Here is a 288,358-nt window from a genome sequence, read left to right on the forward strand (position 1 = left end):
CTCTACAAAATCTATAAGACCTATTATTCAAAGTGAAGCTGAAAAGATATCGGCTATCAGGGTGAATAGGAATCGAAAAGAAAGCATTTTTCAAATCGATAACTGAAAACGTGGTCGCCGTTGGCGGGACCAGAGTAAGTAACGTCGTGATATCAGAAACCACTGGATACTGGGGTATCACAATCTTGTTCACTTCCCTTAAGTCAATGATAAAACGATAAACCCTGGTATCGGTATCTTTCTTCAAAATGGGTAAAATAGGACTGTTGCAAACAATATAGGGAACTTCTTCCACTACTCCCACCTTAATCAAATCCTGCACAATCTGTATGAGTGCCTCCTCTCCCTCCTGGGAAATACGATACTGAGGGATGCGCGGTAACACCGCACCCTCCTGGACACTAATGTGGACAGGCGGAATCACCATCTGTCCCACATCAGTATCCGAAGTGGCCCACAAAGAATGAGGGAGGGAAGCTAATACAGTATCCTCCGTAACCACACACATCCGATCTGCCATTGGGGGATTATCGTTTAATATCACACGTACCCCAGTAGGGGAGCAGCGGATCGTAGCTCTGAAGTGCTTAAGCATATCAAGACCCATAATGTTGTCGGGCGTGTTCGGAGCGGGCAAAAACGGACAGGGTGCAGAAAAGTGGTCAACATGGAATGCAAGGGGTCGGGAAAGAGGGCTTCGAGAGAGTGTACCATCAAACCCTACCGATGTAACCATTAAGCCAGATGGGGGAGCCCTCGGAACCAATTGTTTGGACAGTGCACTGCGAGTAGCTCCTGTATCAACTAGGAACCGATCAGTAGAACCCAAAACAGTTGCTGAAACATAAGGACCCTTCTGATCAACCGGTACCTCAACTGATTCCAACCCCCATCCAACGCAATCCTATGTATGCTGCGAATCATGGTACCCAGAGCGGTCATTCCCAGACATCTGATACTGATTTTGCCGATCAAATACATTAGGTCTATCTCGTTGCTGCACGGTAGGTTCAAAGCGAGCACGATCATTAGAATTCCCTCTGAAATTCGAAAAGCCCCCTCTACCTCTCGGTGGTCCCTGACCACGGCCCTGACGAGATGCATATAATACCGGACAATCTCTAGCCCAATGACCCGACTGTTTACAATACGCGCATTGATTTCTATTAACATCTGACCGACCGGAAGGGGGACCATAGAATCCTCCTCTACCTCTGTCGACACCCCGACGAGGCGGACCATACACTTGTGCTAACATCACCTTTGTTTTCAAATCTTTCGATTTCTTCTCCTCATGCCCCTTCACTTCTTGTTCCTGACGCTCATAATACTGAGCCATAGTCAGGAGGGATGCCGGAGACGAAGCGGACCAAGAACTTTCACTCGCTTTTAAACGAGCTGCTATTCCCGGTAATAAATTCGCCACATATTTATCAACAAAAAGATGTCGACCCGTATCATCCGTAAGTGACTGACCACTGAAATCATGAAATGTCTCCTCAAAGCGCGTAAAGAAATCTGAAACGGATTCATCTACCTTCTGTTTACATGAGGCTAACATATTCCAGTCAATCTTTTTGGGGGGGATAATTGTTTTCCAATAATCTGGGGCGGTTTTTGCGCGGGTTTTCTCTCCCTATCCTCATCCTCAATCTCAGATCACTTGGCCTTGAAAGCGGCTTGATCATCCACCTTCCGCACAGATCGCCACATATCCGGTGGTAAGATAAGCCCAAAGAACAAATCTATATCTGCTAAAGTCATAGTACAAGAATTCAAGGCCCCTTCGACTTCTTCGTAAAAAAGGCCGCTGGATTCTTGCGGGGGTCAGGCAATGCATTCTTTAATGCCATAACATCAGCCCTATGCCAGGGAGTATAAACCCAATTATACACAAAATAACCCCTAGCATCGGGGGAAGACATATCTGAGCTAGTTCCTGCTCCTTTATGAGGAACATACAAAGGTGCCGCCTCTCGCATTGGTTTAGCATGCACTTGTTCGCTCTTATCTGAGTGGGAGGTAGATGATTGGTCGCCACCGGTACGTGGATCCGATTGCTCCTCCTCCCCTGTCTTTAGGCGCGCTCCCTCTTTAAGTTCAAACGCCGCGTCCCGCAATGCAAACAGCCGTCGGACCGCATCAGGTGCCTTAGAGGGAGAAAAACACCGTTACGTAATGCTTTAGCATCTGATACTACAGCATCAGGCTCGAAAACATCAGAATATTTCCGAAAGGCAGTAATCACTTTATCAGAAAAAGTTTCAAGAAAATACAACTTCGCTCTATCCTGCCAACTTTCCAAAGACTCCAATAATTCAGAAAGAGGTAGTTTGCCTTTAAGCGCACGCAAAGAAATTTTCCGAAGCTCACCCATACGCTCAACTGATAACATCGACCGCGTGTCTACCTTATCCGAAACCGATCCCGAATCCTGTGACCTCGGGGCAGACGCGCCAACATAAGGGGGCGGAGAGCGATCTAATAAATAAAAATCATCTTCAAGATTAGTAAGGACAGGATAAAGTGGCTGGCGGACAGCATATTGACCCGAGACTTGCAACCTACGTTCTTTCTCTTGTCTCTCCGCCAGTTCTCTTTCTTCCCGACGCTTCGCTTCCTGTGCTCTCACATGATCATTTTTCCGTTGCTCTTTATCAAACAGCGCTTTCTCACGTTTCTCTCGCTCACGCACTTCCTTCACCCATAACCGTACACATTCAAACATGTCTTGACGAGCACGCCGTTTACACATACACTGTTCCACATACTCAATCTTACGCATGTCAAACGATCCATACAAAGGCCATCGCAACTCAGGATCCTTTTTGGTGTATTTCCTCCACACTGTGCTGTACATTATAGAAGAAAGACCATGCTTCACATACATATCCCCATTAGGAGTCCCGTCTGGCGGGGCTGGAGCAGATTCCTCGAGGTTTAACCGGTTTCCAAAGCAGCAGCACCACTTACGGAGTGCGCTAAAAGCAGGCATGCTCAAAAATAATGCAAAATATGCAGTATTATCAAAAAAAAATGGCACTTAAACTTTGCGCCGTTCAAATTTACACAGCTCCGGAGAAATATCTCCACATTACCTGCCTATATGTGTTGCAACGCATATATTCTCACAATAATCAATACAAAATATTACCGGTCATCACAAATCAAACTCAAATAGCCAACCCAGGCTTCAAAACTCGGAGCAAGTACCGTACAACGGTTCTTACCAATCAAGAGTGTCCAGATTCCAACTGCCAAGTTCCAAAATTCGCCCAAACGGCTGTCGCGGCAAACCGACAGAAGAGGTCTCAGTCGAGGACCGGCGCCACCCAGAAGGTCAGTTCGGAAGGGAAGGAAGAAACCTCGGGATGCCAGGACTAAAAACGCCACTGGCAGTGATCACATCCCCGGCCAAATTCCTCACCTTCGTCACGACCAGTCCTTCGGGCATCCCAGTCGCCGATGAGCCCCACGTGACGGGTGCCAATTGATGAATACAGGCCCCAGCTAGGCCCGCAGAATACAAGGGTTCGCTCTCCTGTAACGAAAACTAGAAGGAAGTTGGCACGGAAACTGCAAATACAAAGACAGAGTTTATTACCCCTTAAGGGTGGTCCTACAACCTATACAACACTCTTCAGTATTGCATAGAGTAGCACACAGAACTTGCGTACACGGTCCCCTTTTATACACAACAGAGGGGCTCATAAGTGGGTGGATACAACATGAAGCGAAAAGCATTACCTTTTATGGACATTTTCAATACAGAATCAATATGTGGGCGGAGTTAACACATTCCTAAGCCCGCGAAAACATGGTCAAGCGAGGACTAACTGATAACAGATGTGGTCAAGTCTGGGCATGCGCCAGACGGACAAAGGAGCTTATTTATAGACTGTTACTAGGCAGATTACAAGAGCAACTAACACGAAGATAGGACTCTTCTCGTGCAGAGCACGTGGAGACATGATAATACAAAATGGAGTCCAGACATTGGTCAACATAAGAAGAGAAACTTGGTCTAAGGAAGGGAGATTCATGTCTTTAGTGAATGCTTAATCATATCGCTGTTTTAATTTTCAACACCTGGACCCAGAACCTGGGACCAAGGACCCAGGCCCAGGCATCAAGACCCAGGTTCCAGGACCCAGGACCCAAGACCCCTGTCCTCAGGAACCAGGTCCCATGACCCAGGGCCCTAACCCCAGGATATAAACAAAACGGTATCCCATGCAGGGAACTAATTTCTTCAGGGGGAGCTCCACCGTACCAAGGGCAGGGAAGGAAAGGGTTCTTTTTCTTTAAATAACCCTCACACACTCAAATAGTGTCATACTTCATCATCGGGTTCACCCTGACTCCTAAAGGTCAGGGTAGGCTCAATCATGTTCCAGAGAGCCCTTAAAAGAAAAAGACCATGGGGCATAGAGATTAAAAATCCTCCAGCTTATTTCAAGAAATCCCTTTATGTATGGAGTAGTTGGGGATGTTAAAAATGAAAATGTCAGGTGTTAAGTATACAATGGTCCTATGACCCTAAACCAACATGTTTCAGCCCCACTCTATGGCCCCAATGGGTCCGAGGTTTTCATGAGGGTGATTAGTTTCACCTCCCTGGTATGTCAGTTCAACAAGCTGTCTAATTTGTACACACTACTTGCAAGTAACTAACTGCATCCAAGGGCTAAGTGTATACTTGCCATTCTTGTTGTTTTATTCTTTTTTTGTACGTCCAACTCATCTGTGTTGGGCCTCTTTTGTCACAGGATATGGTGGCTGTGAGGGGCGCCCTGTAGTCACACTTATGTAAAGGGTCCTACCCCTCTTGCAAACCTATTCAGTTCAGTGACTCTCTGCTTTGTGGTACCCAGACCCTGGTCCCAAGCCCTATGACCCATGCTCTGGGACCCAGGACCTAAGCCCCAGGTTCCATCCCTCAGGACCCAGGTCCATGGCTCCGGGCCCAGAACGCAGCCCTTAGGCCTCAGGACACGGACCCAGGCCCAGGAACCAGACATGGACCTAAGCCCGAGGGCCCAGTCACTAGGACCCAGAACCTATACCCAGGACTCAGGCTCCGGGAGCCACCCCCTTCACCCAGGCCTGGGACCCATGACCCAGGCCCTAGGACCCATGAGCTAGGCACCAGGACCTGGAACCAAGGCCATGGGATCAAGGGTCCAGCTCCCAGGACTCAGAACCCAGGACCCATGGCTGAGGACCCAGGACCAAGGTCACAGGACCCCGGCCCCAGACCCCAGGACTGAGGCAGCAGGACTTAAGACCCTGAGCAGTCCCCTGGCCCCATGCCACATGACCTAGGCTCCAGGACCCAGGCATCAGGACCTGGGACCCAGGCCTTGGTACCCAGGCACCAGGAACTGCGACCCAAGCCCTGGATCCCAGGCCCTGGGCCTCTGGACCAAGGCACCAGGAACCAGGACTCGGGACCATGGCCACAAGACCCAGGTCCAAAATTCCATGACCCAGGCCACATGACCCAAGGCCCATGAACCAGGACCCGTGACTAAGGCCCCGGGCTCCATGACCATGGACCCAGGACCCTGAACCAAGGCCCGGGACTCAGGACAAGGACCTAGGCACTGGGACACAGAACCCATGACCCAGGCCCCATGCCCCAGTACCCAGGCACCTGTCCCCAGACCCCAGGACCCATGCCTAAGGCCCCATGACCCAGGACCAAGGTCTCAGACCCCATGACCCAGGCCCAAGGTATCAGGACCCAGGCATCAGGTCCCGGTACCCAGGCCCTGGCATCCAGGGCCCCAGAATCAAGGCCCCAGGTACTCAGAACCTAGGACCTGGGACCCAGGCCCCAGGAGCTAGGCACCAGGACAAGGGATCAAGGCCCTGGGAACCAGGCACCAGGAACCGGGACCCAGGTCCTGGAACCCAGGTCCCAGGCCCGAGTCCTAGGGCACAGATCCGAGGACCCAGGACCAGGACCTGGGACACAGGACTCAGGCAACAGGAGCTGGGACCAATTCCCAGGACCAAGGACCCAGGCCCCAGTACCCAGGGCCCAGGCCACAAGACCCAGGCACCATGTCCCAGGTTCCGGGTCCCAGGACCATGACTGGGTCCCAGAACCCAAGTCCCACAACCCAGGCCTGTTACCCAGAGCCCATGCCCCAGGCACCAGGACCCGATACCCAGGATCTAGGCACCAGGATCCCAGGTCCCAGGTCCCAGGTCCAAGGACTAAGGCCCAAGCCTCAAGGACTCAGGACCCATGCCCTAGGACCCAGGGACCAGTCCCCAGAGACAAGGCCCCAGGACCCTAGCCCCAGGACCCAGAACCCTTGACCCAGGACCGTGATCCGTGGCCCCAGGACCCATTATCCAAGCCCCTGAAGCCAGGACTCAGTCTCCTGGACTTAGGACCCAGGCCCCAGGACCCAGGCACCAGAACTGAGGACCCAGGCCCCAGGGTCCAGCCCCAGTCCCTAGGTTCTAGGCCCAGGAACCAGGCCCTGATACCCAAGCACTATGACCCAGGCTCTGGGACCCAAGACCTAAGCCTCAGGTCCCTGGATCTAGGCCCCAGGACTCAGGACACAGGCCCCATCCCCCAGTACGAATGACTTAGTACCCAGGATCCAGGCACCTGGACCCAGAATCCAGGACACAGGTCCCAGGACCAGGCACCAGGACCTGGGCCCCAGGATCAGGATCCAGGATCCAGGACTCAGACCCCAGGCTCCAGGTCCCAGGACCCATGACCCAGGCCCCAGGCCCCATACCACAGTTCCATGCAAGGTGCACATGTGGGAGGCTGCGCATTTGGTCATTAACCTCCATGTAATGGGCCTGGATGAGCGTAATTTTCAAGGAAATTTTCTTTGCCGCAACAACAGCACCTTTTAAATGCAAAGTGCCGAATGTGAACAAACAACATGTCCCACTCTTCAGTAACCTCACATCTATAGCAGGATTCACATCCCAGCACCAGAGCCTCTGCTTTCTGTGTAGGAAGGTAAACAGGTGCTTCTCTTGGTAGGAGGACGCATGTCAGGTGCTCAGAGTGCCTTGAAACTCACTGGAGCCTGAGCAGGTTAGAGGTAAGGCTTGCATTCCATCATGGTGTGCGTGGCCTGCTGATAAATCACTGTCATGGGATGTTTTGTTTCTGATGTCTTCAGCTTGAATTTAAGGTGCACAAAGTGTCAATAGCAAGGTAAAGTGATCTTTGACAGCAGAAATTAATTCTTCATGATCCCTAAAATAATACTACACGCTATTTAAATTATATAAAATACAATATACAGTGTTGATGCTGGCTTAGACAACAGAATAGTTTCAATACAACATTATTACTAATAAGATTGATGGTGGCACTATTAATTACTAGTATTTAGAATGTGCAAATTTTTATTCATTCATCATGGAGCGCTGGACATAAAACCGGGACCAATGCAGAATTTGAATGTACAGTCAGAACCCTGAGCTTAAAATTGTCAGGCAGAGAGAGGCAAGGTGTCAAGAGATACCATGTCTGGCTCCATTGTGACCTGTGAATGTCAGCTAGAAACAGAACAACCCCCTGGTTAGCTTAGCAAGATGCTTTTTAAAGAGGTTTGTAATCAATAGAAGTTGAGCCTGTTGCAAAGGGATGGGTGGAGAGTTCCACAATAAAGCACCTCTGCTGTCTACCTGAATAGATACCGAGGCCCTTTATGGATCCAGATGGATCCCCACCAAAACCAGGAGAACGGTCACCCAAGCACTCGTCAGCAGCAGGCTGGACTATGGCAATGCCCTCTACCTAGTTACCTCGGCCACACTCCAGAAGAGACTCCAACGCAAACAGAACTCCTCTGCACGCCTCATCCTCGGACTCCCCCACCACAGCAACATCACCACCAACCGAAGTGATCTGCATTGGCTCCCGGGAAAAAACAGGATCACCTTTAAACTCCTCACCCACGCTCACAAAGCACTCCACAATGCCAGAACAGCATACCTCAACGAATCTCCGCCGACCTCGCCCTCACCACAGTCCCACGCATCTGCCGTATGACCACCGGCAGAAGATCATTCTCCCACCTTGCCGCAAAGACATGGAACACCCTCCCCGCCCACCTGCGCCACACCCATGACCTGTTGAACTTCAGAAGATGTCTCAAGACCTGGCTGTTCGGCCAATAGCTGCCATCCCCTCCCCTTAGCGCCTTGAGACCCTCACAGGTGAGTAGTGTGCTCTACAAATACTTGATTGATTGATTGATTGATATGGCATACCCATTACAGTACTCACTGTTGTTACCCAAAAGATGATTAGCCTATACAATCATGAAGCAGGGAGGGGAAATCGATTTGTACCTCAGGGACATTCCATTGTCTGCCATTTGAATAGCTAACCTATTCCTACCATCCACAAACTGCTGGCCTATCCAGACACTAGAAACTATGCTAACCTTGCGCTGCCCTCTGGGCACTAGTTTAAACTCTCTCGCCACTGACATCCAGAGAGTCCACTTGAGAAGGACAACCCAACAAGTTCCATTATGAACAGCACACAGTCACAAGACTTCGAAAAGGCTCTTGATATGGCAAACATTCTTTAATAGGAGATACCATGAAGAAGCATTGGCATAGTATATTGATGAATAAAAAGAGAATTCTTGTAAGGCAGATAAATGGCAATTCAAAGTGTTCAAGCAGTCTGGCTTCTGGGTGAGCTGAAGGGTGGTAGTAGTGTCACATGTGTAAACAAAAGGGTATGCAGTTCCTAAGGTTAGCGCCGTGTGTGTTAGAATCACTCCAGGTACCAGGGTGATGCTGTGAAAATGATGGAATGGATAGGAGTGGATAGTACTCCTTCTGGAAAAGAAGACCCTCACACACCCAACAAGCGGGTGTCTTGCTTCATCACTGGGTCTTTCCTCCTTATCGGGCCGGCGGTGCAATGCCCGATCAGGCACCCAATGGGGCCTGCCTGTCGGAGATCTTTATTTCCAACGCCGATGAGTGAGGTGTGTGGGGGGGAAGGTTAGTTATAATAAATGGTGTAGGTGCAAGTGAAGTGAAAGGTAAGTGTGCTAAAACAGGGGTAGGTGATCCACTTCAAACAATTTTAATAAAGCATGGTCACCACCCTGATTAAAATCAAATAATCCGCACATCTCTCACCATTAGGTATGTGAGTAAACGTGCTAAGGGGATAGAGAGGTCGACATGTTTCTTGCCTTGTATTATATTAAATGGCAATTCTTCAGGACCAATAAACAAACATATACGGCTACCTGCACCTTTTTGGTGACCAGACTTGAGCGGCCGGCGAGGTCTTAGGTACACGGTAACTCCTCCATAACGGAATCAACACTAAAATTTAGTGCCTTCCTACCCTGGCCTCATATTCTTCACAGCCTAAGAGGAATGTGTGTTCTTGTTACTCACGGTACCACACGTTTTTTGGGTGCTGTACGTGTGTCCACCACTGATACCTCTTAGAGGTTGTGGCCACCACCAAAATCACGTATGTCTCTGTGAGTGAGTAGGAGGGCAAGCGAGACACTATAGCTAGTCGGTCGCAAGCTCATGGGTACTCAGGTGGTAGGACGACTCATTCCCTGCCTACTAAGGTTCTATGATCGTAAGCATAGTTCTGTGACTCCACAGAATCCCTGCAACAGTAGTGGGTCAGAATATGATATGTTCAGAGTTGAAGGCCTTACAATCTGGAATGAGGCTGTATTTAGGTACAAGCCTGAGGTTCAGGTTCAGTTGTTTGCTACACTGCATTTGATAGCATTTATGTATCTCACTCTGCAGTGGAGGCTGTGTCTAGGTGCTGAGTTGAATGCCTATTTCTCACAGGCACATTGAGCAACTGTATTTTTATTTTGCCAATATAAAAAACCTGTCTCGCCTGAGACAGGGCGTTTGCACATAGCTCAGAAATGAATGAACAAGGTGCTGCACTGTCAGACACCAATAAAAAATAATTGTAGCGAACATTGGCAAAGACCCCTGGACCCAGACTCCTGGATCCAGGCACCAGGATCTGCGCCTGGGACCCAAGATCCAGGCCCAAGGCCCCAGGACCCAAGACCCATGCCTCAGGACTCATCAGCCAGGACCCGGGCCCACACCCCAGGACACAGGACTCAGGACCCAGGCACCATGACCAGGGACCCAGACACTGGGACCCAGGATTCAGGACCCAAGTACCAGGCCCCAGGAGCCAGAACCAAGGCCCCAGGACCAATGCCCCAAGATTCAGGAACCAAGTCTGAGGTCCCAGGACACAGGTACCGGGAGCCAGGGCCCAGGCATTAGGAACCTGGAGCAAGGCCCCGGGATCCAGGACCTAGGTCCCAGAACCCAGAACCAAGGAGCCAGGCCCGAGGACCCAGCCAGGACCTATAACCCAGGCTCCAGGACCCAGGCCCCAGGACCCAGGCCACAGGACCCAGGCCACGGGACCCAGGCCACAGTCATGTAGCAGTCTGCTGATTTCAAGAGTAGCTGTGCACTCTGAGGCAGATGCTTGGGAGGCTTCTTCCTGGGGCTATTTGTCTCCTGGTGACTCGTGCGGGGTAGTGATCCCACTCCTGCCATCTGGTCCCCCTGCTGGACTGCTCTTGGTCTCATAAATGAACGCATCCCGGGAGGTCAGAGCATGTCGGCATGGGTTAGCTCTATTATATTTGCTTGAAACAATAGCCGAGGCTGGCTAAGCAGTCCATCCCTAATCAGACCAAGTGTACCCAATTGATTGGAGCTTCGCCTTCCTGTCTGCTTTAGGAGAAAGCAGGTAGAAAGGAAAGACCCACCAGGCCTCCGAAGCAGATGTTGACCAAGGACATTGGGGGCCCCTTGGATCCAGCCCAGGCCCTGATAGCAGCTGGCTGAGATCAGCTGGACGCAAGGTGGTCTGGAGTACCCTGTTCCTAATAATTCAGAGGAAGGCTATCCCATTTTCTTGTAATCCATGCACACCGTATGACAGAGGGAACTAAAGGTATAAATGTAATCAACCTTCAGGAGTCCTGCCTGGGCTTAAGGAAGCAAACAAGCCCTCATCTGGACTACCAGGACAGCCTGGGCACCTGGTCACTCCATTGGAAAGCATTGCTTGCGATCAGATGGCCAGGCTCGGAGGACAGACATCTGGTTCCGCTGCTTCTTAATGGAAGGGATTCCACTTGTCCTTGGAGGGGATGGGAGCCCTGTAACCCGGATGCTCATAGCCCCAGTTGGGCCTCAGGCACAGCGTTGCTAGAGGGGCCCTAAGGGAGCTCCGACCCAGGGCCGGCAGGCACCTTAATATGCAGGTGAGGCAGGAGGGGCCTCCCCAGGCCTGATGGCTCCATGTCCCAGGCCCTTTGTGTTGCGGCAGGCCAGAGGATGGAGGCCAGGGTAGGAGGACCTGGACATGTAGGGGAGGCCTCCCCAGGCCCCTGGTATCCCGTCCTGGGTGCTTTGCTATGTGTCAGACCCTTGGATTGATCCCAGGACAGCGGGCACCCACCTGGGACCTTGCCGGGTCCCCTGTCAGAGCTTATAAACCGAGCTAAGAGGGGAAATATCCCCTGGCCCTATAGACCCCTGGCCCAAGCCCTTTGTTGTGTGGCAGACAGAGGACATAGGGTGAGAGGGCCCGCTTTGGGTGGCCCAACACACAGTCTGTGTTCCTGGACCATTCCGTGCAGGGGAGGCCTCCCCTATCCCTTGGGACCCCGTCCCTGGTGCTTTGCCACATGGCAGGCCCAAGGACGGAACCCAGTACAGAGGTCTTCCACCCAAGGGCCCACTGGGGTCACTGTCAGAGCTTCTCAAACCAGCCAAGCTGGGGAAGCCTACCCATGGCTGGACAATTGGTAATAACACTTGTTCTACTATTCTTTGTTCCCTTAGAATTTGCACCCCAGCTCAGCCAGCACCCTGGGAAAACTAGCCAACCTATACATTGTTGAAAACTAGACACGTTGGGGCAGATTTACAAAAAAGTGACGCATCTGTAGAGATGCATCACTTTCCCTGCACCACCATGCAAAACCGCTGCGTCCCCATGGATGCGCTGTATTTACAATACTGACTGGTCAAGGTGCCTACAAGGGACTTTGTTTAAAAAATATTCTGTAGTTATTTATTTTAGACTTACTCTGCGGGTGAGTCAAATTCGAACAGACACCCAATTGTCCTTTGGCAAAATCAATAAATGAATAAAGCACAAAACAGAGGAATATCTTTTGTTGAAAAAACAAAAATATTTATATATATATAGATCAAGTCAAAAGGAGTACATATAAACAATGAATTTAGCAATAATTCATGAAAGAGGTGAAATCAAATTTGTCTTACACTTCATGACGAAAACATCTAATCCAATAAAAATTATGACAATGACATATCTCCTAAAGAAAATAATGATCACTTAAATACAATCAATATTTTGGAAGTAGATGATGGAGTCGACGTTTCGGTCTTAAATGGCGTCAGTTCGTCAGACCATCTTCAGGACAATAGATATTGCATATATGAAAGGACCCATATATAAATATAATACAATCAGTTACATTCATGTATACATAATTGAGCTGTAACCATTTGGTACAACAGTAGATCAAGATACCCGTGTGCAAATAGATTTTGAGATGGCAACCCAATTAGACCAACATATTGTGCAGTGTGACAATTTGTATACATTCCAGGTGAAAAGCAGATAGCATGCTGCGTGTCTATCACCACCCTGAACCAGAAACGTGTTTCTTATAAAATAGCTATGCTTACTATTCTAGTCGGACTCTTCTTTTTAATGCAAGTTGCGACCAAGCACCTCATTTATTCATCTACTGTGTCATGCTGTAACTGCACTTCTCCAATCTATTCTAAGTATATGTCTCGCTTAGTATATCACAGTGAGCCATTACATACATCTACTGCTTCTGAGTTATACTAATGAAGCGCTCTGCTTGAAAGATTAGGCTGTGCTCTGAAAATTAGGCTGTCCCTTTCATAACTCCACAAATTTAATATCAGGGCATGTAGATTAATTTCATGGCAACAATAACATAACAATTACCCATGTTGTTAAAGGATAGACAAATGGTACACTCTCTAACCTTATATACCAGTGTTAACACTGTCTGGGATCTAACTTACAGTGTATACATCCAAAGGTTTGAACATGACTTGAGTATAAGGTAGACTAAGATGGCAGCCAATTGATCAGAACATTCTGTTTCAGTGGCATGCGTGTCTGACTTCCGGATCATTAATGTTTACACTTCCGGTGGCTACGGCTTAATAAGCGCCGAGGCAAACATCACCGGTTCGCCTCGTTTTTCCTGGACTGACGCCAGCTTTCATCTTTCCCTCGATGTAAGTAGATTTGCTGCGTGATGGAGTTATGAAAGGGACAGCCTAATTTTCCGAGCACTGCCTAATCTTTCAAGCAGAGCGCTTCATTAGCATAACTCAGAAGCAGTAGACGTATGTAATGGCTCACGGTGATATACTAAGCAAGGCATATACCTAGAATAGATTGGAGAAGTGCAATTACAACATGACACAGTAGATGAATAAATGAGGTGCTTGGCAGCAACTTGCATGAAAAAGAATAATTTGTGTTTGAACAACTCAGAAGTAGTAGACATATGTAATGGCTCACGGTGATACACTAAGCAAGGCATATGCCTAGAACAGAGTGGAGAAGTATAATTTGATACAGTAGATGAATAAGTGACAGAGACACCGTCGGTGGTGATTAGTCTGCAATATGCCATATAGATGCTTGATGTAGACTACCCACAAAACATAAGGAATAATATAATCTGGACAATATTGATGTCCAAGATCTGACTTGATGAGGCTGTATTTTTCTAAATGTGTATGTTGAACTATTAGGAAGAAGTTCCATTTAATTTAGATTACTGTTCATCAATATAGTACTAGACAATTAAGACAGCTCTATTGACAAAATGTCAAAGACACCAGTCTCAATATGACAAGCATTCGATGTTATCTTGCATTTTTAGAGATACAGTTGGGAAACTGAAATTGGGTGAGCTGAGATCCCCTCCTATAACTGCCGCCACCAATTTGAATTGAGCTTTAAATTGCCACCATAAATCTGGATTGACCTTGATTTGAGGATCCGGTATGTACTGATGATAATTGAAGAGCAGAAGCCTTGGCATGAAACTGACACCAGTCGATTACATCTGCTTGTTTTAATTTTCAGTGATAGCTCTGAAATTTATATGAGCTTGGTTGAACAAATCTCCACGACAAGGATTTATCGTGTAGAGTCCGACTAGAATAGTAGGCATAGCTATTTTATAAGAAACACGTTTCTGGTTCAGGGTGGTGATAGACACGCAGCATGCTATCTGCTTTTCACCTGGAATGTATACAAATTGTCACACTGCACAATATGTTGGTCTAATTGGGTTGCCACCTCAAAATCTATTTGCACACGGGTATCTTGATCCACTGTTGTACCAAATGGTTTCAGCTCAATTATGAATGTAACTGATTGTATTATATTTATGTATGGGTCTTTCATATATGCTATATCTATTGGTCTGACGGACTGACGTCATTTAAGACCGAAACGTCGACTCCATCATCTACTTCCAAAATATTGATTGTATTTAAGTGATTATTATTCTCATTAGGAGATATGTCATTGTCATCATTTTTATTGGAATAGATGTTTTCTTCATGAAGTGTAGGACAAATTTGATTTCACCTCTTTCATGAATTATTGCTAAATTCATTGTTTATATGTACTCCTTTTGACTTGATCTATATATATATAAATATTTTTGTATTTTCAACAAAAGATATTCCCGTGTTTTGTGCTTTTTTCATTTATTTATTTTGTCGAAGTACAATTGGGTATCTGTTCGAATTTGACTCACCCACAGAGTAAGTCTAATATAAATAACTACAGAATATTTATTAAACAAAGTCCCTTGTAGGCACCTTGACCTGTCACTGTTAGCTTCGCCCAAGCCTCCAAGGGTATATTGGGTTTCCCCTGATATTACATTGTATTTACAATACAGCACACCATGACTCAAGGATTGGCAGATGCGTCAGAAATTCTGATGCATCTGCTGACCCAAAAGTGACGCATAGCTGGAGTTGCTCATGAAAGTGACGCGACTCCAGCAATGCGTCACAACAGAGAGGTGATTCTCATTTTAAAACCCTTGCGTCATTCCTTACGCCTGGTCTGAGCAGGCGTAGGGATTTTGACACAGCAAAGGCGTAGGGGGACGCAGTGAAATGTTATAAATTTCACTGTGTCAGTTCTACATGGCATATTGCATGGGAACGCCAACCTGCATACATTATACCTAATGTGACGCAGGGCTTTACAACGTGACGCATCTCCCTAGATGCGTTACTTTGTAAATGGGCTGCAACTTTTAAACCGCCGCTGCATCACAAAAGTGAAGCAGCGGTGGTGCAAAAGTGACGCAAGGGGGTTGTAAATCTGCCCCATGGTACCTCTCTTCTGTGGGTAGACCTAGCGTCCGTGATAGGATATGGCCAAAAACACAACATGGATGCAGTACATTTATTCCACTAAGACAGACCCTTGTTTTATCAATGAGCCAATTAGGTCATTTAACTTTCAACGTAATGATGTCAGCGCATCATGGGCGCCGATCATCATTAAAATAAAAAACAAAAAATGCCTCAGGCAGGCAGGGAACCTCTCCCCCCACTACAAAACTGAAACATAAAAAGGAAATCCCTCTGCAGTAAACCGCAGAAGAATTTCCTCAATGTGCGCAGAGGAAGTAACAGTAAACCGCAGAAAAATTTCCTGAATGTGCGCAGAGGAAGTAACGGTTGCATTCTCCCCACATGCCCACCGATGCGGAGGACAGAACCGTTACATCCTCTGCACAGAAGGGGTCAAGTGTTGTCCGTAATCTGGCTAGCAGCTGCCACACTGCTGAAATGGATATAATGTCATGCGTAAAATTTGTGAAAAAGTATTATGCTTGTCTCATGTTGGAAAAAGTATCCTGAACAGCAAGGCAAACTTTCATGGAAATGTGTTTGATGTAACTTTATATAGCAAAAGATCCTAAAAAATAAGTACATTAATTTTATCAAAATGAAGAAAATCTCAAAGGTGGTCCAAATGCCAATAAATATCATATGCTATAATACGAGCAACAATCAACAAAGGCGTTCCGATGTATGTTTCTTCTGACGTGCTCCGGGTATTCGGAATCAAGTAAGATCATCCCACAAATTCACCTGTTTGGCCTCAAAATGATTCATTTGGCTCAACCATAGCATTTGTCTTTGCACTGTGTACCTGGCAAAGACAGTTCTGAACATTATGCCTAGGATTAAACACATGAGAGTGGGACATGGCTGTGTTTTTATCCTACTTAATTGCACATTTTTCAGAAGCATGCTTCTACCCCCTAACTTTCTTCTGAAATGTTCTTGCTCGAAAAGTCAAGGCGTCTCACTGAAGCACAGAAAGCACACATTTTGAAACAAATCTAGATTTCAGTTGATTTTCTTTTGGTACCGTCATGAATGGTTACATTGAATGCAACTCACCTCAAGAAAAATGCTCAGAGGAATTTGCCACAATTTGCTAAATAGCCACAAAACCATGCCAGTACTTGACAGTTATCTGACAATCTGCAAATCAGCAGCAACGATCTTCGGCTAAAGGACTGTTGGACTTGGCCCTCTTTGCAGGGTCATCAGAGGAACGTTTTGCCTTCCCCCTGTATTTTTTCTGACCTATTGTTGGTGGTTTTAGGACTCTAAGCATTTTTTCACTGCTGATCAGTGTTAAAGTGAATGTGCTCTCTGTGGTAAACTTGGTAAGATTGGTCTACACCAGATACCCAGGGCCAGTAAATTAAATGCTACTGGTGGGCTTGCAGTGCTGCTTGCGCCACCCACCAAAGTAGCCTTTCAAAACCTGTCTCAGGCCTCTGCCACTTCAGCACATGCACGTGCAGTTTACTGCCACTGTGACATGGCACATAAAGTGGTTGCCACATCTGTAACTCCCCTTTTACTACATATCAGTCACCCAATAGGTAGGCCCTAGCTAGCCCTAAGGGCAGGGTGTAGTGTAGGTAAAAGGTAGGACATGTGTCTGAACTGTGTGGCATGTACTGGTAGTGACAAACAGCCTATTTGGTTTCTCACTGCTGTGAGGCTGCCCTGTCATAGGGATGCATTGGGGATTCTCTGATATGTGCTTCACTGGCAATTCCTGATCTGGGAGGGGTAGTGTGATCAAGTTGGGGAAGTGTGGAATAGTAGTGATAACTCCTGCTTATTGGGGAACGCAGATGTATTATTACTATTTTAGAAATGCCACTTTTAGAAGTGGGCATTTCTGTGTGCTATGTGTCTTTCTGCCTGCCTGTTGTGTACTGACAGTCTGGTTCTGACTGTCAGGGGGAGAGGAGATGTGCATTCACTCCAGCCAGTCCCTTGGGGGATGAGGGGTGTCCTGCCCTGCCTGGGGGACTCAACGCTAGGCTCCATGGGCCTGGTCTACACTTGCAGTGGTGGGAGGAGTAGCACCTGACTAGATCTGTGCTTGCCTTCCAAAAAGATGGCGCTGCCCCCCTGTGTTTGTCTGAAGCCAAGGCTTAAAATAACAATGGATGTGGTGGTGCACTTGCAAAGATATGCTAAAGTGCCCCAAGAACTGGTTGGGACTGGGCTCAGAGCCCTGTGCCAGGGGTAAGAACAAAGACATATTGACTATAAGTATTGGGTCGGTGTAGAACTTCAGGAACTGAGAAGAATACACTGCATGGACAGCAGTGTGCCAGGAAGAGCCGCCACTTGGGACTGACCTGCTGCCTGTTGGGTGGCTGAATGGAGGTCCACTCTGCTGAGTGTGCTGGCCTGCCTGTGCTCAGCTCTGCCCTGCGTGACGTTTGGACTTAGCACCAGGCTGAGAGCTTCATTTTTATTACCCTCTAATCAAGTGCTGGTGAGCACCTCGCTTTCCCTGCATTCTGTGGTCAAATGCAGACGGAGTGCTTTGCTTCTTTTAATGCCAAGGCGCTTTTGTTTTGGAGTGTGGTGTGAGGTCAGGTGCCCACTCACCAGGAGTGCATGGTAGGCGCTTCCAACTTTATGTTTGTCCTGAGTGCAAGGGGTGGGCTCAACTCTAGATATGATGAGCACTGACATTGTCCTTGCTGGGAGGACGATCAAAGACCCGACGGGGACTTCACTCTGTAATCTGGCCAAAACCCAAAGCCAGGGAGAGGCTGAGCCTGGTTGTAAGTGGGGCCCACTGCCGCTAGAAATCAAGTGGAATGAAGCAGAGCCTCGTTGTCTCCCATCATCTGGGGGCCGCCGGAGGTCCACGAGAGAGTGGAGACGTCACCCTGTTCTTTGCTATTGGCCGGCGAGGCCCGACCTAAGTCTTTTCGTGCAGAGAGGAGGTGAGCAGCAAGGATAGTACTGGGAGTTGGCGGGCCGCTCCCAACGTCAGTGCTGATTGAGCAAGTTCTTTTGGGGCCAGTCACCAGGAAGCAAAGTTGTGGCTGCCAAGTCAGGGAGAACGGGAGAGGTCTCCTACGTATTTGGTGCCAGCAGCTGCACCACTAGGAATTGCAGCAGCTGGCAGTTGTGTGCTCTGTTAGGTGCTTCTTCTTGTTCCTGTAGCCATTGCGGGGTGAGCCCAAAACGGGCCCCCGCCATAGTTATCACGGCTCTGCACCACAAGTGTTTGGGCAGTTGCCTCTCACAGTTGGGGGCAATTTGGCTCCCAGGAAGGTATTTGGGGCAAGCATGTTCAGGTCCTGATTACGCTGTGAGGTTATTGTGCCTATGTGGCTTACATGAGAGAAATATACCGTACTGGTGATATTCTAATGTGTGCACCCTACAGGTAGTTGGCTGCAGTGCACTGCTAATTATGTTCATGCATAATATGTTGTGCTAAATGCGATGATTCCAGTAGTTACTGGTTACCGTAAATGTGATGATTATTATTTATATAATCCCTGTGATGTCATGACAAGTGCCTAGTGGCACAGTAATATATGTGATTGTTTTCTAATGTGTTTTATGGATAATACACAGGCTATTTTTATATAACTTTGTGTGGAGTTTGTTTTGTGGTGTGCCTAGTGTGTGGCTGCTGTGTGAGTGTGTTGCGCAAACGCATTACACATTGCCTTTGGGATAAGCCTGACTGCTCTGCCAAGCTACCAAGGGGGTGAGCAGGAGTTATCTTCAACGTGTAACTCCCTTGCCCTGACTTTAGTGGTGGGTTCTGCCTGACTTATGTGCATACCATAGTCAACCAGAAACCGCATTTCTAACAAGGACCATTCCATATCAGGAAGCTCCTGCTCAGAAAGAGCCCACAGAGCAGATTGCAGGTAGTCCACAGCAAACCAAGTCAACACTCGCCTCTAGATTAAAATCAGGTACAGCAGAATTCCGATTATGTCTGCATAATTAACATATTCTCTAGAATTTCATGTTATCCTCTTTATGTGAATTTACCCAAAATTACACCATGATGCCAAATGACATACTTGGGGTTGCTCAGATAAAAAATGTTATTGTGGAGGAACCCGTAAAAGCAAAAATAGACAGAAGACCAAGCAGCTCTTGCAACATTTGTGTTTTTTGTGCTTTTTTGTGTAAAGTACATCCTCACCTTATTTTGACACAAAGATGCCTTCCACATAAAAAATTTTTAAAAAGCCAGATTGGTGTTTCATACAAATTAATTTAATTTTACATATTTTTTTCAAACATTTGTGTACTCAATCAAAATGAAATTATATGGATTTTTCATACCTCTTCAAACACAAAGTCTATCTGTTACTGTACAACCTGATTGTTCAGGACTTGCTAAAAAAACAAGACATAGTCAGCACCATACTGACCACCTGCAGAAGAGTCTGTACTAACTTCAGCCATTCTTTTAAGGCCCAAAAGCAGTTGAGGATCTTTCAGCGTGCTAATAGAGTACCAGTTAAAGCCCTCATACGGGTGGAACTAAAACTATGGAACTCAACCTAATACATGTTATAACATCTGTCTGAGCAGTAGAAACCAATCAATGAGTATGTCATTCAAAGAGGAGGGGATGCAACTGGGAAAAGCATGACCATGAAGATGGGCAAATGGAGACTAGTCAAATGCCTGACAGAGATGCTACTTCCTTTTGAGGTTTTCACCTGGGAAGTCAGCAAGGAGGACAGTACGATGAGCCAAGCTATCCTGTTGTTGCATCTGCTACAGGACCTGTTAAAAAAGCTACTGCAATGGTTTACATGTGTGGACAGCAATAGATTTGCATGACTTCAATGCAAGCTTATTCCTTCGCCTGGCTGTTACTCTAAGGCTGCAAAGAGACATCGTGTCATCCAAAGAGTACATCTGTGCCACGATACTTGATCCACGGTACAAGAAAATACAGGCCATTTTCATTACTTTATGTGAAATGGATGTTTCACTATACAAGATGTGGATTGTTGATCAAGCAAAAGACCTTGAAGAAGAACGGCTGAAAATTAGAGTTCCAGGCAGAATTCTGGAGTGCAGCCTTCAACTTCCAGAGAGGGTGGTGATGTTGTTTCAGAGCAGCCAACACCAGCAGCAAGAACCCCGGCAAGAACAACTACAGGAACAGAAGATTTTGACCCAACCTCTCCATTGGCTTGGTTTCAAGTGGCAGGGCTTAAGTCAAGTGTAGAGGTAAAGGCATAAGAGGTCAACAAGTAGAAGCACCAATGACCATTCGGAGGATGCTCCAGGACTGTTTAGATGACCCAAAAGAGGTCTATGTGGATCCAAACTTGTTGGTATATTGGTATGGGAAAATGTGCCAATGGCCAGACCTCAGCAGGCTGGCAATAAAGTATCTGGCTTGCCCAATAGACAGTGTGTCTGCTGAGCATATGTCAGCACATCTGGTTGTCACAGTGAGAAGTATCGGTCTTCACCTCAAAACGTAGAGAGCTTGACCATGATCAAAATGAACCGAATTTTGATAAAACACAATTATACTGTTCCTGAAATACAAGAGATGAGGAGGGGGATGAACGTAATTGGTCAAACTCTAGAGTATTACGTGGCCCACTTCTGGGCAAAACACTTGAGTTTGAAGATGAACTATACTTTCCTGACTGAGTAGGCCACCATAGAACTTGTTATTATTTATCATCTAACTGCTCAGTGCTTTGCCAAAAAATAATATGGACATAGCTAGAGGAACATATTTTGTTTGTGCCTTACTAATGCAGCCCCACCATTTTTAAGGACCTCTATGGGGGTTTGGAGTTGGACTAGTGTGCAGTGAAGAAGCTTCCCCATTCCCTTCAAGGACATTGGCGAACATGCCTGTGTCTGCCCCATGCCTATTCTTCTTTTTTTTATACCCTAGCAGGGCTGCCCCAGTAAAAATTATTTGATATACAAGACTGCCAATTTGTTGATTACATCACAGAGGAGATACAATTCTGTATCACCATGCTTGGATTGAAAAAGGAAAAATTGCACCAATAAGTGATATTTTATTGAGTGACTGTGAGCGATTATTGATGGCAGCCAGTGAGAAACGGTATTCAACTAATTTGTAAACTTGATTTCTATGATTTTTAATGTTTAGGGCCTGATGGATGATACTTTTTTTTTCTTGAAGGTGATTAGCCTTTTCACACTTAGAAAATGTTACTAGCAGGATCCATTCTATTTTTTGGGTTTTTTAGAAACCAGACCAGTCAGTTAAGTTAACAAGCACAAGTCTACATAAAATATTAAAATGTAGCTGCTCTTCTTGTTCATCAACAGCAGTGCATAACAGGTCTATCTCTCTCATTTGGGTCTGATAGAATTGGACTTATTCATTACTCAGAGTCAGGAGGAGGAAGGAAGGACTCAGGGCGGGAGCACCTTAGCGGCCAGAAGATGGAAGTTATTGACTTCAAAGGGAAACCAACATGGTGATGAATCTGAGAGGCAAATTCAGCTCTGGGGATTTGAGAGAGGTGTGTTGATTTGAGAAATGCTGCTGAGTGAGTGTGCTAGCTCAAATATGAAACAACACTTATGTGGTTGTTATGATGACATTTGTGGGATTGATCAGCCTGGTACATGCAGCTACTTGTCTATGATTGTATGTAAATTGCTCTGAGTTAATCGCACATGAGTCATAAAATAAACGGTTGCAGCAGTCTTTGCTTTTGCTCTGCCTCTGAGTCTTGGTATACTCCTCATGAAGTTAATCGTCTGCCCTTCTCCTTTACTATACCATATTTTTTATGTTTTACAATCTGCTTGCCTGGTCCTCTCCTCCATGAAAGGTGAAAACTCCATAACACTCCTGCTTACCTTACTGAACCAGTTCAGCCAGGCAGCCAAGATGGACAATCCGAGAAGAATGCAGTTTGCATTTATAAACAGCAACATTTTCTTTTAACAATCATGATGTTTATAATTGTGTTGTTTCCCTTCTCCATAATTAGCATTTTTCCAACCTAGATAAAAGAATATTTAGATTGTCAAATCTTGGGTCTCTGTGGCAAAAGGACAGTTTGAAATGCATTTAACTGAACAGTGTCATTCCTTCATTTCCTTCCCCAACATATTTGATGATGTTGATGATGTGCTACTCATTGCTCTGCTGAATATTTTATTTATTTATTTAGAAAGTTTTATAAAGCACGAACATGACCCTTACAGGAATCAGAGCGCTGTACAGAAGGTGAGAGCATGAATAAACTACGTACAATGAAGGTCTAAACAGTGAAACTACAAGGAGTACACAATCCAGATAAGGAACCTGGTATAGGGCCACACTAGAACAAATTCTCCTACGGTGTACAATTTGTCCTGTAACATTCATCAAAACAAACACAAGTGAGCTTAACAACATTTTTACAACATAGTAAAATAGGTTACAAAACTATAGGGTGAGGGCCCTAGGGAAGAATAACAATTGACAATCAAATATAAATTAAATGGAGAACGATATATGTTGGGATAAATGTCAAGTCTGTGAACATGGGGACATGTAAAAAAGAACATAATGAAACAGTTAGTGATGACTCAGGAAAATCGATTTGGTCTGTTTTTTGAAGTAGGCAGTGGAAGGATTGGCTATAATCTCAGTAGGAAGAGCGTTCCAAATTTTAGGCGCAAGGCCAGAGAAATCACGTTTGTAAATACTCTTCTTCCTGAATTTGGGTGGTTTCAAGAGAAGTGTGGAAGTACTTCTTAAGTTCCGACCCGAGCCAGAAAGAACAAGCTTGTTCGCCAGATAGGCCGGAGTGTTGTGATGCAAGGCTTTATGCGTGAGGTAAGCTATTTTAAAACGAATCCTCTCTTCAATTGACAGTCAGTTAAGCTGCACAAGGTCAGGTGTAATGTGATCATGTTTTTTGGAGCCTGTGATGAGCCTGGCCAAAGCGTTGAGAGTGGCTCTGAGAGGGGCCAATTTCACTTTAGGCAGCCCCGCAAGGGTAACCAGACCATATTCAAGACGAGAGATCACCAGGCATTGTACTGCAGGGTGTATATCTTCGGTCGGAAGGTAAGGTTTGATTTTCTTGAAGGTGTTAAGATGAAAGTTGCACCCCTAATAGTGGTTCAGATTGACAGTGAGAGGTTCCATAAAAAGGTTGAAGAGCATGGGCGAGAGTGCGGATCCTTGCAGAACTCCAATCCTCACCTGGGTACTGGAAGTAAGTGACTGTTTGATTTTAATCCTTTGTGTGCGTTTATGTAAGAACGATGTAAACCACTTTAGGAACGGTCCCGCTTGACCCAGCCTACGTTGAATACGATTAATCAAGGTTTCATGTTTAATGGTGTTGAATGCAGAAGACAGGTCCAGAAGGATCAGAAAACAAAGGACATTTTGATCCAGGGCTTTCAGGGCACCATCCACAATGTGCGTTAGGGCAGTTTCAGTACTATGCCCTGCTCTGAAAATGGATTGATAGAAGTCCAGTAGTTGAAATTTCTCTATATGATTGCAGAGCTGCTTGTGGACACATTTCTCGAGCAATCTGGCTAACGTCATGATGTTTGAGATAGGTCTGTAGTTGTTGAGATCTGATAAATCCCAGTTGGGCTTCTTAGGGATGGGAGTGACTTGCCCAATTTTGAGGAAATCTGGGATGCTCCCCTGCAGGAGAGATTCATGAATAATCCTCAACCAAAGAGGTAGAATGGCCAAGTTGAGGTCTTTAAAAGATTTAGCAGGAAGAGGATCATTGAAGTGATTGGCCGGTTTTAAAGTTGCCATATCGTGGAGTAATTCTTTGCAATCTGGCAGGATAAAGGAATTCCAAGAGGTGTCATTTTTGGGAGAACAACCGAGAAAAGAGGAGACTGCTAAGGGAACCCCAAGCTCCTCTGGAGATGTGGTGAGGATTAGGGTCGGCACCATGGGAGTGACAGGTTGAAGCTCCAGTTCAATTTTCCCCGTTTTTTCAGACAAGTGCACTGTGAAGTGCTCCCACTAGCTAGTGGAGTCCCAGAAGACAGATTTGGGTTGGAAGTGTGGTTTGCTTGCTGTTTGATGATTTCAAATAGTATCTAGGGTCTGTTTTTAGTGGCGTCCAGCTGCGCCCTGAAATGGTTAGTTTTAGCAATGCAGATTTTTTTTTTATTGTAAGCGCTTCTTATTTTCCTTAGCTGATAGAGGCTGGTGGTGGAAGGCTCATTTCTGCATTCCATTCATAGTGATGAAAGTAAGAGCATTAATGTTGACTTCTCTCATGTTGTGAGACCATTGTTTCACTTTAAGAAGGTGTCCCTTTCTGCTAGTGGTCTTTTCCAGTATGTGGAAGGCATTTTGATGATGATTCGACCAGTCGCAAGGTAGGACATCACTCATTTGAATGAGATTGTCTCTAGCAATAATGAGGTCGAGGGTGGTGCCTTTGTTGTGTGTGGGTCCTTTACTGAAGTTGAGATCAGAGGGGACATTTTTAAAGGAGCTGATTAACAGATCATCAAAGTCATTCCAATGGAGGTTAAAGTCTCCAAGGAAGATATGGTATAGTTGATCTGAACATGAGCTAGTGAGCTCCATGATTTGCTCTATGAATATCAAGTTGTCACCCGGATGATGGTAAATCGTTTGAAGCACACAGACAATCTTGCCTTTATTCCAGATTTCTGTCATAAGTAGCTCACAGGAAGATAGCGGAGACTTCTGAGATTACTTTATGGTTTGGCTGGCGCAATGAATGCAGGCAATGCCCCCCGGCCGATCACATCGGATAATGGCATAGTCAGGCGGTACTAAAATGTCGAGAACAGGGGAGGAGGCCATGTTGAGCCATGTTTCTGTAAGAATCAATAAGTCCAAATCTTGCGCTAGGATGAGTGCAGAAATGTCACAGTTTCACAGCCGATCTGCAATTGAGCAGCATCGATTTAATGTGACGGGAGGTGTTAATCACTTCAAAATGAGCAGTAGTTATTTGGAGTAAGTTTTCCTTATTAACCGATCAGGAGTTGGCCCTGGGTTCCCTGTCAGGGTCAGGGGAAATAGCGGGGATGTTAATAGTGGAGTTAGAGGAGGCGAAAGACCCCGAACTAATATACAAGAGTACAAGCGCGTGGATGTCTTCTGCCGCCCCAGCTGAGGCTGGCACATACGGGGTCTGGAGTGATGGTTAGTCAGAGGCCTGGAGATCCACCTGGAACTAATCGAGGATTGGGAAAAGGATTCTTCATCCCCATCCCCGCCGACTCCAAGTGTATTGCAATGCACATTCACGTGAGAAGGGTGTAAATTCCATAACCTCTCTATCTTCTATAGAACTGTAGAAAGGATTGCATGATCTCTTTGACAATCAGGAGATCCTGCTTGAGGTCAGCGAACTACTCTTCCAAGTAAGGCCCATTAATGCACTCATCAACAGCCCCAGTGAGAGCCAAAGGGTGGGAACCCAAAGTTTGGAGGGAACTGGCTGCACAGTAGGACCCTTCCCGCAATTACAAGGGGGGGCTGGAATTCCGCTTTAGCATAGATTTGTCATCAGCCAAGGATAACCTAACAGCCAGATATGATGCAGGAGGGAGCTGCGCCTAACCAAGGTAGGGCTTGGTAGCCGGCACGTTGGTTTCAAAGTAGGCCATAGGAGAGGCACAAGAGGCAGATACAGGAGTCAAAGGGTTATGTGGAGCTGTACAGGAGCAAGCAGCTAGGACCCGTGCCCTGGAGATGGGAGTGCCTGAGACTGGGGGAAGAGACATATACAGTTATCAAGGTTAGTAGTGGAGTGGGTGAGAGGCCAAACCGTTATATTGTTTGAGCTAACTGGTCGACCAATGTGTAGGGCCGGTGACGTGACATTAGACGTCAAGAGGGGGAGGGATATTGTTGTTATGCAGTGATTGCCTTTGTCACACCTTTCCCCAGCTCCACTTTCCCATCCATTCATCAAACCTCTAACCCTCTTCCCTCAGACTATGTGATTTATTGAGGTGTGACTTCATTTGCACTATAAATGGATCACATATTTGGTGGGGCGGATGCGATGAAAGCGACACCAACTCACTGTGAGATCTTCCATTAGCTCAGCACTAGCCCACACCAGCCCCACTTACCCATCCACGCATGAAAGGGTTCCATAGTTTAGATATATAACATCCTTATTCAGGCCTTGTGTTGCATAAACAGGTAACCTTGTCCACTCCTGACTCTAGGTCCATTGACTCTAGGTCCACTTCTCCTGACTTGAGGATTTCATAAATATATTTTTAATTAAAAGCTAGCTGCTCATTGCTCAAAAGAAGTTATTATTTCTAGTTTTTGTTACAATATCAGGTGTCATGGTGGTATTCTGATCTATGTATTTGTAAAGTTATGATATAAATATATCCCACTAACTCAGTGATTTCTTTCAATCTAGTTGCCTATGTTGGATAATCCTTTTGATTAATCCAACAGTTGGAGTTCACCTACGTGGGAGTGAGACCTCACTGGTGATGCCTTCCCTGTTAGCGCACCAGCCTGCTACTACCACCACCACTACAATTAAGAAGACACCTTGGAAAACCCTGCAGTAAGTTTTTGGAAATGAGCAAGGTAATAGCCATTGCTTCATGTATTCAGGTAAGAAAACTGTGGAGTGAAGAGAACTAGTTTAGTTTGTAAGTAGTTAATTTCTACTGCAGATACGTTCTACTTAATCTAGGTTGCTGAGGACGATATAGGCAATGGCAGCATACCACTCTAATGCAGGGGCTGCTCCTCCACTAGGGCGGAGAAGCATCGTCCCACTGCTTTCTCACAGTGTGAGAAAGCCAAAACATAAAATGGTAATAACTTTAGATTATTACCATTTTATGTTTCTTTCAGCATTGCAGGCAGACGGGTGGGCGGAGCTGCCCACGCAAGGCAGGATTGGTTGCCCACTCCTGAGTATGCATAACTGGTTTGGTCTGCTCTCTCGGGCCGCCCAAATCAGTCATGCACACTCTGCACTTCTTCATGCAGGCTGCATTGCAGCCTACATGGAGAACATGCATTCCCCTACAGCCCCTAGCTGGGCGGCGTCCTGACCAATCACAACGCTCCACTGGAGAGTTGTGATTGGCTTAGGGGAGGGAGGCTGCTTGATTCCTGTTTCTGCCAGAAGAATGAAAGCAGGAGCAGACCGAGCAGTGAAGACGCGGGACCCGGGCCGGCAGAAAGGTAGGTTTTAATTATTTTAGTTTTTATTATTGAACCCCTCCCTGCCCCCCCACCCTCCCCTCATGAGCCCTCCCCCGCCCCCCATCCTGCACAACTCCACACCTGCCCCCCCACCTATGAGCCATACCGGACACAACTGCTCTAATGGTCAATATAGTTACAGAGGGTAGTAGGACAAGAGAACCACTAACTATAACTAACTGGTATACACCTTGATAAGTGAATAAAAAAAGGCAGGCTGCACGAAAAGGTGGCAGTGCAAAGTAAAAGTAAAACACAAAAATTATTTTTCAGGCATAAAGTATCAGAATTATTTTTCCCCTTACTTTTTCTTAACAACGATATAAATCAAACCCTTCTCTCTCTCCAAACAAATCCCCTGTCCCCAGCCAATGTCCAAAATGTCTGAAGAAAACTAGTCCAAAGACCTTTTCCCTTCCCAATTCCCACCCTCTCCACTCACAACAAAAGTCCCTCCTACTAAAACAAAATATTAAAAGGGCTTCAGAAGAGGGCACCATCAATGCAGAACCAGTGTCTTCCCAATTCCTGGTGTTCGATTGCAGTCTCCTGGTGAAGCAGTGCCAGCTCATGCATCACGAAGCGTTGGAAGTGGTCTGGGTGGGGGGGCGGCAGGAGTGGTGGTGCTGGTGATGTTGTGACTGGACTGGAGATGCTGGCAGCTGACTCGAGGACCTTGTGCACAGGGCAGTGGCAGATTGAGCCTTAGCCTCCTCCTGAGCCACCAGCCGAAGGTATGCGTTCTGGATGCCCTCCATCCTATACCACTGTAGCTGGGCAGCTATCTCCTGTCAAGTAGGTAATGGTGGTGGACCAACTGGAGTATCTTTATCAAGAAAGAAAATGTAAACAATGGTCTGTGCAAACACTTGTTTAAAATGATATAGTGGCACTGCAGCAGTACATTTCTGGTACCCTAGAGCAATTAGAATTTGTAATGTGTTTAGGAGTCACGGTATAATTTTTTACCCACACATGCCTCACATAAAAGCACATTAATTAAGTCAGAATACCACCAGACTAAAAAATCTAAGTATTTATTTCTTTTAAAGGGTTTCCTTGTAAAAAAAAACTAAAAAGACATTGTGTGTGTAAAAAGAAAAACAATTTACCTCTCATTAATGAGCAAGGCACTATGCACTATGCAGTATAGGTATTCTTGTTAAGCTAAATGGAGGCCTGCTAGCACATCAGGTACTTTGCGACTTTCTGCATTCTGTACCTGATGCAGCTATATTGGATAATTATCTTACGTTAATTACAATGGGCCCGCTCTTCTCCAAATGCCTTTCAATTCTACCTTGACCCAAAGAGGTAGATGAATAATTATGACATTATATCAGACAGGTAGCAAATAAAATGCAGATATCCTATCTGCCTTAAGCAGACAGTGGGAAAAACGACCACTCCCTTTATGACAGGACAGGGGAGTCTTCATAACTTCTTAAATAATCAGCCCAAGCGAGAGCCGATGAGTAGAATTAGGTTGCGCTGAGCACCAGGCAAGCTCAAACTGAATCACATAATGTTTGCAATGTAAAATTAACTTACCTCTGAGTGTGAGCAGCATGCTATTTGAAAAAAATATTCGGATTGTAGAACACAAAAAATAAATGACTTACTGAGCGCCAAATCTCAATGCATAGCAGGTCGAGCACATCCTGTTCCAGATCGAGTACGTCAGCCTAGTGCTGCATCAGCTGCTGCATTGTGCGCTAGACCCCAGTGCTCTGGCCCATGCACTGGTGCACTCTCACCCACAGCAGCCAACACTCCTACAGTGCATACTCCTTCCCAGGCCTGCTGCCAGCATGGAGGGAAGGTGGCGCTGTACATAAAAAATAAGGACGGCCACCTCCACCTCATAAACAATGGGACATTCTGATCGCAAGGTGTTCGGCTAGCAGCTGCACTGATGCCACCACTTCCACTCTGGCACTGCTCCTCTGACATGGTGCTGGGTAGGAAAGGAAAGGAGTAGGACAAGTAGGACAGAGGAGAAGAGAGAGAAGCAGAAAGGAAGAACTAAGGACTAAGAATGGGAAAACAAAAAGTATAAAATGTCATGGAAAATAAAAAAAGACAAAAACATAAAATATGAAAAACACAAAGACACTCAATGAAAAATTAAAGGTAAATTAGGTGTAGATGAGTGGAATAGGGGTATGATTAATAAGATAATAGAGGGGTACAAGAAATCAGGCCCAGCACCATCCACAGAACAGAAAGCAGGTAAAACAAAATGGCCCCTGCCCATGTAGACCACATGGTACTGTTTGTGCTGATTTTTCAAAACACGCCACTGGCCCAAAAGAACAGCACAAACAGGAGGCTGGGCGTTTTTCTGCCCATTCATGGAGTTTGGTAAAATTTTGCTTAGTTTTCTTGGAATTCTGTTAAATGTTATTAACATGCATTTTTTAGTTAATTTGATGGTTTTATTTATTGATTAAATAATTCAAATGAAATATTTCTCCTTAATATAATTTAAATATGTTTATAATTAATTATGATGCAATAAAAAACCTCAAAGTATTTTCGGTACACAGGTAGGCACATTTCTCATAATCAATGACATGAACAATTCTTTAAGTCATCGCATTAATGATTCATTGAATAAGGAGAAAGCCTTCATGAATTACCAATCCCAGCAACTTGAAAAATTGTTCAGGCAATCAATGGACTATACATGGAAGACACTATGAGGAAATTCGATTTTCGATCTTGCTTGTATTCAGCCACCATTTTGTGTTCCACCGCCATTTTGTGTTGCCCTCACTCAGGCAGCACAATGAACGAAGTTTTTCTGCTGATCTTACTGCAACGTGTCAAATAACCTTCTGCCTCTGTTTACGAGACTGATGTCAGGGACTGGCTGAGTCCACTAATCCTCGTCTGGTTTGACTAAACCCTGTCTCGACTGTCTGTTGGTTCGCACCATTCTTTCCTGACTTTATCTTATCTTCTGGCCTTAGCTATTCTCTACTTGTATTCTCTCATTTCACAACTGTCCTCCAAAGCATACACATGTCCTGCCACCTGCAAGTTGAGATGTAGACACTACCACTGATTAACTTGTGGGGAGGGGTGACAAAAACAGTTGGAAGAGAGGTTTATTTGGGTTACTTGATATCTTGTTTTCAAACTTTTCTCATTGGTATATCTTGTTTTCAAACTCTTCTCATTGGATAACCATGTATGCATTGGGAGTGTTCTTGGTGAATCTATGTGCTATAAAAGATTGTGCGCCACGGAGTAAAGTGGCAGTCTCCTAAGAACATACTGAGTGTACTTCTGGGACAACTGTACTTAGCTGCAGCTAATAAACCTGATCTTCTACACTCAACAGAATGTCCTGTGTCTCTGTTCAACAAAGCAGGTGAACTCAGGAGATTAAGGCGTGCCCTGCGCCGCCAGGCCCATAAGGCCCTTGTTCTTCAACTACACCAGGAAACATTTAGAAGTGTTTAATAATTATGAATGCTATATGCAAAATCATTAGTCTTCTGCCCTAAGCCAAGGGACGTTTGGTTCTCCAGTCCGAATTAGTGGCTCCTCCTACAATTAGATGAACATACTGGTATGAGGAAGAATGCTAGGGGATCAACTGTGTGATTGATGTTTTCTCCACCTGTATTACTACATATGAGAAGTATTAGATACTTGCCTGATGGGGAACACACTTTCCTGTGTGCAAACTCAGTTTGTAAAGCTGGCAGAATATTGCAGTGGTTAGACAACCTAATTTTTGGACTTCGTGTGTGTTTAAGTCTAACTAAGTATCTGTAAAATGTTTTGAGTGTTAACTATCAATGCTTACCTTCTAGAATAAGGGCTGCTGCTCCGCAGATAAATTGAGAGGCTGTGTGCAATGACAGGTGAATACAAGTGCACAGGTGGGAGCATATGTGAGAAGACTGAGTGAGGAAGGCTATTGCCTGCCTCAGTTTAGTATCTGTGCACAGGTAGCCTGTCACAACTGGGACTTAATTAACTTGGTTATGGCATGTGAGTGCCTTATAATTCAATTAGACATTTGAAAATAAATATCCCAATGTATTTTTTCCAGAGGATGAGTCTATAATCCTTTACTGCCAGTCTGTGATGCTTTTCTGGATTCACACTGTGGGAGAAAATTGCACTAAAATATTATCTTTGCATTAGTTCAACATGGAAAATTGTTTAATGTTACTTTTCTAGTGCAAATATGATAATAATCTGGCCATGTTTCCTTATCATGTGTTGTTTTATGCAATATTTCCCTACTCAACCCCTAAATTAATTTGGGGCTTTTAACTACTCTGCTGTGCCAAGTTTATTTCCCAGCGGGTCAGCAAGTAGATCAAATATCACCTTAGACAATAGGCCCTCCTCAGGGGATGTACCATCTCATGGCAGAGGAAGAGTGTGGAGGAGAACCATGCATTAAGTGTTCAACCCTTTCATTGCAGTGGTTTCTATGCATGTCAGTGCATTTTAGAATATCTTTATAAGTCATATGTGCTGTGAACGGGCTTCCTTACACTTTACTGACAATAGTGGGTATGCATTTCCTACAGAGTTAATAGGGAAACAGATAGACCAGTCACACCAACGGACCCTTAAATGTCCTTGAGCGAAGGAATCCATTTTGATGAGTCAATTAGCAAAGGATATAAGGCTTCGGAGAGAGCTCTTTCAGAACACTACTTGACTCTACCATTTTGGGATTACCCAAAATGCTATGCAGATGCATGGATCAACCAGTGGACTATTTCTAGAAAGTGTCTGTCAGGAGTGGAGGGATAATAAGGCATCTCTGGATTTGGCATCAACAGCCAAGTTCTAGATCTCTCCACCTCCAATTCTAATCCACTGAACAACAGTAGCGGCTCGTGGAGGGAGTGCTGCGGGGCGGTGGGGCGGCGCGGGGGGGAGGGGCAGGGTGGGGGTTAGTAAACTATGGCATATGGCCGAACAGAGTTAAATAAATAAATAAATAATTAAAACGAATTACATTTTGCGCTTTGCATTGCATTTGGCAATGCAGCGCACGCAACAAAATTCGTTTTGTTTATTTATTTACAAGGGGCGGGTTGGTGCCCCTTTTCTCAAGGCTGGTTTTCCATTTTTTTTGGCCACCTGAAATCACCACTTTCTAGGCAAGGTAGTATGGAGAGTCAAATTGAAGAATGGTTAATTTAGATCATCATTTGGACACTTTGTGTTTCACCAAGGGCCAGTTCATAATGAATGTCATTGGAAAGAAATAATCAAATATCCATTTCTGTAGAGCTCTGGGATCCCACTACCCACTCCTCATCACCCTTGCATTGATCTCATATTCTGAAAAAGCATTTCCATTCTGATGGATTGATAACAATGAACACAGTGCTAGTTGCAATAAAACAATATATATATATATATATATATTAATTCCTTTGAAGCTGCTCAACTTGTATTGCAACATTCAATCATTAGAGTTTAAAACAAGTAATACAGTGGTCATAACAATTTAACAAAATTGGCACTAAAAAGAATGCACACATCCTCCTCCATTACACATCTCCATTAGAGTCTTTTTAAAAAGTTTTGCACTTGGTTTGCACGACAAAAGTGGTACAAACCCGTGCAAAATGTTTTGTTTTACTTACTTTCCAGCTAGAAAGTAAAGAACAGCGATGGAAAGTGTTGCTTTGAGTTACTCTGCATAAAGGGGCGCTCCATGGGTAGTAATGGACGCTCCCCTGCAACCACCAAAGGTTTTTGATGCAAAACCCTATCTGTTAACAATAGTTTACATAGCTTTCAATAAAAAAATAATGCCACTTGAGCGTAGGTTTTAAAAAAGGCAAATTATTTTTTGGGCCTCAATTTTCCTACTATGCATGTTTTCTGCAATGTACAGCCACTTCAAGAGTGGGAATAGTTTCAAAATTAGTCTAAGCATAATATTTTGTTCTGGGAGGATACCTTTACCATACAAAACCTGTGCTAGACCCTTTCACAAACACCTTTGCACTTTGGTGCAAAGATGTGCCCAGTGGCACTCGGCAGTCCAAATGTGCACCAGTCCAGTAACATAGCTAGACCTTTTGCCGACCTTGGTGGTTCCCGCATTCTCACGACTGCCGCACGTGAGAGCAGGGGGAGGGGTTGCTGGCGATCCCTGCGTTAGCCGCCCCGCACCTGCAGCAGGTAAAAGCGGGTGAGGGGGCCACCTCCCTCAAAACACATGCCGCCCGGGATTGACTGCATCCCTCACACCCCCTTGCTATGTCTCTGCACCAGTCCTAGGGAGAGAGCAGGATAGTGCCATAAATTAATAGATATAAAGCTTTCCTGCTGTCTTCCTGTCACAACTCAGCGCAGCAGGGCCGGCTTTAGGGCGGTGCTACCGATGCCACCGCACCGGGTGCTGGCTTCCTGGGGGTGCTGTGTTTGCAAGTTTATTATGTTTTTAAGGCACCTGCTGCAGCGTTTCTTTCCTCCGGCAATTACCAGGCATCACAAAAATGTAAATATAACTCGTGTGATTAATTATCTTCCTGGAGAGAGATCAGCATTTTGTATAGTTGAGGTTTTGACTTTTAGGTGAAGTTAGTGCCGAGGGTTAATAAGCCTGCTGCAAAGAACGTGTACCCAGTAGAGTACAGAGTGCGTATGATGTAAACAGATCAGCAGGTTACTACTTTTAAAAGAGACATCCTTTTGTTACTTGCAATTTATAACTTAAAGTCCTAATATTCAACAGTGAGCTATTAACTTTCATCATAGAACTGCATACACACTGCAAAGCATACGTTAGAACATTGATTAATGTTGCATAAAGGGTTAATTTGGCTAGAAATCGATTCTTATTATTAAAGAAAACTCCCAACTATGCTGTTTCTTTTTTGAGTGTGTGCTTCTCCACACCAAGCACTCTTAAACTATACTGCCTACCAGTATGGATGACATGTGACTCCTTTGGCTTATGTAAACATTTCCTATACTCTCATTTAAAACACGTATGGTTGTCTCTGTGTAATGTGTGTGTGATGCAAAGTTCTCTCACACCCTACACTGGTATGAGTGGCGCTATATAACTAATTCAATGTATCTGAGAGAGTGTGGTTATGGAGACTTAAGGCTGCTAGTAAGAGAATCCGTTGGTGGAGGTGGACATTGGGGGGGGCGCCAACAAACATTGTCGCACAGGGCGCCACCAACACTAAAGCCGGCCCTGCAGCGCAGCAACTTTGGGTGCTGAGCTGTGTTGTTACAGTTTTGAAAATATAGGGGCAGATTTATGTTGCACTTGCGCCACTTTTGCGACGCCATTGCGTCACTTTTGGGACGCAGCAGCGGCGTAAATCCTGCGCCATGGTGCGGGGTATTTACAACGTGACGCATCTGGGAGATGCGTCACGTTGTAAAGCCCCGCGCCACATGTAGGCGTTCCAGGGCAGGTGGGGGCATTCCGGCGCAGGAACGCCTCCTAAAAGTGGCTGAGTGAAATCTATAAGATTTCACTCAGTCACTTTTAGGCCCATGCTGCGTCAAAACCCTGCGCCTGCTTGAAGCAGGCGTAAGGATTGACGCAGCATTGTACAGATAGGGCCCCCCAGAACATTGCTGGAGCTGTGTCACGCTTGCGACGCAACTCCAGCAATGCGCCACTTTTACGGCACAGATGCGTCACGCATCTGTGCCGTTTTTGCCCCATGGTGCGCCGCATTATAAATGCGGCACATCCATGGTGGCGCAGCTGTGGCACATAATAATTGGCGCATCCCTGCTGATATGCAGGGATGCGCCAGTTAACATAAATCTGCCCCCTAGTCCTTTCATTTTTTTCTCGAGAGCGCTTCATTCTTTCATTGGTTCACAAAACGCCATATACAATTATTAATTTAAATTTCATGTAGTGGTATGTTGCAAATTATAGCCATCAAAACCTGGCACTCGACATCTCATCTACAGTATCTCTTCAGAGGGCCTGGCCAGCACTATACTGTTGGTTAATTTCGAAGTCCAGTGTGTTTTCACACACTAATCTCTCACATCAAACCACGGCAGACTGCTTCATGGGTAGAGTCAAGCTGAGTTGAATAACACAGTCGGCGAACTACCGCGCTGTGCGTTCGGGGCCGACCGAGCGCTGCGCTGTGTTTATATTAAAGAACGCATATGCTTTAAGAAGTTGTTTTTCATATGGATACGCTGGAAAATACATTTACATCTAAACATAGGCTTTGAAGTTAAATCTGAGAAGTGTTTGAGTGAGAGGGGAAAGATAGGCAAATATGGGCTTCAGTGATAAGAACAGACGTTTCACAGTGAAACGGCGGAATAAATCGGGTTTGATGTCAAAGTATGTTTTTACCTTGTTTATAATAATCATTTGTATAGCTCAAAACTCCAAATACATATACAATTATGCTTTTAATATGTTTTTCTTTTAAATCTTTTTAAGTCTGTGGTAATGGATTTAGGCTAACACAACAAGTTAGCTATTTTTCTTTTTTTGTAAAACACAAAAAGCATTTGTAGGAGGGGTTTTAAGCATACTGTAAAACATATTTTTCTTTCATGTTGGTTTCGTTTAATTGCAATGGATGTATTTGTATAATGGTTTGCAGGCCCAAACGTCTGCTCAAACTGCTGCCCTATAAAATATTAAAGGGTTATTTCCTATAATATATAAAAGCTAACTTCCATTTAGGCAACGCAAATATTGACCGAAAGCACGTTCATTTTTAGTAGAATGTTTTTTTAAATGATGTTGTTTGAAGATTAAGACGTGATCACGTGGACCTTTTCGGGGTATAAAATGCTCTTAGCGCACAAAAAGATTACGTTGGTCTGTGTACTAGCCCTATATAAACTGCCTCAAAGGCAGTGGCATATATCCGCTGCTTGAGCACCTTAGCATAGGTAATAGCATGTGCTATTAGCACGTTATTCCCCATTCCACAGTCAGGTGTACTTTGCGTACCTGTATTTCGTGCCCCCTTCGTGATCTTAGCCATATGTACACTGAGTAAAGATGAGGTTATCGGAATGGTACATTCAGTACCCGGCGATGCAATACACAGGACATTTGATTTCGCTGCATATTTTACAAGAACATGCGCTTTGCTGTAGATAGGTGATGAACATTGATACTAAAATAAAATAACAAATGAACCATCCAATAGGCAGTCGGTAATGAGTGTGTTCGTCTTTACTGCTGCCAATGCACCAGTGAAGAGAGGAAGTGATGGTGACCAACAATAATGTCCTCCTTTCTTACATCTACTATGTTTCAGGTTTTCTTTCAATTAAAAAAATATAGTTCATAATTTTACTTGGATAAATGAAGTTTCAATCAATTTTGCAGTCAAAATGTGTCAAACATGTATGTGTGTGGAATTGTTCAACTTCACATGCAGAAGGAATACCAATGCTTGGTTCCTGTGCAAACATCTTTCCAAAATAATACTTAGCAGAGAATACATTTACACGAGTTTCTTTGGTGGGATGTAGCACGCATTCATGTATGCCTTAAGTGGAGTTAAATGCTGACAATACGCACACTAATGAATGTCACCAGGTACTGGTGACTCTACTGCACAGTGCACACCTAATTCGTGTCATCGCCTGTCCTGCTCTCTCCCTGGCTATGCTGTACCTTGCTTTTGACTGTTCTTCATCCTAAGGAGTTAAAGGATCTAAGGATCTAAGGAGGTAAAAGCAATCCAAAGGAAAAAATTGCTTTGAAATGCAACCCCTTCCTATGGCTTCCTTTAATCCCCTTACATATAATCTGCTTGTCTTTTATTATTTTTTATTTGGAGCCGGAGAATGGCTTAAAGCAAATGCAGCAGACTTTTGGATGATCTCGTCTGGTAAGTATCCAGGAAACTGTGACAGATAGTGAAGAAGGGAGATACAGCATATCTTACCAGCCACACATAGACCCATTTGGGTAAAAGCCTGCATTAAAAATGAGCGGGAGAATCACAAAGCAGAAAGCAAGCAGCAACGTCAATCATCAATAAAAAATCACCAGTGGCAAGAACCGGACCATTTGATTAGCCGGTTGGTGCTGATGTGAGTGAAATCTTCATTCAAAATCTGAGCACCCCAGTGTGAGACAGGGGTCTGTTCGTTTCTTTCCTCACTAAAATAACATGCTAAAGGCTCTCCATGCCACTGGATTCAAGCTATCCTGGCTGAAGAGGGGTGAAACCCCGAAACCGGTCCTAGGATGCTTGTTTCCAGCCCAGGGAGGACCCGGCTTGGCAGTTCGGGCTGGACTGTTCCCATGAGGCACAGGGTCAAGACTGATTTGCATATGGCTGGGTTCAAACTGGAATGGCATGGTGAGCAAAAAACTGATGGATTTAGGCCCAGATTTCTGTACTGGGGTGAATGTATGACATTGTTCTGCATTCTGTCCATCAACTGCTGTCTTTGCAAAGGAGAATATGTTGCCGTTTTTAAATACTGTATTTTCAAATTACTGGGCACACTTACACAAATAACCACTTGGCAGATAGTGTTATGAGCACAACATCAATAATGCAATGACAGATCCGGCCTTGAAATATTACCATTGCTACATCGGAATTTTTGGTTCTGGGAAAGAATTCACAATATACATATTCTGCCAGGTAGTGATCTCTTTCTTGATCTAAAGAATGCACAAGGTATCAACCATCACTGCCCCTAAAAATATGCAACTCTGCAGACACACTTAGGTGTGATACTGGAACTAATGTGGTCCCACTATTTCCAGACCCACCTAATAGCCGCAAATTGATAAAATATTACTGGTACAAATTGCGCTACATTATGTCGCATCATTTTCCTTTTCATGTCACATAATGTTTCACCCTGCCTCATAATGTGGTGCTCGACTGCCGCATTATTCCAGTGGCCCTACTAGCCATTAGTGTCTCATGGACATTTTTGCAGATTGAAATGTTAATATTGAGAAGTCGATGTCAATATGAATAATGATACAATCATGTATAAAAACAAAGTTGCATCTTTATTGACAAAATCACCTGTTCCGAACTCTCTTTCAACCCGACTCCGAAGTACGGAGTCATGCAGGATCAGCGACCCAGGCCCGAGGTAACTGATTGACTAGCTAGAGGTGGGGTGGCACGTAACCAGCAGACATATGCATGAACAGGAAACCACAGATCAATCCCACAAATAGGCGCAGCGAAACCACAATGGTCCAGGGAGATTGGCCCCAGTAAACCACGCATGGCTGTAAGGGTACATGTGTCCCCGAAACACCATAAAGTCAGATGCCACTTGAAGTTAGGTACACATAGCAAATCAGTAGAGTGAGCACAGCTCCCCATGCCGGACATCTGGACATGTTGAATAGGACAATTTGACCCGCACACTTTTACTCCACCAGCCATTACCCCGCAGTTTTAACACCGCAAAATCTTTTACAACGCAGGGCTTTACAAAGCAATCCATTACAATGCATTCCCCATTACAATGCAATTTACTATTCTAAATCCACCATGGCGTTACTTTGGGGAATGCGTTGCAATACTTTGTGGTGTAAAGCCCTGCATTGTAAAATATTTTTGCAGTGTAAAAACTGGGGGGTAATGCCACTGTGGAGTAACACATGTGGGGTGAAGGATATTTCCCGGACACCTTACCCACTGGCCTCATTGTGTCCACACAAGGTCCATGCCCACCTGGATTCTTGATCAAATACATTAATTTATGGCTCCAAAGAGAGTGGTACACGTTCCTTACCAAAAAAGGATTGCCAGAACTATTTGATGGCATTCAATTAATTGTATATAAACCCATGTAAGATTGATTGTAAGTTGAGACAGACCACAGACCCTATGCCTGCGAATGTTCTCCCAGCTGCACTGTTATATTAAACAAACTGTTCCTGTTTTGCCAAATGTCTCTTGTTTTTCAAGGTATTTTATGTTCAAGCAACAGGAACTTTAGTGACCTTTTGATTGTACTTAGGAAGTGACAGTTCTCATGGGTTTGTATGGTTTTGATGGAGCTGCCTGATCAGGCAAGAAAACAGGCCCTATTCACAATGGCAAATGTAGTTGTAAATGTAAATTTACAAGATGGTTATGGTTAAAGAGTAAGGGAAGATTGTGTACCTGCTTGGACCGGTTGATAAACTAACTGTCCTAACTTTGTAATAGGTGGAGCAGTCAAGAGTATTAGATATTGAAAGCTTGTACACTCGCTTAATCAAAGATAAAACACTGGAGGGAAATGACAAGAAACTTTGTTCTGGAGTGTGCCTAATTGGCACTTACTAGTAATATCTCTGATTTTGAAGGTACTCTCTGTATACAGACTCCTGGGACAGCCATTAGGAGTACTTATGCTCCAAGCATAGCTGGTCTATCTGTACACAATTTGAATGAAAATATATTCTATCTAAGACAATTCCATTCACAGATAGGATGAAAATATGGAAATAATACATTGATGATATGTTGTAATGTAGGACGGAATATGGTTTTGTTTGCCTAAACTCAGTAGATGAATACCTTAAATTTACACACAATGTGGACAACAATTAACTAACATCCCTTGATATTAGTTTATTTCCAGACTATGGCGGTCTGATTATTGAAATTAAAAAAAAAAAAATCAAAAACAACTTGTTAAGTTTTGATAGTTTCCATCCCGGGACCCTGAGAGAGAATCTACCCTATGGTCCGATCTTATAAATAAGGAAGAACTGCACTATCCTCCAAGATTATAAGAATGAAGCGTTGATCCTAGAAAATTCATTGAGAGACAGGAGATGCTCACAAAGAATGATACAAAATGCTTTGAAAAGGGCAATAAATAACAATAGAGAAGCAACAGAGAAGCACTCCTAGAAAATACAAGACAAGAAGCCAGGGACAACAGACTAATTCATGTGACCCCATGCAACATAGCTTTCAATCACATTAAGAAAATAATTAACTGGCAAATACCGAATACAGGTAGCCTTAAGCTTGAAAAACCCATGATTTTCCACAAAAGGAGCCTCAAGGACATTTTTGTTAACATGAGACTTCGTAGGAATGAACCTGACCCAACATCCCTAACAAGTAAGTGGGGTCTCCTTAGTGTGGTAGGCCATTTTCCCTGTGGCAATTGTAGCCTGTGCTCCCTCACTAAACCTTAGAAGAGATTGGACTTGGGTGACGAAAAACCTTGGCTTCTGCAGAAACATACCAATTGTAACTCAGCACAGGTCATATACATGATAACCTGCCCTTGTGGACTGACATACATTGTAATGACTTGTAAGAAAATAAAGACACTCACATGTGAGCTCCACAACAACCTAAGATGCAAGCATAACACCAAAGAAATGCCAAACCTCTACATTTCAATGGAGATGGCTGACAACACAACAAATAATATGGGACATGCACTGTATGATCAGGAACAACAATGAGTTAACAGGCTAACCACATATGAGTCTGGACTAAAGAATGACTTCACATGGGGCCACTTTCACAAATTATCAGATTTTTCATCATCAAATATCACGTCACAGAGAAGAAACTCTCTCAAACCAATTTGACTAAAAGATGAGTCAATTTCAATCCGTACGAGTGGCAGATTCCTTTGTAACAACAAAGTAAGGTATGTAACAATTTCAATAGACAAAACAAAGCACACCCTTTGTACCCCCGTCCAATATCTTTTCAAATTGGAAGCAACATAGAAATGAACAAGAGATTCTCTTTATCCTCACCACTTCAACATTGGGTAATGCTGATCGCAGGTCGTATGCAAATGAAAGATGAGTGGGAGGTATGGTGCTGGCAATTGATTCAATTATATATATATAAAGAATAAAACAACTACTCCACAGTTTTTGCAAGGAAAGCCATGCTAAAAAGAATGTCTTTCAAGCACATGAAATAGATTTCCCTTTTAAAAAAAAAAATACATTTGTCTAAGTGCAAAGGAAGGTGTTTTCACTATATAATTGTCCCTGAACACTGCAATTTTATATGGACAAGAGAATCTTCAGGCCCTCCATCTCCTGTAGAAAAATGCCAGAATACCCACATAATCAGCTGAATAGCTGGCACTGTCAGGTGACAAGGGACTGTCCGGCACCACAAGAGTAGCAATCTTCCTGCACCCCATTCACCTTCCAGGTGCTGGAGACGATACGTAGGTGGACCAGAGGACGGGGACTTTGAGAAAGTGGGTAACAGAACGAAGCCACTAGTTCTCTGTAAAATATAGATTTCCTGTGCCAGAATATTAAACGATCAATTTGTACGTATCTTTTCTATTGCTCTCACAGTATGGGGCATATTATCAAGCCAGGCGATAAAATTATCGCTGCTTTAGCGGCAGAAAACTGCCGCTAAAACGGCGATAATGGGCTTGATAATATGCTCTATGGCATTCCAATTGAAGCCCATGTTAAATGTGAAGGACATCTAACGTTCTTCAATTGGAATTCCATAGAGCATATTATCAAGCCCACTATCGCCGTTTAGCGGCAGTTTTCTGCCGCTAAAGCAGCGATAATTTTATCGCCTGGCTTGATAATATGCCCCTTTGTGCCTACAAGGCAACCCGCTCATCCCCCTCCCCCCAGTGCCCTAAGGGAAGAGTGAAATATACTGATCAGTAAGGCACAGATGGACAGAGCTTGAGGATGCAGGTATGCCAACTCTAAAATCACCAATATTGGATTCCTTAGTGTTCATGCAAATACCCACTATCACTGAGGAGTCTCACAAGTTATGATTATCAATGTGAAGAAAACGAGGGGCGTGGCATAGGTGTGTGCCACATCCTATGGAGACAAATATAGACACTTAAAATGAAGTCACAATTATGAAAATAAAAAACGGAAGAAAGAAGAGAATCTCTTAATGAACATACAGCTCATTTGATTATTCTTTCACTTTTCTACCCGCAGAAACTGAGAATTCCTCTCAGATAGGATTGCCTGAATGTTGCGCATGGGTGTGAGCGGGCGGAATGCGCTCTGACCAATAAATTGCAATTTACAAAATTTGGGAAGTTAAGGGAACGAAGGGGCATATTATCAAGTGCCTTATCTCTGCTTTTTTGGCTTTAAAAGCCAAAAAAGCGGAGATAATGTTTTCGCCCTATTAACAAGAGGGTGATAACATGCATTAGCGCATGTTAGCACCCTTTTACCTGACGCCTCCCTTTGCATCTCTAATGAGATGCAAAGTGGGCGTCACTGGCGAGAACAACCTTGCAATTATCGCTGATGTGCACACCGCGATATTTACAAGCAGGCCAAGGCATTTTTGCAGACGTAAGTATTAACATCTGCAAAAATGCTGACTTACCTATACTTTGTATTGGAGGTGGATTATGCTGATACGACCACAGGGTCGTATCAGCAAGGTTATCACCGTTTTCCATGGAACATCGCTGGAAAACCAGCGATGTTCCATGGAACACAACGCTATCGCTGGAATAATTATCGCCGTTACGCTATGCGTTGTTAATACAGCGCTAGCATGGCGATAATTATCAGCGATAGCCGGCGATAAAAATTCTCATTCTACAAACGGCCAGCGATAATTATCGCTGGCCGTTGATAATATGCCCCCAAATTCGTCCTGAGGAAAATAACAAAACCAGTCTTCTGGCTTTTTAGGTGAATGAAACATGCAGACCTGATCAGAGATACTTGAGTGATAAAAACTCAAAAGCATTGCTTTCAGTTTGTAACCTTGTCAAGCGGAACCAAATTAAAGTCAAATGCCGGTGTACCGTATGGGCAATTTTAACCTTTAGATCCCCACTCATCACCTCAGTGTTTCTCAAAGGTCACTTTCGGTAGAGGATGTAACCAAACAGCTATGGCAGTCAACCTCAAATCTGGGGAACCGAGTTCGGGTCTCGACAACGATGCTCAACATCCTGTGATTCTGGTCAAATCACTTAATCTCCCCATACCTAACAAAAACAAATTGGTCCTTAAGTAACGCAACTGGTGCTCATGTAAAGCGCACTGATACCTAATACCTTTTGAGGAAATTCGATTTTCGATCTCGCTTGTATTTAGCCACCATTTTGTGTCCCACCGCCATTTTGTGTTGCCCTCACTCAGGCAGCACAATAAACAAAGTTTTTCTGCTGATCTCACTGCGACGTGTCAAAATAACCTCCTGCCTCTGTTTTCGAGACTGATGTCAGGGACTGGCTGAGTCCACTAATCCCCGTCTGTTCCGACTGATCCCTGTCTCAACTGTCTGTTGGTTCGCACCATTCTTTCCTGACTTTATCTTATCTTCTGGCCTTCGCTATTCTCTACTTGTATTCTCTCATTTCACAACTGTCCTCTAAAGCATACAAATGTGTCCTGCCACCTGCAAGTTTAGTTGTGAACACTACCATTGATTAACTTGTGGGGAGGGGTGACAAAAACAGTTGGAAGAGAGGTTTATTTGGGTTACTTGATATCTTGTTTTCAAACTTTTCTCATTGGTTATATCTTGTTTTCAAACTCTTCTCATTGGCTAAACATGTATGCATTGGGAGTGTTCTTGGTGAAACTATGTGCTATAAAAGATTGTGCGCCACTGAGTAAAGTGGCAGTCTCCTAAGAACATACCGAGTGTACTTCTAGGACAACTGTACTTAGCTGCAGCTAATAAACCTGATCTTCTATGCTCAACAGAGTGTCCTGTGTCTCTGTTCAACAAAGCAGGTGAACTCAGGAGATTAAGGCGTACCCTGCGCCGCCAGGCCAGTAAGGCCCTGGTTCTTCACTTTGAGTCAAGTCTGTGCTATGTAAAACTACGAAAGAAGAAGGTAACGTTTTGTAGCATGCCACAATCACGTATGCATCAGGGATAACTCTATGATGAAACATGCTACTATAACTGCTAGTGGCTGAACGTTCTTTTATAAATGGAAAACATTTTCCTGGGTAGTTTTTAGAGTTCTCATTTTTGGACTGAGTGGATTGACCCTCTCTTGATTGCCTATTGTTTTTGTTCTGTCACTACTCACCACATTGCCCAACCAGACCCATTTTAATTGCAGGGTGCTTTCTTTCCAGTTAGCAGAAGTGTGAGCCTGGGCAGCTGTTGTGGGTGTATGGGACTGGCATTTTGGGGTCTCCCGCTGTAAAAAAAATGTAAAAAAAATCGCTGACAGAGCAGAAGCAGCAGGCGGCAAGAGGCAGTGTGAGGCTATGTGAGGCTGGGAGAGGCAGAGGCCGAGGCCGGCCGTGGAGGGAAGTTGCTAACTGATTCAGCGTGCCTCTTGCCTCCCACCACACGTCACATGTTAAGAGTGACGTGAGCACCTCTAATTGGAAGACGCAGCGCCTGGTGGTTTGCAAGTACGGCCAGCACCAGAGAAGGTTCGGGGGCCCAGGTGGGGACAAGTGAGAGACTCAGACACCGGAGGATTTGAAAACAGGAGGGGCCACCCCCAGGGAAAGAACTCTCGACTGATATACTGTGGGCTGTGCGTCCGTGGGAGATTTGGGGCCCAGCACCACTTCTTGGAGGGAACTGCCAGACGCGGTGGCCCGCCTGGGTGAAAGGAGACTGGGGAGAGCAGAGATCATCGCCACACGACCGGAAGGAGTGTGTCGTAGATGTGGTGAACGTGCCGGGGCCTGTGGTGCTGTGGAAGCCCAGCGATACTTTGGAGCAGAGGACACCTTGCGGACGGCACTGAGTTCAGACCCAGCATGGTCGCAGGGGTGAGTTGACCGCTCAGCACAGTGTGAGCAGAGGGGATATCCCCCCGACAAGATCAAGCCGTCCCTGGCGGAAGCACTTGGAGATCACTCAGCCCAGGTCGATTTGGTGGCATCAGTGAGGCGGAGGTCGAGGTGAGGTGGTCAACCAGTGGGGCGGCTGGGCGGCTCTTCGCCAAAACCGACAGGCCGAGTGGTATTGGCCACTGCAGGCAGCGGGGAGTAACGGGAGCGCCCCCATAGCGAGTGGTGGCACCCGCGACAGACACAAGATGGCGACTGGGCGCAGTAATCGCACGGCTTTACTGGCCAAGTTAGAAAAATTTGCCTGGCAGAAGCAACAGGGCGATGAACAAGGTGAGTTGACAGCCTCAAGTGATAGTGTGGAACCCACAAACAAGGACATACTGGAGGCCATCACGACGGTTAGGATCTCCCTCGAGACCCGAATAGATACAGTGGCCAAGGAGGTGGCATTGATCCGGGAGGATATGAAAAAAATGGCGGAGCGAATGGGAACGGTTGAGCTGGCCACAGATACTTCGCTCCTTAAAAAACAAATGATAGAGTTGCGTGCGTCACATGAGGCAATGGCGCTGCAACTCAATGATTATGAAGGTAGAATGCGGCGCAACAACGTTCGCATTCTTGGCATACCAGAGAGGGCGGAGGGACAGGCCGCAGACCTGTTTGTCTAGGACCTCGTTCTCAAGAAGCTGCAACCACGAGGCCTTTCCAATTGTTTTTCCGTGGAACGAGCCCATCGTGTGCTGGGGGGCCACCCAAGGCCCGGTGCACTACCACGGCCACTCTTGGCCCGGGTGTTTAACTTTTGTGACCGCGATGTTATATTGCAAACTGCGAGAGTGGCCCCCCCGCTGACCTTTGAGAACAGCGCGATAGCATTCTTCCCTGACTTTACCCTGCAAGTGCAGAAACAGCGCCACAGCTTCCTGGAGGTGAAACGCGCCCTCAGGGACCAGGAGATTAACTATGCAATGCTATTTCCCGACAAACTCAGAGTTGAATCTAACGGTAAATCCTGGTTTTTCAGAAGGCCGGATGAGGCCTGGGCCTGGGTTGAGGGGTGGCGCAATCTTGGGCAGAAGGCGTGCAAGGTCCCTTCCCAGCTGATGGGGTGGGAGACTGGCGAAACCAACATCGTTCCCCTCCACACTCTGACTCGGACTCTCAGCCTCATACGGGGGGGCACTGAAACTGTGTATTGAGTTCGATTGGTTTGCCGATTCCAGGGTGAAGGAGGCACACATGGGTGCTCCTATGGTAGGCCTTCCTGCTGTGCTTTACACTTGGTCCCAAACTAATGTTATTTTTGCAGTTGGGACGTTCTTAAATTCCGGGTGACTGTTCCTGTTGGGGCTGTAGGTTGGTATGCGTAGGACATGTTTGTTCACGGATCCCAGTCCCTAAACGGGATGGTGGGGCCAGGGTACACATTGTGTTATGTTTACAATTGTTACGGGAATGTAGTTGCTCAAGTTCCCTGAAGTTGTTAAAGGGTGGGCGACAGGCACTCTGCATGTTGGGGGTGGCGGGCGGTTTTTGTCCCGGTGATCAGGGAGGCAGGGAGGTGGTTGGGAGTTAAACAGGAGTTGGGGGGATGGGGTGGACAGGTTGGTTTTTTTGGCTCTGTTTGGATATTTTGGGGGTTTTTGCATTGGACAGTGGTAATTTTTTGATCGTCAATATCTTATATGGCATTTGTACTGTGGACAGTGGTATTCTATATCGCGACGAGTGCAGGGCAGCTGATCACCTCAACTTGACTCTGGATAATAAGTGTGGGGGTACATGTGTGGTCTACCGACTGCTTTTGCTGATGGTACGCTGGTTGTGTTCTAATGGTGCCTGGACAGGGACTTAGAGCGTCCACATGGAATGTGAATGGCCTGGGGGACAAAATTAAAAGAGGTATAGTCCTGCAATATATTCATCGTCATGAACTTGATATAGTGCTGCTACAGGAGACTCACATGATAGGAAATACATGTATGGCACTAAATAGGAAGGGTTATTGCATGATTGTGCACTCTGGGTTTACCATAGGCTCCAGAGGGGTGGGGATACTTCTGCATAAGGGTTGTCCATACGTGGTGCAAAACACCTGGACTGACATGCTAGGCAGATATGCAGCGGCCACGGTTCTATGGGAAGGTAGAGTAGTCAATGTGGTATCTGTGTTTGCCCCTCCAGGGCTGCAGCGCCCCACCTTGCAAGATATAGGGGCTTTGGTATTGGCCTTGCCAGTAGGATCCTTGATACTGCGGGGGGACTTTAATTTGACTATAGACAGCCTTCGAGGCTGACTTCTGCCTAGACCTGACCCATTGCGGGGATCCCAACTTCAGGGGTTTGCCTACGCTCTTGGGGTAGTGGATGTATGGAGGTGATCGCATCCTCTACACTCGCATTATACGTACCAGTCGGGGGTTCATGGCAGTCAATCTCGGATTGACTACCTATTCACACATGCGCACGACATACGAGATTTTGTTGAGCCTACGACTCTGGCACGAGGTATATCTGACCACTCCCCCATCGTGGCAGTCTTTGGCATTCAGCATATCAGGTGTCCCGGCACAATTAGGATATAGACATGGGCATTAAAGATAGCCCACATTAGGTAAGGTCTCTGACGAGACATGGACTACTATTTCGATGAAAACGTGGGTTTGGTTGGGTCGGCGGTTACACTCTAGGGGGCATATGGTGTGGTGATCAAGGGGAGGGCATTGTCGTTGATGGTGAGCCACAAAACTGAGCGCAAAAAGAGAGTGGTTGAATTAGAAAGGGACATTCTATACCTAGAGGGGGCCCTTGCCCAGGACCCAAATCCTGATATACAACATAGGATCAGCATAGAGAGGCAGGATTATAAACAGCTGCTGCTGGAAGACGCTACTCTGAAACCCCTGGCCACGCGTCATCGTATTTATGAACAGGGAGTGCGTACGGGTAAGCTTCTGGCGTGGCTGTAGCGTGAGGAACATGCAGCAAAATGGGTAAGAGCGGTAGCAGGCCCGAGTGGCACGCTGATCACTGACCCCCAGGGGATCGCTGACACATTTGCGTCTTATTTCGAAGAGGTCTATCGAGTCCCACAGAATTCGCAAGCCTCATTGGTGGTGGCCCTCCAGGCCACTATCGATGTGGTGAGCCTCTCTACTCAAGATAGAGAGGTGCTTGATGCAGTCCTCTCGGTGGAAGAGGTCCAGAAAGCAATTTTGGATGTTCGGTCGGGTAAAGCGATGGGTCAAAATGGTATACACATCGAGATTCTTAAACCCATGGCTACGAAAGTAGCACCCCACTTGTTAAACTTATATAGCAAATGCTATGACTCTGGGCTGCTGCCAGCCGATATCCGTAATGCTGCCATTGTGGTAATTCATAAACCCGGCAAACCGGCAGAGGAGTGCAAATCGTACCACCCTATCTCGCTTCTAACGGTGGAAGCGAAAATCCTTGCCAAGCTTGTAGCCAATCATTTGGTCACGTATCTGACTGACTTGATCCATCCAGATCAAACAGGCTTTATGCCTGGTATGAATACAGCTAGAAATCTCCTTCGTGTTCACGGGGTAATGGGGAGGATAGATACGATTGAGGAGGAAGCGATCTTATTGTCCCTAGATGCCACAATGGCGTTCGACACTGTCGAGTGGGACTATCTCTTTGCTGTCCTCGACCGAATGGGGTTTGGTCCCAAACTGATTGGATGGATCAGGCTGCTATATGAGCAACCCATGGCGCATGTCACGGTTAATAATCACTGCTCTGCCTCTTTTCCCCTTCGGTGGGGCACGAGACAGGGTTGCCCGCTGTCGCTGCTCCTCTTCGCCATGGTGTTGGAACCGTTGGCAGTCTGGGTGAGGGGCGACCCTGAAATCAGGGGCCTTAAATGGACCAGTGACCACGAAGACCGCATATCGCTCAATGCGGACGATATTTTATTATATCTGGCCTCACCAGCATGATCTCTACGTCAGGTCCTGAATATTTTTCACATCTTTGGGGCACACTTGGGGTATTGGATTAACTGGTCCAAATCCCAAATGTATGCACTTTGGAGTGAACCCCCATATAGCCCTAGAGGCCATGACATCCCAGTGGTAGAACAGGGCTTTCGTTATTTGGGTATTTTTATTACACCTGACGCTGATCTTTTCTATGAATGGAATCTTAAGAAGCCCCTGCAATGCCTGAAGTTGCATGTAACGCATTGGAGGTCATTGCCCCTAACTCTCTTGGGACGCGCCTCCCTGTTTAAAATGCTTGCTCTCCCGCGCTTTCTTTATGCACTGGAAAATGCTCCTAGCCCGGTCCCTGAGTCCTATTTTCCACAAATTAAGGGGATGGTGCGGGGGATGCTTTGGGAAGGTCGGCCCCCACGGATTGCCATAAACAAACTCACCATGGGGTGGTATGACAGGGGAATAGGGCTACCGGATTTGCGTCTTTATTATCAGGCTTCGCAGTTGACAGCCATCAAAAAATGGGCATTTGGGCCACACGATGATCCCAATTTCAGGACAGATTATTGGCTGATGGGGAAGGGGGTATACAAAAGGGCACTCTACACGAACCATCGAAAACTACGATTAACTGGCCCCACGGCTCACACGGTAGAAGTGTGTCACGCAGTCCAGCGTAGGCTGGGGTGGCACAATCGTCTTACTAAAGCTACTCCGTTGTGGGAACCACATACCTTAGGTCACCTTAGCCCATGTCCAGGATTCGACAAGTGGGACCTGATTGGGATCTCTAGGGTGGGGGACTTGTGAGTGAAAGTGAAAAAGGCCACGTTTGCGGATCTTCAAAGGAAATACTATCTTGCACCATCAGAAACTTTTAGGTATTTACAAATCAGCCACGCCATTGACTCCCCGGGGGTACCCCCCTTCCAGACTCCTCTCCACTGGAAGACCGACTATTGTTAGATCCCATGGACCGCAAAGCCATCTCCCTCACGTACAAAAAATTAGTTAATAATTGGACGGACCCAATGTTGTATTTACGGGAGAGCTGGGAGCGCGACTTGGGGGAGATGGAAGATGAGGACTGGAGGGAGGCGCTCGCTTCTCCCAGGGAAGTGGCGATTCCTATGCAACTCTGACTGGTTCAGCTTAAGGTGCTCCACAGGGTTTATTTTGATGCCAAGTTGTTGTTTAGGTTGGGTAGGAGGCCGGACCCGCTCTGTCTATGACAATGTAACCAGACTGATACATTCACCCACATAATCTGGGACTGCCCCACATCCAAAAATATTGGACGGATGTCACCCGGCAATTAACCAGGGCTTGTGGCAAACCCATCCAACCTTCCCCCAAACTCTGCCTCCTTAATATTTGGGAGGCAACTGATCTTACAGATGGAATAATCATGGGCGACCATGGGGTGGACCATAGCCAAACCCAACATTGCCCAGAAATGGGGGGCTAAAGTGCTGCCACGGTTAAGGGACTGAGCAACCAACATGGACTTTGTCATGGTAGCAGAAAAAACGGTATTCAAGGGATGAGGCTGCCCCAAAAAGTGGGACCACAAATGGGGAAAGTGGAATAAACATAGGGGCGATGTTTGCATTTCTCCCACAGTGGAACTGAGGAGGGATTGGCGAGCGTTGATGGATACGCTTGATGGGACTTTGGGGACCCATTCACCAGGCAGTCAACAGTAGTGCGACCCAGTACATGTATCACACTTCTGTTTTCAAATGTTTATGGACCATGCAAAGGTGTACTTTCCATAATAGCTATTATGGTATCCGGAGAGCGAAGTCCTATGTATCCTTGACTCTGCATAAGTTGCGAAGCACTGTATTGATTTTGTCCTGCCTTGCCACTGATTTCTGTTTAATGCCTGAACCGATGCTTTTTCTTATTAATAAAATTGTTTAAAAAACAAAAAAGAGTGACGTGAGCATTACAATTCATCTTGCCTACTACCACAACCCCAAATGACCCCATCAGTTCCCAGTTCCCAGTCTTCAGCAAGCTCTGCTTAGGCAGCCAGGAAAACCTTACCTTGGAGGAGCTATCGATGCCGCAATACTGAGTGTGACACCTCATCCACCGATAGCATAAGAGTAAGAGGCAGTGTGTGGCAGCACCTAAGAGTCTGAACATCTGACATCTGGGCATTTGTGCAGTGGTAAGTCCTAAGGAAGGGGGCCTGTCAGCGGAAAGCGCACATGGGGGTGCAGTGGGCCTAGGTCCTACTAATCTTGTTCGAGCCCAGTACTCGTGGAAGCGGCCCAGCTAGGTTTGGCTGCAACGTGAGGCCCTGGTGAGCCTATCACTCCAACAAGCTTGTAATGCAGGTGGGTATTCTTAGCACACTAGGCCACATTGTGGGAATTGATGCCTAACTTTCTGCTTTCAACCAGGTGATTACCAGGTCCTGTCGGATTCAGCCGCTGTATGCCATACATGTCCCTTCACATCCACCATGGCCTGACAGTTTGGGCTGGACTGTTCCCATGAGGAGCAGGGTCAAGACTGATTTTCTTATGGCTGGGTCCAAAGCAGAATGGCATGGTGAGAAAAAATACATTGGATTTAGGCCCAGATCTCTGTACTGGGGGTGAATGTTTGGCAATGTTTAGCATTCCGTCCATCATCTTTTTGTGTTGCCATTTACCACTGACACCATCGCTAGGATAGTTGAGAAATTGGACATTATTCTCGATCAGATTTCCTCAGTGTCCTTCCACCAGGCAGGTTTATCCCTGAAGCAATGAGATATCACAGGATCTTGTACATCTCCTGCATTTCCCATGGCATCTCCTGCAAATGTATTGACTGCAGGCAACTCTCTCTCCGTTACTAGTTCTGATCATGCCAAGGCATCTGCAGGGCCCGCCTTGGAGCAAACAGTATTATTAGAAACCCTTATCTCTTTGTTAGAGATCGCCGCCCCTATGGTAAAGTATATGGAAAACCATAAAGTTTATTATATTTAAAAAAAACTATATGGATGTTAAATATTAATATTTTATTTAGAGACACTTATTTTAACATTAGCTCCTAATGGTTTTATTAAGTCCTTTTGTTAGAAATTGAGTTTCTGGTTGGCTAGGGTATGCACCTAAACCAGGCAGAACCCACCTATCTAGTCAGGATAGGTGAGTTACACACCAAAGATAACCCCTGCTTACACCCTTGGTAGCTTGGTAAGGGACTCAGGCTTATCTCAGAGGCAATGTGTAAAGTGTTTGTGCAACACACACACACACACACACACACACACACGCACACCAGTGACACACAAAAAGAGATTCCACACAAGGGTATATCAATTCAATTCAATTCAGCTTTATTCGGAGCAAGTTAATGTCCATAAAAGCAATCACAGTCATATTCACAAATACATAACATGAATACTTACAGCAGACATAATCACATTTCATATACAATATTAATCATTAAAACGTAATACAGCTTAAAATTACATATCTACATCTAAAAAACACATACTTTTCCTCAGGTTGATGCATTTGTTTAAAAAGGAAGCAGTATAAAAACAAATATCAGCAGATTGTAAGTTAAAAATCAATTTCATAGCCTGCTCAACCGTCCGTGTACCATATTTAACAAACATGGGCTTTAGCAGAATAACACGGAAGTTAGAGTACAGCTTACAAAATAATATAAAGTGCATTGTGCTCTGCTTGGAAAAACCGTCACATCTACAAGGACCTATAGGGTATTTTCTCATTACAGGATGTGCCACCAGATGATGCACTATTCCAAATCTCAGTCTGGTTAGTACAAATTTATGTGTTGGTCTGGTGACAAGAGTTAGATAGACGGGAAATCCATCCATGGACAGATATCTGTTGTAAAACATAACAGTGGACAAAGAACCTGCAATTACTATTCTTTTCCTCTCTGCAAAGGCTAGAAAAATCCTTTTCAGCTCAGTCTTGGGGATGGATAAAACAGCATTTGGATCAGTTATGATATTCAGTTTGAAAATATCCGAAAAGCACATAATAATGTATTTAATCCAGGGGATTGCCTTTACATTATCTAATCGCATACAGTCCTGGATTATAGACCTAGTGAAAGATTTTTCTTCATTCAACCAAATTGATCTCCACAACATCAAAGGTCTAAGTGACAAAAGATCGGATAAATAATTAACATTTAGTTCATGATGACATAATGCATTAGAGGCTGAAGTGGGTAAACACAATACCTTTTTTAGGAAAGAATTCTGTTCCAGTTGCAACTCATGTACGCTACTGTAGCCCCAAATTCCAGCCCCATATAATGCAATCGAAACACATCTAGCCTGATAAATTTTTACCATGTCTCTGGTCCTACGATCCCCAATTTTCTGAGCAAATCTGAAAATTCCATGTGCATTTCTAGCCATTTTATTGCGTATATTATTAAATTCATGTGTCCAATTTTTATCCTCAGCAAAGGTTATTCCTAAATAACAGAATTTGTCCACCTGCTGCACTTTTATTTTATCTATAAAAAACCCTTTCGCTGCATGTTTAATTTTCTTTGGGCCACAGATCATTGTATAAGTTTTGCTTTTGTTGATAACTAATTTTTTATCTTTAATAAAAGATACAAAACTATCCATTAATCGTTGTAACCCTATCGGAGTTCTTGACAGCAATACAGCATCGTCGGCGTATAATAACACCGGAACGGGGGTACCGTTAATCATTGGGGCATCTGCAGGTACTTTTTTTTAAAATAGCATCAACATTATTTATAAATAAAATGAATAAAAGAGGAGCTAAAACACAACCCTGCCTTATACCGCGTTTAACGCTAAAGTTCCTAGTGCATTCACCCTTCCTACCAAAACGTACACATGTTTTTAATCTCTCGTACATTCTGGCAAGAAAATAAATTATGCCCTTTGGCGCCCCTAATTCTAACAGGGTCATCCACAAAATAGAGTGGTCGACCATGTCGAAGGCGCTACTTAAATCAGCAAAGCACATATAAATATGGCCAGATTTGGCTTCACTGTATTTCCTGATCAATAATTCTAAATTAATACATTGATCGAGTGTACCCCTACCTTTCCTAAAGCCATATTGGCTATCTGTCAGAATATGGTCCTGTTCTACCCATTCTTCCAGTCTGACCAGCATAATCCTACTCATTACTTTTACTGAGGCATCCAATAATGAGACTGGTCGATAATTTTTCGCATCGGACCTAGATCCCTTCTTGTATATAGGTACAATTATAGACTCCTCCCAAGTTTGTGGAGGGCCTATACAAACTGCGGCATTAAAAACAACAGCCAACAACGGACCCCATACTTCTGGCGTCTCCTTATATACATCACTTGGGACCCCATCCGGGCCTTGGGCCTTTCCTCCCTTACTTGCTCTTATCCCACTTTCCACTTCTTCCACAGTAATATCAAGTGGTATGATAGGCCATCTTTCTGACCCAACATTACTATTTTTATTTGAGTCAAAGATACTAGAGAAATGGGTAATCCATCCTTCACAGGAAACATTTGCTGTTAACTCAGGGATATTTGTTTCCTTAAGGAACGGAGAATTAACTGTTGTCCAAAATAATACAGAATTCGATAGTTCTGCCGCCTGATTAAGAGATTCCCACGCTTGTAGCTGCAAAACCTTCTTCCTTTCTTTAATAGCCTTTTTGTATTCTAGCCTCTGAATAGTTATTAGTTTTTTATCCCTAGGTCTTATTACTAGGGCTTGCTTAAGGTCGGTCAGGGCAGCCGAACAAATTTTATCAAACCAAACAAAGCCAGGCTTCTTGCTGCCCCTACTACCACTTGTGAACTTGTCGTTAATGGCATTGTTGATACCTTTAAAACTAGATAAGACCCGCTCATGATCTAATCTATTTTCTAAAATAAAGACAATGTCTGCTAAATTCTTCATGATAATAGATTTGGTTAATTCAGATGCTTTAGCACCTATCCACCTCAGCCTTACCCCATTAACCCTGTGTGCTTCAATGTTTTCAACTGTAGCCCCTGCCTCTTCATCATTCTCCTCCCACAAAGTCATGGGGACGATAATACAGTTGTGATCACTGGTATCCATTATTTCAATTTCAAGTGGGCCAAAACATTCGGCAATACTGGAGGATACCAACACATGGTCAATTACAGAATTGGCACGCCAATTCCTAAATGTGGGGATAGGCGAACCATTACTATCCCTGCAACAATCCAAAATTTCCAGGTCAAGGCACCCCATTAATGCATTCACTTTTTCCCCATACATATCATGCCCAAAATGTGGGACCTCCCATCCAGCATTGTTTGTAACCCCACAAGCTTTAGTGGATAGTAATTCACATAATGAAACATTGAAATCCCCACACCAAATGATATCAAATACTTCATGAGAAATCGAACTTAGGTTCTCAATAGCATTAGTCAGATCAGTAACAATTCTGCCCCTGGTACTATCAAAAATGTTATTATAATAATTGATCAGAAGGATATTACGGCTTTTACCTTCTTGGATCCAAATCATCTGTATTAAGTTTCCTACCGGCACATATTTTATCACCGTCATCTGTCGATGGACCGATACAAGGGTGAGTAAACCCCCCTTAGCTCTACCCGGTCCCTCTCCATATGCTGGCAGGTTATATGAAACGAACCCCTCATAATCAATATTATCTTTGCACCAGGTTTCCTGAAAGCATAGGATATCATACCTGTTAATAAAGGAGTTCCAACCCGGGTCCCTACTTTTAGTTTTCAGACCAGCTACGTTCCAGCACACCAACCTGGAACATATACCTGCTCCGATTGTACTCCCTCTAGGAGTACCTTGGGTATCTCCCTCCATAATGCCAGCCTCAGTAATTTGGCCCAAATCACCAGAATTCATACAACCATCTGGTATGGTCTCAGCCTCATCCTGTTCAGGCACCAATCTGGGGGTCAAAGTTGTTATACCAGAGATTACAGATATGCAATCATCTCTGTGATCCTCCAAATTCAGTTCCTCTTCCCTTCCCGCACATATCTCCGTCTCCTTTATACGTCAATCATTAGAGTCCAGAGTGCTAAGTGCAAGAAATCTATTCTGGGTTGGGATATCAAAATGGGGTTTACAAATAGGTGGATAAATAGAATTTCTATTGTTGACCCTCCCTTTGACATTAAGGTGATTATAAAAGTATCCTAGCGCTCGAGCACATACATTACCATCTAAGGTTGGGAGAGATGCCGCTCTTAGGAGGACGGTAGAGACGTGCTGCGGGTATTTGAAGTTAATAATTACACAGTCCCCTTTTAGTCTTTTCCTATCACTCCCAATCCAGTTGGCTCTTCTGGTTGTCAAAATATTGTCAGAAAAATTCAATGGGAAACCACATTGTCTATTTAACCACGACAAACATTTGTTTTTTAAGGAATCGTGGGTTTCTTGGGGAACCTTGTTGTCTAGCGGTGGCACATTTGTGAGTACCACCACATAGGGAGCACACTCAGGTGGGAGGTTAACAGCACCCTTCATTTTATTTCCCTCCCAGCTGTTTATATTATCTAAAACAGGCAAATTACTGCCTGATGGGTTGGTGCCTATTTGTGGTATTACCAGAGTAGCACTATCGTTCGCTTTGTTCCCTGTGGCTTTCTTAGCAGGGTCTCCCTGTCCTTGATTCTTACTTTGGATATTAGTAGTGTCGGCTACCACCTCTATAGCAGGAGTAGAAGCAGACACTTCTTCCAATTTGCCTAAGGCCTTATTTAGCAAACCGCCCAATCTGACAACTTCTTCCGTTAACTCCTCTATTTTGAAAACCAGCGGATCTATTATATCCTTAATCTTGGTACCAATAATCTCCTCAATGTTACTAACAATATTATCCTCTATTCCCGCCTTATTGACTGAGCTCAAGGCAGTATTCCCAATGTCTTTATCTGATTGGTCTGCAGATTTCTTTCCATTACATAATGTCCCCTTTTTAGACTGGAATTTCCTGCATGTTCTTACTGATCGCTTTTTTAGGGGAGGTGAACATTGTTCCACCCTGTCGTGGCAGTCATCTATTATTAACTCATTGCGGCTAATATGTACAGAATCAAGTTGCCCCAGCTCAGTTAACTCAACCACCTCCGGGGTGGTAGTATCAAAGTGATTGTTTGCATCCTCCATGCCAGAGGTTGATAAACCTCCTGAGGGGCTCTCTCGGGGTGGGGTACTAGCTTTCCCCAATGACTGTCGTCTTTCAGAATTTATCTTATTAACCCTCTGAACCAAATAATTATCCATTGTACGTGGCCCCGAAGAGGCTTTAGATCTAGACATATTGTAAACAGTCACACCCTCGTCACAAGCCTGCTGAATTGATAGAACGTTATGTCCGTTAATAATTACTTAAATGACAATTTAAAACACTAACGATTATTGGCAAAGACTCAATATCACCCCCGCTGCTTCTTACTGATCTTGTGACCAGGACCAGCGTCTCTGGCCCAGTCCAGTCTCCTCAGGCCTCTGAGGGCCACAGAGGGCCCGCCCTTAGCCCGGCGCCGCCCGCGCGCGTCCCGCGACGCGGAGGGAGCCTCTCAGTTATAAGCGCCTCAGGGCGCGCAGGGAAGCGGAAGCGGAAGATACCGCTAGGGACTCTGGGGGCTGTAGTCCCTTTCGCGGCGTCCAGCGCGGTCTCAGCGCGGTGTCACAGCCTCCGACCCCCGGGCAATGCAGAGTGCGCAGCGGAGCGTCCTTCCACCAGGTAGGTTTGTTGGCAATGCCCACACGCACACCAGTGACACACAAAAAGAGATTCCACACAAGGGTATATCAAAAAATATATCCTTTGTATTGTACACCAAAAACACATTAGCTCAAATAAATCAATCCTTGTTTTTTACATACATCACTTTGTAGGAAAAATTAGCTTTTTCAATTACTGCAATGAAATTGAACATTGTGAATCAATGACATTCGGTAATCACCTTGCAAATACAAAGAATGATCAAATCAAGGACTTTTAACATTCAACCGGCAAATAAACGTTGTTCTAGCAATCACCTTGCTAATAAAAATAAGCTGTTCTAGCAATCACCTTGCTACCAAGTTGCAAGGGAACCACCCCAGAGGATCGCATGGCTGTCAGCACCACTGCGGTGCGAGGTGTCAGTGGCAGGTAGCCTGGCCACCTGCCCGTATGCCACATTAGTGCGGCCGCACCAGAAAGAGAATGCTCCCTTGCAAACTGGCTTCATTTGGGAGTTTCTAGGTGCCAATCCCGCAACGGAGCACGTCGGTCTCAGACAGCCAGTGCAGTAAGGGCAGAGCTCCTTTCTCCCTATTCCTGGGCTGGTGGAGAGTCCCGCTCAGCCTCGCCCCAGAGGCTTCTCTGCACAGACCAGCGGCCTTAGATGACACTGCACTCTTGTTGACTTCTGGGGATGTTGCTGGGAAACCGGTGCTGATGCTGCAGGATGCCTTGTGCTGTTCTCCCTAATGAGCCACCGTGCGACCAATGTGTTGATCTTTTCCGATCTCGGGCCCAAGACGGTGAATGGGGCGGCGACCTTGGCATGCTGATTCCTCCCCACCAGAACCAAGGAGAGCCCTCCAAAGAGATTGGAGGGACAATCCACAGCACGGTGGGTGAAACGATCCCACAGCACGTGTATTAAGTATGCGTACGGAGCTCCAGGGAACAGTACTGTGGAACAGAGCACACCGAGCTCAGGGAAAGGGATGCTCACAGAGCCCTTGCAGAGCAAAACACACGAGGCTCTGTGTAGGTAAAGCACACAGCAGGCTTGTGGGGAAAAGCATGCAAAGTTCTGTGAAAGTACAGCACACAGAGTGTTTTTAGGACACAGTACCTGGAAACTTTGATGTCCCTGAGTTTCCCAAAACAGGGGCAAGTACAAACAGGTTCTTCGAGATGTCTTCTAAAGCAGGATACCACAGCAGGGCAAAAAGAGTCAGTCATTTTCCTCCACCACAGACAGAAACTAGGCCAACCTACCCCTCACTCAGAAAAGGTAGCACTCCTCACACAGTCTTTCCACTCTTCTTCTTTATTTTGAAAGGTTTCAAATAGTGCTGGCTCGACTCGGGGGTATCAGAGCGCTTTACAAGTGTACAAAGGATTATAAGACAAGGAACTGTTATCCAGAATCAGAGCATTCATATAAAAATAAAACAAATTAGTTAAATCAAAATGGGCATGAGCAATATACATGGAGGGCTAATTTAAACAGTAATTGGAGGCACAGGCTATAGCAGAGCATTTGGAGAGGTAATATTAAAAAGAGTTAGTTAAACAGAATGGGCAGGGAGCAATATATATACAAAGGCTCTCACAGCGGGCTATTTTGAACAGTAACAAGAAGCAAGGTAAGTTTACGTAAAAAGTGAAAGGTGGGAGAAAAAAATTGTGGATTGGGCTAAGGGTGAGGAATAAATTAGATAAGAATAAGTGGTTAAAACAGAAAATTGGGGAAGAGGGGGTAAAGTAGATAGCGCAAGATGTTTGGAGGAGAGGGGGAGGGTAGTAGATGGAGGAGAGGGGAGAGACGGGGGAAGAAAGAGAGTGAGCAGGGTGAAAAATCAGAAAGAGGGAGGAGAGGTGAGGTGAGAGATAGGGTTGAGGTAAAGGAGAGTCAGGAGAAAAGGGATGAGGTAAACAAGAATCAGGATGGGGAGGCTGAGTGATAGGGATGGGGTAAGGGATAATCAAGGGAAAAGGAATGAGGTAAAGGAGAATCAAGGCGGGGAGGCTGAGTGTAAAGTCGGATGTGCGGTTATGGACCCCAATATTTGCTGAGATGGTGAAGTTTGAGATCTTTTTTAAAGCTGAGGTAGGAGGGGTTACATCTCAGGTCCTTGATGAGAGCATTCCAGATGATCAGTGCATTTTCAGAAAAGGAGCGTGATTGTGTGGTTCTCTTTTTAGACAAGGGGGGACGAGGAGTAGAGCGTTAGTTCTTCTCATCGGTCTGGGTCGCCCGCTTTTTTTGAGTTTGTTTGAGAGGTATAACGGGGTATCTTAGTTGAGAGCTTTATGCGTAATGCATGTAGGAGCATCTACCTTCAATGGGCAGCCAATTAAGGGCTGTGGTACCTGGGCTTAATTTATTTGCTTTCCAGCCACTTGTTTGATGCTTCTTTCACATATAAAGTTTCACATGCAGGCAAAAGGGGTGAACACATTTACAATCAGCTGAAACAGCACATTAATAAGAAAACATTCAGAGATCCATAAAAATCTCAAGGAATTGCAATCCAACAGTGTTCACAATCATTTTGTTAAGTGGAGAGTGCATCCATGAGGACAACATGATCCAGAGACCATTATTACATGAGAAGTAGTCTTAGAGTTTCCTTTAGCCAAAAAGCACAAGCATCACAGCACCAAGGTCGAATGGCAACTGTGTCACATTCCAACTACACCTTCCTTTTTCCTGTATCCAGACTCCAACACTGACTAGTGTGTGCCATGAGGCAACTCAAAGGAAAACATTTAACCCACAAAACCCCACTCATCTTCTCCATATTTTGTAAATCACAAAAGCTTACATTACAGAATGCAACAATCTAGTACCAAGATACCATAACATTTTATTTACATTATTGCAGGGTATAATAAATAAATCTGGCAGCAACTCATGCATCCTACCATAGCTTCTATTTGCCAACCTTTGGCTAACACCATCACCTGCTTCACTGTGAGCTGTGATATTCAGGGATGTTACAGATCCAAAAAGAGTTTTTTCACAAGATCTTTCAGGTAAGTCCAAAAACAAATTATCATTGATTTCATCATTGGTATCATGTGGCCACCACCTCCCTTTATTTGGAGAAAAACAATTAATATGTCTGGGCTCCCTTTTTGCAGATGAATACTGATCCTGTGATAGACCATGTTGCTCATTCCATAATGGATACTACAGCATCATAAGTCAACCTTCTTTCTTATCTCTACCTCAGTTTTTTCTTTCTTTCTTTTGCCATTATCTTTATATTTTCTCCCCTTTTTCAACTTTATTGTTCTAAGTTTGGATATTAACATTGTGAACCTATGATGAATTCCCTCTTACCCCATATTTTCTTTTCTGTCTTTCGTAATTGTATATTTTTTCATAGAGTATATCATATTACATGTTCTGTTCTTTTATGCTATGCTGTGTTGATACTTTTCTTTGATCATTATTATTTTCCTATTCAATATTATATTATCTGTTTTCTAGTAGGATAAATTCAATTGTTCATCCAATAATCCCTTTTCTTCAGCTTTGCGGATATCTGCACTTCTCTCAAATAATATATTTTGACTACTTATATTGTGATTACAGTGTAATCTATATTCTCGCATTGCCAACTCATGAATTGTATTATATTATGTATTATATTTATAAAATGCTAATAAACAATTTTAACACAAAAACAAATGATCATTGATTTCATCATTGGTATCATGTGGCCACTACCTCCCTTTATGTGGAGAAAAACAATTAATATTTAACACTGTAGCATTTTTAAACACTGTTTCAGCTTGAACAGGATCAGACCAACATGCTGCTCCTGTCACAGCAACATTATTTTTAAACATACTCAGTCACCCATATTTACAGTTTGTTTACTACAAGCACATCTCCTACAGTTCATATCTAGTTACATTTTTTGCTCAGATTGATCAATTACTTCTCTCCTATTTTTGAGACCTGTTTAAAAACTATCTTTTTTGTTTTTCAACCACCATGGCATTAATTTGGCACTGGGTTTATGACCTCCCAGCAACTCAAAGGAGTCACGAAAGTCACTGAAATAGGAGTGGTTCGGTAAGTAAGTAACAAGTGTTTTACCCAATCAATCACTCCTTTTATAGCTAATTGAATATCTTCCTTGACCACCCAGTTGAATCTTTCAACCTGACCATTGGATTCTGGATGGAAAACAGCAATTCTTCTATGTTTAATGCCACATTAGCAAAGCTACGATTGCATATATGAGTATATAAATTGTGGACCATTGTCAGAGACAATATTTTCTGGAATCCCTTTTCTACTGAATAATTCATCCATAAATTCCACTAGCACTCATAATATCTCAACCATTTTGTATCTCTTACCATTTGGAAAAAAATCTGGAACTTATATGCCAAAAGCCTCTTGCTTGGGAAAAATGGCAAAGGGACCCATTATGTCTATTCCATTGTTCTTCATGGAGTCTAACCAGATAATATTGTGCAATTAAAGTTTGGCTGAATTATTAATTGCTGGACAAATAGAACACAGTCTAAAATGTCTACTTACCATGGTATCCATGCCTGGCCACCAAATATTCTTCTGCAAATGTTTTCTGATACCAGAAATTCCAATTTATCCCTCATGAGAATGAATAATATTTGTTTCTCTCAATCCAACAGGTGGAATAACTTTGCTACCTCTCATCACTACACCCTTATCCGTGACCAATTCTTCATGTACTTTAGCAAAACTCATTCACTCATTAGACACTTTGCATTTTTCAGGCCATTCATCTCTGCCAAATTTGAAATCTCACAAACTTTTTCCTGGCCTTTATTCATAGTGCTGGCATCATTAACAATATGAACAAACCTTTAATCTGGCACACATTCACTTCTGTATTGGAAAGCTTGTACTTTAGATTTTGATCTACTTAACCTAGCAGTCATTGTGCGTCTTCCAGCTAGAGATGATCTGTTACTAAGGTTTGGGATCCATTTTTAAGTTGAATGTCGTACCCACTGAAATATCCTATAGTTTTCCAAACACCAAATTCATGCAAGGAACTCCTTTTCTCTGACAGAATAATTTATTTCTTCTTCAAGTAAGATTTTACATGTGTTGGACACTATCCCCTATTTCCCATTGTCTCCTTGGATTAAGAACAAATTACTTGCATCCAACACAATGCATTCTTTCCCTACCACAAATGATCATCAACGATTTGTGCTTTTATTTCATTGAAAGTTCTAGTTTGCAAAGCAGTCCATTAAGATTTTGCATTTTTAAATCTTGCTTTCTAAAATGATCAATTTTAGGTGAGTAGTTTTAAAGGAATTTAAAGTAGTTTTCTGTGAGACCAAGAAAAGCCAATCATTGTTCTTTAGAATTTGGTATCGGCACTTCAAAGATAGCTTTGGCATGATTATTTTAGGGTTTTATACCCTGTCACTTATCAGATGTCCTAGATTTTCCTCTTCTTATTTGCAAAATTTATATTTACTTAACTTCAAGGTTAATCCTTTGTCAGACCATGCTTTTAATACTTTATTCAAGCTCTTATCATGTTATATGGCGGCTTGTCCAAAAACTAAAATGTCACCTTGAAAAGCCCCTTCACCTGTTATAACTTTAAGTGTTTCTTTCTTTCATTAACCTTTGAGATACCGAGCCACCACTGACTAACTCAAAAGGCATTTTGCAGTAGCAATACATCCCTTTTGGAGTAACAAAAGTGGTTAGCATTTGAGAATCATCATCTAACATAACCTAATGGTAGACACTTCATAAGTCTGAAGTTGAGAAAACAGTGGTTCCCACTACGGTAGGGATCATCTCATACAGATTAGGTAAAGGATGAATATCCACCCAAATGGCTTTAGTGAGACTACATAGGTCATTGCAAAGTCGTACATCTCCTTATGGTTTTACAGAAATAACAACAGGTGATACTTAAGGAGAAGACTAAACAGGTTCAATAGTTTCTTTTTTATATAAATTATTATATAAATCTCTGTCAGAAAGTGGTCCATTTTCTAACCTTGTATTATGCAGGTACTGCTCCCCCTTGTAATACTATTACACTATTGAAAGCATCGATTTGCCAAGTTTTTCACTGAACACCACCTTGCATTTCAATTTTGATTTTGTTCCAATTGACTAATTTCTTTCTGAGCATTATCATTAAATGTAGAATTTGGATAACGTTTATTTATTACATATACTGGTGGACTGAAACTAGGATCCAATTTGATTTCCATTTTTTTTTCTTGAGGCCATCCAAGAAATGATTGTCCTTTCCTTGACACATATATGTTTCCTCTTGTAGCTAGCCTGCAAATTCTAGATTGGTCCAGATGTAACTTATAAGCTTATCAGGTCAATTTTGTGTCTAGTGCACCCACCAGGAGATATGCCTGCAGAATACAGTTCTTTACCTTTCCATAATTGGTCTAAAGCATCTTTCCCTATGATTGTATACCAGGCACATGAATCTACCAATATGGTAAAAGGTTTCATATAAATCTTGAATCTTCATGAAGGAAATTCTCTTTCTTCCCTAAGTGATGCATGAAGTAGTATTGGGATATTGTTTTACTATGTAATCTCTCTTCAGATGTTACATTAACTCTTCTAACACTAGGTCCTTCATGGAGATGGTGGGTGTACCACCACCGACAGGCCATTTGTAGCAGTCTGCCCACCATCCAGGGCATCGGTCTGACCACTGCATTACAATGTAGCCGGTTGGACAGCATAAATTGGGGGGGTAGGACCCGCGCCTCCGACAGGATCGAAAATCCTGTCCGGGGGTGCGTGGCCGGGCAAGATGGCCGACCAGACTTAATCTGTTTTGGCTCCCGGGCTACGCTGGTATCCCGGACACAATTCTGCCTTTCTTAGCCACCCTACCTGCAGAGAAGGCGATCCCCTGATGTCTCCGGACTTGAGGCAACCTTAGAGCTCGTGAACTCCTCCCAAGACCGCCCCTGTGAGCCGTGCTGCGACCCGACCGCGGAGCCCCTGGAGCGGGTCAAAATGGTGGCCGCCGTTCTTCAAATCGCATCAGACTGAATGGAGAAGGGAGACCCCAGTACTGAGACCTCGCCACTGGTGACTACAGCTGCGATCCAACTCCCGCTGTGCCACCGCGACGCCTGATGTGAGGAGTGGGCCGTCGAGTCCGTCAAGTGGAGAGACGCTGTGATAGCCCCTGCCCCAGTGAGATCTGTGCGGGCGGGGCGGGGCGGGTGACCGAAGGCTCCGCGGAGGAGAAGTGCTCCTGGAATGCAGCAGTGCACACCGAAGGTGGCCTGTTTGAGGGGTAAAACGCTCTCTGCTCCTTCCTCTGACATTTCAGGAAGACGCGCCTGACCCTAAGATGGCGGCCAGGTTCGTAACGGACCCTGCATCTACCGCCGCATAAATCCTGCCGATGGCGTGTGTGGAGGGATTGCACTGAGAAAGGCCTTACACTGATCCCTCGTAGCTGTCCCCTGAGGCTCTAGATACCACTAGTACTGCAATGCCCTGCCTATCATCTCACCGATGTGGCCACCACCTGTCACAGATCAACACTTGAACTGAGCATGACAGAGCATTTACTAGCCCCGCCAGTGGAACACTCGGGCAGGCCACTCAAGCCGATAATTTACCCGTCACACATTTCATCTGGAAGCCCTTGAATACGCAAGGGGGACCTAACTCATAGATTCTGACCACGCCTCCACGACCCATTGGGAAGTCACCACATCGTAGGGACTACATTGGTAAAGGTCCCGAATAACCTGTAACGGCCGGGCACCTGGACGACCAACCGACGGGGGATACGGTACAGCCCAGTCCCCCCACCAAAGCTTCTCAGCACCGACGCAGCAGAGAGCAGGTCGGGTCAGCCTCTATGCTGCCGAAGAAGACAGTCACTAGAACATCTAATAAAGTCTCAAGCTTCCTCCCACCAGCAGACAAACATCGGCCTGTGGACCGCGACGAAGGGACGACGGCTATGGCTCTCACCAAGGATGACCTTATGTCATCCCTGCGAGATTTTAAAGAGGAATTGAGGAGGGAGCTCAGGCACGACATCCAAACCTCCTTTGACCGACTGAAGTCTGACCTCAACACAAGGCTGACCGACCTCCAACGCGACGTGGATTCAGTGGGCACTAGAGTGGTGGATTCGGAGACCCTGACTCAGGAAGTGGAAAAACAAACAACCGAAATGCACGATACAGTGCTCAATCTCCAAGATCAACTCCGCCAAACCCAGTTGAAAGCAGAAGACCTAGAGAACAGGGCACGATAAGAGAACCTCCGAATCCGAGACCTGGAGGAAGGAGCGGAGGGACAAGACCTTGAGGCTTTCCTGGAGGGCCTATTCGCCGAGATCATCAGCCCGCAGACGCTCAAGATCAAGCTCGACCGAGTGCATCGAGTTGGGAGCATCACGTCTGGTGGACAACAGAGACCAAGGGATGTCCTTGCAAAATTCCACTCCTACAAAGTGAAGGAGGCGGTACTTCAGGTGGCTTGCAAGAAAGGCTCTGTCTCCTTCCAAGACCATTTATCAAGATCTAGCACCCTTGACACTGGCACGCTGGCAACAATTCCGGCCTATCACCTCCAAGATACACGACGACAATGTCAGATACTGCTGGACCTACGCGTTTGGCCTGAGCTTTGAGTACCATAACAAACTGCGGCATGTGGCAGATCTAAAGGAGGGACTGGAACTGCTAGGTCTCTCCACAGTGGACACCGAACCCACGTAGAACAAGATGCAGGGTTCATGGTCCATTAGCTCCCCCACATCACAATAGTCCACAAGCTCTCAAGGAACTCACAGATGATTCAATCTGCCAGCGCACAACGACCATGTCCTTTGGACGGAGGGTATATTGCTGGATGCAGCCTTTATACAACTGGGGAAGACCTCCAGACGGGAGGTGCCAACAAACCCCATGACGGGGATGCACTTACCAACCCCGCACCACTACGGGGGAACCTGATCTTGTATATTAGCTCTTTAGACCCTTACTATTGAGGGATAGACCCACAATATAAGCCTGCAGATGGGGCGGACCTACTAGTACGTGATATTACAAGCTGACACAATTTCTACTATCGCACAATAGCAAGCTAAGAAGTACAGACAGACACGCTTGCTCTTCCTTCGCATGGAGGGGAATTCGAACACAAAACCTGAATGACAACGCCAGGCTGAGCATATAGGGTGGCCTGCACTCTTTCGACTGTTCGTCGGGGGAGCAAGCCGGGACCTTGGTCACATCGTCCCTTCGTCAAGGCGATGTGGGATCCCTTGACCACTGTTGGACAATCACCACCGATCCAACACTTGATGTTCTCATTTATGTTATGTTTTGGGGTTTTGGGGTTGTTGGGGATGGAGGGGAAGGAGACTGGTGTTGGCTTTTTTATAGGCCTTCTGGGCAGTTACGATTCGATTGAGATGCACCCCACACGAACACCATGCACCGGTTCACTGCTACGTAGAGGTTTCACTGCGGGGTGGAGGAGATTGACACACAGATCCATGAGAGAGCGGAGGAGTCCAATACGGTACGAATTGTACGCACCGTAGGCTCCTGGAATGTGAAAGGCCTTAACTCCCCTCAGAAGAGGCAAAAGGTCTGGAAATACATTTTAGATCACCATCTGCATATAGTAGCACTACAAGAGACACACCTACCCCGAACGGAGGAATCCCACCTCCGTCACAAACACTACCCCTTGATTTCTAGAGCCTCCGCACTCACTAAACACCGGGGGACTGCGATAATTTTTCACTTCTCAACGAAATTTCAGCCCACGGATAAAGAGGGGAGATGGGTGATGGATAAAGGCATTCCGAGGGGCAAACTCTGTACATTTATCTCTACATACGCACCCAAAACAGGACAGGCAACCTTTCTTAAGACACTTTTAGGGAAGATACAGGACTTTGCAGAGGGCCCGACACTCCTACTAGGTGACTTTAACTTGACATGGCAGGCAGATCTTGATAGCACTCACCCCCACAGACTGGAGCCTAGCTCCTTTTCCGCAGAGGCTAAGCAACAACTTCACGACATGGGCCTTAGAGATGCCTGGTGGACCCTATACCCTCAGACACCTGACTATACTTTCTACTCCCACATGCACCACACTTATCCTAGACTTGACTACATATTTATTAGCCAAAACCTGATGGGAGCTCTTTGAGAAGCTAAGATTTTCCGAATCTCCGTGTCAGACCACTGTCTGGTCTTGATCTGCTTATCCTGGAGTATTTTGGCATCTACATCTCCCAAATGGTACTTCCCGGCATCCCTTACGAGGCAAAAACCAAAGGAAATGATGGACGGAGTGTTGAGCATTGCAAGCACTCACCCCCAGTCAACTGATCTGGGTTTAATCCATCACCGTTCTTTAGCCCACTCTGCCACCCCAGTTCAGACATGGCCATATGCAAATCAGTCTGACCCTGTGCCTCATGGGAACAGTCCAGCCCGAACTGCCAAGCCATGTCTTCCCTGGACCAGAAACAAGCTTCCTAGGACCGGTTTCTGGCATTTCAGCCGTCTTCAGCCAGGCTTGTTTGAATCCAGTGGCAAAGTGAGCAAGGGACTCACGTCTGAGCATACCCTGCCAACTTATGGCGAACAAAGCAAAAACCAAAGGAAATGATGGACGGAGTGTTGAACATTGCAAGCACTCACCCCCAGTCAACTGATCTGGGTTTAATCCATCACCGTTCTTTAGCCCACTCTGCCACCCCAGTTCAGACATGGCAATATGCAAATCAGTCTGACCCTGTGCCTCATGGGAACAGTCCAGCCCGAACTGCCAAGCCATGTCTTCCCTGGACCGGAAACAAGCTTCCTAGGACCGGTTTCTGGCATTTCAGCCGTCTTCAGCCAGGCTTGCTTGAATCCAGTGGCAAAGTGAGCAAGGGACTCACGTCTGAGCATACCCTGCCAACTTATGGCGAACAAAGCAAAAACCAAAGGAAATGATGGACGGAGTGTTGAACATTGCAAGCACTCACCCCCAGTCAACTGATCTGGGTTTAATCCATCACCGTTCTTTAGCCCACTCTGCCACCCCAGTTCAGACATGGCCATATGCAAATCAGTCTGACCCTGTGCCTCATGGGAACAGTCCAGCCCGAACTGCCAAGCCATGTCTTCCCTGGACCGGAAACAAGCTTCCTAGGACCGGTTTCTGGCATTTCAGCCGTCTTCAGCCAGGCTTGCTTGAATCCAGTGGCAAAGTGAGCAAGGGACTCACGTCTGAGCATACCCTGCCAACTTATGGCAAACAAAGCAAAAACCAAAGGAAATGATGGACGGAGTGTTGAACATTGCAAGCACTCACCCCCAGTCAACTGATCTGGGTTTAATCCATCACCGTTCTTTAGCCCACTCTGCCACCCCAGTTCAGACATGGCCATATGCAAATCAGTCTGACCCTGTGCCTCATGGGAACAGTCCAGCCCGAACTGCCAAGCCATGTCTTCCCTTTACCGGAAACAAGCTTCCTAGGACCGGTTTCTGGCATTTCAGCCGTCTTCAGCCAGGCTTGCTTGAATCCAGTGGCAAAGTGAGCAAGGGACTCACGTCTGAGCATACCCTGCCAACTTATGGCGAACAAAGCAAAAACCAAAGGAAGTGATGGACGGAGTGTTAAACATTGCAAGCACTCACCCCCAGTCAACTGATCTGGGTTTAATCCATCACCGTTCTTTAGCCCACTCTGCCACCCCAGTTCAGACATGGCCATATGCAAATCAGTCTGACCCTGTGCCTCATGGGAACAGTCCAGCCCGATCTGCCAAGCCATGTCTTCCCTGGACCGGAACAGTGTCCTTTGTACAGAACTGAGGGAAACGATCTCAGATTTTGTTACGCAAAACTCCCCCGCTGACACCTCGGTGTTCAATACCTGGGACGCTTTTTAATGCGGTTTTTTGGGGACAATGCATCGCCCTTAACTCCAACTTTAATAAACGGCAGACTGAGGAACGGGTAAAGCTGGAAGCCGAATTGACCCTGGCGGAAACAACTCATAGAACTAAACCCACCAGGGATTCTCTCCGCGCGCTCACCACACTGAGGGGAAAACTCAGAGCCATATACAACAATATGGCAGAATACACCCTCCTGAAGCTCGGCCAGCTCTCCTATTCCCAGGGGAACAAGATAGGTAAACACTTAGCCCATCAGCTGAAAGAGAAGTGGGAACAAGAATACATAGGCGGCATACAAGATGGGCAGGGGGAGCTGACCCATAAAGATGCAGAAAAGGCAGATATTTTTGGCTCCTTTTATGGCGCCCTTTATACAAAGGAGCCACGGGACCTACCGCTCCCACAAGTCTCGCAAGAATGGAATGATAAACTTGCGGCTCCCATAAGATCAGAGGAAGTAGCTTTAGCCATCAAATCTCTCAAAACTCAGAAAGCTCCATGCTCCGATGGGTATACGGCCCAGTTCCACAAAACCTTTACCCCGGATCTCCAACCCCACCTCACTCATCTTTTTAACACAATGGCGGAGACGGGTGAAGTAACCCCCTGGATGGCGGAAGCTGTACACAGTCATTCCTAAGCAGGGGACGAATCCGCACTTGTGCGCCTCATACCGCCCCATTGCCCTTCTCAATCTCGATGCAAAATTATACTCGGCTATTCTCGCTACTCGACTGAATGATCTCATGCCCAATCTCATCCACCCAGACCAGTCAAGCTTTATTAAAGGCCGCCAAACTCACGATCATCCTAGACGTATAATCCACCTTATTGAGAAAGCTAATAAGAGACAAATACCGTCAGTCTTAGTCGGGCTGGATGCCAAGAAGGCCTTCGATAGTGTGGACTGGACCTTCCTTTTCAACACACTAACACACTTCAGGTTTGCTGACAAATGTATTACTATGATCCGGGCTAACTATATCCAACCTTGTACAGGTGAATGGAATTTTATCGGTTCCCTTCCCACTAACTAGGGGTACCCGTCAGGGGTGGCCTTTGTCACCCCTATTGTTCACCCTCAGTATCGAACCACTAGCCATGGCTATCCGGGCGGCACCTGGGATAAGGGGCATCCCCTTTAGCGGAGACATGCACAAGATACCGATTTTTGCAGATGAAGTTCTACTATCGCTTACAGACCCAGCCAACTCTCTCCCCACATTACAAACAGAATTCACACACTTCGAGGCGGTAGCAGGCTTCAAGGTCAACACAGATAAATCTTATATACTTAATCTCACAGTCCCAGATGCCGAAGTCAGGAAACTCCAGACACGCACTCAACTACTGTGGACTTCCCGCCCTCTTCAATATTTGGGAGTCCACTTGACACCGCGAGTAGAGGGTCTATATAGAGCGAAATTCCCCCCCTCTCTCACACGCCTACAAGCGGACCTTGGCTAATAAAACCACTCTTCATATCCTGGCTTGGCCGCGTACATGCGGTTAAGATGACAGTGCTTCCTAAACTCTTATATCTCTTCCAAACACTCCCCATTGAGCTCGAAAATGACTTTCTCCCTATGGTAAGATCCATGGTTCTAAAGTTCATATGGCAAGGGGGTCAGGCACGCTTCTCCAGGCAGAAGGGGGAGGGAGGAGTGGGCCTTCCAGACTTTAATCTCTACTATAAAGCGTCTCAACTACGAGTAGTGACCGAAAGGACCAAGAGGGAATCGGAGAAACATTGGCTCCATATGGATAGGACTATTGCAGGGAGGACGATTTGGGACCTTATAAGGAGACCCAAGAGGGAAAGGTCTACCTCAGCACACCAACATGGACTACCCTGAAAGTGTGGGACTCTTTATCGAACAAGAACCACATTTCTATCACCAACATACACACCAATCCATTGCAATCCGGCCTTCCCACCGGCCCTCGAGGAGGGTCCATTTGACCAGTGGAGGTAGGGGAGCTGTAGAGCACTGACACATCGTTTCCACAACTATGATTTTTTAACCTTTGATAATTGCAGGAGAGACTATGGGCTAGAACCCACCGAACATTTTCGTACCTTCAACTAAAGCACTGGGCTCTCACACCTGCCATACACAAAGCAGCCACACGCCCCCTCATGAAATTTGAATCCTATGCCCAGAATATAGACTCCATGAAAGGAGTGATCTCATACCTATATAAATATCTTCTTACTGCGACGCATACTCCACGACCCCGCTACATGTACATGTGAGAGGATATCTTACACCGAGATTTCCAAGACAGGGAATGGTCAGGTCTAAAATTCAACCACTCTATAGAACTACGGGAAGCCCACCTAAAAACTATGATGGACTGGTACCTACATCCCTCCAAGCTCAAGAAAATATTCCCCAACTCATCAGATAGGTGTTGGAGGGGCTGTGGACTGCTCGGGGATTTTCAGCATCTTTGGTGGGATTGCCCAGTGATCCACCCTTTTGGGAGGAAATTCTTGCACAGATTAAAGACATGTTGGGTTACGCAATCCCGACTACTGTGGCCAAAGTTCTGCAAGGCCTTCGCAACCCCTCACTCCAACACCAAACCAAGGCAGACAAGGCCATAAAGTGGACTTGCAATGGGGCGGCGAAGGTAGCAATTGCAGCCACTTGGAAGAAGACAGAGGCCCCCGCTATCTCACTATGGCACTCCAGGCTTTGTAAATTATTATGCCTCGAAAGAGTGGTAGACATATTCAGAGATGACTTCAAAAACTTTGAATATCGCTGGGATCCACTGGTTACCTTCCTCACGAGGGGATTACCGTTAGAAGTCTGCCCTGCATCAATCAGGGATATGCACCTGTTCCAATTTTAACTTCTATAACAGTGTTCTGCCTTAACCTAAGTTCGAGTTGGATAGCCGCCACCAGTATTGGGTTGGGTGGGAGGGGGCAGGGGGGCTCCTTTTTCTTTTCTTGGTTCTCTTCCATATACATATATATGGGAGTTTTAATTCAGGGATTGTATTTCTTTGATGGACACCTTCTCAGTTGGAAGGCTTTGGGTCTACACCGTCACATGGGAAGGAGGGTGAATGACAAGGGATGCCCCAGCACGAGACTATCCCCTGCATTAAAGGAAACTGTACCTACTCTCGTAGATCTCTTTGAAGTATTGGCGGGGGTTTATGGCTAATAACGTTCATCACTCTCTGCTTGTTTATGATTGCCATGCCTTTGCATTTATCCTGATGTTATTCCTGTATATCTCTGATGCATGATGTGACGAAATGCAAATAAACATACTTTTGACAAAAATCCTGTCCGGGCACAAGTCAGATTCCTAACCCTACAATTGAGGAGTCATAATAGAGGCCAAGATCTTCATACTCTTCACATGGAGACAAACTTTATCGAAAGTAGAACAATTTTTAAATTGCCCAATATGTGTCTTCTCTGCAGGGCACAGTTTTCCTTTGCTTGTTGTCAGGATTGTTTTTTATTTATGACGTTTATCTCATTTATAGAACCCCCTTCAATTTCTTGCACAATCATCTCAAAATGTTTTATTCACTTAGCAATTTATTTAGCAGCCATAAAGGACAAGTCATCACTGGTCTATAATCTTTCTTGTACGTTCTTATTATTAGATTTTATAAGAATTTGATCATAGAGTACCTGATCATAGTTAATGTGTTCAAAGTCACAAGTAGAGAATCATGATTTTAATGATGAAACATACAGCCATATTTACAACGAAGTAAAGCAGCGCGGTGCTGCAAGATATTTGGCTGTGCCGCGCTGAGTTTCTTTTGGAGCAAAGGGATACATCATATTTACCTCTCTCAGTAAAAGAGAGGGTCCCTTTAGTAGCAAAGAGGTAGGGCACCAAATAGACCAAGGTTAAGAAATAAGAATCCCCTTTGGCTCAATCACTCACTTCACTCTCATATGTATATATCAATGATCAAACAATATCACCAAAACATAAATTAAAATTTAAATGACTCCTATATACACTCAGTGTGGGCTAAATTTCTTCCAGCAATTAATTGTAAATTCTTTACAAACACAGTACAAACAATTTCATTCATAAAAACAACAATTTGTTGCATACAATTTAAAAAAGAGCATAAAAAACATTTCATTAGACAAATCACATAGAATAAACAATCAATGAACCTTCATTAGACAAACAACACAGGGGGAGAACACATTAGACAGTTATCTCATGTCATTAAACAAACACCAGTCTGTAACAAATCATTTGTTAAAAAGTCTGAATGTTTCATATACTCAGTTATCTTCGACTAACAAATGTCGGTGGGTACTGGCATTTGACAACCTTCTTCAGGAAAAGTGAGATCTCCCAGCCAAGATTTGTTATCTTAGTTTTCTATGAGTAAGAACTTCTGGCAAACCTCAAAGGAGCATAGAAAATCAGGAGATGGAGGTGTCTGTATATATCCCTTCCAATCACTCCACAGGGATCTGTCTCTGTTGTACAACCATCCCCCGACACATGATTAAAAGAAGGATCCAGCACCTTCAGAATTGTTAAAAAATGTAGAACCCCTCAGAGGAAGTTATCAATGGAGGTGGCTCTGTTGCCAAAGATTCCTATATATAGTCAACCACTCCTATCTCTCTGTGCAACCACTCTTGCCTTTTGGCAGTATACCAGGAGAGTGACCATATGGTCACAATTTGGCTCAAACTGAGTGTGTATAGGGCTCATATTAATTTTAATTTATGTTTTGGTGACATTGTTTGATCATTGGCATATACGTATGAGAGTGAAGTGATTGATTTTGCCAAAGGGAATTCTTACTTCTTTATCTACATCATATTTACAACAATGCGATGTATCCCTGAACTTTCCCCTGCGCTGGTGCACAATTGGCTGCCATGCACCAACATAGCCACCCTTGTACCGTGGTGCAAGGGTGCCTGCGTTCCAGGGATGATTGTTTTTGTGAAGGAAGGGACACCTTCCTGCACAAAAACAATTATGATAGGTGCTTTCCTCTTTCTATGTGTGCTGCAGAATGCAGCACATATAAATAGAGGAAAAGACAAGGAGAAATAAAAGTACTTCTCCTCTTTGCACCTCCCTACGGAGGTGTGGGATTCTGACACATTCCCAGGTTTATGAAACATTGTAAATCTGGGAATGTGGCAGAATCCATGGGTGTTGCGTAGGAACACCCACAGCAACACCCTGGGAATGGCCCTTTCACACAAAATGCTGAGTCAAAAGGGGCCATATTTGCAAGGACACGCAAAGCCACACAGAGTGGCTTTAAGTGTCCTTGTAAATATGAAGCACCACACTGCCCTGCTGGTGTGTCACAAAAAGTGACGCACCAGAGGCGGAAGTGGCATGTAAATGTGCCCCCAAGTTCTCAATGGTTTCTTCTGCACATTTGTTTACTAAAGTAACATTTTAACCCTTCAATAAGCACATCTGTATTTCTACCATAACTATTACTCATTTGCTTGGATGCATGTTCACCCTAATCAGTGTTTTAATACTGACAACTTTCTTTCTCACCCACAGTCATCTCCTTTTGACATCTCCAAGTATGCTAAAAATACACACTCCCATGTTTCCTAATCCATGGGTGAATTACCCAGTGACTGTAGAAATGAGGGAAAAGGAGCAATGCTAGATATGTTGCCACTGGAGATAAAAATTAAATAAAATAATAAAAGTGGTCACTGATGTCCAATTTGGTTGGAGGTAGCAAACTAGTCACAGTTGTCTATGGAGATTGGTATCAGCAACACACAGGGGGATATTCACAAGGATCTATCGCTGAGTTAACGGCACTTTATCGCAGCCAAAGTTGCGATAAACGTATTGCCCCAATCACCAGCTGGTCTTAACATCACACAGCACTAGTTTACCCACGATAGCAGCCGCAAAAAACATTGCCACTGATGACCCCCGCAACTATCGCTAATAGGATGCAGAGTAGGCTTTCCCGTGCCAAAAGCCGCGACAACACCACTCCACAACATTCACAACGACCAGCCAGAATGGCGATAAGAACACAAAACAGGCGATAAGGCGCATTAGCAGCAGGAAAATAACACCTTCTCTGACCTGGTGCAAAGTCGGACCACAGCCTGCACCACAAATGGGAGCCCAGCCCACAGCCACATCGGAAGGGCAACAGATGCCATGGAGCCACTGGTCATGTGGCCCGGACACCCAAGAGGGCCACAACACCCACCACCACCACCCCAGGACCCCAACCCCCACCCGGAAAACACCCTCCCAGGACCACCACAGAGGCAGCGCAGACAAAGACAGCAGACCCCCAGGAAACGCACCAGCTTCACAGACCCAACACCTGACAATTTCATTGCCCACTACAGGATCAAAATGACAACCATCATACGCATCCTGAACAACAACGCCCAACAGGCCGATGGCACCAACACAGCGGACAACCAACATCCCCCCACACAAAGCTGCTGTCTGTGCTGCACCTGTTGGCCCATGGTACCACCCAACCAACACCCGCCAGAGTCACAGGAGTCACACAGCCAGCCACATCCAAGTCCTTCACAGCTGTCCTGGACATCACCATCATCCTGGTACCCCAGTCACTATAGGTCCAACACAATGCGCAGGATCCGCTGGCGACCAAGCAAGGACCATATGCCATAGCTAGATGCATGCACGTGTTGGGGGCAATCCACAGCACACATGTCCTACCTGTGCCCCCTGGTGACACAGCACACAATCACCGCAACAGAAAGCGCACGTCTCACATCAATGTGCAGGCAACAACAGAACAGCGTGGAACCTCCACCAATGTCGCCTCCAAATACCCAGCCAGTGTGCATGATTCCTTCATCCTTCGACAGTACATCAGTAACCAGCGTTCCCAGGAGTGCATCAAGGGAAATGCACAGCCCCTTGGCAAGTTCAAAATGAACACCCCACTCACCTCAACTCTACAACCATGCAACTCACAACTCACAATCACTGCAACAGAAAGCGCACGTCTCACATCAATGTGCAGGCAATAACAGAACACCGTGGAACCTCCACCAATGTCGCCTCCAAATACCCAGCCAGTGTGCATGATTCCTTCATCCTTCGGAGTGCACCAAGGGAAATGCACAGCCCCTTGGCAAGTTCCGAATTAACACCCCACTCACCTCAACTCCACAACCATGCAACTCACAACTCTGGCAATGCACACGTCACAAAATCACAACCAACATGCAAAACAACATGCCCACCCACCAGACACGACAGAACAACTCACAATGGTAACCTGGGCAAGCCATGAACATGAGCCATCAATGGCACTTCAGCCACACACTAGCCGAATGTGGGGAGAGGTGGCAAACAGGCATGTGTGAAGAATGCAGGAGAACCATGATTGGGAAAGTACACAATGCCAAGAGTGGCGGAGATGTGCTGGACAGGCCGCAGTATGTCGAACACACCCATATCCATGGCGACATACACCGCTGGTGTATGGAGTGTAGTGGACAGTGGATGCAACCATGTCACCCCAGCCAACAGGGGAGTTCGCGAAAATGTTGCCTGTTATGTCCCCTCAAATGTGTGAGCAGAGTGGGATGGCCCAGAGTACGCCAGGCCAGCATAGGGGTATGAATAAAAAGCACGTATCCCTGGGTGTGGTCCTCTTCCGGAAAGCCCAACATCTCTGTCAGGGCAGCGACTCTCACCACGCCATGAGGCCGATGCCGTCCTCATGAGCAGAGTTGCCTGCGATCCTCTGTGCCTGCCGTACCCCGGCCCGCTGGACCCGAACCCGTCAGGCCCGCCCCTGCGCAGCCAGGCCACACTGATCACCTTCCGACACCAGCGTGTGTCAAGGAGGGCCCACCACATGCCTGAGCCAGCTCCAAGCCCGAGGGCCGTGACCTTGGCAGCCTCTCAGACCATCACAGCCTCCATGACACAGGCCCGCTGTAGTCCTTTCTCGTTGACATACTCTACTGTCGTCTTCGGCCTACACCACGGTCAAGTAGGTCACACATTTGGAACTGAGTCTTGATTACACCATGGCAGTGAACATTTTTGAAGGCATAGTTCATGTCACTATACTCCCTTCGATGTGGTATCGCCAAGTCTGTGCATAGCATTACAAACACACATGTCTGTAGGCCTACGTGGACTACTTCCCTCATCTACGCTGCGCAGGAATAGGTCACAGAATTGGAACTGAACATCGATTATTCAAAGGCAGAATACATATCATCGCACGCATAGGAGAGGCATAAAAGGATGATGCGTTGCAGTCCGGAGGGAATAAGATCATCGTTACGGAGGTGATCGAACACTACCGACAACTGCCCTGGTGTAACTAACTTTGTGAATCATGAGCCAACGACAGGTGGGTGTGGTCCCCTGCTGACTACTGCCTTCGGCCCACACTACGGACAAGTAGGTCACACATTTGGAACTGTCTATTCCCCGAGACCCATGGACACTTTCTTGGTGGACTTTGGTGGCGACTGAGCCCATGGACTTGGGGTTGTCGTAGCCATAAGGCCGGTGATACTGACTTTGTGGCGAAAACGAGGCCGTGGCATTCCACCCCTCCATTTGCTGCTTCCGGACAGCTTCCACCATCTGCATCATGCCCTGGAGGACACCTTCCACTGTCTCCCGCAACCCTCCGCAACATACACCTCGGACTTTGATGAGGACCTGCTCAGGTTGCATGGCCCATCTGACTGCACCGCAAGTCACCGTTCCGTGGCTGGGAGCCTGTGCCAGCTGCAGTGCATCCGGGGCCACTAACTCTGTGCTGGTCATGTCCGGGACCCCTTCTTCTGAGATATTGGGTGGCCTCTGAGGCGATGGCCTTAGGGTCATCAACGCCATGTGTCTGTGGCCCTGCGCTGTCTGCTGCCTCTGGCCTCAACTGCGGTCCACCAGGGTTCACACATCAAATTGAGTCCTGATCAGCCCTGACGTTGCATCACCGCAGGAGGCACACTCCACCACCGCCAGGACCACCTCCAACCACCATCTGACAGAGTCTAAACGGTGGTCCTGACAGACTTACAGAGTTGCTCACACCTGTCATGGATGCCATCATCAGGCTGATACCCTGCTCGGCACTCCAGGTGCCACTGACTCAGTGTACCGCAATCCATCATCCGTTACTGATTGAGTTTTGTGTTGTTGAGAGTTTGCGCAGCAATGTCCCCTCAAGCAGTGTGGGAGACCTGGGACATTGATGAGGAAGTTGATGCAGGTTTAACACACCCCACTGCATCTGCAACAGGAATATCTCGAGGGGACACAATCCAAGACTTTTTCTTTACATGGGCGCGCTCAGCTGTAGTGCCCCTACCTCAGTGCACTGCAACTCACGGACACTTCTGTTTGCATGTTGTGCGTCCTCTGGACTTTCTCCAGTTCCCTCCATGTTGCTCAGCAGTTGACTCTGTTATGCAGGTGTTTTCAGTTTCCGTTGCACTGTTGTCCACTGTTCAAGTGGTTGCCAGCACCAAGCACTCCGTGCGGGCTGGCTTACACTCACCCCACACACATCCAGCACAGGCGTCACTGTACAGGTGGCCCTGCCAATAAAGGGGCAGGGCGCATGTGCCCGTAGCCAGTTCAACATAATATCTTTGTGTGTCCCTGTGGTCTTGTTGTATGCATGAGGGCCCTGGGCCCTACGACATTACATTGTGCTGTGTACAGCGGATGCAGACATGTCACCGCAGGCAGCGGGTTGGAGCTTGGACATGTAGCTTTGTCGTCACCCACTCAATTCGTAAGGGGAGTGGCCTGGGCCATCATACACAGAGCCAACGTGGGTGTGTGACTGCTATTTGCGTGCCCCGTGGTGTGGTTATGTACTGTGAATGTGCATCTGCATGTGTTTCTATGGCAGTGTGGGTCTCCTTTTCGGGGTGTAGGTGGTCCCTTAAGGGTAATAGACACCAACGTATGTGATCTAGTTTGCCTTCCTTGGGTTCGGAGCCCACCCACACCTGTTGGGCCACCTTGGGGTTGCCATGTGTGGGTGGGTGAAGTGTCATGAGCCAGCTGTGCTTGCGGGTGCTTCCTGCTGTGTGGTCTGTTGCAGGCTCTGTGTTCTCTTCTAAGTAGCTTGGCTGCCCGGGTCCTGGTGGTGGGTTGCGTGGGATGTCCATGGGCTGTTGTAGGGCATCGGTGTCGAAGGTGTGGTGGTCCTCTCCGGCATCACAGATGTGTTGTCTTCTGTGCTCTGCTGGAGGTGTTGTGTGCCCCTCTGCACTGTGAAGGGGAGATGCATGTTGACATTGTGTTGACATGTATGTGAAATGAAATGAAATGAAAAGACAATTTATAGAGCGCGATAGCTACCCTGAGGCGTCCTAGCGCTACGGAACAGAGCAAGTAGGTGTGGGATTGGGTACTATGCTGGTCTATTGAAAAGCAGGGTTTTCAGTTTCTTACGGAACCGAAGAAGGTTGGGCTCAGAACGAAGGGAGAGGGGAATGGAGTTCCAAAGGATGGCCGCGTTGTAGGAAAAAGAGCGGCCTCCACTCCTGGTTCTTTTTATCCTAGGTACCGTGGCGAGAAAGGAGGAGGATGATCTGAGCGGTCTGGAGGGTTTGTAGGGGTTGATCAGAGAGTGGTTGATGAACGCACCGGTTTTCCAGAAGGCTCGATGGGCAATACATAGGGCCTTGAAATCGATCCTTTCCTTGACTGGGAGCCAATGGAGGTTCCTCAGGCCAGGTTTAGCGGAAGTCCGCCGGGGTATCATGAGCAGGGTTCGGGCGGCGCAATTTTGAAGAGTTTGGAGCTTGCGCAGAGTGGCTTGGGGTGCCCCTAGATAGAGAGCGTTCCCGAAATCCAACCGAGACAGAATGAGACCCTGGACCATTATCTGTCGAGGTTGGGGTGGCAGAAGGGGGAGAATCTTACGTAAGAGCCGTAGTAGGCCGAAGCAGGTGGCGGACAGTTTGACTGCCTGATCATTAAAGTTGAGGGATTTGTCCAGCCAGATGCCAAGGCTCTTTATTTTGTCTTTAGGGGTGGGGGGGGGGCCGATGGAGGTCGGCCAGGATAGGGTGATGGGGGATGGAGAGGAGTTGCCTAAGAGCATCAATTCCGTTTTGTCCCCGTTGAGTTTGAGGCATGATAAAGTCATCCATTTGGTAACCTCTTCGAGGCAGTCCCTGAGGTTATTTTGTGGGGATGAGGATTGATTAAGAGCCACCACTAGCTGAGTGTCGTCGGCGTAGGTGACGATTTTTATTCCGAAAGGGCGGACAGTCTCAGCTAGGGGGCTCATGTATATATTGAAAAGGGTAGGGCTTAAGGAGGAGCCCTGAGGGACTCCACATCCGAGGGGTTTGTCCGGGGATGTAAATTCTCCCTCAAAGACCTGGAAGTAACGGTCGGAGAGAAAGGATTTGAGCCAATCCAGCGCAATCCCTGAAACTCCTAGATTGGAGAGCCAATGTAGGAGGATATTGTGGCTGACCGTGTCGAAGGCTGCGCTTAGGTCGAGGAGGATGATTGCCGCGCATCCTCCCCGGTCCAGGATGTTTTTCGCTTCCTCCGTTACTGCCACTAGAGCGGTTTCGGTCCCGTTCATGGGCCGGAAACCAGTCTGGGTGGCGTCAAGTAGGTGGTTGGATTCAAGGAATTTGGTCAGAGTGGCATTGGCATATTTTTCCAATATTTTGCTCAGCCATGGCAGCAAGGAAATAGGGCGGTAATTAGTGGGGTTATCAGGGTCTAGATTGGGTTTCTTCAAAAGGGCCTTTACCATAGCACGCTTCCAGGGCAGTGGGACAAAGCCGGTGGAAAGGGATACATTGAGTAGGTTGAGTATGGTGGGGAGGATATTTCCGGTGGCCGTAAGCAAAGTGCGAGGGGGTGCTGGATCATTGGGGGAGCCAGATTTCACCTGGCGCAGAAGCGGTTCTAACGTGGTGGCAGTAAGAGGGGGAAGGAGTCCAGGGTTGCCTGGAGCTGGGATCCTGCCTCAGCGGGTGAAGGGGGGGCGGGGTTGGTGGTGGTGGTTGGGGAGAAGGAGGTGTAGATGGTTTGGATTTTCTGGTAGAAGAACTCAGCCAAGTCATTACAGCGGGTTTGTACATTAGTAGTGTTGGGGGGTTTGTCCGGAAGTTTGAGAAGGGTTTTTGCGATACGGTAGATTTCTTTTGGGCGGGACACCGCTGCGTTGATTTTTTCTTCAAAGAAAATGGATTGGGAGTTTTTTAATTCAGATTTATAGGTGCGGATCGCTTGTCTGTAGGCGATCTTCCTAGAAGGGGAGTAGTCCAGCCGCCACTGCCTTTCTAGTCTCCTGCGTTGGCATTTTAAAGCGCGCAATTCAGTGGAATACCAGGGAGCTGTTTTTGTGGGTCGCTTAGTCTTGGTTAGTTTCATGGGGAGCACAGAGTTAAGTGAGTTAGAGATCCACTGATTGTAGTCCTCGTTTGCTGTGGTGGGGTTGGGATTGTGGGGGGGTCTGGTGGAGTCAAGAGTTGCCTGCCATTTATCTAACGGAAGGTTGGACCAGTTGCGAACTCTACAGGTGTTAGTTGTGATGGGGGGGTGGGAAACGGCGGGTGTCCAAAGTAGGGGAATCAGGAAGTGATCTGACCAGGGAAGAGGAGATGGAATTCCAACAGAGAGATTCACACTATTGCTGAACACAGGGTCCAGTAGGTGGCCCTTGATGTGGGTGGGTTTGGGAACTAATTGTGTCATTTCTAGAGCAGATAGGCTTGAAGAAACTTCTAAGGCGACGTGGTCCAGAGAGTTGTCGAAATGGATGTTGAGATCGCCTAGAAGTGTAAAGTTGGGTGAATTACATGCTAGGCTGACTATGATAGGGGGGAGGTTGCAGGTGAATTGTCCTGACATACCGGGTGGACGGTATATGAGTAGGCCGGAGAATGTATTAGTGGGGGAGAATTCCAGGGCGAAGGACAGACTTTCGCAGTCAGGTAGGATGTTAGGGGTGCAGCGGCACTTGTAGCAATCTCTGAGGATGATTGCTAGGCCGCCTCCTTTCCCTGTTTTCCGATCTTCTCGTGAAATTAAGTAACCCGGGGGAGAGATTGGACCAGGTCGGGCTCTGACTCCGAATTGAGCCAGGTCTCTGTGAGGTAAAGAACGTCAGGATGAAGTTCTTCTAACAATAGGGAGATTTCAGTAGAGTGTTTTGGCAGTGATCTGCAGTTTAGAAGGAACATGGATATCTTGGTCTTCACAGTGGATGGAACAGGAAGGGGATAGAAATTGCAGTGAGGGCATGGTGTATACGGGTCGGCCGGGTTCCAGGAGGGGTGGCAGTTGGCGGGAGTTATTCCTCTGAATTTGAAGAGGAAAGAGGAGCTATAGGTTATTCTGTGTGATGGGAGGCACGCAGGGTTCGTGGTCCCTGGCCTCGTCCGGCCGCGGACGGGCGCAGACGGGCTTGCCTTTGGCGTGCCTTTGGCGTGCCTTTGGCGCGCCCGCTGCGCGCGTCCGCTGTGCATTCTGCTCTGCATCGGCTTATGTGGGGATTGGGGACGAGACAGGACTGCAACCCACCAATCGGAAGCGACTTCCCTCCACACGATCGGGATTAGGACCCGCGGTGGACCGGGGAAAGCAACCTGAGGGTGTGGCAGTGTGAGAAGCCCTCGTGAGTCAGGTATTCTCTTGTGGTCGAGGTTTTTAAACTTTTGTTTTAAAATCTATAGTGCAACAACAATAAAGTGACAGTCAATGGTTTTTAAAAACACAGTAAGCGTGATAGCAGCGTCGACAGCTAGCGCCAAGCCACTACCTCAAGCGCGTCCGCTGCGCGTTCTGCTCTGCATCGGCTTATGTGGGGAGTGGGGAGGAGACAGGACTGCAACCCACCAATCGGAAGCGACTTCCCTCCACACGATCGGGATTAGGACCCGCGGTGGACTGGGGAAAGCAACCTGGGGGTGTGGCAGCGTGAGAAGCCCTCGTGAGTCAGGCATTCTCTTGTGGTCGAGGTTTTTAAACTTTTGTTTTAAAATCTATAGTGCAACAAGAATAAAGTGACAGTCAATGGTTTTTAAAAACACAGTAAGCGTGATAGCAGCGTCGACAGCTAGCGCCAAGCCACTACCTCAAGTGCGTCCGCTGCGCGTTCTGCTCTGCATCGGCTTATGTGGGGAGTGGGGAGGAGACAGGACTGCAACCACCAATCGGAAGCGACTTCCCTCCACACGATCGGGATTAGGACCCGCCGTGGACCGGGAAAAGCAACCTGGGGGTGTGGCAGCGTGAGAAGCCCTTGTGAGTCAGGTATTCTCTTGTGGTTGAGGTTTTTAAACTTTTGTTTTAAAATCTATAGTGCAACAAGAATAAAGTGACAGTCAAAGATTTTTAAAAACACAGTAAGCGTGATAGCAGCGTCGACAGCTAGCGCCAAGCCACTACCTCAAGTGCGTCCGCTGCGCGTTCTGCTCTGCATCGGCTTATGTGGGGAGTGGGGAGGAGACAGGACTGCAACCCACCAATCGGAAGCGACTTCCCGCCACACGATCGGGATTAGGACCCGCGGTGGACCGGGGAAAGCAACCTGGGGGTGTGGCAGCTTGAGAAGCCCTCGTGAGTCAGGTATTCTCTTGTGGTCGAGGTTTTTAAACTTTTGTTTTGAAATCTATAGTGCAACAAGAATAAAGTGACAGTCAATGGTTTTTAAAAACACAGTAAGCGGGAAAGCAGCGTCGACAGCTAGCGCCAAGCCACTACCTCAAGCACGTCCGTTGTGCGTTCTGCTCTGCATCGGCTTATGTGGGGAGTGGGGAGGAGACAGGACTGCAACCCACCAATCGGAAGCGACTTCCCTCCACACGATCGGGATTAGGACCCGCGGTGGACCGGGGAAAGCAACCTGGGGGTGTGGCAGCGTGAGAAGCCCTCATGAGTCAGGTATTCTCTTGTGGTCGAGGTTTTTAAACTTTTGTTTTAAAATCTATAGTGCAACAAGAATAAAGTGACAGTCAATAGTTTTTAAAAACACAGTAAGCGTGATAGCAGCGTCGACAGCTAGCGCCAAGCCACTACCTCAAGCGCGTATGTTGGCTCATTGTTCTGTTTACATGCAGACTGTATGACAATGTACATTGTGACTGTTTGGGAGGTGCTGGATTCCGCTGTGGGACAGTGTACATTTGAACTACATGATGTATGTGAGGTTGTACGCGTTCTTTTCCATTTCAGTTTCCAGCTCTGTCAGATTCAGTAGGCATGTTTCTGTGCATGTGCAGGGCCAGTTGTGTCCTCTGTTCGGCAGTGTCGGCTATGCATATTGTACCAATGTTGTCGTCAATGTGGGTGTGCTGTTCTTGCTATGTGTGTGTGCTGCAGTGTGCCAAGGGGATCAGGGACATGATCCTGGGTAATTGTGGGTGTGCACTGTGCTACACCTCATTTTGCATGTGTTCCATTGTGCCCATCTCCGCCATCCCCCCAGTCCCTTTTGTGGTTTGTCGGGTCCTCTCGAGGTGTGTCTGTACTCCCTACTCCTTGCACTGTCTCCACACTGATGACTGTGGCCTCGGTTTCCTCCAGCTCCTCCTGTGGCGCAGGACTGCCACCTCCTGTCACCGTTGCTGCCTTCCTGTTGGCAGCGGGTTTGTGCCTGGTTTGGGTTGTCACGTCATGCCTGCACCTCTTGGCCTCCTCGATTGGCCTCCTCGGCACTCCAACTGCATTCCAGGTGGTCTGCTGGTGGGTCAGTTGCTAGTAGTGTTCTGTCACCTCCATGATGCTGGTCTTGTTTTCCTGTGGTCTGCACCCCGTCTTCCTCTCTCTCTTCTCCTTGGCCTTCCCCGACCCCGACCCCGTTGTTCCTTGCTGGTGGTCTGTGGGGGTTGTGGAGTTCGTGTTGGCCTCTGGGCTGGGTCAGGGTGCATCCAGGTTGCTACATGCTTTGGCTTGTTTCTGGTGTGTTGTTTCTGTGGTTTTTATGGTGAATTTTCCCGCCAGACGCATGGGATTTGCAGGCCTGTGGCTGGTTTTCACTACTTTTTGTACCGCGATTTCACCCATCACATGATTTTTTGCATTTGTGTTGCGCATTTTAGCTGCGTGGCATTGAATTTTGCGCAGTCTTTTGACGTGTTTTCTGGTGACTATCGCATGCTACCGCCGCGTTGTGAATACTTGGTTGGCACAGCGTAATTTTCCTGTGATAGGCTGCGATGTTGAGAGTTGCGTTAAGCTATTCTTGCGGTAGTTATCACACGTTCTCGTGAATATACTCCACAGTCTTTGGTAGTATAGCCTTTTGAGCACCAAATAAGGCTTAATCAGATATTGAAATAGGGGTGCCAGTTTAACTAAACAAACAAAAAGAGTACCTGCTATCCATGAACAAATGATCATACTGCAACACGTTGGTCAAGTGGACGCTATTGGTGACAAGTAACGTTGGTGGGAAGCATTAAGGGAAAATGCTCTTAGAATCATTGTATTTTCATGAGGATCTGTTTTTAAAATTGAAAACTGTTAATTTTTACTGCACCTACGTTCACAATCGGAGCTGTGTTCAATGCTCCTAGCGCTGGTTACCCCTGTGTAGGTCACCGTTCTCGTTGTTATTACAAACGCGGGTGAGCCCCCCCACATGATCCCACGCACTCTGCCTCATTAGGAGCCGAGGACGCGACCACGAAGGACGCTATTGGTGACAAGTAACATTGGTGGGAAGCATTAAGGGAATGTGCTCTTAGAATCATTGTATTTTCATGAGGATCTGTTTTTAAAATTGAAAACTGTTAATTTTTACTGCACTTACGTTCACAATCGGAGCTGTGTTCAATGCTCCTAGAGCTGGTTACCCCTGTGTAGGTCACCGTTGGAGTTGTTATTACGAACGTGTGTGAGCCCCCCTACGTGATCCCGCGCTCGGACTCATTAGGAGCCGATGGCGCGACCGCGAAGGACGCTATTGGTAACAAGTAATGTTGGTGGGAAGCATTAAGGGAAATTGCTCTTAGAATCATTATATTTTCATGAGGATCTGTTTTTAAAATCGAAAACTGTTAATTTTTACTGCATCTACGTTCACAATCGGAGCTGTGTTCAATGTTCCTAGCACTGGTTACCCCTGTGTAGGTCACCATTCTAGTTGTTATTACGAACGCACGTGAGCTCCCTCATGTGATCCCGCGCACTCGGCCTCATTAGGAGCCGAGGACGCGTTCGCGAAGGGCACTATTGGTGACAAGTGACGTTGGTGGGAAGCATTAAGGGAAATTGCTCTTAGAATCATTGTATTTTCTTGAGGATCTGTTTTTAAAATTGAAAACTGTTAATTTTTACTGCACTTACGTTCACAATCGGAGCTGTGTTCAATGCTCCTAGCTCTGGTTACCCCTGTATAGATCACCGTTCTAGTTGGTATTACGAACGCGCGTGAGCTCCCCCACGTGATCCCGTGCACTCGGACTCATTAGGAGCTGATGATGCGACCGCGCAGCGGACGCGCGAGCCGAAGGCGCGCCTAATGCAAGCCCATCTGTGCCTCGCCGGGACCAGGGTCCAGGACCCCTGCCGGCTTCAACTCCGCTAAGCCTGCCTATTCACGCGACCAACTCATGGTTTTAAAAAACTAACCTAATATTAAGTGTAAACATTCTATCTGCTGTGAACATTATTCCCTACAATGCTCTAGCTGTGATTAAAGAATTAGCTTTCCTTTATGCAGGTCTGAACCCTTAGGGGAGGAAAAGGAACTTAAAATGCCTCTTCTTAAATGTCGCTCCCTCCCCAAACACGTTGTGGAGACACATATTCTACTGGAAGATGAAAAACCGGATATCTTATTTCTCACGGAAACTTAGCTAGACAAAGATATGGACTATGCCATTACACAAACCCTTCCACCTTATTACATGATACAGAGGCAAGACCGAGACGTCGGTCGAGGAGGGTGTATCGCCATTATTGATAAGGAGGAATTTAAATGCTGTATCTCGAATAACCCCATTTTTCATTGTGAGAGTATCTTGTTCTCGATTCAGGTATCTCCGGTCACTACTCTCTCGGGCATTCTACTCTACCGCCCTCCAGGTCCGACTGGCCCATTCTGTCAAGCCCTGACAAATAGTGTAACTATTTTGGCTAGCTCCCTACCTAATTTTACGGTATTGGGAGATTTTAATATACACTTCGACAAAGTACAACTTCCTCAAATAGTAGATCTTGTCGAGGGGTTAGCGGCCTTTCAGTTTATTCAAAAAGTCCCAGGACCAACACATAATAAAAGCCACTTATTGGACCCTATTTTCTCTAACATTCAATCCCTGATCGCTTCTCAACCTATTCCTTTACCCTGGTCCGACCACTTCCTGCTCCCATTCTTGTGGGTTAGGCAGGAAATAAATCCCTTAGTTAAGAAAACAAATAAGCTCATTCGGACCTGGTCCACCCTACCGTGGAATGTGTGGGAGAACGAATTAGAAATCACTAGACCCACATCTCATCCTAGTCCCATAATTGCTAATGATTCCTTTACAGCTGGCAAGGGTCCTCGTTACATATCATTCTCCCAAAAAAAGAGACACAGATGAAAACTGGTTCCAAGAAAAACCCCTGGTACTCTTCGGGGCTCCGTAACCTTAAACAAGAGTGTAAAGTACTCAAAAGGAAATGGAGAAAAGACTTCTCATCTATCAATTAAGTTAAATACAGGAAAGCTATTAAACGCTACAAAGTAGAGATAAAATCTGCACAAAGTAATTATTACCAGGAGAAAATAACAACTGCGGTGAACGCACAGTGTGAAATTTTCTTGATTGCTAAATCACTTCTTACACCCTCTGCTCCTTCACCGGCCATAGATAATCCTCAATCTCGGTGTAATCAGCTAGCGGAATTTTTTTCAGCAAAAATTCAAACCATCTATAAATCCTTCCCTATGGAAAGAGATATGCAGCTGATACATCAAATTGATCCCATTCAGGAGCAAGTTTCACCGGTAGAATTTCGCCTTTTGGACGAGATCTCCTTAGCTGAAATCTTAACTCACCTCAAATCTGGCTCACCCTCTGACCCAGCTCCACCCACTGCTCTTCTTAAGATTAGGAAGACCATTTCTTCGGTCTTAGTTGACCTGATTAATGCCTCCCTCCTTACAGGCATCGTACCTCCTTTGTGGAAGAGGGCAATGGTCAAAGCCCTGTTGAAGAAGCCTAATCTGGATCCGGAGGACTGGGAGAATTATCGACCTATATCCCTGCTCCCTGGTATTAGTAAAATCGCCGAGAAACATGTAAACTCTATCCTGTCGAGCTTTCTGGAAAACAATGATCTGCCGTATTCCTCTCAAACAGGTTTCAGATCGCAGCAGGGCACTGAGACCGTCCTTCTGTCGGTTGTGGAGGAAACTAGGACGATTCTTCACAACGGAGGCTGCGCTGCAGTTATTTTATTAGATCTCAGCGCATCCTTCGATACTGTCAACCACACGCTCCTGATCAACAGACTTCGAGGCATTGGGGGTTAAAGGCATTGCATTGAAGTGGTTGCAGTCTTTTCTGGAAGATAGAGTTGTTTCTGTCTTTGAGGAAGACTGTACCTCTGATCCAGTACCTCTTACCTGCGGAGTCCCTCAGGGCTCCGCATTAATCCCCACTTTGTTCAACGTCTACCTGAGTTTGCTGGCTCATATTGTCATCCCATTTGGGGTGCAGATCGTCACCTAAGCATATGATACTCAGTTAGTCGTTTCCTTGAACAAAAAGGACAACTCAGGAGGGGCCCTTCCGTCCTGTCTGGAAAAAGTGGCCAGTTGGATGGATGCCTCCTATTTGAAGCTCAATGGAGCTAAAACAGAAATGATGCTTCTTGGCAAGGCGACTCCTCTGAATATAGACTCTTGGTGGCCTATTAGTTTAGGACCCTCCCCCCCCCCCACTTCGAAAAAGTCCATAAAAAGTCTAGGAGTCGTGCTGGATGTTAATCTAGATTTTAAGGAACAGGCGCATAAAGTTGCAGGTACCTGCTACGGCCTTCTGCGGATGATCAGGAAAATTCTCCCCTTTCTTCCTTTCCTGGCCAGAAGACTGTTGGTACAAGTGCTAATCCTGTCGAGGTTGGACTATGTGAATGCTATATATCTCGGAGCTCCGTTGTCCACCACCAAAATACTACAGACTGTTCAAAATGGTGAAGCACGGCTTCTATTAAACGTTCGACAACGTACCTCAGCCAAATCTGCCTTAGCCTCATTACACTGGCTTCCAATCCAAGAAAGGATTCAATTTAAGACCATGTGCACTGCACATGAATCATTGACAGGAAAAGGATCCCGGCTGATTCAGGCTATGGTTCACCCCGACCAACCCAAAAGAGCCCTAAGATCTGAGGGTAAACATCTGTTAATAGTTCCAAAAGTTAAACGAACAAGATGTGGAGGCCGCATGTTCTCATATTGTGTCGACAAGCTGTGGAATCAGGTCCCTCTTTATATTCGCTCTCAGCTTAACCACTGTCACTTTCGCAAACAGTTAAAAACCTTTATCTTCCCTTGATATGTTATGAATTGGATCTAGTGTCTCTTTAGCGCGGGGATGCCATCGGGTAAACAGGCGCTCTATAAATGTTTCTTCATTAATTCATTCAAGTGTAATAAAGCCCGCTTACCATGTGAAAAGTCGGGTTCTCTGGAAGGTTACCAGCTGAATGTATGACACTCTTTAACAAGAGGCACCACTGTTGGGATTCATTGTGTCTTCTGCCATGATGTCACCTCATTAAGAAAGTAAATCATGCAGAAAAATCCAGTGAAATTCTGCAAAGGTATATCACTGAAACACCAGTTAGGCCCTACACTCCTGCCGGCCATGTGTACAGGAGCATATTGCACACCAACCTTGTGCAATACGCTCGTAAAGTTCTTCCCCTTCTTCCCGCCCCAGCAAAAAAGGTCATGATACAATCCCTCATTCTTTCAAGGCTGGACTATGGGAACGCTCTTTATCTAGGCTCTCCCGCATCTGTTATCTCCAAACTTCAATTAGTCCAGAACTGCGCAGCCAGATTACTTACAGGATCCTCTAATAGACAATCGGCTAAGCCCTCAATCCGCTCCCTCCACTGGCTCCCTGTGCTGGAACGCATCAAGTTCAAAACTCTGTGTATTGCGCATAAAACTCTGCTAGGGACAGGCCCTCCCATTAACTCATCCCTTATCAGTTTCTACAAATCCAACAGGGAACTTAGATCGGAAAAACTGTATCTCGCTAAAGTCCCAAGAATAAAAAGATCCAGAAGCGGCGGGCGGCTCTTCTCCTATAATGCCCCCAAGCTCTGGAACTCCCTCCCACTTCAACTTCGCACAAACTCCAATCACATAACCTTTTGCAAACAACTAAAGACTCTGCTTTTTCCTTAGTCCGTTACCTGTCCTTGAGCAGTCTTTAGCGCTGGGACACTCCCGGGTAGGCATGCGCTCTACAAATGCCTTTTCATTCATTCATTTCACCAACCAAACATCCAACCTCCAACAGTGTCAAAACTTTATGGGTCACTCTTCTCCTGCTTGGAGAGACGTCACATTTCGCACTTTGAGTCGTCACACCTGCAATTCAAACCAGCATCATTAGTGAACAACAGTCAAGCCATGGGTCTCTATTCAAGTAACCACTCCAGCCGCGGCCCGTGCAGGTAACAGCGGCGGGGCGATGGGGCAAAGTGGAGGGGATTCCAACTGATGATGATGAGGGAAAATTATTTTTTTATTTAATGTTCCCTCGCATCGTCCCTCGAAATCCCCCCCCCCCCACCCGGCCCACCACTGTTTCCTGCACAGACCGCGGCTGAACCACTCCTTCGATCTTCCATCAAGGTCTCCTACTCCTTTAGTTACCATATCCCCAGGTAATGCAGCAGGCGGTCACATGCATGATTGCCACTGTGTACCATGATCTTTGGATCAGACAGACTGCTGTCAATCTCCCTTTGTCCAAAAAAATCATCTGCTGGAACCCCAGGAAAGGGACTGATAAAAGACCCTTTGCTCTGCCATAATGCAGCAGTGTTGAGGTCTAGACATGATGCAAATTCAAATGACATATCACGGCCACTGTCAGAAGTCCAAAAACTAATATGGCTTCTGGACCCATTCAGCCCTGTCCCCTTTTTATTCTATCTAGTGTGTCTATTAGTGTACATACTTCTTGCATACTTTTCACGAAAGTCAGGAACTTAGATCTATAATTTTTTCGAACTGCATCAGTGCCCACAAAGATAATCTTATTTTAGTTTTAATTCAGGTTAAATTAATCCTCATGCATCCACTTTTTAGCCTTGGGTATGTTACAAATGTTCTGTTGGCATAAGTGTAAAATGTCACATAAAAAAATCATCAGGATTTCTCAAGAAGATTGAGAAATAAAGTAAACAAGAGTGGTAACAGACATATGAGTCGTGGGGCACACCACTAGGCCTCGAAGAGGCCTGGATTTCGCTGTGCATGACTTCCTGGACAAGCAGAGGAGCTGAGCTGTTTGGTTACATTTCAATTGAGAATAAAGATCTTGATTTTAGCTCCTTGTGGAGAACCTTCAAAATGGTGCAAAGACTAAAATACAAGTCAAACCGACCCAATTAAAGAAGAAGTATTATAAAAACCAACCACATTTTCAGTGATTCGGCTAAGCCACAGTGTGTGACAAAATCAGAATAGGAAACAAATTTTCGAAATCTCAAAACCAAGAATATCATTTTCTAGTCTCCCTAAAGTCACCAGAAATATTAAGAAGAAACGGCTAAAAGGAAATACATATTGAATATATGAAAAGAATGGAGCAACGTATTATCCAAACAAAACAATAGAGCAAACAATATCACCGAAGAAGACGAAATCATGAGTGACCTCTTAACTATTTATGATTATAAAGAGAACGTTCTGAGCACATTTTTCTGTCTTCAATGTACTTTTATTTTGTATTTCATTTTTATCACACAACTTAACACGAAATTACTTTGGGATGGAATTTATTTAAAAGCTGTCAGACTTCTGTATGATTTCACAGAGCAGCCATTCAGTTCTTGACTGAAAAAAGACGAATTAAAGCTAACTCTGTTTTTAACTTCACATTTTTAAAAAGAATATTAAATCACAAACAGGAAAAATATAATAATTTCACTTGTACCATAAACAAGATGCAAATCTGCTGTACCGCCCATGGCGATGCAAACAATCAACTTCTGCACTTTATGCACTTGTAGACATTACAAAATAAATCGGAAACGTTGAGTGAGAATCAAATGTACTGAATGGCGAACATAGCTATGTTAATTTGAACTAATATTGCAAAAGATGTATCAAGAAATAGTTAATTACATGTTAACAAGCATTATGCATACAACTCTGATTAAGGTATATAAATGTTTAAGTGTCCAAAATAAGTAAGAAAAAAATCTAACAGCAGCAGTATCAGCTGTGAATGGTGTCGTCAAAAATGTCATTTGTGATGGCATCAGTGATGTAATCAACGATGTCATTGGAAACGTCATCAGTGATGTAAGTTGTGTAGTCATGAGCTGTACAGGTTGGGAGTGCAAGTTATAGGTAATTTAGTAAACTATAACTGGTGAATGTCATTGCTTTTGTAGTGTAAAATGGTTTTATTAACTGACATTCCTACATGTGTAAAGCCATATTAACCTTAGTTTTTATATATTTTCACTCAAAAAGACATAATTAAAGTGCAGTTATAGATAGAAAACAAAGCCTACATAACTCATGCCCTCATCATGCACTGCGTATGATCTCACATAGAAACATCACTGAGGATGTGCTGCAAGTCATCATTGAAGACATATTAAATGAAATCCAGAATTGGTTGGCACTCCTTTAATGTGGGGTTTGGGCAGAGGGCTGGCCTACATGTAGCCAGGCCTTGCATCCAAGCCTGTCATGGGATCCCAACCCCCACTATGCATGGCCTCCAGCCAGGCCCTGAAACCAATCTCTGCGGTACTCAGTTCCGATTGTACACGGGAGAAGCTGTGAACAATGAAGGTTGACCAAGCACAATCTTGTTTGATATAACTTGAGGCAGATTAGACGAGCAATCTCTACAATTATAGGGCCCACTCTCTCATTACTAGGCATAGTTTTCTCTCCATATTATAACAATAGTTTACAGTTGTTGTTGTGGAAACATCTCTAAGAACATTTTACTGCTGCAGGGGACACTATGAAGTAATCAGTATCAACATTGCTTCCATGGATATCCTTTGATTTCACCAGACATGTTATTTACAAAAAATCTGAAGTGACTGATGTTTATGTTCGGACAACCACGGCCATTTCGGCTTTAAGTGTATGTACTACATAGGGGTCTAAAAGTGTTTCAACTGAACCACCTACATCTACTTACTTGTTCACAGGTAAAACGTGAGATAGAAGGGGCCTCTTCTGTATGTCTGCCCCAAAAAATATTCAAGCTAGTGAACTCTTTTTCCAATGAAGAGGGGGATAGATGTTGTATGAGAAGATTCTTGGATTTGGAAGCTGATGTGTCCATCAGATGTGTGATCATAAGTCTGATGGAAGTTCAGAGCCCTCAGAAGATAACAGTACTGAAATGCAACCTGTATAACCTTGAGAAGACCAGGGAGCCTGTGGGACAGTTGTATGCTGTAGGTGGCATGGGATCACATGTTTTGCCTTTGCACTTTGACTTTAGTTAGAGTGACATTATGTTGTAGCTTTTCCAATAAATACATGCAATGTAAAGTAGTGCCTTATCTTTAAAAGTAACTTTGTTTTTCCACTTTGTATCGTGGTGCAGTTTGGATATTTTGCTTTTATGTGAAGGGAGATGTGATGTGCCTGCACGCTGGTGCAGTTGAAGTTTGATGGTGCAGGCTGCAATAGTATTTTACAAATGAAAAGCGAGATTTAGCAGACATGAACTCAAAATAAATGATTGATGCCGGAAGTCATAGTTATGAATCGGAAGTATTGGACCAACATCCCTTCTGCAGTAAAACTGCACTCTGGGTTAGTAAAGTAGCAAGCGCTAATGCACTTTTAATGTATAGAAAAGAGATAGTTAAGACTGAAAAAATGGTATCATAACCATAGTAGAAGAATTAGGGAGTATTTTGGGAATTTTGAGAGCAACCGGTGCCACAGAGTTTACCAATCTTTGGTAAACATGAGTGGGGAGTATTTAGCTGTAGGGGTACTGGCAGTCCTCTAGAAGTTGGAGGCATTTGTCTTGATGTTGGTCACATCTAAATAGTAAACTCACATGCCATAGTCAGATCAGATACGTTTGGAAACGCATTTAAATGTTTTCAACGAGATGTGTTTTTTACATAGATAAATTCAACAACATTTTTTATAACGATCAAGAATAAAAGTGAATATGTCAAATAATGAGTTAGATCAAAGGCTAATTGTGCAGGTGAAACATAATAATTTCTGAGATCAAGTTACACACACTGATTGGCCATAAATGGGACAAAACACAAACAATTGAGCTATTAATGAGAAGAGAGTATTGCGTAACTTAGGAAAATTAATCACAGGCTGCATTTGGCTTGTCAGTCTGCTTACCAACCAGCAAGAAAATGATTGGAATGACCTTAACCATGCTGGTATGCAAGGTCATTTGGCAGGGAACTTAAGAGTATATGTAATCAAAAAGAATGAAGGATTTGAGAACACATCCTTGTATGTTTAATCAAGAGTCTACAGTGTAGTGCCTGTTCTCCAGGTTTGCAGATTCTCCCTAAATAGCCATACAAAATGATCCATTTCATCAACGGTTGCCTACTATTCCTATACATTGTTGATTCCTATGTGTTCGGCTGTGTATCAATGTCGGTATAAGAGGACTTCTTAAAGCTTGCTCCAGCAACCAGATGAAAGTTTTCCAGATCTGAATGAACCAACCTGAAAGTTCTTGATAGAAATTGGATCTAGATAGGATGCAGTGTGGAATTAGCTCATGATGATCCATAAATGACCCTTCACCATGTAGGATTTCACCAGCTCTGCATCTAGGAGTGTGACTGAAGTAGCTCCGTCCCCTACCTTAGCATCTTGATGCAGTATCCATCAGCATGCGTGAAGAAGAATGCACAATATCAAGAAAGTTAATATTTGTTACCACATCATTGGAAATTGATGCTTTTCCTCTGTGATCAATGATCATTTTTTTCATGTAATGTGGGCATGTAGTGTTGAGAATGACCCCAGTGGTGGGCTGACAGGCATTGATGTTACTGAAAAGCTACGAGTACTCCATTTAAAGGTATGTCAGAAAGCAAACAGAAGCAGAATAAAAATTAAAGGCAGTGTCCAGCATTTCATGGAAGAGACTGAGAATTAATAACATGATTCTATCATGATCGTTAAGTGCAGAATCAAGAATGATTGCATTTTTGCTAATGGAGGACCAATGGTGATGGACCTATCCAAGAATACCTGTGACTACTCCAGAAGCATCTCAGAAAAGAATCAACTTCTTATTTGAAAGTAAACCGTGCACTTGAACTATTTCTGCCACGAGTGTGTGACAATTCGATCAATGCAACCAACATTCGGAACAAACTGAGAGCCAAGTATGCACATACGGGAATTTGGTACAGAATGGCTGTCAACAATAAAGACATCGCAGGGAGTGACATTACCTGTGCCAGCAATCTAGGTATATTATCAATGAATCTTTTAAGAGCAGTTTCTGAACCTGTGTGCCTTTTTTTTCAGTGGATGAGGCCACCAAAAAACCTGGATCCACGATAGACTCGTCTGACACGGGCCATGGTTGAGAAAAGGGAATGCCACAAAAACACTAAAATCAACCACATATCCCTTCTACAATCGAAGCCCTAGTACTCTTAAGTGACCACTTGAATGTTGAATAGAGGCAATGGTCATTACAATTAATTGTCTGTTTGTATCTTTGAAGCAGGGCAATGTGAGGAATAATGCAAACCCCTGGAGCACTAGCTGCTAAACAATGCTGGGCATCACTCGTTTGCATTCAAACCAATGGTCTCAGTGGCCTTCACCAGTTCCTTCCAAAACATTTGCACTTCGCAACATTCTTGGCAAAATATGTGGTTAATGTTCCCCTGTTTTTTAGATAAAGTGCTAAGACTGTGTTGGCAAACACAAATGTATTCTATACATTGTTAAAGGCTCGTACTACAGAATATTGATGGTAGAAATATCGAGATACAGTAAAATCGTGGACCGAATATAAAGGGACAAAATATCGAAAGGTAAGTGCATATAAACTAAGCAGAGATCTACTCCTCTTAACTCCACATCTACGCATATTGAAGACATATTTGTGGAGTTAGGTATAGAAAATCTATAGTTATCTTTCAATAGTTTGTCCTTCGATACTATGTCCATGCTATTTGGTGCCATCGAGATTTCTACATTTAAATGCGGGGGCACCTATTAAGCACCTAATTAAAGCGCTTGCAAGCATTAGTGCAACTATACTTGATGTGCTGGATTTTATAAACTTTTCTGACAATAGTTAGTTGCACACAGCACCTATACCCTGCAATTACCCTGCCACTAGCTGCTTTCTAAAGAAGATTTATGTACTTGCATGTTTCCGAGTAAAGTTTTGTGTTTCTCATTAGATTTTTCGCCATGTTTGACTACATATTCAATTTGTTATTATTTACTCAACAGTTTTATAAAGTGTGCACATCATTTGAAAAGTAATGGCACTGTCACAAAGATGCATAAATTGTATAAGCAAATGGCTGAGTATATGAAGTGTCGAGAACCTAATTAATTCAACAAATAAACACAATTTACATTAACCTGAAATGAACCAACTAGAACCAGAGCAGAAAGAAAACTTGTAGGAAGTGCCAGAGGCCTTACACGAAGATTTACATGCACACATTGAAGTTATTCATTTGATAACGTTTACAGTTCAAGTTTCACAGAAAGCCTGCAGGTCACCAGGCTGCAGCAGAACATCAAGCACCTGAAGTTATCCCTGAGCTGAAAAGGGGATTTAACAAAAATACATTTGTTCATAATATAAATCGCAACCATTAGAGCGGAGACACAGTTGTAGGGCATTTGCCTGAGAATTCGGCAGGATGCAGTGAATTTTTATAATTGATGGAATTTATATTTGAGTGTTTTGTGCAAAGCACATTGGTCTAAATGGCTATTTAGAAGAGGGCGAATCCCTACTGCCCATTTCGGCCCTGTGGCATTGTCTCACTGTGCTGCAAGGGAAGGCGCTGTTTACAGGGCTGTATGTGCTTTGCATTCTGGTATTGCCTATGAGGCCTGAAAGGGAGGGGGATTTGCACCGCTGCATATGCTGCAATGGTACAACCAGTGGTTAAATTGCATAAAAATGAATGATGATCCTGAGTGTAATGAGGTGGCGACAATGGGCGAATGAGCAGCTTCAGACTCATACCTAAAAGGAACAAAATATTCCGAAACTATATTGTTCGCCTGTCACCTAGAAGTAACTTCATATAAAATATAATGTACACACCTTAAACGAAAAACAAATGTAAGTTAAACTAATATGCACAGTGCAGTAGACCCCTTCCTTTTCAGTCTGAGGCAACTGAACTAATTAACCTTTCAGGAATGGCTATTAATTTCTGAAAATATGCGAACTGTTTCAATAAAATTAAAAAAGCTTGGGTACGCCATTCGACTTAGATCTTTGAGTCCAACCTTGAAAATGCTCGGCTAATGGTGCCTATATTTGCAACGCTTGGATCCATTTTTTTCTAAATATTTATTTGGTAGCTCTCTCTCACTCCCAAACACATAGACAAACTTCAGAGAGAGAGAGAATGCTCATTAAGTTCACTCGGTCAAAGCAATGTGAGGCTGATTTTAACTCTGTAACCCGGATGAACTTTTTCTCTCATTTTAGTACACTACGTTCTCTTTCGTAAACTAAGACCCACCAAGGGAGGCTGTCCAATATCTATTTTATGACCCGGATAACAGAACAACTCCCGAAACCTGTCCACAACGAGAGAAACCGATTAGCTTCAGAGAGTAAGCTATAGCAATCTATTTTGATGGCAGGAAGTGGTCTATTTCATTGAACCGGAAGAGGTGGACTGACCAGGGAAGGTTGACAAGGATGTATCATAGAGAGTTAGACGAGGGAGTCTTTTGAGTGGGGAGGGTATACAATTGGGGTTAGTGGAGCAGTGAAAAAGCTAACCTGGAGTATGGTAGGACTGCTGGTGAAGCTCTCTGCCAGCAAATGAAAAAACTAGGGTGATGCTATGTATTTATTTTTCAGAAGATTTCGGTGTTGGATACCAAAGGTAAAGTGTGGTATTTTTCTTATCATTGACAAGCTCAGAAAAGCCTCAGTTGAATGGCAGATGGACATTCAATTCTCTGGATGTGCATTCTCCTCAAATTCAAAATAGAGGAATTAGCATAACACAGAAAAAAGAGCTTTAAATGAAGTTTTTTGGGTGTTCAAGGATTTATCACTTAAATGTGTAAAACACAGCAGAAGACGATTGAGCCAAATAAAACATTGAGTTGGTAGGATGTTTTTAAAGATCCTGAGGGATCGAATAATATTCAGGGAGAGTAATGGCTGCATAGATGGGAAAGCGTGGTCCCTGAATATAAAACCCATTATATGGGTGGAACTGAATATTGAGGACAAAATATTGAAAACCAATATTGACAGGTAGTAAGTCTAGATTTGCTATACCTAAGTCTGGCACATATCTTAATGGTACATAGATTTAAATCTATGCTTCCATATATGCACTTAGCTTTGGATATTCTGTCCTCTATACTCTTGCACCACAAGAAAGTTGGTGTCAATATTCAGTAGTACAAGGAAAGTCAAAGTATGCATTATTAAAATGCTAAACGACAATCATAAAATAAAAAAATTAAAAATGTTATTTTCTGACTGTCTTTGAAATGCGAATAAATAATATTTTGACTTTGACAGTAGTACAGTCATATGGGAATCTATATTATCGAAAACTGAAACAGTAGAGATAGAGAGTGTGGTAGTTGGATGATGTGAGTGCAGGGAGTATGCCATAACATGGGTGTGGAGTAGGATTGAGAGATAGGAAGGGGAAATTGTCCTGGAGAGTTATGGCTCAATTTGTTTTGTTAGTGGAAAAGGGCAGGTCAAATGTGGAGACAATGAGTGCATATTTACTCAGAGCATTAGCCATTTTATCAGTGGAATTATGGGGGAGGCAGCAGATGCCAACAATATGTCCATGTTTCAATTGAATTACAATCCCTTACTTATTGAGTTGTACTTGAATTAAAATGTGAAATGTTTCATAGGGTGTACAATGAGAAAGAGAGCCCTGTGGGGGGAAAACAGGTGTAGCAAATGAGGGTAGTGGCTGGTAGAAGGCAGTAAAAGAGAGCCTTTGGACCTGATTCCCAAAAGTAAACCTAAACTTTTGTGTAAATTTAATCTTGTTTTGGTATTAACAAACTATGGGTTATTGGAAAGTTTACAACTTTAGAGACTTTGCTATCGGAACAGAGAGCTTCGCAGATAAAAAGATAAGAAAGACCTAGGGGCATATTCACAAGGATCTATCGCCGAGTCAACTGCACTTTATCGCAGCCAAAGTAGCGATAAACGTATCGCCCCACTCACAAGTTGGTGTTAACATCACACAGCACCAGTTTAGCGGGTAAATAGCAGCCGCAAAAAACATCGCCACAGATGACCCCGCAACTATCGCTAATGCAGAGTAGGCGTTCCCATGCCAAAATCCGCGACAACACTACTCCACAACATTCTCAACGACCAGCCAGATCTACGATAAGAACACAAAACAGGCGATAAGGCGCTTTAGCAGCAGGAAAATAACACCTGCTCTGACCTAGTGCAAAGTCGGATGGCAGCCAGCACCACAAAAGGGAGCCCAGCCCACAGCCACACCTGAAGAACAACAGATGCACCCGGGCAACTAAACATGCAGCCTGGAAGGCCAAAAGGGAAACAACACCCGCCGCCACTACCCCAGAACCCCCTCTCCCCGGCACCCCCGACCAAAAACATGCCACATCTTCTAAACCTAAACATGAACAAAATAATCTGCATGATTTCGCACAATCACAAATAGCGACATGCATGTGTCGTCACAAAATTGAGCATCACACATTCAGTTTCGAAGCAACAAATGAAACTTTATTAACATGAACACCGAACTGAAATGAAGACACCTGGTGGCTCCCCTCGGGACGATCCGTAGGTCACAGCCCGCAAGACAAAAATCATAATGAGAAGGTGTGTCCTGCGCACATCAAAGGACAGAGAGAGAGCGAAGGGGAGAGAGAAGAAGAGAGGGGGAGAGAGAGATAAGAAGAGAGGGGGAGAGAGAGAGAAGAAGAGAGGGGGAGAGATAGATAAGAAGAGAGGGGGAGAGAGCCAGAGAGAAGAAAAGTGGGGGAGAGAGTGATAAAAAGAGAGGGGGAGAGAGAGTGCTGCCCCTGCGCACCCAGGCCACACTGCTCACCTGCTGCTACCGGTGTGTCTCCAACTACGTGCCGGTATGTAGTGCAGTTCAGCAGGTCACACATCTGAAACAGATCTGTCATCTGAAACAGAGTCCAGGTACATGATTGGCAAAGTACATACAATTGCACAAGACATCACCTGACCGCCCCGGCGCACCCAGGCAGATGCACCCCAGCCCCTCCCGCCGCCCAGTGGTGCATGCTCGTCCCTGCGCACCCAGGCCTCACTGCTCACCTTCTGCCACTGGCGTGCAGACAGGAGGTCCCACCACATGCCACTGCAAGCTACAAGCCTGGGGCCCTCGGACATGGCACCCTCCACATCAGGCAGCCCCGCTCCACAGGCCACCATGTCTCATGTTTTGTCCTGGGTCTTGATTACTCCATGGCAGAGGACATACCAGTGCACCCTGCCTCAATGCAGGCTGCACACCCGCTCAGCCCAATAGGTGCCACTAACACTGGGATCCCAGAAGCGACACCACGTGGCGGTAGGCCCGCGCTGCCCACTGGCTCTGGCCTACACTCCGTTCCGCAGGGTGCACAAAACCTGAGCTGTCCGGACCGCCGGGACGGGGCATCATCGCAGGCTGCACACCCGCTCAGCACTTAAGGTGCCCCTACCTCAGTGCACCCAAAGTCACCGTCCTGTGGCAGGGTGCCTGTGCCACTAACCCTGTGCAACCTCAGTCAGCGCCACGTGGTGGTAGGCCCATGATGGCCGCAAGGCCTCGGGTGCCACTAACCCTGTGCGCAAAAGCTCATGGGCCCTTTATGATTGACAATGGTGGAGCGTCCATCATCCAGTTAGCACCGGCAGAGGGGAATGTGATGTCGTCGGCCCCTTATGTTGGCGGAGTCACATGGCCTGTGACGCCTGTGCCGGATGGGTATGGTGTGTGTGCAAACCTGCCCTCAGGGAGTGGCTGTGACATGCTGACAACTAGACCAGTGACCTGCGCACCACCAGCGAGTACGCCTGCGATGGGTAGCAATGAGGACCCCCCCCTCGGAGCATAAGCAAAGTGGTCTGGCCTGCCATACACCAGACCAGCGCAGGCCTTGCAACAATGACTCGTGGGCTCTGGGCGTGGTTTAGTCCATGTCCGGACATGGAAGTGACTGATGCGTATGTCCCTGTTGTTGTGTCCGTGGCACCCAGACTACAATGCAATGTAGCACCCTCTGACTGGCATCCCACAGGATGAGCATCATTGATGCAAGGGAAATCACTGTCCCTACATTCATCCACACATTCATACATGAATGATGAAAGACATAACACAGCAGTGCGATACTGGATGTTTATTGCACATCCAGTGCAGTTTTGCAGCTGGAGCGGTACAGGGCAATGCCAAGCACACTCCACAATATGGGCCTGTGGAGGGCCAGCCAGAGTCCATCCGGGGATGACAAGTACTGCGGAAGAGGAAGGGTACAGACCGCAGTCTGGTCGCCGTGTCATTGGTCTTCAAACAGGATATGGCAGTCCATGTCGCTGTCCAAGTTGAGTGCATCGGAGTGTATCGGGGGTCAGTGGGAGGCCATGGGGCCATGTGCGGCACCAAGCAGAAACAGGCCAGGTGGAAGTGAATGCTAGTGCCTCCTGATCACAAACCTATCCACGTCCTCGTCCCCGGATGTGTGCTCTGCCCCACCTGTGGGTGTTGCAGTATTGGCTGAGGCACTGTGTACCACTGACACATCAGGTGCCGGAGTGGACATGTCTGCCACACTGTGAGGCAATGGCACACAAGGGGGCGAAGATGTGGATGGTGTGGGGGAAGCAGCATTCATCATCGCCACGCCTTGTGGCAACAATGCCATGATGAGGATCTGCAGGGCATGGTAGATCCCAGCTACATTTGGCTGGTGTGCAGCGGTGTCTGACATCCTTTCCGCCTCCATCCGCCCCATGTCGTCCATGAGCCTCCACATGTGTGTCAGCTCACGGCTGGTATCGCTGGAGCCCCTCTGAGCGGACAGGTGTTCTTCTCTCTGCATCATGTCTCCAGCGATGTCAGTCAGGGCTCGTTGGAGACCATGGAGCAGGACTAGACACCCATGGATGGCGTCCAGTTTGGTAGCCATGAGGTCGAACCCCACCCACACCTGCTCAGCTGTCTCCCTCTGGCCCTACAGCACACAGCGTTGGAAGGCCATGTGTTGTTCCTGGGGGTCTTGGGAGACTGCCGGGGCCGTGGGTGCCTCCTGCTGGGTGGTTTGGGTCTCCTTGATGCAGCTGGGCCTCCCTGTTCCTGGAGGTGAGTCACGGGTGATGTCAATGATGTCTAGGAGGGCTTGTGCGTTGATGCTGGGGTTGTCCTCCTCGTCATCAGTGAAGAGAGGCTGGGACTGCTCTGCAGGGGATGTTGACGGTGACCTGCAATGTGAAGGGGAGATGGTGATTTTCAATGTGTCCACATGTATGTAGCCGCATGGTACATGTTGACATTCAGACAGCATAGCATTGTACAATGTGACAGTCTATAGATCTGGGTGATGACCCAGAGTCATTGAGGGTACTGTGTTTGATTGTGCATGTGTGCCATCGTGGCCATCACCACCTGTGCCCTCAGTACCTGGTGGTCACTCTGTCACCTGTGTTGTGTCCTGTCGAGCAGTGTCCAGTCCCCCGAATCCGGCCACAGTATCCACACTGATGACTGTCGACACCAGCTCCTCCATGTCATCCAGCACAAGCTGTGGCGCTGGGCCCCCACCTCCAGTCTGCATTTCTGCCTTCTGGTTGGCTGCGAGTTTCTCCTTGGTCTTTCGCTTGATGTCATTCCATCACCTCTTGACCTCGTCCATTGTCCTCTTGTGCTCTCCGACAGCATTCACCTTGTCCACAATGTTCCACCATATTCCAGTTTTGGTGCCCAATGACACGCTGGAGGTGACGAACAGTTGTTGATGGTGTTCCATCACCTCCGTGACTACGATCCTGTTCGCCTGCGGACTAAACTTCATCTTCCTCTTCTTGTCCTTGCCCTTCATCAAGCAGGAAGACAGCGTCAGCACAAGTCGTGCAGAGCGGAAATCCCGCCCAACTACGCTGCCATTCTTCCTAAGAAGCCCTAACTCGGAGCTTTTAAGGTACTAACCTTTTACTAGGAGATCAGTGAAAAATATTCCGAACTCCTCACTTTTAAAGTGGACAATATCCTTCTTTAAGATAACACCCCCTGGTCCTGATGAAAGCTCACCTGACCCTGCTGGGCACGTAAAGAGCTGAAACATGTCGACCCACCTATTGGACTGATTGTACAGCGAACACATTAACTGCCCTTCTGTACAATTTCCCTATTTTTATTCTTTTTCCACGCACCAGACAACAATAAATACTAAAGTCTAGGTAGCATGAGAAAACATCCCTTTTTAACTTTCACTATTTCACGACACATGAGCACTTTGTCCATTTTTGATCTCTGATCGCTACTGTAATATCCAGTGGTTTTCCTCCAGGTGGAGGTAGCACAACACTAAACCCGATGATGATGCAGTCACGTTATCGAGGCGGAGAACCAAGATATACCGCCAGACAATCCACCTAAAAACGTGAATGAGGGTTTTTTAAGGAACGGCCGAATAACCACCAAACCCTGGATAACAGGTTCAAGTGATCCACTCTTTTTGATATAAAACTTGCCCATCCCTATCCACGAGGTCCCCAGCTGGTCGTCCGGGGTGCTTGCGGGGTTGCGCTCGTCCTCTGCGCCTGACTTTTATGGTGATTTTTCCCACCTGCCAGGTGTGTGTTGCAGGCCTGGCGCTGCTTATCGCTGTTTCCTCATCGCGCTTTGGCCCATCGCAGGTTTTTTTAGCGTTAGGGTTTGTGTTTTTATCTCTGTGAAGGCGGTTGTATCGCGGGCATTGGCCACAGTTTTGGCAAACTATCGCATGGGGCCACCTTGTTATGAATACCACGTTGACACAGTATTATTTTCCCGCAATAGGCTGCAATGTGTAAAGTTGCGTTAACATTTTTTGGTGATGTTTAGCACACGTTCTTGTGAATATACCCCCTTGTTTTTTGTGTGCAAAGTTCTCCCTCGTGACTCCGAAATCTTCCCAGTTGTAATTAACTCATAATTTGTGAATACCAAATCAAGAGTAAACTTGCACAAAAGTGTACATTTACATTTGTGAATCAGGCCTTGAGCTGCTTAGGTTGTTTTAATAAAAGTGTGATGTGTTGAAATGGTATCATTAACTTGGTTGAGAAAGGTAAATAGGAAGTAAAATGCCAATGCTGTGACTTTGATAATTGGCATTTCGGGGAACAGGGGAAGGTACAGGCTCGAGCTGTATTATGGTGAATAGAAAATTGAAGCAGCTCCATGCAAGGATGAGAGGGGAGTTAGAGGAGGCAGCAGAAGAGATGTATCCACAAGATTTCTCTTTTTATCAACTAAAACGAGGGCAACTCTGGAAGCTTATCGGGACGAACTCTTCAAAGGCATGTTGGAAAATTAGGTAAAAGATTAAAACAGAGGTAAGGACACAGATTGAGATTAAATGCTGACTGAATTCAATGTGATTGATGTCGCTCCAGCACTGGATGGGAAGAAGGAATGAAGCAAACTCTTTCTGGCATGTCCTGACCACTCACTTTCCTTATTGTTCAGAAGGTCCAGATTTGTCTACTTCAAGAGGGTACCTGTCTTTATAGTAGGCTGTGGGAGGGTTTGCCAACCCAACATATACATTTTCCTAAACTATTTCAAGAAGTAGCTGTGGGCTCGTCTAATTTACACCCAAAGATGTAGTTCCCGAATATTTGTGTCTTTTAATGTGTTACATACATGTAGGCTTAATCCAAGAAAATCTTAACACCCTGGGTTGAATTAACGCAATTACTTTCTATACTTAATCCCATATATAGGTATCTTGACAATGTGTATATCTTCAAGATACATAGATGTGGGGTCAAATGTAATAAATATACATCTCCCTTTGTGATCTTACCTCCACAGTTTATAGTTTTTTTTAAATTTTGATCACAACATTGTAGCCACTTAATATTCTTTTTGCACTATTCCAGGCTGCACCCCTCCAGCAAGCATATATGTAGGGCCATTGTTTCAAAGACAAAAATCATTTTGAGATATCACTCAAGCGTTTATGTTATAAAGCACTGAAGTCATGTTTCCATTAATTAAATTAAAAAGGTAATCAATAAAGAGTTTTAGAATGTGTTGTTCATGTTAGGAACTCCTCCTTGTACGGCATCACATTCACAGTTGCTGCAAGCTAAATTTTTAAATAGTTAGGGCCTGATTACGATGGCAGTCGGACGAGCGACTGATGCCATCGCAGCCGGATTGGGACTTACCCCGCTATCGCAATGGGATTGGGACTTACAGACAATTAGTCGGCGGTCCCATCCGCCAAATTATGATAAGACTGTCATGTAGGTAGTAGGCAGTTGGAATCATAGATTTTCCATTGAAGCTGGTACTGCAGCCGGAAAATGGCAAAAAGGGATGTTTTTAAACATCAGTGCACCTTGTGGTACCCTGTGGCAGGCACCATGTGGTACAGGTGATGCCATCGTTATAGCCAGCTCCTTATTTGTCTCCCAGGTTTTTGTTTCAGACCTGAGGGTTCTTGTGTGTTGTGGTAATAGTATTGGAGAGTTTACCGTCGCTGGTCTTAAAATCTCCTCTGGCCCTTTTTGTGTGTACAGGCACCATGTGGTGCCTGGCACATGGGTTTGGATATTTGGGGGACACCACCAGTCCCCCCAGGCTGTATAGCGGAGGCCCACAGGGACAGGCCCTTCTAGGGGCCCCCAAAGTCCCTTTCCGACAACCCATGGAAAGGCTGTCAGAAAAGGACATTGTAATCTCTATGGTTGTGACTGAGCAGGCATCACCCCTATTGTAGGGAATATGATCTGACAAAAGGGCTGACAGGATGCTTCACCCGTCAGAAGCATTGTTCGGTCCTTCCGACTGATGCTGTCTGACCAACTGTATCATAATACAGTGGTTGGACAGCTCTACTGGATGCCGGTCGGACCGCCACTAATGCCACACCATTGGCAGTCCAACACACATCCTAATGAGGCCTTTAATTAAATGATTCTGTAATGCTTATGTTAACAGTGTATATAATCCTATTCATGAGCAAGTAGAAGTAGAAGTGCTAATATTCTGGTGATGTTGCAAATGTACATACCGTTTTTATATCTACATGCACAGTATTAGAACAATGACCACAACTAATGTGACGCACACCATGCATCTAAGGGCCTGACTATAATGATCACATATTATGACCTTTTAGGGAATAACTTGGATTTTGCTTACTGCACCAAAATCTGCATGTTCCGATAAATACCAGGTCTTTCTGCCTTGTTAAGTTAGATTTGAACTGCTGAAATTTAATTGCAATGCCTGCACAAACTGATGTTTCCACACAGTCCTAAATTTATCAGGCCACTTGCAATCAGGCCGTAAGTGTAATTGCAGTGATAGTTAAAAAGATAAACAGTTGGCATTTGAATGTTTAGTGAAGAGGGAAGGTGAGTATCCCAGAGGACGAGGTATATTTATAGGGGTTTGCAAGTTACATACCAATATTTTGTTAATGAGAAAAATAATATAGAAATAACTTAATTTGATTTATGAATGTGCAAGGTGACTCAATTAAATGTTGCGAATCTTACTCCCAAGAAATGAAGCAGTCAATAATGTCGGCATTTCTGGAGAGAGAGAGACATAATCAGCATAGAAGATATTTTAACTAGTGATAGACATACATTGAGGAGGACATACAACATATGATGTTATAGTAACAGCCTATGCAACATAATGTACTTCATTAGAATGCAATGACAAATCAAGAGAGAAATTAACTACCGGTAGTGTGTTGTGGTGTAGTGACCCTATGGAACTTAGATAGTAGAAACTTAAATAATATTAAATAATAATGGTATCTGGTGTAGTGGGCAAGTGATGTGGTAGGTAGTCAGTTGGCATACATGTACCTTGAAGATATAAGACATAAGTTCCCCAATACATGGTAGTCAAAGTAAAGGTGAACAGGGACACCCACTTAAATTAAGCACTCAGAAATTGGTGGTAGGAAATTGATAAAAATGTGTAGGTTGGCTATCAGTATAGAGTAGTGCTACGCAAACAAATGATGGACGTAATGCTGCATAAATCATACACTCACCCCCAGTTAAGAGATTTGGCTTAAATGTATCGTGCTTTTGCTCACCATGCCACCCCAGTTTAGACCCAGCCATTTGCAAATCAGTCTTGACCATGTGCCTCATGTGAACAGTCCAGACCGAACTGCCAAGCCAGGTCCTCCCTGGACTGGAAACAAGCATCCTGGGACCGGTTTCTGGGTATTACCCTTCATCAATGATAACAATACGAGAAATGGAGGGTCTAAGGGAAAATCTTTACGACCACAACACGGATATATTCCCCAAACTGAATATGACAAACAACAAAATATCCATGGGTCTAAGCAATCCTATTAATTGCTCACAATGCAACTGACAAGAAGAAAGAAAGAAAAAAAAGGAAAGAAACAAAATCCCTCTGGTGTGGTCTGTGGAAAATCCTTTAAAAGGACGGAATCCCATCAATCACCGTAGGTGACATGCTTCATCATCTGGGATCTCCTCTTATCTGCATCCTAGTGTAGACAAGAGCTACAACTCCCTCTCTACGAGGAAGGAGCCTCTGAATGTTTTTAAGCGTAGGATATAAAGGATTTGCTACAATCCACCAGATGTGAAGTTCTGGCAATTTCTAAGAGTGATGGGCACAGTGCTAAAGTGCAGAACATATTGTGCAATGTTAAAATTGGTCAACAACAGAGAAAGCCTTTATTCATCATCTATTGATCACCAAATTAAAAACCAGTGCAAAAGCAGTTTGAAATAATAACTTCCTGAGATTGAATCAAGGTCAACATGTTTCAGCCATTTTGATTGTAAGTAATCTTGGCCTTCTTCAGGACCTGAAACAGATAATGCTACTGCGTGAAAAGGAAATGAAAAGTGAACATCTAGATAGGTGTTCCAATTGCAACCTACCAATTTGAAGTAAGTTCTATGTGAAATATGGTGTATTGATGACACCTAAACACAAAAACAAAAATAAACAGGCAACAACAAGAGGGATACATATAAGTGTCAGTTGCTTAAATAGCGGTCTGAATGACCTTGTAATATATATCAGTCACAGTGAAATACTCATGAAAATATACAGCATCTCATGCTTACCTATAGTGCACGAGAGAACAGCCTCGCCTCCCCTGGTAACAACTCAGGAAAATGAGGCCCCGCTCTAAACCATTTATTAAAACAAGAAAAAGGAAAGAAAGAAAAGAACAACTAGGTGATGTTTGAGGCAAAAGACAGACATAAAGATCACTGCTGTCTAAGCCACCTGTATACGTTACTCCAAAAACAGATAAAGATGATGGGCCCGATTCACAGAACTAACTTAAGACAAAATCCTAAACTTACTACCATTCTGGTATTCACAGAAGGCACTTACTCATTTTGGTATTCACAGAAGTTAGGAGTCCTAACTTTAGGATTCCTAAATGCCTTCTGTGAATACCGAAAGTCTTAAAATTAGGATTTTTCTCAATTTAGTAGTAGTAAAGTTAGGACTCCTAACTTTAGGACTCCTAAATGCCTTCTGTGAACACCGAAAGCCTTAAAATTAGGATTTTTCTCAGTTTAGTAGTAGTAAAGTTAGGACTCCTAACTTTAGGACTCCTAACTTTAGGACTCCTAAATGCCTTCTGTGAACACCGAAAGCCTTAAAATTAGGATTTTTCTCAGTTTAGTAGTAGTATAGTTTGGACTCTTAACTTTAGGACTCCTAAATGCCTTCTGTGAACACCGAAAGTCTTAAAATTAGGATTTTTCTCAGTTTAGTAGTAGTAAAGTTAGGACTCCTAACTTTAGGACTCCTAAATGCCTTCTCTGAACACCGAAAGCCTTAAAATTAGGATTCTTCTCAGTTTAGTAGTAGTATAGTTAGGACTCCTAACTTTTCGACTCCTAAATGCCTTCTGTGAACATCGAAAGTCTTAAAATTAGGATTTTTCTCAATTTAGTAGTAGTAAAGTTAGGAGTCCTAACTTTAGGACTCCTAAATGCCTTCTGTGAACACCGAAAGCCTTAAAATTGGGATTTTTTCAGTTTAGTAGTAGTAAAGTTAGGAGTCCTAACTTTAGGACTCCTAAACTGGGAAAAATTAAAATTTTATGACTTTCAGTATTCACAGAAGGCATTTAGGAGTCCTAAAGTTATGACTCCTAAATTCTGTGAATACCGAAGTGAGTAAGTGTCTTCTGTGAATACCAAAATGAGTAAGTGCCTTCTGTCAATACGAAAATGGTAGTAAGTTTAGGATTTTGACTTAAGTTAGTTCTGTGAATCGGGCCCACTGTGTGGAACCAGGCAATGAAATGGTGCCAAGATTTAATCAAAGAACAGTACGTATTCAGCAGTCAAAGGAGAAAGCTATTTGTAGGTTGCTCACATGAGTGACCTACATGAATGTTCCAGATTTTCTTTATTTCAAAAAAGGGCTTTATCTTAACTGAGCCTTCAGCGAGTATGTTTCACAGGTCTTTGTGAGTCTAGACCAAAGAATGGGGGTGCGCTACCTAGGACAGATTCACAGTGCTTGGTGCCGGCTTAATGGTGTGAATTGTTGTAGAACTACAGAACTAATGAAATATACCATAGAGTGAACCATCACGCCAATGTGGTATAGTCTACTGCTTATAGCCAAAACAATGCTGTAAGTGGCAAATGCTCAATAATCTCGCACAGCGCATTCGCAGAGAATTCGGTCAAAGCATACAGTCAAAGAGCCTATCTGTACGTCGGTACCTCAGGCTCCGTCTGAGCCATTTTTCGGAGGTAAATCGTAGCGGCGGAGGCGTTCTATTTGTATCTCAAAACTGGGTCAGCTGTTTGTTGTTAACCATGGGTATCTTGGGAAATGCAGTGTGTTATATGTATTTTGGAGTGGCGCTCGTGTTTTGCTTAAATTCTTGATAATCACCCAAAGTTGGGAATTGAACCCCTTGCTCAGTACGGGAAACGCCCACACTGGTATACATTTTGTAGTCTCTCAAATCGATATCGTACTAAAGAGACTCCGTAAAAACTACTAGGCACTCTAGGAATCATGGTTAACATAGTTTATCAATGTTGGAACGTACGTATATCCATTAACCTCATGCACGTACGGCTCACATGGAAACTACTTGAAACTCTGGGTTTCATGGTAAATGTAGTGTATTGTCTATGTTTTATGAAAGTGCTCGTGTGTACTAACCTTGTGTGGTATAATTAAACATTTTTCAAATTAATCAAACTGTATATCATACTGCAGAGATTCCGTAAAAACTACTCTACACCCTAGGAGTCATGGGTAATGTAGTTGATCTATATTTGGCCGCTCGTTTGTTAACTATATACACATGCAGCTTTCAATTGTGGAACTTGAATTCATGCAGATCATGGAACTGACATCATCTTTAAAACACTCCATAATGCCTATTGATAACCCGAAGGGTCATAAATTGGTAATGTTGTTGGACATTCTATGAGTAGCCCCAATACGTATTATCAAGGCATATATGAACTCTGAGTAAAGAAATCTGAGAAAAAGGAGATCTGAGAAAAGCTATAGTGTTGTGTAGTGTAGTCATGCCAACATATCGCTGCTGACATGGACTTGTAATCAAATAAATTGGCTTGTTACTGTTACAGTTGGTGTGCTTACGTAACACCCAAGGCTTTGTGGCACTGATGTTTATGGTAGTTGTATGTTCGGTCTGTGAACAAACAGCGCATGATCCACAAATTTCAATAATTGGACTCTGACAGCAGAGGAACTGGCTGTACTCAATCAAGGCCTTGGGTGTGTTCTGACTTTCAAAGGAGAACCTTTTCAGATCCAATATTACATGGTCATTCAGACCGCTATTTAGCAACTGACACTTAAATGTATCCCTATTGTTGTTGCCTGTTTATTTCTGTTTTTGGGTTTAGGTGTCATCAATACACCATACATCACAGAGAACTTGTATCAAATTGGTAGGTTGCAATTGGATCCACGTATCTAGATGTTCACTTTTAATTTCCTTTTCTTGCAGTAGCATTATCTGTTTTAGGTCCTGAAGAAGGCCAAGATTACTTACAATCACAATGGCTGACACATGTTTACCTTGATTCTACTCAGGCAGTTATTATTTCAAACTGCTTTTGCACTGGTTTTTAATTTGGTGATCAATAGATGATGAATAAAGGTTTTCTCTGTTGTTGACCAATTTTCACATTGCACAATATCTTCTACACTTTAGCACTGCCAGAACTTCGCATCTGGTGGATTGTAGCAAATCCTATAGATTAAATACTGTGCTTAAAACATCCACAAGCTCCTTCCTCGTAGAACGGGAGTTGCAGCCCTTGTCTGCACTAGGATGCAGATAAGAGGAGATCCCAGATGATGAAGATTGTCATCTACGGTGAGTGATGGGATTCCATCCTTTTGAAGGATTTTCCACAGACCGCACTAGAGGGATTTAGTTTCTTTCCTTTTCTTTTCTTTCTTCTTGTCAGTTGCATTGTGAGCGATTAATAGGCTTGCTTAGACACATGGATATTTTGTTGTTTGTCATATTACCCTTCATCAGCCAGGCTAGCTTGAATCCTGTGGCACAGTGAGCAAGGGACCCACGTCTGGGCATACTCATCCCACTTAGGGTGAAAAGTGCTACGCAAACAAATGATGGACAGAATGCTGAATAAATCATACATTCACCCCCAGTCAAGAGAACTGGGTTAAATCCATCATTCTTTTGCTCACCATGCCACCCCAGTTTAGAACCAGCTATATGCAAATCAGTCTTGACCCTGTGCCTCATGGGAAGAGTCCAGACCGAACTGCCAAGCCAGGTCCTTCCTGCACGGGAAACAAGCATTCTGGGACCGGTTTCTGGGTATTACCGTTCATCAGTTAGGCTTGCTTGAATCCAGTGGAACAGTGAGCAAGGGACCCACGTCTGGGCATACCAATCCCACTTAGGGTGAAAAGTGCTACGCAAACAAATGATGGGCGGAATGCTGAATAAATCATACATTCACCCCCAGTCAAGAGATCTGGGTTAAATCCATTGTTCTTTTGCTCACTGTGCCACTCCAGTTTAGACCTAGCCATATGCAAATCAGTTTTGCATGAGTATAGAGTAGGCATATCATCCCAAATGAATTGCCAGGGTATGTATGGCATGGTCATAGATGCTCTCCCAGCCCAATAATCATTGGGGAGTTTGTTATTATAACAGACAACATGAGTAAGTAATCAGCACATATAAAACATGGGTTGAGCAGGGGCATAATATAGGCCCCCAACAGCCCCTGCAATGCAGGATTACCTCAACACTTCAGGACCCCCCAAAGCATTTAGATGGGCCCCATTCCACCAAAGGCCACTGAATATCTGTGAAATATTGAAGATTATAGAGACCACCTTCACATTCTGCAGGGGGTACCCATCATTTTAAGTAAAGCTGTTGGTGCTGGGTTTGGACCCCTTTGGGAGGGCCATGGTGAAGGCAGATTTACTAGGCCCATCTGCATGGGATGTGGCCTTTTAGTGGGGCTGTCCCAGGGCTCAACCTACTATGAGTCCTGAACAGCTGGGCCAAGTACTACCCCTTCTCATTTGACTTTCAATGGTGGAAGGTGTTAAGTACTTTTCACCCTGACCCGATCTTACTTTTTAGCACGCTGCATATCTGGAATGGGGAAGGTTCATCAGATCACTTAGTCCTTTTGAGCTTGGGAAAAAGGATCACTGCAAAGAGCTGTGAAAGGAAATCCTTTCAGTATTGCAACCCCACCCAAAGAAGAGCAGGATCCAATGATGAAGTGTGCCACATCTGTGGGTGAGGGTCCATGTATCCTACTAAGGGATGCCCTAAAGTCAGAGACTATCCCTTGAGTGGCCTTTTTAGAGTGCCATATCACAAACAGATTTGATAAAGATTAACACTTTGGACCGTCATACTTTTAGTTGTTTGGTAAAAGAACTGAAAAGATATATGACAGGCTGCCAAACCTCTCTTCCCCACTGTTTACATAAGTGAAATTCAATGTAAGCACCCATCGGAGAGCTTTGAAATAATTTACATAGCCTCTGAAGGTCTGTATGCTAGATTTGTTCTGTGCAGTGTCTCTGAGGATCCTCTTCCCTTCTAATGGAGCGGTTTATTACCCATGCAACCATTAAGGCACTTTTCAGGTGCAGTCCATGCTAGTCAATACATAACAAAGTCTCATTCTGGCCTTAAGACAGGAGCGGCCTGTGCAGGTAAGAGTGGTGGGCGGGTTGGGAGGACACAACAGACGACGAGGAAAAATTAAATAAGTCCCTTCACCCTGCCCCACTGCTCCTACCTGTACAGACTGCTCCTGCCTTAAGATTCAATTAAGCAATGCCAAGTGCTGAGTTAGTGCAAGTCCCAGGGAAGCCTGTCAACCTAGAAACAGCCTTATCTGACCAAGACCAGTCAACTCAGATCAGAATTCAGGGATGCCTGGTATGCTTCTTCTCCTGCTCTGGCCTGCTGCTGGAATGTCGTGGCATCTTGCAATCTCTCCTTGATGACGTATCAGGCCACCTCAGTCCCTGGTTGGCCCACGGAAGTGTCAGACATCTCCTCCGAATTTTTAATAAGTATTACAATGAGAAGTGATCTCTAGGGCAAGTCTTTCCTCTTCTTGGAGGCATCTTCTTGTTATGATTTTCTAGAGTGTCAGCTCTAATGTTTGCGGTGGCCGTCACCTGGTGTACATTGGTCACCGGCTTCCAGCACCACAAGGATGATGGCCCTAACTTCTTGGTGGCTCCCACTTGGCTTACAGGGGTTGCCAACTTGACAACATGAGGGCTAGACAGCCCACACTCTCACAACAGCCTCAAGTAGACCAGGCATCTCACACTTTGCTCATGAGTATCCACTTGATGGGATCCCCTATTGGTCTTGCACCCTCCAGGCAATCTCCTCCTCTTCACAGGGTAAACTGGTCCTGGTAGACAGGTAGAGGTACAGGGTTCAGGCTCACAGCAATTGGTGATGACTTCCTGGATGATAGCCCCTCAACCAACTGGGAGACTAGCAGACCATGTTCCCAAATCCTGGTTGCAGTATCTCAAAGTCTTGGTGATCTTCTTTCCACACTGATGAATAACTTGTGGGTCTCATGCTCCTACATTTTTAGTCCACATCCAGACACAGATGTGATTTAGTGACTGGTCATTTGAAATTCATGTTGTGGGTGTCATATCCTTTTAAGTGCTCTCTCCTCCTTCCTGTCCTTTGTGAATTTTAATTTTAATTATTTAACAGTGTTTTCGGCCCTCATGCAAAGCAAGGCTGCCTTACACACAGGAGGAATACATATTTAAATAAGTTTCTTAAAAACACTTTATACAGTATCTAGCATTAATAACCATGTTCAAATTATGAAATGATCATATAATTACAAACAATATAATGGACCCCTATTTCTTCCTAACAAAGTGCCTGGTCTGTTGTTCATAGTATAATATTGCTTCAGGCTTCAATGGCAGGACCAACACAATTGCCCATCTTCCCAGATTTTTCTCTCCGGTCCCAAGATTTCCTAAAAAATATTACAGTCCATGTTATTGTTTACCTTGATGAGTCACTCAAGAGGAAAAATATTTGTTCATCCAGATGTTATCATTTGAGCAACTTACTACTGCCTAAGAGTGCCTATTCTTATGGAAATGACAATAACTGGAAGTCTAATGACATTTTTTTCAAAACTTCTGTGGCACTGCTGAATAATTTAGCAGACATTTTAATATTTCTTCTATTCAGGTTTTTGTTTAGCAATAGACAACCTCCTCTTACCAGTGCAAAAGTCTCCTTTTTTCTATGGTTACCCTGCAGGATTAAATACAGCTGTGCCCTTGGCGAGGGATGAAACCAACCCCTGTGAGCAATGTGGGAAAAATAATCCAGTGTATCCACTGTCCGCTCCTTTGCCAGATGCGTAGAAGGTTTAGTAACTATAGAGTTTTTGGAGTCTCATTGAGATCATTGGAAGATTATTCAGGGCTTCAGGTAGTGCCAAGTTAAGTCTCTTTCTTTCTTTCAGCAAGAGAGTAGCAAACAAAGATTTGCCGTTCAACTTGAAGTGCTCACCTCAAGCCCAATCCACCAGTTTTTTTTGTTGTGATTTAAATCTTTTTACACTGTATTCCTAGGGGGCATCTGGCATTTGTTTTCTATGGATTTATAGCCCATATCTAATGCCAATATAGCAGTGGGGAATCCTTTTGCTAAGAAGACCTTTTCGGTGTGGTTGGAAAAACAATGACTGTGATTCCAAACCAGACTTACAATTGCATTTGCTAAAGCCTCTTCTTTTTCCTTTGTGAGAATGACAGCCTGCTTCAGCAGAAGTGTCTGCAATTCTGATTGACCGATAACACAAACACAATAACAGAGGATCATACCTGGCTGTTATACTCCACTGAAATATGGCTGACAAATATAGAAAGGCAGGAGGGCCAGATGTACAACGCATTTTACCAGTTTCAAATGGCCCATAGGTCTGGTTGCAACCAGTAAAAAGCATTTTCCTATGTTCCAACCCTATTTTGTAAGTCACTAACCTACTACAGACTCACAAAATAGGCTTTGTGAGTTGCCATTAGGAAGGGGCATGTAAAGGGTGTCTCTTTCTAATAGCAAGTCACCCTGGTATATATTTATGTTAGCGACCAGGAATGCATTTGCAAAACATTCACAGATAACCACCAATTTCAAATTGGTGGTAAGCCATTTGCAAACAGGAAGGGGTCCCCAAGGGACCTTTTCCCCTTTGTGAATGGGGGCAACAACATTTTTTCAGAGCAGGCAGTGGTCCCACGGCCCACTGCCCACGCTAAAACAAAATGAAAAGAAAACATATAATTTTCTTTTCTGAAATGCATCCCAGTTTCCTTTAAGGAAAATGGACTGCATTTAACAAACAACTGATTTATTTATAAAGCAGTCACATACATGGTGGGTTGCTGACCCCAGCAGGCCACCATCCCAGTGAGTGCAGGCCATTCCCAATGGGTTGCAAATTGCGACCAGCCTCATAAACATTAATGAGGCAGGTCCCTTGCGATCCATTTGAGAATCACAAACAGTGTCTGAGACACTGTTCTACATCAGGTTTTGCGACTCACAAATTGTGAGTTGCAATGCCTAACCATACATGTGGCCCTACAGCTACCCCTCTATTATGATTCTGTGGTCCTTCACCACTAACTTTATCAGATCCACTACCTCTCCTGATAACAGGCCCAGGTCACACTTACCAGTAATTGCTTCTGAATCGAAGAGATCTTGTGTTTTCGTGTGTGCCTGTGTGCTTACACACCCCTTTCCTTCAGGATTGTCAGCTATCCACTTCTCCTGCAGTCCTTACCTTCAACTAACATTTCCAAACCATGGGATTTTCAAAAAACCCACAGGCCTCCATGATTACCTACCAATTCCAGGATCACATTCAACAGAGCATGCACACAGAAGTATGACATGCTGTATGGTTCTATACATAGTCATCATGTAGGCCAAGGGTGGGTTTACTATACAGCAGGGGACCTTTAAATGAGTGGGCCAGTAGGCAGACACTCCAGTGACACAAGTAAAAAGACCTGTACGCACTACTGATTATACCAAGTAGTTATGTTGCGACCACAACATTTGTCACTTATCTCCTGTCAACTATATCACAAAGAAAGTAGCACTTGGTGCACCCAGTAGAGAATAGTGGTGCACGTCCAACACCATATAGGGGACTTTTTTAGTCCACCTGTTGACTTTGAGCAGCAATGAGGATAAGGGACAACCAGGATATCTCACAAAGGAAATCCTAGCACCAGATCCTGTTTCTCAGCTGAATTGAGGCATTAGCAAAAAAGGTATTGCAATAAATACTTAATGTCGTGAAAACATTACATAGGACACAAGAATTGACAGTACATGATTTCTGTGCTACTAAACAGCTGTAAATGAACAATACATTGAATTAACCAATGCCACATTTAGTAGTAAGCTATTCAAGTACACAGGTGTGATGACACTAAGAGTATGAAAGGTTGCAAAGCGTCATGGCTCATAATTCCTGTTTTTATTTAAAGTTAGATGTTGCTACCGAAAATGAAAAACCATTTGTAGTTGCTGCATGTTGTTCATCCATTCCCATGCTGTGAGTAACCTCCAGCCCAGCAGACATTTTCTTCATGCAGAAAAATCGACCGAAACATCATCAAGTTGGCTAACTTGTCTTCCCAAAGTCTTTCTTAGGGTCTTTCCACATCCATTTGCCTGCCCAAAAGACAGAAGCTTCCATTATTATGCTATTACACAAACCAAGCTGTGTTCACGATCTCCTTCTGGCATCTCCTGGTTGTGCGTGTTATACAAGATTGTTACATCAGGTTATCAAATAAGTGCAATATTCTGCCCCCCGGAGGCACTGTGATTCTTTGCAGTGCGGTGATGCAGGGGGAGAATAGGACCATTCTGTGAGTGATATATTATGGCAGTTAGAGCTGGGAGCTGGATTGCAAAGCAGATAAATACATAATTTGACTTACCCATTGTGTATCCCTCTTTCTTGTTTTTCGCCAACATCACAATATGGAGACGTGATTGTAGTAGGTATAGTGGCTCTTCAACAGAGTGTACAGCACCTCAAAATGTTAAAAACAGTGGAGAAGATGCATCAGAGCTTTCTCTTGTAGATTTTTGAGAGCAGTGGTAACGGATTGTGACTGAGTATGTTCTGCAGGTTGAGGATGTCAAGGAATGCCGTCTACAAGAATCATAGTTGGGGTGAAATGTTTTATACACCAGATGCATTGCTGGCAGGCATTTTTTAATGCAAGGCCATTGAGTTTACTTGAGCATGAAATACATTGCTGTGTAATGTCAGAAGGATGAAAACAAGCCCAATTATGTAAAGAAAATTACACACTGGAGCATGTGCTATTCTTAGTTGGAAGTTGGGAAAGCGCTAAAGTAGAAGAAGAAGAAAGCGTCAAATGACAGAAATGCTTTACGACCATATTTAGGACTCAGGAAAAAGATAAGAGCCCAATTTGATGCAGAAAACAACACACAACTTGGGTATATGAAAGCCATTTTTAAGAGAAAGAGAGCATTCAATTTGTATTGATCATATTCATGCAATGCCGCTTTCTTTTTATTTTTTACTGTCCTAAAATGACACAATACCACTGGTTGTAGGAAAGCTGCAGCAACGCAGAACTGGAAGAGGTACTAATCATCAGTGGAATATTTATCGGTCATACTCATGCCCTTTTCTTTTCATGCGATTGACTGTGCATCCCTTGCTAAATTTGTTCACTATTTGAATTGGTGCGTTTCCTATCATTAACCTAAAACCAATGCCATCCTGGAACACCCCTATTTTGGTTTAAGGGTGAAGAGTCTGTAGAGGAGTACATACCTAATTAAGGAAATTGGTAGCTGCATGCAGATTTGGAGGATCAGTCAAAGAGAGGATTTGTGATCAATTTACTTTGAAATGGTATGGTGACAAAATAAGGAAGGAGTTATGGATGAAGGACGAGCCACCTTTGAGGTGATTGATGTGGCTAAAAGGATGGACCTATGATGAACTTCTAAAAATATATTTAGATGGGTATATTATTCAGATGCAATGCATCCATGAAAATATATTATAAATCAATGCGTAAGTAGGGTTACCTTCCAAATATACACAGTAAAGTATGAGCGAGGAAAAACAATAGACCATCAATGAGCATTGATCTAACGTATGGTATCTAGGAGGGTGGTTATCCTTGCCAGATTGGAACATGTAGGAATGTATAGCGCAATATTTGATTTCCATATAGGAGCAACGTCAAAGCCAATTTTCTTTGAAATCAGAGACCAACAGACGTATCCTTGCATATTCAAAGGTGGTTCACTTGCGCTTTGGTGTACAGCTGATTTTTTACACTGACAACATAAACCTTAGATTTGGAAGACTACTCCACTTACCCATTTATTTCTAATATATCTTCTTGGATACTTGACATTAGTTTCTGTGGAGATCCTCAAATATTCTCTAGTTAGCATTTCAAAATTATTAAATTGAGTGCTAAGTAGTATGTATCTTTTTTCAATAGGGGTCCGTTACCTTAAACAATGTTATTAAGATGGTCTTATGGACTTTTACTTTATAGCGACAAAAAGTCGACAACCCACTCACATCAGCCCATCAACAAAACCATGTGTAGCATAATGTTCCGTATTCTCTCTGAGACTATGCTCTAAAGATGAGTGACATTGTTCATCATATAAGGTCTGTTGTAAAAAAATAATAAGCATATTGGTTACATGCAAATATTATATGTTGTGCCTTGTATATTTATGATCACTGTTGTCTAAATATTGTAAGATGCAAATGTTTGTGTTTGTAATGTAAAAAAATGAAACTATTATATTTGGATACCTTATCACAGAATACTCTCTTACTATAAAGTTGACATGAATTAATTATGATAACCAAATAAAGTTTTTCTTGACTGACCGTCCTATTTATTAATGTCAACTGTATTGATTGATACATTCATTTTGACTGGATCGTGTTTTTAGCAATTACCATTTTTACCCACATTTGCTCAACAATAATACTTACAGGAGTCTCTTGTTGTTTACATTATGTAGAATTGGACGACAAATTAATTATTGGCAAAGTGTAGTCTGTACATGGAGATAATCTGATTGGGTGAGCTGAGTATGAAGTGAGCGATCCCGGAATAAAGTTTGAAGAAGAATTTGCTCACATTTTCAGAAGAGTTAAGTTGGTTGTTGGGGTACGAGAACACGATTAAGTTAAGTAATAATGCTGTGCCAGTGGTGGTGAATGTGAGACATATACTTTTAAGTTTACAAAATTAGTAAGAAAGAAACTGGATCATTTAAGTGAAGCAGGTTGATTAAACCAGTTAATGTTAATGAGTTGTTAGCCCCTCTAGTGGTGGCAAATACATCTAATGGGGACATATATTTATGTGTTGAATAAAGGGGATTACATTGTGAGCTAGTTGTGGACTGACACCTGTTACCTAATATCAATGATAGATAACAGCAAGAGCACCATACGTCACCACATTAAGGGGCCTATTAGGATGGCGGGCGGATCGCCCCTGCCTGGCCGGCCCGTCATCCTTCCATGATTGACCCGCCACATTAGGATAGCTAGGGGGTCCGCGGCAGACGGGAAGACCATCCGCCGCTTTTCTGCCGGTCGACTCGTCGACCGGGCAGAAAACTGCCACAATATGGTGGTGGTGTCTGTAAGACACCGCCAACCATATCAGGATGCCGGCGGAGAGCAGCCTTTCCATGGCCTCCATGGAAAGGCATGCAGTTTTCGCTGTTGGCCCCCAGGATGTTGGGGGATAGGTACACCCCCTGCATTTGCATGCACAAGGTGGCAGGCACTGTGCGGTGCCTGTCACTTTGTGCATGCAAATGCACTACATGCATTTTTTACATTGCAGCGGGTGCTGCTTACAGCACCACCCACCACAATGTAAAAAATGCGTGATGCGCCCCCGCCAGTTTGGCGGGCGCATCCTTATTTGAATGGAGGGACCGCCACACATATGGTAGGCGGTCCCTTTTGCCGTTGCAGGCGGATTTTGTTCACCTGCCATCCTAATAGGCCCCTAAGTCTCACCTCAACAAACTACCTGGTCGAATTGGAAGAGTGTTGTCAAGAGCTAACAGTTTTTATTACCCCATAGGTGCTTTCATGTTTAACAAGATGCCTTTAGATCTGAAATCTGCCTCTTACATTTTCTAGAGAATAATTGTTAAATGGGATTCCTAGTATTACAGTTTATCAGGATACTGTATTAATCTATGGGTAAACGATTCAATAACATGATGAATGTGTAAGATTGGTGCTGTGGAAACTGGTGGCTTACCTTACAGAGAGAAAAACGTCAATTTGGTGTTTCTGAAGAAAATTATCCTGATTATCTGATTTCTGGTACAGGTGTACCACAAAGAAAGATATGGTAGAGACAATCATGCAATAAGGAAGAGTTAAATTCCTTTTTAGGCATGGTTGAATGCAATGGTAAATTTATAGAAAATTATGCTGACTTGTGTTCAAATTTGAGATTGTTATTGGAAAAGAAGATTGATTTCAAGTGAAGTGACCCATGCCAGAAGGAATTTTGGTATCTTGAAGAATAATGTGGTAAATGAGCCATGTCTACAAACCTTTTTTCCTGGTGTTTAAACTTTCATTGTGACTGAAGCTTGTGCGAAAGATCGGGAAGCCATGTTGAAAAGAAGAAATGGATCAGAAGAATTAATTGGTTGTGCTTCTAGATTTATGGGCAGTTCAGAGTGTTATTAAAAGAGAAGTATTGGTGATTTAATGGACAGTAAGAATGTTTAAGAATTTAATTTTGGAAAGTATGTTCACAGTGTGTTATGTTATGTTAAATTATTTTGTAAAGTACGAACACTGCTGGGATGTGGAGCTAATAGAGCTGAGTTATTAGGTAAAGAGCCAGGTTTTCAATGTCTTGTGAAAGAAGAATAAGTGTGTTTGGGATTTACAGAGAGTTCCAAAGTTTTGAGGCCCCTGTCACACAGCTTCTACCACCCGGGAGGTGCACTAGAACATAGGGATCACAGTGTTTTCAGCCACAATTGAGCAGAGGGGCCTATACGGGAGAAACCATTTGAACCAGACTTTAAGGCCAAGATCATGCAAACTCTTAAAGGTGATATATAGGGCTTTAAAATTGACCCTTTGTTTGACAGGGAGGGATCACTGACATAATATTGATTACCATAATATTCCCATACACAAATATCGACACTAAAATATTGATGTCCAAAATATCGAAATCCTATCTTTATAATGTAAAATTCAAAAATATTGAGAATATAATATAGATGTAAAAAATATCGATGTCCAAAATATTGTTTTTTTTAATATAAAACATCTGAAATAAATTAAATAATAAATTAACTAAAAAAATTATTTAGATGTATTGCACATTTTAAAAAATATAATAAATAAATGGAATTAAAAAAATTTAAACATACATATATAAAATGTAATATATACATGTATATTTACTTTAAAACAATTAATAAGTTAATAATTGTAATTTATTTTAAAATGTTATAAATATATAAAAATTTATAAATATATACATTTATTTATATATATATATGTACATATATATATTACCTACTGGCAGTCGCCAGTAGGTAGTTATAGTTAGGACCTATTATCCAGAGGATAATAGGTCCGGCACCGGTTTGGCACCAGTTGACGAACCTTCACGAAATTTTCAAAACTAATGGCCCATTCCAGTCAGCTCCTATCCTGATAGTTTGGGGGTGATTCGTAAAGTGGGGGCCGAGAAAAAATGGGTGTCCCAAAACGCATTTTCCCTATGTTATTTCCCATAGGACATTTTAGACACGGCTACAACCCGAACTGCTAAACGGAATTACACCAAATTTTGCAAAAAGGTAGCTCTTGGTTCAGAAAGCGCCTTTTTTTTAAATGGTGCAAATCCATTCAGTAGTTCCTGAGAAATTAAAAAAATAGTGGTCAAAATATCATTTTCCCACAGGTTAACGCAAAAACTGCTGGACGGAATTACACCAATTTTGGCAAAAAGGTCCTGCTTGGCTCAGAAAGCGACCTTTTTAAAAATGGTGTAAATCCGTTCAGTAGTTTTTGAGAAATTACAAAATAAAGATGGTGATATCTAGAGGCTCGGAGGATTCACGCACCCTCCTGATCACGAGCTTCATGCTAATTGTATGTCAACACTCCAAACCAGGAAGTGTTGGCAGCCATCATGTGCCTCGGTAGAATCGAGGAACAAGAAAACAGAAAAACAAACACGCAAAACACAAAAACGGAACACTGTAGAAACACCCTGACCCCCTAGACCTGCTTAGGGGCACCCAAAAGGACCCCCAGGGCCCCCCCAATGCAGCTCTGTGGTGCTTACTGGAGGTACCTAGTGGGCTAGTTGGACCGCAGGGACTCTCAGGATTCAAGGGGACATTATACCCCAACTTAAAACACCCACAGGGCATGTTTGCACACATGTCATCTCAGGATCCCCCCTCCCTTCACCAGTGTACAAACGCATGCCGTGGCACATTTTAAGAGGTAGTTTTAATCCCCCTGCCCTATTATGTACTAGGGGCTTATAGAGGAGGTCATGTCAATCACAGTGGTACCCCAACGCATAGTGTTCCCTAGTGTATGTAGGTGTTTTCACTGTATTCTAAGTGTCTTTTAGCATACTACTGGCTCTAGGCCTGGTTAGTCAGAGTCAGTTTACACCAGTACCCATCTGAAAAAGTTGTGGGCACAGGATGATTTTGTAACAGCCCTCTTTCTGCTCCTCTTTTTTGCACATGTCTTGCTTCTTCCTGCACTTTTCTTCGTCTTTGAGGACTTCTGTTGCTTCTTTCTGCATTTCCTTTGCTTCTTTATGTGCGTTTTTTTTTCTTTCTTCACATGTCCTACCTCTGTAGGCATAGTTAGAAACTAGCATTTAAAAAACCTTAGAAATTCACTTAAAAAACCATAGGTTTTAGGCACGTTATAGTTACAAATAAGCATTTAAAAAACCTTTGAAATTCACTGAAAAAACCATAGGTTTCAGGCACGTTATAGTTAGAAATTAGCATTTAAAAAACCTTAGAAATTCACTGAAAAAACCATAGGTTTCAGGGGCGTTATAGTTAGTTGGACATTTCACTCGTACAAAACCCTAGAAATTCCCCCGTTATAGTTTGTTCAGCTAACTATAACTCGCGCGCCCGCAATGCACTGCTGATGATGTCACATATTACATCACTCATGGCATGATCAGTGACATCACTGATGGCCTCACTGATGACATCTCAAACGACATCACTGATGACATCATCCGTGTGATAGATTTGCCCAGCTCCCTCAAAATCCTGAAAGCCCTCAAGTCCGGCTCGCCGAACGATCCGTGCGCTGCCAGACTACTCTCGGACGTGGCAGATACCGTCAACACCGAGGTCAATTTCTTGGTCAATCAATCACTAAGGGAAGCATGTGTCCCTATGGTATGGAAACAGGCTCTAATTTTACCACTTCTAAAAAAGCCATCCCTTGATCCGCTGCTCCCAGAAAACTATCGCCCCATCTCGCTTTTGCCTAGCTTGGCCAAAGTCTGCGAGAAGGCGGTCACGTTCCAACTGACGAATTTTGTCGAGGCGGCTGAGGTTCTCCATCCTGCGCAGTCGGGCTTCCGTGCCTCCTACAGCACCGAATCCGCTCTGTTGGAGGTTTCGGAGTCCATTCGAGATTGCTTGGACGCCGGCGGGAAAGCAGCCCTAATACTGCTAGATCTCTCGGTGGCGTTCGACACGGTGCCTCACGCCATGCTCCTTGACCGCCTCTCGGACATCGGAGTTTCTGGACAAGCTTTGTTGTGGATCAGATCTTTTTGGGAGGACAGGACGCAGCAGGTTTGGCTTCCTCCGTGTGCTGCGGCCCCCTTAAGGGTCACCACAGGAGTTCCGCAGGGGTCGTCACTTAGCCCTCTGCTTTTAAACATCTATATGACTCCGCTGATTTATCTGGCGGAGTCTTTGGGGGCTAAAGTGATGGCCTACGCGGATGATACCCAACTGCTGTTTACTTGGAATAAGGCGGACGACTCGGTGACCAGATCTCATCAGTGTCTGTCCTCTGTTTTTCAGTGGCTGGCCAACGCTCAGCTAAAATGCAACGAGGCTAAGTCAGAAGTCTTGTTGTTCGGCTCTTTTTCCTCAGAGTTTAGATCAAGACTCTGGCCTTCTGGCTTTCCGTGTCCTCCGGTTATCAAGGGAGCCGTTAAAAATCTTGGCGTAAGGTTCGACGAAAACCTGAACTTTGCCTCGCATATAAAAAAACTTGCTGGCACCTACTTTGGCCTTTTGAGGAGTCTCAAGAAGTTTCTACCCTTGCTCCCAGCTAAGGATAGAGAGACGGTGGTGCGTGCTCTGCTTCTTTCCCGCCTTGACTACGCGAATGCCCTCCTGGTAGGCTGCCCGGGCTACCTTGTTACGAAATTGCAGGTAGTCCAAAATTCGGCAGCCAGGCTTCTGGGTGGTCTGGCCCCGTGGCAAAGCGCTCGGGCTCAACTTCAGGCACTTCATTGGCTCCCTGTGGTATCTCGGCTTAAATTCAAAATGCTGTCCATTGTTCAACAGGCCCTTTATGGTCGGGCCCCAAATATCTGCAGGACAGATTCACCTTTTACATTCCTAGAAGACAGCTGAGATCCTCCTCACTGTTGCTTATGGAGACCACTAAATTTAAGCGTGCTCGAATGGGGGGGGCAACTAATTTGCCCGCAGAGCCTGCATTGCTTGGAACTCTCTTCCTTTGTCCCTGAGGGCTATTTGTGATCCTCACCTGTTTCGAAAATCCCTGAAGTCATTGCTGTTTTAATGGATTTCTGTAGTCTTGCTGCCTACTTCTGTTGTTAGCGCCGAGTATCTGTGCGCTTAATAAATTAAAATAACATAACATAACATAGAGTGGCAGACCTCATCTCACCCTAATATAACCTTTGATACACACACTCAAAAATAGAAACTAACATTTTCAAAACAATGGACACACCAATACCAGTTACAACACACCTATTCAGTAATTCCAAGATCTACACACACATCCACTCATTCAGCAATAGTCCTATACAGTTACTCATACATGTAGTCACTCATCATATGTACTCATTAACCTATACAACCTGTTACACACCGACACTCATCCATAGAGTTACTCACACACATAGTCACACATACAAACAAAGTATCAAACATCCATTTACTTGCATATACAGTTATACACACACCACCACACTTACTTATACAGAAACTTACACATAATTACTCTCTTAAGCAATCACTTATAGAAACACATACTAATTTATACAGGAACTCTTCCAATCACTCACTCTCACATATACTCACTTATATACAACAATACTAACATATACTAGTTTAAAACATATGTATTTACTCATAAAGACACAATTGAGACGGTCATTCACTCACTAACACTCTCATCCACCCATACAGTCCTGCACACATGCTGTCTTCAACACATACAAACAGTGAGTCACTCATGCATCTATGTGCTACGTAATACCCCCACCGAACCATACAGACACTCATACTGATACTAAAAAAAACAGCTAATAACCTATATAGACACCCATGCAGCCACTTATACACAAAGTGAGAGACTGATACAGATATTTACATATTTAAACATTACTCACTAACACATGTATTCAATAAGATACACTTAATCAGTCAGTTATACAATCAATTTTGCAAAACAAATCATCCATTTAGACACCTATATACCCATTTATTCTTCCATCGACCTTGAGATATACATATAAAACATATTTAATTTTCAGAAAAACAATCAGTGATGTCAATTGAGATGTAATCAGTGATGTCATGAGTGATGTCACTGACCATGTCATGAGTGATGTAATATGTGACATCATCAGAAGTGCATTGCGGGCGCGCGAGTTATAGTTAGTTGAACTAACTATAACATGGGAATTTCTAGGGATTTGTACGAGTGAAATGTCCAACTAACTATAACGACCCTGAAACCTATGGTTTTTTCAGTGAATATATATATATATATACACACACACACACACATATATATATATATTACCTACTGGCGGTCGCCAGTAGGTAGTTATAGTTAGTTATAGTTAGGACCACGTTTCCATAGGAAATCCGCAACATTCTATTTGGAATAACTTTGGCGCCGGTCGACGAATCCTCGCGAATTTTTCAAAATAGGTGGGGCGCTACGCTCCGCTCCTACCCTGAAAGTCTCGGGGGGATTCGTCAAGCGGGGGCTGAGATAAAAGGGGGGTCCCAAAACGCGTTTTTCCCATGCATTTTTCTATAGGACCTTTAGACACAGCTACAGCCCGAACGGCTGAACAGAATTACTTGAAATTTGGCAGAGAGGTAGCCATAAGGACAAGGAAGTGCCTTTTGCAGGTCTGGTGTAAATCTGTTCAGTATTTCCGGAGAAAATAGCATTTAAAAGCATATATATCTATATGCGCGCAGGGTGCGCGCACCGTGCGAGCACCGTGCGAGCACCCTAACGTGCGCGAGCGTAATTCTGATTGGTGGTTACATGTTAGTCAACGTTCGAATCGGTCGAAATCAGGAATCGGCCGCCATTTTGTTTGTTTTCAGTGCGAGAGTGAAAAAGGAAGGTGGCGAACGTGAAAAGGGGGCAGGGTAGAGAGTTCCTGACCCCCTAGCCTTTGTCAGGGGGTCCCTGAAGGACCCCGAAGGCAAAAAAAAAATTTATTTATTTTTTTAAATCGCGGGGGTGCGCGCACAGTGCGCGCACCCTGAAAAACACAGGGTGAAAACCAAAAAAAAAAAAAAAATTTTTAATACGTAGTTTATTGTAAAATAAATATATAAAAAAAATAATACATAAATAAATTAGCATTTAAAAAACCGTACAAATTCACTGAAAAAACCATAGGTTTCACACACGTTATAGTTAGGAATTAGCATTTAAAAAACCTTGCAAATTCACTTAAAAAACCATAGGTTTCACACATGTTATAGTTAGCTGGACATTTCACTCATAAAAAACCAATGAAATTCCCCCGTTATAGTTACTGCAGGCAACTATAACTCACGCGACCGCAATCCTCTGCTGATGACGTCAGATATTACATCACTGATGACATATGTGTCTTTCTGAAAAATAAATATTTGTAATATATGTATAGCTAAAGATTAATGGAAGAAGACATGGGTAAATAAGTGTCTAAATACAGTATTAGCATCAGCAGAGGATTACGGTCGCGTGAGTTATAGTTGCCTGCAGTAACTATAACGGGGGAATTTCATTGGTTTTTTATGAGTGAAATGTCCAGCTAACTATAACATGTGTGAAACCTATGGTTTTTTAAGTGAATATATATATATATATATTTATATATATATATATATATATATACCCATAATTTTACAAATTAAAACATATTAAATAATTTTTAAACTTACATTTTGCACTCCGTTGAGTGCAAGAGTAGGAAAAGTGTTGGACAGATTAGGGGTAAACATTACTATTCCCACTCCAGTGAGTGCAACAGTAGGGAAAGTGTTGGATAGCAAGGGGGTAAACATTACTATTCCCACTCCAGTGAATGCAGCAGTAGGGAAAGTGTTGGATAGCGTAGGAGTAAACATTATTATTGCCACTCCAGTAAAATGGAACAGTAGGGAAAGTGTTGGATAGCGTAGAGGTAAAAAATACTATTACCTCTCCAGTGAGTGCAACAATAGGGAAAGTGTTGGATAGCACTGGGGGTAAAAAATACTATTCCCACTCCAGTAAATGCAACAGTAGGGAAAGTGTTGGATGATGGAGAGGTAAAAGTCTCGGGGGGATTCGTCAAGCGGGGGCTGAGATAAAAGGGGGGTCCCAAAACGCGTTTTTCCCATGCATTTTTCCATAGGACCTTTAGACAGGGCTACAGCCCGAACGGCTGAACAGAATTACTAGAAATTTGGCAGAGAGGTAGTCCTCAGGTCAAGGAAGTGCCTTTTGTAGGTCTGGTGTAAATCTGTTCAGTAGGTCCTGAGAAAATAGCCTTTAAATCAATATATATATCTGAGCCAGCTTACGGTACGCTTACGGTACGCTTACCGTACGCGTACGGTGGCGTGCGCGAGCGCGATTCTGATTGGCTCTTAGATCTTAGTAAACATTCGAATCGGCCGAAACCAGGAAGCAGCGGCCGCCATTTCGTGTGTTTCACTCAGAAAAAAAAGAGTGATAACAAGAAAAGGGGGCAAGGAGGAGAGTTACAGACCCCCTTACATTTGTGAGGGGGTCAAAGAAGGACAGAAAAGTACAAAGAAAACATTTATTGATTTTAAAAAAAATCACGGGGTACGCGTACGGTAAGCGTACGGTAACAAAAAAAAAAATAAAAGAAATGAAATGCAGATTTAAGAGTTTAGATATTAGGGGGCTCTAAAAAGAGCCGTTGTGTTTATGAAGTTATTTTTTTAGTGGTACCTACAAGTAAGTACCGATGCAGAGTCTAAGGTTCAAGAGGAAGACTCTGTTCCCTTCATCATTGAAGTGCACACCATCTCCTCTATAAATGTCTTGCATGTCGTAACGCAAGTTGTTGTGGTAAATGGAACCCATACCATAGTCACGGAGGAAAGCAGAAACAGATTTGTTGACGTGCTTTCTTGCTTTGTCAATCTGCGGACAGAAATGATTGGACCAGTTCCATTTTTGCCTTTGGCATATGTTAGAAAACACAAAGGCAGTTTTAGGGAAAAGTGAAAACAGTTGTGCAAAGGTGTCCTTCATAAGCATTTCCAGACCTACCCCAGTCAAAGTGCCTAGGTCATTGCCACCACAGTGCACTATTATGAGGTCAGGGTGTTGGATTTGCATGAAGGATTTCACCAATGGCATCAATTGGTGCCACTTTAACCCTCTCTGACCAATCCATTTAATGTCTACATTTGGCAAAGCAAGGTCTCTCACCATACCTGTTTTCTCTGCAAACTTTTCACTCCAGAAGACATAGCTGTGTCCTACAATCCACACTGTGAACATCTTCAAAGGAGATCTGGATGCACTCAGGAGGTGTATTTCAGTAGAATGGTAAAAAGAAATGAAAGACAGTTTGGAAATGGAGGCATACATATTTTTTTATTAAAAAAAAAGAACTGATTGGCTGTTTCATACCATTCTACACTAAAAACTAGGCTGTATGTGTAAATTTATAGAAGCATGTTTTGTATTGGTACAGAAAAATGTGTTACCAAAGAACAGTACTATGGATTTGCTGTTAGGTTAGAAAAGTCAAGCACTCTTGCTCTGTGGACTTGAAACATTGTTTGGCGAACTTCTGACCTAACTCCACACAGCAGTGTTCCATGAGCTGTTGCTATGGTAGCAGGCAGAAGTCAAGTTGGGGGAAGGGTACTAGGCAGAAGTCAAGTTGGGGGAAGGGTACTTTTGGAAAAGGGTTGGTTTTCAACCAATAGAAATGTGTGATTACATTTGAAAAAAAGGGGGAAGCACTGAGATTTGAAACTTACTGTATATGTGTGGGAAAATAGAGGGAAACTTTGCCATTATCTGGTTCTGCTGAGAGGAGAGAGGTGTAAAGAACAGAGATCCTGGCTCTAATAATCTGCTGTTTGAGTGCCACATTTCTTTCACAACTAACTAATTTTAAAGGTGAGTTTAGAGTTTGAGAGGGGATGTATATGGTAAATTAGGAAATGAATAATAGAAATGGAATTCCTTTTGTTGAAGTTGTGTTTATTATTTTCTGTTTTGGGAGAAATTTAAATGTGAGGAACATGTAAAATAATATGGACTATGTTTTCACGATAAATTAAGGTGTATTGGTATAAAAAAAGAATAGTTTAAGGGTTTGAGGTTGGACTCAGTAATGCAAATACATTCAGCATCACTAAGGCTGGTTGCCCTTGCTGGAATGTAGGCAGTCACCCAGGTTACACATGTTGGGAAATATAGGCAGAGATTTATTGTGTACTACTCTGGTAATTTTATATTTGCATTAGTAGGAAAAAGGGAGAGCCATTTTTTGGTGCAGAAGCAGACTCTTAGCACACACCCAGCTGCTTTCCATGTAGAATCATGCACAGTATTTACAAGCGAGTGGGGTTTGAGGTTTCAGTCTGTAATGCAAATACATTCAGCATCACTAAGGCTGGTTGCCCTTGCTGGTATGTAGGCAGTCACCCAGGTTACACATGGTGGTGGACTGAAAAAGCAGTCTGGACATGTGCTTTTTTAAGAATCTGAAAAGTGGATTCATAATGTGTCAGTCTGTAAAAGTGATTATCACTTGTCAAAAAAAAGAGCAGTAAGTGTGCTTTCAAATTGGCAAAGATATTTCGTTTTGTGACTAATGTGAAAACGTGACTGTGTGCAAATAGGAATTACAGGTAGAGATTTATTGCGTTTTGCTCTGGTGATTTCACAGTTGCATTAGTAGGAAAAAGGGGGAGCCATTTTTTGGTGCAGAAGCAGACTCTTAGCACACACCCAGCTGCTTTCCATGTAGAATCATGCACAGTATTTACAAGCGAGTGGGGTTTGAGGTTTCAGTCTGTAATGCAAATACATTCAGCATCACTAAGGCTGGTTGCCCTTGCTGGTATGTAGGCAGTCACCCAGGTTACACATGGTGGTGGTCTGAAAAAGCAGTCTGGACATGTGCTTTTTAAGAATCTGAAAAGTGGATTCATAATGTGTCAGTCTGTAAAAGTGATTGTCACTTGTCAAAAAAAAGAGCACTAAGTGTGCTTTCAAATTGGCAAAGAAATTTCGTTTTGTGACTAATGTGAAAACATGACTCTGTGTGCATATAGGAATTACAGGCAGAGATTTATTGCGTTTTGCTCTGGTGATTTCACAGTTGCATTAGTAGGAAAAAGGGGGAGCCATTTTTTGGTGCAGAAGCAGACTCTTAGCACACACCCAGCTGCTTTCGATGTAGAATCATGCACAGTATTTACAAGCGAGTGGGGTTTGAGGTTTCAGTCTGTAATGCAAATACATTCAGCATCACTAAGGCTGGTTGCCCTTGCTGGTATGTAGGCAGTCACCCAGGTTACACATGGTGGTGGTCTGAAAAAGCAGTCTGGACATGTGCTTTTTAAGAATCTGAAAAGTAGATTCATAATGTGTCAGTCTGTAAAAGTGATTGTCACTTGTCAAAAAAAAGAGTAGTAAGTGTGCTTTCAAATTGGCAAAGAAATTTTGTTTTGTGACTAATGTGAAAACATGACTCTGTGTGCATATAGGAATTACAGGCAGAGATTTATTGTGTACTACTCTGGTGATTTTACATTTGCATTAGTAGGAAAAAGGGGGAGCCATTTTTTGGTGCAGAAGCAGACTCTTAGCACACACCCAGCTGCTTTCCATGTGGAATCATGCACAGTATTTACAAGCGAGTGGGGTTTGAGGTTTCAGTCAGTAATGCAAATACATTCAGCATCACTAAGGCTGGTTGCCCTTGCTGGTGTGTAGGCAGTCACCCAGGTTACACATGGTGGTGGTCTGAAAAAGCAGTTTGGACATGTGCTTTTTTAAGAATCTGAAAAGTGGACATAATGTGTCAGTCTGTAAAAGTGATTATCACTTGCCAAAAAAAAGAGCAGTAAGTGTGCTTTCAAATTGGCAAAGAAATTTCGTTTTGTGACTAATGTGAAAACATGACTCTGTGTGCATATAGGAATTACAGGTAGAGATTTATTGCGTTTTGCTCTGGTGATTTCACAGTTGCATTAGTAGGAAAAAGGGGGAGCCATTTTTTGGTGCAGAAGCAGACTCTTAGCACACACCCAGCTGCTTTCCATGTAGAATCATGCACAGTATTTACAAGCGAGTGGGGTTTGAGGTTTCAGTCTGTAATGCAAATACATTCAGCATCACTAAGGCTGGTTGCCATTGCTGGTATGTAGGCAGTCACCCAGGTTACACATGGTGGTGGTCTGAAAAAGCAGTCTGGACATGGGCTTTTTAAAAAATCTGAAAAGTGGATTCATAATGTGTCAGTCTGTAAAAGTGATTGTCACTTGTCAAAAAAAAGAGCACTATGTGTGCTTTCAAATTGGCAAAGAAATTTCGTTTTGTGACTAATGTGAAAACATGACTCTGTGTGCATATAGGAATTACAGGCAGAGATTTATTGTGTACTACTCTGGTGATTTTATATTTGCATTAGTAGGAAAAAGGGGGAGCCATTTTTTGGTGCAGAAGCAGACTCTTAACACACACCCAGCTGCTTTCCATGTGGAATCATGCACAGTATTTACAAGCGAGTGGGGTTTGAGGTTTCAGTCTGTAATGCAAATACATTCAGCATCACTAAGGCTGGTTGCCCTTGCTGGTATGTAGGCAGTCACCCAGGTTACAAATGGTGCTGGTCTGAAAAAGCAGTCTGAACAGGTGCTTTTTTAAGAATCTGAAAAGTGGATTCATAATGTGTCAGTCTGTAAAAGTGATTGTCACTTGCCAAAAAAAAGAGCAGTAAGTGTGCTTTCAAATTGGCAAAGAAATTTCGTTTTGTGACTAATGTAAAAACATGACTCTGTGTGCATATAGGAATTACTGGTAGAGATTTATTGCGTTTTGCTTTGGTGATTTCACAGTTGCATTAGTAGGAAAAAGGGGGAGCCATTTTTTGGTGCAGAAGCAGACTCTTAGCACACACCCAGCTGCTTTCCATGTGGAATCATGCACAGTATTTACAAGCGAGTGGGGTTTGAGGTTTCAGTCTGTAATGCAAATACATTCAGCATTACTAAGGCCGGTTGCCCTTGCTGGTATGTAGGCAGTCACCCAGGATACACATGGTGGTGGTCTGAAAAAGCAGTTTGGACATGTGCTTTTTTAAGAATCTGAAAAGTGGATTCATAATGTGTCAGTCTGTAAAAGTGATTATCACTTGCCAAAAAAAAGAGCAGTAAGTGTGCTTTCAAATTGGCAAAGAAATTTCGTTTTGTGACTAATGTGAAAACATGACTCTGTGTGCATATAGGAATTACAGGCAGAGATTTATTGTGTACTACTCTGGTGATTTTACATTTGCATTAGTAGGAAAAAGGGGGAGCCATTTTTTGGTGCAGAAGCAGACTCTTAGCACACACCCAGCTGCTTTCCATGTGGAATCATGCACAGTATTTACAAGCAAGTGGGGTTTGAGGTTTCAGTCAGTAATGCAAATACATTCAGCATCACTAAGGCTGATTGCCCTTGCTGGTATGTAGGCAGTCACCCAGGATACACATGGTGGTGGTCTGAAAAAGCAGTTTGGACATGTGCTTTTTTAAGAATCTGAAAAGTGGATTCATAATGTGTCAGTCTGTAAAAGTGATTGTCACTTGCCAAAAAAAGAGCAGTAAGTGTGCTTTCAAATTGGCAAAGAAATTTCGTTTTGTGACTAATGTGAAAACATGACTCTGTGTGCATATAGGAATTACAGGTAGAGATTTATTGTGTACTACTCTGGTAATTTTATATTTGCATTAGTAGGAAAAAGGGGGAGCCATTTTTTGGTGCAGAAGCAGACTCTTAGCACACACCCAGCTGCTTACCATGTGGAATCATGCACAGTATTTACAAGCGAGTGGGGTTTGAGGTTTCAGTCAGTAATGCAAATACATTCAGCATCACTAAGGCTGGTTGCCCTTGCTGGAGTGTAGGCAGTCACCCAGGTTACACATGGTGGTGGTCTGAAAAAGCAGTTTGGACATGTGCTTTTTAAAAAATCTGAAAAGTGGATTTATAATGTGTCAGTCTGTAAAAGTGATTATCACTTGCCAAAAAAAAGAGTAGTAAGTGTGTTTTCAAATTGGCAAAGAAATTACGTTTTGTGACTATTGTGAAAAGAAATGTAGTAATATATTTAAATAAAATAAAGGATTGATTTTTAGTTTTTTTCAGGTATTGCTGAAGAGCAGTGAACAAAATTTAAGATGCCTACAAAATCCAGAGTTAAAAAAGACCACAAAAAAAACCTATATTTGAAGACAACTGGAGGACCTAAGTTAGTAGAGGATGCTAATGTTGGGAAAAAGAAAAAATCTTCTGGTAAGCAGACAAAACAATTTCTAAAAAACATATTCAAAAAAAGGAAAAATGTACAAAATGTCTGTACTGGAAAGAATGTTTTGAAAAGAAAAGGACAGGAAAAAATTGAGAATTTAGTTAATGCAAATATACCTTCTGCAACTGAAAAGATTTACATAAACAGAAAAACAGCGTTTAAAGAGATACGTAGAAAAATGTTTCAGAGAAGAGTTATGTCCAATTTGATAAAGGATGTGAACAAATATAAGCAAAAGGCTAAGTTTTATAAGAGAAAAAAAGAAATTGAAGCCATTGCAGCAAAGGCATTAGAATTAAAAAGGAAACTATTCATTTTAATTTTGAATAGGATGCGTACATTAGACAAAATGGTTAATGTACTGAAATCACATAGCAAAAGGAAAAGAGTAGTGAACAGAACAAACTTTTGTAAAGTGTTTTTAGGAAAGTGGATGCATAGTTCAAGTAGTGAACCTTTTTTTAATGAAGAGAGCTATTTTCAAAGTAATAGTTTGCTGCATGCAGTTGACACCAGAGGTCGTGCTTACGAAGTAAAAAATGGTTGCATAATGGAGAAGGAGATAATGGTTCCAAGAGATGAGGTACAAGTGATGGCGGATGAGGCTATGGGGAGACGTCCTAAAGCCCCAGTGTACACTTGGAATTGTAGTAGTATTTGCACTGTGCGTCAGGAATCTATTGATAAATTTCGTGAGTTTCTAAGAGAATATAGTAAAAAAAGTATAAAACAGAAGATTAAGGTGCTTCAAAGTCTGGATCCATGCAGAGTGAGAGAGAATACTGGTTTGCAGGGTCATTCTCTGGCTTGTCTATTTAGAAAAGTGTGTAATAGTGTTTTCCATCATTTTAGGATGCTGGCTGTTCATCATACTGAAATGAGAAAGTTTGTGAGACGGTTGTATTTTGCTAAAAGTCCAGCAATAAAGTTAAATGAATTGAATAGTGCTCTGTTCCGAGGAACGGTATCAGATGTAGAGAAGGTTGTTGATGAAATTCAGTTTTGTTACTTTGGTCCTGAACAAAACAGTGCAGAGAAGGACACAGTAAATGAGGAAGAAGTGGAAGAGAATGTAGAACCCTCTGTAAGTAAGACATTTAATGATCACATAACAAAATTTGCAATAATCTCTAATGAAACACCAAATTTTACTTGTATTTGTTGCCGCAGAACTCATTATAGAAAACAAACTAGGAATGTTGATCTCTACAGAAAGAGTGAAAATGAAGATAATTATAAGTGGAAGGATTTTGCCACATATATATTTCTTGAAAATTGTTTTGAATTGGGTGAAGATCAGCGTATTTGTAAATACTGTTACAACAAGTTAGAGGAAAATAGAATGCCGACCAGAGCTGTACATAATAATTTAGAATTGGATGCTATTCCTGCTGAACTTTCTGAATTAAATACATATGAGTCTATACTCATTCAATGTGTTCATCCGTTCCAGACCATAGTACGTATGGAGCCCAAAACTGGTAAATTACCTCCTTCAGATTTACTGAGAGGTTTAAAAGGTAGAGTGGTGTATTTGCCCTTGGATTTGAAAAAAAATATGGAAACTATTGATGCGGATACTTTGGAAACTGAACCATTAATTATTCTGGTTAATGGTGTACCTACAAAGAATAAGAAGATTTGGCAGGAGCTGGTAGATGTGCGGAAAGTAAAAAGAGCAAATTTGTATTTGAAAAGGAATAACAAATGGTATGAATCAATTTATATAGAAGAAGAAGAAGAAGAAGATTTACTAGAAGACACAGAAACACCAACTGGACAAATTGAAAAAGTGGACAAGTCAAAGGAAGAAGAAATTTATGAACATTTTAGCATACATCCTCTTCATTCAAAAGAAGTTATGGGAGACAATATTGATCTCTTTCAGATGAAGAAAGCAAAAGAAACTCCTGTGAGTGTATGGGAGGAGAGCTTGGAAGCTCGATGTTTTCCCCAGCTGTTTCCTAAAGGAAAAGGAGGACGATACGATGAACGTCCGGAACAGATTCCAGCTTCTGAGTATCGGACTACAAGACTATATGCTGAAGATCCCAGATTTCGACAAAGTATTCCTTATTTGTTCCATCTTTTATTTGAAAGTGATTTGTCTGCACTGTCTTATGCAGTAAATCACATTTTAAAAAGTGGAGTACATTTACAAAATGTGTCTGCTAAGGATTTTATGGAGAAAGTGCAGCACCGAGATGATCATTTGGAAACACAACTGATCAATCTGATGGCTTGTCAGCGTGGGACAAATGAATATTGGTACAGATGCCATGGTGAATTAAAATGCATGTTACGGAATTTAGGAACACCAACATGCTTCGTTACCCTAAGCTGTGCCGAGTACGCTTGGGATGATTTACTGGATTTTCTACGAGAGGCAAATTCAAACATTAAAAACATCGAATACAAGACAGCAGGAGAACTGTGCTCATTGGATCCGGTTAATGTTTGCAGATATTTCAATCATAGATTTGAGGCTATGATGTCCTTCATCTGCAATAAAAAAAATCCACCTCTAGGAGAAGTAGTGGATTTCTTTTGGAGAAAAGAGTACCAGGCAAGAGGTGCTCCTCATATTCATATGCTGTTGTGGATCAAGGATGCCCCAAAGTTTGGAACAGATACTGATGAAGCAGTGTTATCTTACATTGAAGAATATGCAACATGTGCTATACCAAAAAGCACAGAAGAGAAAAAGTTAAAGGAGCAAGTTTTACGTTTCCAAAGTCATCGGTGTGGAAAATACTGTCGACGGAAATACAAGAGCAAAGATAAATACTACACTAAATGTCGATTTGGATTTCCTAGACCTGTTCTTTCAAATGGAAGAGTAAACAGTTTTATGTCAGCTGTGAGACATACTATCACAAGAAAATCACCTAAGAATACCTACAACCTAAAAAGAAAAGAAGAATCAAAAAATATAAATGACTACAACCCAGTCATTTTATCCATGTGGAACGCTAACATGGATATACAGTATGTAGCTGACAATTCCATTGCTGTTGCTCGATATGTAACGTCTTACATTACGAAATCAGAAAAAACAGAATTGAAGGAAATGTGGGAAGAGATTTCTCACGAGAAGACTGTCAGTAAGAAGCTGTACAGTTTCAGTTTGAAGATGTTATCGCATCGAGAAATTGGATCCTACGAATGTTCAGATAGGTTATCATCTGCAAGTCTCTACTCGAAATCAAGAAGAATAATTTGGGCAAGTTTAGGCCTTGCAGCAATGAGAAATCGGGTACTGAAATCTGTTGGAGAAATTGAATATTTGGCCGAGAATGACCCAGAAAGTACAGATATTTTGAAATCAAACATGTTGGACACATATTATCCCAAGAGAAGTCATCATCTGGAGAACATGTCTCTCTATGAAGTGCTGCAGAACTATATTTATTCACGGAAAGCCACAGAAGACATCAACAATGGAAAATATAAAGTCATTGGTGAGGAAGGATGTTTGGTGAAGCAAACAAAAGGAAGTTTGATAAATCACAGGAAGCTGAGTTGCGACACTACTGACAAGAAGGAATTTTACTACTTGGCTCTTTTACAGTTGTTTAAACCATGGCATACAGAGGATGAACTACTGGGAGAATTTCAAAGCTATGAAGATTCTTTTAATGCTTGCAAAGACAGCATACAATGCAGTACATTCTCAAGTTATCTGCAAATGTTAAATGAAGAAATTGAACAGGAAACTACAATTGCAGCAGAAATAGCTAGAGACAGTTCTCAGGACAGCCACAGTTCAGGAACACTCAGTCAAGATCCCCTAGGACAACCAATTGTTGAAAATGAAGCATCAATAGCCATGAATGAAGTGGAAACGGCTATGAATCAAGCTCAAGAAGAATTTATAGACTTACAAAATTTGGAAAGACAACTGAATGAAGAGCAGCAACAAATTTATGAAGAGATCAGAAACAAAATTGATCACGGATTTCTACATGAAAAAAAAGAGTTCTCATGCACATCATTTCATCCAATCAGGATGTATGTAAGCGGACAAGCTGGAACTGGAAAAAGTTTCCTAATTAAAGTCATCAGAAGCTACCTACAGCAAAAAACGGATTCTACTTTGTCTTGTGTGGTTACTGCTCCAACTGGGTTAGCAGCATATAACATAAAAGGAATCACTTTACATCGTTTGCTAATGTTACCAGTGGAGCATGAGAACAAAATACAATACAACAAGCTAACCGGAGAAGCATCCTTGGAAGTTTCAAGAGTATTGAAGAAGATGCAAGTTCTCATTATTGATGAGGTGAGCATGGTTTCAAACGTAATGCTTGCCTTTGTGCATTTAAGAATGCAGCAAATTCTGAAGACAGACTATGACATGTTATTTGGTGGAAAACACGTCATAGTTTTTGGAGATCTTTTGCAACTTACTCCAGTTAAAGGACAACCAGTGTTTAATACTGTCACACATGAAGACACGAAGAAGTCATTGGGAAGCATCGGAAATACAAATATTTGGTCCTTCTTTGAGTACAAGGAACTTACTACTAATATGAGGCAAGCAAGCGATGAAGAATATGGAAGTATTCTGAAAGATATCAGAATTGGACTACTCACTGAAGTTGGCAAAAAAGCATTACAGAGTCGGCTGCTACATAATTTATTTCCAAAGGAAGAAATAGTTGCAGAGAAGATATACAAGAACATTGCAGAAAACAAAAGTGTCATCTGCTTAATGCCAACTCTACGTGAATGCTCAATATTCAATGAGGAGCTTTTGAAATTGGAAAAGGAAGAGATCAGGAAATTGGAAGCAGTAGACAAAATTGAGGATGGAAGAATTACTATCACATTAACAGGCACACTGAAAAATAAATTGGATTCACTAGAGAAGAACATTTCCAAAACAGCTGGATTAGAAAAAAATCTATATGTTTGCATGAACTGTAGAGTATTTTTAAGGAGAAATTTGGATGTTGAAAAAGGTTTAGTTAATGGAGCTATGGGAAGAGTTGTGGGTTTTATTAATTATCAGAAAAAAGATGGAATTGAATGTTTAAAAATAAAATTTGATCAGATAGAAGAAGTTAAAGACATTTGTCGTTGTACAGTTCGTTTCATGCTTGTGAAAGACTTATATGTACGTAGGAAGCAGTTTCCGTTTTCGCTAGCATGTGCTGTAACTATTCACAAGTCTCAAGGATTGACTGTAGATTGTGCATTTGTGAACATTGGTTCAACTGTGTTCAAAGAAGGTATGGCATATGTTGCTTTGTCACGAGTGAAAACATTATCAGGTTTATTCATGATAGACTTTGATGACTCAAAAGTTAGTGCTGATACAAATTGTGTAAAGGAGTATAATAGATTAAGAAGAAGCTATGCTCCTCATTTAGGTCAGTATCCTGTGTTGGAGAAACGTGTAGTTTCTCGTAAAAGGAGAAATGAGAATATCTGTAATGAAGATGTAGAGAGGAGGAAAAAAAAGAGGAGTGATGTAATTGCAAGCAAAAAGAATAAGGAAAAAGAAGAACAGGTTGTAGGATGTCATTTTGAAAATAGCTCTGGTGTCAACTGCTACGCTAATGTAGTTCTGAATGTTGCATTTTATCTGGAAAGTTTGCAAGAGCAGATAATAGTAAATCAGGGAAAAAAATTCTGTTCTGTGCTGAGTCTCCTTTTTGAAAAGCTGAGTATTGATAAAACTAAAATAGAAAGTGCTACTGAAATTAGAAAACTTTTAGATGTATGTTCAGGACGAACACAGTTTTCTCAAAATGTACAGCAAGACGCACAGGAATTCTTGATGTATTTTTTTCAGGTACTGGAAGAAGAAGAAGTTGCCATTGATAATTTATTTGGTCTCTCTTATAAATGGGAACATAGTTGTGAAAACTGTTATAATATATGTGGCTCTAATGTTGATAATGAAAGGTTTATTTATTTGACATTGCCAGAGAGTAAAACAGTCACTTTTGCTAAATTAGTTAAAGATGCTAATCATAGCATGCAATGCGGTGAGTGTAAATCTGACATGTTTTCAACTTTAATTTTAAAGGAATACTGACAGTATGTAATTTTAATGATGCAACGATGTAGAGCTGATGGTTCAAAATTGGATACTTTAATAAAGAAGTTTACAGGACAGCAATTATCAATTTCAGGAAAAACGTTTGTAACTGTTGCAATAATTTTCCATGAAGGACCTACTGTTACTTCTGGACATTACACAGTTTATCTTAAATGTGAAAAAGGCTGGACACTGTGTAATGATTCCCAATTGGTTTTTAAGCAACGTTTGCCTTTTTATTTAGCAAATTCCTATCTAATCTTCCTGAAACCTAAATTTTAGAGAGACTTGGCAAGATCTGGACAAAACAATTTTACCATTTTATTGGATTACCATTGGAATTTAAAAAAAAAAAAGATTTTTTAAATTATCATTTGGCCTAATGGAAAGATAACCAATTGTAATGTGGACTTTTTTAATTTTTAATGAAACTTTCGAAAACCAAAAATTTAGAGAAAATCTGCACAATTTAAATTTTGGAATGTTATTGAAGTGCCATTGGAAATTTTTTCAAAAAAGATTTTTTAAATTACTATTTGGCCATGCGGAAAGGTAACCAATTCTATTGTGGACTTAATAAATTATTAATAAATCTTTCGGGAACCAATATGTTACAGAGAATCGGTGAGATCTGTACAAATTAAACTTTAGAATTTTATTGGATTACCATTGGAAATTTAAACAAAAAAGAATTTTAAAATTACTATTTGGCCTAAAGGAAATGGAACCAGATGTATTGTGGAGTTATTTGAGATATAATATTGTGATTATACTTCTGAAACAAAAATATCAGACGGTATTTTAAAGAAATAAGTATTGATATTAGATGATTTTTTTTAGAATATTATGCATTTCTATATTGTTAAGTTTAAGTAAAAAGAGATTCTGGGCTTTTTTAATACAATCTTTGAGATTGTTATTTTTTTTTTGCCCGCTGTTAAATGATGAATGCAATTGCTTTCACAATTTATAGTGAAATGCAATATATTCTGAAAACAGCAAAAATAAGGCAAAAATATTTTTTGATAAATATGTAAATATGTGTACTGTATTATAAAATGTTTTAAAAAATATTAATACTTTTTTCTTTTTTTTCAGATTGATATAGAAAATTTTCAAAACCTAGTACCATTTTTAAAGCAATTTTTAAAAAAAACAAATGAATAAATATTTTTTTGAGCGGGTATGGTAAGTCAATAGTATCATGGTTCCTTTTTTTCTACTTCTCTACAATCACATTTTCAGTTTTTAATTGTAGTCTCTCAAGGACCTTGTAATGTGATAATTGATTTTTAGTGTTTTTAAAAAAAAAAAAAAAAAATTACGCGCACCGTACGCGTACGGTAAAAAAAAACAAAAAAAAAGTTTTTAAAAACATATATAAAAAAAAGATGAAAGATAAGGTTGGCTCTTAAAAGAGCCGTTGTGTTCATGCAGGGACAGAGGAAAGAAAGATTGGGAAAATTAGTCTCTGCGACAAGTGTGCTGATCTATTTTGTTGTTCACTAGGGAAACACTGGTCTCCCTATGACAAATTAGATCATGACAAGAGGCGCATCGAATATCAACCCTCAGAAACCGAGTCATTTACACAATCAATTTTTCAAAAACAAAGCATTCATTTAGACACTTATATACCCATTTATTCTTCCATTGACCTTGAGATATACATATATAAAACATATTTAATTTTCAGAAAAACACACATTCACTGGATGATGTCATCAGTGATGTCATCAGTGATGTCATTTGAGATGTCATCAGTGATGTCATGAGTGATGTCAGTGACCATGTCATGAGTGATGTAATATGTGACGTCATCAGTAGTGCATTGCAGGCGCGCGAGTTATAGTTAGGTGAACTAACTATAAGGGGGGAATTTCATTGGTTTTTTACGAGTGAAATGTCCAGCTAACTATAACATGTGTGAAACCTTTGGTTTTTTCATTGAATTTCTAAGGTTTTTTAAATGCTAATTCCTAACTATAACGTGTGTGAAACCCATGGTTTTTTCAGTGAATATATATATATATATACGCTCCATGGGGTGACCAACAGTAAGCAGCACTCTGCACACAGCCGCTTTTCCCCGTAAAAGCACCTTTATTGGTATGAACAACCATTCTTTACAGTCCATAAAAGCATGAAACCGCAGCCTGACGCGTTTCGTATTTCACTTCCTCAGAGGCTGTCGCGGTTCAAAGGAACATAAGCGTGCCACACCTCCCTATTTATCCACATCTTACGCTGTGTATCAGCTGCTCTGTATGAGTTACATCAGGATTTGTGGGAGATGTAGTTCGATTTCAACCCTCAGATGGATGTGCCTTAATTAAATGCTCAGTCCAAGGCTCTGAATGAGCCCCCTGGAAAGCTGGTTGTTCTCAATCCATGGATGTGCGCTCCACACAAGCGAGCCCCGCATATCAGAACTCCGTGGCCCTCTGTGAATCTGAGGTGGTCCTTGCTTGGCGACTGGACGGCCGCCTTTGATATTTACGCTCCATGGCGTGACCAACAGTAAGCAGCACTCTACATACAGCTGCTTTTCCCCACGTAAAAGCATCTTTATTGGTATGAACAACCATTCTTTACAGTCCATAAAAGCATGAAACCGCAGCCTGATGCGTTTCGTATTTCACTTCCTCAGAGGCTGTCGCGGTTCAAAGGAACATATTTATCCACATATATATATATATATATTATCTACTGGCGGTCGCCAGTAGATAGTTATAGTTAGGACCGTGTTTCCATAGGAAATCCGCAACATTCTATTTGGAATAACTTTGGCGCCAGTTGTCGAATCCTCGCGAAATTTTCAAAATAGGTGGGGCCCTCCGCTCCGCTCCTACCCTGAAAGTCTTGGGGGGATTCGTCAAGCGGCGGCTGAGAAAAAAGGGGGGTCCCAAAACGCATTTTCCCCATGCAATTTTCCATAGGGACCTTTAGTCCAAGGTACAGCCTGAACGGCTGAACAGAATTACTTGAAATTTGGCAGAGAGGTAGTCCTCAGGTCAGGGAAGTGCCTTTTGCAGGTCTGGTGTCAATCTGTTCAGTAGTTCCTGAGAAAATCAAAAGTAAAATGAAATATACATGTAGGCGGAGCCTAACCACACATCTCATCCTGAGATCTGATTGGCTGTCAGCACTTCATCCAAGAAGTGTTGGCAGCCATCTTGGGACCAATATACATGATAGCACCTCATTAAAAAGCATTGCAGTTAATAGAAGGTTTTAAGACTTTAGTTACATTATAAATCATTTGTTGATGGTACCATACTCATTTTAGGAATTGTGGTATGTTCTAAGGTGATTTCACCATGTGAAAAAGCCTTCTGCTGGGATATCATGATTGAGAGAAAAATATTTTCTCATGCTTTTCCCACAGAGGTTTGGAAGGTGATCTATAAGCTAAACTGAGAGCGTATTTTCTGTAAATTCACATTATCTTTCTCAGTCATGTGAGAATGAAGTCTGACATTCTCAGTAAAACATGTACATCCAACAAGGGCAGAGACTGTCAGTTGATTCTTTTGTGTTCTACTGCAGCTTCCCAGAGTGTTCCAAAGAACAACTAGAGCGCTACTTATGATAAACATATGGCACACCTGAAGCCATCTTGCTTGGATTAAAGTGGTAACTCTTAAAACATTTAATTTAAAAAGGAACAAAATGAGGGGGTTCATTTTTCCATAAAAAGTATGATTAGTGCTGCAGAAAGAAAAATTAGGGCACATTTTGAGTGACTTCTCAAATCCTCTTCTATTTCATTAAAAAATTCTGACATGCAGACTGAAACATGCACTTTCAATACCAGCAGCAGACTTCCATGCTGAACAGTAGTTTTACTAAAGTGATCTAATGAGCAACTAGAGTGCTAACATTCAGAATTTATGGCAAATGTGTGACATATCTGAATACCTTCATGATGGAATCAAAGTAAAAAACTGAAAGCATTTCCTACTGAGGAGACTGCAGTACATGAGGAAATTAGGAAACTTCATAACAAATAAATCTCCCAAGATGGCCACCGGAGACAAAAGAGCCCAAATGTAGCCCAAAATCACCCAGATGTAGCCCAAATATAGCCCAATGACAGAAGTGTGCAAAACACTTATTATTTTGTGTTTTTGCAGTGTTATATAGTGCAGACTTGTCAGATATTGTAGTGCTTTACATGAGCATTGGTTACATCACACAAGAACAAATTCATTTTGGTTGTAGACATGGGGAGACTAAGTGATTTGACCAGAATCAAAGAATGTCGAGCTGAAGCAGAAACTCCAACCTGGTTCCCCAGTTGCAAAGTCTGCAGTTCTGGAAGTAACACCACATCCTCTCCCCTAAGTGCAACATTTAATCAAGTGGTCAACTGGATAAAAAAACATAAAGATAACAAATAATTTAAAAGTGCTTTGTCGCTATTTGAAAACTCAAAAAATATGTCCTTATTTTAGTCTTTTAGAGCACTAACCATAATTTTGATGCCAATAAGACCCTCTCATATCTGTAATTTCTAAAGGAAATGCTCTAGGTATTACAGTTTTGATTACATCAAGATGACGTCAGGCGTTCCACACTTTTGTAATAAATATAGAATGTTAGCAATCTAGTTGTTCATTAGGATACTGTTGAGAGGCAGAGGCCAGGGGCACGGACTCTGAAAATTGAAGGCAGGGAGGAGGGTGCAAAGGCAACAATTTAACCACACTGAGCAGGCAGGAAGGGCCGTGGCAGCACAACAGACTATGTAGGGCAGTGGAAAGGGGGGCAGGGGCAACAAACCAACAATACAGGACTTGCAAGAGAGTCTGTGGCAATGTAATAGACCATTGTGGGCAGAAGGAAGAGGCAATGGTAGTACAACCATACATGCCAACAGACCCGATTCAGCCAGGAAACGTCCAATGTTTTTAAGCTCAAATGGGCTTTATTTGATCTGTCTCCTGTCTACAATCTCCTCTTTTTCAATGTAACTCAAAGGGGAAAATCAATACCCCAGTTTTTTTTCAAAATCTCCCTCTTACCAAGTTCAAAATGTTCGCAAGTATGGTACATTGGATCATGGAAGGAAATGGGGTAGGGACATGGACTTGGATAACAGAGGACAGGAGGGACATGGAGAGGTGCACCAAACTGACCCTGCAGGGCAGGCATCAGGGTTTGCAGCAGCACAATAAACCACACAGGGCATGCGGGATGGGAGTGCAGCACAACAATCCATAGAAAGTAAGAGGGAGGGGACAGGACCATGCACATGGACAAGAGAGAACAGAGGGGCAAGAGGCAATGGTAGCTAGCTGACCATAATGGACAGACAGGAGAGAAAGCTGCAGCATAGCAGACCATAAAGGGCAGGAGGGACGGATCAGGGGCATTACAATGGAACAGACTCCGTTCTCCTTCCAATCGATAGGCTCACCACAAGGTACGGAGCTCATTTTTTAGAGACAACCAAGCCCATTAACAAACTCGTATATATTCTTCTCTAGGTGTACGAGATCTCCACACCCCCTCCGTTGACCATGAGGCTTATTGCTTGCTTCTAAACATGTATGTAATGTTGTGCATATTTGTCAGTCTTGTGTGTGTCACGTGTTATGTCAGACGCATGTTTGTTGTTTGTTTTGTGAGCAGAATTTGCATTTATTAAACTTTTTCACTCACCTTGTAGCACAGCGCCTGCATGGAAGATTTAATGAACGCTGTTTTGAACATCCACATAGCGGCACATTAGAAAACTTAGTGTACCCTACACTGGTGTATAGTGTGACCACTATTGATTTGATTCTATTTTTTGCATATTGACTGCCTTGGATCCCTTAATATTTGTGTTTCTTTACTCAACAGATATCTCCTGACGTATACTTACGTATGTATTCATTTTAACGCATGCTTATTAGTTGCAGCGTCTCACTTTCTTCACCTTATTTAGGTCTACTAGGAGTGGTTTCTCACACTGGGCTGGTCCCGGTGTGGTACTGAGGAAGAGCTGGGGAAGCTCGAAACTAGTTGACCATATGCTAGGCACACCTATCCATTACAGTTAGGGCCTTTAGCATATTACCCCGTTTTTAACCAATTAGCTAGGAGCAAGAATAAAATATATTTGGCCCACTAGTTGATTATTTTAAAACACTTTATCCCACTCCACTTTACTGGCTCTGATATCTCGGATACAGGTAGCAACTACAACCCCACCAACAGAAACAGACGACCAAGAGGAGGGCGTTTTAGAAATAGGGGCGGACCAAGATTCGGCTGGTCGCCATATCAAAACATTCCACCATTTGTTCCCCCCCCTCAATTTTTCTATGGACCACCTCCATTCCATCAACTATACCCAAAACAACATTACCCATATTGGGAAGAATCTCAGAACCACGAAAAGAATCAGTCTTTTTTAGGGAGAGGAAAGACCCCGCAAAAAGGAAAAACCAGACGAGGCCAACAAGTGCAATGGGCCCAACCCCTGGAAACAGTGAGGAGTCATACAACGAGTATGGGTCCTCCGAGCATGCCATCAACAAGTAGCAACCAAGCCTAGTAGTCAACCTATCCAATCACACTCTTATACCTACTCAAAAAAATGTATTAGAGAAAGGACTAGGGTTTGTCCCAACAGCAACATTGGACAAATTCAAATTAATCTGCGAACTGAAAGAATTCATTCGCAGGATCAAATTGGAGGTTTACTTCAGAGATAAAGAACCAAACACCACGTCTAAGACGGACACTGGATTACACAAAAAATCCAACTTTACTCCTCCACCAAATACCCTTCCCATTGAATTACTTGCTTTTGAAAAAGCGGTAATGAAGGAAATCACCGAAATGGATGCAAACACTATAAGGGTGTTTCACAACACAAGTAAAATTGAACAGGAGGCGATCCATCAGCTTTCAAATGAAAAAAATCTCACCATCAAACCAGCTGATAAAGGAGGAGCAATAGTCTTACAAAACACTCCTGACTACCAGACTGAATGTCTCCGACTGTTGGCCGATTCAAGAAACTATCTACCAATCCAAAATGACCCAACGGAACGCCTATGGATAGAAATTGCAAGTCTGATTGAGGAATCACTGATCAACGATTGGATAAGCAAGAAGGAAGCAGATTTTTTGGAAAACAAGAAACCAGTAATTCCTTATTTCTACACCATCCCTAAAATACATAAATCTATGGTGACGCCCCCCGGCAGACCTATAGTATCAGGGATAGGTTCAATCTTGGAACCTCTGTCTAAATTTGCAGATGCTTTCCTGCGACCTTTGGTCCAAGCTACAGAAACATACCTACAGGACACAAAAGCTGTCCTATGTCTACTGCAAGATCTGGAATTTGATCCCACAACAAGGATATTTATCAGTCTGGATGTGGAGAGCCTGTATACTAGTTTACCACACAAGGACACACTAGACATCCTTGAGGAAGTACTCTTTCTTAACAACTGGGAATACCACACACCCAGACATGTGGTCCTTGAATGTTGTCGTCTGGCTCTAACTGAAAACTTTTTCCAATTCAATAACTCACTGTATAAACAAATGCACGGTACCAGCATGGGGAGTACCTTCGCGCCGAGCGGAGCAGGGCTCTATGTACACCATCTAGAGAAACACAAGATCCTCCATGAAAACAATCCGTACATCAACCATATCAAACTATGGAAAAGATACATTGACGACGTTTTCCTCATCTGGGAAGGTGACGAAGCGGGTTTTGAATTGTTCCAACTCTGGCTGAACCAACAAGACCCTTTTCTATTCTAAAATTTACCTACACTATGAGTAGGTCCAAGTTGGTCTTCCTTGACCTTAATATAACAGCACAGGAAGGTCGTCTGATCACCTCCACACATTTCAAACCTACGGCAAGAAACTGCCTTCTAATATATGACAGTTTCCATCCGCGAAGTCTAAAAAATAATCTCCCATTTGGACAATTCTTGCGCCTGAGACGCAATTGCACCACCCGGCAGGATTACAAGATCCAGGCCAAAGACCTCTCAGAGAAACTAGTCCAACGACAATACCCACAACATCTAGTGTCGAAGGCACAAAAAAGAGCTTCCAACAACAACAGGGAGGCCCTCCTTGAACATAAACCCAAGGATACAGAAAAGAACCGCAAAAGACATATCTGTATTACCACATTCAACATCGCCTCAGACCAAGTAACAAAAATAATAAAAAAACACTGGCGCATTCTAAACAGTGGAGGACTGGACTTACAAAAACCCATGTTCAGTCACAAAAAAGCAAAAAACTTGAGGAACTACTTGGTGCACACTAGACCCAACCCAGCGAGAACCGCTGGCCCTTTACGTCTACTCCACCCACTACCGGAAGGTCACCACCCATGTGGCAACTGCAGCGTGTGCCATCTAACCACCACGACCAAAACCGTTGCTTGCAACAATGGTACAACATGGAATCTCAGATCATTCACAAATTGCAACACGACAGGCGCGATATATCTTATCACTTGTGTATGCAATCTCCACTATGTGGGCATGACCACTAGAAAGGTGAACACCAGAATGATAGAACACCGAAGCAATTTCAGGTGCAAAAGAAACAATACAAAAATGACCGCACATTTTCTTGAACACCATCACACACCTAATGACTTCAGTTGGGTCATTATTGAACATGTGGACAACCACCCCAATATTGAAAGGATACTACATGAGAAAGAGCAACGTTGGGTTTTCAAGTTGCGGTCTGACATCAATGGTCTTAATGACGACATACCGTGGGGACAATTCATTTAAAACCAGGGCTATAATGAGAAAACTTTACCACCCTCATAATATATTTTTCCTAAATATATGTATTTTTTCTAGATCTTGAATCATGCAACTTTATTGATAATGATCCTTTTACACTCGTGGCGAAGGCATTCAAAAAACCTTAAAAACCATTCCTTCTTTCAACTGTGGTGAATGATAAGCGAGGGGCATACCCATTTACTTTTTCACCAGCCAAAACACTTGAGTTATCACTTGGGATCAAATATCCAAAAGACGTTTATTGCTGTCAATTCCAATCCTGATTCCACCACGACCGCATTGATAATCTTACTATGTGAGCCCATAATTAATGGTAGACCTTACTATCGCTCCACCGTTATGTCACGAAATTACCTAAATACTTTCTTTATCATCGGCGATCTCGCTCAGAGAGCCTTGAGGATTTGGTCACACACTCTGATCCTCTCCCGTTCCAACATGGCCACCATATTAAGGACCTGTACTGCAAAGTCCTTTCTCTTTTTCTATGCGGAAATAAAATTGAAATTAGACAGCCTGCCCGTGACCAAGTAGTATGCGGTCCGAGAGGCTGGGCTCTAGTAGGTGTTTCCAGAGTGCGGTTTTCCACGTACAAGTAAGTTATCAGCCCCGGGGGAAGCCGAGCACGCTCTCCGATATTACGGAGACCTTGCGTCTTGAGTCTCACTTTAACTCCATTCTCCTTCCAATCGATAGGCTCACCACAAGGTACGGAGCCCATTTTTTAGAGACAACCAAGCCCATTAACAAACTCGTATATATTCTTCTCTAGGTGTACGAGATCTCCACACCCCCTCCGTTGACCATGAGGCTTATTGCTTGCTTCTAAACATGTATGTAATGTTGTGCATATTTGTCAGTCTTGTATGCGTCACGTGTTATGTCAGACGCATGTTTGTTGTTTGTTTTGTGAGCAGAATTTGCATTTATTAAACTTTTTCACTCACCTTGTAGCACAGCGCCTGCATGGAAGATTTAATTAACGCTGTTTTGAACATCCACATAGCAGCACATTAGAAAACTTAGTGTACCCTACACTGGTGTATAGTGTGACCACTACTGATTTGATTCTATTTTTTGCATATTGACTGCCTTGGATCCCTTAATATTTGTGTTTCTTTACTCAATAGATATCTCCTGACGTATACTTACGTATGTATTCATTTTAACGCATGCTTATTAGTTGCAGCGTCTCACTTTCTTCACCTTATTTAGGTCTACTAGGAGTGGTTTCTCACACTGGGCTGGTCCCGGTGTGGTCCTGAGGAAGAGCTGGGGAAGCTCGAAACTAGTTGACCATATGCTAGGCACACCTATCCATTACAGTTAGGGCCTTTAGCATATTACCCCGTTTTTAACCAATTAGCTAGGAACAAGAATAAAATATATTTGGCCCACTAGTTGATTATTTTAAAACACTTTATCCCACTCCACTTCACTACACTTGCACTACACATAAACTTGTTTTAAGTGCTCCTACGTAATATCGCAAGTCGCAGCACGCCTCAGCCCGTAGAGGACTGAGAGGACCCCAATGATGAAGCATGTCACCAAGGGGAAACCCTGGTGAGTGAGGGGACTCAAGAAAGGCAAAGTTTTGCCCCTTTCTTTTTTTTGGGTGATCAGCGGAATCCTATTGTTTTTTTCCGATACCCTCAGGTTAGGCTCTTTTACCTGTTCATTCAGGTTCTGTTTGATTTATGTACAAGATGGAGGGTGAACCTAACCTTTAGAAACCTCTTTTTCCCCCCTTCTTTTTGCTAACCATTAATTACAGCTTGCAGCTGAGGGAAACTTTTTGTAATAAATTGTCTGTCTGACATTTCAATACGCACATTCTTAGACCATCATGACTGAAGTAACAGGCCTCACCTACTCATAAGATGAAGTAGATAGAATGATAGCATCCATGCTTCCCCTGGCCGGGACCAGTACCAGGGATACCAATGAAGCCAGCCAATGCTGGGATGAGTTAACTGAACTAAAACGTGAACAGATAAAAACTTTGTTACACGGAATTATGATGACCGAGTATGTAAGGGCCAACATTGCACCACGTGGCCTAATAGTTAGAAATGAACCCTTCATTTTCCAACATGACAAACTTTTTAAGAAGGACTGGTCATTAATATCCTGGCACTGTACCAGAGACTGGTTGGTGCTAATTATAAAAACAGCTACACGTCTATCTGAGGAGATGAAAATCGGCATCCATGATCTGGAAATTCGTCTTAAAACTTACCAGAGTGCAGCAGAACTGAAAAAACGATTGGAAGAACTCAACAAAACCATGGCTGAGTTTGAGATTGGCTTGAAAGACGCCAAATACATAAAACTGAAGAAAGATCAGAAAAATTTCACACAAGAAAAAATGTATCCCTACACCAGGGAGGACTATATCCCTTCAAATCGCAATCCAGGACCAGTACCAGGGATACCAATGAAGCCAGCCAATGCTGGGATGAGTTAACTGAACTAAAACGTGAACAGATAAAAACTTTGTTACACGGAATTATGATGACCGAGTATGTAAGGGCCAACATTGCACCACGTGGCCTAATAGTTAGAAATGAACCCTTCATTTTCCAACATGACAAACTTTTTAAGAAGGACTGGTCATTAATATCCTGGCACTGTACCAGAGACTGGTTGGTGCTAATTATAAAAACAGCTACACGTCTATCTGAGGAGATGAAAATCGGCATCCATGATCTGGAAATTCGTCTTAAAACTTACCAGAGTGCAGCAGAACTGAAAAAACGATTGGAAGAACTCAACAAAACCATGGCTGAGTTTGAGATTGGCTTGAAAGACGCCAAATACATAAAACTGAAGAAAGATCAGAAAAATTTCACACAAGAAAAAATGTATCCCTACACCAGGGAGGACTATATCCCTTCAAATCGCAATCCAGGTTACAACACGGACAGCGATGGTTCAGATACTGGCTCTGATATCTCGGATCCAGGTAGCAACTACAACCCCACCAACAGAAACAGACGACCAAGAGGAGGACGTTTTAGAAATAGGGGCGGACCAAGATTCGGCTGGTCGCCATATCAAAACATTCCACCATTTGTTCCCCCCCCCTCAATTTTTCTATGGACCACCTCCATTCCATCAACCATACCCACAACAACCTTACCATATTGGGAAGAATCTCAGAACCACAAAAAGAATCAGTCTTTTTTAGGGAGAGGAAAGACCCCGCAAAAAGGAAAAACCAGACGAGGCCAACAAGTGCAATGGGCCCAACCCCTGGAAACAGTGAGGAGTCATACACGGAGTATGGGTCCTCCGAGCATGCCATCAACAAGCAGCAACCAAGCCTAGTAGTCAACCTATCCAATCACACTCTTATACCTACTCAAAAAAATGTATTAGAGAAAGGACTAGGGTTTGTCCCAACAGCAACATTGGACAAATTCAAATTAATCTGCGAACTGAAAGAATTCATTCGCAGGATCAAATTGGAGGTTTACTTCAGAGATAAAGAACCAAACACCACGTCTAAGACGGACACTGGATTACACAAAAAATCCAACTTTACTCCTCCACCAAATACCCTTCCCATTGAATTACTTGCTTTTGAAAAAGCGGTAATGAAGGAAATCACCGAAATGGATGCAAACACTATAAGGGTGTTTCACAACACAAGTAAAATTGAACAGGAGGCGATCCATCAGCTTTCAAATGAAAAAAATCTCACCATCAAACCAGCTGATAAAGGAGGAGCAATAGTCTTACAAAACACTCCTGACTACCAGACTGAATGTCTCCGACTGTTGGCCGATACAAGAAACTATCTACCAATCCAAAATGACCCAACGGAACGCCTACGGATAGAAATTGCAAGTCTGATTGAGGAATCACTGATCAACGATTGGATAAGCAAGAAGGAAGCAGATTTTTTGGAAAACAAGAAACCAGTAATTCCTTATTTCTACACCATCCCTAAAATACATAAATCTATGGTGACGCCCCCCGGCAGACCTATAGTATCAGGGATAGGTTCAATCTTGGAACCTCTGTCTAAATTTGCAGATGCTTTCCTGCGACCTTTGGTCCAAGCTACAGAAACATACCTACAGGACACAAAAGCTGTCCTATGTCTACTGCAAGATCTGGAATTTGATCCCACAACAAGGATACTTATCAGTCTGGATGTGGAGAGCCTGTATACTAGTTTACCACACAAGGACACACTAGACATCCTTGAGGAAGTACTCTTTCTTAACAACTGGGAATACCACACACCCAGACATGTGGTCCTTGAATGTTGTCGTCTGGCTCTAACTGAAAACTTTTTCCAATTCAATAACTCACTGTATAAACAAACGCACGGTACCAGCATGGGGAGTACCATCGCGCCGAGCGTAGCAGGGCTCTATGTACACCATCTAGAGAAACACAAGATCCTCCATGAAAACAATCCGTACATCAACCATATCAAACTATGGAAAAGATACATTGACAACGTTTTCCTCATCTGGGAAGGTGACGAAGCGGGTTTTGAATTGTTCCAACTCTGGCTGAACCAACAAGACCCTTTTCTAAAATTTACCTACACTATGAGTAGGTCCAAGTTGGTCTTCCTTGACCTTAATATAACAGCACAGGAAGGTCGTCTGATCACCTCCACACATTTCAAACCTACGGCAAGAAACTGCCTTCTAACATATGACAGTTTCCATCCGCGAAGTCTAAAAAATAATCTCCCATTTGGACAATTCTTGCGCCTGAGACGCAATTGCACCACCCGGCAGGATTACAAGATCCAGGCCAAAGACCTCTCACAGAAACTAGTCCAACGACAATACCCACAACATCTAGTGTCGAAGGCACAAAAAAGAGCTTCCAACAACAACAGGGAGGCCCTCCTTGAACATAAACCCAAGGATACAGAAAAGAACCGCAAAAGACATATCTGTATTACCACATTCAACATCGCCTCAGACCAAGTAACAAAAATAATAAAAAAACACTGGCACATTCTAAACAGTGGAGGACTGGACTTACAAAAACCCATGTTCAGTCACAAAAAAGCAAAAAACTTGAGGAACTACTTGGTGCACACTAGACCCAACCCAGCGAGAACCGCTGGCCCTTTACGCATACTCCACCCACTACCAGAAGGTCACCACCCATGTGGCAACTGCAGCGTGTGCCATCTAACCACTACGACCAAAACCGTTGCTTGCAACAATGGTACAATATGGAATCTCAGATCATTCACAAATTGCAACACGACAGGCGTGATATATCTTATCACTGGTGTAAATCTGTTCAGTATTTCCGGAGAAAATAGCATTTAAAAGCATATATATCTATATGCGCGCAGGGTGCGCGCACCGTGCGAGCACCGTGCGAGCACCCTAACGTGCGCGAGCGTAATTCTGATTGGTGGTTACATGTTAGTCAACGTTCGAATCGGTCGAAATCAGGAAGTGTCGGCCGCCATTTTGTTTGTTTTCAGTGCGAGAGTGAAAAAGGAAGGTGGCGAACGTGAAAAGGGGGCAGGGTAGAGAGTTCCTGACCCCCTAGCCTTTGTCAGGGGGTCCCTGAAGGACCCCGAAGGCAAAAAAAAAATTTATTTATTTTTTTAAATCGCGGGGGTGCGCGCACAGTGCGCGCACCCTGAAAAACACAGGGTGAAAACCAAAAAAAAAAAAGAAATTTTTAATACGTAGTTTATTGTAAAATAAATATATAAAAAAAATAATACATAAATAAATTAGCATTTAAAAAACCGTACAAATTCACTGAAAAAACCATAGGTTTCACACACGTTATAGTTAGGAATTAGCATTTAAAAAACCTTGCAAATTCACTTAAAAAACCATAGGTTTCACACATGTTATAGTTAGCTGGACATTTCACTCATAAAAAACCAATGAAATTCCCCCGTTATAGTTACTGCAGGCAACTATAACTCACGCGACCGCAATCCTCTGCTGATGACGTCAGATATTACATCACTGATGACATATGTGTCTTTCTGAAAAATAAATATTTGTAATATATGTATAGCTAAAGATTAATGGAAGAAGACATGGGTAAATAAGTGTCTAAATACAGTATTAGCATCAGCAGAGGATTACGGTCGCGTGAGTTATAGTTGCCTGCAGTAACTATAACGGGGGAATTTCATTGGTTTTTTATGAGTGAAATGTCCAGCGAACTATAACATGTGTGAAACCTATGGTTTTTTAAGTGAATATATATATATATATATTTATATATATATATATATATACCCATAATTTTACAAATTAAAACATATTAAATAATTTTTAAACTTACATTTTGCACTCCGTTGAGTGCAAGAGTAGGAAAAGTGTTGGACAGCTTAGGGGTAAACATTACTATTCCCACTCCAGTGAGTGCAACAGTAGGGAAAGTGTTGGATAGCAGGGGGGTAAACATTACTATTCCCACTCCAGTGAATGCAGCAGTAGGGAAAGTGTTGGATAGCGTAGGAGTAAACATTATTATTGCCACTCCAGTAAAATGGAACAGTAGGGAAAATGTTGGATAGCGTAGAGGTAAAAAATACTATTACCTCTCCAGTGAGTGCAACAATAGGGAAAGTGTTGGATAGCACTGGGGGTAAAAAATACTATTCCCACTCCAGTAAATGCAACAGTAGGGAAAGTGTTGGATGATGGAGAGGTAAAAATTACTATTCCCACTCCAGTGAGTGCAACCGTAGGGATAGTGTTGGATAGCGGAGGGGTAAAAATTATTATTCCCACTCCAGTGAATGCAACAGTAGGGAAAAAGTTGGATAGCGTAGGGGTAACAATGAATATTCCCACTCCAGAAAGTGCAACAGTAGGGAAAGTGTTGGATAGCGGAAAGGTAAAAATTACTATTCCTACTCAAGTGGGTACAACAGTAGGGAAAGTGTTGAATAGCAGAGGGGTAAACATTACTATTGCCACTCCTGTAAGTGCAACAGTAGGGAAAGTGTTGGATAGCGGAGGGGTAAAAAATTACTATTCCCACTACAGTGAATGCAGCAGTAGGGAAAGTGTTGGATAGCGTGGGAGTAAACATTATTATTGCCAATCCAGTAAGTGCAACAGCAGGGAAAGTGTTGGATAGCGTAGAGGTAAAAATTACTATTCGCACTCCAGTGAGTGCAACAGTAGGGAAAGTGTTGGATAGCACAGGGGTAGAAATTACTATTCCCACTCCAGTAAATGCAACAGTAGGGAGTGTGTAGGATAGCGGAGAGGTAAAAATTACTATTCCCACTCCAGTGAGTGCAAAAGTAGGGAAAGTGTTGGATAGTGGAGGGCTAAAAATTACTATTCCCTCTCCAGTGAATGCAACAGTAGGGAAAGTGTTGGATAGTGGAATGGTAAAAATTACTATTACCACTCCAGTAAGAGCAACAGTGGGGAAAGTGTAGGATGGTGGAGAGGAAAAAATTAATTTTCCCACTCAAGAGAGTGCAACAGTAGGGAAAGTGTTGGATAGCGGTGGGGTAAAAATTATTATTCCCGCTCCAGTGAATGCAACTGTAAAGAAAGAGTTGGATATTGTAAGGATAACAATTACTATTCCCACTCCAGTGAGTGCAACAGTAGGGAAAGTGTTGCAAAGTGTAGGGGTAAAAATGAATATTCCCACTCTAGTAAGTGCAACAGTAGGGAAAGTGTTGGATAGCGGAAAGGTAAAAGTGACTATTCCCACTTAAGTGAGTGCAACAGTAGGGAAAGTGTTGGATAGCAGATGGGTAAAAATTGATATTCCCACTCCAGTGAGTGCAACAGTAGGGAAAGTGTTGGATAGCATAGGGAAAAAATTACTATTCCGACTCCAGTGAGTGCAACAGTAGGGAAAATGTTGGATAGCGTAGGGGTAAAAATTACTATTCCCACTATAGTGAATGCAGCAGAAGGGAAAGTGTTGGATAGCGTGGGAGTAAACATTATTATTGCCAATCCAGTAAGTGCAACAGTAGGGAACGTGTTGGCTAGCGGAGAAGTACAAATGTATATTTCCACTCCAGTGAGTGCAACAGTAGGGAAAGTGTTGGATAGTCGAAGGTTAAAAATTACTATTGCCACTCCAGTGAATGCAACAGTAGCGAAATTGTTAGATAGCGTAGGGGTAAAAATTGCTATTCCCACTCCAATTACTGCAACAGTAGGGAAAGTGTTGGATAGCGTAGAGGTAAAAATTACTATTCCAACTCCAGTGAGTGCAACAGTAGGGAAAGTGTTGGATAGCACAGGGGTAAAAATTACTATTCCCACGCCAGTAAATGCAACAGTAGGGAAAGTGTTGGATAGCCGAGAGGTGAAAAAGACTATTCCCACTCAGTAAGTGCAATAGTAGGGAAAATGTTGGATAACAGAGGGGTACAAATTACTATTCCCACTACAGTGAATGCAACAGTAGGGAAAGTGTTGGATAGCGTAGCAGTAAAAATTAATATACCCACTCCAGTGAATGCAAAAGTAGGGAAAGTGTTGGATAGCAGATTGGTAAAAATTACTATAACCACTCCAGTGAGTGCAACAGTAGGGAAAGTGTTGGATAGCAGAGGAGAAAAAATTACTATTCCGACTCCAGTGAACGCAACAGTAGGGAAAGTATTGGATAGCAGATTGGTGAAAAATTACTATTTTCACTCCAGTGAATGCAACAGTAGCGAAAGTGTTAGATAGCGTAGGGGTAAAAATTGCTATTCCCACTCCAATTACTGCAACAGTAGGTAAAGTGTTGGATAGCGTAGGAGTAAACACTACTATTCCCACTCCAGTGAGTGTAACAGTAGGGAAAGTGTTGGATAGCAGGGGGGTAAAAATAACTATTCCTACTCCAGTGAATACAGCAGTAGAGAGAGTGTTGGATAGCGGCTTGGTAAAAATGACTGTTCCCACTCCAGTGAGTGCAACAGTAGTTAAAATGTTGGATACCGGAGCGGTAAAAATTATTATTTCCACTCCAGTAAGTGCAACAGTAGGGAAAGTGTTGGATAGCGTAGAGGTAGAAATTACTATTCCAACTCCTGTGAGTGCAACAGTAGGGAAAGTGTTGGATAGCACAGGGGTAAAAATTACTATTCCACTCCAGTGAGTGCAAAAGTAGGGAAAGTGTTGGATAGCAGAGGGGAGAAAATTACTATTCTCTCTCAAGTGAATGCAAAAGTAGGGAAAGTTTTGGATAGCGGATTGGTAAAAATTATTATACCCACTCCGGTGAGTGCAACAGTAGGGAAAGTGTTGGAAAGCAGAGGGGATAAAATGACTATTACCTCCTCGTCCAGTCTTCCTCGCCACAGTAATATATATGAGCCTCCGGCTCCACACAGAACTCCAAGTAAATAAAAGAGCAGCGCTCTAGTCTCCCCTCCCTCCTCCAATATGGCCCCCAGTGGCTTCAGCCAATCCTATAAAAGGATACAAACAAACCAGCTCGATCTGTTCTTTTTTTCTGCACTTCTCCGAGTGCTGTGTACCTGCTGGTCAGGTGAGTGGGGCTGGGGTCCTGCTTGAGCAGCCCCGTTTTGTCCTAGGGTATCAAGTTTGGGGGAAGTAGTTTGTTTGTATTGTTTTTCATAAATTTTGTCTTTCCACCTTCTTCTGCCTTCACGCCTCTGGTCCTGCTTGAGCGGACTTTCGTGGCGTTTGTTTCTGATATGGTCGCTTTTTGGACTCGTTATTGGAGTCCTGCTATGCCTGTGGCTGAAGCTTCCTCCCTGTTGCCGGTTGTTTGTTTCATCTCCCGACCGCGCGTCCTGCTGAGCGGACGTAGCGCGACCGGGTACGTTTGCTCTGGGGCCGGAGGCTCCCGGTCGCATTCCTACCTGCTGCCGGGGCCGAGTGAGATTGCTGTGGGGGCAGGTAGCTCCCGATCGCATTCCTTTTCTGCTGTGGTTCTGGGCATGTTCTTTAGCTGCGGTGGGGCGGCTTTCGGATCTAACTCCGACCTCACGCGACGGTCTCTGACTGTCTATGCGCATGCGCGTGGCTATTCTTTCGGCATTTATGTTGTTTTTAGGCATGCTTGGGCTAGCTTGTATGGTTGCCTGGCAACCCCGGGGCCTTTTATACCAGGCGTGTTGTCTTCTTCTTGCCTGTGTTTGAATCACTCGTCCACTTGTGTTTAGCTATGATGGAGCGTGGTTCTATGGATGATACTGCTCCTGATCCCTTGGTTGTGGCTTCTGGTTCTGGTATGCAGATCCCGTCTATGGATTTGTTACAGCGGATGATCAATTCTGCTGTGGCTGCTGCAATACAGGGTCAGGTTCCTGTTCCTCCTGCAAAGAGGGCTAAGGTTGATGACGCTGCTGCTGCTGATTCTGAGAATGAGAAAGAGGTTGATGTCAGGGGTCGCTTTGTGCAGGGTGCCGACCTGAAGGAGGTGCTGGGTCACATTCGCGAGAACTTGGTATTTCCTGCTTCTGTTGTTCCTCTGGAGGACGATCTATTTGCACAATATCAACGTCCTGAACCTGATTCTTTGCCTCTCCACTCTTCGGTCTTGAAGGTCTTGGAGAATGAATGGAAGGATGTGGACAAGGGTTCCTTTCCACGATTTTTAAGTAAGAGGTACCCGCTGCAGGATTTTGCTGTGAAATTCCCTTCCTCTGTAAAGGTTGACTCCTTGTTGGCTAGCATGTCGTCTAATGGGACTGTGGTTTCGGAGGATTCTTCTCCTGCTGACCCGGTTGACCGTGAGGTGGATGGTGCGGTGAAACGCACTTTTGCGCCTGCAAATTTTTCTATCAGGGCTGTTGCCTATTCATCTTACGCTTTACAATCCTTGCTTAAGGATTTTCAGTCTCTGTCGGAATTGTTGGACCAGGGAGAGGATGTTTCTTCTACCCTGGCTATGATGGAACAACAGGTTCGGCTGCTTTCGGATGTCTCCTTTGACTCTTTAGGAGCGGCGGCTTCTGCGGCTGGGTCTTCGGTGGCTGCGATGCGCCAGTTGTGGCTTTGTTCCTGGAAGGCTGATACTGCGCAGAAAAGTCTCCTGATGAAGATCCCATTTTCTGGGGTTAAACTTTTTGGGTCACCTCTGGATGACATGGTGAAGAAAACGGCGGAGGACCGTAAACTCCTGGCTCCTGAGAGGGCGAGTCACTTCCATTCATTTGGTTCTCAGCGGGCTTTTGGACCTTCTAGGAGGGGTCGGGCTGGTCAGCCCTTTCGTGGCAGGGGGCGTGGCCGGGGTGCTCCTTCTTTTGGTAAAACCCGGTTCTCCGGTTCATCTTCCTCCTCCACTCCTGCACCAAAGTCATGACTGGATCGCTCCTGGTTTGGGTCCGGTTGGGGGTCGCCTCAGTTTCTTCCTGGATTCTTGGAGAATGACTGTATCGGACAAATGGGTGCTGCAGGTGGTTTCGGAGGGCTTGCGTATTGGATTTATCCAGACTCCCCCAGACTGTTTCAGGGCCACTCCTTGTCCCAGAGACCCTGTAAGGAGATTGGCGCTTTTGGTAGGCATCGAATCCCTGGTGGTCAAAAGTGAGGTGATTCCTGTTCCCATAGATCAATTGGGGTTGGGTGTGTATTCCATCCTGTTCCTGGTGTCCACGCGCACTGGGGATCTTCGGCCAGTGATGGACCTAAAGTGGTTGAATGCTTACATCCCTCGCCAGAAGTTCAAAATGGTTTCGCTTCCATTGATCCTTCCTCTGATTTCTCATGGCGACTTCCTTGCATCAATAGACTTGCGAGATGCTTATCTGCATATCCCTGTTCATCCAGACTCTCAGAGATTTCTCCGGTTTTGCATGCTGGGTCATCATTACCAGTTCCAGGTACTGCCCTTTGGGCTCTGCTCTGCTCCCAGGGTCTTTACTAAGGTTCTGGCTCCTCTTATTGGCTATTTGCATGGGGAGGGCATTAGTGTTTTTCCTTATCTGGACGACATTTTAATTTCTGCTTCTTCTCTTTCTAAGGCGGAGTTGCATGTCCAGAGAGTGTGCCATGTCCTGGAGCATCATGGGTTCCTCGTGAATGTACCGAAGTCCTCCCTGGTTCCTGCGCAGGAATTGACTTTCATTGGGGCTCTGTTCAAGACTCAGTTGGGGAGGGTGTTCCTGCCCCCTCCCAGGATTCTGTCCCTGGTGTCTGCTGTTCGTGCCCTGTTGTTAGGGCTTTCTCCTCCTGTGAGCCTATGGTTGAGGGTTCAGGGTCTAATGTCAGCGTCATTGTTGACGGTGCCGTGGGCTCGCCTCCACATGTACCCGGTGGTGTCCCACATTTTGTCGCATTGGGACCCCTGTTCCCTAGATATGGGTGTTTTGGTTCCTATGTCGGAAGATGTTCGGGTAGTCCTGAGTTGGTGGTTGGACGAAGGTCATCTGTCCAGGGGCCGCCCATTTCTGATTGTTCCCACCTGCGTGGTCACTACCGATGCCAGCCTGCTGGGGTGGGGTGCTGCTCTGGGGGATTCGACGACTCAGGGGGTTTGGCCTCAGTCGGTATTGTCATGTTCCTCCAACTACAAGGAGCTGAAGGCCGTCCTTCTGGGTCTGTTGGATTTCTCGGATCTTGTTCGGGGTCACCATGTGCAGATCCGAACGGACAATCAGGTTGTGATGTCTTATGTGAACCATCAAGGGGGGTGCAAGGTTCGATCCCTCAGTTGCCTCAGCCGTCGGATATGTTGTTGGGCGGAGGTGCATCTGGAGTCTCTCTCTGCCATTTACCTACCGGGCGCGGAGAACACTGTGGCGGATTGTCTGAGCCGGGTGTTTCCTTCCATGGGGTCTTTGCCACTGACGCATGTGATGTTCAGGAGGTTGCGGAGGATGTTTTGGCTATCCGATTGTGGACCTGTTTGCTTCCCAGGAAGATGCCAAGATCCGTTGCTTTTGCACGATTATGCCTTGCCGGGATGCCTGGAGAGTGGATGCCCTGTCGTTCCCTTGGCTGACGGGTCTGTTGTATGCCTTTCCACCTGTTCCCCTGATTCCGGCGGTCTTGCAGAAGATCAAGAGGGAGGGGTCCTTTGTGCTTCTAATTGCTCCGGGTTGGATGCGTCGCCCTTGGTATCCCCTGCTGTTGGAATTGGCTGTGTCTCCGGGGTGGGCCTTGCCATTCATTCCTTATCCTCTAATGGGTCCTCTTCTTCCTCTGCCTGTGTTCCGTTCCTTGGGTCTGTGGGCCTGGCTCTTGAGAGGGATTCGTTGATGCGAAATGGTTGTTCGATGACTGTGGCTGGGGTCATTCAGCAATCCCGGAGGCCTTCTACTCTTAAATCCTACGCGAGGCACTGGGATAATTTTGTTTCTTGGTGTATGAGTCGCGAACTGTCGGTGGCTTCTTTGGACCCGGCTCGCATTCTGGATTTTTTAAATGATGGTTTTGTGTTGGGCTTGGCCATTTCGACTCTTCGGGCTCAGTGGGCTGCGATTCGGGCATTCCATGTCTTCCCTTTGATTTCTGTTTCGCCATTGGTTACTAGACTTTTTAAGTCTCTCTCTTTCAAACGCCCCCGTCCTATCATGTGTCCTCCTCCTTGGGACCTGCCTTTGGTTTTGTGTTCCTTACAGTTGGCTCCCTTCGAGCCATTGGAGTCGGTGGGCTTGAAGTTTTTAACAATCATGGTGGTGTTTCTTGTGGCGATTGCTTCTGCCAGACGTATGGGTGAGTTGGGTGCCTTCCTTCGTTCTGCCCCATTCTTCTTGGTTTTGTCGGACCGTGTGGTCTTGCGACCTCATCCTATATTTATTCCTAAGGTGGATTCTTATTTTCACAGGTCTGCTGAAGTGGTTCTTCCGATTCTTTGTCCTAATCCTTCCTCGGCTAAGGAATCCCTTTTGCACCTCTTGGATGTTCGTCGTGCCTTATTGATCTATTTGTCACGCACTTCTTCCTTTTGCAAAGTGGACAACTTATTTGTGAATTATGGTTTATCGCGTCAGGGCCTGAAACCATCCCTCTCGATGATCAGTCGCTGGATTAAGGAGGCCATTATGTTGGTGTATGCTTCGGTTTCTGAGGTTCCCTCACTTCCTGTTCAGGGGCGTTCCACCTGATCTGTTGCTGTGTCTTGGGCTTCCTTCACAGGGGTGTTCATGGAGGATGTTTGCAGGGCTGCTACTTGGTCTTCCCCTCATACATTCATGTCCCATTACCGCCTCCAGCTTGGGGGTGGGGGTTCTGTTTCATTTGCCTCTTCTGTTCTGTCTGCGGGGGTGACTTGAGAGGTTTTTCTTTTGATTGCGGTGCCTCTGTATATTACATTATGTTTTTCATTGCACTATTGGTGTGGTCTATTTTCCTTACATGAAGCTGATTGCTTTGGTATCGGCTCATATATATTACTGTGGCGAGGAAGACTGGACGAGGAGGTAATGCCCCGGTTACTTACCGGTAATCTTCATTACTCCGAGTCCTAGTCTTCCTCGCCACAGTATAGTTTCCCTTCCCTCCCGGCCCTGGTAGTGGCTTCATGTCTGCGGCTTGGTTATCAGATCGAGCTGGTTTGTTTGTATCCTTTTATAGGATTGGCTGAAGCCACTGGGGGCCATATTGGAGGAGGGAGGGGAGACTAGAGCGCTGCTCTTTTATTTACTTGGAGTTCTGTGTGGAGCCGGAGGCTCATATATATTACTGTGGCGAGGAAGACTAGGACTCGGAGTAATGAAGATTACCGGTAAGTAACCGGGGCATTCCCACTCAAGTGAATGCAACAGTAGGGAAAGTGTTGGATAGCAGATTGGTCAAAGTTACTATTCGCAGTCCAGTGAGTTCAACAGTAGAAAAAGTGTTGGATAGCGTAGGGGTCAAAATTATTATTCCCACTCCAGTGAGTGCAACAGTAGGGATAGTGTTGGATAGCGTAGGGGTAAAGCATACTATTCCCACTCCAGTAAGTGCAAACGTAGGGAAAGTGTTGGATAACTGAGGGATAAAAATTACTATTCCCACTCCAGTGAGTTAAACAGTTGGTAAAGTGTTATATAGTATAGAGGAGAAAATTACCATACCCACTCCAATTATGACAACAGTGGGAAAAGTATTGGATAGCATAGGAGTAAAAATGCCTATTCCCACTCCTGTGAATGCAACAGAAGGGAAAGTATTGCATAGCAGATTGGTGAAAAATTACTATTCCCACTCCAGTGAGTGCAACAGAAGAGAAAGTGTTGGATAGAGTAGGAGTAAAAATTACTATTCCCACTCTAGTTAGTGCAACAGTAGGGAAAGTGTTGGATAGGGTAGAGGTAAAAATTACTATTCCCACTCCAGTTAGTGCAACAATAGGAAAAGTGTTTAATAGTAGAGGGGCAAAAATTACTATTCCCACTCCAGTGAGTGCAAGAGTAGGGATAGTGTTGGATAGCGTATGGGTAAAAATTACTATTCCCACTCCAGTAATTGCAACAGAAGGGAAAGTGCTGGATAGCGGTGAGTGCAACAGTATAGAAAGTGTTGGATAACCGAGGGTTACAAATTACTATTGCCACTCCAGTGAATGCAACAGTAGGGGAAGTGTTAGATAGCACAGGGGTAAAAAATATTATTCCGACTCCAATTACTGCAACAGTAGGTAAAGTGTTGGATAGCGTAGGGGTAAAAATTACTATTCCCACTCCAGTAAGTGCAACAGGAGGGAAAGTGTTGGATAGCGGAGAGGTACACATTTCTTTTCCCAATCCAGTGAGTGCAACTGTAGGGAAAGTGTTAGATAGCGTAGGTGTAAAAATTACTATTCCCACTCCAATTATGGCAACAGTAGGTAAAGTGCTGGATAGCGTAGGAGGAAAAATGTACTATTCCCACTCCAGTGAATGCAACAGTAGGGAAAGTGTTGGATAGCGTAGGGGTAAAACATACTATTCCCACTCCAGTAAGTGCAAACGAAGGGAAAGTGTTGGATAACTGAGGGATAAAAATTACTATTCCCACTCCAGTGAGTGAAACAGTAGGTAAAGTGTTATATACTATAGAGGTGAAAATTACCATACCCACTCCAATTACGGCAACAGTGGGAAAAGTATTGGATAGCATAGGAGTAAAAATGACTATTCCCACTCCAAGGAACGCAACAGCAGGGAAATTATGAGATAGCGGATTGGTGAAAAATTACTATTCCCACTCCAGTGAGTGCAAATGTAGAGAAAGGGTTGGATTGCGTAGTAGTAAAAATTACTATTCAAACTCCTGTGAGTGCAACAGTAGGGATAGTGTAGGATAGCGTACAGGTAACATATATTATTCCCACTCCAGTGAGTGCAACAGTAGTAAAAGTGCTGGATAGCAAAGGGGTAAAAATGTCATATTCCCACTCCAGTGAGTGCAACAGTAGTAAAAGTGCTGGATAGAAAAGGGGTAAAAATGTCATATTCCCACTCCAGTGAGTGCAGCAGTAGGGAAAGTGTTGGATAGCGTAGAGGTAAAAATTACTATTCCACTCCAGTGCGTGCAACAGTAGGGAAAGTGTTGGATAGCGGAGATGTACACATTCCTATTTCCATTCTGGTGAGAGCAACAGTAGGGAATGTGTTGGATAGCCGAGGGGTAAACATTAGCATTGTAACTCCAATGAATGCAACAGTAGGAAAAGTGTTAGATGGCGTAGGGGTAAAAATTACTATTCCCACTCCAATTACCTTAACAGTAGGTAAAGTGTTGGATAGCGTAGGAGTAAACGTTATTATTCCCAGTCCAGTGAGTGCAACAGTAGGGAAAGTGTTGGATAGCAGGATGGTAGATATTACTATTTCCTCTCCAGTGAATGCAGCAGTAGGGAAAGTATTGGATAGGGTAGAGGTAAAAATTACTATTCCCGCTCCAGTTAGTGCAACAATAGGAAAAGTGTTGGATAGTAGAGGGGTAAAAATTACTATTCCCACTCCAGTGAGTGCAAGAGTAGGGATAGTGTTGGATAGCGTATGGGTAAAAATTACTATTCCCACTCCAGTAATTGCAACAGAAGGGGAAGTGTTGGATAGCGGTGAGTGCAACAGTATAGAAAGTGTTGGATAACCAAGGGTTACAAATTACTATTGCCACTCCAGTGAATGCAACAGTAGGGGAAGTGTTAGATAGCACAGGGGTAAAAAAATATTATTCCGACTCCAATTACTGCAACAGTAGGTAAAGTGTTGGATAGCGTAGGGGTAAAAATTACTATTCCCACTCCAGTAAGTGCAACAGGAGGGAAAGTGTTGGATAGCGGAGAGGTACACATTTCTTTTCCCAATCCAGTGAGTGCAACTGTAGGGAAAGTGTTAGATAGCGTAGGTGTAAAAATTACTATTCCCACTCCAATTATGGCAATAGTAGGTAAAGTGCTGGATAGCGTAGGAGGAAAAATTTACTATTCCCACTCCAGTGAATGCAACAGTAGGGAAAGTGTTGGATAGCGTAGGGGTAAAACATACTATTCCCACTCCAGTAAGTGCAAACGTAGGGAAAGTGTTGGATAACTGAGGGATAAAAATTACTATTCCCATTCCAGTGAGTGAAACAGTAGGTAAAGTGTTATATACTATAGAGGTGAAAATTACCATACCCACTCCAATTACGGCAACAGTGGGAAAAGTATTGGATAGCATAGGAGTAAAAATGACTATTCCCACTCCAAGGAACGCAACAGCAGGGAAATTATGAGATAGCGGATTGGTGAAAAATTACTATTCCCACTCCAGTGAGTGAAAAAGTAGAGAAAGTGTTGGATTGCGTAGGAGTAAAAATTACTATTCAAACTCCTGTGAGTGCAACAGTAGGGATAGTGTAGGATAGCCTACAGGTAACATATAATATTCCCACTCCAGTGAGTGCAACAGTAGTAAAAGTGCTGGATAGCAAAGGGGTAAAAATGTAATATTCCCACTCCAGTGAGTGCAACAGTAGTAAAAGTGCTGGATAGAAAAGGGGTAAAAATGTCATATTCCCACTCCAGTGAGTGCAGCAGTAGGGAAAGTGTTGGATAGCGTAGAGGTAAAAATTAATATTCCACTCCAGTGCGTGCAACAGTAGGGAAAGTATTGGATAGCGGAGATGTACAAATTTCTATTTCCATTCTGGTGATAGCAAGAGTAGGGAATGTGTTGGATAGCCGAGGGGTAAACATTAGCATTGTAACTCCAGTGAATGCAACAGTAGGAAAAGTGTTAGATAGCGTAGGGGTAAAAATTACTATTCCCACTCCAATTACCTCAACAGTAGGTAAAGTGTTGGATAGCGTAGGAGTAAACGTTATTATTCCCAGTCAAGTGAGTGCAACAGTAGGGAAAGTGTTGGATAGCAGGATGGTAAATATTACTATTTCCTCTCCAGTGAATGCAGCAGTAGAGAAAGTATTGGATAGTGGATTGATAACATTTTTTAATCTCACTCCAATTACTGCAACAGAAGAGAAAGTGTTAGATAGCATAGGGGTAAAAATTACTATTCCCACTCCAATTACTGCAACAGTAGGTAAAGTGTTGGATAGCGTAGGAGGAAAAAATTACTATTCCCACTCCAGTGAATGTAACAGTAGGGAAAGTATTGGACAGCGGATTGGTGAAAAATTGCCATTACCCCTCGGGTGAGTGAAACAGTAGAGAAAGTGTTGGATAGCGTAGGAGTAAAAATTACTATTCCCACTCCAATAAGTGCAACAGTAGGGAAAGTGTTGGATAGCGTAGAGGTAAAGATTACTATTCCCAATCCACCGAGTGCAACAGTAGGAAAAGTGTTGGATAGCAGAGGGAAAAAAATACTATTTCCACTCCAGTGAATGCAACAGAAGGAAAAGTGTCGGATAGCGTATCAGTAAAAATTACTATACCCACTCCAGTGAGTGCAACAGTAGGGAAAGTGTTAGATAGCGGAGGGGAAAAAATGACTCTTCCCACTCAAGTGAATGCAAAAGTAGGGAAAGTGTTGGATAGTGGATTGGTAAAAATTACTATTCCCACTTGAGTGAGTGCAACAGTAGGGAAAGTGTTAGATAGCGCAGGGGTAAAAATGACTATTCCCACTCCAATTACTACAACAGTAGGTAAAGTTTTGGATAGCGTAGGAGTAAAAATGACTATTCCCACTCCTGTGAATGCAACAGAAGGGAAAGTATTGCATAGCAGATTGGTGAAAAATTACTATTCCCACTCCAGTGAGTGCAACAGAAGAGAAAGTGTTGGATAGAGTAGGAGTGAAAATTACTATTCCCACTCTAGTTAGTGCAACAGTAGGGAAAGTGTTGGATAGGGTAGAGGTAAAAATTACTATTCCCACTCCAGTTAGTGCAACAATAGGAAAAGTGTTGGATAGTAGAGGGGTAAAAATTGCTATTCCCACTCCAGTGAGTGCAAGAGTAGGGATAGTGTTGGATAGCGTATGGGTAAAAATTACTATTCCCACTCCAGTAATTGCAACAGAAGGGAAAGTGTTGGATAGCGGTGAGTGCAACAGTATAGAAAGTGTTGGATAACCGAGGGTTAAAAATTATTATTTCAACTTCAGTGAATGCAACAGTAGGGGAAGTGTTAGATAGCACAGGGGTGAAAAATATTATTCCGACTCCAATTACTGCAACAGTAGGTAAAGTGTTGGATAGCGTAGGGGTAAAAATTACTATTCCCACTCCAGTAAGTGCAACAGGAGGGAAAGTGTTGGATAGCGGAGAGGTACACATTTCTATTCCCAATCCAGTGAGTGCAACTGTAGGGAAAGTGTTAGATAGCGTAGGTGTAAAAATTACTATTCCCACTCCAATTATGGCAACAGTAGGTAAAGTGTTGGATAGCGTAGGAGGAAAAATTTACTATTCCCACTCCAGTGAATGCAACAGTAGGGAAAGTATTGGATAGCGGATTGGTGAAAAATTGCTATTCCCCCTCCAGTGAGTGCAACAGTAGGGAAAGTGTTGGATAGCGGAGAGGTACACATTTCTATTCCCAATCCAGTGAGTGCATCAGTAGGGAAAATGGTGGATAGCCGAGGGGTAAAAATTACTATTTATACTCCATTTACTGCAACAGTAGGCAAAGTGTTGGATAGCGTAGGAGTAAAAATTAAAATTTCCACTCCAGTGAATGCAACAGTAGGAAAAGTATTGGATAGCGGATTGGTAAAAAATTACTTTTCCCACTCCAATGAGTGCAACAGTAAGTAAAGTGTTTGATAGCGTAGAGGTAAAAATTACTATTCCCACTCCAGTGAGTGCAGCAGTAGGAAAACTGTTGGATAGCAGAGGGGTAAAAATTACTATTCCCACTCCAGTAAATGCATCAGTAATGGAAAGTGTTGGATAGTGGAGAGGTAAAAATTACTATTCCTACTCTAGCCAGTGGAACAGTAGGGAAAGTGTTGGATTGTTTAGGGGTAAAAATTACTATTCCCACTCCAGTGAATGCAACAGTATGGAAAGTGTTGGATAGCGGAGGGGAAAAAATCACTGTTCCCACTCCAGTGAGTGCAACAGTAGGGAAAGAGTTGTATAGCGGATTGGTAAAAAATACTATTCCCACTCAAGTGAGTGGAACAGTAGGGAAATTGTTGGATAGCTGAGGGGTAAAAAATACTATTCCCAATCCAGTAATGCAACAGTAGAGACATAGTTGGACAGCGTAGGAGTAAAAATTACTATTCCCACTGCAGTGAGTGCAACAGTAGAGAAAGTGTTAGATAGCGGAGATGTACACATTTCTATTTCCACTCTAGTGAGTGCAACAGTAGGGAAAGTGTTGGATAGCCGAAGGGTACAAATTACTATTGCCACTCCAGTGATTGCAACAGTAGCGAAAGTGTTAGATAGCGTAGGGGTAAAAATTGCTATTCCCAGTCCAATTATTGCAACAATAGGTAAAGTGTTGGATAGCATAGGGGTAAACACTACTATTCCCAATCCAGTGAGTGCAACAGTAGGGAAAGTGTTTGATAGCAGGGGGGTAAAAATTACTATTCCTACTTCAGTGAATTGAGCAGTAGGGAAAGTGTTGGATAGAGGATTGGTAAAAATTACTGTTCCCACTCCAGTGAGTGCAACAGTAGTGAAAGTGTTGGATAGCAGAGCGGTACAAATTATTATTTCCACTCCAGTAAGTGCAACAGTAGGGAAAGTGGTGGATAGCACAGGTGCAAAAATTACTATTCCCACTCCAGTGAGTGCAATAGTAGGGAAAGTGTTGGATAGCGGAGAGGTAAAAATTACTATTCCCACTCCAGTGAGTGCAACAGTAGGAAAACTGTTGGATAGCAGAGGGGTAAAAAAAACGATTCCCACTCCAGTGAATGCAACAGTATGGGAAGTGTTGATAGAGGAGGGGAAAAAATTACTGTGCCCACTTCAGTGAATGCAACAGTAGGGAAAGTGTTAGATAGCGGATTGGTAAAAATTACTATTCCCACTCCAGTGAGTGCAACAGTAGGGAGAGTGTTGGATTGCGTCGGTGTAAAAATCACTATACCCACTTCAGTGAGTTCAACAGTAGGGAAACTGTTGGATAACGGATTTGTAAAAATCTACTATTCCCATTCAAGTGGGTGCAACAGTAGGGAAAGTGTTTGAAAGCAGAGAGGTACAAAAACACTATTCCCAATCCAGTAATGCAACAGTAGACAAAGTTTTTGATAGCGTAGGGGTAAAAATTACTATTTCCACTCCAGTAAGTGCAACTGTACGGAAGTGTTAAATAGCGGAAAGGTACACATTACTATTCCCACTCTAGTACGTGCAACAGTAGGGAAATTGTTGGATAACCGAGGGGTAAAAATTACTATTCCCACTCCAGTGGGTGCAAAAGTAGGGAAAGTGTTAGATAGCGTAGTGGTAAAAATTACTATTCCCACTCCAATTACTGCAACAGTAGGAAAAGTGTTGGATAGCATAGCAGTAAAAATGACTATTTCCACTCCAGTGAACACAACAGTAGGGAAAGTATTGGATAGCGAATTGGTGAAAAATGACTATTCCCACTCCAGTGAGTGCAACAGTAGAGAAAGTGTTGGATAGCGGATATGTGCAAATTTCTATTTCCACTCCAGTGAGTGAAACAGTAGGGAAAGTGTTGGATAGCCCAAGGGTAAAAATTACTATTGCCACTGCAGTGAATGCAACAGTAGCAAAAGTGTTAGATAGCGTAGGGGTAAAAATTGCTATTCCCACTCTAAATTACCGCAACAGTAGGTAAAGTGTTGGATAGCGTAGGAGTAAACACTACTACTCCCACTCCAGTGAGTGCAACAGTAGGGAAAGTGTTGGATAGCAGGGGGGTAAAAATAACTATTCCTACTCCAGTGAATGCAGCAGTAATGAAAGTGTTGGATAGCGGATTGGTAAAAATGACTGTTCCCACTCAAGTGAGTGCAACAGTAGTGAAAGTGTTGGATAGCAGAGCGGTAAAAACTATTATTTCCACACCAGTAAGTGTAACAGTAGGGAAAGTGTTGGATAGCATATAGGTAAAAATTACTATTCCAACTCCAGTGAGTGCAACAGTAGGGAAAGTGTTAGATAGCGTAGGGATAAAGATTGCTATTCCCACTCCAATTACTGCAACAGTAGGTAAAGTGTTGCGTAGCGTAGGAGTAAACACTACTATTCCCACTCCAGTGAGTGCAACAGTAGGGAAAATGTTTGAAAAAAGGGGGGTAAAAATAATTATTCCTACTCCAGTCCATGCAGCAGTAGGGAACGTGTTGGATAGCGGATTGGTAAAAATTACTGTTCCCACTCCAGTGAGTGCAACAGTAGTGAAAGTGTTGGATAGCGGAGCAGTAAAAATTATTATTTTCACTCCAGTAAGTGCAACAGTATTGAAAGTGTTGGATAGCGGAGCAGTAAAAATTATTATTTCCACTCCAGTAAGTGCAACAGTACTGAAAGTCTTGGATAGCGTAGAGGTAAAAATTACTATTCCAACTCCAGTGAGTGCAACATTAGGGAAAGTGTTGGATAGCACAGGGGTAAAAATGACTATTCCCACTCCAGTAAATGCAACAGTAGGGAAAGTGTTGGATAGCGGAGAGGTGAAAAAGACTATTCCCACTCCATTAAGTGCAACAGTAGGGAACATGTTGGATAGCAGAGGGGTACACATTACTATTCCCACTACAGTGAGAGCAAAAGTAGGGAAAGTGTTGGAGAGCAGAGGGGAAAAAATGACTATTCCCACTCCAGTGAATGCAACAGTAGGGAAAGTGTTGGATAGTGGATTGGTAAAAGTTACTATTCCCTGTCGAGTGAGTGCAACAGTAGGGAAAGTGTTGGATAGCGTAGGGGTCAAAATTACTATTCCCACTCCAGTAAGTACAACAGTAGGGAAAGTGTTGGATAGCGGAGAGGTGCACATTTCTATTCCCAATCCAGTGAGTGCAAAGGTAGGGAAAATGTTGGATAACCGAGGCATAAAAATTACTATTCCCACTCCAGTGAGTGAAACAGTAGGGTAGGTGTTATATAGCATAGGGGTAAAAATGACTATTCCCACTCCAATTACTGCAACAGTAGGAAAAGAGTTGGATAGCGAATTAATTAAAAATTACTATTCCCACTCCAGTGAGTGCAAAAGTAAAGAAAGTGTTGGATTGCATAGGAGTAAAAATTACTATTCCCACTCCGGTAAGTGCAACAGTACAGATAGTGTAGGATAGCATAGAGGTAAAAAATACTATTACCACTCCTGTGAGTGCAACAGTAGGGAAAGTGTTGGATAGCGTAGGGGTAAAACATACTATTCCCACTCCAGTAAGTGCAAACATAGGGAAAGTGTTGGATAACTGAGGGATAAAAATTACTATTCCCACTCCAGTGAGTGAAACAGTAGGTAAAGTGTTATATAGTATAGAGGTGAAAATTACCATACCCACTCCAATTACGGCAACAGTGGGAAAAGTATTGGATAGCATAGGAGTAAAAATGCCTATTCCCACTCCTGTGAATGCAACAGAAGGGAAAATATTGCATAGCAGATTGGTGAAAAATTACTATTCCCACTCCAGTGAGTGCAACAGAAGACAAAGTGTTGGATAGAGTAGGAATAAAAATTACTATTCCCACTCTAGTTAGTGCAACAGTAGGGAAAATGTTGGATAGGGTAGAGGTAAAAAATTACTATTCCCACTCCAGTTAGTGCAACAATAGGAAAAGTGTTGGATAGTAGAGGGGTAAAAATTACTATTCCCATTCCAGTGAGTGCAAGAGTAGGGATAGTGTTGGATAGCGTATGGGTAAAAATTACTATTCCCACTCCAGTAATTGCAACAGAAGGGAAAGTGTTGGATAGCGGTGAGTGCAACAGTATAGAAAGTGTTGGATAACCGAGGGTTACAAATTACTATTGCCACTCCAGTGAATGCAACAGTAGGGGAAGTGTTAGATAGCACAGGGGTAAAAAATATTATTCTGACTCCAATTACTGCAACAATAGGTAAAGTGTTGGATAGCGTAGGGGTAAAAATTACTATTCCCACTCCAGTAAGTGCAACAGGAGGGAAAGTGTTGTATAGCGGAGAGGGAAACATTTCTTTTCCCAATCCAGTGAGTGCAACTGTAGGGAAAGTGTTAGATAGCGTAGGTGTAAAAATTACTATTCCCACTCCAATTATGGCAACAGTAGGTAAAGTGCTGGATAGCGTAGGAGGAAAAATTACTATTCCCACTCCAGTGAATGCAACAGTAGGGAAAGTGTTGGATAGCGTAGGGGTAAAACATACTATTCCCAATCCAGTAAGTGCAAACGTAGGGAAAGTGTTGGATAACTGAGGGATAAAAATGACTATTCCCACTCCAGTGAGTGAAACAGTAGGTAAAGTGTTATATACTATAGAGGTGAAAATTACCATACCCACTCCAATTACGGCAACAGTGGGAAAAGTATTGGATAGCCTAGGAGTAAAAATGACTATTCCCACTCCAAGGAACGCAACAGCAGGGAAATTATGAGATAGCGGATTGGTGAAAAATTACTATTCCCACTCCAGTGAGTGCAAAAGTAGAGAAAGTGTTGGATTGCGTAGGAGTAAAAATTACTATTCAAACTCCTGTGAGTGCAACAGTAGGGATAGTGTAGGATAGCGTACAGGTAACATATAATATTCCCACTCCAGTGAGTGCAACAGTAGTAAAAGTGCTGGATAGCAAAGGGGTAAAAGTGTCATATTCCTACTCCAGTGAGTGCAACAGTAGTAAAAGTGCTAGATAGAAAAGGGGTAAAAATGTCATATTCCCACTCCAGTGAGTGCAGCAGTAGGGAAAGTGTTGGATAGCATAGAGGTAAAAATTACTATTCCACTCCAGTGCGTGCAACAGTAGGGAAAGTGTTGGATAGCGGAGATGTACAAATTTCTATTTCCATTCTGGTGAGAGCAACAGTAGGGAATGTGTTGGATAGCCGAGGGGTAAACATTAGCATTGTCACTCCAGTGAATGCAACAGTAGGAAAAGTGTTAGATAGCGTAGGGGTAAAAATTACTATTCCCACTCCAATTACCTCAACAGTAGGTAAAGTGTTGGATAGCGTAGGAGTGAACGTTATTATTCCCAGTCCAGTGAGTGCAACAGTAGGGAAAGTGTTGGATAGCAGGATGGTAAATATTACTATTTCCTCTCCAGTGAATGCAGCAGTAGGGAAAGTATTGGATAGTGGATTGATAACATTGTTTAATCTCACTCCAATTACTGCAACAGAAGAGAAAGTGTTAGATAGCATAGGGGTAAAAATTACTATTCCCACTCCAATTACTGCAACAGTAGGTAAAGTGTTGGATAACGTAGGAGGAAAAAATTACTATTCCCACTCCAGTGAATGTAACAGTAGGGAAAGTATTGGACAGCGGATTGGTGAAAAATTGCCATTCCCCCTCGGGTGAGTGAAACAGTAGAGAAAGTGTTGGATAGCGTAGGAGTAAAAATTACTATTCCCACTCCAATAAGTGCAACAGTAGGGAAAGTGTTGGATAGCGTAGAGGTAAAGATTACTATTCCCAATCCACCGAGTGCAACAGTAGGAAAAGTGTTGGATAGCAGAGGGAAAAAATTACTATTTCCACTCCAGTGAATGCAACAGAAGGAAAAGTGTTGGATAGCGTATCAGTAAAAATTACTATACCCACTCCAGTGAGTGCAACAGTAGGGAAAGTGTTAGATAGCGGAGGGGAAAAATGACTCTTCCCACTCAAGTGAATGCAAAAGTAGGGAAAGTGTTGGATAGTGGATTGGTAAAAATTACTATTCCCACTCCAGTGAGTGCAACAGTAGGGAAAGTGTTAGATAGCGCAGGGGTAAAAATTACTATTCCCACTCCAATTACTACAACAGTAGGTAAAGTTTTGGATAGCGTAGGAGTAAAAATGACAATTCCCACTCCTGTGAATGCAACAGAAGGGAAAGTATTGCATAGCAGATTGGTGAAAAATTACTATTCCCACTCCAGTGAGTGCAACAGAAGAGAAAGTGTTGGATAGAGTAGGAGTAAAAATTACTATTCCCACTCTAGTTAGTGCAACAGTAGGGAAAGTGTTGGATAGGGTAGAGGTACAAATTACTATTCCCACTCCAGTTAGTGCAACAACAGGTAAAGTGTTGGATAGTAGAGGGGTAAAAATTACTATTCCCACTCCAGTGAGTGCAAGAGTAGGGATAGTGTTGGATAGCGTATGGGTAAAAATTACTATTCCCACTCCAGTAATTGCAACAGAAGGGAAAGTGTTGGATAGCGGTGAGTGCAACAGTATAGAAAGTGTTGGATAACCGAGGGTTAAAAATTACTATTGCCACTCCAGTGAATGCAAAAGTAAGGGAAGTGTTAGATAGCACAGGGGTAAAAAATATTATTCCGACTCCAATTACTGCAACAGTAGGTAAAGTGTTGGATAGCGTAGGGGTAAAAATTACTATTCCCACTCCAGTAAGTGCAACAGGAGGGAAAGTGTTGGATAGAGGAGAGGTACACATTTCTATTGCCAATCCAGTGAGTGCAACTGTAGGGAAAGTGTTAGATAGCGTAGGTGTAAACATTACTATTCCCACTCCAGTAATTGCAACAGAAGGGAAAGTGTTGGATAGCGGTGAGTCCAACAGTATAGAAAGTGTTGGATAACCGAGGGTTAAAAATTACTATTGCCACTCCAGTGAATGCAACAGTAGGGGAAGTGTTAGATAGCACATGGGTAAAAAATATTATTCCGACTCCAATTACTGCAACAGTAGGTAAAGTGTTGGATAGCGTAGGGGTAAAAATTACTATTCCCACTCCAGTAAGTGCAACAGGAGGGAAAGTGTTGGATAGCGGAGAGGTACACATTTCTTTTCCCAATCCAGTGAGTGCAACTGTGGGGAAAGTGTTAGATAGCGTAGGTGTAAAAATTACTATTCCCACTCCAATTATGGCAACAGTAGGTAAAGTGTTGGATAGCGTAGGAGGAAAAATGTCACTATTCCCACTCCAGTGAATGCAACAGTAGGGAAAGTATTGGATAGCGGATTGGTGAAAAATTGCTGTTCCCCCTCCAGTGAGTGCAACAGTAGGGAAAGTGTTGGATAGCGGAGAGGTACACATTTCTATTCCCAATCCAGTGAGTGCAACAGTAGGGAAAATGGTGGATAGCCGAGGGGTAAAAATTACTATTTATACTCCAATTACTGCAACAGTAGGCAAAGTGTTGGATAGCGAAGGAGTAAAAATTAAAATTTCCACTCCAGTGAATGCAACAGTAGGAAAAGTATTTGATAGCGGATTGGTAAAAAATTACTATTTCCACTCCAATGAGTGCAACAGTAGAGAAAGTGTTGGATAGCGTAGGGATAATAATTACTATTCCCATTCCAGTAAGTGCAGCAGTAAGTAAAGTGTTTGATAGCGTAGAGGTAAAAATTACTATTCCCACTCCAGTGAGTGCAGCAGTAGGAAAACTGTTGGATAGCAGAGGGGTAAAAATTACTATTCCCACTCCAGTAAATGCATCTGTAATGGAAAGTGTTGGATAGTGGAGAGGTAAAAATTATTATTCCTACTCTAGCCAGTGGAACAGTAGGGAAAGTGTTGGATCGTTTAGGGGTAAAAATGACTATTCCCACTCCAGTGAATGCAACAGTATGGAAAGTGTTGGATAGCGGAGGGGAAAAAATCACTGTTCCCACTCCAGTGAGTGCAACAGTAGGGAAAGGGTTGTATAGCGGATTGGTAAAAAATACTATTCCCACTCAAGTGAGTGGAACAGTAGGGAAATTGTTGGATAGCTGAGGGGTAAAAAATGCTATTCCCAATCCAGTAATGCAACAGTAGAGAAATAGTTGGACAGCGTAGGAGTAAAAATTACTATCCCCACTGCAGTGAGTGCAACAGTAGAGAAAGTGTTAGATAGCGGAGATGTACACATTTCTATTTCCACTCCAGTGAGTGCAACAGTAGGGAAAGTGTTGGATAGCCGAAGGGTACAAATTACTATTGCCACTCCAGTGATTGCAACAGTAGCGAAAGTGTTAGATAGCGTAGGGGTAAAAATTGCAATTCCCACTCCAATTATTGCAACAATAGGTAAAGTGTTGGATAGCATAGGGGTAAACACTACTATTCCCAATCCAGTGAGTGCAACAGTAGGGAAAGTGTTTGATAGCAGGGGGGTAAAAATTACTATTCCTACTTCAGTGAATGCAGCAGTAGGGAAAGTGTTGGATAGAGGATTGGTAAAAATTACTGTTCCCACTCCAGTGAGTGCAACAGTAGTGAAAGTGTTGGATAGCGGAGCGGTACAAATTATTATTTCCACTCCAGTAAGTGCAACAGTAAGGAAAGTGGTGGATAGCACAGGTGTAAAAATTACTATTCCCACTCCAGTGAGTGCAATAGTAGGGAAAGTGTCGGATAGCGGAGAGGTAAAAAAAAGCGATTCCCACTCCAGTGAATGCAACAGTATGGGAAGTGTTGATAGAGGAGGGGAAAAAATTACTGTGCCCACTTCAGTGAATGCAACAGTAGGGAAAGTGTTAGATAGCGGATTGGTAAACATTACTATTCCCATTCCAGTGAGTGCAACAGTAGGGAGAGTGTTGGATTGCGTCGGTGTAAAAATCACTATACCCACTTCAGTGAGTTCAACAGTAGGGAAACTGTTGGATAACGGATTTGTAAAAATCTACTATTCCCATTCAAGTGGGTGCAACAGTAGGGAAAGTGTTTGATAGCAGAGAGGTAAAAAACACTATTCCCAATCCAGTAATGCAACAGTAGACAAAGTTTTTGATAGCGTAGGGGTAAAAATTACTATTTCCACTCCAGTAAGTGCAACTGTACGGAAGTGTTAAATAGCGGAAAGGTACAAATTACTATTCCCACTCTAGTAAGTGCAACAGTAGGGAAATTGTTGGATAACCGAGGGGTAAAAAGTACTATTCCCACTCCAGTGGGTGCAACAGTAGGGAAAGTGTTAGATAGCGTAGTGGTAAAAATTACTATTCCCACTCCAATTACTGCAACAGTAGGAAAAGTGTTGGATAGCGTAGCAGTAAAAATTACTATTTCCACTCCAGTGAACACAACAGTAGGAAAAGTATTGGATGGCGGATTGGTGAAAAATGACTATTCCCACTCCAGTGAGTGCAACAGTAGAGAAAGTGTTGGATAGCGAATATGTGCAAATTTCTATTTCCACTCCAGTGAGTGAAACAGTAGGGAAAGTGTTGGATAGCCGAAGGATAAACATTACTATTGCCACTGCAGTGAATGCAACAGTAGCAAAAGTGTTAGATAGCGTAGGGGTAAAAATTGCTATTCCCACTCTAATTACCGCAAGTAAGGATTTTTCAGATTTTCGAGAGGAATTTGAAGCCTTAGGGGGTTATCGGATCAATGAAAAGAAAACAGAGATCCTGATGTGTGGGAGCAGCGATCTAGAAATGCATCCCGATTTAAGGTGTTGTATCAACACTAAACCGAAAAGATACCTCAGGGTGTTTTTCTCTAATACAGTTAAGGATCTATATATGCTCAACTTCGATCCCCTTCTTCTAAAGATCCGCTCAATGTTTACACGTTGGAATTCTTTGCCACTATCGATTTTGGGTCGGGTCGCCCTGATAAAAATGTCCATTCTTCCTTTATTTAATTTTTTGTTCTCCACTATTCCTTGTTTTCTGCCAGGAACGTATTTTTCCTGGGTAGAATCTTTGTTTTCCGCTTTTGTCTGGGCAAAAAAGCCACCTCGTATAGCAATTAATACTCTTTACGTGGATCTAGATAAAAGGAGGACTCTCTTTGCCAAATATTAGAGATTACTACAATGCATATTTTATACAGTATTTGTCGAGGTTTAGGAATCAAACCTAAGGTCAGACCTTATTTATAAATTTCTTTTTTGATTTAATTTGTTTAGAAAATGAGACACCGCCCCCCTGCAGATTTTCAAATCCCCCAAATTAGTCTGTTATAAGATTTTGCTATGGTTTCTTTAAAAACTTGCTACTTTGTTCAAAAGATATTCACTCCCTTTGATTAATGCAACAACCCTGTTGTCCAATATTTTCCTGTTAATAGGCATTAAAAGTGGATCTGAGATATCGGGTAACTGGGCTAGGGCAGGATTTATTAAAGTAATCGATTTTTTTTTAAAATGGAGTATGGATAACTCCAATAGAGATGGCATGCTTTATTCAGAGGAACTTTTTGTTGGTTGGGTCTATTTATTATTTAAATTCTTGGGTCAACTTGATATCAAACAGCTTAACCAACCAACTCAATTGGTTAAAGACCTTTTCATGAATGAATGTGTAAGTAAACCTGGGGAGTGGAAACGTCGTTTAGCATATAGTAGGGAAACGGATCTGTGTCAAAAAGCAATTAAAAAATGGCAGGAACAGGAAAATCATGTACTATCTTTAAATACTTGGAGGACCATTAACGATTTTAATTTCAACACACTTCGAGGTGCCAATTGGCGTAGAATGTTATTCTTTGAGAAATGGTTGTTGTATCGCACTCCTGCAGCTATTTCCAAAATGTATACAAATCATTCATCGAATTGTTTTAGATGTTTACAGCACACTTCCGCCAATTGGTCTCATGTAATGGTCCATTGCACTAAAATTAGGGTATTTTGGGATGACATATTTGGGTTTTTTCAGACCTATTTTAAAATTACGATCCCTTTACTGCAACAGTAGGCAAAGTGTTGGATAGTGTAGGAGGAAAAAAATACTATTCCCACACCAGTGAATGCAACAGTGGGGAAAGTATTGGATAGCGGATTGGTGTAAAATTGCTATTCCTCCTCCAGTGAATTCAACAGTAGCGAAAGTGTTGGATAGCATAGGAGTAAAAATTACTATTCCCACTCCAGTAAGTGCACCAGTAAGGAAAGTGTTGGATAGCGTAGAGGTAAAGATTACTATTCCCTCTCCACCGAGTGCAACAGTAGGAAACGTGTTGGATAGCGTAGGGGTAAAAAATACTATTCTCACTTTAGTAAGTGCAACAGTAGGGAAAGTGTTGGATAGCAGAGGGGTAAAAATTACTATTTGCACTCCAGTGAATGCAACAGTAGGGAAAGTGTCAGATAGCGTAACAGTAAAAATTACTATACCCACTCCAGTGAGTGCAACAGTAGGGAAAGTGTTGGATAGCGGAGGGGAAAAAATGACTCTTCCCACTCAAGTGAATGCAAAAGTAGGAAAAGTGTTGGATAGTGGATTGGTAAAAATTACTATTCCCACTCCAGTGAGTGCAACAGTAGGGAAAGTGTTAGATAGCGTAGGGGTAAAAAGTACTATTCCCAATCCAGGAGTGCAACAGTAGGGAAAGTGTTAGATAGCCCCACCCCCGAATTAAAGAGGACCACTATCTCCAACTGCAAGATATATTACCTTGGATGGATTAAGTCTGACTGAGACCCTCCACTTACAGCAGAAAGCCTATAAGGGTTAGACTAAGGAAGAGGAGATGGGGTTGTGAGCCATAAACTGAGATTACCTCACCAAGAAAAAAGGAGATGAGTGACTGAAGGTACAGGCTTGAAAAGGAAGGGAGAGAGTGGTAAGAGAAAGAAAAAAGATTTGTGAGGTCAAGAGAATTAGAGAGAGAGATGATAATTATTGAAAAAGAGAAGCTCAGGAAGGCAGCATAGACAGCTATACATGGGAAACTTGATTTTCCCTCTTTGCAGGATTCACTGCGCATGTATGTGGATGGCCACACCATTTTGCATTGGTTTCTGAGTGTAAATATCACTCAGAGTACATGATTTGAATACTGTTAATAAGACAGTTGTTTTAATGAGTTTCTTGACCATAGAAGTTATTGAAAGAATACCTGTAACTATTCAGATGAGGTATGTTCAAATGAAGAAAACCTTTATAAAACAGTTGAGGATGAAGTCAGTGCAGTACTTTCGGAGAAACCCAAAGAAGAGTTTTTTACCCCACTCAGGCATTACTAGTCTGACTTGACAGAAAAGTATCCAGAGAAATGTACAGCATTAGCTGGCAAGTGTTTAGCTTACATGGTTAACAGAGAGCTGGAGTAGCAAGGCTCTATGCAAAATGCAGAGATGCACATCTATAGGTTGGTTCCAAAGCAGAAGGTAAGAGCCGTGGCAATTCCTACGGCTCCAAGCGAGGGCACAGGGAAAAGTGGGATTTGGTTCTAAGTCAAGCACACAAGTATAAAGGATTAAAGGAAAGTACCTCAATGCCCAAAGTTACTGCTTATAAAAAGCATCACAAGGAGGGAACTATTAAAGAGACAGTCAGGAGAAAGACCTTCTACCAGCTGTATCCTTTATAGCAATTGTCTAGGCTACAATTGAAATGATTCAAGAGGGTCCTGTGGCATTCAAATTGATAGTATTGCGCAATAATGAAAGGGACACAGATCCTATAAAACACATCTATCCAATTATCATGTGATTCCTGTTGGAAGCAGGAATCAAAAGGAGGAAGCTTTCTGTCTTGAAGGATACAGGTGCTTATAGAACTATGGTTCAGAGGAAGTATTGCAAATGCAAAGAGATTCTCCCTGGTGCTGAAGGTACAGACTTGGTAGGCAGTGGGGATGGCATGGAGTACCAGACTGTTTATTTCGAGGTTAAGGTCAATTAGTCAGTCATGATCAATGTAGCAGTAACAGAAAAGCAAGTTGGTGGATGTCACTTGGGAAGTAATTCAATGTTTCCCAGTTTAGTAGCAGGACTATCTCCTGCTGTACAACATTCTCAGGGAGAGGCCTGGACTTTCAGGCCTGCAAAGAGTAGTGAGTGAATCATGTACTCTCTGAGAAGGCACAGGCTGTGATGCCTGTCACCTCTGTTCAGAATGAAAAGAATGAAAAGGCACTGAAAGCTATTCAGGTGTTAGAGTCATGTAACTACCATAGCTGAAGATTTTGCTAGTTGCTGAAACAGCTACCTGGGAGGGGTTCAACCAGGCACAATTTGGGAGCCCATGTCAGCAAGGAAGTGAATGGAAATGATTATGTAGGCTAGGAGGATGCATTTCAGAGTACAAGGAACACTTAATGTCTGAGCAAGGAGCTCGCAAGAAGATAACCATTTCCCATAGATCACAGGAACTTCCTGTTGTCACTGAACCATAAAGTGCCATTTGCAGGTTGCGTTGGTGAGTTGAGGTAACACTGGCTAAAGTCTGTTCAACCTGATAGAGAAGATGTGGGTCAATCAAGTGGCGAGATGACAGACTGCTCTGAGGGGAAAGGCGATTCCCTGCCCTGCCAGAGAAGACACTGTTCATGAGAAGTTATACAGTTTTCCTGGGATGAACAGCACCCAGAAGAAGCTGACTGCCAAGAGGGAGTATCACCAGTAGTGACTTGAGTTCTGAGAGTTTATTTGTTCTTCCAGAACATGGTTGTATTGATGAACTCTTTAAACATAGTTAAAACCCAACAATAGCATGTTATCTGAAACTCATGCAGTGTTCCCATAGGAGTGGTGCTGCTGACTTGTCACCTAACCACCAATTTGAATACCTCTTGAATGGTTTTCTTTTGCTCGGCACTCACAGTGAACTATTTCATTGGCAATGCTACTTTGGTTTGTCTTTTTATTCCATGCAGCTTTTCTTTTAAAAAAAAATATTTTTATATTTTTTTTATTTTATTATTATCCATGCAGCTTTTCACTGAACATCTATTTTTCAAACGTGAACATAAGACCAGCCTAACCAGCATTGGAGGGAAGTAGTGCCTTGATTAAGAACATGAACACGTATTCCTATTAACCAATGCTCTCACCATTGGTGTTGAGTGGAAGATCCTAAAATTTCTCATATGAACACAGCTTCCTTAATACCTCTTATAGGAATGAGAAATCCCACCACTAATAGGTATTTTATTGGCATGTGCCACAAATTTCTTAACTTATTAGAACCTATCTTACACATTAATAATCCAAGTTGGTTATACATATTCAATTTTCTCCATGTGAATATTTCTGGAAGCAGCCTAGCTTCAATATTTATGAAATAAATTAGTCACCTTTATATACCATACTTTCCTCTAGCCAGGAGCTTGTAAAGAGCTGAAATAATTATGAAATCCTATTGAAGTGACACTATGAGTAATATGCCACAAAAATGTTAATACTTTTAGAAATTTTGTAGATGCTAAGGTTTAAATGTATAATTTCATCTTGCAACCTTTCAATCGCATATTGTTCTTAAACAATTATTGAAATCCTCTATATTTACCTTTATCAATGTCTCTTTCACTCAAGGAATGCCCCCAGAAGCTCTCAGAACTGGGCATTATCTCTGAGTCCTAAGAAAACCTACATTAGACCCTTATGACCTTACCAACAACTGCCCCATCCCTCACCTTCATGTAATTCATGCAAAACATTTATTACTAGGAACAAAGAAGCGTGTATGGCTATTGTTTAAGATGCACTTGTTTTAATGTATCCTCAAGCCAATAATTGGTTTGAAGGTGCATTTTGTGCTAAATTATAGAACAAAATGACGGATTTGCACTTCATGGAGTTAAGGTTAAATTCAAGAACCTTTTTGCTGTAATTTCAAGTGATTACATGAAAGCAAATTATGCGAATTTTTTACACCTCTTAAAACCACTCAATCAGCATGTGCGCGAGTAACATTTACCGAATGTGAGCATCATTTCTTTAACATGGTTTGTCAGCATATGTTTTAGGCTGATTTTGTACCACAGTGGAGTGGTAGGGTAATTTCGATAAGTACGATACTGCAGTTCTAAAGTACGTAGGAAGTGTTTTTAATTTTATTCAGTACATTTGCAAAAATATTTTTGACTGATATGTTAGAAAATGTTGTGGTATAACATTTGTGCTTGTAATTTGATTTATTTTAAGTGCATATCATTTTTTTTAAGTAATGAAACATTTGACTTAACTTTCTTTTCAAGCTACAATTATCTGTTGCTTTTTAATATTCAAATATGTTTTATTTATTTCATTTCTTTATCCTGTTCTTATGTGTTTGCATTTAATGGATTATCAATAAATATTTTTTTAATAGAAAGCCTAGTTTTATAAAATACTTAAGTGAATAATTTATTTTATATTTAATCTAATTTAAATAAAATTGTTTTTTCCTTTGTATTATAATTTTAACTGTTTTCTTTATATAGTTATTTTCAAATTGGTACTATTGCCATGATTTCTTTTAAAACAGTCTTAATTTAAAAAAAAATATTTGATTATATTTTAATTGTGAAGTTTAGTTTTGCTTTTTTGGGCAATTTTTGAAAGTGACTATTAAGTATATGTCCTGTAGAATCCTACATTTTATGTCAAGACAGGAGGCTAGCATTATGCATAAACTTTAATTTCCCACTTCTGAGCAGCACCATTAAAAGCACATGGAATCCAAAAACATCACAATCCAAAAAGAATCCTCAAGTCCATAAATAACAAGTGACCACCATCTTCTTCCTCTTTTGTTTGCTGCTTCTGAGCAGATAAGTATTGGTCTTTTAATATAACATTTCTAAATAAGAATAGGAGTTTTAATAATTATGACTGTGGGAAAGTTTGTTGAAAAAGCCAATTTATGGGTGTATGTTTGATTAGGTATGAATGAATTTAAATGTAAATTGATTTAAGAGGAGTCGTTTTTATAGTATAACATGAATGATAATATGAAGAAATTATAGATAGGTGAGGAATTTATTGAGAGATTAAAAGTTTAATGACGGGTATTGCGATCCATTTGTTGTTTAAAGATATAATTTTACAATGATAAAGAGCACGCGCGCAATTTAAAGCAATTGTTAGTTTTAGAAGTGTGTATTTTTTAAAATAGACAGCTCGCGCTTACCTTGATTTCATACTGTACTTGGAACAGAAGCGCTAGCAGTCTCGAGGCTCCCCGGTGTTGATTAGAGCAGGGAGAGCGAGCTTCATGTAGCACGCGCGCGTGTGAAGTGAGCTCCCCCATTTGACAACGCTGGAGCAGATTTCTAGAGGAATTTGAGCTTGCTTTCAGCAAAAGCTCTGTTTTCTGTGGCTGGTTGCTCTGTGAGGCTAGTTTCCCAGGCAATGTAGCTTCGTTTATGCATCGTTCCTGGGGAGACGGCAGTTGGAGGATAAAGGAGAGAGTTTTCGGTGGGAAAAAAGCTAATTAAATAAAACAAGTGGTTTTAGCTTAAGAAAAAGCTGTTTTGACACAAATTGTGAGATATTAAAGATATTTAAGAGATTAAATAAGATGGAAAATAGTAATGAGGCTCAAGGGAAATTAATAAAGGATATAATAAATAAAGAGTTAAAGGAGACTATTCAGGAAACTGTTAAAAAAGTTTTAGGGAAGATAAAAATTAATGCGGAAGAGGAGTATTTTTCAGTTTCAGAAGAAGAAAATGAAAGAGGTCCTGGAGGTAAATGTTTATCGAAAAAGAAACATTTAATTGAGAAGAAGGGTCAGAGTGGAGTACCAAGCAGCTCAAATTGGAGAGGTATCTGACACGATACAGAGGAAGGCCAGTTGTACACTGGAAAGAGAGGGAGAGCATCAGGTGATGCTTTAAACATAAGTGATGATGATTTAGATTAATATGTTTTGGACCTTGTGTATAAGGATGGTCAAGGTAAGGAATTTGAGGACAGTGGAAGAGAGAAAGTAAAGGATTTGGTGGTAGATCCTTTTGGGGAGCTTTTGTTTAGCCCAAAAGACATTAGACACCCCCTGGTGGCCACTTGAGCATGTGACAGACTACATAAAGGCAAGGATAAGAAAGCCACTGGAAAAAGAGGGGAGAAATATCATGCAGGCAGAATGCTCAAGCCCTAACATTGAGGAGAAAGTGACAATGACTCTGAATATTGACTCAGAACTTATAACTTACAAATCGTTAAAACAGTGTCAAGATAAGGTGCTTGACATTTTGGGGCCATTGGAAAAAAATGTTGATGCAATTGAGGAGGCTTACCCTAAGAATTTAGACCTTGATCTTGCATTACTGCGTGGTTGGTGCCAAAGGGCAGTGTTCTTTTTAGGCAATGCAAACATAGCTTTATTATCTGAAGGAAGACTATCCTTATGAGGATTAACCCGAAATTGGGTGATCTAGCTAATAAAGTGCCCAGTGAAGAGGCACATGGACTTTTATTTGGAGTAGGAATGGTCAAAAGCTTGTCTAAGCATGTGTGTACTTTCACCAGCTTGGACAAGGCTAATTATTCCATGAGCAGGGTTTTCAGCAATAGTGTTTTTTCTGGTCGGGCCGGTAGAAAAGGGCAAGCTACCGGCCGGGCTAATTACAGAGCCCATTATCAGAACCAGTGAAGTCGTTATAGAAGAGGGTAAGGAAGTTACAATTTTTTCCCACAAAGGGGAAGAAGCCGAGCTCGTGGCATCAGAGGAAGAGGGCAAAGTCAGAAAAAAAATCAGAACCAGGGTGAGGATGAGGACTGGTACTCTTTCTATCCCAAAAGGTGTAGGAGGAAGATTGAAGTATCTCAAAGAGAAATTGAGGGAGGTAACCAAGGATGCTTGGGTTCTAGAGACAATAGGACTTTTTCGTGTAAAATTCGATTCAGACACTTTTCAGGTAAAAGAACCACACAAGCTGATTTTTCAAGAAGAGCTATTATTAATAGTAGAAAACGAAGTGCTTATTATGTTAGAGAAGGACGCAATTGTGCGGGTAAGGGAGGAAGAGAAAGGATTTGTAAGTACTCTGTTCCTTGTAGAAAAGAAGGACAAGGGATGGAGACCGGTGATAAATCTAAGAAATTTAAATCAATTAGTGACTTATCGTCATTTCAAGATGGAAGGTATTCACCTTTTGAGAGATGTTCTTCAAGAAGGAGATTGGATTGTAAAAATGGATCTGAAGGTTGCGTATTTCACTATTCCAATAGCAGAAGGAAGTCAGAAATACCTACAGTGCAGATGGAATAGACAATTATTTCAGTTTCAGAGTCTTCCATTGTGTCTTTTGTCTGTCCCTTGGTTATGAGGTCAGTGGTAGGTTTCTTCAGGGAAAGAGGTATCCGGATGATTATTTATCTAGACAATATTTTGATTATGAATGAAGATTTGGTCATTTTAAAGGAACAGTTGAATTTTGTAACAAGCACTTTGGAAAGTTTAGGTTTTCTAAAAATATAGAGACGTCAGTTTTGGGACCGGTAAGGAAGGTGGAGTTTCTGGGTTTTGTGGTGGACACAGTTGGCTGTCAATTGTGGATTTCAGAGAAGAAAGTGAAGAAGATAAAACAAGAAATTCAGCAGGTTATAAACAGGGAAAGAGTAACTTTGAGAAATTTGGCAAGGGTGATTGGTCTACTGTCTTCGTCAATATAGGCACTTTTTCCTGGCTCATTACATTACAGGGCTTTATAGCGTTTGAAAAAGACTGGACTGTCCAAGGGTTTGTGGTATGGAGACATGGTGGATGTATCTTTGGATGCAAAGGAGGAATTGATTTGGTGGAGAGAGAACATGGATGCGTGCAAATGCCGAACTATTTTTAGTGTTTCCACAGACTTTGTATCAGAGACGGATGCGAGCAATCTTGGATGGGGCGCATCTGGACTGGGGTAGGAAACTGGGGGTGTGTGGTCGCCGTGGGAGAAAGAGAGTCATATAAATTGTCTGGAGATGAGAGCAATTCTGTTTCCTTTGAAGAGTTATAAGTGAGGCTTGGTAGGCAGGTCGGTGCTGCTCAGGATGGACAATGTGTCTGCATTGGCTTACATAAACAGACTGAGGGGTACTCGGTCAAAGAGTCTGGCGGAGATAGCAAAAGAAATTTGGGAGTTTTTTCTTGAGCACAAAATAGGACTCAAGGTAGAGTATTCACCGGGTGTGAGGAATGTGCTGACAGATCGGAACTCAAGGAATATGATAGATTACGATTACAGCGATTGGAAACTGAGAGAGGAGGTTTTCATGCAAGCGATGGAGAGAATGAGTCCTCTGGAAGTGGATCTCTTCGTGTCAAGGTTAAACTTCCAGTTGGAGAGATATGTGAGTTGGAGACCGGATCCAGGGAACATGGCCGTGGATGCTTTCCTACAGGATTGGCGAGGGTTGAAGGGTTCTCTATGAGTCAGTGAGTTCTGGTTCAGGTGATGAAGCAGAGATGCGAATTTGTTTTGGTAACTTATTTTTGGAAGAGTCAAGCTTGGTTCCCATCTGTGATGGCGTTAACAGTGACAGGGCCAATTTTCATTTGGGCTTTCAGAGGTCTTTTGAGGAATGTGGAAGGAGAGGAACACCCGTTGGTGAAGTCGAGTTCTCTCAACCTTCTAGTCTGGAAGATATCAGCGGTTTGAGAATATTCACAGATCTTTATGGAACGGCTGCAGAATTATTGTTTGACTCCTGGGCACCAGGGACGAAAGAGAGATATAGAGGGTCTTGGAAGTTTTGGCTTTGTTAGTGCATTGAAAGGGGTTTGGGTCCCTTGGAGGCAATCGACGTTCAAGTATCTATTTTCTTGCTGGTTTGTTTGAGAAAGGAATGTCATATAGAACTGTGAACTGTTATAGGTTGGTGATTTCTGTGTGCCATTCTTTGAGTCATGGTGTGCCTATTGGAAGGAGTCCTTTGGTTTGTAGAGTTATGAAAGGGATTCAGATTAGGAGGCCTCCGGAATCTAGGTATAAATCTTTATGGGATGTCGATTTGGAGCTGAAGATGCTTGTGAGTTGACAAAGTAATAAGTTCTTGGAGTCTAGGGAATTATGTTGGAAGTTAGCTAGATTTGTGTGCCTTATTTCTTTCGGATGTCAAGGCTTTGGAGATTCCCCATAGGTTTTATCAACCTAATGGCGTTCTTTTTGAGTTATGTAGGAGGACTAAGACTATGTCAAGGTTTTTGATGAGTGTCCTGGTCTGTGTGTGGTTTGTTGTTTAAAGGAGTATGAAAGCAGAATGTTAGATAAAAAGGAAGCTGGAGTAGATCAGGTTTTGATCTCATATGTGAAACCATACAAGGCTGTTTCTCGCGTGACTATTTCTCGATGGGTTAAATGTTCCATGAACAAGGTTTGTGTCGATGTGTCTAAGTTCACAGCACATTCTGCGTGTGGAGCTAAGGCAAGTAAGGTGAGTATGTTAGGTGGAAGTATAGAGGATTTTATGAAAGCTGCGGACTGGTCTTCTGTCTCTACATTCCGGTTTTAAATCAGTTGAACATGGTTCTAAATGTGTTTTAGAAATGTTTTGAACATGCAAAATGCTAGCCTCCTTTCTTGACATATTGCGATTCTAACAAGTGTACTGATTATGGAATCAGAATTTTATTAAAGACCAGGAGGCTAGCATTATCCCTCCCACCCTTCCCTTGGGTGTGGTGTAATTCAAACTTGTTTAAGGTTTGGTTTAGAGTTATGTTTTACAAGCATTTGAAGTTGTTTATGCTTGCTGAATTTCTTTATGTATTGTTGTAGAGAATTAAATATGGTTAATTCAAGACTTTGTTATGCAGAAAAGCTGGAAGAGGCAAACGAAAAGAAGAAGAAGATGGTGGTCACTTGTTATTTATGGACTTGAGGATTCTTTTTGTATTGTGATGTTTCTGGATTCCATGTGCTTTTAATGGTGCTGCTCAGAAGTGGGAAATTAAAGCTTATGCATAATGCTAGCATCCTTGTCTTTAATTAAATCCCGATTCTATAATCAGCAAACCTATTAAAATCGCAATTGTACACAAACCTGGTAAGTGTTGGAGGCAGTATAGTAAACCTCCTCAACCCACAAAGTCCAATACTTTACCCAATTTTGGGCCTGATTATGATGACGGTTGTTATTATTATTGTTAGATTATATTTGCAGAGCGCCAATCACCAAAGGTCTCTAGGCGCTTACAACGCTACAGTGGGACCGGCAGCGACAGCCCGTCAGTGGCGGTCCCACCATCATCATAACCATGTTTTCCAACCGCCACATTAGGATGGCGGGCGGATGGTTGGCGGTCGGAGAGACTCCGACCGCCATGGATCAGACGGGCTCAAGGAGCCCGTCCGACCTTCTGAGGAAACTTTAATCCCTACAATGGTGGTGGTGCCTGGCACCACCGTAGGGATTATGATGTCCCCCACTGCCGGCCATTTCATGACGGTTTACCCACCATGAAAAAACTGGTGGTAAGGGACATTAGGAGCCTGTAGCGGGCCCCACTCTCCCCCGGCCCTCAATTTGGTGCCCCCTAAATATCCCTGCACCATGTAGCAGGCACCGCATAGTGCAGGGATATGCTAAAAGTATATTTTTTGTTCTGCGGCGTGTGCTGCAGCCCGCATCACATGACTCAATACAAAAGATACACTTTGAGACCACATTGCAGGGGTCACATTGTAATACCATTGGCGGGACTGCCAACAGCAAGTCGGGCGGTCCAGTCTCTGATATGATTGCCATCATAATGAGACTCTTAGTTATGTTTGAATTGGGAGTAGTGTATATAACTCTCCCAATGTTTATAGCGTAAATAGCATATATAACACCCTTAAAATTGCACACTTTCTGCAAAGTGGATATGTTTGGAGTGAGAATTGTATATCTACTTCCCCCGTAATTTCTAGGCATTCCCAAAGTTTGCAAGTTTGTAGTGGGAATATTAAATCAAGTTTTCCTAATGGGAAACATTTACCATACAGTGACTAGGTTTGGAGTGGGGATAGTAAATGTACCCCTCATAAAAGCTCAATGTTTTTTCCAGTGTAGCTACATTTGGAGTGTAAATAGTAAAGCACTCCCTAAAGTGCAATGTTTTTGCCCAAAGTGACCAAGCTTGGAGTGGGAATAGTTAATCTAATCCCATGTAGTTCAATACTTAACCAAATTTAGCTAAGTTTTGAATGGAAATCATAAAGCGGACCATTCCCTCTAAAAGTTTAACACTTTCCCCATTGTGACTGTGTGCAAATAGTATTTGAAAGTTTCCCCTAAATTTCAAACTCTCTGCTACTGTGGCTACTGTTTGGAAAGGAAATAGTAAATCTAATCCCCTTATAGTTAAATGATTTCACCAGTGCTGGTAATTTTGGATTGGGAATATTAAATCAAAGTCCCCATAAATACATCACTTTCCCAAATGTGGCTAGATTTGGAGTATAGCAGTAAATCAAACCTCCATCCAAGTTCAAAACTTTCCTCAATGAGGCTTGGTGGTGCAGGAGCTGGTAAGTTCACCACTACCCGCGCCCACATCGCCAAACCCAAATGCTGCTTGCCCACCAGATTATGATACAAATTGTTATCTGGCTGGCAGGCAGCATGGCAATCCCACGTTGGGGCAGTAATAAGGCTCAATGAGCCTTTAATACTGCCCGCATGGGACTGCCACAGCACCTTCCAGCACGGCATGGACTGTAAAGTCCATGCCATGTTGGAAATGGGGGATGCTTTCCCACAGGGGGCACAACATGTGCCCCCCTGCATGCACCTACCTGCATGGGGCAAGGGATCCCTGTTCCCCCACCACAAGGTTTTACATGGAGGTGCTGACCACCATAGAAGGCTGGAAGTTAGGAACCTTAAAATATGCATGGCGATCCCGCAGCAGCACCGCCAGCATATTCTGAGCCCCTGACATTCGAGCCATCGCCAGAGTACTTGGATCCTTGGTGGTTGAGGTGGTCAAATGGTGTCAGACTGCCAAACTCATAATAAGGCGGTCAGACCACCAGCGTGGAGGTGGCTGGACTGCCAGCTCTGCGTCCCAGTGAATCTGGCAGTGCATGGACCACCAGACTAGTAATAATGCCTTAGGTTTGGTGTGGGAATAGGAAATTCATCCACCTGCCAATATTCAGCACTTTTCTCAAAATGGCTACGTTTGGAGTGGGAGTAATATATTCAACCCCACTAACGTCTAACACTTTACGCAATCTGGGTAGGCTTGTAATAATAATAGTAAATTTAACACCATTCCTTTAAAGCCAAATGCTTTCCCAAAGAGGTTAAGTTAGAAGTGGGATTAGTAAACCCAAACCTACCTTCTCAAGTGCAAAACATCACTGCTTTCCAAAAATGTGGCAACATTTCAAGTGGGAATACTTAATCCAACCAACCCCCTCCAAGTCCACTGCTTTTAATGATGTGTTTAAGTTTGGGCTGTAGACAGTAAATCTAACCCTCCCACTCCACAAAAGCTCAACACTTTCTCCAATGTGGCTAAATCTGTAGTGAGAATATTAAATTCATCCCCCCCAAAGTCCATCACTTTCTCCAACTAATTTAATTTAGTAGGATTAGTAAATCTAACAATTCCCTTTTCAAAAATGTTCCCAATGTGGCTAATTGTGAAGAGGGTATAATAAATTGGACCCATCCAAACACTTTTCCCCAAAAATGTAAGTTTGGAGTGGAAATATTATATTTTATCTCCTCCACGAAGATCCTACATTTTTTCTACCATCCTTAAGATCAACTGTGAATACTAAATAAACTCATATTCAAGTTCAATACTTTGTGCAAAGATGGAATAGTAACTAAAGTTATTATTTTTTTTTTTTACATATTTCGCAATAATTTCCATTACAAAGTAAACGAGTTTGGTTAAAAAAGTTTATCACTTTTATTATATGTTTGATTTATTTAATACACATTTTCAACATTTCAGAAAATTAAAATTTTACACGCATTGTATCTTTATTTATTTATTGCTTGCATTTTTTAATTGCATCATTACTATGGTTTTAATGCATTTTGTTCATTTCAGTAATTCTCCAATTTTTTATACCACTTGCTATATTTTCTAATCTATTTTAGTCTTTTTTATTTTCGATGCTAATGGATGTGCAGTTTATCAATTTCTTGTTGCTCTTCTTTGATAAGTCTTAATTTTATCGATTTTCTAAGGCTAGTTTGTGGCAAAGAGGAGGTTGCATGTTAGTTTGGTTAATATTTACAATCTAATGTCATTTTTAGGTTATAGTTAAAGTAAGGTAGTTGTTCAAAATTTGTATGTGAGGGCTAATTTTGTTTTTGCATGCATATATTGTTTACAGGAAATATGATATATTTTTAACTATAAATATATATATTTCGGAATTTTGACTGGTCTGTTATTATTTATGTGGGATGTGTTTGTTTTGATGTTGTTTTTTGTGTTTTGTGTTAGCAGTGTTTTTCAAATTTCCATTATTGGATTGAGGATCTGTTTATGTTTTTTCCTTGTTTTTAGTGACATTCTTGGAGCATTTTTTTTAATTTATTTTTTTAACCTTGTGGAGGGCTTGCCTCAATTTTATATAGTTGAAATCGATGGTAAGTTTTCTTATCAATGCTTTTCCATTTTTTGGTCAATATTTTTAACATTTTTGATGGAATATGTATTTTTCATCTTATATTATGCATTGAAAACATCAGCTTCAAAATCATAATTTCTTTTTTTTTTAAACTATTGTAGGTTGAAATTGATTGATTTTATTGTGTGCATATTTATTTTGTTATTCTGTGATTATATTAAATTATGAGTTGTAATTTTATTTTTGGGTGTTGTTCATTCAGAATTAAATTTGAATATTTGTTTTCATAGTGATACAAGAAAAATAATTTTTTAGGGTTAAATTGATTTTATTGGTTTTCAAATAAAGGAACCCGAGAATAGAAAACATGAACAAAACTTAAGCTTCACTTATATCCATCAGCCGGTGAGGGAAATTAGAAAAGGAATAAGTAGGAACTAGAAGAGGGGAGTGGAGGTGACATAGAAGGGAGAAAATGGATTAAGTTCAATTGTCCATAGGTAAGGTGGTGGGAGGGAGGGCAGGGAAAAAGAAAGGGTTGGGTAATGCTCATCGATCCTCTCGTGACTTCTGTGCCTCCGGCCTGTGGGTCCATTTGAGGGTCACCTTTGTTTTCCTTGGGCTCCCCTGATTGCTTAGGGCCTGCCCTGACTCCCCTGCTTATGGTGACTCTCCTGGACCATGTTGGTCCCAACCGTGCACCCTCTTGACTTCCTGCATGGGTTGCATTTGCCGAGGCTTGTTGGTGCTCCTGTCAGACACCGACCCCTCAGCACTCGACATCCATCTTGGGACAGCTTGTATCTGTGTCCTGGTTGTCCTCATCATTGCCTGGTCCTCGCAGCTGCAGAGTCAAAGTCACCATCATCTTTCTTGAAGCACCTGACATTGGAGGGCATCTGTCTTCAAAGTCTCCTGGTCACCCCTAAATGACATAGACTCTGTCCCCTCTGCTTTCAGGTACTCCTCTTCAAGAATCCACGTTTGGATTCCTCTGGACACTTTCTCCTCTTCCAGCAGCGGCACTTTCCTGAAGTCCTCTATTTGGTTTGACGGCTGTTTCCGACTTTTTTCACACCTATGCACCTGGCTTCTCTGGGATAGTTAAATTGGGTACCATGGTATCCATGGGTGTGGTGGCTCTCCAACCTTCTGTCTTCCACAAGGTTTCTCCAGGGTCCACCGAGAAGGGTTCCTCATCTTTGAAAATCCAACTGTGATTTGCACAGACTTGTACAGAGCACGCGGTCGTGTTCACACACTGCGCACACTCTCCGTGGGGTCCCTATCTACTTACCTTGGGTTGTTCTGTGGGTCCCCAGCAATTCTACACCCTCTCGACATCATCCGGACTCGCGTCGGGGTTCTTATACCACTTTCTTAGTATATGGTTTGATCCCCCCCTGGGCCCACTGTGTATTAGTGCTATTTACTGGGATTTCTTTGCTAAAGTATTGCGTGCTTTGTGTCTATCTCCATGTGGGAGCTACTGTAATGTACTAGATAGTGTTATATAATAAATACATATTTTAATAAATACTATGTGTAGTTTTCTTTTCATTTAATCTATACTATAAGATTGCATTCTCGTAAAACAAGCTGCTTTACAATACTTCAAAACTAAGCCTGAGGGCTGCTTTCCACAACAACCCATTGACCCGCACTGAGGCAGTGGGGTCTGTATAGCTAGAACATACCTAGTTGCGGGAGCGAGGCCCCAAATTCACCCTAACTAGGACCATCTGAAGGAAGGGCCAGTGCACTTGGTCAAATGCTTTTTCAGCGTCTATCGAGATTAACAAAGCGCAAACTCGGGATCGAGTTGTTTCATCAATAAGATGGAGGATCTGATTAGTATTACTGCTGCAGTTTCTCCCAGGAATAAACCTGGCTTGATCTGAGTCTATCAGACCAGGAATTTATGGGCCCAAGCAAGCAGCCAGTATACTGGTAAAAATATTAGCATCTACATTTAGAGGTGAGATCAGTATGTGTGAAGAACATAGAGTTTGGTCCTTCCTGAGTATAGGAATGACCGTAATGATAGCTGAATTCATTGTATCAGTAAGGGTACCCTGTTCACAGAAGGAACTATATAGACAGGTCAATATGGGCACTAACTCTGCAGCAAATGTTTTGTAGGTAAGGCCATCCTGGCCAGGTGACTTGTCCAATGGTAGCTTCCTTATTGGCTTGAGTACTTCCTCCACCATAATGTCCTGTTCTAAACAGAGAGCATCATGAACAGGTAGACATGTTAGGGGAGCATGAGCATGGTTGAATTGGGATTAAAAATCGTCCCGGACATGCAAAAAAAAGTGGCCCACATTTGCATATTGCCTTTCTGCAATAGACTGCTTCTTCAAAAGTTTTTAAAAAAAGGGGGGGGGGTAAAAAAATGCATGGATTAGTTTACACTGGTGAAACGCACCTGAAAACAAGTGAGGCCACTTTTGCTCAGGTCCCCTGCCCCCGCTCAATATGCTGTTGATTAAAGGGAGGTAATGGATGCCCATCTGCCTCCAGAAACACCACTCAGGCACCCACTGGCCTGCTGGCGGCATCGGGTCAGACTGATTTGCATATGGCCATGTTTGAACTGGGGTGGCAGAGTGGGCTAAAGAATGGTGATGGATTAAACCCAGATCAGTTGACTGGGGGTGAGTGTTTGCAATGTTCAACACTCCGTCCATCATTTCCTTTGGTTTTTGCTTTGTTCGCCATAAGTTGGCAGGGTATGCTCAGACGTGAGTCCCTTGCTCACTTTGCCACTGGATTCAAGCAAGCCTGGCTGAAGACGGCTGAAATGCCAGAAACCGGTCCTAGGAAGCTTGTTTCCGGTCCAGGGAAAACATGGCTTGGCAGTTCGGGCTGGACTGTTCCCATGAGGCACAGGGTCAGACTGATTTGCATATGGCCATGTTTGAACTGGGGTGGCAGAGTGGGCTAAAGAATGGTGATGGATTAAACCCAGATCAGTTGACTGGGGGTGAGTGTTTGCAATGTTCAACACTCCGTCCATCATTTCCTTTGGTTTCTGCTGGCGGCATCGAACAACGCATGAACCACCCAAATTGGCCCCCCAGGCTGCTCAAAAAAACAACCCACTGCAGGAATTTGGTTACCGGCACCTCTGGCATTGCCTGAGTGCACGCATTACCAATCCGACTCTGAGCAGGAGCTAAGTTGTCAGGTAGGTATCGTCCAACAGGGCCGCCACCCCAATGTCTGTGTGTGTAGTTGCCAACATGAGAAGAGGAGTTGCAAGAAAGTAATAAATCCCTGAATTTATCTGGTGTGCCGCAGAGATAAAGGGTAGTCTTTCATAGTGGGATTCTGGGACTTCCAGACATCTGTCAATCCCACCTCTTTCAACCACTGCAAACCTTGTGGTGTGCATGCCACAGTTTGGCCCATCCTGTGAGAAAATCAGTCCAGATGGGCATCAGAAACTAGGTTGGAGTCACCCCAATTAGAACATCAGCATCAGGAGATGTGAGCACACTCCCTACCGCTTGTTTAATAAAGCCATCTTGCTGTTCATTAGGGGCATAAATGCAAACCACAGTGAGGGTATTGATGTGGATGGACATTCATAGGGAGAGGCCTCAGCTCAAATGTACCTGAAGCACCTGGCCCTGGAAGTGCATCACCAGCAGGATTGCCACTCCTGCTTTCTTCCCGGTCCCATAGGAGAAGTACTATCAATCAAACCACTTGGATTTCGTGCGACCCCAGTCCCATTGAAGGAGATAGGTTTCCTGCGGGAGACAGATGTCACAGTGAGAGTCTTTCAGCATAGTGAGAAGTGCAAGCAGTTTCTCTGGAACATTGAGGCCAGGAACGTTCAGTCTCAGAACCTTAACCATAGCGTCAGAGTGAGTGATGTGTCACTTGCAGCAGGACCTCTGTGATACCACAGGGAAAGGTCGACCTGATCTGGCAGATAGGCTAGTGCCTTGAGAATGAGGCAGTAGAATGGAGTAAGCGTTGAGCATAGGGTGAGTAGGGAAACAGTCAAACTGGGGCATACAACTCCTCCGGTCATCAGAGTCCAGTAATTATTGTGGTCAAGGTTCATGTCACTGGCGTGAGAACACAAGTAGGGGAGCAGTAGGAAATCGAAGACTCACCACACCAGGTAATGAAATTATTGTGAGAAGGCGGCAATGCTGGGGTGACATGCCTTGTTATAGGTGAGGGTCCAAAGGATGAGGGGGAATCTCTGCATTAAACAATGTAGACCGTCTTCATCTCACACAGAGGTGGTGTGGTAGTGATAATGGTTGGACATATCAGTCTGAATCATGATTGGAAGAGGGTTCCCATTTGTGTGGCTCCTGTAGCAATGCAGACCTCTCCCTGCATCTTTCAGCATCTGAGGATTTGCTGTTCTTCTTCCACCTCAGGCTATGGAGCCTGCCCTCTACACAGACAGTCAGTGATGGGGTGTGTCTCTGTTTTGAGGGTATGAGCCTTCTCTCACATATTCCAACCCCAATATCGGTCAAGCTTACTCGAGATTGCGCACCACATGCATCTCACCATTCCAGACAAAAAGACAAAATAAGGCTTTATATTTGACTCCTTTCACCCTGAGAAATGTTGTGGCTGGATTCATCACCCTACTGTGTTGCAGCATGATGTGGGTGAGCCAAACTTTTATTCCTTTAAAGGTGACCGACCCTTGGTCTATCATTACAGACATTATCATTTCTTTCTGGCAAAAGTAGTTGTGGCAGGTCAATATATCCTGAGGAGCCCCAGAGGCATTGGAGCGGCGCCTGCTCTGTGAGTGCATTTGAGCATGATGTCCTTTTCGGCAAGTGTCGCTACTATGTGGCGTAAGAGACAAAGTTCATAGTCTTCCAGCTTTTCTGGCTGTAGTGGAACCACTTTGATTCTGATGTTCGATCTGTGTGACCTGTTCTTCAGGTCCTCCTGGTGGAATTGGAGATCCTCATTTTGGTCACAAAGCTCTGTCTTCCTCTTTCACGTCGCTACTCGGTTCTAAGGCTTGGACCTGTTGCCTCATATCTCCCATCTCCTTTAGAACCTCTCTGAAATCACTAGCTACTTTCTGCTTAATGGCCGCTATATCATCTCACAGCATGGGATCAAGGGTTTCCATGAACCAGTGGATAAATGTGGCATCGTTTTCCATGTGGCCTTCCTGAGAGACAATGGAGTGAGGTCTCAAAGGAGATGCTGGTCCTCTGGCCTGATCAGCTCTCTTAGTGGCAGACTTAGAAAGCAGGTCCTTAATAGTAGCATCCTTCTTGCTCCAATGAGCCACCATGACAGCTTCTAGTCTACACTCGAGGTGGGGGACGCTCTTCAAGGAGGACACTCACTGCCCCAGTCACCAATGGCAACTTGGTACACCGACCCTAGAAGGACTGCTCATGTAGGGGCTTGCTGCAAGGTGCATTTCACACTCACCTACACTTTAGTGCAAACATCTCTTTCCCTAAATATGGGTTGGGGTCAACTTATCTGCTCATTGCTGGTGACAGGTAGACCTCCTTGTGGCCCCACTCCCTTCTTTATTTTACAAACACTCCCAGCGAGGTGATGTGACTCCAGCAGGTGTCAAGGAATCACCTGAGCCATCCCCTAGAACAAGGCCTCCCTGCTGACTGGAGAATACATGGCCGCACACAGGGAGGCCAGTATGCTGGTGTTGGCCCATGGCGGTCGGGGCCTCCCTGTTCGACCTGTGCCACACATGGATATTACAAAGCTGGTGATGGTCTCCCCAGAGGTACTGTATGTAGTGAGTTCTACTGCTAGAAAATGGCAGAGGTGTGCCAAGGCGGCCACACACCTACATCTGGGACTCTACCGGACTGTCCCCACGCTGGTGGTCCCCGGACTCTCAGCGTGCCGTGGCTGCCATTGTGCAGGAAATTACAGTCCTGCAACTGCTCACTCTGCCAAAAAGCAAGGTTCTCCACCCTGGAGTATGGCTCTTGGAGGCAGAGTAAAGTCACCAAAGTGTACCCCAGTCAGTCTTTTTACACCAGCAAGGGAGCCCCAGGCCACTCACAGAGAGGCAGGTACAGCAGAGCTCCTTGGGTAGGCTCCTACCTGGGTGCCATGTTGGACACGCCCTTGTACAATGATATTTTAATATTTATGACATTGTATAGGTTGTAGTAATTTAATTTTTTAAGTTAAGTTTTTGTTTGTGGCATTGTCAGATGATATTTTTACACCGCTGTTCTGGCTATTGTTTTTACATACGGTGAGATGTGGTTATTAGTGAAAAGTCAGACTTTGCTTGCTAGCCTTTCACACATTTCTTTAATTTATTCTGTTATTTTTGATTTTAGTTGTATTAGGGATTGTTCTACTCTTAGCTTTTGGTAACTTTGTTCTTTTTTTATGTTTATAGCAATTGGTAGAGTGTATGGTAACTTTTTCTAAATGTTTCTTAGTAGGGATTGTGCCACCCTTCCACCTCATTGTTAGTTTTTGTTTCTTTCAAAAATGGTACTGTCATAGACATTGCTGATTGGTGCAGGAAGCCAAACCACCTGTATTCAAAATAGCCCATTATTTGTCAGAGTGTGTTTTCATTTGTTTAACAGTATGAATATTCTGTTATATCATATGAAAGTAACATGCATTACTGCACTGAATTATTTTTACGTCACATGAATATTCGGCATTTGAGGAGTATTTTATATAAAGTGTTGTTTTTTGTAGGAGCCTCCATATACTTTGATAATGTGGTAGTAGTGCAATTGCATTGCTGTGTATAGGCACACTTTTACAATTGTTTAAATCTTAGCTTGTTAAAAATCAAGGGATTGTAATTACTTGTTTCTATTATTAGCGTTAAGATTTTTCCCAGACAACCACCCTTGCTCTAGTTTTTAGTATTATAGATTTTCTATGGCAAAGAGTTGCCAGTAACCTCTTAACCTCTTATAGAACTTGGCGCCATATTTTTAGTATTGTTCGTGTGAGCTGTTCTGAGCTTTGTGTGCAAGACATTCCTAACTTAATTTTCAGTTTCATTTGGAGGGTGATTGAGCTCCTTTACACTATTAATAATATTTAATTTGGTGGTGGCCCTGCCATAGCAAGCATTTGACTGACATTTTGGGCATTTCCATAGCCAACACATTCTTTCTCTAGATTTGATTTCTTTACAATAGAATACCCCCTATTACTTACCAGCAGTTTTTTCTTTAGTGATTTGATCTAATTGTCTTGCCTGACATTATACCTGTAAATTACAGATTTATTGAAAATTATATTTCTATGTATATTGGGTATTATTACGGAAAATATATGACATTTAATAAAGATTCGCATTCGTTACTTACATATTCAAGCTTATTTTGGGGGTTGGAAGGATTTGTGTTTGTTTTTTATCTTCTTTTTCTTCCTCTCATTAATCTTTTTGAATTTTACTTTTAAGAATGGTTACTATTTAAGTTATTGAAGTTTAAATTCATAGTTTTTCACTGTTTCTATTCTATATTTCTTAATTTTATAAAATGGATGTTAATCTAGTTTAGGATTTCATTAATTTTGTGACTTCATTTATTTTGTGTTGATTTTTATTTATTTATTTATTTATTGCAGTCTTGGTTACTTTGCTATAGAGATATAAGTTTCATATTGTTTGATTTATTTTGTGTGTCATAAATTGATCCATTATTTGTGTGGTTAAATTTAAGTTAGATCAGTACATTCTTTGTAATTTTGCAGTTGTAGGAGTTTTATCTTAAACAAATCTTTCTATCACTAGCTTCAGTTGGGCAGTGTGATACTTCCGATGATTAATGACTTCTTCCACAGTAGTTACTTGCACATTTTCGTTTCCTTTTTTTACTATTTTTTATTCAGAACATCTTTTTATTAACTAACTGTTTTTCAGCTTAATTTAACTGACTGCAGAGTAAGTAAGTTTGTTTAACTTTATTTGGTAAATGCTAATTAAGCATTGTTTATCAATATTCAAATATGTTTAATTTATATATGGTTTCAACTTTAAAAATAAGATAGAAATATATTTATTTTATAATGACTTTTAGCTATATTTGGTTTCACAATCTTTTTAATGGCTTGTGTCATATTTTATTTATTTTATTGTGTTGATGATACTTTGTATTCCTTTCCTCTTTTTTATATAATATTTTGTGAGTTTCAAAATGTTTACAACTATATTTTTGTTGTTGATATTTGCATTTTTTGGAATTCTCAGTACCACAGTATTTCGTATCACAATATTATGTCAAAGAAGCACACTTGTCACAGTATTAAAGTGTTTGCCCATTTATGGACATTGCATCCCATTTACAATTAGCCACATTTAGGGGGCGGGGGGGTCAATTTCATTGAATATATATCAGAGTTCCTGTTGTGTCAAGAAAAACATATATTTTAAAGAAGATACAGTATAATTATGTGATAATATTCTGGATATCTGTTGTGTCCCAAGATGTATTTGAAAGCTTTTAGTGAAACGTTCCGAAGTATGACAACTATTTATTTTTTCAGATGAAAATATTTCTTGTATTAGCAGTGTTCTGTATTGTATATGATATTTTGAATTTCATTTTAATTATTGAAACCTTGGTTGAAACTGCTTTAGCACATTCCCGTCCTCTCTCTCTCTTTCTGTCTGTCTTTTATCTTTCACATTATATTATATTATATTATATTATATTATATTATATTATATTATATTATATTATATTATATATTAAAATAAATGCAATACGAATAACCAGTTTACATGAGTTAACTCATTTTTCTTCGTCTTGGGATACCTACCAGCACAGACCAGAAGTCAAAGGTCACCTCATTCATGTGTTGGAGCAAATCCAGGAAGAAAATATTTAACTGAAACGGGCAGCCTTTAGTCCCTTCTTTCATATAATCAAGTATTAATTTTATCGGAGATAATATCTGTTTAACGAACGTCAGCCAAGAAGACACTTACGAACATTTAAACATTTACTCTCTAAAATGTTCAGAGCTCTCACAAAGGACACAGGGGCATATGTACAAGCCCCTATCACCACGGCAACGTCATTTTTTGTGACTTTTCTGTGGCAATAGGGGCCTTGCCTTATGTACAAGACAGAGTTAAGCCACTTAACATGGCTTACCACTGCCTTGTACATAAGGCACCATTTCATGCTATGTTTAGCGTGAAAGGGGCGTGCAGTGGGTGTTGCGGTGAGCGTTCCACTGCAACACCCATTGTATTTGACGCTGCCCCCTATGTACAAGGGTGGCGTACATTGGAGGCAGCTCCAAAATTAAGACCAGGAAAATCCTGGTCTTAAGTTGGCGAAACAAGGAGAAATGCATTATTTCTCCTTGTTTTTACTTTTTCCATGTGTACCGCCTTGTGCAGCACACATGGAAAAAGCAAAATGCCATTGTTTGTTTATGTACAGAAAGGTGTCCCGTCCTGTACATAAACAAACCTTTTTAAAAAATGCCATTTTGTAAAATTCATGTGTGCTACATGAAACAGCACACATGAAAGTTACAACATTTCATTTTAGGATTGTTTATGTGCAAGAAGGGACACCTTCCTACACATAACCGATCCTCCCCTGCACACAGACACCCTTGCACTCTGGTGTAAGGGTGCCTGCATTGGTGCTAAGTTGTTAAACTTAGCGCCATAGCAGGGGGAAACGCTAGGCTGCACCACATTCTTGTGAATATGGTGCAGCCTTGTGTTTCCGAAGTGGTGGAGCGTGTCGTTAAGCCTAGGAGGCTGACGACACGCTCTGCCACTTCATTGAATATATCCCCTAATCTTGCTTTTTATTTGAGTCAATTCACCGTATTTGCCCAAATCAACTGCAATAAGTAAATGAATTATCATACCTTATTAAAATTCATTAGTTAGCCAGGCCGCGGGGAATATGACAGACTTTCCTTTGCTTTCTATTTGGAATTTCCACGTGCAAATAACCTACTCTAAAATAATCTCTAAACATTTATGCAAAAAATGCATTTACACTATATGAATGTTTTCATTTGCAAGAGTTACTGTATATAATGCTGGTAACCCAATTTGAATCCGGGTGCACTAAAAGCAAACTAAGAGATATACAAATGCAAATTGAATATGGTATATAAAGCATGCTTCTGTACAGATTAGAATTTGTGCATTATATCTGATTTTGATAAAGCATACTTTAAAGTGTTTGAAGAACAATCATTCAGTGTCTCTGGATGAGCTTGTGACCTCAATCCTATATAATGACATAACATTAATGCTAGAAAATTCATTAATAAAACCATTTTCTACATCTGTTGTTCATAGGGATGTACTCTATACCACAAACCATGAACTGAATTGTCAGTGTGCACAGTTTTGTGGAATTTACAATTTCTTTAGTCTGCTTCATTGTTTTTCAAGTACTTAAACAACAATGCAATTATTATTTTTATAACACTAGCCTTATTTTAGGAATTGACATAGCCATCATTAAGGTGATGAGAAATATTAATTGTTTTCTTACTCAGAAATGAAGACCTTCGGGTCTGCTTTGTGAGTGGCCCTAGACTCAACATTTAGTACCACCTTTCTATTCACTAAAGCTAAGTAGATGCCTGTGATCTAGGCACCCATTGATAAAATCTGTGTTATCCTGCGCTACATGATAGTGTGCTGGTGACTGACCATCGCCTTGTAATGGTTCAAAGAACCCAGTGTGGGCGAGTCTCACTCTAGTCTAGATGCTCCATCATGGAGTCTATCAACTCTACTTCTAAAGACAAATGTGTAGTGCTCGGGCCCAAATCTCACCAATGAGTATTCTTTAATAAACTAATGAATGCATTCAGAGGAGAAATCAATGTGACTATCAAACCTGCCTCCCAAATCTTTTTCAAAGATTTTATCCCAAAATGGTGGAGCTATGTGCTAGACAGACTCACTTGGAGGAATTGAGTTGGGGTTTGAACGAAGACCATTTATGAGAATTTGCAGGATAATCTCCAGAAGATCATCATTGATTGGGCAAACAACCCTCACGCATAATTAGTGGCATGCTTCACCATTTCGATCCCATCAACATCCAATGCACATTTTTGCCAGAATGGGCTAAACCAAAATTAGGAGTTCTGTTTCTTTTATAAACCGAATTTAATTGTTTTGTAACAACACAACAGTACTTACAGTAAAGGTAAGCAGTGCAATCACAAAACTTTCATCCAATCAACCAAGTAAATTATTCAATAGCCATAATAATTTTTTCATTTCCCCAATATCTTATGGTATTTTTGTGGGTAACCTTTAACTTTATAATAGATCATCATTTTGTGCGTAAACATCTACAGCTTTTCTCCAAGTAGCAACAGGCAAGGGGGGTCAGGGGATTTTCAGAACAGGGCAATATCCCTTTTGGCACTCCAAGCTCCCAAACCCACCACTGATCCCCTTTGCTACCCCCCAAATCTTTTAGTATAACTAATATAGCAGTTTGAGGAGAGGTATCAATTGCCTGCTCTGTAATTTTAGAAAGTCAAAGATTCTTGGACCAATATTGTGCTATACGTGGATATTTCCAAGCCATGTAGAAGAAATCACAATCTGTGTGCTATACTGGGGGAGGACTCGGCATGACCCCTACATGACACAGACTGGTCTAAAGCACTTGAGTCCCCCCACATAATCTCCTGGAGCGCATGCTTTAAACATTTTCAACACATGATCTTTCACATGACCTATCTCATGCCTACTCAGCTAAAACACATGTTCCCCATGGCTAACCTCATGTGCTCCAGATGTCATAGCCAGACGGCAGACCTCCAACATATGCTCTTGTCATGCCCTAACACAGCCAGATTAAGACACCCCATCCACATTTCTTTGGCCCCTGTCACAGAACATTCAACCTTAAACCCTCGGAGTCCACAGCCCTAGGTATTTTTCCCAGAAGGAAGAGCCATAAGGTGCAGACACTCTTTGCCAACCTTGCCCTCCTGTTGGTCTAGCACCTGCTAACTATGCACTGGCAGGCCCAACAACCTCTGACCCTCACTCAGTGACATCAGGCACTACTCTTCTGTGGAGGGATGGAAAGCTCTGCATTACAGTGGGAGGAGGCTCGACAAATTTGTAAGTGTCCCATAGCTGCAGCTTATGACACCATGCTAATACAGTTCCAGGTGCTCGTTGATGAAGATCCTTCCCCTGCATCCCTTGCTCTCCTCGCCCTCTACCCCCCGGAACAACTGATGATCTGGAAAAGCCCTTAATCCTGCTTGGCCTTGCAGGCCTGCCTACACTCTGTGGACCCTTGACGTCCTCTCCCTCTCTCCCCATAGAAGGGAATGCAGTGTATAGGGGGATGTGGTGCCCAGATGAACATCACCTACCAGGCCCCCGAGACCCATCCATCTCTCGGTCCGCCCACCTCTTAACCCACCAATATACCTATCAGCAGCACACGCTTGTGCCCCTTTCATGTTGCCCCTGCACATTGAACTTCCCCCTATCCTTTCACCTCCCCTGCTAGTTGATGAAGGCTTCAATCATCCATTCCTTCCGAGCACATGCCACTGTAGCAGGTCAGCAATCAGCACTGTGAAGAAGTGGTGTTACATACAGCGAACACACACAGCTCAATAGTATTCTACTTATTGCTCAAACTGAGCTGTTGTACTATCCCTTTGTTTATGACAAAGAATGTCTTTTTGACTTCCCTGTACCAACTGTCAAGCAACCAAATCTTACTGTTCCTCATTATCTTTACCAAAATTGTAATTAGACTGTTGAATATCATTTGCCTTATCTCCTGTTACACTGTATTTACCAGCATTGTAAAATGTATAACCTCAATAAAAATTGTTTGAAAAACAAATCTGTTAGCCACACTGAGAGCACATTGCCAAGGGAACCCTTTTAACAATCCAGAGATTTCTGGAGCTAAAGTATGTTGCATGTAAATAATTTAATTTTATAAGGTTCAGGCTCGAGGGACTATTCAGCTCTCAAGGGTCAATCTTTGCATCCCTCCAGTCACTTTCATCTAGGGGGCCCAACCAGGCTTCCCAGTTATCTTCCACCATGTGGATCAAGTAAAATCAGTAGCAGTTATGATTGGAGATTTATATATGCATGAGATTCTACCCAAGACCAGTGGACGTTGGGTGATTTTGACTTCTGTATTGAGGGGATTTGCTAAGGAGTTATGATGCTTTGGCAGTGCATGACGACGTTGCACAAATTTATGGAAACCAAATTCAGTTTTTCAGCCTTTTGTATGTGCCCAGCATCCCCTAATTTGAATATTCCTCTAATGTACTACTTTCCAAATGCCTCTAAATGGATGCTATGTGGAAGCCATCAACCAAGCCATAGAGGAGTTTCTACTGTGGATTTACTGTTCTATTGTGTCCAGCAGGCGGCAGATCTCCAGCTTAGGATAACAGGTTTAGTTGCTTTGGGTAGAGATTGTAGAAGAGGGGTTCCATACACAGGCCCTAGTATGGTCTCACCCACAGCTACAGAGTTTTCAGCGTAACATGCTGGTTCTGCATGCTCAAGAAAGGGCCAGGCACCCAGCACCACCATTTAATAAACCCAGTAATAGAGTAAGGGGTCTTCCATGCATGTCTCTCCATCATACGTATATTGCATATTGTTGAATACGAAATATGGGAGGCGATTTTCCCATATAATGGAATGCACTTTGGCACACAGATTTACAAACCAGCTCTTATGGATTACATGGAGAAAATTCTGGATTATGTATGAACACCTAGGTAAACAAGAATTTTAAATAGGGCTAGAGTTTTGAGTGGAAGCTTGACCCATTTGAACAAATTTGCCCATGTTCGTGTGAGCGGCAGTGAGAGGTATAGGCTCCATAGAGACCAAGGGTCTTCAAACTGTGGGGCGCGACCCCCGGGGGGGGCATGGAGTGATTCAAAGGGGGTCGCGCCTTCCCAGTCACACTTATGCCCAGGCCCAAGGGCTTCACCCCCCCCCCACCTCCATCGTCCCCCGTCCTGTGTCTCAGTCCGGGCTGCTGCAGTGAAACTCGAGCTGCTGGGGTCTCAGCTGGGCAGTGTCTGGAGTCTTATCTCTGGCACCCCCGTGTTTTTCACAGGTCTTTAAAGACCATTTGCATATTTACATGCCTTTGCAAACTGGTTACAGAGGCTTAGGTTTTTCCCCTGGTTCCAGTACCCCCTGGGTCCCCACTCAGCCTATTCCTTACATTTGTATTTTACATTTACTGCTGTAGTGTGAGAATGCATTTCATGGAAAGGAATATAAAGTAGGCTTGCCAAAAGAAAAATGCCTGCCGTGTTTTGTTTAAAGAGCCTGCAAAGATCTCCTCTTGGCACTAAATAGACTTAGAAATAAAAAAGTATGTATGCATTTGTTATATGACTTTTCTGTCTTTGTTCTCTTTAATTATCAGTCATGGATCATTGAGGCAGCCCTAGAACACAATTAAAAGTGCTTTCTATTTATATTTGCTATTCGAAGTATGCACAGATCAGCGCTGAAAATACAGCTTTAGGTGACTTCTTTTTTTGTACGGACTGGGCCATCAATATAATCTGTTGGCAACCCTAACCATAGGACTGGAAGTTTGTTGCAGGATCAGCACATTATTTATTTCCTTCACCCTCGATTAATGCCGCAATAGTTTGACTTAGATCTTAAACTCTACGCCGCCGTCAATTACATGCTAAGTTTCTTCATGGGTCTGGGAATCCACTCTGCATTCAGACAACTCATTCTCGCCCTTCACTTTCACGCTCACCCTGCACGCACAGCGATCACAATGCACTCACACTGATCACCATGCACTCTCACCATTCACCCGCTCACCTTGCACTTACAGTGATCACTCTGCACTCACAATGCACTTGCGCTGTTCACCCTATACCTCACCCTGCAGTCACACGAGTACACTACTCATCCTGCACTCATGTGACACTTCACTCACCTGTCCCCCTCACTACTCAATATGCAACTCACTCTAACAAGCCCATCAGTAATCATTCATTCCATTCTGAACTTGCATCCGCACCCAAATTCATACGCGACCTCACTCACCCTGCACCTCTTGTCCTACTCTCACACTGTTGCATCGCTCACCGTGCACTCACATGGGCACTCTTGCCACCCACACAGTGCAGAGGGTTAATGTGCCTGCTACAAAGAATATGTACCATGCAGATCACAGAAATGAGTGTGAGTAAACTATGAGTGGCGCTTTAAAAAAATGAAATGTTTGTCAGAAAGGTGCTATAGAGAGATGAGGTGCATTGTTGGTAAGTGGTAGTGACGGAATTCATGGAAAAGAAGGAAACGGGGAGGGGCACCAAAAAAGACTATTGCACCGTGTGCAACCAGTGTTAGGGCCAGCCCTGGCTGGGGAGTGTTAACCCCCCCCCCAAAGTTTTGGTCTAGTGACTCCCCTGCTTCTGCCTATTATTATTATTTACATTTGTAGTGTGCTACTGTTACCAAAAGATGTCCTGGGGCTAATAACCATCTACTGCCTGAAGGCAAATGAGAAACATACAGAAGGAGAACCAGCCAAATGGGGTAACCTACAGAGCATAGAGAAAGGTTTTTATATCTTCCTAAAGGATAATTGATTCTTGGTGGAGCGAAGTAAAGGAGGGTGCATGTTCCATTACTGCGCGGACTGCATCAAAACAGCGAGACAGACAACTCATGCCTTCTTGAATTAGGGAACAATAAGCAGAGTGGCACATGCCAAGAGGAGCATATGGGTCCGACCCGTATGCTTGGTGAGGAGAGATGAGAGTATGAGAGAGGATAGCAAGGGAGTGAGAGAATTTGACTGAGGAGGTCAGGGATGAGGAGAAATGTGAATTGCCGAAGAGAAGTGTGGACACGCAAGAAGTGAGTGTGAGCCAAAGGTGAGGGCTTCTGTTAGAACAAAGGGGAGATGTGAAAGAGAAATGGGGGGACTGGAGAGGTGTAAGATACAAATAGACAAAAATTTGAATGGAGAGACAAGGTGAATGAGAAGTGCTGAGGGGCACGGGAGGTGACAGGGCCAGAGAGGCCATGAGATAAATGTGAGAGACTATTACAGATGAGGGCAGTGAAAAGACAGAATGGCAAGAGGTGATTAAAGGTGAAGTGAGAGGTTGAATGGGGAGAATTCAGAAGTTGTAGAAAGGGGTTAATGAAAATGGCCTGCAAAGTGAGAGAGGGATCCGGGGTTAGGAGAGGAGAGAGGGATGGAAGGGAGGGGGTGAGAGGAAAGCTGCATGGGTAAACTGTTTACCTCTGCACAAAACTGCCAGGGTTTTAAGGGACCCCTGCTTCTCCCGGTCAGGGCCAGGTGAGCTTCTAATGTGGCAGCACGTGTTGCTGCACAGTGGAAGGCCCTTCACAAAGGTTGACTTGAAATCTTTCTGATGATAATTGCTGTATTTTGGCTATAAATGGGTACTGATTAGGTGAAATCTTTCCTCAGTGTTACTGTGTGTAAAAAATGACAAAATAATGAAGCAATGCTGTTAGAATCCGGGTTCTCTGGTTGGCACAGGTAGGTACTTGTGTCAAGCAGGGAACCTTTCCTCCAGTCAGGGTAGGGGGGTACACTCCAACAATAACCCCTGCTCACCCTCTAGGTAGCTTGGCACGAGCAGACAAGGCCTATCTCAGAGCGTTCAGGTTAAGCATTTGTGAACACACACACAGTAACTCAGTGACAACCCCACAAATGGACTCCACACTGGGATATATAGAAAAATAACACTTTATATATATAGTTTAGGCTTAGCACAAAACCAGGTAACGTTTAAACGGCCCACAATACTTATTAGACAAAGAGTTCTTGGTTTTAGCGTAGTGCTCAATTTCTGTGCACTTTGTTCCTGTCCGTACGCTTCGTACGTGGTAAAAACTGCTGGGGAACGGGTCTCACATGCACTGTAGGCGCTTCTGGATGAAGCATACACCCTACGGTGCGAACAGGCACAGTACCTTTACTTTTGGTGAGCTCGTCACGGATGCTGCGCAGACATCAAGCGCGATGTACGGTGCGTTGTCTTCCTGGTGCGATGCGTACTACGGTACGTTAGACCTTGGGCGTGCAAGGCTCAGGGGACGGTGCATAGGTATGAGGCGTTCAATGTTCGTTGCGGTGTTCGCGCCATACCATGAGATCGGCAATCTTGATTCGAAGCGCTGGATACAAGCGAACAGTACGCTCCGCACAGGGGAGACGTACGCGACTACCATACGCACTGCAGCCTTTCCAAAGCAGGGGAAAGGAGCGTACTCTGGGCAGTACGGTTCGTAGGGGACAGAAGCAAGTACAGTTCGCAGTCCTTCCATTGTGGTGCGAGCTACGGCTCGTAGGGGCCTGTTAGTCGCGTTGCTCAGGCCGGACGATACCTTCCTTTGTGGTGCGAGCTACGGCTCATAGAGGGGCATCAGACGCTTTGTTCGGGCCAGACAGCGGGATACCAGCTTGCAGGGGGTACGCTGCGATCAGCGAGACGTACGCAGCAGTTCGAGTCGAAGATGCGGGGAAAACGGTCTGTTTTCCAAGGCGATCTCACGGCGGTGAAGTCCACTGGTCCTGGGACTTCGTTAAGGGGGCAAGCTCACTCACAAGCCCTTGGAGATCTCTCAGCACAAGTCAAATAAAAGTTTCTTGAGTCTTTTCTTCCTCTTCTTCAGCAGCAAGGCAACCACTGCAGGCCAATCCCCCAGGTCAGGGACAGTGCTCCTCCATGCAGCTTTTCCAGTTCCTTCAGGTCGGACAGAGGTTTCTTCTTGGCAGGACAGGATCTAGTTTCTTAGGAGCAGGGCTCCTACATTTATACCACAAATCCTTTGTTCTCTCAGGCCAGGGGGGCCCTTGCCTAGTTCAGTCCAGTTCTGGAGCACTTTGTTGATGCGATGCAGGCTTCTTCTTTCAGGGTGCAGGGCAGAGCTATCAGACGCTCCACAGGGGGCGGAGCCAGCATTGTGGTGGCAGAGCACAGCCCTATTCAGAGTCCAGGTGTACTCCTCCCACCCATCTATATGTCAATCTTCCTATTCACCACCAGGCTACCTAGCCCTGCTCATCTGGGTTTCCCCTGCCCTGTCACTCACACAAGCCAGACAACAGATACACATCATGCAGAGGCAGGCTGAAATGGTTAGGCAAGCAAAGGCCAGCTTTCTAAAAGTGGCATTTGCAAACGCAGAATATTAAAATAAACCTTACTAAAAGATATACCTTATTATTCTGAGTTCAGGCATACTAAACTCGATTTTCTACCATGTTCCCTGGGTCTGTTAGGATCATAGGATGTAACAATCTTAACAGCCCATTCTGGCCTATGAGAACAGGGTAGCCTTACAATAGTGAAAAACGAAAATGGCTGTCATTCACTATTAGGACATGCCACACACATCAGGGCTTGCCCTACCTTATGCTACAATGCACCCTGCCCTTGGGCCTACCATAGGGGTGACTAACATGAAGTTAAGGGAAGGTTTTAGGGACTGGCAAGTGGGTGCACTTGCCAGTCAGCATGTCAGTACCAGACTGCACGCAGGTTCTGCAATGGCAAGTACAGTTCGCAGTCCTTCCGTTGTGGTGCGAGCTATGGCTCGTAGGGGCCTGTTAGTCGCATTGCTCAGGCCGGACGATACCTTCCTTTGCGGTGCGAGCTACGGCTCATAGAGGGGCATCAGACGCTTTGTTCGGGCCAGACAGCGGGATACCAGCTTGCAGGGGGTACGCTGCGATCAGCGAGACGTACGCAGCAGTTCGAGTCGAAGATGCGGGGAAAACGGTCTGTTTTCCAAGGCGATCTCACGGCGGTGAAGTCCACTGGTCCTGGGACTTCGTTAAGGGGGCAAGCTCACTCACAAGCCCTTGGAGATCTCTCAGCACAAGTCAAATAAAAGTTTCTTGAGTCTTTTCTTCCTCTTCTTCAGCAGCAAGGCAACCACTGCAGGCCAATCCCCCAGGTCAGGGACAGTGCTCCTCCATGCAGCTTTTCCAGTTCCTTCAGGTCGGACAGAGGTTTCTTGTTGGCAGGACAGGATCTAGTTTCTTAGGAGCAGGGCTCCTACATTTATACCACAAATCCTTTGTTCTCTCAGGCCAGGGGGGCCCTTGCCTAGTTCAGTCCAGTTCTGGAGCACTTTGTTGATGCGATGCAGACTTCTTCTTTCAGGGTGCAGGGCAGAGCTATCAGACGCTCCACAGGGGGCGGAGCCAGCATTGTGGTGGCAGAGCACAGCCCTATTCAGAGTCCAGGTGTACTCCTCCCACCCATCTATATGTCAATCTTCCTATTCACCACCAGGCTACCTAGCCCTGCCCATCTGGGTTTCCCCAGCCCTGTCACTCACACAAGCCAGACAACAGATACACATCATGCAGAGGCAGGCTGAAATGGTTAGGCAAGCAAAGGCCAGCTTTCTAAAAGTGGCATTTGCAAACGCAGAATATTAAAATAAACCTTACTAAAAGATATACCTTATTATTCTGAGTTCAGGCATACTAAACTCGATTTTCTACCATGTTCCCTGGGTCTGTTAGGATCATAGGATGTAACAATCTTAACAGCCCATTCTGGCCTATGAGAACAGGGTAGCCTTACAATAGTGAAAAACGAAAATGGCTGTCATTCACTATTAGGACATGCCACACACATCAGGGCTTGCCCTACCTTATGCTACAATGCACCCTGCCCTTGGGCCTACCATAGGGGTGACTAACATGAAGTTAAGGGAAGGTTTTAGGGACTGGCAAGTGGGTGCACTTGCCAGTCAGCATGTCAGTACCAGACTGCACGCAGGTTCTGCAATGGCAGACCTAGACACATTTTACCAGGTCGCTTCTGTGGGTGGCACAATCAGTGCTGCAAGCCCACCAGCGGTATTTGTATTTACACGCCTTGGCACTCCTGGTGCACTTTACTGGGGTCTGATAGTAAACCAAATAAGCCAATCATGGAAACCAACCAACATATACATTTTACATAGGGAGAGCATATGCACTTTAGCACTGAACAGCAGTGGTAAAGTGCCCAGAGTCATAAAACAGCCAACAACAAGTCAGAAAAAATGCAGGAGGAAGGCAAAAAGTTTAGAGATGACACTGCAAAAAGGGCCAAGTCCAACAAATGCTATCCAAAAATACGCTGCATCACATAATCTCATTTACATTTTCATCCCACACAATTTAGTCAACAGGTTTAGAAATTTTTGTCAGGATGGGGTCCTTACGCCTCAAAATGTTGACAGGGGGGTCTCGGCATCCAAAAGTTTGAAGACCTCTGATATAGACCCAGACGTAGAAGATATTTACTTTAATTGTTAACATGATATCTATTAAAGGCAATTCTGGACAAGATATGTGGGCTGCTGACATGTGGGTGCATTCTTGCTCTTGGGAGTGCCATACCAACCATGCGTCACACAGCCCTAATAAGTATGTCCAATCTACTTCTACTACTCTGCCTTAGGGGTTTACAACCCTTGAACCAATTACATCAATAGTTGAATCCATTAATGCATGACTGCATTAAAATATCCACCTATATCAGTGCTGCTCTGTGATAGCATAGTCAGTAGAGCTCTAAGCTCTTCTAGAGTGAAGTTGTGGAGGGATATGCTGACAAAGTTGCAGTGTTTCCCTTCCATCCACCCCTCTATTGTTATACATCTACAATGTGTGTCAGAAGTGGTCCTATTTAGCAGTAAAGGATCAATTTAGCTGTGACCAGTCATGCTATGTGCTCTTCAATACTGTAATAGGAGACATAGTGGGGCATATTTACAAGGGGTTAACACCACCAGACCTTAACATGGCTTAATACCACCTTGTAAATAATGCCCAGATTCACTCAGCACTTTGTGTGAAAGGGACGGGTAATGGTTGTTGCAGTGGGTGTTCCACTACAACACCCATTGCTTTTTGACCCTGTCCCATACTAACAAGGTATGGGGCAGTGCCAAAAATACGACCAGCAAATACCTGGTCTTAAAGAAGCAATACGATGTAAAATGTTTTATTTCACTGCATATATTGCTCTTTCAACGTGTGCTCCATTCTGCAGCACACATGGATAAAGCAAATCGCCTGTTAAAAATTTTTATATGCAGGAACGCGTTCCTTCCTGCACATCAATGGTTGCCTTTGCAGCACAGGCAAAATGATGCTAGGGTGCTGGTGCTAGGCAGCTTCTTTAGCGCCAGCACTAGGGGAAACGCAGGGGTGCACTGTATTTTTGGAACAAACGGCTCATCCCTGTGCTTTGAAACTGACGGAGTGCGGTGTTACCAATTTTGGCATAACATATTTCCCGGGATTTCTAGAAACCTTAAATAAATCTCAATGCTACTTGGAGACAGTGAACCTGCTACTTCTTCAAGGGTAAGTGCATGGCAATGAGATGTTCTGTCCTGTTGCTTAATTTAGAGGCCCAACTAGACATGCAATCTTAACTGATGCTGCAGCCCAGATTATGTGACAAAACTCTTCATATTCACGAACGTGCTCTAAGCCTAAAGTCTACTTCTTTGAATATCTGCATACAAATGTTAAACAAACAGACAATTTAATGTGCCCATTTTCTATTGTAGTCATTTGATGGTGAATGTTTATAACACACACCAACACATCAAATCCCCTTCTCCTTCCTTCAATGTATGCAGCTACTTGCCTTTTTATTATTTATGTCTTTGCTGTCCATCACAATAGTAGATAGATCCATTGTTCCATCCCTTACAGTCCTGTGCACAAAGGGGTTTCAACCTTCTGGAGATGACATTGCCTATGACAATTCTGCCAGAAGGACTTATTGGATTGGCAATCATTTCAGTGCTTCAGAGAGGGTGCCCCTCACTTCCCTTGTATTCCATGTTCCTCTTCTTGCATGTACATATAGAGATAGTACGATAAACTACATGCATTTAAACTAGAATCCCATCACTCAGAAAATGCTATGCTTTTTGGCATAGTATGTAACATTAATTAGCATGTTCTTGTTGGGCCCAAGCATATCAAATATGATATCATAGGGCATGCTCTTCATGTGAGGTCTTGTCAAAGAAGTGAAAATTAAAGGCTTGCCTTATCATTTATTTGAACATATATAGAATGGATTGGACCAGTTACTCTCACCATCAAAGCATAGCCCTCCCTAAAACTGTACTATCTGTTGTGCTATACCTCTGCAATATTGCCACACATGTATTTATTTGTTTCGCTACATCTGTTGTCATTGATATTCCTTTAAGTGTCTCCTTTCTTGTTGTGAAGACTTCCTCCTGTTGATGCACTTTTACCAGTTCTGTCTTTTCAGAAGGTAATTCTTCTTCAATTACTTGTCTCTCTTGCATTACAAATTGTACGAGCTAAATAAAACAATCTCAATCTCTACTGTTGACTTTTTCCCATTTGAATGCATTTTCAGTACTTTAAATTAATCTGGCTGACGCTGATCAAAAATCCTAGATTCCCTTGTCTGCCACTGTTACTCATCTAGCACCTAAAACTGTCATTGTGTAATAGTTGAAAAACAATCATGCTTGGTGTAGGGAATGAAAATCTTTACAGTGGTATATCCCACTTATGATGTATACATTTTTGCTGGCTGTAGAACTCTATGCGCTTTATCCATTCCAACCAGCAGCAAAGTGCATGTGCTCCCACTTTTCACATGATTGAATCAATATATTCCTACATGGCATATTATACTTGGTTATAAGTCCATAGTACATGGTACAAAGTGAAAAGGAGATTTTAGAGATTTTCTCCAATAAAGAAAGTATTAAAAACAGCATAAAAGGTATGATGGAGAACTCTTTCATAAATGGGTGTGTGAGTACCTGCATGGGTATGTGACTGGGTCTGTGAGTGCCTGTATTGGTCTGTGAAAGGGTCTGTCAGTGCCTGTATGTGTCTGTGAGTGGATGTGTGAGTGGCTGTGTGTGTCTGTGAGTGGGTGTGAGACTGCCTGTGTGGGTCTGTGAGTGGGTGTGTGAGTGTCTTTGTGGGTCTGTGAGTAGATCTATGAGTGTGTCTGTGAGTGGTTGTGTGAGTTACTGTGTGGGTCTGTCACTGGGTGTATGAATGCCTGAGTGTGACTGTGAATGGGTATGTGAGTGTCTGTATGGGTCTGTGTGGGTATAAGAGTGGGTCTGTGAGTGTCATCTGTGTGGGTCTGTGAGTGGGTGTGTGAGTGTCTGTGAGTCTGTGAGTGTTATATGTGTGGGTCTGTGAGTGGGTGTGTGAATGTCTGTGAGTATGTGACTGGGTTTGTGAGTGGGTCTGTGAGTTCCTTTGTCGGTCTGTCCCTAGGTGGGTTTGTGAGTGGGTCTGTGAATGGGTGTGTGAGGGTCTATATGGGTCTGCAAGTAGGTGTGTGAGTGTCTAAGTTGGTCTGTGAGTGGGTATGTGATGGTTCCTCTAACACTCCCCTAACACATCCATGGGGTCTGAGTACCTCTACCCTTACCCCTAAATAATTTTCAAGAAACATTCCCTGATACTTAAAATGGTGGCCCCAACCTCCCTATCAGGTTGTGGTTAGCCAATCATGGTATTGCTGGTGGCGAGTGACTTTACAGATCCACCAGAGGGGATCCACATAGGGTCCCCTTCCCTAGTTATACAACTTTGTTTTCCTTTCCTATCTCCGCAACTACTTACATGGATTTACACCAAATCACAAAAAAGGCTGTTCAGGACAAACAGCTACCTCGCTGCCACATTTGGTGTAATTCCATGCAGAAGTCTGGGCTGTGGTCGTGTTCTAAATCCCTATGGAAAATTGCATGGGAAAACACTAATCTTTGGACCCCCTGTCCCCCCCCCCATTTTCTTGGCCACTGCTTGACAGATCACTCTGAAACTTCCCAAGCAGAACTAGATATACTGTGCCACGCTTTTTCTTTAAATTTCATGAAGATTTGTCTAATGGCGCCAAAGTTATAAGCAAGTCAAAAAACGCTTTTCCAATGGAAACTAGGTTCATACAATGATTTTTTGGTACTCAGAAACGGTTTTGCTTACAATCTTACAGTTACACTTCTTCATATGCACATTATCAGGATTGCACTAAAATGCAGTATGCTCCAAACCATTTAGTGTCACTAGCATATCAACATCACTGATTTTAAGGTTGTTCATCAACCCCACATTTGAATTGACACTGCTGGTCTTGTATGGGGCCGAGGCAGGTTTTAGATATTTTCAATTCTTGAGTTTTAGCTTTTTTATCATTTTGAAAGTATGCATACATGTTTCTACAAAGTCAAACCTCTCAGTGGGTCAAATTGAGACACCCAAATTTAGGACGCTCCATTCATCTTCATTAAAAATCCTGTCAGATAAATACATGAGAATCATGTTGGCAATAGAAGTAATCTGTCTTATTTTGCCATTGAGCAGATTCCTTTCAACATCAGAGGGGGAAATAGGGATCTGACCCTCAGGCGGAGGGAGTTTAGGTACATGATCAATCTCAATACTAAAATCCTAGGGGGGGAATACTTAAGAGGTACTCAAAATACATCTGGGTTCGGATTAAGCATCAAATTTGATGTTTCTAAGTCACTGTTAGGTTCAAGAATTTGCCTTTGTTTTAAGCTCTGCCATTATTCCTTTTTTCAAAGTGTTCTTCATCTATTTAATGTAATATTTTCTTTCTGTCTTTCTTATTTTCTAGGAGGAAAGGAAGGGACCCTTACCTCTGGTGGAGTGTTGCCCTACCCTTTTCTTCTTTACCAGGAGGGTTGCTAGATTATTCCTGTTCAGATAGGAGGGTTTTGAGTTACCTTGATATTTATGATTTCTGTATTATCTGCTGGGCGCATGACATGCTCATTGAAATATTTTCTTCCTGGGAATATTCCCTTGTATATGTTTTTGATGCGGTTACATTACACAAGTCCTTACCTTGCATGGGGAGCATTCTCTGTTCATTTTTCAGTTTTTGTTTTGTTTATTATTTGCCTACTGGGACAGGATTTACTATGTTATGTCAGAGACTTTTACATTTCTGTATTTTGATTTAGAATTTGCCCACTTGGGCTATATTGCTCTAGGACAATGTGATGATAATCACAGTAGAACTTTTTTTTGGGGGGGGGGGGGGGTGGTGGGGGGGTTCTCATTGAAAGGTACCGTTGTTTAGATTAATTTTCCCAATTACATGTTGTAGAACTCTTTTTCACTCATGATATTGTACTTTTTATAATACATCTAACCATTGCAATGTCATTATTCTTTGTAATTCTAAGATGGCACCCACAGTACTATCAGGATTCTATACCTATTGATTCTCTGTTAATGTCTACAACTATCAGGAGGTCTTATCGTAGATGTCAGAAGAACTGTGGGTATGTGATTGTAGTATCCTATGCATGTAACATTAGGAGATGCTGGAGCACAATGTTCTATTCGATAGTTATCTCCTAATGAAAGGTCTTCTGTTGCCTAGTTGCCTTGTTGTTTGGTTTGCTTTATTTAAAAGGACTCTGTGGGCGGTTGGAGCTGGGCAGTGAGCAGCCTGTTCTGTCTGGTCTGCCGTGTAGCTTTCTGGAATAAAGCCTTGAAACTAAATACTGTTCCAGACTCATTACTACAGTGATCAAGGTCATGAGTCCGCAACATATCATAGGGTTCTGATGTTGCCACTAATAAATATGTAACCTAATATGTACTTCTACTGCCTCGATTGAATAGCTCTCCTCCGTTACCAACTTCTAAGAATCTAAATTGTCTGACAAGGACTCTCCATATTTAATATTTGAGAAACTACATGTATAATCTTTTTCCTAGAGACGTCACAAATTTTTCAGTTTGTGTGGTGGGTTATGGTTTGTTTTCCTTTTCCCATTTTATTAGAAATTAATATTTTTTTTCATTAATGGTCAGTCAGCCAGTATATTGAGTTATTGTTTTTTGAGTTTACAGTTTGCAGGGAGGTACCCAGTTTTGGAAGTTCTCTTTTGCCAGATAGATTAGGACATACTTGAAATGGGATATGTAAAGGCCAGTAGGCTGTGGGAAATGTGTGTGACATTACATTGACATTATATTGATTTTAGATTATTGTTGTGAATAACCTTAAATTAGTTGAGATACCACAGACAGGGCTGCTTCGAATTCCACTGGGCAGCAAGGTCTATGTGCGGCCACTCAGCACCTCTGGGTACTCATTGAAACTATGGAAACTAATGTCAAGGCTTTTTCTTATGTATGAATGCATGTTATGATGGCAAAGAAATTTCAAATTATTATCCACAAAATGTTAATACTGCCATTTGGCTAAATGAGACAATTGACATGTTAATATGGCATGCTTCTTGGATGGCACAAACTCTTCCTCTATGTCTATATGTTATTGTCTAATGGGATCACAGCGCGCCAGATTCAAATGACATGATTTAAATTGTGTGTTTTTAACAAAGCAAGTATTGAGAATGGCAAACTTGCCGAAACGCGTTTGAATACATTCTTTGTACGTGCCCTCGTGAGAGCCTGCACTTCTCTTTGGAGGAGTGGCTGTGGATTTATCTGTGAGTCTGCTCTCCTGGGCGAAGCACCCACCGTAATAAGTTCGGCAGCATAGTGGAATATGTGGAGAATATTTAAATGAATGCTGCCTGAACCACAGCAGTATGCGTGATTTGGCACGTACTTTGCTGGCTCAACAGCAGGACATTACTAAATCTGAGGATATGCGGTTACTGAACCAAAATTGTGCAACTATGAACTGAAGGATTCCATGCAATTGCATCTGTGGCTGGCAAAGGGGTAACATAAGGATCTCTTAACATCCCTGTAAGAAGACACATAAGACTGTAATGGGCGCCAGGAGTCGAGGCACGCCTCTATGTGACTAAAAACCTCTCACGGGACAATACTTGACAGCCATCATGGGTGTTATTTGCAGGGAAGGACTGCATATTTCTATAGGAATGCAGACAACATTAGCCAGTTTTACCTTTTTCAACAACTGCTTATGAGTGGCAAGATTGTGTAATTTTGGTCAATATGTTTGATATTATATACAAAATGTTAATACTGCCATTTGGCAGAATGAGACAATTGACATGCTAATAAGGCGGCCGATGATTAAGTAATTTTCTTGGATGGTTGGTACAGTTGTTGAACTGTGTGTATATATATATATATATATATATATATATATATATATATACACATATATATATATATATATATATATATATATATATATATATATATATAGAGAGAGAGAGAGAGAGAGAGAGAGAGAGAGAATCAAAAATTTGGTTATATCAGCCCTCCAAAAAACAGTTCTCCATTGCAAGAATTGTTGTCATTTATTTTAGTAGTGCTCCCTGAATATGTGACATTAGTTCAGTTATGAGATGTTCATCATTCCACATTACTTGCATATTCAAGGGTACCTCTTCCTCTCTCTATATAATTTTTGAGGCAGAATATATCACTATTTGTGTGCCGTTCACAGAGCCTACATCAAAGAAAAATGTGCAGCTCTATAAAACTTCAGAAGTCCTGCAGTAAAATGCAATGTATGTGTGTAATCTGGACAGTATCGAACAGCCACCAGCCACAGCAAGAGTAGTCCACACAATACCTGCATATACAACTAATGAGGATTGCCTCTCTGTAGCATTTGTCTACCTGCCAATGGGCATAGAGCATCAATGAGACATATCATGATGTGCCTGCTGTGATTGTCCCTCCCAGACACTGCACTAAACATTCTCTCACTTTTTTACCTTTTCCTCTGCTTGGCTCCAAGAGTTGTCATCCATCTCACCATGGCATCGTAGCTTCCACTTCCACAAGAGGAGTTAGTTGTTTTATGGGTCTCCTTTATACTTTACACCTGGATTCCACCTGCTCCAGCCCATGGTCATTTGTGAGTGTAATTTGCTCGTTCGGAGATTCCTCATAATTTGTGACTGATTGCTACATACATTTACTGAATCACATTTATGGGGTTACTATTTTTGGTGGCATATCAACAAGGGCTTTATCTCTGCTTTTTGGCTTTAAAAGCCAAAAAAGGAGAGATAAAACTAGCGCCCTATCAACAACAGGGTGCTAACATGCAAATTTGCTTGTTAGCACCCTTTTACTCTACGCTTCCCCTTGCATCTCTAATGGGATGCAAAGGGGGCGTTCCAGAGTAAAATAATAGGAGAAATGTCGCTAAGCGACATTTCTCCTATTATCAAGAATGTCGCTAACCCTGTTAGAGACAAAAAAAGCAGCGCTAACCACAGTTAACGCTGCTTTTTTACGTCTGGTATTTTTCTGGCTTAGCCATGATATCCTATGGAAGGAGGATATCATGGCTAAGTTTGCCTGTCCCTATCAACAAGGTAAAGTGAGATTATCGCTGGGTTTCCAGCGATAATCTCACGTTAGCCACTTAGCGTGAGGATTTTTATCGCTATTGAGATAAGCGTTGCTAATAGCACGCTATCTCAGCGATAAAAATTCACGCTAGCCGGCGATAATTATCCTAGCGCTAAGTGCGCTTAGAGATAATTATCGCCGGTTGTTGTTGATATGCCCCATAGTTCGTAATTGCCTCTTCCCGCTATGTGCGCGTCTTTGTATCTTTTTTGTGCTATATGTACCGGACGGCAGTGTCAATGGTATGGTAAATCGCAATGTAATGTTTAACTGTTCACAAAACGTTATAACTCCCCAATATTGGAAATCTGATATTCAACAAGGAGACTGCAATAAAGTAGAACGAACATATTCTATGGGAGATATCTTTTCAAATTATCCTACGGCTTTACAAAACACGTGTCTCTTCTCTTGGGCTTTGTTCGTAACTGAGCTGAAAATATTTTACTCAAAGAATTCAAACCTGTGTTCTAAAAAAGTCCGTCATTGAACTTTCTTTTTTTACTACAGCTGAGATTTCGTTTTCTCCTAACCAATTCGCAGGCTCAAAACATAGAGCAAACCATAAACTATTATCTGACTGCGTCGAAGAAAGCTCTCTTGTCTCTTTGCCGAATGATTTCCAGAGATACATAATGACAAGAAATTGGTATATTTTTTACCATCGGCAGAGATAGTCTTCAAAGTGTTTTGTAGCTGTACCACAAACTTTTAGATGGATTCAATATTAGATGTAAGTGCAATACTCCACTGCACAGAACATACTTATGGCGCTGAAGTAGCAATTTCCATCAGTATTTTATCATATTGACCTTCTAAAAGTAAAAGGAAACACAGAGCATCAAGCTGGGAGAAAGAAGCTAATAACTGCTGCACTTAACTGGACATGGCCAGAGAACATACAGAACAATAATAAACATGTTTATTAAGGAAAGGGACAGGCAAGTTCTGAAAAAACAAGTTAGGTTTTTTGTTTTCATGGAAGCAAACCCAATTACGGAAAAACCTATCTGAGAACCACTTACACATTGTTACAAAGAGACTGACTAACAAAGCAGACAAAAGGGATTCGCAGGCCACTTCTTGATGGTATTGAAAGCACCTATTTTAGTCACAGTAGAATGTCATTGTACATGCAAGAATAAAAGTCTTCATCCTAATCACAAATGAGGCAACAAAATAAACTTGCCCAAAACTGCTGCACCCTCAATCTTCCACGGGCATTATAGAACAAATAGAGCCTTTCGTAAATTGGTGTGCGATGTGAGACTAGAGAGTAATTGGGTTATAAAAATAATTGCCACTCTTCTCTGGGTAACAAATAGTGCATCTAAACATGTAATGGTCCGTTTAATGAACAGTCATAGACACACATCTTTTAAAGTGGAATCGAAGAATATGTGTACATTTAAAGAAATAGAACAGACAATTAAGAAAGTGATTGATAATTCAGGGCTGGATTCTCAAAATGGAAACAGAATAAAAAAATCTTGTAATCGAACAACTTTCTTGTTTACATCAGCAATTCTTTCTGAATCTCTATGTACAATGTGTCCGGGTGGAAGTCATGACAGGGATAGGCACACCGAAATATCTAAAAACATAAACCTAAGCTCGACATGTATGCCCAGGGTAGGGTACCATTTGAGTGTGTCCATGTGCAATAATCGACATTTTTGTAAACACATTTCTAGTGTCGGCCTGGTTTGGCATACTTACATGGTTATTAATATACCACAGATACTGGAAAGGTCCATGTAGAGCTATACACTGTAGTGTTTCAGCTCGGTACACCATACATTTTTGTGTAGACACACACACACACACCTCGGTATAATCACTTCAACACATCAATGGTCGACAGAAAAATGTCCTATTATTTTGGAGATCGAATTTGCTGTACTGTAATGTCGCTGAGGCAGGATGGGTGTTAATGTACTGAACAAGAACCGAAATTGCAGGGATGAGAAAGTGGACACCGTTTTAGGAATCCCATTGGCGCGTTATTGATTGAACTTGCTTAGCAAGGACCACCTATATCAGAAAATCAGGAAAATTCACAAATATCAATACGTTTCGAAAGCGTAACATTAGGTCTCCTTTAGCTGCGTGGCCTGACGTCCACGGCTAACCATCAGAGGGGTGCACTTACTAAAAGTGACATAACAATAAAAGTAACAGCAGTGCAGATAAAGCAATAACATCCTGAACGCTACAGATGAAGTTTGTATTAAATGACTCCAGGGAACTGGGTAGAATTTGAGTTAATTTGCTTCAAGACGTTATGACAGAAACCATTCCGAGCTGCTGGCGTGGCAGGCAAGGGCTACTTCAGCTCTCCAACTGAAGAACACCCGTACCAACACAACATTGTATTGAACATTAGCTTCACGCGAGGCAAGTACAAAGTTGTCTCGTGGCGGCGTGGAGCTAAGAATACTACATAAGTCTCTTCCTTTTCATAGCAGAACAATATTTTTCAACAAACTTAAAATGAAGATAAACCTATAAACAACTTAAAGATGTTTTCATAGCAGAACATTTTTCTTACTTTCCAATAAGCACAACATGATAATAAAACTATAAACAACTAAAAGGAACCTTAACCATAGATTCGTTCTTGGGGGCGTTTGGACTATTGAACTGCTGCCACCCCAGGAGGGGCCGAGTACGTGGGTGTGCCCCTGTGTTGCTGCTGTTGTGGGGGAAGGTCGTTGCACGGGACTCCAGTGCCCAGGAGTCCGTGCGTGTCACCAGCTGTGTTGCGGCCCGCCCACCCGCCCACTAACTCCTTAAAACTGCTCGCGGAACCCGCTGGCATGGGTGCCGCTTCGTTCTTGGGGGCGTTTGGACTATTGAACTGCTGCCGCCCCAGGAGGGGCCGAGTACGTGGGTGTGCCCCTGTGTTGCTGCTGCTGTGGGGGAAGGTCATTGCACGGGACTCCAGTGCCCAGGAGTCCGTGCGTGTCACCAGCTGTGTTGTGGCCCACCCACCCGCCTATTGGTTTACGCCCCCTTATTACACCTTCGTCAACCCATGCGCGGGACGCGCATGGGACGCTCCGCGGGACGCGCGCGGGACGCTCCGGACGAAGCCCGGACAAAGGGCGGACAGTCTGTGACTGTCCCGGACAGGAGGGGGCTGGAGGAGGCTGGACTGGGCCTAGGACTTTACGTTTCGATTCAAGGTGTTCATCCACCCAGGTTGCCATATTAAGTTTTATTCTATTTTGCCTCCTATTGTGTTGTTAACTCCAGTGATATTTTTAGCGGAAAGCCAACAGCAGAAGAGGGAAGTGGGTTTGTGTTATACGCCACTGTAGGGTTTTCCGCTATCTCTGTGTTGTTGAACTAGACTATAAGGTCAATAAGGTTAGTCCACAATGTCCAAAGCCAAAACTGCCCCAGTGATAGCTACCTTGGACAATTATTTGGTCAAGATGGTGGATAAAATTAACCAAGAACGATGAAAGTCTTTGGGGCGGCCGGGGCCCCTTGATCCGACCCCCTCATCACCTAATCCATCTATCTCCCTGTCTACCCCCCACCAGGACGTTAGCAATCATTCTAACCACATGGATAGTCCTACCTCGGCGGTACCTTTAGACCAAGTCCGCTCTGTTAGTTTCACACCTGGGGCTCTTATAGACTTAGAATCTAGTCAGGCTGTCCGTCTAGATTCATCGATACCATGCTCGGCGGCCCCGAGATCACAGAGATTATTACGTTCATGTAGGAATAACAGTAAGAATGTCCAATTAAAGCGGGGGGGGGTCGACCTAACAAGAGAGTAGATCCCCTACTAACCAGCGCTGTTCGTGACTGTTAGATCTGGGGGTCTCTAGTTGGCAGGGTAGGTACCACTGTCCAAGTAGGGATCCTTGCTTCTAGTCAGGGAAAGGGGGATACACTGTTAAGATAACCCCTGCTCACCCTCTAGGTAGCTTGGCCTGAGCAGTCTAGGCTATCAAAGGCAATGTGTAAAGTATTTGTACCAACACTCACAGTAACACAGTGAAAACACCACAGATTTACTCCACACCAGTTTTAGAAAAATAAGGTATCTTTACTAAAAACTTCACAAGACCAAATATTACAGACAAACCAACATATAATTCAAAAAGGTTACTTTAAAGATAGTTCAGAGTTTGCAGAAAGTACTCCAGGATGTAAAAGTCAGTGTCCTGCACAATGCGACTCTCAATGCACAAAATGCGACACTTTCGTGCCCAACAGTACCTGTAGTTGCGATAAGGTTCCCAAAAGCTATAACAAGGAAGCTTGCAAAGGCGATGCGATGCTCCTGAGATCCTGGGGAGGCTTTGCAGCAGCCCTGCTTCACGCAGCAGAGGTGGATGCGCCGGCTCCGATCTGTAAGGGGAGGATGCGATGACTTTGACCTTCGTTGCGTAGGTTTCTTAGGGGGAAGCTTCCCGTACAGGTTCGATGCGACACTCTTCGATGTGGTGCGATGCGTGGCGCAGCGTTGCCTTCCGGCGCCGCAACTCTCGATGCGCCACGGAACGGGACTCTGCGTCAACGCACGCAGCGATTGGAGACTTTTCACGCACCGGCAGTGGTGCGGCCCGCAAACTGGTTCTGCGACGACCCTCGCAGCGTCAGGAATCTTCTCGCACCGGGACGATGCTCGACGCACTCGGCGATGCGGGGACCCTGCGTGTTGCGATGGTGCCGCGATGAAATTTTCCTCGCACTCTCGTCTTGCGACACGCAATCGGATGATGCGTTGGGTACCAGTCACTCTTGTTCACGCTTCTGCTTCCCAGCTCCCAAACACAGCAAAACGACCTCCTGAGGCCCCAAGACTGGGCAAGCACTCCAAGGCAGGTCAGAACTCTCTCAGCAGAGTTCCAGGGGAGCTGGTGGTGAAGTCCTTTTGTTCCTGGGACTTCTTAACAGGGAGCCAGCTCTTCTCAGGCCCTTGGAGATCAGAATCAAAAGAAGGGGACACAGCAAAGTCCTTCCCCTCTCCTTGACAGCAAAGCAAAACAGCAAGCAGGCAGTCTTCTTCTCTTCAGTCCTTTCAGCTTTCTCCTTGGCAGAGGTTTCTTCTTAGTTCCAAAGTGATCTAAAGTTTTAGGTGTCTGGGGTCCTCTTCTTATACCCCTCCAAGTCTTTGTCTCTCTTTGTTCCAGTGGGGGGATTCCCCTGCTCAAACCGGTTCCTGGGTGTGCTCTGCTCTGGAGCACCTGGTTCCTTTCAGAGTGAGGGGCAGGGTCGTTAGACGCTCAGCAGGAGGTGGAGCCTTCTTTGTGCCAGCAGAGGCAGAGTCCTCAGCCTGGCCAGCAGGGGGTGGAGCCAGCTTTGTGTTTGTCAGGGGCAGCCCTATTCAGACCCAGGGACTACTCCTCCCACCCATCTAAAGCAGATCTCCCTATTCCCCCTGCTGCTGACTCATCCAGGCTCCTGGAGCCACCTAGCACATCACCTGACACCAGTCAGCCAACCAGCACACAGGCACACAGGAAGGTTAAACAGGAGAATAGCTACTTTCTAAAAAGTGCTATTCCCACACAGTGAATTTAAAAACCATCTTGCTAAAAAGATGTATAATTAAATTCTGAACACAGAGATACCAAACTTGGATTTTCTACCTTGCCCCTATGGGAAGATAGGCATGTAAACAGCCTTCCCCATTCTATCCTATGGGCAAGATAGCCTCTCAGCAGTGAAAAACGAAAATGGCTGTAATTCACTACCAGGGCATGTTACACACCTCAGTACATGCCCTACCTTTCAGATACACTGCACCCAGCCCAGGGGGGTACCTAGGGCCACCATAGGGATGCCTGACATGTACAGAAAGGGAAGGATAAGGCCTGGTCAGTGGGTGCACTCGCCAGGTCGACATGGCAGTCCTGGACTGCACATAGGCACTGCAAGCAGGCCTAAGACATCATTTTAGCGCTACTCCTGTGGGTGGCACAATCAGTGCTGCAGCCCACTAGTAGCATTTGAATCACCAGCCCTGGCACACGCAGTGCACTTTACTAGGGGCTAACAGGTGAAACAAATATACCAATCATGGATAACCAATCAACACAATAATTTACCAAGGGAGCACTTGCACTTTGACACTGATCAGCAGTGGCAAAGTGCCCAAAGCATCTAAACCAGCAAAAACGAAATCCAGCATAGCATCAAAAATACAGGAGGTAGAGGCAAAAAGTCAGGGGTAACCACGCCAAAGATGCCAGGTCTAACACGTGTCCCCTCCAGCTGAAAGTGGGGAGAACTACCCACCCTCTTGGGAGTTCTCATCGCTAAGGCGGAAAAACCTGGACAGACCATCAGCGTTGGCGTGTTCTGTACCGGGGCGGTGTTCCACCGTAAAGTCCATCCCCTGTAGGGAAATGGACCACCTCAACAGCTTAGGATTCTCACCCCTCATCTGCATCAACCATCTGAGGGGCCTGTGGTCCGTCTGAACCCGGAAGTGAGTCCCAAACAAGTAGGGCCTCAGCTTCTTCAGCGCCCAGACCACAGCAAAAGCTTCCCTTTCAATCGCACTCCACCTCTGTTCCCTGGGAAGTAGCCTCCTACTAATGAAAGCTACAGGTTGGTCCAAGTCCTCATCATTTAGTTGTGAGAGCACCGCTCCCACTCCATGCTCAGAAGCGTCTGTCTGCACTATGAACTCCTTGGAGAAGTCAGGCGCCCTGAGTACAGGTGCTGTACACATGGCCTCCTTCAGGGCATCAAAAGCTTCTTGGCAGGCACTGGTCCAAATCACTTTCTTCGGTAACTTCTTGGAAGTTAGTTCTGTCAAGGGAGCAACAATGGTGCCATACCCCTTGACAAAACGGCGATAGTACCCGGTGAGTCCTAAGAAGGCTCTCACCGCTGTCTGGGTTTTGGGGGGTTCCCAAGCCCGGATGGTATCTATCTTGGCTTGTAGGGGCGCCACCTGGCCGCTTCCTACCTGGTGTCCCAAATACACCACCGAACCCTGCCCTATCTGGCACTTACTGGCCTTGATAGTGAGGCCTGCACTATGCAGAGCCTTCAACACTGCGCAGAGGTGTTGCAAGTGTTCTTCCCAAGTGGAGCTGAACACAGCGATGTCATCCAGATATGCGGCGCTGAATTGCTCCAGCCCGGACAGTACCTGGTTGACCAGTCTCTGGAATGTGGCAGGGGCGTTCTTCAACCCAAAGGGCATGACACGGAACTGGAAGTGCCCCTCTGGCGTTGAAAACGCAGACCTCTCCTTGGCCCCATCAGTTAAGGCAATCTGCCAGTACCCAGAAGTTAAATCAAACGTACTGAGGTAGTTGGCAGCTCCCAACCGATCCACGAGCTCATCAGCTCTGGGGATGGGGTGTGCGTCAGTCTTCGTGACAGCATTGAGCCCACGGTAGTCCACACAAAACCTAAGTTCTGGAGTGGCACCTGGCGCAGCAGCTTTCGGTACAAGTACCACTGGGCTAGCCCAGGGGCTGCTGGAGGGCTCAATCACCCCTAGCTCCAACATCTTAGAAACCTCCTTCTTGATGCTGGCCCTGACCTTGTCAGCCACCCGGTAAAACTTCTGTTTCACAGGCATGCTATATCCCGTGTCCACGTCATGGACACACCAGTTGGTGATACCGGGGGTCAGGGAGAACAGAGATGCAAACTGACCCAACACATGGCGACAGTCCCTCTGCTGTTCTGGGGTCAGGGTGGGCGAGAGGACCACTCCATCCACTGACCCATCTTGCTCCTTAGCTGCCAGGAGGTCAGGAAGAGGATCGCTATCCTCCTCCATCCCTGCATCTGTAGCCAGTAGCATTGTTATTTCAGACCTCTCAAAATGGCGTTTGAGGCGGTTCACGTGTAGGACCCTCATGGGGTTCCTGGGAGATCGCAAGTTGACCAGGTAGGTCACCTCACTCTTGCGCTCCACCACCTCATATGGCCCAGTCCACTTGTCCTGGAGCGCGCAAGGCTCCACTGGCGCCATCACCCACACCATCTGCCCAGGTTGAAATTCCATCAGAGTGGTATGCTGGTCATACCACCTCTTCATCTCATCCTGGCTGGCTTCCAGGTTCGCCTGAGCGAGGGCCCGGAAGCGCTGTGTCTGGTTGCGGATGGCCAGCACATAGCTGAACACATCCTGAGGGGTTTTCCCCGGGGATTTCTCCCAACCCTCCTTCACCAGACTGAGAGGTCCTCTAACAGGGTGCCCGTACAAAAGCTCAAAGGGACTGAACCCTAGAGACTTTTGTGGTACCTCCCTGTAGGCAAATAATAGGCATGGCAAAAAGACGTCCCACTTCCGTCTCATGGGCTCTGTCAGCCCCATGATCATGCCTTTCAGGGTCCGGTTGAACCTTTCAACCAACCCATTTCCTTGAGGGTGGTAAGGAGTGGTGAACTTATAAGTTACCCCACACTCCTCCCACAGAGACTTCATATACCTGGAGATGAAGTTGGTACCCCGGTCAGATACCACCTCCTTGGGGAAACCCACACGGGAAAAGATCCCCATCAACGCACGGCCCACCACCGGGGCTGTGGTTGTCCTGAGAGGGATAGCCTCCGGGTACCGGGTGGCATGATCCACCAGGACCAGGATGAACCTGTTGCCTAAGGCGGTCCTGGGGTCCAGTGGCCCCACAATATCTATTCCCACCCGCTCGAAAGGGGTGCTCACTACCGGAAAAGGCTGGAGAGGGCCTTTGCATTTTCCTCCAGCCTTGCCACTTGCCTGGCAAGTCTGGCATGATTTACAAAAGGAAGCGACGTCCGTCTTCATCCCGGGCCAGTAAAAGTGGGTGGCAAGCCTTTGTCGGGTCTTGTCCTGCCCGAGATGTCCTGCAAGCGGCACGTCGTGAGCCAGACCCAGTAGGAAGTCTCTGAACCCTGCGGGTACCACCAGGGTACGTGATCCACTGGGCTCAGCAAACCTAGGCTCGCTGTACAACAAGTCATTCTCCCAGTAGAGAAAAAAGTTCTTCGGATCAGCACCTGCTGCCTGGTCTGCAGCCTGGTGCCGCAGACCGTCAAGAGTAGGGCATGTCTTCTGCGCACGGCAGAACTCCTCTCTGGAGGGACCACCCTCTTGCTGCCAATGGGTCAGCTCAGGTATGTCTCCCAGCTCAGCGACCTGTTCCCCTGTAGGCTCCAGGGCATCCCCCGTAGGTTCTGCTCCTTCCTGGACCCTGGGAACAGCGGGGGTGGACGCACCACGCCCCTTGCCCTTCCTCTTTCTGGCAGGGACCTGGGCCACTGTTTCAGGCTCCAGGTCTGCTTCACAACCCTGTCTGGCTGCCATGGACCGGGTGGTCACACAGACCCACTCAGGCAAACCCAACATCTCCAAATGAGCCTGGCGTTCCACCTCCTTCCATGGGGAACTCTCCAGGTCATTACCTAGCAGACAGTCTACTGGCATGGATGGACTCACAACAACTTTGAGAGGACCTGAGACCCCCCCCCACTCAAAGGGAACATGTGCTACCTTGCAAAGGCGCACAGAGTTGTCAGCTGACACTACTGGGTGAAGTACGTCTGGAATGATCAGCTCCTCAGGGACCCACTGACACCTGACCGTAGTCACACTGGCTCCAGTGTCCCTGAGAGCCTCCACCCTCCTCCCATTGATGGTCACCCACTGCCTGTACTTCTTAGTGTTATCAGGGACAGGGGTTTCCTGGACCATCTCTGTGTCTCCTAAAGAGACAAGGGACATAACTGCTAAACCCTCCAAATCACTAGAAATTAAATCCCCCCCAAAAGCTACACTAGCTATACCCGGTGTTGGAGCACCAGTGGGTGCCTGGGATTTCTGGGGACACACAGGAGACTTGTGACCCAATTCCTGACAGTGATAACACTTAATGGGACCCTTGTTATCCGACCTGCCCTTAGGGGGCCAGGTTGGTTTGGGTTTGGACTTGGGGGGCTGGGACTGGTTACCCTGGGAACTATTTTGGGGCCCTTGTGAGAACTCCTTTTGGTTACCCTTGTCCCCCCCACTCTTCTGCTGGGGACCCTGCCCACCTTTGGCAACGGTACCCACAATTCCTCTGTGGACCCTGGTACTGGTCCAGCGGTCCGCCTCCTTAGCAAGCTCAATGGGGTCCGTCAACTTGCTATCTAAAAGATGCTGGCACAGCTCTGGAACACATAGACTACTCAAGTGCTCCCAACTAATTAAATGTAACAACCCCTTATAATCAGTTACCTTGCTGCCCTTCATCCAACCTTCCAGTGCCCGCGAGTACAGATTCACACACTCCATCCAAGTCTCAGACTCTTTCTTCTTGGAATTTCTAAACTGCAGTCTATGCTGCTCTGGAGTAAGTCCATACCTGAGACATAGGGCCTCCTTCATATTGGGATAGGTCATGGCACCTGCTAATTCTAAGGGCTCTAGAGCACTCCTCCCAGAAGCCTCAAAATGTTTCCACAGGCCCGCCCCCCAATGCTGTTCAGGCACCCCATTCATCCTCAATGCAATTTCATACGATGTGAACCAGGCATAGATATCCTCACTCCTATTGTAATTCTGTACTAAATCTTTGGGGATATATACTTTACCCCCCTGCACTGGCTGTGCGCTGCCACCATTTGAACCGGACTCCACCTGCTTGGCCTTGATGTCCAGTTCTCTCATGCTCACTTCATGAGCCAGAAGCAATTTCTTCTCTTCCAAGGCACGGGCATTCTTGCTCTCCTCCGCCGCCTTGTCCTTCTCTACTTCCAATTGCTTCATTTTCATTTTCATCATTTCCATTTCATGGTTTCTCACCCTTTGATTCTCCTCCAGCTCCTCTGGGGTGAGCCCCCTACTGGAATGGGAGCTGCTAGCCCTTGAGACTGGTCTGCTCACAGGCAGATCTTGGGGAACAAAACCATCCTCTTCATTTGCATCACTTTCCTCTTGGGCCTCCCACCAGGCCTTCAGGACTCTTTGTAGCACATCCTTTCTAGCTCCGCTTTTAAAAGAGCAACCACGGTCTTTGCAGAATTGCTTGAGATCTTCAACTTTGTATGAATATAAATCCGCAATGGAAAACTCCAATTCTGCCTTCTCGCTTGTTGCCACCTGAGACATGATGCTCTTGAAGAGTTACTCAAAAATAGAATCAAAAATATAGTATGTGGTTGTCTATTGGTCTGCACTTAAACTAGTGATGTACACCAATTACTGTGGGTCAAGTACAAATACAAGTTCAATCCTCACCGCTGACCACCAATGTTAGATCTGGGGGTCTCTAGTTGGCAGGGTAGGTACCACTGTCCAAGTAGGGATCCTTGCTTCTAGTCAGGGAAAGGGGGATACACTGTTAAGATAACCCCTGCTCACCCTCTAGGTAGCTTGGCCTGAGCAGTCTAGGCTATCAAAGGCAATGTGTAAAGTATTTGTACCAACACTCACAGTAACACAGTGAAAACACCACAGATTTACTCCACACCAGTTTTAGAAAAATAAGGTATCTTTACTAAAAACTTCACAAGACCAAATATTACAGACAAACCAACATATAATTCAAAAAGGTTACTTTAAAGATAGTTCAGAGTTTGCAGAAAGTACTCCAGGATGTAAAAGTCAGTGTCCTACACAATGCGACTCTCAATGCACAAAATGCGACACTTTCGTGCCCAACAGTACCTGTAGTTGCGATAAGGTTCCCAAAAGCTATAACAAGGAAGCTTGCAAAGGCGATGCGATGCTCCTGAGATCCTGGGGAGGCTTTGCAGCAGCCCTGCTTCACGCAGCAGAGGTGGATGCGCCGGCTCCGATCTGTAAGGGGAGGATGCGATGACTTTGACCTTCGTTGCGTAGGTTTCTTAGGGGGAAGCTTCCCGTACAGGTTCGATGCGACACTCTTCGATGTGGTGCGATGCGTGGCGCAGCGTTGCCTTCCGGCGCCGCAACTCTCGATGCGCCACGGAACGGGACTCTGCGTCAACGCACGCAGCGATTGGAGACTTTTCACGCACCGGCAGTGGTGCGGCCCGCAAACTGGTTCTGCGACGACCCTCGCAGCGTCAGGAATCTTCTCGCACCGGGACGATGCTCGACGCACTCGGCGATGCGGGGACCCTGCGTGTTGCGATGGTGCCGCGATGAAATTTTCCTCGCACTCTCGTCTTGCGACACGCAATCGGATGATGCGTTGGGTACCAGTCACTCTTGTTCACGCTTCTGCTTCCCAGCTCCCAAACACAGCAAAACGACCTCCTGAGGCCCCAAGACTGGGCAAGCACTCCAAGGCAGGTCAGAACTCTCTCAGCAGAGTTCCAGGGGAGCTGGTGGTGAAGTCCTTTTGTTCCTGGGACTTCTTAACAGGGAGCCAGCTCTTCTCAGGCCCTTGGAGATCAGAATCAAAAGAAGGGGACACAGCAAAGTCCTTCCCCTCTCCTTGGCAGCAAAGCAAAACAGCAAGCAGGCAGTCTTCTCCTCTTCAGTCCTTTCAGCTTTCTCCTTGGCAGAGGTTTCTTCTTAGTTCTAAAGTGATCTAAAGTTTTAGGTGTCTGGGGTCCTCTTCTTATACCCCTCCAAGTCTTTGTCTCTCTTTGTTCCAGTGGGGGGATTCCCCTGCTCAAACCGGTTCCTGGGTGTGCTCTGCTCTGGAGCACCTGGTTCCTTTCAGAGTGAGGGGCAGGGTCGTTAGACGCTCAGCAGGAGGTGGAGCCTTCTTTGTGCCAGCAGAGGCAGAGTCCTCAGCCTGGCCAGCAGGGGGTGGAGCCAGCTTTGTGTTTGTCAGGGGCAGCCCTATTCAGACCCAGGGACTACTCCTCCCACCCATCTAAAGCAGATCTCCCTATTCACCCTGCTGCTGACTCATCCAGGCTCCTGGAGCCACCTAGCACATCACCTGACACCAGTCAGCCAACCAGCACACAGGCACACAGGAAGGTTAAACAGGAGAATAGCTACTTTCTAAAAAGTGCTATTCCCACACAGTGAATTTAAAAACCATCTTGCTAAAAAGATGTATAATTAAATTCTGAACACAGAGATACCAAACTTGGATTTTCTACCTTGCCCCTATGGGAAGATAGGCATGTAAACAGCCTTCCCCATTCTATCCTATGGGCAAGATAGCCTCTCAGCAGTGAAAAACGAAAATGGCTGTAATTCACTACCAGGGCATGTTACACACCTCAGTACATGCCCTACCTTTCAGATACACTGCACCCAGCCCAGGGGGGTACCTAGGGCCACCATAGGGATGCCTGACATGTACAGAAAGGGAAGGATAAGGCCTGGTCAGTGGGTGCACTGGCCAGGTCGACATGGCAGTCCTGGACTGCACATAGGCACTGCAAGCAGGCCTAAGACATCATTTTAGCGCTACTCCTGTGGGTGGCACAATCAGTGCTGCAGCCCACTAGTAGCATTTGAATCACCAGCCCTGGCACACGCAGTGCACTTTACTAGGGGCTAACAGGTGAAACAAATATACCAATCATGGATAACCAATCAACACAATAATTTACCAAGGGAGCACTTGCACTTTGACACTGATCAGCAGTGGCAAAGTGCCCAAAGCATCTAAACCAGCAAAAACGAAATCCAGCATAGCATCAAAAATACAGGAGGTAGAGGCAAAAAGTCAGGGGTAACCACGCCAAAGATGCCAGGTCTAACAGTGACCATAAATTAGCACTGGATAGTACCTCGGTCACTTTAGACAGCGAGCAATTTGACTTCTTAATCAGTACCATAGACGCTAAGTTTGATCTGCTTGTTAAACCTTTATTGATCAAACTTGATACGATTACTGATGAAGTAGTCAGACTGGGAGGTCTGTTGGAATCACATTTTAACACCAGCATAGGACCCCAAGTTAAGGACAAGGACCTTGGAGGTAGTAAAGTACCTTCTAAGATCTCTAGTGAGGTTATACCAACGGCCATGTCTAATACATCTAAGCCATCTTCCGGGGGCCATTGTGAGGAGGTAACTATTGTATCTAACCCCCCGCAGATATTGGGTCGAAACAACTCTTCTTCCAATTCAGCCTCAGGGATTCAGGTAGGACATAGAGCTAAAAGTCACGATAATTCACAGTTTGATTTACCACCAGCCTGTGCTCCTTTTATGGCAGTCTTAACCAACGTCCCCCCTGCTAGAGGGACTGGACACAATAACATTTATAGAGAATCTCATGCCTCACTGAAGAACAACACCGTGGATTGGCTCCATCGGGAGTGTGGTATCCCAGTAGCTTTAGCAGATGAAATTCTAAGCACCAGAAGAACCAACTGGATAGGCAGCTCACGCAAGAATTGTGGTGGCGATTGCATTGTTGTTAATTTTAGAAATCCACAACTCGCCTCCACCGTTTTGCTAAGAGCTACTTCACTCCCCTTTCGAGATCAAGGGATTTCTCTTCGTCCCCTAGGTTACTTCTATAGGCACTTATTCAATCAGCCTAATGCTGAACTTACCAGGGCGGGGGATAGAGATATGAATTTGTACACTGGCTTTAACGTTACGTCGTCTAATAGATTCCAGTCTCTGAGGGGACTTGATTCCAATGACTGACTGGAATCTGTTTTGATGAAATCAGGGGATGCAGCTGTTTCCTTAGGAGGAGGGGGGGCGATGCAATATCGGGGGTCTCAGACACTGTGGGTTCTAGTGGTAACTGTAGTTCCACAGCCAACCCCAATAATGACTCCAGATGCTGCAAAGATGTGAGGCAGGTCTTTGATGGCCAAGGTGGGGACTCTTTCCCTAAGAACGTATCTCACGGCCATAGTAGACCAACATCTTTGACCAATACGCCCATTAAAAGTTCATGTTCGATTGCCAGTTGGAATGTCGCAGGACTTTTATCAAAGGACGCCTGCCTGGGCTGGCCTGAGTTTATTAATGCTTTTAATATAATTTGTTTCCAAGAAACATGGTGTAAGGACCCAATTAATTACAATGGTTTTGTTTCATATCAATTACCAGCTGTGGCCTCCCCTTCGGGCAGGGTAAAGGGTGGGCTCCTGGTTTTGATTTCAGTGGAAGTCCCTATCATTGTTAAAAAACATGTATTGGTTGGGGTCCATTCCCAGATTTTATGGCTTTAACAGGAGCAAGGTAGAAATATTCTTTTAATTAATTTTTATAACAATATATTTGATAGTACTAGGCATCAGGTAGTGTTTGCTCTGGAGACCGCTTTGGCTGATATCATAATGGAGTATGATATCGATTTTGATTTCATTTGGGTGGGGGATTTTAACACTGCCGCATGTTCCCTTTCCGCCCAAAGGGTCTATGGCTTTACTAATTGTTTCGGGGATGGTGTCCCTCACTTTCCCCACAATTTCTACGGGGACTCATTGAACAAAATCCTGGCCACCTATGATATGGAAATTTTGGTAAACACGAAAAATGCTTCTGGAGAAATTATTCCCACGTTCACGGGAAGGAATGCAAACACTGTGATCGATTTTATTTGCATGTCCTCCAGCCTTAGCCCATGGTGTATGGCTCCTGTGGTCGTGCATAATCTGATCAGTGATCATAATTGTATCACTATTGAGGCCATACTTTGGAAGGTGCAACAGGGTTCTAAAATTTGCACCATTGCTAACATCGAGCCGCACCGACCAAATGGAACCAGAATCAGATGGAAAGGGGATAAAGCGGATATCATGTCAAACTCCATTGTAAAAAGCTGTTTAACTGAAATCACTACCATTTTAGAGAGTGAGGAAGTAACTGATGAAATCGTGTGTCATTTTATTAACATCAATCTCATAATAGATAGTAAATTCACCAAACCCGGCAAGGGCAAGACATATCAACAAAGGGAGTGGTTTGACCAAGCAAGTACTATCGCGCTCAAGGGGCTTAAAGCAGCATTGGCAGCCAAGCAAAGAGATAAAATTGTGGTTAGGGAGCTTAGAGCCACCTATCAGGCTGCAGTTAAACGTAGGAAGACCGAATTAAGGCAAGAGGCCTGGGATAAACTAGACCAGGCAGCCGTAACTTTGGATTCCTCTTTATTTTGGGCCACAGTTAACTGTCCGTTTTTAAAGGAACGACAAGATGCCCGAACTGACGGCCAACGTCAGTGTGGAAAACTGGGTTACCCACTTCTCGTCGATTTTTGACACAGATAGACCAAGGGGTGTGCACGAAGATGGTTGGCCTGTCGTTCCTCTGGACATTTCCATCGCTGAAGTGCAGGGAAGTATTACCTCCAGTAGGGGTGGGTAGGCCCAGGGGCCCGATGGGGTGCCCATCGATGTGTATAAAATAGTACCGGAGTTGTGGGGCCCATTGCTAACTAATGTTTCTAATGCTGCTGTATGTAATGGTGTTCCACCTACTTGGGAGGAATCCATCATCATTCCTATTTATAAGAAGGGAGACAGGGGGGACGTGATGAACTATCGCCCGATCTCCCTCCTTGACTCCTCAGTGAAATTTATGAGCAGGGTGCTTATGGTTAGGCTGGAAGAATGGGCTGAATCTAATAACATTCTGGCAAATTGCCAATATGGCTTTAGGAAGGGACGAGGGACCATTGAACAATGTCTTAACCTTGAACTATTAATCGGGAAATCGACGAAGGCTAAGAAAGGCTCCCTCTTTCTCTGCTTTGCAGATTTGAGCAGTGCTTTCGACATGGTGGACCATACCATTTTATGGGCTAAATTGCTTGAAATGGGGGCACCCGAGGGCATTGTCTATTTCTTGGCCCGACTCTATGCCAATCTAAGTACCAGTGTTAGTTATGGTCCGGGTGGGGAGCGCACCCCAAAGTTTAAGATTAGGCGTGGCATAAGACAAGGGTGTGTCCTTGCCCCCTTACTCTTTACTCTTTTTATCAACGATGTTGATTCCGCTCTAAAGACGGTTGCGGCAGATGCACCTAAAATAAATGATCTTAACGTCCATGTATTACTTTACGCGGACGATGCCGTAATCTTGTCCAGGACCCCTATTGGCCTACAACGCCTGATGGACAGGTTTTCACAGTTCATCAAGGATAGAAAGCTGTTGATCAATAAATCCAAAACTTACATCATGGAATGTGGCATGGGGCGTAAAAAACCCCACCCCTACTCTATTGATGGGCATAAGGTGCAAACGGTGGATTCCTTTAACTATCTTGGCATCACTTTTTCTAAGACCTGTAGCTGGACTAGTGAGCTTACTCATGTCCGGGCCAAGATGACGAAATGTGCCCACGGGGTGTTCAAGTTTGCTACCAATATAGGGGACAAACGGATCAAAGACATGTTAAAAATTTATCAAATGAGATGTCTTTCAATTGCCCTCTATGGTGCTGGGGTTTGGGGACACGCTACGGCAGGGAGCCTACAAGTGGAGGAAAATCTCTTTCTCAAGAGACTCCTGTGTCTGCCTAAATCAGCCTCTAACGACCTGGTGCACAGAGAGCTTGGGATTCAACATCTTTCAGACTTGATCACCCTAAGACCATTAATGTTGTGGCGTGCTATCTGGTCGAAGGAAGAGACTTCCTTAAATAGAGCCATCATTAGAGATTGCTTTTCTACTGATGACCACTTAAAGATTCCCTGGATCAAATTTGTTATTAACAGTATTTTAGAGATCTATGGTTTCGATATAAGAGAGGACTGTTACGTTGCCTCTAGTCTGTCTAAAGCTGAGATGAAGACTGTCTTTATGAGCCATAAGTTAGAGAGGCGGGGGAGGGACGGTGGCACCCTTACTACATGTATGCTCTACGGAAGATTTTGTGAGACTGTGGGCTATCAACCGTATTTGAGTTTTGTCACCAGAGCGTCCCACCAGTTTGTTTTAACGAAATCAAGGTTTGGGATTGGTGGCCTCCCCTGCATTAAAAAACACCCGATTGGTCCGTGACCATGTGATAATACCTCAGCACAAAGCACTATGCACTTTCTATTGCTGTGTAAATTTTATGGTAACTTTCGCTCAGCCTTTTTAAAACCTATTTTTATGAAGTATAGAGTTTGAAATGTACATGATTCTATGAAGTTGTTTTTTAACCCCCACCCTGATGTTTGTTTTTTTACTGCTACCTTTCTTCTTCAAGCTATTAAAGCAAGGTCTAGTATGTTTTTTAATCTTGTAACCTGTACTGTATTTTTAACTACGGTTGTTTATGATTGTTGTATTTGTAGTGTAAATGTATGTGCTTTTATGGACTTTGTGTTTAAGCTCCGAATAAAGCCTTATGAAATGAAATGACTTCATGAAACCGGGTAGAATTTGAGTTAATTTGTTTCAAGACGTTATGACAGAAACCATTCCGAGCTGCTGGCATGGCAGGCAAGGGCTACCAACACAACATTTTATTGAACATTAGCTTCACGCGAGGCAAGTACAAAAGCTGTCTCGTGGTGGCGTGGAGCTAAGAATACTACATAAGTCTCTTCCTTTTCATAGCAGAACAATATTTTTCAACAAACTTAAAATGAAGATAAACCTTTAAACAACTTAAAGATGTTTTCATAGCAGAACATTTTTCTTACTTTCCAATAAGCACAACATGATAATAAAACTATAAACAACTAAAAGGAACCTTAACCATAGATTCAAAAGGAAGATAAAACAAAATAAATGGATATAGAAACAATGCATTACGATCAACACAAATGTAATAATGAAATATGTGCATTCAAACAGATGCTACCAACACGGAGAGCACAGTGCATACACAGAAAACCCTATAGGAAAGTAAGATCACACATTATGAACATTTCCACTTATATCAAAAGGACATAAGTACTGTAAAAAACTTTAAGGTAAGTTGGATAACAGCTATGCAGCACGATTCCCTTAAACAAAATGCAGTAAGGTAACAAGAAGCAAACAAGCTTTGGTGAAAAGGATAATACAATTGTGTGGACTCCCCTGGAGACCACACAATTGTACCTTCACTGCACACAATACTCATCTGATCATCACTGGAAGCCTATGTTCCCATGCACTTTTCCGAACCTGTTTGAAACACTCTTGAGCACTGGCTTTTTGTCTGCTATTATGTTTACCATTGCTACGTTGTTCAAAGTTACCTTGTGTAGAGGACAGTGAAGAAAACATGTTTTGCTCCCCAATGGTAACTTCTAAATTATCCCACCTGGGTTAGACTTCGACTACTTTTGCCAGATTCCACCAATGACGAACCTGAACACGAATAGACTGCCACATATCTTGTCAACCAACACAGGTTAAGAGAACTTTGCATCACCTTTCTTGACAACAGAGCTTTTCTTTATACGTGCATAGTCCCCACGACAACAGGTTTGACACAAACACTTTTCTTTGAATCGTAGTAAATATTCTGCTTAGGTTGGGCTTCTGCTACATTCTCACTCACCAGTGTGTCTGAACCTTCAACAGCCACTTTTTGTTTCAACCATTTTGACATCCAAGCGGGTCTGAACTGAGTGGTTGGTTTCTTTCCCCTAAATATATCAAAGAGAAAAATATTTGTAGACTTCCTTGATGTAGTTGAAGACTAAATTCAGCACCAAGTTTTAGCTGGTGGCGGCCTTCCATTCTGATTCAGTAAAAGGACACACTTTTTAACTTAACAGCTATTATAATGTAATTTTCATCCTCAATGTTATCAGCAACAGATTCAGGTTCACCTACTTTACGCACTTGCAAGCTCCTTTTACTGGGAAAATGCGACAAATAGTCAGCCTTGATATCCCTTCCCCCGGTATGTGTTCGATATCATACTGAAACAGTAAGAGCCTGGTTGAAATTCTGGTTATTCTGGGTGTGTTGTTTTTAAATTGTTACCCCCAAGATGAACACCAATGGCTTGGGATCAGTTTGGAGTATAAAATACCTACCCTACAAATATCTTTGCAATTTCTAACTGATTTTCCAATAACTCCGTCTCAATAACATAATAGTGTAATTTTTAATCCTGGAGTGCTCTGGAAGCAGATCCAATGGTCTGTTCTTCTTTCCCAAATCAATGTGTTAAGACTCTTCAGTTATGGTCAAGAGATCTAGTCATAGCCTCAGTGAAGCAACCATAAGGTTCAATCTGGCACAGATATCATTGTGAATTAAAAACAAGATATGCAAACCTTTTGCTATGGACTTCTTCGCTTGCTATCATCTTTGATGCCAGACATCAAGCTCCATAACAGGTGGTTTACCACAAAAAAACACAACTCTTTCACCGGTTATGGAAGTCAATAAAGAGGCAATGACCTTATCTAAGGCAGTATAACCTTGAGCTGGATGATATTCATGAGTAGGAAATTGTCAATGTTCTTGTTCTTCCTAAACAGGTAAAGTAGGAGTCTTTTATCTTCTCTCTTCTCCGGTATATGATGTAGTTGGTTTCATCATCTTGTCAATGTGGACCTCGGCTGTGGTTCAAAGTTGATAGCCAGAACTAGTCTAGAACTCTTGACTTGCTTTTGAGCTTCTGAACAGGAGGCAGCATCATCTCCTCTGGCTATTTCTCTTTAGACTTCAGCCTGGCAGACCCCCACTCTTCATCTGCTTCAAATTCCATTCTCTAGTATATGTGTTGGAAGAACAATGTCCATGTAAAAATAGTAAGTTAGTTGGCACAGCACTATGAACATGGCCTTGCTGAATATCATTTTAGGCTCATCTATTTCTGTACCAGTTTCCAGTTGCCTAGGCACTATGGTCGCTTCTTTTGATTCTAAGCGTTTTCAGAACACTAGTGCTCTTACTTTCAATAGATTTGTGACTATCTTATAATAAACATTGGACTGGCAGGAAATACTTTTGCAAAATGAGGAAAATTGTATAATAATGGTGTAAATATACTTCTAAATAACTTTAAAAGACAATATTTTACTAAGCAAATTATTTTAAAATTAAACATCACAGGATGAAAAGCTGCAATAATTAAGAATTTGCAAATTAAAAGTGTGCAAAATTGGAAATGGGTAATACTTAACCAGCACAAAGAAAATTATAGTTCCTAAATCTCAAGTGTTCATTGTGAGAAAACACTGCATTAAGATTGCTATTTGAGGGAAAAGTATAAAGCCACACAGGAGATTTGAGCAAGCAGGCACAGAAAAGGCCGATTACCTTCATACGATTCACACTATTCCTCTACAGAAAATATCCAACAAGTTCATATGTTAAATATCAGCACTTTTGTCAAAATACCGTTATATTTGTCACACAACCATGCATTTCTGCTCTCTGGTTCTCAAGACCCTTTATGCTATAAGGCTACATAGAACCTGATACTCCAAAGCTAACGTCTGTTTTCAGGTTCAGGCTTTTATACATTTTGTATCTTCCTCTGTATCTTTGACAGCTGTAGCTTCCAAGCCCAATGATCTTTGGGGCAGGTACTTTTCACTAGGCATTAACACGTAAAACAGGTCCAAATACCCCTATGTAGGCTAGTTAAAGGTCTGAAACAAGGACATGGGCATAGCAATTCTAGCAAGTGTGAAAAACAAATGTTGTCCTGGCAGACTGTAAAATATCTTTCTGCAGTAGCCAAGGAGTATTCTTCTTCTGCATTTGAGGCAAGTTCTCAAGTATCAGTGAATCAATCAAAGATGCTTCAAGGGGGAGCTAGCCAACCATTGGTGGGTCAACCAATGTGTAAAAAAGATTCCACACATGAATCCCTCAATTTTAATCCAAAGTGAATCAGTTCTTGTGCTCTATGAAACCTAGTTTTTACCAGAGTTCTACATAATGTAATCACATTAATAAGATTAATTGGAAAATGTGGATTTTTTTAAAGCGAAAGGGTATTTGGATGTGAGGTTTCAGGGCAGCCAAAGGCTATTTGCTAGGTATGACGATACTCAATGAGATAAGGTTCCTATATTTAAAAAATGAGGACACGTTCCACTGGAGCAAATGCTTGAGCTAATGATTCAGTTCCCAACCACTAGGAATGTATTTTTATTGCATTACATCTAAGCTTTGCTTCTGATCTATTACAAATGCATCTGCATCACCTTCAATAAAAGACATTCTATACTTGTACCTAAGGAGCCCAGATGTATTTCAGCCTCATTTCACCTTCTGTTGAAGTGCAGCTTGAGGCCCAGGGCAGATAGAGCTTGAGCTTGAGCCACATGCCACCAATTCCAAAACAATTTGTAATGAAACAACAATATGCCATACTAGATATTGCTTAAACAAAATGTTTTAACTCTTTTTGAAAGGCCATCATGGATCATTCTAAGTGTAGTAAAGTAACATGGTCTTTTCAAGATGGCATCAGCAGTAGAACATGTTTGCTTTAATTGTAACACTATTTTTTCTCTGAATGGCCCATAATCCTACAAGAACTGAGGCTTGATGGGATTCAGAGCTTTCATGTAAGGCAAAGTAGTTTAAACTAGAATCATCACCTAAAAGAGACCGTGCTGATTAGGCAATATAAAGTCGATATCATAGCATTTATTTGTCCCATTTATTGACCAGCCAAGCAATCAAAGCATGATCACAAATTGAATTGAAAAAGGTGAATATTAAGAAGCTGTCAAGAAGGGCATTTGCGGTACCAATATGTAAGGGGTTCGTGCTGCAACTGCAATTAGAATATTATTGGGTGAAAGAAGACTTTTTCTTCCACGGATTGACAATGTAAAAGGGAGCTGTTTGATTATAGTCATATGTTACTGACATAAAAGATGGACATCTAGATACAAGTCCCTACACTTAGTAAGAATAATAATTGGAGAGATTTAATTGCCTATCAATGCAGGTATTATTGTTGGGTTACATCACAGATGGGCCAAGGCTATCCAGGATTCTGAGACAAAAAGGCAATGCCTAGACTGGTAGGTGCCCTAAGTTGACTGCACATTAAGAAGAAGCTGGTTATCATTTGGATATTTGTCTTAGCCACCAGATCCTATGGAATCTCCATAGACAACATGAAAGTGATGAGCCCATCATCAACTAATGGAACACTTTGCAGGTGAAATAAAGCTATCAAGACTTACTGGGACATATTTGAGTTAACTAGAATCCATCAGTGATTTATGAGTAAAACTACTTTGGTACAATCTCACACAGGCCCACAAAATGCTTCAGAAAAAAGCCCTATGGTGGTAAGCAGGTGCCAACCACCTGACTTAAGATTGCCAATGTCTGCATACAGCAGTGAGGTCACTCTGAGTAACATGGATGCAAAAAGAAAATACATTCTATAGAAATCTGTAAATATGAAGCCACAGTCTTCTCTATGGTCTTATCAGGAAAACTGAAGTCTCTTAAGGAAAAACTAGTCTAGGTAAACTATGTTTACAGCAATAATGCCTGAGCAAATGCCAGGTAAATCTGTGAATAACACATTCTAGTTGTCAATGGTTTGCTCACGGGAGGGTGGGACGACCCCGCATATCGGACTGTGCTTAGTCTATTAGGTTTGGACAGAGTAATGGGATTGCTTTATGGCGACCCTGTTGCCCGTCACGTTCCTGAAGTCACTTGCACCATTTTCCAGGCCTGGTGAGCAGCATCACGTGCAATGGATTGGCACAACAGACTCACCCAGAGGACCTCCTTGTGGCATGGCCTCCGGCTTTGAATGGTATCCACCGTTAGAAGTTTCAAGGCATGGAACCCATTGGCATTACAATCGTAGGGCAACATCTAGGAGTGTGATCAAATTAGGTCCTTCCAGGACCCTCAGGCAGAATCTCCCTTTCCAGAACGCAATTACATCGGTATCTATAAGTTAGGCATGCATTCACTGTATTTAGAATGACCTTGGTACGCTCCCTGAGTATAGCCCACTGGAAGAGTATATGCTTACAATTGCACTAGGGAAGGGGGGAGCATCCAGTCCAATCCCCGAACAAAAATGCCCCTGATGCACTTGGCCCGAATCAGGCAGAAATGGGAGGCCTGGTTGGTTCCACTGGACAATGCAGACTGGTGGATGGCCTGTATTGCTCACTGTGAACTAGTGATGTCCTCTCATCTGCGTCCTATTCAGTTGAATTACCTTCACTGTAAATATATTACATCCTTGAAGTTGTGCAGGCTCAGAGACTGTCCCCCAACACCTGTTTTTGTTGCCCCTGCCTGAGTGCAGACGTTTTCCATATGACATGTCCACTTATTGAGGAGTACTGGAAGAAACAAGCTCAGTCCTTGCCCCGGGTACTGAGTGACACTCTAACACTGACATCGAAAAAGGTTCTGTGGGGATCCTGGTTGATCTTGACAACAATGGGGGCGGAGAAGTATCTCATTGGAATGGCCACGGGAAATGGGGCATTACTTGTGGGTGGAAGCTGTCCACCTTTTAGCAGTACTCAACAGCATATTAGTATATTGCATTTTGCTTCATAATAGAAGAAAATATAGAATCAGGTGATTGACACTGTACTGTGCAGCTCTTAATTGAGCTTTGTAGTAATGGCTCATTGTAGTGTATTGATTTTAATGATAGGTTGGTGGAATTCAAATACAGAGCGCTTCCCAGAGAGGAGAGAAGCATTTTAAAAGGCCTTCTAAGATTGGAAGAGCACAGTTTCTCAATAAACTGACTTATGCTTTGGTCGGATTGTACTACTGGATCAACACCAACAATATTGTGGAATACGAATATTGAAGAAAGAATATCAAGGGACGAAATATTTTAAGGTAAGTTCATATGGGAAAAGTAAAGATTCACTATTTTTAACTCCACATTATCTACCCTGAAGATATAAGTACTATGTAAGTACATATATGTGGAGATAGGTATTGAAAATCTAGACTTACTTACCTGTCCTTGATATTCTGTCCCATCAATGTTGATTTGATATTTTGGGGGTACATTCATTGGTCAGTTTCACCTGCCATATTCTACTTAAAAAATGAAATAAAGAGAGAGTGGAATAGAAAAACGTGACTGTCTAATCTTACCTAATTGGATCCTATCAACTGGACAACATTACAGGCTTATCGACCAAACCTTGGGACCACTTGTGAGTGCGAAGGTGATGAAGATCTTTGCAGGGAAGGGTCCTTTGGTAAATGGAAATTGCAGAAGTGCTCTATATGAATTACATAAGGGGCTAAGACATTTTCAAACCGGATTTCTGTGATTTTGCCAAATTGAGGAAACCAGCAATGCATATCATGTCTTGCGTATGTTCACCAGCTGATGGATGTAGAAACATCTGGAATGGAAGCCTTCTATCACTAGGATTTCTTATTACTAAGAGTCGATCATTGAATTTTTATTAGTGAAGACATTGAAGAAACAAATGCAGTTAACAGAAATAAGGATTTCAATAATGGCCTTTTTCTGGGACTAACTTCCAGAAGCAAAATGTGTTCTTCATCTACACAAGTGTGGTGTTTAGTCCTTCCATACTACATACTACAGCTTACATAAATGGTGAATACATATTTAGTGTTTCTGCATTCCTTCCTGAACTGTATGGCTATGGTGTCAGTTCTCATGATGATGGTTTTCCAGTCTGGTAATGTTCTAGTACTTTTCATGGAATGTCCACCAGAGGTGGTTAGCTTCTGAACTAATTGTGCTGGAGATTTGTTTTGATGACTTTGTAGGTGTACAACCATTTAAGAAGATAATATGAGCCTGAAAATTGACCCAGTGTAATTTCTTCAGTTTATCAGTTGACAAGGTTGAATATTGTTACTCCCTTGATGAGATGAGCTACAGCATGCGGGATGCCTTACAGTGATGTTAATGTGATGTGACATTAGGGAGGCTGCTGAGGAAGTATTGCCACCATGGAAGTAAGGGAGGACCAGTGCATGCATCTAATGAGGCTACAAATTAATTAATAACACAGCAAATCAAAATTCAATCACATAATGCTCACTTCTTTCCTACATTTATTACAATTGGGAGGACCAAGACCTAGGACAATCATAGTACACTAAAATGTAAATCCCATGAAAAGAGCCTCACTTGTTTTTTAACAATTTAATCCTCCCTTTTCAATGTAGCCAACTTGGAGAGATCATTCCACCAATCAACCTAATCTACATTACCATAACTGTAACCTTTCAATTTGTGAAATATTATGTTCTGAGCTGCCACAGGAGCTCTTTGAGTCTACGCTTTTGGCAAGGGGCTCTGCACGGTGACACAAGAGATATCATTAAATACTGACAGAGAGACAAACAACCTCACCTACCAACAGAAAAAGGAGCCTTTTCACAGAAAGCATTTTAGAGTACTTAAAGTATACTTCGTTGCATACTCCAAAATGCAATTCACAAAGCTTTAGCAGAAGATCTCCACTTCTTCTACCTTTTTTGAATGGGAACTCTGCTAGACCTTAGCAGACTTTTCATCATACCAATGTAATTCACTTAATTTTTAGAATATCATGTTTTGTATGCTATGCGAAATACTCAAAATTACACCATTAAACAACTTTATATAATTGCAAGCCATTCGTGTTACGGCAAATGACAAGATTGGTTGTAAAAATTTACAGATGAATGCCCAGGAACATGAGAGGCTACTTTGTTTAAATACGTACTCATGTCAAAAAATGATGCAAGGATGCATTTCATACCAAAATGTAATGAAAATTAATGGATGCATTTCATGTAACTTTGTTGAAATCTCACATATTTACGTGAAAGTAAATTAAGCAAATTTCACACACTGCCCTGGTAGTGAGATCTTCACATACATATGTATACAATTTAGTGGTACATGTGGGAGGACAACAGAGATTTGTGGGATAATGTGAAATAACTATCACAAAATGGGTGCAGTGAAGAGAAGCTGGAGTAGGGATTTAGGGGACAGACATACTAATAAAGATCAAACACCTACAAAACAATTGCACTTCACAAAAACAGTTTTAGATTTACCACAGTAATACTACTGCCAAAACAGTCTGAACTGGAATCCACCCCAGCCTTGGAGTAAAACAAGCACCACACATGGCCAATCACTGGTACTGCAACACAGTGTCATAGAAATCACTGTTAGATTAAAATAACTCTAAGAGATAGGGAAAAATATATCACAAATTAAATATATAGCATTTTAAAAGTAACGTTCTCAAATTATTCTTTAAACTAGTAAATATTTTTAAATGTAAACACTTTTTTAAATTAATTTTTAACAGGTTAATAAATTAAGTTGTACATAACTTTAAAAAATCAATTACAATTATAGTAATACATAATATTAACACATTCAACACAAATGATACTGTAAAGGGTGGGGGGATGGAAAATAAAAAAGGTATATTTTTGTTAATATTATTTATTTATTTATTTGACGTTTTATATAGCGCGAACATGACCCGTTAGTGTTTAAGAGAACTTTACAGGGATAAACACGTTACGTACAGGATGGCATAGGCAAAATACAAGGATGGGGTTAGAATTGACAACAGAAGGAAATATACAATAATCAATACAGTTCCAAAATCAACGTGGGAGATTACTACAGTAGGACAAAGGACAGCAATATATACAATAAACAGTACAGTTCCAAAATCAGCGAGGGGCATGACTACAGTAGGACAAAGGCCAGTGATATATACAATAAACAGTACACTTCCAAACTCAGCGAGCGACATGTCAGCGATAGGAAGATAAAACCAGCGATTGTATACGAGGGGACAATGATATCAAAAGTCCAAGAGAGCTGGCAGAACAATGGTAGGGGTGAGAGTTGGTACACGGGGATGGTCAGGCATTACAGGAGATTATATACAGAAACAAGCCAAGAAAAAGGTTGTATGCATAACAAAGGAGCGTTATTGGAGGAATGTGTTGATTAGGAAGGTTTTTGCTTCCTTTTTGAAGAGCGACAGAGAAGGTATTCTTCTGATGAAGGAAGGAAGCGAGTTCCAGATTCTTGGTGCAGCCCCAGAGAACGCTTGGTTACATGTTTTTACATGTTTTTGCATTGCGGAAATGGGGTTGGCTCGAGCACACGGTCTCTGGCGGACCGGAGTTTCTGGATCTCCCAGATATCACAATTTTCTGGGCGAGATATGCCGGGAAGTTCATGTACAAGGCTTTGTGAGTGATGCAGGCCAGCTTGAGTTAGATTCTGCCTTCAAGAGAAAGCCAGTTCAAGGCCTTCAGATGTGGTGAAATGTGGTAAATTTTTTTTGATCCAGATAGGAGTCTAGCTGCTGCGTTGAGACAAGCTTTTAGAGGGGCCGTCGAAGTCTTTGGTTGTCCAGATAGGGTAGAGCAGCCATATTCAATTCTGGAGATAACTAACGTCTGCACTACAGTTTTTAGGTCGGCAGTTTCAAGAAAGGGTTTTAGATTATGCAAGCAGCTCAGATGGAAGCTGTCAGTTTTGGCCATTGAGTTGATGTGTTCGTGCATATACAAGTTGCGGTCTAAGGTTATCCAGAGGGATTTGGCAGAGTCCACTATGGTAGGGGTGCAGTTGCGTGCTGTGATCGAGTTAGTCCTTTCCAGGATGTCATTGGATTTGTTTGGGGTGGGAGACGAGAAGGAACCCTGTTTTTTGGGCATTCAGTTTTAGCTGGTTGTTGGTGAGCCATTGGACAGTCAGTTGCAGGGCATCATTCAGATGAGTGATCTCCTCAAGAGAGGAGATTTTGATGTATAGCTGAGTATCATCGGTATACATGTGGAAGGAGATGTTGGCCTTGCGAAGAATTTCAGCTGAGGGTTCATGGTAGAGCTTGAACACGGTATTGGACAGAGTAGAGCCTTGTGGGACACCAATAGAGATCGGGGAGGGAGCATATAGGTTATTGCTGACTAGGAATCTCTCGGTGCGGTGCTGGAAGAAGGAACCAAACCATTTGCTGACGGTACATCCTAGACCCATCTTGTGTCCGAGGCGTTCAAGAAGTTTCTCGTGGCTGACAATGTTGATTAATAATAAATCAATGAGAAACTTCAATCTCCTCATCTTTAATGATGTTTAATAGAGCTATTGATGGCTTATTTTCCATGGCATATCCATCTGTACTTTTGAGATTAAGTTTAAAGAGTTATCCAATCTTGTTGCAGAATATCCCAATTAATTTGACCAATCAGTTTTGTATTTCATGAATACTTTTGAAGAGTCTTTATAGATAAAGACCCTGCTTCTGATTTTACAGTTCGTCTACACACTCTCCACAAAATAAATTTAATGTTGCTGTCAGGATAATCTCTGCTGTCTAATTTAAAAAAAAACTGTTTTAATATCCACTATTACGTTAGTCAACTTTCAACCCATTCATATGAGTTTCCTATTTTTGCTGTTCCTCAACCAGAGCTGCAATAATAGTGTCCTATGATTTCCTTCTAAACTAGGATTGTTTAAACCTGCGATTCCCCCTTGTCAGTAGGCTCTCATGCTTTAATTTTAAACTAGAGACTCTTTTGGTTAATGTTTGGTGTCAATGTTCAAGTTAATGTCTGCAAATAAAGATATCCAGGTAATTTCAGAAAACATGATTTGAGAGAGCAATATACCACTATAATTCAGTAGCAAACTTGTTAAAAACTTTATATTCATTTTTTTAAATTATTTTTTTCTTACAACATGCGTGTGGTTTCAAATTAAACAGCCACATCAATTCTGCTCACATATGATCACTAAGCATTAGGGCAATAGAGCAATGGAGAGTGATACAATAACATGACAAAAACACAATATCCAAATGAGCCAAATGAACAAAGAAAATGATCAAATTACCAATATCTGTATTCCTTTTTTTCCCTTGCTAAATCAAACGAAACCAAGTCAGATTTAATCTGATATGTCTCTTTTTCCTCTTGGATTTAAAAATCGGAGACTCCACCTGAAACATGTCACACACAAGTGTCCACCTTGCATTGGATGTCAGGGTTTCTTCTACTATACACAACGAGCCCACGGGTCCAGACTGAGTGGCTGAGCAGAAGGTGGATTTAAGAAAACGAAGCTTTACGTCGGGGGTATCCCTTATCAGGACGGTTCCTCTCACACACCATCGGTGTCATGCTTCATCATAGGGTGCCTACTCGCGTCAGAACCTAGTTCTAACGCAGGCTACAACCCCCTCTCTGTGAGGGAGGAGCTCAGGGATGTTTTGAATGGGCAGATGGGTTGTACTAAAACCCTATGTGAGTTAGGTGTATGAACAAATACTGAGACGATGTGCAGTGCTAAAATGAGGTGATAGTGAGTTTAGCTAACAGCAAACTTTATTAAGTTACCTAGCAACAGGATTAAAAAGCAAAGAGCTGGGATATGTGGCTGACCACCATTAGAGATAGCCACATGTGCTAGATCAACATGTTTCAGCCATCAGGCTTTCATCAGGATTGGTTAGTGTACAGCTACTGCAACTCATGTGAAAGTGCACAACAAAAGAATGTGTGTGAAGGTGCCTCCTTATTCTGTACTGAACCAGGGTGGTTGTGTCCAGTAGACCTCACCGATGGAACCTAAGGCAAAGAAAAATAAGGAAAAAGTACAGGCTTGGTTTATACCACATCCAAACAACCGTGGAGTTAACTGTACTCCACGGAAATATGAAACTTTCTTAATTTGAAAAAGTGGCAAGAAAAGAGGCACTCACCAAACTAGTGTAAAAGTGTTACCTCTTCTGTCCGGGGCTAATTTAGCCGTAGGTACACTTGCCAACCAACCTGGGAGACAAAGGTGGTGGTCTTAAAGTGCAGCAACATACACAGATAACAAAGAAGAAAAGGGGTGCAATGAAAGGACCTAAGAAGGGATGGTGACTGGCAGTGTCTGGGTCCCTGCCTAAGAGAAATCTGATATTTTGTCAGATGTTATTACGCTAGACTAGATTGAAAACTGCTGAAGTTAAGCCCAGTGAGGTTTGTGTCTAAAACACAATTCAGAGGATACCACAATTAATCAGGGAATGGGGAACAGCTTAAAAAGGCTGTAGTTGCTGATTAAATCCTTGAAAATAATGATAGTTCAAAGGAAAGTTCTCCGGAGTGAGGAATCACGCAGGTACCTTTCATTGAGAACAGTACAAAAGAGGAGTAAACAGGGCTTGGGGGCCATGCCATCCCTCCAAAATAGAACTCCGTGTGGTCTGATGTTACAGGCCATAATGGTACAGGAGAAAATGCTCAGGAGTGGGTACAGTCATATGCACTTTTCATCAAGTGAGCAGCGTGGTGGAGCTATGCCATACCACCAATATAGGACCACAAGCGGCTCATTGGAGTAGCTCGAATGTGGTCTCCGGGGCAGGGAACTCTCGAGATGCCAGCCAGGACCCGGAATGTGAGCAGGTAAAAAAGCCCTGAGCTGCAAACTGTTGCGAAAGGCTTGGAGACTCATGAGCAATGATGTGTGAGGGTGCAGGGGTGAGAAAAAGACAAAAACGAACTAAAAAACAGTACTCACATGGCTTGGAGATCGTTGTCTCCCGAGGCGTGTGTCCGAACCGGCAGGTACAGCAGAGTGTAGGGAAGCCAGTGTTTAAATCTGCCTGCAGGCTGGAAAATCACTGGGGATGCTGGGAAATGTGGTATTAGACTCACTTGGTGCTGGGAAATGTAGTCCCCACATACGTTGTCATGGTGAATAAACAGGGCAGGACTGGCTACCAGGAGTTTTGGTGTGCTGCTAAGCTGGGGGCTGATTTCATTGATAGGGACATGCGTGTGCTTAAAACCATTTGTTTTGCTTTGTTTATTTAGAAGCACACGCAGGTCCCCATCAACAAAATCAGCCCCCACCGCAGTGAAATCAGCCCCCAGCTTGGCAGCACACTAAAACGCCCGGTAGCCAGTACGGCCCTGTGAATGAACCGGATTACTGAGCGCCGGGCACGAATGTCAGTCAGTCAGTCAGTCAAAGAACTTTATTCGGTTACTAAAAACCATAAAAGCAGTACAAAATACATAAAACAAGGTTTAAAAAATTCAATAAAACAGATTAAAAAGTGATTGCAAATCCTAAATAAAAGAAACGTATCAGAGATATAAGGAGTACCATATTTGCAAATGTCAGGTTTGGTGATTGATCTTTGTGGCCAGACTGATTTTCTTTTGTCTAGTGGCAGCTACCAAAAAACACGCTACGCCATATGTGACCGGTACCGAGTTCAACATCTGTAAATATAATAGAGCCGGCCGTACCTGCGCAAAATTTAAGTCTTTCAGGATGGGGAAAAGAAATTTTTTACGGGCCACCAAATAATGTTCACAAAGCATCACTAGGTGCAGAGTATCCTGTGTAGAGAAAGAATCGCAGGTGCAGGGTGGGGAATCTTCTGGGATGCCCCACTTTGTATACGAGCCAAGCACAAGGTGTATCAGGTTGAACCTGAACCTTATGAGTAGAAAACGATGATATGGTTTAGTAACATATTTTAAATAAGGTTCCATGGCCAAAGACGACGAAAGTTGGTAAAGTGATCTTACGATTGGTTTACAAAGCTCAACCGTTTCCCTCTCAGCTTCCAACATATTTCGAAAGTGCTGCTTGACCCACCTTACATCTTCTTTTTTAAGGTTCTGTGGAAAAGAGTACATATCCGGGCGTCCTAACCTAGCGCATGCCGCTCTAACATACGCTAGCCACGGTATGCTATCTGCTTTGTCCAGAGACATGCAATCTTTGAGAATGCAGTGGTTCAATGTAATCTCCTCATTTGTCCAAGTTTTAATCCAACACAACAGTGGGGACATTTTTAAGAGATCTGTGACATAACCCAAGCCTGTTTCGTTATGTATTGAATATGTGGGGGATGATTTCGGGAGTGATAACAAGGCTCGTATAAAATTGTTTTCTACGATTTGAATGCCTGGGGCTGAAACGTAGCCCCATATATCTGCCCCATATGATGCAATTGCCACACATTTGGCTCTGTAAATACGAGTCATGGCTTCCATGGGTCTCGAACCCAATCTTTTAGCAAAATGCATAAGAGCTGTGGTAGATCTACTTACACCATTCTCCTTTAACTTTAGTTGGGCACCCCAAGTTCCTTTCTCATCAAAAGTGACTCCTAAATAACAAAAAAAGGGTACCCTCGAGATTGGAGAGTTGTTACAGCTAAAGGCCCTAATCTTCATGTTTTTCCTCCGTGAGCCTGTAACCATAACATGGGATTTAGTAGTGTTGATCTTTAGGTCCAAGGCTTCCATGAAACCACCAAAATGATCTAATAATCTTTGCAGGCCCGTACCAGTCCGAGCTACAAGAACAGCATCGTCCGCGTATAGCAGTACCGGAATAGGTAGCCCCCCCATATACGGTATGTCCAAGGTAGCTGAATTCAGAGATTTCCCCAAGGAATTAATATATAGTGTAAAGAGGAGAGGGGCCAGAATGCAGCCTTGTCTGACCCCTCTTCCTGACCTAAACTTCGCCGTGCATCTTCCTTCCCTTGTGACCCTGACCGAGGCAGACAGATTTTGGTGGAGGTCGTGCAAAAAATTAACCAAGGTGCTATCCAAACCCAAGTCTTGCAAAATAATCCAAAGTTTTGAGCGATTTACCAAGTCGAAAGCAGAAGATAACTCCATAAATCCCAAATAAAGAAGCCCACCCTTCGCCACAGTGTATTTACTAATAATAAGGTGAAGGTTTAAACATTGGTCCATGGTCCCTCTATGTGCTCTAAAACCGTACTGTAAATCCGATAGGGTCCCGCTCTCCACTAGCCAATCCCCCATTCTTTGCAAAATAACTCTGCCCAGGATCTTAACGGCAGAGTCCAACAGGGAGATTGGTCTATAGCAGGCAGGGTCCCCCCTATTCCCTTTCTTGAAAATAGGCACGATAATAGAGGTAGACCAGGAGGAAGGAAAACCAGCTGCAGGTATCGCATTAAACACATTGGTTAGTATTTTTGACCAAAATTGCGGATACTGGATGTAGAGATCTGCGGGGATCCCATCCGGACCCGGGGCCTTGTGTTTACTTGTATCTTTAATCGCCCTCTCAACCTCAGTGATGTTAAACTTCAGGTGAGGTGTAGCATGGGTACTGACTGGTGGCGTTAATGCTGTGGATTCATAAATCTGTTTAAAGTGGCCTAGCCATCTTCCATCTTCAATCACGCAGTCCATATCAGTTTTCCCATCCTCGGAGAAAAAAGGCTGGTTCACCAAGGCCCAAAACTTTTTGCTATCTCTCAGTACATCAATGGATAGTAAACTATCCCAAGCTTCCTCCTTAATTTGGTTTTTGCGATTAGTAACTGCAATTTTGTATTCCTTCCTTAGATTAGTCACTAAGGGCCTATCTCTGGGTTTATGTTTTAATGCTTTCAACAGGGCACTGTGTTTTAGCGAACAATCCTTGTTAAACCATTTAAAAATCTTCTTGTTCCTTAGAGCGCATGGCCTTAGCTCCAAGTTCTTAGAGATCGTTGTACATATTTCCTCATACGCTGCCATAACATCAGAGCCCAAGGCAGTTGGATCTAGGCACACTGCCAGATTAGCCTCCGCCTCTTGGGCTAGTGTTTGGAAGAATTGCTCAGGGACAATCATCCCCCACTTAAGACGCCTTCCCGGATCCTTAGTTGTCAAATCATTTGAAGCTGCCACACTTGTCAATCTATTAATCCGGAAACAGTCTAGGTCCAGCACTAGGAGGACAGGGTGATGATCACTGAAACTAGCAGTAACAACCCTATACTCACGTGCCTTTAACAGGACCCCGGATGATTCAAAAATATAGTCTATGACAGTGTTGGCGTCTCTCCCTATAAATGTTGGAGGTCTGGGTTCATTTTTGCCCTGCTCAAATTCAAATAGATTTAAGTTTGCAAGAAGAGTCTCGAGGCACTCACCCTCGTTTGTGTGTTCAAAATGGGGGATGCCCTCGGTCGGTAAGCCCCCATATCTATCATTAAAACAGTCTCCCTCACAGGGATGAATATTAAGATCACCCAGGATTACCATCTCTGGGACGGAATTGCAATCTTGTCTATAGACTGACAGAAAATCTAACAAGGAGGTCAAATGCTCATTCGCATAAGAAACCTCCTTGGAATTATAAAAATTAATGAGCAAGAAAATTTGGTGTCAGATAAAATCCACTCCACTACTAACGTGTTCATGGGTGCGGAATCTATATTTTTAAAAACCCCCGCTAAGTTCAGAGAACATAGTGTGAGTAAGCCACCCTTTGCTCTCCCTCTCGCTCCTGGGACTGCTGGGGTTGAGAAACTACAGAAACCATCCAAGGAGAAACTTCTAGTGGTATCCCATGTTTCTTGGATTGCCAAGACGTCATATTGTTTTACAAACCCTTGCCATATGGGGTCTAAAGCCTTTACATTTAAACCTGCCACGTTCCAGGTGAGAAATTTGCAATATGATGAATCTGCAATAGAAGGGGTAAGCGCACCCCGGCGATCACCCTCCGCTGGGTCTGTATCAGGAGTATAAGAAAGGTTTAGTTTGATCGAGTCCTCCATAGCAACAGCCTTACTTGGTTGGGTAGGAATAATCTGGAAACTCCGGCCAAATTCCGAGCTCTGTGTTTGTCAGTCAACCCAATCTGTGGTTGACAGACATTCAAAATGATTGGCTATTGGAAAGTGCAAGGGGTTATCTAGACCATTTGTGAACTGTTGGTAATGATAGGGTTGGCTGTAATGTGAACCAACAAGAGGGCCGCCTTGATGCGGTCTACCTCTTCTACTCCTTACCTGGTTCCATCCCGCATTCCACCCCTCCTCCCACGCATGGGGTTGTATCTCCCAGGGGGGATTGGATCTTTGTCTAAATTTACTATCATGGGGTCCTTTTAACCAACTCCATCGATTGTCAGCTTGATTTTGTGGGAGATAGAAATAGGACAGAGGTCTAGCAACCACCGCACTCGTCTGGAATCTAGGGGATCCACTACTACAAATGAACTCTACAACCTCAGTATTCTCGAAAGTGACCACTACACAGTCCCCTTGTAGGTTTTTTCTGTTGCCTCCCACCCACGGAGCTCTTTCAATCATTAAAATGTTGCACGGTATGTTTGGCGGGAGAGGATAATTTTTAGATAGCCAATAACATACTTTATTTTTAAGAGCCTGATACGATTCAACTTCTGGCGAGGAGATTTCAGTGACGCCAGTGAGAATAATCACGTAAGGGCAGGCATCAGGGGGAAGATGGATGTTTCTACGGGCCATGCCCTTGGCTCTGTCAGGTGCATCAAAATTTAGAGGCTGTGATAAGCGATCACTTAATGTAGCCTGAGCGGTTGAATTGCTCTTGGTTGTTGTCAGAGATTGATCTGTTTTCTGAGTTTGGTCAATTCTAGGGGCTTTTATAGTAATGCCATCCTGGTTTATAGCGTTACTGGAAATCTTGGGGGTCATTTTTGTAGTCTCCAGCGATTTGTTAACAACCACCGAAGGCTTATTGACCTTTTTAGCTGGAATAGTAACCTGGGCAGTTCTATTATTCAAGGTGAAACTAGGGGCACTTATGTCCTTATGTATGTTTTTTAGGACGGTTTCCAAACAGCGTAATCTAGCCTCTAAGGGTTCCAGCAGTACTTTTAACATATTAAAAATAGTGGTATTACTCATACTTGAACCATGGCCCTCCTGTAATGGAGATTTTACTGAGTTGCCCGCATCCCCGGTCAACTCCAGGATTTCCTCCAGGCTATGATCGATAATAGTATCGTCAGGGAGGCTCAGGGGTAAGCCACTCTTAATAACATGTGATCCCTCTGTGGAACTGGGTAAAGCTACTGGCAATTTATCCATGTTAGGGGGCTTCGGGGGAATTCGAACCTTCTTTCCTTTATGAATAGATGGTTTATTGGTTTTTCGAATTTGCTTAGGAATAGCCCCTTCTGTCCGCCCCCTTTCTTGAGTAACGGATATATTGTTAGAGGTATTTGACTCACTTTGTTGCACTCCACATTCTGATAGGAAAAGAAGGTTAGGAGAAGCCTCCAGATCCTGTAAGGTGTTTAAAACGTCAAGATCCCCAGTCTCTCCAGTGCTATGTACTAGGACCTGTATATCTGTCCGAGCATCAGTGTTGGGTGTCTGTGCCTGTGATATAAGGCCCAGGGAGGATCGTTTGGCCATGGCCAGGTCTTGGGACACTCTCCTATCCATTAATGTTATACCCTCGTCAATTAGCGCATGAGTACGGGTGATAAAATCATCCAAAGTTCCGGTAAGTTTTTTAGCTCCTACAGCGGCCATACTTCTGGTTTCGCGACAGTTCATGGCCTATAATCCTATCAGTAGAAGCGCAGGGGAGATATGTATCACCGACTAGGGTTTATGGCCCAGTCCAGCCTCCTCTGGCCTCTGAGGGCCACAGAGGGCCCGCCCTTTGCCCGGGCTTCGCTCGCGTCCCGCTCGCGTCCCGCTATGCGGAGAAGCGCTGTTCTTAAAGGTGACGTTGCGGCCGGGGGCGTGTCTTGCTGGGGGCGCGGCCGTGCACACCTGTGCAGCGCAGGGACTCCTGGTCTAGAGAGTCCCTGCAGCACGCGCCCTCTGGTACCTCCCGCAGTTATTCCGTCCTCGTTACAGGCGCTCTCCGGCACCCCTGCAGCCTCGACCCCACGCCAAATGCCGCGCAGCAGCACCCGCGAAGCGGGTGCTGCAAGATGTTGAATGGCGATAAGGCGGTCAATCCCTCCAGCGACACGGGGAGGCCACAGGCGGATCTGCGTTCTCCCAGCTCACCCAGTCGGCAAGTGGCGGCGTCCAGGTAAGGTTTTCTGTGATTAAGGGTCCCACAGCACTTGGGGAGTGTTCACAATTTAAAGTTTGGTCGGCCGGGGGCGTGTCTTGCTGGGGGCGCGGCCGTGCACACCTATGCAGCGCAGGGACTCCTGGTCTAGAGAGTCCCTGCAGCATGCGCCCTCTGGTACCTCCCGCAGTTATTCCGTCCTCGTTACAGGCGCTCTCCGGCACCCCTGCAGCCTCGACCCCACGCCAAATGCCGCGCAGCAGCACCCGCGAAGCGGGTGCTGCAAGATGTTGAATGGCGATAAGGCGGTCAATCCCTCCAGGGACACGGGGAGGCCACAGGCGGATCTGCGTTCTCCCAGCTCACCCAGTCGGCAAGTGGCGGCGTCCAGGTAAGGTTTTCTGTCCGTCGGTACCCCGGGCTAATACTGAGCTCTTGATGGAGCACGAATGTAATTCCAGTCTCTGCGAACCCTTGGAGTTGGTGGTCGATAGCGCCCCGCGATAAAATAGATGTAATGCATATAAAGGGAATGCTATTTGTACTACAATGATAGGAGAGGATCGCGGGACATTAATGTAGCCAAAGGTTCTCCCGCGAGGAGGGACCTTACAGTTAAAGTTAAAAAGAAAGTGAAGAGGACAGTAACCTATGCTACATAATGTGGACATACTCTATAATGCTGCTATGAAATGAAAGAGAAGCCGATCGGTACCTGAATTACAAGTAAAGGGATCGGGGGTGCATGAAAAGCAGATGGTCTGCTAAGAGACGAAGGGAGCCCAGGCTGGCATAATAAAAAGTCAGAGAAGACCTTGATAGCACAATGAAGACCAAAGGTAAACCATGGGTAAGGGTCCCAGGGTCATATACTGACCATGGAGACTGAGCTGCCTATGGTCAACGCTTGTCTTAGTAAATGCACAGGTGGAGGACAAAATCTAGGTGTGGGATGGGTTCCACAGGGGAGAAAACATCAAAGTAGGAGATACCTCCGTGCAGTGAGACGGGCTGTCAAATTATGTCAAAGACAGCCAGGCGATATCATCATTGAGACCCACTTCAGCACTGTTCAACCTAAACACCCAACATTGCTCAACTCAGAGCAATTTCAAAGTCAGGTCAGGTGTGGTAGCGGCTAAATTGGGTTTGTCCAAGACTACCCAGGAGAAGGAGTCTGCCTGATCTTGTTTTTCTAGAAAGTGTCTGGTGAGGCGTGTATTCTGTTTGACGCATCGGATGGTAGTTTTATGCTCTAGAATGCGAATGCGTATCTTACATGTTGTCATCCCTACATATCTTAAGCCGCAGGGGCACGTTATGAGATAGATGACACGTTCGCTATTGCAGTTAGAGTGGTGTCTCAACAGCTACGGTCTATTGGTCCCAATCTCTACTGTTATTGTGGCGCGTGTCTGGGCGCACACAGAACATGTCCCACAGGGGTAATGACCCTGAACAGGTGGCAAATTCCATAGGGCAATTTGTTTTTGGATACCTTGTGGCAGAGGTCTTGTGTGCACTAGAGTGTCCTTAATATTGCTACTGCGCTTATTAGCAAAAAGGGGTTTTTGAAGAGTTAGTTGCCCTTTGTTGAGAATATGCCAGTTCTTCAAGACAGACTTCTTAACTGTATTTGACAGAGTGCTAAAGGTGTAACACAGATTAGTCGAGATTGGGATTGGCCTGGGTCTGTAGGTACATTGTCTAATAGAGCGTCCCGGTTATTGTTGAGTGCTCGTTTGGAGGATTTCTTTACCAAGGTCTTTGCGTAATGCCTGTCTAGGAGATTGGTCCTAAGGGTCTGTGCATGTTCTTTAAATTTGTCAGTATTTGAACAGTTGCGTCGGACCCATAGAAATTGGCCAAAAGGAACATTCTCACGCAGGGTCCTTGGATGGTAGCTTCCATAGTGAAGCAGAGCATTGCGAGCCATGGGTTTCGTGTACAATTCAGTCTCTAACTTTCCATCTGAAGGATAGATCAAAAGATCTAAGCAGGCCAGATTCTCTTTGCTGAATTCACAAGTAAACTTCAGGTGTTCATTACGAGTATTGAGCCACTTGTGGAATCTATGAATGGTGGTGACATTCCCTCTCCAAATCACCAAGATGTCGTCGATATATCTTTTCCACAACAAAATATGAGCTGAAAAAGGATTATTAGATGATAAGACGACATCCTCTTCATTACTCTGCATGAAAAGATTTGCCAGGCTCGGCGCAAACGTACTCTCCATAGAAGTCCCAGACACTTGGAGATATAATTGGGTTTCAAATAGAAAGATATTTTCATTCATGGCCATAGTGGCACATCTCATAATGAATGGAAGGTGGGTAACGTATCCGGAAGATGAAGAGTCAAAAGATGTTCAATCGTTGCCAGAGTCTGGTCCTGCTGTACGCACGTATATAATGACTCAACATCAAAAGACACCAGATAATCGGTGGCAGGATCAAATTTTAATCCTCTAAGTAGTTACAGAGCATCCTTAGTATCTTGTACGAATGTTGGCATCTTTTGGACTAGAGGGCGTAGGAAAAAATCAACAAACTGGGACAGTGGCTCTAGCACTGAGCCAATACCTGAAATAATAGGTCTTCCTGGTGGTGATTGTTGCGGCTTGTGAATTTTGGGGAGGACATAAAAATAGAGAGTGACCAGACTTTTGTTTTTTTAAAAGACAGCTGCCTTTTGTGTAATCCAGCTTTTTCAAAAGCAGCTACTTCGCCGGCACCATGCCAATGGAAGGATTGAAAGTGGACTTAGGGTGTAGGTTGGTGATAGCTCCTTCAGTGTCATTCAGGATCTTGTCCGCAAAGAAGAAGTGAAGCCTAATTTTCATAAAAAATTGGTGGACCTCTTGTTGTACTTTGAAGGGATCTCCACAGTTGGTAGGAACAAAATCTAGACCACGTTCCAAAACAGCAGTTTCATCAGGCATCAAGGATCGTGAGCTTAGATTGACCACTAAACTGGGTCTGTGCTCGTTCCTGCTCATTGTGTTGTCTTGGTCATGCTCCTGGTGTTCGGGGGAGATGTTGATGAGCTCCAGTGGACCTGTTGCTGGGACCGTCTCGTTCCGCGAGAGCGTTCGCTGCCCTGTCCTAAAAAAGACTGCAAAGGACCTTGATGTTGTTGCTATCCCATCATGGGGCCTTGAGGTCCAGGACCAAAAGGTGGATACGAGGGGTAGACCCATGGTGCGGGTGGCCACCACTGGTTCGACTGTGGTGCACCTCGTTGTCCTTACCACACTCTGTTGCCTCGGTTCTGCCGTCGCTGGTGTATGGTATCTATACTTTGGTCTGAGTCACTCGATCCTTCTTCCCTGTCGGAGGATGAGTAATTATACCCGTAGCATCTACTTCCTTTATTGAAGGCCGTGGGTTGGTAAGACTCACTCCTATACGGATAGACTTTCTCCAAGGCGAATTTGGCCAAATCTTTCTTGAATTTAGTGATCTTACTGGTTAATAAAGTCTCCTTATAATCTTTAGCTGTTGCATTGGACTCATCTAGATTCTTTCTAAAGAGAGTGGCTGTGACTATCGTCTTGATGTCTGCTTCTAATGTCTGGATCTCGACAAGGATGGTATCAGCTTCTTTTTTAGCAGTGCTTATAATGAAGATCAGCCAGACTCTTGTGCATCGCTAAGCGATGAAAGACCAATCTTTTAGGAAGGCTTTGTTTTCCAGAAAGGGGGCATTGGTCACTAACAAAGCGGTTGGGGCACAGTTCCCTCTCAGATATTCGGTCATAATTGCCCCATGTGTTGTTGTCCTAATGTGTAGCCATTTTAAATTCTAAAGCTTATACCAATCTTCAGATGTTGAAATGGTTTGGGTCATAGGGGTATCTAAAATACTCAGGGGCAGATTTATGTTGCACTTGCGCCACTTTTGCGCCGCCGTTGCGTCACTTTTGTGACGCAGCAGCGGCGCAAATCCTGCGCCATGGTGCGGGGTATTTACAACGTGACGCATCTGGGAGATGCGTCACGTTGTAAAGCCCTGCGCCACATGTAGGCGTTCCAGGGCAGGTGGGGGCATTCCGGCGCAGGAACGCCTCTTAAAGGTGGCTGAGTGAAATCTACAAGATTTCACTCAGTCACTTTTAGGCCCATGCTGCGTCAAAACCCTGTGCCTGCTTGAAGCAGGCGTAAGGATTGACGCAGCATTGTAAAGATAGGGCCCCCCAGATCATTGCTGGAGCTGCGTCGCGCTTGCGACGCAACTCCAGCAATGCGCCACTTTTCAGCACAGATGCGTGACGCATCTGTGCCGTTTTTGCCCCATGGTGCGCCGCATTATAAATGCGGCGCATCCATGGTGGCGCAGCTGTGGCGCATAATAACTGGCGCATCCCTGCTGATATGCAGGGATGCGCCAGTCGTCATAAATCTGCCCCTCAGTTTCTTCTCAATCCAGTCAAGTGTAATAGATAGCTGTATAGCAAAAGTTACAATTGATATGCTCTCAGACAAATAATTACTGATTTCAAATGTTATCCAATTCATAATCTAATCAGTGGGTAGGTAAACATCCTGATGTAAATGCATAGAGAGATACAGATTAATATCAGACCAGAAGACAATGAACCTAGGGAAGTTTGCAAACATATGACCAATGTCAGCCTCCAAAAGTCCACTTCGTTGGCACCTTTTATGTGTATTATTGGTGTTGCTAGCACCCCACCTTGTGATTTTGTTTGGCATATAGTATAATATACAGATAGTTTCATGCTTGTGATGCTTAAAACTACCAGATGCTATTAGGGTATTAGTTAGCTAAAGTGCCTCTTTATGTCTTCTGATTGAATTTCCTGCCAAACTCTCAAACTTCATTTTTGAGCCAGCTCCGAGATATCATCCTCCCTATTTGCACACAGCACCCTGTATACTTTGTCACATTGTTCCATATTGGCACCTATAGTAAAGAATGGTATTCTGTGGCAAATTGAACTCAGATTGCAGAATATGCAAAGGTACGGAAACCCAATGTCTTAATCAATTGGCAAAAAGACTATAAACCATAAGAATACCATCTATGTGTCATGCTATCCTGAAAGATATGCTTCAAAGAAGGATTTCCAAAGAGTGGTGTTAGCTTGGGTACATAAGGGATCTAATATTTTTTCTGCCAATTATTCCAAATGTGTCTTATATCAGATATAATCTTTAAAAAAAGTCATTTAAAATAGTTCAGATGTGTATGCTGCCTTAAAAGTATTTTACATTTTTACTAACTGTAATTTGATGAACAAATTGGATCTTTTCATCTCTTCTATTGGTATTAAGACACCGAATGCATTGTCAAAAGCCACCCAAAAATATCTATTAAAATCTGATAATGCCAAGCCTCCTTTTGAAGGGGTAGCTATATATATATATATCTAAAGGCACAGCATGCTCTATAAAGCTTCCAATAGCAGAATGTAACCGCTTATAAAAAGACGTAGGCATGCGCAGTGGGATTGCCCTAAATAAATACAGACATTTTGGCAGAATGTGCATTTTAATAATATTACAATGGCCCAAAATGCTTATGGGTAATCTGTGCAAATAGAGCATTTTGGTTATACATTGCTTTAAAAGATATTCATAGGTGAGGCATATAATACCATTAACATGACTAGTGATTTTAATTCCAAGGAATGGAGTGGTCTTGAGTACATGTGCTTCATGTCTGTTAAGTGTATGGTTAACATTGATCTTTGTTGTGTGAACATTACATTTATAGCCAGAAATTTTACAGAAATAGTAGCCTCTTCTAAAATTCTATTTTATTTTATTTATTTTATTTTAGAGATTTGATAGAGCGCAAACTTGACCCGTTAGGGTATCAGAGCGCTTTACAGGTATCCGCAGTAGTAGACAAAAAACTTGGAGTGGGGGGGATGCTGGATACTTAGAGGGATAAAAGGAAAAGTAATTACATTTTACAATAACAATATACAAGAAACAAGGTCCCACCGGTCCATGGTGGGATGCCCGGAGGTGCCGGGTGGATGGTGTCTGAGTGCTCCAGGGAAATGTATTAGACAGAAGTGGAGTAAGGTCATTGGATGAGTAGAGGGCAGAATTTTAGGCGAGGAATTTGCCCATTAGGAAGGTTTTGGCATCTTTTTTGAAGCAAGCCAGAAAAGGGATTCATCCAATGTCGGGCGGGAGTGAGTTCCATATTCTTGGTGTGGCCCTGGAGAAAGCCCGAATGTAAGTTTTCTTTTTCCAAAAATGAGCACGGTGGAGCAAGAGGTCTCTGGCGGACCGGGAGTTTCTGGTTCCTCCAGATATCATGAGTTTCTGGGCAAGATATGCAGGGGAGATTAAGTATAATGTTTTGTGCTTGATACATGCCAATTTGAGTTGGATTCTGGCCTGTAATGGGAGCCAGCTCAGAGCTTTCAGATGTGGTGAAATGTGGTTGAATTTCCTTGCACATGTTAGTAGTCTAATGGCCGCATAGAGGCAGGCTTTTAAAGGTGCCAGGGAGATCTTGGGTAGACCAGAGAGGGTAGAGCAGCCATATTCGGATCTAGAGAATGCAAGTGACTGGACTGCCATTTTTAGTTCTGGAGTATCAAGGAAAGGTTTGAGTTTTCTTAGGTAGTTCAGGTGGAATCTGGCTGATTTGGCCATCACATTGATGTGGTCCTGCATGGTCAAGTTACAGTCAAGGGTTATTCCGAGGGATTTGGCCGAGTCCACGATGGTTTTGGGAGGGGAAATTAGTAGAAATTCTGTCTTCTTTGCGCTAAGTTTGAGTTGATTGGAGGAGAGCCATTGGACACTCAATTTCAGGGCTTCATTTATGGAATAAATATCTTTGAGGGAGGAGATTTTGATGTAGATCTGGGTGTCGTCAGCGTACATGTGGTAGGAGATATTTGCGGTGTGTAATACTTCGGCAAGCAGTTCGAGGTAAAGGTTGAAGAGGGTAGGTGACAGGGTTGGTCCCTGGGGGACTCCAAATGTGACCGAAGAGGGAGCAGACAGGTTGCTGTTAATTAGGAATCGCTGAGAGCGGTTGTGGAGGAAGGACCTAAACCATTCAGGAATAGAGTCATCCAATCCCATCCTGAGTTTGTGGCGTTCGAGTAGTTTTTCATGGTTGGCCGTGTCGAAGGCCGAGGATAGATCTAGGAGTATTAGGAGACAGGTTTTGCCTTGATCAAGGGCTTGGAGGGCATCATCCACGATGTGTAGAATGGTGGTTTCCGTGCTGTGCCCTGGCCTGAAACCAGATTGGAAGTCATCTAGGTAGTGGAAGTTGGTGATATGATGTCGGGTTTCAGCAGCCTTACTGTGCTGCCTTTCTGATACAGAAAGGCTGTCGGAACTCGGCTTTGGGGGCCTCCAACCGGAGGCTGTGCACCCAAGGGGTCCTGCTGGAGGCCCCCAAAGCCGAGTTCCGACAGCCTTTCTGTATCAGAAAGGCAGCACAGTAAGGCTGCTGAAACCCGGCATCATAATCCCTAGGGTGGAAGAAGCCACCCTTTGGATTCCTGACGCCATTCTGACTGGTGGACGGACTCCCTGAGCCCCTCGGAAGCCAGTCAGAATGACCGTTCAGATTCCTTTCTGACTGCCTCCATCATAGTGAGGCGGTCGGAACGAAATCTGACCGACAGTCAGAGCCTGTTCCGATCACATCATAATTGGACCATTAATCTCCAACCAACAATTACATACCCCACAATTCTCATTTAGGAAATGGATGATAATTACACCAGTCATACAGAAGTGTGTATTGGACATCTTGGTTAACATGTACCTAAGATCCTTATCTCTAGAGTTATTTTCTGTTATCAAATACATTTCATTTTTCATGCTGTTTACTGATGTGGAAATAATGGGACAGTCATAAGAAAAATGCTCTTCAACATTTATGACATCTTTTCTTAGACTCACTGCCCATTTTGTTTCACTTTTCACAATCTAATTTCTACAGTACGATGCAATCTTGCCTTCACATAAAACTAGAAGTCTATACCAAAATTTCAGAGTAGCTGTCTCAGAAATGCTACATCAAGCTATCAGCCCAGTCGCCAGCCTTATTGCTTGGCTCAGAGCCGATTTAGGTAAATTCAGTATATGTTACAGACACTGCCTTCAATATTTTCCCAGTTCCACATGTCACTCAAAAAATGAATTTCAGATCTGTATAGAAAATGTATCTGAATCAATGCCCTAAATGCTGTAAGTACCAGTTTAATATTCAACCACACAAAATACCTCCTAAATGTGCATTGCTCCTTTTTTGTTAGGAGGGCAATTGCTTTTAATAACTCACAGTGGGTTTCCCAACATAGTCTAGAGGGAAAGGCATCTATTTATGTTCACTTTATCAGTCTTTTGTCTAAACTACTTAAAATCATACTTCTGGTGCCCAAACACCAATATTTTTTTGTTCATATTTACCTCTAACTTCTTTCCTGAACACTACCAGGCAAATGCATACAATGTCCTCTGGAGGTCTATCTAGGTCCTGTCCATAATTGCAAGGTCAACCTCATAAAGTAACAGGTTACATGGTGGCCTCCCATCTTTGATGGAAATGCCAGAGTCCATGATTAGATCACAGGTAAATCTCTTTGATAAAGTGCCAATAGGGCCAGCGGACAACCTTGTCACAATACATTCCTTATTTAAATCTTCTCTAAAAGGCTACAGTCTTTTTTCAGTTTAACTTTTGCCTAATTCCCTGAGTGGAGTCTGGTAAAAAATCCATAGCAATCCTCTTGTGATTCTGAACATTTCTAATTTATCCACAAAATCTCTTGGTTTGCCAGGTCAAAATCTGCCTAAAATCTACAAAGCAGCAATACAAGTCCCCCTTGCAGCTAATTGTCTTCCTAGCAATTGACCATATACTAAAATAATGATTCGTCATGAAAGGTTCTTCCCTGAACCCCTCCTGCTCAATGGGGGTTGGGGCATTGTCATCAGTCCAGTCCTTCAACAAATTTTAAACAGACTTTCGCCCCACACCAATCAAGCTAATCAATCTATAATTCTTGGGATTTGAGGACAAACCGTTGATAGGAATGTGTTTTATGATTGTATCCTTCCAAATTTCTGGCATCATTCCAGTTTAGGTTACCACTTTAAATAACCCATAGAAAACCCTACTCCACCAGCTAGCGTTTACCTTTATTATTATCAATGGGAGATTATCTGGTCCTCCTTCTCTTGTCTGAGAAAGTCCTTTTATAACATTTTTCAGGCAATTCACCATAATTCTTGTCAAAACTCCTTGTCCACTTAGTAGGTACCCGGTGAAGCCCCTAATTTGCAAGATGCATAGGTGTCTCGTAGATGCTTTATCCATGATAATTCTTACACTAAATACTTGACCTTATGCAAACTATCCCCCATCCCAAAATGTACAACTTTCCAAAATGCTGTTATAACTTTAAATTTGAGTTACAATATTTGTGGTTTTTCTCCATTACTTCCTTTTCACATCTGCCGTTGACTATGTATTTCCCTCTCCAACCTTTTGCTTTGGCATTCCAAATCATTCTACCTTGTTTTAATGAGTTGGCCTTTCATTTCCTTTTTAGGTCTTTTACAGCGGCCACTTAATACAAGTCCTTGTGCATATTACAGATGGACAGGAGAAGTCTGGTTTTGATAGATATTCCTATGGCAAACTCCACCACCTGTGCTCCTCCATTTCATCCTATTGAAGAGGCACTAGCCTGGTGCTCTCCTTATACTCTTCCCGGGATTTTGAAGTGGGTGTCTGAGAGGAAGCAGGAGTGGCAATTGGTGGTGAAGACACACCACTTTCAAAAAAGGGTCACATTCCTATTTGTGTTTGTTTTTACTCTGTGGTGCTCTATCTTCCATGGCAGCTGGTCCTAGCCTTGCCATTTGACCGTGAGGTTCTTCAGACAAAAGTAGTTCAATTAGGGTTCCTGAGATTGCTGGTAAGAGAGCACCTCTAAGTGACATGTGCATGTGGTCTTTCTCCTTCTTGCTGCAATACTTATTACCTCTCCTGCCACAGGAGAAAGCATGATCAGAAAAACACACAACATTCTGATTCCCAGTCTGCCTTTCCTAAGCTTTTGGGGGTCAGATTTATTATTCCCACTACAAGCTTAATGACATGAGGAAAGTGTTAGACTTTAATGTGAGCTCAAATTGACTATTCCAATTCCAAACATAACGACAAAAGGCAAAGTGCTGTACTTCTAGATTTAAAAAATAATACTACCACCAATTTATAATAGACATTACATGTACAGAGGATATATTACAGAAATCTATGTTCATTATCCTGAAAAAGTCAAGCACACAATGTAAAAAAGTAGTTTGAGAGTATTATCAAGCAAATCATAAAACATAAAAAACAAATAATATTTCTTCAAAATTAAATTAGACAAACATAAATTACAAAAACACCTTTCCTTAAAACTGATTAAGGTCAGACTGAATATTAAGATTAACAACAAATCATTTATTCAAAAAAAGTAAATTATAAAGAAAAATGAGCACAACTATCGTAAATATAACAACATTTACAAAATAAGAAAATTATATGTTCCTTTCTACCCTATTCGCATTTAAATGCAACATTCCACTCCTTAATTTATTATGCAAAAAGTACAAACCTTTTAAAGAATATATAATATATTTAAACAAAAAAGACACAAAATTATCTTACAAATGACACAAATTACATCAATAAAAAAAAATCTTCCCTTAGATTCTGACCCATAATATTTTTGATCTCACGATATTTAAAGCACAATATTTGTGTCTCACCATATTCTTTCCTTGATATTTAATCAGAACACCCTGAAACTAGCTGCAGACTTTCAGGCACTGATCTATCCAATTCTGAAACCGCTAAAATCCTGTCATCTATATATTATTGTGTTTCAATGTGCTTAGCTCCATGGTCTATTTTACTAACTGCTGTGCCGCAAAGTGGTTCATGTAGCCCCTAATGGAATATTAATTACCAGTTGAAAATTGAACATCCCTTTGCGTCCCCCTTTTGCACTTTGAAATAGTCCAAAATTACCCCATTTCTACTGTCTACGTGTGCCCCCTTAAGTCATATGAAACTGCTTTCCAATTACTGAAATTTTAAGTATCACAATATAAATTCGCAATTATGTATTTTTAATTAATATAAATTCCCATAAGTTAATTACATTCAATAAAATAGTCATGCACTACAAATGTGAGAATTATTTAGACATATTAAACAAGGATATTTAAAATGATAAGGGGAAGATTTACAAGCCCCTTGCGTAATTTTTGTGCCGCCATTGTGTCACTCTTTGGGATGCATCGAGCAGCATAAAAATGCGTCCCATTTACAACGTGACGCATTTAGGGAGATGCGTTACGTTGTAAAGCCCTGCGTCACATTTTTCCTGCCTCGGGTATAATGTATGCAGAGTGGGCGTTCCAACTCAAAAAAGCCTCATAGAAGTGACACCATGAAATCTACAAGATTTCACTGCGCCACTTCTAGGGCACCACTACATCAAATTCTCATGTCTGCTTGAAGCAGGAATAAGGAGTGACGCATCACAATAAGGATAGGCCTCCCCTGCATTGCTGGAGTTGCGTCGTGCTTGCGACAGAACTCCAGCAATGCTTGACTTCTGCGTCAACAGATGCGTCAGAATTTCTGACGCATCAGTCAGTCCGGGAAACATCGCAGTCAGTACACCGCGATGCTGTTACATCGCGGTCGTTACAACGAACGCGATGTAACCACGCGATGCCATTACAACGCAAGTCTTTACATCGACTTGCGCTAGATGGCGTGCTAACATTACAAATAGTGTAGTTTTCTATCCCAACACCTTCCCTACTGTTAAGTGGACTGGAGTTGGAATAGTAAATTACGCTTTTCTAATGTTAGCACGCCATCTAGCGCAAGTCGATGTAAAGACTTGCGTTGTAATGGCATAGCGTAGTAACATCGCAGTCGCTGTAACGATTGCGATGTAACTGCATGCGTTGTAATGACTCGCGTTGTTACGTCATACATCCGTCAGTCCTTGCGCCATGGTGCGCTATATTGTAAATACGGTGCATCCATAGAGGCGCAAGGGTTTCTCAGGGTGGCGCAGGGAAAATGACGCATCTTTATAGATGCGTCACTTTCTTGTCAATCTGCCCCTAAAATTTTGGGACAAGAAGTTTCAGCCTGTTTTCTTTTACCTGGTGCAGCAAAAGCAGGCAGCGATATAACCTTAATATTCCCATGAAAACTAACTGTCTAACTAACTATCTGCCAAAATCAATGCCCTCCTTTGCTAGGAGTTGTCATAGCACCCTAGGATATGCATATGAAAAATATTCAAGCTTTCCTTGTATTTTCGGTTTAGCAAATTACATATTTGCTCTTATTTCCAAATATACTATAATTGCTTATTTGTCCCTGGAAATATACATTGCCCTTTAATCTAAACGACAATCTCGCTTCACCAAAGATTGTACTATAGAGCAACTACTATGTTTTACATTTGCATCGTCCTATATTCTCTTGTGGCCATGTGTAACAATTAAGATGCATTTCAAACTTTAAATGCACTACCAGCTTCAGCACCACATAGATGTTTGCGGGAAAAATGTAAAATTGTGCTCATTTATTATGTAGGAGATGATGAGCTGCATATGTTTGGGTAAACATCTCATGGTTTCTAAAGCATAATTAGCCAGATAGGTACAACATGTTTAAGCCTTCAACATTTGTTCACCAGCTGTACATTTATTGTTAATCTTTACTTCTGCCCTGTAACAGCCTCGCTTAAGACAGAGCTTTGAAGAATTGTTTTTCTCCCTTGCTATGGTTCTATCGGCGTCTACCTATAGACTGTTAGTAAACGTGGAAAATAACTGTAAATACATTCTTGAGGAAGAAAATTACAATAACGCTGCATGTTTCTTTCGTCTTTAATTACATTGCTTCCATTTCGGCACCAATTATCCATCATTCATTGTTGCGTTCACGTGCTCAGGATCAAACCGGGTCACACGTCTATGTCTTTCGTGTGCGCTGCTTATTATACTCACACCATTCACGCGTCTATTTGTGGTTCTGACAAGCCCAAATCACAATAGTAGCAGCTGGTATGCCATGTTTTGCATTTTTCATTCGATGTTCTCTCTGTATTCATTCTCACTTGCCTCAGTAGAAAAGTTCACTGGAATCCAAATGAGAGTGCGGTCTGACTCTTGCACACCCACTAACGGTGTGAATGTAATAACTGCAGTCAAGCTAAATGATTTTTACATATAATAGCGGATTCCTTCATTAAGTGAGACTGCATACTCTGGCCCACGTTCCTTCTGTAAATACCTGCTCAGAAGCTTGTGGGTTAGACGCCTCATAAGGTTCAACTTGATTTCTACAAATTGATGACTTTGCGATCTTCTTTCAATTGCGACGAGTCAGCACAATTCATGATGCGCTGCTGATTGCCTACTGTCCTGATGATGAGTCACAAGCGCCATCTACGTGTATAGCATTTGGTGGAGTTTTGACTCTTTGAATCTACTAATGGGTCTCCATTGTTATGCTTTTATACTGACTGTAAAGTTCACTTTACCTTTCACTTTGTGAACACTTTTTGAGTGCTGAACACTATCTGATGAAGCGATAGTTTGCATACATGCAAGAGTATATTTTCTTTCTTTGCAAAGTGTCTTTTATTTTGCGAGCAATGCAAGAAGTATGGAATTGTTGACATTTTTGAGATATTAATTATATTAGCATTTTGCTCTTTTGTGGAGCTTCTCTAGAATCTCCAGCTTTTAGTTTCTTCTGCCAATGACATGCTGGTCTATCTGACTAAAATGTATTATGCCTGCAACACCTGTCCACTTGTTCGCTAACATTAGTTTCTCAGGAATAAGAAAATAGCTGATATTGTGTATGGTAGTTATCCCTACCCAACCAACTGTAGTTAATGAACATGTTTTCACTCTATGTTGTGGTGTCCCCCTGATGGGAAAATATCAGTCTCATGGCATCTTTTAAAGATATCAGAGAACTTCTGTGCCTTGAAGGCACATAGCCAGTACTTCAATTGACTTTGCTCAAATGAGGATGGCTTTGTAAACTTTGATTGAAACTCTGGCACAACAGCAACATCAGAATGGTTACTGGGTGAGGGGTGTGGGTTGCTAAGATAGTATGCTGCCTTTCTGGTAGGAGAGGTCTCGAGCACTGTGTAACAAGGTCACTGTTGGAAAATGGCCCTCTCTGAAGGGTCACCCTAAACATTTTGCCTTCCTCCTCCTCTTTTCAGTACCGTCTTTTTGTTGGCTTTAGGACTAGGAGCAATTTACAACTGCTAACCAGTGCTAAAGTGAAGTGCTTTCTTCTCTGAACATGGTATACTTTGTATATATCTTTTTGGTGTATTTGATGCATCTGTAAGTCCCTAGCAGAGTGCACTACTTGTGCCCATGGCCTGTAACTTAAATGCTACTATTAAGCCTGCAGCACTGATTGTAGCCCCAACACAAGTAGCCCTTTAAACATGTCTCAGGCCTGCCACTGCAGAGCCTGTGTTTGCAGTTTTACTTCCACTTCGAGTTGGCATTTGAAACTGTTTGCCAAGCCCTAAACTACCCTTTTATTACACATGTCACCCCTTAGCTAGGCATAAGGAAGCCCAAAAGGCAGGGTGCTGAGTAAGTAAAAGATAGGACATGTACTTTTAAGTTTTGCATGTCCTGGTCGTGAAAAACACCTTAATTCGATTTACACTGCTGTGAGGCCTGCTCCTCCCATAGGTTAACATTGGGAATTCCTTAATACACCTTTTAGCTGTAATTTCTGACTAGAACATATCAGCTGTTTCATGTTTTATATCTTTGGAGTGGTAATGATAAATCCTCCTTACTCGTAAAGTTGAATGTAACTTTACTATTTTATAATACCACATTTAGAAAGTGGACATTTCTCTGCTCTTACAGTTCTGTGTGCCTCCAGCCTGTCTTCACTATATGTCTGTGGTGGGTGACATCTACTCTTGGTGCATTCCCTCTAGACAGCCACAAAAACATGAGGGTTAGGTGTGTCAGAATACTCATCTGCATTTGGATGTCTCTTCCTCGGCAGGAAGGGAGGGATGGGATGACACACCTGAATAGGTAGTGCCATGCCCCCACACAAGGGTTTAATTTCCCCCTACTGATAGTTTGGAGCATGGGCTGGTAATAAAAGGACTGTATCCCTTCTTTAAATTCACACCCACTTCAAAGGCACAACTGTATATAAGTACTGGGTCCCTGACCCCAGCAAATCAGACACTTCTGGACCTACAACTGGACTCTGTCAGAAAATCTGTTGAGCCATCAGCGGCTGACACTCTTCTGGTTTGCTGACCTGGAAGGCTTTCTTTTCTTTCATGTTGCCCTGCTGCCTGCTGCTCCCTGACCTTGCTGAGGAGAGCTGGACTCAGCCTTGCACCAAAGTGATCTCCAAGACCTGTTGACGTGCCTCCCATTTTTTGAGACTCAGGGATAGCAAAGTCTCTACTCCTGCTCCTGTGCCTGGTTCACTGGAAATGTAACCACATGCCTGCACCTTATTTCTCTGCACAGGCGAGGGGATGAGTTGATCTCACTAAGCTGCTGTGGCATTGATGCACGATACCGTATGTCTGATCCTGTGGTGGTTTTGATGCGATGAACTGGGTTCTGCTGCTGCCACAGGGACAGTGTTCATTTCTGCTCACACAGTCATCAGGTGTGTGGGTGCCTCTGAAGCCTGTATGCCTCTCAGCTTCAGGGCTTTTCTGTGGAACCGACAGATCACTGCATGGAGAAAATTGATGCATCATCTGCTGCGGTATTAACATCGAAGCATTGCTCGATGCATCGCTCGACAGCACCACGCATCTCGCTGTTGTGACAAGGATAATGTACTTTCTTCACTGAGGCCTGCATGGGTCCTGTAGTCGGCCTGTGCTCCATCGCAGTTAGTCCGAACTATTGAATTTGCCCCGGTCCAGCGCAACCAGACAACACCCATTAACGTGTATCGCTTCTAAGTGTTAGAACTCTTTTTATTATTTAAAAATTCATAACTCAACTCCTACTTATTGGATTTTTGTTGTTTTGGTCTTGATTTATTTATAACATTCTTGACTATTTTTCTAAACTAGTGTGATGGATTTTTGTGGTGTGTGTGTGATGCACAAATACTTTACACATTGACTCCTTAGATAAGACTGAGTGCCCTGTGCCAAGCTCTACTTGGAAAGGGTGTATACCTCTGTCAACTCCAGACCCGTTTTGCAATAGTCAACTTAAGGACCTTCTGGGCAGGCCCCTGGTCTCCTGATATCCTGGAGACCACCAAGTTGGGCTGTGGTACACTATTAACTTGACACCTACATTATTGTTTCTTTTCAAGCAAGCATGCTGAAATGGTGGAACTCAAATTGGATAGAACAATGTCAGCTTCCCAATGTCATTCCAGAGGTTTCTAAAATTAGCTCTCATCTCGCTTTAACCTGAGAAGTTTTTTTATATTGGTCTAACTTTGTAATTTGTTCTTATGCATTGATCTCTACGTAATTATTCCTTCATACACCATTTATGTGCTGTAGTAACTTTTTTATGTGAAGCACTCAGTTATCCTTTTGTATCTTGTTTATCTCATATAAATTTATATAGAGACGAAGCGAAGCCATTGTTGAGAGAAGCAAAAATAGGGCTAATATTAAACAAAGAAAGAGGCATGGCAACCAGAGCATACGGAATTAGCTCCACAGCCGTGTCTTTGCTTGTTGAACTGTGTAATATTAGGGAGGGCTAAAACTAACAACAGTGTTTTAGATGCATCTCCCGCAGAGCTGACAAGTAGAACTTTGGAATGTGTGACAAGTTCAGAAAATTTCGTCTTTTGAAAGAATGTTTATTTGCCATTTTGGATTTACTGTTACACGTATGGAGTTACAAATTCGAGCCTGCATATTATTGTTAGCTGGAAAGTTATGCCTGAATGAAGATGTTATCTATCACATGAAGGCACATGGCATCTATATTTTTGGCCACCGGCACAGGCTGTTGATGCTAGGGGATAGAAACCTTTTAAGCTCTTTTAAACATTGGTTACAGCTCGAATATTAAAAATGTCTATTTCATTCTAATTCAGAATGAAATAGGCATTCCGAATTAGAATGAATAGCTCGGAACACTTCCCCACTTCCAGCCATTTTACCGGCATTACTTTTTCCTCAGTCCTTTTCAGCCACTGCATTTGTTGACTCCAATTCCCACTGGTGCAGCTACATACACCCTTAAGTCTAATGCTCAAACACCTTTCCCCAAGAGATTTCATTAAAAAAATTCTCCAGATATAAGTCTCAACCCTCTGTACATCTTTAGTTCTACCACAGACTCAAGAGAGCTTCTTAAACTTAACAATTAAGGAAACCCTCTTCTTCCACTGGGGCCAGCCTAGCAGGAATCAAACATTTCTATACTGGCTCCTGTTTATCTCCCGACCTTACTCTAAACTGGTTGGATGCTTATAACAGGTAATTCCCAGCAGGGTCACAATGTAAGGCTTCTCCGTGTAATTCTTATTTGCAATATTACATACATATTCACAAACATAAGTTTGCAGGTGTAGATGTCCGCACCTATATGTGAACACCAACACCTAGGTGTAAATCTCCTCCTGGATAGATTTCACCATTTTCTCTAAATGTATATTTACTGGTCTCCAAGCCCCTCAAATGAGCCGCTCTTCATTTATTCCACGCCAAACAATGTTCCAGTGTTTCAAATTATTTCCACTTTGTTAAATGTTAAGAAGTAGTCAGGATTCATTAGTCTAAACACTGGAATGAATTCATGTTGTGTACAGAATGACGTGAAATTTATATATGTTGTCAACATTTTCGTGCAAATATAATTACACATAAGCTAGTCCACTAGTCAGGGAGATTGTCCCCGTTTTACAAATGTCAAAATATGAAATTAGATGGGGGGGCGTGGCTTGCGCGCCGCTGCGAGATGGCGGATCGCGCTTGAGCTCCGTAAAGAGTGAGGGCCGACGGAGGCATTGCTGACGCTGAATATTGCCCCGCTCTGCGCAGAAGATGTTATCTTACATGGGAAACTGCCGTGCATGCTACGAGGGAGGTCTCTGGTGGTGAAGTGCGGCCAGAGTTCATTTATCGGCATTTTTAAGTGTCGCTTCAGGCTTTCACGAGCGGCCGCCATTTTGTTTCTGCTGTGAGGGAGTTTTTCTCTCGCTTCTACAAGACGACGCTACTGGTCTATCCTGTCAGGAATGGAGGCATTCAGGAGCTGGTGACGTTATTTCACTTTTCTTGAGCTTATTTTGTTCTTTTTTTCTATCGCCTATTGCTGAGAGACCCACTGTGTGAACCTTTTGAGGTTTCTGGTTTTTTCCTCGTCGTCAAACGCACTGCCACTTCCTTATGTGAGGCTTTTTTGCTCTTGGCTTGATCCTGGTGGTTTTCGTAGTCGGTGCTTGACTACTGGCGCCTGTAGTTCTTTTCGTGAGGTGTTATTTCTGTCTGGGATCGCCTGCGATATTTTATGCCCGGCTCTTTCTGATGCAAGTGCATGATTCCTTCCTGCCCATTTTTCCTCTCACACATTGAGGGTTTTACAACCCCTGGCATTCCTTGTCTCTCTCTATCTGAGGAGGTGTATTTTGTTTCTGCTGAGGTGGTCTGCCCTATGGCTGAAAATATGGCCCCTTCACCGAATTCCAAAGACGTTAAGGAATCTAAAGCATCTCTTAAGAGGTCCAAACAGGTATCCCCAACACCTGAGTCCGCTCCTAAAGACACTAATTCAACTCTTTTGTCCATTCTGGCGCGCCTTAATGAGGTTTATGAGATTGCGCAGTCTACTAAGACCAATACAGATTTACTGCAAGTGGAGGTGTTAGCCATCAGGAATGATTTCAAGGCCCTTTCCCTTCGTGTCTCAGGTACAGAAGCACGGATTAGTGGCGCAGAGGATACCATGCAAAAGCACTCTAGATCTCTCACGCAGATAGAGCGTTCTATGGCAGCATTGAGGAGAGACCTCACTGAACAAGAGGATCGTAATCGTAGATCCAATCTGCGTATTTTTGGTCTTCCTGAAGATGTTGAGAAAGATGCATCTTCCATGATTGAGTTTCTTTATCAATGGATTCCGTCAACACTACAAATTTCTTTCCACAAAGATTTTGAACTGGAACGGGCACACCGTGTCCCCTCCTTTCGCCCCAAGTCTGCTACGCAACCAAGAGCGATAATTTTTAAGCCGCTGCGTCATCAACATACTGAGCAGATTTTGGCGCATATGCGGAAGGTTAGAGCTGTCTCTTGGAATGGCCATCGTATTTCAATTTCTCAAGACTTTGCCAGAGACACGGTGATGAGGAGGAAAGGCTTTCTTAATCTCCGGAAGCGTTTGTCTGAAATGAATATTCCCTTCTCCTTTGCTGGTCCCTCAAAATTCCGCATTACTTTCAAGGGTCGTGTCAGAATTTTTGACGAACCTGCGGATTTGGCCTCGTTTCTGGATAATCAAATGGAGCTACAGATGGATCTTCAAACGGGGGCTTCACATGCTCCTGGTTCTTCTGGCACCTGAGGCGGCTATACATAATGCATTGTCTTTAGTCTTTGTCAGATCTATTAGGTCTAGCTGCTTTTAGATCTGCGCAGTGGTCTTTATGTCCATTGGTCTTGACGTATTTTTGTCGTCTATTGGTGCTCCCTTAGTATCGTTATGGTGTTTTGGTCTTTAGTGTTGTTAGTTTCAGTGTATAAAACTTTCAATTTTTTGTGGTAACTTCTCTTGTTGGCGTGACTTCACTTTTGTCCGCGTAGCGTCCTGTTATTCATTGCCTCCCCAGTTTGTCTTTCGACGTATTAGGTCACGGTCCTTTTCCTTCCAGGGGTGTGTCTTCGGTATGTGCGTCGATTTTTGTGGTAAATTTTGGTTTATCTTGTTCTGTTGTGGTCGTTCCTTTTGCTTCATGTTTGTTTTTTGTTACTTCGTACTTTATGGAGTAGGTCATTGCTTGTTCCTTTGCTTTCTCATTGTGTTGTTGTTTGGTTTGTCTAGGTGTTTTATTCATATATGTTTATTAAGTGTTTATTTATGGCTATACTTAGAGTCAGTATTGGTCGTTCATATAGTTGCTAGTTATACCTACTTTATTGTTTTTTTCATTGAGTGATTTGTTTACATTGTGTTACTATTTGTTTTTTTCGAGTAGGTTAGTTTTTTATAGATGCTTTGTACTTGGCAGACATATGCCCCTCTTACCTACATGTTCACTTTCTTAGGCATGCATATTTATCTTGCCAGTTTGTGTGTATATAGCTTTATTTATTCATGGCCAGTTATCTTTAAGTTTGTATATAGATTTTTCATATTTATATATAGTATTAGGTCTCTTATCTAGCTGCCATAAGGGTTTCTCTGCCTGTTATATGATAAGATGCTACCTACCGTTTTTTATTATGTTTCACTTATTTTTCCCATATTGTTTCATATAGATATCTACTTTATTGACTTTCTCATTGCGTGATTTGATTACATTGTGTCATTAACTGTTTTTTTCGAGTAGGTTAGTTTGTTTTAGAGATGCTTTGTTCTTGATAGATTTATGCCTCTCTTATCTACATGTTTACTTACTTAGCCAAGCATATTTATTCTACCAGTTTGCGTGTATATGGCCTTATTTATTCATGCCAAGTCATCTATGAGTTTGTATATAGACTTTACATATTTATATTTAGTATTAGGCCTCTTATTTAACTGCCATAGGGATTCACTGATTGCTATATTGATAAGATGCTATATACCGTTTTTTATTATATTTCACGTATTTTTCCCATATTATATCATACAGTATGCTTTAGAGTGTATTTCTTCTTTTCTCTTCATTATGGTCCTTTTTCTTTTGTTGGAGTCCGCTTTGGTCTGGTTCTACCTAATACTATTGTTCTCTCTTAGTTCTCTTTTCACCAGCTCTTAATGCCTGATCGTGCTTTCTTTTTCTCTCTTTTCTGCTCCTACCGTTCTCTATGATTTATTTTAGTTGTTATCTATACATTAATTTGGTCAAATGTGTTGCCTTTACAGTCTCTCATTTCGCGTTGTCTTCTAATAAGTGATACTTATCTCCGGTTCTTAGCTTTTAGATAGTGCCTTCCTTTTAAATGTATAACCGGTTATGCACTGCTCTGGGGCTTTTTATGCTGTTGTTGTTATTTCTCCTGTTGGCCCCTCGCTCTTTCTTCCATGTCCCCCCTTGTATGAATTTGGTCTTTTTCAGACCTGCCGGATTGGCTCTTCTCTCTCTCTTTCTCTGTACTCTCCTGCTTTCTTTTTCCTCTTCTTTCCTTTCTTCTCTTCGGATTTCCTCTCTGGTCTCACCCTGTGTTGTGCTGGCTGTTGATGTCTGCTGGTTAGCCCTCCTGGTTGTTGCGCTTCATTTGCCACATATGGAATATCTTTTTTTTTCCTGATAATGGTTCTATGTCTGGACTAAATATACTTTCCCTTAATGTCAAAGGGCTAAATCATCCAGTCAAAAGGTCAAAGATTTTGGATTACTGTAAATCTCTTTCTTCGGATCTCGTCCTTTTTCAGGAGACAAAGCTCTCTGCCAAGGAGGCGTTGTTTCTGAAGAAAGAGTGGGTCTTTGATGTTGCTTGTTCAGATGCTTGTGGTAAAAGGAATGGAGTAATTACCTTAGTTTCTAGACACTCTGGCTTATCTATCGTTTCCTCTGAACAGGATACGGAGGGGCGTTGGTTACTATCTAAGTTGTCCGATGGTAATGCTGACTTATTTGTCATGAATATTTATGCCCCCAATAAGGATGACCCGGCCTTTTGGAATGCGATTACCAAAAAGCTCGAGGATAATCCTCACTCTGGTAATCTTATTGTAGGTGGTGACTTTAACTTGCCAATGGACCCTATCTTGGATAGGAATTCTGCCTTTAACTTTCGTCCCCCTAAAGCACACAAACAAATGATTAATATGTGCTCTCTTACCCATCTTCAGGATGTATGGCGTCTTCATAATCCCACTGGTAGTGACTTTTCCTTTTTTTCTTCCCCTCATTCGTCCTTTTCACGCATTGACTATCTTTTGGTTCACTCTTCTCTGGTTCAATTTTCTTCTTCTCCGCTTATTCATCCTATTTTAGTTTCTGACCACGCCGCAGTCACATTTACTCTTACCTCCTTTGTCCCTAGGGCACGAGCTCGATCGTGGAGACTCAACACAGAAATTTTACATGATGAGTCCTTGGTGCGAGAGTTTTCCAATGACATTGAGACTTTTTTTATTGAGAATGTTGGGTCAGTCAGCTCCCCTGTTGTTCTCTGGGACTCTTTTAAATGTACTTTTCGTGGTCAGGTCATTAAATGTATGTCGAAGAGAAACGCAGCCATTAAAAAGGAACTCACGGACTTAGCAGATGAGATCAAACGTCAGGAATCCCTTTTCCGCCACTCTCAGAACAAGACCTGCCTCCAATCTATTAAAAATCTAAAATATTCATACAATTCTATAGTCACTAAGAGAGCTCATATTGGCCTGCAGGCTCAGAAATCTAAGAGATTGCTGTTAAGAAATCGTGCGGGCAAGATTCTTGCTGCCACTTTAAAGTTCCAGGAATCTTCTTGCAACACTTTCCAAATTCCTTCTATTACTGACCAGCTTGGTAGGAAAAAATTTCAAACTGCAGAAATCCTTGAGGTGTTCCGCGATTTTTATAACAATTTGTATACCCCGTCGGCTCAAGCTTCTTTTGAACAATGTCAGGAGTTCTTGAAGTCGGTTCCTTTGAAAGTTGTTTCGGAGGAAGATAATCAATCATTAAACTGCCCGATTACTGCTGATGAAATCATTTCCGCGATTAAAGCTACTCGGTCTGGTAAAGCTCCTGGTCCCGATGGATATCCTATTGCGTTTTATAAAACCTTTATTCCCGTGATTGTCCCGAAACTCCAATCCGTTTTTGATGCGTTTATTAAGGATGGCTCTGTGTCTGGTTCTGCGGCGGATGCTACTATTGTAGTTATCCCCAAAGACGGGAAGGATCACGCAGATCCCAAAAATTTTCGTCCCATATCCCTCCTTAACATGGAAGCCAAGATCTTTGCTAAAATTTTAGCTAAACGATTAGAGTCCTTTATTCCTCATTTGGTTCATCCCTCCCAAACAGGTTTCGTAAAGGGGCGTCTTGCACGGGATAATATTCGTACTTTTTGTCATATTCTTGGCGCCGCTAAACGATCTAATCTTCCGGCGGCAGCCTTGGCCCTTGACGCTGAAAAGGCCTTTGATAAGGTCTCTTGGCCTTTTCTACGAGCGGTCCTACGTGCACACAATCTTGGTGACTCCTTTATTCGTATGGTTATGTCTCTTTACTCCCGACCTAGAGCTAATATACGGGTGAATGGTGCTACGTCTTCCTTTTTTAACCTTTGTCAGGGCACTAGACAAGGATGCCCTTTGTCCCCTCTCCTATTTTTGTTGTCCATTGATCCTCTCCTCAGAATGATTGACTCGCATCCAGATATTAAAGGGTTCTCTTTTGGGTCTCATCAGATAAAAACGGCGGCATATGCAGATGATGTTCTCATTTTTTCTGATGATATTGCTTTGGCCATCCCTGCTATTTCGGATACGATTGCTCTTTTTTCAAAAGTTTCAGGATACACTCTGAACAAAGATAAGACAGAGATGTTTCCTTTAAATGCTTACTGCTTCTCCTCTCATATGGGCTCGGCGGGCTTTAAATGGCAATCCCAACACTTAAAGTATCTGGGTATCTATTTTTGTTCCACCCTATATGCTACGGCTTCTTATAATGAATCCCAAACTATTCTTAAGGTGAGACGTCTTTTAGAAAATTGGTCTCCGAAGCATATTTCTTGGTGGGGCCGTATGCAGACTCTAAAAATGATGATCACTCCTATTATTAATTTTGTTTCCTCTATGCTTCCAGTAAGGCTTTCTGATTCCTTCTTCCATGAACTTGATCTGCTTACTTCTAAATTTTTATGGAATGATAGAAGGGCTAGGATTGCTTATAAATTTTTACGGAAATCTTATGATATGGGGGGCTGTAATTTTCCTGATTGGGGGAAATATCAAACTGCTTTTCTGGCGTCCCAGGGTGCCCTTTGGTTTTCTTCCCCATCTATTCATGCTCCAGCTTGGTTGACAATAGAACAGGAACTGGCCTCCCCTCTTCCGACTGCATCTTTTTTGACCACAAACACCCTTTCTATTCCATTTTCTCGCTCTATTATTTTAGACACTATTGCTGCGGTTCGTAAGGTTGATAAGAGGGTAGCAGTTCCAATACATAAAACTAGATGGTCATCTATTTGGCGCAATTCTAAAATCAAAATTAATATTGACCCTGAGTTGATGTCTTACTGGGCTGGGAAAGGTGTCTCACTTGTTAAACATCTCTATGATTCCAACAATGATCCTTCCCCTTTCTCATCCCTTGCTCAACATTTTTCTTTATCTAATTTAGATTTTTATACTTTTCTTAAGGTTAAGGTTGCACTTGCTAAAGTACACCTTCATCCTTCTTCCCCGCTGATTACGCTCTTTCAGCTTTGGATCAGGACTGGTCATGTTGCGTCTCGGATTTATAAATTTTTATCGTCCTCTACACTCCCTTCCCATACTGTCACACAGCAAAAATGGTTACATCATTTTGATCATATTGTCACTGCTCATATCTCTTCTGATACCTGGCAAGATATTGGTAAATCTTCTCTTCGTAACAAAATTGCCCCTTCTCTAACGCAGTCTAAGTTTTTCTCTATTAATCTTCTTCATTGGACTCCCAGTCGTCTGTATTCACTCAATCTCAAAGAAGACAATTTATGCTGGAGTTGTGGGCTTCTACCAGGCGATTTTCAACATATGTTCCTTGATTGTTCCCTTCTCCAACCCTTTTGGGATTTAGTTCACAAACACCTTATGCTCATCTTTAACATCAAATTCCAACTGTCTCTTCCATTAATTCTTTTGGGTCCGTTGGCGGCCCCAGTCCCTCTGCCTTTAGATCCCATGGAGCTCCAGTTGTTGGATCTCTTGTTAACTATTGCAGTCAAAGTAATTCTCATGGAGTGGAAATCCTTTTCGTCTGTCTCTTACCATACTTGGTGGGCCTGGGTTTCCTTTCTACGAAGTGCTCATACGTCAGTGGATCATGCTCATCTTTCTCCTTCTATTTCCTCTGGTGTATGGGAAGCCCTAGATTCATACATGAAGTTGGCCTCTGAAGGGGTGGTGGAACAATATCCCTTTGATTTGTCTGGTTAGTGTTGTCTTGTGTGTTGGGTGATTCCTCGGGAAATCCTCTCCTCTTCCTTTTCTTCTCTTTGTCTCTCTTTTTCTTTCCTCTTCTCTTTCCTATTCTTTCCGTCTTTTCTTTCTTCCTTTCTTCTCTTCCCTCTTCTCCCTAATTTGCCATCTGTAGGTGATACTTTTGATATATATCTTTGCCAGACATCATTTTGGGTCTTCCCTCCTTAAGTATTTATTTTTCTGATGTCTGCAGATTAATGAATGACAATGAATTGCTCTCCTACCAATTAATTGTATATTAATGTATTTATTATCTTATTGTCTGATATCAATTGTATCACTTTGGTTTATATCTTATGTGTCATATTTGCGCTTTTAAAATAATAAAATTCTTTTGAAATTAAAAAAAAATATGAAATTAGATCATCCTTGCAGGCTACGCCACAACATTTTGTTTAGTCTTCTCAATGTTTTCTTCTGAATATGTGGCCAGCATCCTGGAAATGTTCTGCACTGTTAGCGAGAGAAGTGATAAATCAGAAGGAAAGTCAAGCAGTGCAGGAAAACTAAGATTTCATGCAGCCTTCAAGGCACAGTGAGGCATCCCTGATGGATATCTGCCCTTCCATGAAAGCTAATTCACGCCTGTTTCAAGTTTTGGGATTTTACAAAAAACATTCTTAAAGTTTTAAGTGTCACACGAAGCAGTGTTTAATGTGGGAAAATATGAAAGTGAAAATGAGACGCACTTATCGCTGAATGGAATGCTGTTGTATTATGTTAAGAATTCCCTAGCTGTTTTTGAAAAGACACATGATATCATTTGGGACTGTTAAATCTGTTCACCTTTGGCATCTTAGAGGAGTACAAACAGAGGCAGTTATGTTGGATTGCTTCCCTGAAATGGTAATAGATACATGATTGTGCCGGTGACAATTAAAGGACATTCAGTTAAGGGGCGCTGAAAATCACATCATAAATGCAGCTTGCCTCTTTTTTATTTAGTCTGGAAATGTCCTCCTGTTGGAAATGAAGATAGAATTTCAAGCTGAATTAACATCAAACTCAGTCAATGAGCCACCAGTTTGAGTTGCTGAAGTCATTGGTCTTGAGTTAAAGCTAATCTCCCTCTAGCTTGAAGCCTCTCACTACATCCGCTAAACTCTGGGGCGATCTAAGAGTTGCTCGTACCAATAGCTTACCGGGATTTATTAAAGAAGCGAACCTCAAGA

The sequence above is a fragment of the Triturus cristatus genome, chromosome 4_2 (genome assembly GCF_964204655.1).
Source record: "Triturus cristatus chromosome 4_2, aTriCri1.1, whole genome shotgun sequence".
NCBI lineage: Eukaryota > Metazoa > Chordata > Amphibia > Caudata > Salamandridae > Triturus > Triturus cristatus.